The 254,063-nt window shown below is 40.2% G+C and overlaps 1 protein-coding gene and 1 long non-coding RNA gene across 4 annotated transcripts; both read left to right on the plus strand.

Annotated features, from left to right (window-relative positions):
- The first annotated feature begins 31,962 nt into the window (after positions 1 to 31,962).
- On the plus strand, positions 31,963 to 200,708 carry rb1cc1 (RB1-inducible coiled-coil 1). Of its 3 annotated transcripts, none has more exons than XM_069921504.1 (23): positions 31,963 to 32,130; positions 45,501 to 45,612; positions 52,037 to 52,163; positions 52,565 to 52,735; positions 58,061 to 58,263; positions 63,473 to 63,896; positions 64,546 to 64,716; positions 71,705 to 71,889; positions 78,260 to 78,446; positions 78,544 to 78,625; positions 85,495 to 85,559; positions 86,546 to 86,649; positions 93,703 to 93,829; positions 102,578 to 104,469; positions 111,561 to 111,723; positions 121,555 to 121,663; positions 134,144 to 134,402; positions 149,507 to 149,558; positions 171,812 to 171,859; positions 179,412 to 179,470; positions 181,547 to 181,674; positions 194,158 to 194,222; positions 199,753 to 200,708. In XM_069921504.1, exons 2-23 carry the CDS (start codon positions 45,542 to 45,544, stop codon positions 199,828 to 199,830), a joined length of 4,770 nt encoding a protein of 1,589 aa, XP_069777605.1. In that variant the 5' UTR covers positions 31,963 to 32,130; positions 45,501 to 45,541; the 3' UTR covers positions 199,831 to 200,708. The 3 variants fall into 3 exon arrangements, with proteins under 3 accessions (XP_069777605.1, XP_069777606.1, XP_069777604.1); XM_069921503.1 differs by having other exon boundaries at positions 31,964 to 32,130; positions 194,152 to 194,222; XM_069921505.1 differs by lacking the exons at positions 171,812 to 171,859; positions 179,412 to 179,470; positions 181,547 to 181,674; positions 194,158 to 194,222; positions 199,753 to 200,708 and adding an exon at positions 138,954 to 139,045.
- Positions 200,709 to 224,481: 23,773 nt separating this feature from the next.
- Positions 224,482 to 228,750, plus strand: LOC138752746 (uncharacterized). The gene is made up of 2 exons (XR_011350893.1): positions 224,482 to 224,570; positions 227,435 to 228,750. It is a non-coding gene; the product is annotated as an uncharacterized lncRNA (long non-coding RNA).
- Positions 228,751 to 254,063: the final 25,313 nt, after the last annotated feature.

The raw sequence follows: 254,063 nt of genomic DNA on the forward strand, positions 1-254,063 counted from the left end.
CCAGATTTGGAATACGCAGTAGCAGCATGGGATCCATACACAAACTAAAACACTATTACTATTGAACAAGTCCAGAGACAGGCAGCCTGATTTGTCATAAATATTCATGGACGAGAAGCAGGTGTTACAAACTCTTGGATTCATTGAGGAGAAGGCCAACTTGTTGCTATTCCTATATCTTGCATTCCTAGGTTAATTCTAATGTACTTACTGGAGACTTGTGTAAATCCCATTCTGAATAATTTTGATACAAATTGCTTCAATACAATAATGTGGAGTCATAAGAGACTCATTTTCATAATTGTTTCTCATTGTCCTTTGAACATTCATAATTTATGAGGAGAATTTATGGTTAATTATATTGTTACTTGTACTTTATATGATCAATTTACTTGAAAATTGTGAGTTCAGTTTGATTATGGTTTTACAGTGCCAGAGGTGAACAAAGAGAACCAAATGAAAGAGAGGTTTTGAAGCAAAATTTGCTTTTAAGTATGAACAGCTTCCTTTGAGTTCCAAAACTTAAAGTTTTGCATTCACTAAGATATCAGTTCAGTGCATTGAGAGTTTATAAAATTGGATTCTGGACTGAATTCTCAGAAGGACACAATATCAATTAAAAAAAAATTATATTGTTTTGCCCAAGGACTTGGTAGACTGCAACTTCTTTGATAGAAGAGGCTATAGGAAGAATGTTTTCACTTGTACGGAGAAAAGAATATCCAGAGGAAAGCAATGTAAATCACAAGAAAATTCAGATTAATGAGACTGTTGAAATTGCCACCACAAGGAGTAATTGAAACAAATATCGTAGAATCATTTAAGGAATGCTGGATAGAGAGGAGGCTCAAGTTGATGATGGATTGGTTAGACTGAAAAGTCTGTTTCAGTGCTGTTTTTCCAACGTTATTCTCGTTGATCATGAGAGGAAACAGAAATGAGAAAACGGAAGTGAATTCAGAATCCAGAATGCAAGTGATGAGGAAAATTGTCTTTGAAGTCGTATAGATTTGTTACATGTTACACAGATAGTATCATTCAAGCTTTTTTAAAAAAAATCTTAGGAGGGCTGAACAGGAGGTTTTAGAAAAGGCTTGTAGTCAAAGGCAGTGACAAGAAGAGGAGGACCTTCATGTGAGAATACAGGAAATGACAACCAGGACATGAAAACTCATAAAGATCACCATCGAGCTTGGAAGTAACTTTGTGATTCAAAAGAGGGCAACCGATTGGAAAGTAGAGCCAGGTGACTACTTCCATTCCTTTCATGGTTTTATAGTTTAAGCTAAGACAAAGACATGGTCCTAAGAAAGTGTTGAGAAGTGTAAAGTGTTAAAGAAGGCTCGTACCTGGGTAGGATGTGAACCAATGTCTTTGTTTGGGAGTGTGAGGGAAGGGGCAGTGGAATGGGAGGAGGGGGGAGGGTTGGCTATTGTTTGGGAGGGTTTAAAATGGAAGGATGGAGGATGGGAAAATTGAACCAGGAGACAGAGGATGGTGAAACAAGAGACATGATAAATAGTGAAGGAAGAATAAACATGAACAAGAGTACGACCAATATTTAGGAAGGACAAGGGAAAGGTGATATGATAGTGTTGTTAGTTGAGGAAATAAATTCAATAATGAAGGATATTGCTTCAGAGCAAAATTATGATGTGGTGTTGATACAGGTGGAGCTAAAAACACACTGGAGGCAGAAAATGTTGGTGCAGATTATCTATAACTGTTTTGTTTGTACATTGTTACTTATCTGCTGAGGTACCAATCAGAGAAGCTATCCTAGTCTAGATGTAATGCATTGAGAAATAAATAATTCAAGTCCTCTTGTATGTGATTTCTGAATAAAAAGCAACCATAACATGACAGAATTCTAATATTCCAATAGAATTCTAAGATGGAGGGCAAAGTAGTAGTATCTGAAAGTAGAGTCCTTGTTTGCAGACTTTTGTGTTTCACTCCTGAATTTGTGCCAAGGTAACTCAGAAGCTATGAATTATGAGGTGGCTACAATTGATTGAGGTGCTATACTAAATTGTGGCTAGGCCATGGATAATGTTAAATAATGTATACATGAATTATAATGTATATTTAATCCTGTCGAGCATAAATAATAGTTAAGAAAGATGGATCAACTGAGGATAAAGTAGGAAATAAAGGATGGTGTTGGTTTCAAAGATGAGGCATATAAAATTTGTTGAATAAACAGCATGCCTGATGATAAGTTTGAATTCAGTAAAGGAGGACAAAAAGATTGATTAATTGGAACAACATTGAGTTTGACTATAAACCATTAAAACTCTACAATCTGTTTTATATTTGTTCTTTATGACCATATGAATGTTAGTTAACCTATTGACTGCTTGTGATACAACCTTCATCATTGAATTATGTTTAATACACATGAACTTGAAATAAATATAAAACTTAACTGTAAAAACTTCTTTAATATAGGATAAGAGATACAGATCCATACAACAAATTGAAAAAAGATGGGAAATTATAATTGGGAACAAAGAAGCGATAGAAATAATTAAACACATAATTGGTACATAATTAACTACCCAGATATGTTAGAGAGCCAAAGGACAGAATTGATGAATCTGTAGAATTCACTATCCTAGAAGGCATGCAGGCAAAGTCATTAAATATATTCAGGAATGAGTAAGAAATATTTATTTTACTGAAGGGACAGGGACAAAGCAGAAAGAGAGAAATGGAGTGAATGTTTGGTCATCCATGATCATATTGAATAGTGGAACAAGTTGAACAGTCATATGGTTTAGTCCAGGTCCCATTCTATTTCTAGCATAAAATTGCAAACTAGTTGCAATGGGACTTGTATGTCAGGTGATCAAAATTATAAATGAGAGTATTCAGACCAAAACTGCCATCCATGGAAGCATTTTTACTCAAAAAGTGAATGTTGCCATGGGAAACGAAAAACAATTTAAGGAATGCTTGCTCCCTGATTAGGTCTGTCTTGGAAAATCAACACCCACATGCCTGTGTGTTATGATTATGTGTGCTCAGTAGGAGTGAGCTCTCACAAAATCAAACCTTAGAATTGTGCTTTAGAAGATAATTACATGCATTTTTGAAGAAAGATGAGATTGACAGTGAATAGCCAACTAGGTAAGATCAGTCTAAAGAAATAGCACCATTACTTTTTATTATTTATCCATCTTAATATTTGTTCCACATATTTTATTCTAAATATATATTTTTTCCCCACAAAGTATCTCTGTTATATTTGGCGAGATTGTTTTTAACCTCAAATTAAGTGCACAATATTAGTAATTCTCAGGGAATCAGTGAACACGTAACTCTCTGAAAATAAGCTGTGGTGCAATTAGGTGATTTGACAAACAGAATGTATATATTTTTTGGTTGTATATAGTGCATGAATAAAAACAGATTGTGCAATCACATCTTTCATTTTTATTTTTCACTTAACATTCATCGTGGTATTTTACGATACTTGAGATTTTGCAATTTAGAAATTAATTTGTACAAATGCCTTTAAAGCATCCCATACAATAAAATTACTCCTGACTGTATTCTTATTCAAATCTAAATAAATAGCAATGGGATCCTTAATAAATTTTACAAATTCCAATTTTATCAATAACATTATATTAAACCTCCAGCAAAAAATTGATTAACTTCCGGCTCCACACAAGAAATAAACAGCAAAAAATGGTCAGAAATGATCCCACTCTTCAGCTTGAGTGAAATGTGCTTCCAAATGTGCTGATGCTTAAAAAATTCAATCCTAGAAAATGAATCATGACATGAAGAATAAAATGAAAAATCTTTCTCAGTAGGATTTAATCTTCTCCAGACCTCTATCAAATTCAGATCTTTCATCAAGGAAACCAATTGAACTGCTGCTTTCATTTTTTTTTCACAACTTTCAGAAATTTATCCAATAATGGGTCTAACACACAATTGAAGTCTCCCCTAATCAAAATATTCTCCTTAGCTTGACCTAAAGTTAAGAAAGCTTCAGACACAAACTGTTCATCATCAACATTAGGTGCATACACATTCAATAAAGACCATGGCTCAGCAAACAATTTACAATTAATCATTAAAATACAACCAACTGATTCCGACAGAAAAAAACAAGTTCAAATGATATTTTCTTATGAATCAAAATTGCCACTCCTCTTGCTTTTGAATTAAAGGAAGGTGAAAATACAGGTCCAACCCAGTCACTCTTCAATTTCAAAAGTTCTTTTTTGGTTAAATGAGTCTCCTGCAAAAAAGCAATGTCAACTTTCATCTTTTTTTATATATAAGCTAAAACCTGTTTTCTCTTAATCGGATTATTTAAACCCTGAACATTAAATGTTGCAAAGTTTATATTAGACATTATTATCAAAGTAAAACTCAAACAACAAATTAAAAAACCCTTAACTTTTTATCCCTTCTACTAACTAAAGAAAAACCCTTAAAAATCTCCTTAAAAGACCCCCTTTCTATCTCTTCTAATAATTAAAAAAAATCTTAGCTTCCCTTGATAAATGATCACTAAACAAAACAGCACTACAAAGTTGTAACTCCCCACTTAGCTAGGTGTGGATAGAAATAAATCTTCCCCCCCCCCCCCCCCGCAACAGGTGGCAGATGACTTCGGAAAGCTTCAGCGACCTCTCTTCCCCCAATCGGACTCATAAATTGATAAATTTAAATCAGCTCACAGCCCCATTGATTTTAATCCCAAAACTTGCTCTGGATCATCAATATCAATCAAGCTCTTTGACAGATTCCCATTCCTGTTTCCATTCTTCTTCTCGTATATCCTCCTCTTAGGGCTGTTGAAAGGCACTCTTCACCTATCAGGTCAAATCATTAGTTATGCATCAAAGGAAAAGAAGAAATTTCTGGTAGAGTCTCAGTTATTGGAAAAACAAATAGCAGAGTTGGAAAAGGAATTTCAGAGGAATTCTACAGAAGATCATCAAGCTCTTTTGATAAAATTGAAGCTAAAATATAATGCAAACTGACCAATTTGAACGTTTGATTCAAAGATCTAAGCAACATTATTAAGAGTTAGGGGACAGAGCACATAAAGTCTTGGCATAGCAATTGTAAACTGAACAAGCTTCAAGGAATGTTGTGAGGAAGGACAATTCAGTTACTTTTAAGCCTCAGGAAATTAATGACCAATTTTTGTCATTTTATCAGAAATTATATGCTTCTGAGGGAGTGCGAGATGATGGTTCTATTGAAGTGTTTTTGTCAGAGTTAAACTTTCCAATATTGAAGGAGGAGGATGTGAGAAAGTTGGATTCTCCTTTTAATTATTTAGAAATAAAGGATGTTATTCAACACATGCCTAATGGGAAATCACCAGGAAATGTTGGGTTCACTGCTGAATTTTATAGTTTTTTATGATGATCTGTCCTCTGTATTCATGGATGTTCTTAATCAGGTAACTCAGGAACAAGCTTTACCAGACTCGTGTTTGAGTGCAATAATAAGTTATACCAAAAAAAGACAGACCCTTTGAAGGTTTCTTCTTATTGACCAATTTCTTTATTAAATGTGGATTATAAAATAATAGCAAAATTATTAGCAAATAGATTAGCAAAGTATTTCCCACAATTAGTACATTCTGACCAGGCTGGTTTTATTCAAGATAGGTATGCTTGGGGGGCGTGGCAAGATGGCGTAAGGATCAGACGTGCCTTACAGTCCTCTCCTGACTCTATCTTATTGTTTTGTCTAGAAATGCCCGTTAAAATTCTTTAAAAGTTTAGATAACTTCAGTGCTGTTAATTTAACTTACGATGGTACAATTGGTGGAAAAGAGCAAAAAAAAACAACAGATTATCAAAAAACTACATTTTCCAAAAGTTCAAGTTTTGGAGCCTACCTACAGGAAAGACATCGAGGCTCAGCCTGAAATGGATCCCAGGAGAAAGGTACAGCTTTCGGATGTAGAGTTCAATATTACATCAGTAGAGCCCTCTAAAGAGGGCGCCAAACAGCCTTTAGAACAAAGAGTTACTCAGGTTCGCACATGTGCAGTAGCATCTGACGGCAATGTTATGAATGAACCACTTGTAGTAACATCAGTTGAAGTACCGGCTGGGGAAAGGCATTTGTCAACTGTAGCGGTGGCACTGCAAACTGCACCTTTTGAGATAAAAGAACCTATACAACTTGATGTACTGGGAGAAATTAACACATTATGGACTGGGGAAAATCCCAGCCAGTGTCCTCCAGTCATTGCTGGAGAGGCTGTGGCTGGGGTTTCCACACGCAGCTATACTACAAGGAAGGCAACCAGAATGAAGGAAGCAACAGAAGACCCTTTGGTTATGCAGAAGAAGCAGGAATTTGTTGAGCCAGAATCTCTTCCAATTGAAAAGATTCTTGTGAATCTTGAATCTAAATTATCTTATACAATGCAGGGATTATCTAAGATTATGACTGAACTTGGTACTAGGTTCAATACTCTGATGGAAATAAATTCTCAACAGATGGCTGAGTTTGGAGCTTTTAAGCTTGAAGTGAGAGATAAATTTAATTCGTGTGAAGAAGATATAGACGAAATACGAGATCAAGTTTCAGATGTGACCAAAATGGTCGAAGACTTACAAACTCAAAAAAAAAATTTGGTGAAAAAGATTGATTATTTGGAAAACCAATCCAGACGGAACAATATAAAGATTATTGGTTTGCCGGAAGGAATGGAGGGACCAGACCCAAGAAAATTTTTTACTGAATGGATTCCGCAGGTGCTGGGTCAAGAACATTTCCCGGAAGGTATAATACTGGAACATGCTCACAGAGCCTTGCATAGAAGACCTATTTTAGGTCAAAGTCCAAGACCTGTTTTGGTTCGTTGCTTGAATTATTACGACAGATAAATAATTTTACGAGTGGCTATTAGAAATGCACAACAGAGAAAATCACCCTTGATGATTCAAAATAATTGAGTTTTCTTCTATGCGGATTTGAGTCAAAAAGTTATGTTCCAATGACGGGAATTCAACTCTGCTAAAGAGTTGTTGTGGTAGAAAGGTTATAAGGCAACCTTTAGATATCCAGCTGTTTTGAAGGTTTTTCAAGATGGTTACCAACCAAAGTTCTTTGATTCTCCAAAGGAAGCTATAGCATTTGCTCAAGAGCTGCCAATTACTCAGTAGTCCGCCGCGATCTCTAAGGAGACAAGAGATGGAAGAAAAAGAGCCATGCTCCAAGAAGGAATGGTTGTAATGGTGACTCGGCAGTTGGAGTTGATTAAAAGAAGAGTTGTTCTTTTTTTTCTAATGTTTTTTTTTAAAAAAAGGAATATTAAATAATGATGATGTTAGTTTAAGATGAAGTGAGAGTTGGGGGAGAGAACTGGATGGGCACTATTTCCTGAAAGTCATCTGCTACCTGTGAGTTATCTCACACCCATTTTTTTTGGGAGTTACCGCATTGTGCGGTTTAGACGGGAGGGGGTATTTTTAACCTCCTACCTGTTTTTTTTTTCCTTTTTTCGTATTATTAAAGAGTGAAGGGTTTTTTTTGTTTATATAAAAAAAACATAAGGAAGTATTTGATTGTTTAAAAAAACTAAAAATTGATGTGGTTTTTTTTTTGTAAAGTTTATTCAGTAGATAAGGAATATTTGAAATTTAAATGTGAATGGGATGGATAAGTTTTTTTTATATTTTTTCTTTAACTTTAAGGTGAAAGGAGTGGTAATTCTGGTGTATATTATTTTGCTATTTTAGTTATAGAACGAAGGGAATAATGGTGAAAGTTATAAATTGAATTGTACAATTCTTAATGAGGCTTGAATTTTGTTTGTGGTTTATGCTCCATTTGTTGAAGATATAGATTTTGTTGTAGATGTGTTTTTATTATTTGGATATCTGAATTTTAACGTAGTGATTGGGGATATTTAAATGTGGTATTGGAGCTTTTATTTGATAATTATTCAAGAGTAAAAGGGAAAAATGGTGGAAGAGTACTAAAATTGATTTGTACAATGTTTAATGAGGTTTGAATTTTGTTTTAAGATGGTGGTTTATGTGACTAATATGATGATAGATGTGAAGTTAGTTGATATTTGGTGAAGGTTTATCTCTATAGAGAGTTTTTTTTCACCTTTTTTTCTCATGCTACAATTTTTTTAAAGAATTGATTATTGTTTTAAGAATTTTTGATAGACAATGTTACTAACTTTACAAATTTTTTATATTAAGTTTGAGTTAAATATATGTTTCATCTTAACTCTGTTAAATATATGCATTCAAGTTAGATTTAAATGTTTTTTAAGTCTGATATCTTAGTATTAACTACATTTCTTTTTGTTAGTATTTTAATCGGTTATGTTTTTGTTTTTTTTGTAAGTGGTTTTTTTTCTCATATTATTAACTTTATTAATTCTTCACTCTTTATTTTGGGGGGAAAGGGGGGTTGGACTAATTTGAGTTGGGTTATTAATGTGTAATAATTATTGGGGAGGGTATAGTTTATTTAGATTATTGATACTGTATTGTAATTTTATTATTTTGTTCTTAATTTTTTTTAATGTAATTCTATGTTATTCATGTTATAAAATCTTAAAGAAAGTTTAAAAAAAAAAGATAGGCATGCTTCTGATAATCTTAGAGTGGTTTCATTGATCAATGCATCACGTCAGCAATCATTAGATGCTGAAAGCTTTTGATAGTGTCAGATGGAATTTTTTATTTAAAATTTTGGAGAAATATAAATGTGGACATTTTGTTGGTTGGGTGAAGGCATTATTTAATAATCCTGTACCAAGGGTGGTGACAAATGGTCAAACTTCTTCCTTTTTTAAATTAATGCCTTCAACTCGTCAAGGTTGTCCTTTGTCGCCAGGCTATCAGGCAGAATGAGAATATTACAGGTATAAGGATTGGACAGGATGAATATAAGATTAATTTATTTGCTGATGATGCTTTGATATATTTAACTAATCTGGATCAATCTTTAATTTATTTGCAAAATTGCTTAGAATTATATGGTAAATTATCTGGATATAAAGTGAATTGGGATAAAAGTGAAATACTACCAATTTCTGAAGGAAATTATGATCAATCGAGACAAATTAGTAAATTTCAATGGACTGATAAAATTAAATACTTGGGGATAATGATTGATGTAAATTTTCAATCATTGTATAATTTAAATTATGTACCATTAATGAGAAAGATTTTGATTAAATGGAAAGATTTACCTTTAATTTTAATAGGTCGAGAAAACTGTATCAAGATAAATATTTTTCCGTGAATTCAATATTTGTTTCAATCAATTCCTTGTTCTTTCCGAAATCCTTTTTTCAAGATTTAAATAAAGTAGTTCGAGAATTTTTATGGAAAGTAAAATTAGCAAGAATTGTGATGCATAAATTGACCTGGCAGTATACTTTGGGAGGTTTGCAATGAGCTAGTTTTAAAAATTATTATGAAGCAGCTCAATTAAGATTTATTAATCTTATGTTAGATATTTTGAACCCTCATAGTTGGGCTAGGGTGGAATTGGCTGCGATATTGGAACCTTGTCCCCATCATTTTGTATTTAAATGGAATACTGTCTTACTACAGAAATATAATGTACCAATTTTGAAACATTTATTACAAATTTGGACTAAAAGGAATTTATTAATAGGATCAAAAGGTTGTTTATCAGTTCAAAGCCCAATATATCAAAATAAATTGATTCCTTTTTCATTGAATAATAAGAGTTTTAGAAGATTGGTGGATGAAAGGAATAAAAAGATTGCAGGATTGTTTTGAAGAAGTTAAATTTTTATCATTTAATCAGCTTAAAGAGAAATTTGGGATTCTCAGTTTGTTTATTATCAAATTAGGGCATGAGTGAAAGATAATTTAGGAAGAGAAATGAAAATTTCTAAGTTAACTAAATTTGAATTTATGGTTTCATATTTTTCAGATAAAAGTTTTATATCAGAAATGTATGCATTATTATAAGATACAATGGTTAAAAAAATTAGATGCATCTAGGATTAAATGGGAGCATGATTTAAGGTGGATTGGGAAAATGTGTTATGATGGGTTGACTAAATTAATTAATGTAAGATATAGTATGGTTAATTATAATTTTTTGCATCAGTTATATTTAACCCCTGAAAAAAAATTGGAAAATTTTGGATTTATTAATTCAGATCTGTGTTTTAGGTGTGGATCATGTGTTGGAACATTTCTACGTTCTGTTTAGTTTTGTGATAAAGTTCATCCTTTCCGGTTTAAAATTAGGATTTTTCTTCAAAATTTGTTTAAAATTCAATTTCCTTTCGATCCAAATTTTTTTGGGTTAGATTATTTAACTCCATTAGTGGACTTGGAGTTGGACAAGTTTCAGACAACATTTATTCATCTAAACATTGACAGTTGCTCGTAAATGTATTTCCATGTCTTGGAAAGATCAAGTGGAGTTAAATTTAACTTGATGACATCATGAGTCGAAGTCGTGTATTTATATGGAGAAAATAACATAATTTACATAATAATTATGATTTTTTTAAAGATGTGAACATCTTGTATGAAGAATATGAATGTAGTAATATTATAAATTACTGAATGTTTTTTATTTTTAATGCTTCCCTTTAGGGTTCTGTTATGGGAGGGGGGAGAGTTTTATTATTTGACTACTTATTCTGTAAAAGTCTGTTTATTTTTATTGAAATAATATTAAATAAAGTTTTAAAAAAAAGAAATAAATTTGTACTTCAGTAGGAGCGCTGACAGGTTGGACATTTAACCATGCGTATTGAAGCTGTGTAATTGGTATGTGGCATTCATTTTCAATTGTGCCCTACGTGTTCAGGTTTTGGACAGTTATCAATATTTTCTTGAGGTTAATTGGGGTTAACGATGATTGGAACTGGAATGGACATAATAATTTGCTAATTGGCATCAAGATTCGAGAGACACATGGAAAACTGCTGATGCTGGAATCCGAGACCGGACACAATCTTCTGGAGAAATACAATGGGTCAAGCGACATCAGTGGGAGAAAAAGAAAGCTTGATATTTCAAGCCAAAACCCTCTCTCATGACTGGCTGTGTTAGGATTATATCCCAGTACCTAATAGCCTGAATATGCCTGGGATTGTCTGGTCTTGGAAGCTCGACAGGCATAGGACTGATCAGTACTTGGAGGGGAGACCAAGGAACACCAGATGCTGTAGGTTTCTGTGAGGGGCACTAAACAGAGGTGACTCTCTCTGTCGTGCATAAGACTATGCACTGTGCTCACCGACATTGCCCTCCTTGTGGTGTGGGTCGCTGCGATGCTACAACATTTACATGCAGGGCGCAGGCGACGGGTTTGGGTAGCTCTGGACACGTGAATTCAGATGACGTGGGCTCCTGGTGGGGCCCCCCAATTGGTCTGGTTCTTGGGTCATTAACACTAGTAGGTGTCCCTTGGGGGGAGCGTTCTGCACTTTTGTACCATCTCCCTCAAAAATTAAATGTAAATAGAAAAAAGTTAAAGAATTTCATGTATGTTATATTCTGAATGTAATATACATGACAATAATGGAATCTTTACTTTAAATGGTACTTATCATATAAGCCAAAACCTTGCTGTCAGTGGTACAATGCTTTGACAAGGAAGCCGAAGCAATATGTATATTAATTCACCTGCATACTAACAAAGATATTCTGACCATTTTTGATTAAATGGAAAGGAAAAAGGGATTTGCTTAGCTTAGCCATGCATAAAGGATGCTAATAACCTGATAGAAATGGAGATCAAGAAACAACCATAGTGAAACAACCATAAACGTCTGAATATCTTCATACCTGGAAGCAGAACGGGAAGAAATTCTAACAGCTAAAATACTTTAGGCAAGGACATGAAAAAGAGGTTGGGAAGAGTTAGATTTATGGTGGTGTAGGTTTTTATGTACATATATCAATCAGAACAACATCGTGGACAAAAGGGCCCATACACTCTTCTATTTAGAAACATAGAACATTACAGGACAGAAACAGGCCCCTTCAGCCATTGTAATTTGTGCCAAACCATTTTTTCCATCTATGTACCTATGCAAATTCTTCTTAAATGTTAAAATTGAACCTGCATTCACCACTTCAGCTGGCAACTCATTCCACATTCCCTCCACTCTGTGTGAAGAAGTTCCCCCTTACATTTCCTCTAAATGTTTTCCCTTTCACACTTAACCCATGACCTCAGGTTTGCATTGCACCTACCTTCAGTGTTAAAAGCCTATCTACATTTACTCTGTCAATCCTCTTCATATTTTTAAATAACTTTATAAAATCTCCCCTCATTCTTCTATGCTCCAAGGATAAAGTCCTAACCTGTTGACCTTTCTCTGTAACTCAGTTCCTGAAGTCCAGGCATCATCCTAGTAAATCTTCTCTGCCCTTTTTCTATCTTATTGATACCTTTCCAGTAGTTAGGTGATCGGAAATTGCACACCATATTCCGAATTTGGCCTCTCCAATGTCTTGTACAACTTTACTATTACATATCAACTCCTATAGTCAATATTTTGAATTATGGTCAATATGCCAAAAGTTTTCTTTACAACCCTATCCACCTGTGACACTACTTTCAGGGAACTATGTACCTGTATTCCCAGATTTCCAGATCCCTCTGTTCTGCCACACTCCTCAGTGCCTTACCATTTATGGTGTATGTCCTTTCTTGGTTTATCCTTCCAAAATACAATATCTCACACTTGTCTGCATTAAATTCAATCTGCCATTTTTCAGCAATTTTTTTCCAGCTGGAACCAGATCCCTCTGCAAGTTTTGAAAACCTTCTCTCTCCATAATGCCTCCAATCTTTGTGTCATTTGCAAACTTGCTGATCCAATTTACCACTTTGTCATCTATATCAATGATCTGGATGATAAACAACAATGATCCAAGTACTGATCCCTGAGGCACATCATGAGTCACAGGCCTCCAATCTGAGAAGCAATTATCCATCACTACTCTGGCTTCTCCCGTCTAGCCATTGTCAAATCCAATTCACTACTTCACCGTGAATACTAAGCATCTATACCTTCCTGACTAACCTCTCTTGCTGGACCTTGTCAAAGGCCTTACTAAAGTCCATGTAGACAACTTGTTCAATGTTGTATATTAAGATAAGAGCTCTGGAAAAATTTGGAAAAGCAGCTTTGAGACAGACACAAGCCAGAACAGCAACTTGTGCAAATCATAAAAATAATGTGTTCAGGTACACGTACATTCCTGTTAATGCTACAACATTAACCCTTGTTTTGACCTCACTTCCTTCTGCTGTTATGATTAACAGAAACCTGTGTTAGCTATTTGGCCTCATTAACCTTGCTCACGTCTTCTATTCCCCTTGTTGTTTGTTATCATAGCTTTGATTTCATATATTGCTCGTTAGCCTTCTTAACGGAACTGTAGTCGGCTTCTATGACCTGATCAACTGTCTCTGTTCCATTAGTAGTACTCATTTGTTTTCCCTTGCACTGGAATGAAAAAAAATCAAATGAAAAAAATGTTTTATCTTATCATATTTTTGACATTTTTTTTCCTGTGTGGTGGGCATTTAGCTCCTGGCGTAATAGCTCCATACTTTAATCTATTTAATCTGTTCCTTCCGTCTGTGCTTCTGGCTTGTTGCAAAATAGGTTTACATTGTATTCTGTCCAGCTCATCGATAGAGGATATAACACATTTTGTTTGCCAAGTTGATTCTGTTTCTCTGAACAGAAGTGCCTTAATCCTGCATCAATAATTTTTCTCAACATCCTGTAATTGATTAACATTTGCAACATGTATTCATCAACTTCAGTTTCATCATCTATGTTTCCATAACATAGTATTTGAAATACTTGATTCCATCCTCTGTAATAATGTGTGCAAGGACCAAATTACTTTGAGTACCTTCTCCAGCATCTCAAATGTAGGCCTACTTATTTGGAAGAGCATAATATGTCAGTGACCAACTGGATACAACAGTATCTTCACATTTCTTTTCTCCTCTTCATTACCCTTCATCAATTTGATCTCAAAGATCTGTGCCTTGGCAGCTTGATCTGTTCCATCCTCCAATATGCAATTCAATTATGTAATATTTAAAGAAAGAAAATCAAGTGTGATGTTTCCATTTACTTTCCTACAAGTCTATAACCTTCTCTCAACAATACTGTATCCACATAATATTATAATTTTTAAATTAAATGTTATTTACAACATGGTAAAAGCTGATTCTGGTCGTTTAAACCTGTGCTGCCCCAATTACTCCCAAATTAACCTACAATCCCATACGTTTTTGGAAGGTGGATGGAAGGCAGGGTATTTGGGGAAAACCCATGCAGAAATGGGGAGAACATACAAACTCCTTACAGCAACACTAGATTCAAACTTGGGTCATGCTATCTGCTACAATAACCATCAATAATCCCTTGGCATTCCATTGCAAAAGATGAATCCAAAATTAATCACTACCTAGCCTAGTTTCACAATGAATTACATAATTCTGAACATGTGCTGCACAATTCAAGTTGAACATGTATAGCACACAACAGTTGGTTTGAATTTTGCAGATCACATAGTATTCACACACCTGCAACTAACACTCAAGAACAATGCATTAGGATACTTCTAAAAAAAATTCAACAATTTTTGAATTATTTCTAGAGCCATTGTCTTACTTGTGATGTATAATATTGCCATCTTGTGGTGGTCATAGAATAAAAGTCAAAAATAAATCCAATAAATTTGTCATAAAAGCATGAATGAAATTAAATGCACTCATAGGATGCAACATCATTTAAGAAGAAACCTGCAAAAAAGGTAGAAAGTAGACATACATTGCCATCAAGAATTAGTTGTGTTTTGAAAGTAAAAGGTAATAAAAACAAACTCATCTATGTAAACTGAGAAATAAATGACCTTGAAAAATCCTGGAGATATTCATAACAATTGAGACACACGTTAGAAAAAAGTAACTCCTAGAGATCTTCCAGGAGATTTATAAATACCTAATGGAGAGTTGGCATGCCTCCTTCCCTGATACTAATGTATGACCTATCTGTAATTGCACATGTGCTGGCTATGCCATTTAATAGCATCATAGACTCAGCATTATCAAGCTCTTCGCTTATTTATTATAATTGCAGAATTTCAGTGAACACCATCTGCTCAGCAACTACATCCCTTCTTTTAATTCCTGGTTGGAGATCAGATGAGACAGTAGGAGATATAAAGCAGGAGCTGAAAAAAAAACTGACGTTGCAACTGACAGCACAAATCATCCACTCAGATATTGACATCACAAAGATTGAACAAGCTAGGAACATTTCACATGGACAAACAACTGAATTTAGCAGGATGGAATCTGGCTCAAAGGAAAGAGCGAGCGTGTTAATTTTGCAGAGGACCACGAACATCAGCTCTTCTCGGGGGATTGAGATGACAATTCTGATAACAGAACATTACAGCGCAGTTCAGGCCTTTCAGCCCAGAATGTTAGGCTGATGTATAAACCTAATGAACACAATCTAATTTTTCCCCACGTCACATCCATAGCCCTCTATCTTTCTTACTTCCACGTACTGAACTAAGAATCTTTTGAATATCCCTATGGTACCAGTCTCCACTAATATCCGCAACAATGCATTCCAGCCACCCACCACTCACTGAGTAAAAAAATATACCTCTGACATCTCTCCTAAGCTTTTCTTCACTAGCCTTAAGCAGGTGTCCTCTGGTATTTTCTATTGTTGCCATTAAGATACAAGAGCATACAAAAAAAAAGGCAGGGTGCATGTTAAAATGCTTTTTAAATTGTCTGGTCTATCTGGCAAAATGCAAAGGTTGCCCAGGATTAAGGGAGAGGCTTTTTGTAGATCATGTGAATCTAAGAGAAAATGATTTCCAAAAAAAATGAAATGTACATCAGTATCAATCCAGCACGGACCCTGCTTGAGCCTATTTTTCAAAAATATTATTCATATTTTTATTTTAAAATATACTTTTCATCATAATATACACAAAATATAATCAAAACACATCTTTCTCTACATTAATAGAACCATCAGATCACAAGATACAGGAGCAGAAATAGCCAATTTGCTAGCCATTCTATCATGAGCTGATCTATCCAGTCAGCTCTACGCTCATGCCTTTTCCCTGAAACCATTGATTCCCTGACACATCAAATACCTATCAATCTCTACCTTAAATACACTCAATGCCCTCACTTCCACACCCATCTGTGACAATAGGTTCCAAAGACTCAAACCTCTGGCTTAAGACATTTTTCCACATCTCTGCTTTAAATTGATGCCCTTTTATCCGAAAGTTGTCTTTTTGTCCTTGACTCCCCTTCCATGGGAATTAACCTTGCCATGTGTACTCTGTCCAGGCTTTTCAGCATTCAAAATGTTTCCATGTCATTTCCCCTCATCCTTTTGTACTCCAATGAGCTGACAATCATTCCTCATATGTTAACCCTTTCATTCCTAGTAAATCTTCTCTGAACACTTTCCAATGCCATCACATTCTTTCTCAAATAAGGTGCCAAAACTGTACACAGAACACCAAGTGAGGTCTCACCACCCTATAGAGTCTCAACATTACATTCCTGCTCTTGTATGCTATTCCTCTTGAAATGAATGCTATCATTGCGTTTGCCTTCTTCACCACTGATTTAACTCGGAGGTTAACCTTTAGCCCTTATGCACCTCTGAATTTTGAATTTTCTCTCCATCTAAATCATAGTCTACCCGTCTACTACTTCTATCAAAATGTATAACCATACACTTGCCAATATTGTATTTTACTGCCACCTCTTGGCCCAATCTCCTAATTTATCCAAGTCTCTGCAGCCTTTCTGTATCCTCAGTACCACCCAGCCTACCTCCTATCATCTGAAAATTTAGCTGCAAAGCCATCTACTCCATAATCCAAGTCAGTGTAAAAAGAAGTGGCCCAAATACCAACCCCGAGGAACATCACTCATAACCGGTAGCCAAACTTTATTCCCATTCTCTGTTTCCTGCCAATCAACCAACATCCTCGTAAATCTGCTCTGCATCCTCTCCAGCTTGATAACATCTTTCCTGCAGCACAATAACCAAAACTGAAACATAATACTTCAATTGTGGCCTCACCAACATCCTGTATAACTGCAATTAATTAAAATAAAATAGTTACCATCAAGAAGGAGGTACAGGAACATCAAAATCAGGACTGTCAGGCTGTGAGTTAATGAACATTGTTTCTTATGGTAGTATATGTACAGTCAGATGATAATAAACTTGAACTTGAATATGACATTCAAACGTCTATACTCTGACTGATAAAGGCAAGTGTGCCAAAAGCCTTTTTCACTATTTCTACCTGTGAATCCATTTTCAAAGTGTTATGTACCTGTACTCTGAGATTCCTCTGCTTGACAGTACCCCCACAGAACCCTACCATATCCATGTTAGACTTACAAAAATGCTCTCATATTTCTTTTTTATTAAACTCCAACATGTGAAAAGAATCATTCACATACTGGCAGATAAACAAGAAACACACAATTTATTCATGTCCATTCTCATTGGCTTTCCATGACACAACTGGCCACAGAAATTTCAACTGAACAGATAAAATAACAATTTCAAAGAGTGGATGTTATTTCCTGTCAAAGCAATTTTTCTGTGAATATAACAGTACAGCAAGGGAGGAAGTCATTTAGCCCACCTAGTGTATATCAAATACAATGCAAATCTAACAAATCCCATCTGCCTGCACATGGTCTAAATCCCTTTATTTCCTGCTTGTTCATGTGTCTGATTAAATGTGTCTATCATATCTGCTTCTACCTCCTCTCTTGGCAACATGCCCTACCTCGTACTCTCTGTGCACAAAACTTGTCTCATGATCTCTTTTAAACTTTCCCTTTTCATCTTAAACTTGTACCCTCTTGTATTTGCCATTTCCAATCCTGGAAAAAGCCTTTGACTATCTAGCATATCTATACTTCTCATAATTCTATATACTTCTGTCAAGTTGCCCCTAAGCCTCATGTTCTGGAGGAAGCAACCCACATTTGTCCATCTTATAGCTCATCCTCTGCAATTCAGAATAAACCCTAGTGAAACTCTTTTGCACCCTCTCCAAAGCTTCTGCATCCTTCATGTAGTGTGGCGACCAGGACTGTTTATTATACTTCAAATGTGTCCTCAACAAAGTTTTATACAGCTGCAATATGACTTCCTAACCTTTATACTCAATGCCTCAACTGACGAAGGCAAGCATGTTGTGGCCCTCTTTACTTTCCTATCCATTGTGTTGTCATTTTCAGAGACTTATGGACGCACACAAGAACAAGTTAAACTTAGAAATTCATGGACTCATTAGGAAGAAATTAAACAGATTTAATGAAAATTTGTTGTGGCAAATTTGGTATTTTTGTATTGTTAAAAAAAGGTTATTGGGAATAGGCCTTTTTCAATTAACAAGGGAATTGCAAACAGGGTGATTGTTTATGCAGATAAGCATGTTTCTTAGAGTGATTTGCATTCACGGTTTGTGAATTGATCTCAAGAGTTAAAAGTTAAAGTTGAGTAAGGTTGTCATACAATAATTATTTAAGTACATTGTATTTTGTGGTGTTTTATAAAGCCTAACAGCGCCCCCCCCCCCACATCTCCATCGGGCACACAGAACTCAAAACGGTCAACCAGTTTACCTACCTTGGCTGCACCATTTCATCTGATGCAAGGATCGACAACGAGATAGACAACAGACTCGCCAAGGCAAATAGCACCTTTGGAAGACTACACAAAAGAGTCTGGAAAAACAACCACCTGAAGAAACACACAAAGATCAGTGTGTACAGAGCCATTGTCATACCCACGCTCCTGTTCGGCTCCGAATCATGGGTCCTCTACCGGCATCCATTAGCGCTGTCTCCGCTCCATCCTCAACATTCATTGGAGTGACTTCATCACCAACATCAAAGTACTTGAGCTGGCAGAGTCTGCAAGCATCGAATCCACGCTGCTGAAGATCCAACTGCGCTGGGTGGGTCATGTCTCCAAAATGGAGGACCATCGCCTTCCCAAGATTGTGTTATATGGCAAGCTCTCCACTGGCCACCGAGACAGAGGTGCACCAAAGAAGAGGTACAAGGACTGCATAAAGAAATCTCTTGGTGCCTGCCACATTGACCACCGCCAGTGGGCTGATATCACCTCCAACCGTGCATCTTGGCGCCTCACAGTTCGGTGGGCAGCAATCTCCTTTGAAGAAGACTGCAGAGCCCACCTCACTGACAAACGACAAAGGAGGAAAAACCCAACACCCAACCCCAACCAACCAATTTTCCCTTGCAACCGCTGCAACCGTGCCTGCCTGTCCCGCATCGGACTTGTCAGTCACCAAGGAGCCTGCAGCAGACGTGGACATACCCCTCCGTAAATCTTCGTCCGCAAAGCCAACCAAAGAAAAAGAAGATAATATTTTTGAGTTTATTGTAGTATTTCATTTTATATTATTTGTATTGCATGTATCCAATATGGGTTATGAGTTATGGGTTGTGCAACCCTGAGACTCTTAGTAAAAACACAATGCTGGAGAAACTCAGCTGGCCAAACAGAGCACAGATAGAGAAACATAGCCATCGTTTTGAGCTTGAGCAAGGTAAAACCTTGGTGAAGGTGAAGAGCTCAAGCCTGAAACTTTGGTTATGTATTTTTTATCTTTGCTCTATAAAATACTCTGTTTGACCTACTGAGTTTCTCCAGCATTGTTTATCTACTTCAATCATGGTGTTTGCAGACTTTTTTTGTCTTACTTCTGTGACTCTTAGTCAAGCTTACAACTATCAAATGGATTCAGCCCAAACTCAGACTAGTTTTGAGAACCAGCAACTTTTGCCATCTCATTGGAGTTTTAGTATGTATGTCTCAATGAATTGTCATGGTGCTCCAACCAGAGATCTGCTTGTTGAAATCGAAGAGGAGAATCCAGATCTGCTCTACCAGAATTAGTAATCTGTGATGGGATGCTTTTGGAGTTTTAACATTTTTCAGTAATCAAACGCAAAGCAAACACACAACCTATTGTATGCCCTATCACAAGAGAATTTGATTGGCATTGTGAAATGTTAAAGTAATGTCCCTTCTTAATATTACAGAATCAATTATATTACCATTGTTTTCTAAATAAAGACCTCATCAACACCCCTCTGCCTGAGATATTGCAGTCACCAGCCACCTCTTCCAAGGTAAGAAGAGCCAATTGTTGTCATTCTTCATGAAAATCCAACCTACATCAAACAAGCATGTTTTCTTTACACAGCCACTTCATTCTGGTAATTTTTTTTTCCAGAAAAGCATGTAAAAAGCATGGAACCGGAATGGGGGTCGGTCCCATTTTAGTTCAGACTTTTTTTTTGTTGCCAAGACCTCTTGTCATTTTCCTGGAATGCCTGGAGTGTAATTTTCTCAGAATATTTGTAATTTTTTTTTAGTGCTGCTTGCTCTCTCCCGTGGCCTGCTGTCCTGCTCTCCCCCGGTGGTTTGCTGACCCACTCTGCCTGAATTTCCACTGCCTGCTTCCTGTTGCTGTGGGCCGCTAACCCTAATCCCACACCTAACCCTAACCAGAACCCCAACCATAGCCCTAACCCTATCCTAAATCCCACACCTAACCTGAAACCTAAGGTGTGAATATAAGGACACACACTATGCAGAAAATAAACTTACCCAAGGACATATCAAAATGCACAACTGATCCCATTAAGAGCTAGAAACAGCACAGGGTAATGAAAGCATGGGCCAACCGAAAGTGGCAGTTTATAGTGTTACGCCTCATCAGAAGCAATTGAAAGATGCATAAACAGATGGGTTAGACATCCTGGACAGCTGCAAAACACTGTTCCTGTAGAGAATTGGATTGGAGTTCAATCCACAGCACCATAAGAGCAGCAGAGACGATCAGTGAGGTGTCCCACCCCTCCATTGATGTGATCTACCAGGATCGTTGTTTGAAGAGGGCATGCAAAATTGTTGAGGACCCCTATCACCCTGCATACATCATCTTTCAGTTACTCCTGTTAGGAAAGAGATACGGGAATATCAGAGCCAGTAACACCAGGCTGAGAAACAGTTTATTTCCCACAGGCTGTGAGATTGCTGAATGACTAAATGAACTGCTCACCCTATCCCTTCAAAACTCTGCTAATTATTAAACAATGATTAATAATTACAAACTTCCGTTTTAGTAAAATGGGATTATCACTGTAAGAGATAGAACAGACAGGAAGGACGGAATGGTCACAGTTCACATTTTACACAAGCACCATCACAAGTCACAGCCCAGCGACAATTAATACATTGGAATAACTGAGAGAAGGTTTGTCACCGTCTGTTCCAGATTCGATACATTTGCAAAGACATTGTGATTTTGTAGGGGAGAACCATTCTGACTGGAGACAGCTTTTTGAAGCAGCTCTTGTGGCCAGCCATTTTGTGGAATTCAGAGCAAAGCCGGCTCTGAGAATGACTGGGCCTTTTTTGGTGGATTGACCTGTGCCAGGAGGGTCTTCTGGGAAGCAAAGTGCTTCATTTTGATTGTGACTAATTGTGAAGGTCACTTGGAGAGACTGGTACCAGGGTCTTGGAAGCTTCATGGAGGCTCCCCAGTTTGAGTCTTGCCTAAAAAAGGACCAAGGGTGTTATGACTCCAGCTCATGTGGATGGACATTTCTTCAAAGGCAACGCAAGGAGAATTTGCGAGTCTGTAGCAGCTACAACTTTAGTCTCCCCATCAGTTCAATATTAATTCTAGGCATTAAATTTCAAAGGCATTCGCTTCAACGCTGAATTTAAAAGAAGTAACTTTCTAGATTTTGGCTTGGACTGTAATGGTTTGGATATATCATACACACATCTGCGCATAGTTGGGAATAGATTTAGTGTTAAGGATAGTTTAAGAGTTAAGACTATAGTCTAAGAGTTAGAAATAAGATGATTGTTTTAAAATTAAACACTCTGTGATTCATTGTCTATTACTTCTTGTTACAGGTGGTTCATAACAATATATATGTTTCACTTGCCTGTAGATGTGTTATGTCTGGTTGTGTGCTTTCATTTTTATGCAGCAAGGACCAGAGAACACTGTTCTGCCAGATTGTACTTATGCAATTGGTTGATAAATAAAGGTGAACTTGATTTTTTTTGTCTAAATCATTCAGTATTTTAATAAATAGTACATTTGTCAAGTTTATTGCCATCTGATTGTACAAGTACAACCTACTGGAACAGTGTACTGCGATCCTTAGTGCAAAATATACAGACACACAATCAGACATAACACACATACAAAAACAACAGAGTCAGGACAAGTATTTCACTATATGAGAAATTAAAGTTTCGTGGATGGTTTTAGTGTGAGCAGTTCCTTTGGTCGTTCAGCATTCTCATTGCTCTTTGGAATTTGATATAGTTGGGCAGGCTGAGGTATATTGCCTGTTTAATGGTCTTTGTGTCATCACATTCATTCATTTAATTGTTGAATGAATGTGCTTGAAATCAGATGTATTGTGGACTAAACCTTTGTTTTAATGGATGCAAGTTCTGGTAGCAGCATGTTGTTCTCCTTCCAAAAGAAGAAACAGTTCTGGGGAAAAGTGAGTTAAGTAGCCCTGTGTACAATGTGATAAATACCTAGAAATTTTACCATTGCTAGTTCCTGAAACTTTGTGGTTTCCCAAATCACAGTGCATATCCTCTCAGATCACTTGGGGGCAATTAAATGTTTAAAAACATTAATTTTGGCATGACTTATGAATTAACTTGTTCTGAAAAATTCAATGCACAGAAATGAAGGTCAGGGCCTGTTAATCATGTAGTTGCTGTCAATATAACATGGTTTCCTCTAAATGTCTAACTATTTTGTCAAACCAAGAAAGTGTGACCAAGTTTTACTCAATACAGCTTCATATGAGTGCTGTATGAACTGCAATGTCACTCCATTCATGTCTTATGCTTCTAATGTTTGACATTTGTTGATATATATTAGTCCAGCTCAACATTCGTACGGAGATAAAAGCAGTCCTGGGATGTTTGTCAGCAGAAATGGTCTATGACGCTACTCTGAAGCTTCCTGGAGAATTTGTTGTACTGGCTACTATGGACACATCATGCCAATTACATTGACTGACTACAACAAACAATGCAGTTACAATGGTCTGTGCCAGCGGACTTGCATGCTGCACACCTCTTAGTGTGATGTGACGCTATTTGCTGACCTCTTCAGAAAGTATACATTTGTCAATGCCAAGTCATCCAACGCCAACCCCAGAGTTTCATAATCCATCAGAATGAAAAGACTGACAACGTATCCATTGGCTATTTTAAGCCAGCATATGTTGAGAACCAGCTGAATACACCAACAACTGAACTGAAGTCACAAGACCCCAGCCCTTCATGTCGATGACCACCCACATTTCAGTACCACAGGAGTGAAAGAAACAACACAGTATGCATAATGAGTAACAGTCGATAACAACAGAGAAAATATGGTGAGTTTAAACATTCCTGATGCTGTAAAATGGACTGGAAATGTTGACCTTAAGTGGAGACTGGTTAAATAAAGATTAATGCTGTACCTGCAAGCTATTGGAATCAATAGCTAACAGAAAATTGCAATGTTACTTATCATGGTAGGACCTAAAGCTCTGGAGGTTTTCAACACATTTACTTTTGCCAAGGCAGAAGACCAGAGCAAATTCAACAAGGTTATCAAGATGTTTGATGAATACTTTTCAACAAAGAAACATGAAACCTTTGCGATGTATGTGTTTTGCTCACACACACAGCTGCAGGAGGAGAGCTTTGATACTTTTTAATAGACTTAAAATTAAAAGCAAGAACATGCAATTTTGTATTGCTGCAAGATTCAACGATCCATGATCAAATTGTGTCTGGAATTAATGATAAGAAGGTGACAGAGAGGTTGCTGCAAGAAACAGAGTTTACCTTGGCGAAGATATGCCATGCCAATGAAGTAGCTCTGAAGCATATAGAAAAGTTCGGTGATAATGTAAAAGCCAGTGAATAGCCACAGTGTCTGGACACATACATAAACAAAAAATGAGATACAGGAAACAACAAAAAGATGGAAAGACATTCAATTGTAAATGATGTGGCACTAAACATGCACCCAAACAATACCCAACTTACTGGAAAGTTTGTAATAAGTGGAAAGGGCAGAATCACTATGCAGAACAATGTTTTACCAAAGGGAAACAAGAGAGAAGTAAAAGTTTACAAACTATAGAAGAAAATGCTCTAGTGATACACTTTTCATGGGCATGGTAGTGCAATAAGAGAACAGTGTTGAACAGGATTAGTGGACTGTGTTATTTGCATTCAAATGGAACAAATATTCCTTCCAAACTGGACACAGGCACAAAGGCCAATCTGATCTGTGAGCATGACATCAGGGCAATGCAGATAAAGCCATACATCCATTTAAAAAAAAACTGTACTGCTCAAAGCCTTCAATGGTCAAAGCATCGACACAGAAGGTACATGTAAACTCAAGTGCAAGTTAAAGATAAAGAGCATGAACACCAGTTCATTGTAGTCCCAGATGGACATTATTCACTGCTTGGTGACAAAGCATGTGAAAACCTATGCCTAGTCAAGAGTATGTACCACATTAACAGTGACAATGTGGATACTGGATCAATTTCCATACCTCCTCAAGGAGGGGATGCATATCTAGTGGTGGTTGCCCTGAGGCAGGTTCCAGTACTACTAAAAGAAAAGCTCAAGCAGGAACTTGACCAAATGATAGCACTAGGGGTCATAAAGAAAGTGGAGGAGCTCACAGAGTGGGTGAATTCAATAGTGTGTCAAAAAAAGGATGGTGACCTATGTGTGTGCATGGAATCAGAAGACCTGAAAGCCAATGTAAAGAGGGAATATTATCAGATTCAGGGATGAAATTACAAGTGGTGCAGTTTTTCACTAAATTGGATGCCTCCCAGGGCTTCTGGCAAATAAAACTGCATGATGATGGTACAAAATACATACATTTAATATACTGTTTGGCTGAGGATGCCTTCTGGAATTTCCTCAGCTTCGGAAGTGTTCCACAGGACAATGGAGCACATCATAGAAGGCATAAATGGGGTACATATGCTAATGGATGACATGATCCTTTGGGGATCCACACAAAAGCAACACAATGAGAGGTTCATCAAAGTGCTACAATGCATCCAGAAGAATGGATTAGAGCTAAATAGAGCAAAATGTCAGTTTGGTGTAAAGCAAATCACCTTTTTGGGAGACAAATTGTCAGAGGCAGGTGTGGAGCCAGTCAAAAGCAAGGTGAAAGCAATTCTAGGGACGCCCAGACCCACTGACAAAAAAGGCACATTGTGGATGCTGGGGATGATCAATTTCAATGGTAAATTCAACAAAACCTGTCTTCCAAAACAATATACCTGAGTAAGTTGTTACAGGACAAATGTGGATTCAAGTATACAGACAACCGCGAGGAAGAATGGGAACGACTGAAGACCATTCTAACTACAGAACCAGTGCTTTTGACATTCTTTGACACATCTAGTAGGACAAAAATATCTATGTATGCTTCAAAAGATGGAATAGGTGCTGTAGAACTTCAGGGTATAGGAGAAGATGGGAGGCCATTAATATGCGCATCAAGGACGATGACAACATCTGACTTTCGATATGCAAAGAGTGTCTAGGTCTGGTCTATTGGCTCGAGAAATTCCAGTTATGTGCATGGTTACCAACCTTCATGGAAGACACAGTCCATACGCTATTAATATCAATAATCAAGAAAAATCTCAAGTGAGATGTCACCATGGATACAAATACTGATGCTGAATCTACAATGTTATGACTTTGAATTGGTGTACACACCAGAGAAACTTATTGTGTTGGCCAATGTGTTGTCCAGGTCAATGACGCAGAGTGAAGCACACAATGAGAGTTCCACAGTCAGATGTGAATCGCCACCTGATCACTGGATATCTTCCTGTATTTGACATCAATCATTCCAGAGCTCAAGAAGAGTAGTGTGAGCTGACTCGATGACTATTGTCCAGTAGCACAAACATTTACTGTGATGAAATTCTTTGAGAGGCTGGTCATGGCCAGAATTAACATGTACTTAAGCAATGATCTGGCACCACTGCAATTTGCCTATCGTCATAATTGTTCCACAGTAGATACAAAATCGCTGGTCTCCACTCAGCTCTGGTACAGCTCATACATACAGCTCCTCTTCATCGAATATAGCTCAGCATTCAATACCATTATTCTCTCAGCGCTGGTCAAGAAGCTACAAACTCTGGGGTTCTGTACCCCCCTCTGCAACTGGATCCTTGACTTTCTCATCGGAAGACCACAGTCAGTATGAATTGGAAGCAACATTCCTCTCACTGATTTTCAACACATGGGCAGCTGAAGGATGCGTGCTTAGCCCACTGCTCTACTCATTATATACCCATGACTATATAGCCAGGCATAATCCCAAAGCTATCTACAAATTTGCCAATAACACCATAGTTGTTGGCAAAATCACAGATGGCAATGAGGAAGCGTACGGGAGAGAGATAGATCAGCTGTTTGAGTGGTGTCACATCAAAAACTCTGCGCTCAACATTAGCAAAACCAAGGAGATGACTAGACTTCAGGAGGGAGTCAGGGTAACATGATCAAGGGTTCATCAGGGCTCTGTGTGGAGAGGGTCAAGAATTTCAAATTCCTGGGTGTCAACATCTTCAAGGATCTGTCCTGGAGTCTCCATGTTGATGCAATCTTGAAGAAGGCCCGCCAGCGGCTATACTTTGTGAGGGGCTTCAGGTGTACCGTGGAGAGTATTCTGGCTTTTGCATTACTGGTATGGAGGCACTACCTCTCAGGACAAGAATAAACTCCAGAGGATTGTTAACTCGGCCTGCGACATCACAGTCACCATACTTCCACTTCATTGAGAACATCTACATGAGGTGGCGTCTTAAAAAAGCAGCCTCTACTCTCAGAAACCCCGACCACCCAGGATATGCCCTCTTCACTCTGCAACCATCGGGAAGGAGGCACAGGAGCCTAAATATGAGCTCTCGGCATCACAGGGACAGCTTCTTTTCCGCTGCCATCAGATTCCTGAATGATCAATGAACCAAACACTGCCTTACTTTTCATGCACTACTATTTTAATTTTTTAAATATTTTATTGTTGTAAGATGGTTCATAATATGAATGTTTGCACCATGATTCTGCTGCAAAACACAAAATTGTTCATGACAATTAGTTCTGATTCTGAAATCCAAGCAGATCGCAGCTGAAAGAGAAAAGGACACAGTTCTTCAGATGGCCATCAAGAATCTGAATGAACGATAGACTAGAGGTAAATGTCAGCTATACTACAACATCAGATTTAAGCAGAATGTTGTCAATAGGGTACTAATCAGACAGCGCAGAATTATCATTCCTCAATCACTGTGACAAGAGATACTGAAAAGGTTGCAAGAGGAGCATCTTGGAATTGATAAATGGAAAAGGAGGACCAGAACTGCTATTTATTGGCCAGGAATAAACACTGACATTGACAGGATAGTTTCCAGCTGTGAGACCTGTTTCAAACATCACTCAAAGCAGGCAAAGGAACCTATTGCAGTGGCCCGACACAGGAAATGGCCAACGAATGTGGCGACCGGCAAAACATTGTGCGGGCTGAAATGTCCGTTTCCATAGGCCACTAGCAAAGTGGTGAAACTGGCCAATCACTACCAGTGGATCGCAGGGGGCCCAGTCAGGGACCGGGCATCAGAGGTAACCAATCGGCAGCTGGCCCACTCAAGCCATGCCCTGGTGGTGACGCAGCCGAGCTGTCTATAAAAGGCAGAGCTACCACTAAATAAACTCAGTGTTGAATACACTTTACTGGTGTGTGCGTCTTTCTTCTCCTGTGGATTTGAACAACAGCCTTAAAGCTATAATCAAGAGCAATAACCTAGCTGTAGTCATAGGAGCCCCGCTATAGCAGTGACCCCGACTGGTCAAAATGGCACTTTGGACCCAAAGCTGCCTGGCGTCTAAACGTCATAACCACGGTTGCGATTTCAGAAAGCAGAGGTGCAGTTTGCCATTCGACGGATCTCCACCGACAACACGTGCTACTACCATGTGGCCAGCGCCCTCAATCAGGACACCACAGCCTGCATCATCGATATCCTCCGGTAGTCCCCAGAACAAGGAAGATATGTGGTCATTAAAGAGCTCATAAACCACACCTTCTGGCTTTCAAAGCATGACGCGATGCCCGACTGTTGCCTATTGACGGTTTAGGGGACAGGGTCCCTTCTGCCCTCATGAGTGACCTGCTTGCTCTCAACGATGGCCACACTTCCTGTCCACTGTTCCAGCAGATCTTCCTGGAGAGGCTGCCCGAGGACATCTGGCTGCTCACTGCGGAGGAAGACTAAGATGGATGCTATTCGCTCTTTTCCCATGCCGTCGATGGTGTACGGACTACAAGAGTTTGCAGATATGGTCAACTTTTATCGTTGCTTAATACCTGCAGCGGCCCGCATCATGAGCCCACTCCTTCCCCTCATGCCAGGACCCAGTAAAAACATACAATGTACCCAGGTGACCAAAGCCTTCCAGGCCACCAAACATGCCCTAGCCAACAATACCCTCCTCGTGCACCTGCGGCCAGTTGCCCTGATCGCCCTCACAACAGACACCTCCAGCACAGCAGTCGGGGGTAACTTGAGAAACTATGAATGAACAGTGGCAACCCCTGGTCTTTTTCAGTAAACACCTCAGGCCATTAGAGCTCAAGTATAATGTATTTGATAGAGAACTGTTGGCTTTAAGCCTGACAATTTGGCACTTTCGTTACTTCCTGGAGGGCAGGAAGACCACAAACCCCTTACTTTCACCTTCAGTAATGTGTCAGATCCGTCATCAGCTTAGCAACAGCAGCACCTGTCCTACATTTCTGAATTTACAAAGGACATTGAACACATAGTTAGCAAATCTAACATTGACATTGTGGGGCCCCTACCTGTATCCAGAGGCACACGTTACCTTCTTACAATGGTCAACCAGATGGCCAAAGGCGGTGCCATTATCAGAGACTTCAACAGAAGCATGCGCACAGGCCTTCATCAACACTTGGGTAGCACATTTTGGGGTCCCCAAACACCTTACATTGGACAGGGGGGCCCAATTCATTTTGTCTCTGGGCTGCCTTGGCCCACGTCCTTGGTACCCAACTCCACCACACCATGGTGCATCTCCCACAGTTTGGTGGAGAGGTTCCACAGACACCTTAAGACCGCCTTAATGGCACAGCTAACTGGGCCGATGAACTCCCTTGGTTTCTGTTAGGCATCCGCACTGCACCCAAGGAGGACCTCAAGGCATAATCTGCCGAGTTAGTCTATGATACCCCTAGTTATACTGGGCAAATTTGTGACTGTGACTGTCCCTGAGGCCCCTGGAGAACACATTGTCCTACCTATCTAAGTGAGTGCCTAGACACCCTTGCCCCCACTAACCTAGATCCCCACGGCCAACCCTGCACTTACATCCCATAGATCTTTACTGATTGTAAATATGTGTTTGTTCAGCACAGAGCTTACCGGCCACCTCTACAGAAGCTTTACAAGGGGCCATACTGTCTTAACACACAATGGCTCCACCTATGTTTTGGAGATTGGCGGCAGGAAAGAGACTTTCACACTCGACCAGTTGAGACTGGGCTTCTTGGACTTTGACCAGCCCATCACTCACCCGGCCCCACGGCATATGGGGCGGCCTCCTAAATACAGTGCCCTGATCGCCTGTTCTTGGTGGGGGAGGGGGGAGGTGAGGGGTGGTGTAGCGGCCCGCAGCCTGTACCTCAGGCTGACACAGGAAATGGCCATTGAACGCGGCAACCAGCAAAACATTGTGCGGGCTGAAATGCCCGTTTCCATAGGCTGCCGGCAGAGTGGTGAAACTGCCCAATCACTGCTGGTGGATTGCATGGTGCCCAATTGGGGCCCGGGCATCCGAGGTAACCAATCAACAGCCGGCCCGCTCACGTCACACCCCAGTGGTGATGTGGCTGAACTGACTATAAAAGGCAGAGCTGTCACTGAATAAACTCAGTGTCGAATACACTGTACTGGTGTGTTTCTTTCTTCTGCGGATCCAAGCTACAGCCTTAGGGCTATAATCGAGAGCTATAACCTAGCTGTAGTGACCTCACCATGCTATGATAATAACTGACATACCAGCCGAACCACGGCAGAAATTTTGGACTGATTTGTTCCAATTGAATGGAAAGAATTACCTGCTGGTTACTGATATCTATTAAACTATCTGGAGATTACACTGCTTCCTAGCATGTCTTTTGCTGGTGTGATTCCATATATGAAATTGATCTTTGCAAGACACAGAATTCCTCAAATTGTCTACAATGACAATAGACTATGCTGTAGTTGTAGAGAATTTCAGAACTTTGCAGAAGAGTATGATTTCTGACATGTGACTTCATGTCCTCTGCATCCACAATCAAATGGCAAAGTACAAAAAGGTGTTCACCGAGTTAAAAAGTTGCTCAAGTAAGCATTAGACTGGCTCAGACCTCTATCTAGCCCTACTGAGTTACAGAGCTTAGCCACTTGAACATTGCATGTCATCAGCTGGGCTTCTTATGGGATGTAGACTACACACCATACTTCTCTTCTCTACATATCCAAACTAGAACGAAGATGTCGAACAGATGAGAAAAGCACCTGCAAGAGAGAAAAAAAGGCAAACTATGAGAAGTCAGTGAGTTTAGGGGTACTGGCACAACATGATACAGTGAGACTCAGATTCCAACACTTGGGACAAAAAAGGCTATCGTTCTGGAGGAAGTAAATCCAAGAACCTAACTGTCAGAACAGAGGAGGGTCAAATACCGAAGTGGAATAGAAGGAACCTGTTGAAAACACCCGAGACACTACAGGAACAGACAGATGCAGAGGAGTCAGTCTGTACATCAATGGAGGAACCACAACCAGTGCTACACAGTAATGGACCAGCAGAGCCAACACAAGCACCCGTGTTAAGAAGATCCACGCAAGTTGTCAAAGAACCCGACAGACTGAATCTGTAAAAGAGAAATAAAAAAGTGACTGCACACTTAAAAGTTTGTGCTGCTGATGCTCGTGTGACGTTTGTGTTGAACTTTAAATTGAAAGAAAACTGTATTCATGTGTCATGTTAAACACCTCAAGGAAGGGGGATGCAGTACTCCAACCAGGAGGAGAATGTGACATCTGGGGAATGTTGCATCTTGGGTAGATTCAAGATGGATGCCTCCTGATGAGGTTTAGCCTGTGTGTGTTCTTAGTGCTCTTTGCTTGAATTAATAAATCTAGTTGTTTTAAAAAAAAACAAGTTTCTTTGTTGTAATGAAGGAAACATCACGATACTCAAGGACTGTCTCAAGAGCTCGTTAATCTCCAGAAAGTCACATTCTTTGAGCTGCAACCAGGGACTTGCTTCTCAAAACTTTTAATGAACAGCACTTCCCAGGCCGGTCAAGTGGATTGCTGGAACTGCCCAGAACCTTGCAATTCAATCACCTGCTGCAAATTACAGATTTATTTATTTTTTTTTCTGGAGATCCATCCAAGGGTTTCCTTGCGCTCATGTACTGTCGTGGAGCTACTACGACTGCCCTACGCCGTGCTCTCTGCCAACAATATTACCTGTAGACTGGAGCTGTTCCCAAACGGATTAGACTTCTGACGGTTCCGCCCTTGCCCTGAAAGTTGGGCAGCAGGTGTAGTTTTAAAGCACCTTTGCTGCCTTGGCCCTCCCATCCCTGGCAGGACCGACCTTCCCCTGCTCGCACACGCGAGGGCAGGACGGTGCGGTCCAATGACGGAGCGGGGCAACCGCGGCCGCGCGCACCAGGCTGCGTGCTGACGTCACAGGAGTCCGTCAGGGTGTTGACTCCGAAGCAAAAACAGAGAGAGAGAGGAGAAGAGGCCGAGCGCAGAAAAAAAACGCGGCCAGCTTGGTTGGTGGAGCTGTCCGGGTGTTTATGGCCAGCGACGTCAACTGCAGCCAGTGCTCGGCAATCTGAGGTGAGCGCCCGTTCCCTGGTCGGCGCCGGAGCCGAGAGCCATTCCGCGGTGTTGGCCATTGGGCCTGAGCTGTGGCAGCGCGGCTCAGGAATAGGCTCGACTCGGACCGCTCAGCCTTGGGCAGCGATCTCGTTGGGGGCTTGGAGGTGGCAGCCAGCGGAGTTCCGAAGGAATTGAGCCCTGAAATGTCCGGAATCTGTGTTTGGGATGGCAGGGGAGCCGCTTTGGGCGTGTTGTCTGTCCCAGGCAGGAATGACTCAGCCTCTGCCCACCCTTGAACAATGGTCAAAGTTTGTCAGCTTGGTTAGGGGAATGAATGTGGTTTAACTTTCGGTTGCAATATGTAGTGTTTAACCGAAATGAGCTTCTCGCAATTGATGGGTTATTTTGTTGCTTCTGTAAGTGTAGGTTTTGTCTAAGAATAAGCATTGACATTTTAATAATTATTTCTTTTTGTCTTGGTGTTTTAATGTAAAATCCCCTTAGTTACTTTTTGTCTTTTGCTGGTTTCTGTACAGAGTTCAGTTGGATTATTGAGCAGGATCAGATTGTTATATTATGTATAGATATGCTTTTGGAAGATAGATTGTGGGGCTTTAGTTAGGTCAGAGACAAATACAAACTTTCTGAAGACGTGACAGAGAAAAGGTGATCAACTGGGGCAAGTTTCTTTGGCAAGATACTAAAGTGGAAGGAATCAGTTTGTGTGTGTTCAGCAAGCAACAAATCTCTCTTGACGATCGACAAGAACCTTCCTGAGCAGTAATCATTTACCTTTCAAGCGCAAGAGCTTGGTGAAAATTCATAGATGTTAAATTCTGTGCGCAATATAAGAATTGCCTGACACTGGTGAACTTGGAGGAGTGAGATTGGACTGTGAATCAAAGAACTTTTCTGAACTTACACACTATATACATGTGCACTTAGAATTAGAAGGGAGGTTAAGTTAGCTTAAGTTAATAGTAATAAGTTAAAGTTTGATCCTGTTTAAGAAAATTAAAAGTAACTTTTGTTTAAGTAGCCATTTGTCTTGGTGAATTTCTATTGCTTCTGGGTTTTGGGGTCTTCTGGGCCTGACATACTTTAAACATGGAATACAAAAGCCAGGCAGAGGAAGAGATAGTGCACCACTTCACCTGCTACTGTGTATGTTTATGTTGTCTTTATTGTAACAATTATCTTTTTGTGTAGATGCATTTATTCTTCTAAATATTTAGATGCATTTAAAGATGTTAAAATATATTTGAATACATGTGCAAATGTGATCTTGCTAGTAAGATTGTTGATTTTTCTTTTGATTGTGTGTTTGAGCTCCAATTCTGTGTTCTGATGTCAGTATTTGCATGATACCGCAATTTTTTTTTCGAATGCATTGTAAAAACTTTATGAAAATGTGTATGAAATGGGCAGGAAAAGAGCATTTAGTTTATTGAAATTGTCCCCACTCTCTTCATTGTTGGTTCAAGCTACCTAAATATTTTCTACATTCTTTACAACCATGTGAAACATTGGTAAAACAAAGAAGAGAAGATCTGGGCAAATAGAAAGAAGATGGACAGGAACGTTTCTGTTTGATTCTTTAAAGCAGTTGGCACTATTCCCAGTGAAGATCAAATATAAGCAAATCCATTTTTGACCTTTGCCATTGCTTCTCTCAAAGAGCAGTCTAACTCTCCTTTGCAGTTAGGCGACTGACACACTTTCCAAAAACTTTCTACTTTCTGCCTTCAGAAAAATTGAGAACTGGCTAAGTGTTTAGTCTTTCAACGCTCCATAGTTTAGAATTGTTTCCTTGACACTGTCATATTTTTTAATTGGCTTTATGTTTAAGTATGCTGACCAGACTTTCATTTTTAATTATTTCTGCAAGTCACATTTGATTTTTATGGACTAGATTTTAATCTTTAATTTCGGTAGTGGTGCTTAAACATTGCAATTAATTTGATGTGCAAAAAATCTCTTTGTAGCATTTAAGATACAAATTGAAAATATCATACAGTTGATCCAGTGCATTGCAGCAGAAACTGAAGCAGTGCATTTATTATGTTTTATTGTTGCGAGCCCAGAGGACCCCAAAACCTAGCAGCAGTAGATATTCACCAAGTCAAAGAGTTACTTCAACAAAAGTTGGTTTTAATTATCTTTAAACATCAAAACAGAATCACACTTTAATTTAACTAACCTAACTTAATCCCCTTCTAATTCTAAGCACACGTGTGCACGTGTGTGCAATGTGTGTAAATTCAGAAAAGTTCTTTGGTTCGCAGTCCAATCTCACTTCTCCATTCCTCCAAGTTCACTGGTTGCAGGCAATTCTTATACTGTGCACAGAATTTAACATGTATGAAGTTCACCAGGCTTTGGTGCTCAAAAGGTAAATGGTTACCACTCAGGAAGGTTCTTGTCAGTTTTCAGAGAGAGATTTGTTGCTTGTTGGACGCCAATAATTAATTCCTTTACATCAGCCATTTCAGTGTCTTGCTGAAGAAACTTGCCCCTTCTGGGTTTTCTAGATGATAACCTCTTTCTTTCAGGTCACTGCAGAGTTCCTTTTCTGTTTCCCTTATTTCTAGTGAAATAATATACAGCTAGCCATCTCCTCTTGTATGGACCACAAGAGCTTTGACCAGGCTGAACTAAGAACTCACAACCTGTCTTCAAAATGGGGTTTTCCCACAAGCCTGCCAGTTTGTTCCAAACTCAGCTATTGCTTAGACTGTGGCACCGGACCCAGTCTTCTGAGTTTGTTCATCTCTTGCTTTCCAAAACAATAATCCATTACTCCATAGCATGTTCAATTAACACCAACTTGTGAAGTCCTTGTAGGCATTCTTCAAAGTTTTTGCAACGGCTCCCGGAGCCTGGACTGTCTTGCTTGAACAGAGCTCTGGCATTTTAAAAGAGAAACACTGTTTTGAAGTGTTTGTATCTGTGTGACCTAACTTAAAAAAAAATCTGCCGCAATTTATCTCTTTTAAAACGTAACATAATCTGTCGCAGTATAAACATGTAAATGGAATTTATTGTTACATGTACCAGTGCAGGGAAAAACATTGGTTTGCATGCTATCCAGGCAAGTCAACCTGTTATTGAGTACAGCAGTAAAAAATAAGACAAATGCTCAAGAGTACTACAGAGGAAAATGTTCTATTAACAGTGCAAGGGCAGTTCAGTGTTCAGCAGTCTAATAGTGGGGAAGAAACTGTCCTGTTTTGTGTAGCCTGTGCTGCACTCTCAACTTTCTGCAATTTCTTGCAGTATAAGGTCGAGCAGTTCCTGTAGCAAACTCAGTTTTCTGGACAAGGTAGTTTCTGTCATGTATCTATAAATTTTGGCTGGAGATGTTGGGAACATGCAAATTTCTTTAGGCTTCTGAGGAATTAGACATTGATACACCTTGACTGGGGCATCAACATTGATAATATTTGTTGATAATATTTACATTATAATCTTCACTCAAGCTTCTCTACTTCAGCACCATTGATACCGACTAGGGTGTATGCTCCACTCCTCTTTCTGAAATTGATGACCAGCTCCTTCCTTTTATTAACAGAAAGGCTGAAGTTATCATTGGGACACTGTAATTAGACTTTCTCCTTCCTTTAAAATTTCTTATCATTGTTTGAGCTCTGTCTGCAATACTGGTTACATTTGCAAATCTGTAGATGGAGTTAGAGCAGTAATTTGACACACCGTTTTATAAGTATGTATGGAATATAGTAAGGTGCTAAGAACATATCCTTCCAAGGCATCATGTTGAGGATTATCGTGGAGGAGATTTGATACTCATCCTTGCTGATCAGGAAGTAAAATATTCTGTTGGAGTAGAGAATCCTGAGACATGGTTTCTGTCATTTGGTGATGAGTTGATTTCAGACTATGGTGTTGGAGGTTGATCTGCAGTTGATGTATTGAAGTCTCTCATCGGGTTCTTCTTGTAATCCTGATAGTTTTCACGTATTATGATATTAATTATTCATTTAAGATATCAACAATCCTGGTTGGCTTGCAAATAATTTTGCTAAGCTGCTGCTTAACAGCTATTACATAAAATTGGAGCTTATAGACTTTAGCACCATTTTAGCATGGGTAGATGGTTTCTTGAAAGGAAAACAATAGTTTTGTTCGTTTTGTAGCCCAAGGAAGGTGCAGCAGGTATGATTACTCCGTCCTCCGCTATACTCTATTCTATGATAATTGGCAAGCATTTAAAAATAAAGTATTTCAGTCATGGTTCCAATTGTACAGCATAACTACTTCAGTTAAAAATGAAGAGCTGTTTTCTTCCCTTTGAGAGGTCTGTGCCTGGCTCATTCCACATATTGTTAGAAGGATGATAAAAAATGGATTGGCGATTCTCTTTATTATGCGCATGTATTTTATGAACACAGCAGCAGGTTTTATTTTTTCTCAAATTAGTAACTAATTTCTGCAGTAAATGGATACTAATGGTTGACTTTTCATTCTTTTGAAGATGAAACCGCTTTGAGGGAAAGTGAACTAGAATGAGAGCAAACCCAAAGTTGTAGATAGGTTAAGCAAATAGATGAGAGATTGCTAGTTAAAGAATGACAAGGGAAATTGTGAGCTTATTCAGTTTACTAGGAAGAATAGAAAAGTAACTTGACTGTTGATGAAAAGAGGGAAGTTTGTTGGTTCATAAAATGCATTGTGTCAACATGCAATACAGCAAACAATAAGGAAGGAAGATACAACTGCTCCCCAGGTCAGATTTACGAAATTTCAAAGTTTCGATGGTACAATGGCATGACTGTTACTTATTTTTATGTAATACACTAAAGTAAGGTAATCACAAGCATCACTGATTTTTTTTCCCCCCAGTAAACGTTATTTATTCCTCTAAGGGGAATTATTTGTAGCCTCCTTGTTCAATCACTTATTTTAATTGTCAGAAAGCTTGCAGGGACTGATGCAACACTGTCAGGAGAGAGCGGGGCAGTGGGATCAGAGTGGGGACTGGTATAGTGCTGTCGGGAGAAAACGGGGCAGTGGTATCAGTGCAGGGACTGATACAATGCTGTCAGGAGAGAGCGGGGCAGTGGGATCAGAGTGGAGACTGGTATAGCGCTGTCGGGAGAGAACGGGGCTGTGGTATCAGTGCAGGGACTGATACAATGCTATCATGAGAGGGGCAGTGGGATCAGAGTGGGGACTGGTATAGCACTGTCGGGAGAGAATGGGGCTGTGGTATCAATGCAGGGACTGATACAAAGCTGTCAGTAGAGAGCGGGGCAGTGGGTTCAGAGTGGGGACTGGTATAGCGCTGTCGGGAGAGAACGGGGCAGTGGTATCAGTGCGGGGACTGAAACAACGCTGTCGGGAGAGAACGGGGCAGTGGTATCAGTGCAGGGACTGATACAACGCTATCAGGAAAGAGTGGGGCAGTGGGATCAATGTATGACTGATAGTTCTGTCAGGGGAGAGTGGAGCAGTAGGATCATTGTGGGGGCTGATGCAGTGCTGTAGGGAGAACAGGGCAATAGGAACAGTGTTGGGAATGATAAAGGGGCTGTGGGGAGAGAGCGGGAACAGTGTTGGGAATGATGAAGGGCTGTGGGGAGAGAGTGGGGCAGTGGGAACAGTGTTGGGAATGATGCAGCATTCTTAGTGTTATTCCTGTTCTTTTGCCACATGATTTTTTTCGACTTGCTCTGGGTTTGTCGGAACGTAACCCCATCATCAGTTGAGGAGCACTTGTAGCATGTAGCATGGACAAATGAAGTGGGATCAGTGGAGGGGAGGAGACCATGAGGAAGGTGCAAGGTGTGTGGCTCTAGAAAAATGGAGATAGGAAAAGCACAAAAGGAAACAGTAGAATTGGATGGGGGAGGATGCTGACCTGAAATTAGAAAATGTCACGTTCATGCTGTTGGGTTTTTGGATACCTAGTAATTAAATTTAATGCAGAAATTGTGAGGTAATATAAGTTGGTAAGGAATCAAAAGGAAGACTGTTGCCTAAATGGAGAGAAGTGTCAAATAATTGAAGTGCAGAGAGATGTAGGTGCTTTTGTGGTGCATCGTGAAAAGTTAGCAGATCAAAGTAATTAAGGCCAATTGATATTTTTCCCCCTGTATTGCTAGAAGGTTAGAGGGTAAAAATATATCAAAAATGTTGTTGGTGAGATTGCACCTAGATTTATGTGCATAGTTTTGTCCCCTCATTTGAGAATGAGTATGCTGGGAATTTCAAAATAAATCCATTAGGATAATTCCTGGGATGAGATGGCTGTCCTATTATAAGTGGCTAAAGAAATTGGATATGTATTCTTTGAGACTTGTAAGAATGAGAATTATTCCTATTGAAGCATACATGTTGCTAAGGGGGCATATTGTAAAAGACATTGAAATGTTTGCACTAGTGGGAGATTCTCAAAAGAGGAAACACAATTAAAAATATGATAAAAGGAGACACACAGGAAAAAGGAAACGGACCCAGTGGAAAGAAGTGGGGAGGAGTTGACATGGCTGGTGGTAGGTTCAAGTTATAGCTAAGGTAAATGTTGAAGGATTAATGGACGATAGATGAGAATAAAGGGAGCTCCCATCCTTTTGTTTGGAGGAGGGAGGGAATGAGAAGAGAGAAATGGAACAAATATGGGAGATGGCTCTTTTTACCACAGTTTCCTGTGTTTCCTGAAAAAAAGACATTTCAGATGTCCTGGAATAGAGGCCTCATCTGGGGAGCAAATGAGGTGAATATGGAGGCTCTTGGGGTAATTTATAGTAACACATCTGGTTTTTCCAGATAGACATGCTGCTTTGTATTTTATAGGATTCATTACTGTGTAGTGAAATCCCAAAGGATTTCTTTTCCATTAATTTTAACACTTGGCCACAACTACCCTTCCTAAATAGCCCTTCTAGGCAAGGCAAGGATTCACATGCACCTTTTCCTCCAACCTCATCGTGTATTTGGGCATTTCTGTATATTGGCATCCTCTACATCAGTGAGAGCAAGTACAGACTTGGGTACTATTTTGCAGCGCATCTGTCATACTTCACCCTTTCTCTTAGTTTACCGATCCTCTCCTGGCCCATGTTGATCCCCTCCAACTTGTCCTCATTCTCCTATCACCTAATAGCCTGAATAAGCCTGAGATTGTTTGATCTTGGAAGCTAAGCAGGCTCAAGATTGCAAAGTACTTGGAGGCAAGGCTGTGACAGATTATAGATATGTTTTTGGGAGATAAATTGGGGCAGGTTTTTTAGTGTAGGTCACATACAAACACTTTAAAACAGATCTTATTTAAAATACTGGAGCTCTGCTCATGCTAGACAGGCTGGTGCCAAGGTTTAGAGAGTGTCCAAGAGATTTCACTAATGGATTGTTGTTTACAAAAAGGCAACAGATGAAGTAACTCATTGGAACTGCAGGCTATCTGGAGTGGAACTTGATGTTCTAAGAGGGTCATGTGGTTTTGCAAGCAGAGAGAGTCAAACAGCTTTTTCTCAGTGAGGATTCAGTTCTGCCATGCTACAGTCAGGAGCAGCAGCTGGGACTAAAACAGGACAAGCTGGAAAGCTTGTAGAAAAAAACCCATTTGGAAGACAGATTGTGAGTGCTTAGTTCAGCATGGTCAAAGCCCTTGTGATTCATACAAGAGGAAAGGACTGGCTGCCTAATGTTTCACTTGAAATAAGAGAAACAAAAAGGAACTCTGATGACCTGAAAGAAGGAGGTTATCATCTGGAAAACCTGATGCGCCAAGTTTCTTCGGCAAGGCACTGAATTGGCTGGTTCCAAGGAATCAGTTGTGGGTGTCCAGTGAACAACAAATCTCTCTCTGATAACCAGCAAGAACCTACCTTCCTGAGTGGGAACCATTTACCTTTCAAGCACCAAAGCCTGGTGAACTTTATACATGTTAAATTCAGTGCACAGTATAAGAATTGCCTGCAACCAGTGAACTTGGAGGAATGAGAAGTGAGATTGGACTGTGAATCAAAGAACTTTTCTAAACTTATACACACATCACATACATGTGCGCTTAGAATTAGAAAGGGGTTAAAAGTTAGGTTTGTTAAATTAATGGCAAAAAGTTAAAAGTTTGATCCTGTTTTCATATTTGAAGATAATTAAAAGCAGCATTTGTTTAAGTAGCCATTTGTCTTTGTGAATATCTTTTGCTGCTGCGTTTTGGGGTTCTCTGGGCTCATAACAAGACCGCCTAAGAACACCAGGTGTTGTAGGTTTCAGTGAGAGGCGCTGGACAAAGTGGCAAATCTCTGTCTGTATTAAAAAATGTCATGTATGTTATACTTTCTAAATGTAGTATTTTGTAATGATAATGGAACCTTTACCTTCTCTCTGCACTGCACTGCATGAAAGACCCCAACAATGAAGACGCTGTTTACATCCGGTAACGCACGGATGGCAGTCTCTTCAATCTGAGGCGCCTGCAAGCTCACACCAAGACACAAGAGAAACTTGTCCGTGAACTACTCTTTGCAGATGATGCCGCTTTAGTTGCCCATTCAGAGCCAGCTCTTCAGCGCTTGACGTCCTGCTTTGCGGAAACTGCCAAAATGTTTGGCCTGGAAGTCAGCCTGAAGAAAACTGAGGTCCTCCATCAGCCAGCTCCCCACCATGACTACCAGCCCCCCCACATCTCCATCGGGCACACAAAACTCAAAACGGTCAACCAGTTTACCTATCTCGGCTGCACCATTTCATCAGATGCAAGGATCGACAATGAGATAGACAACAGACTCGCCAAGGCAAATAGCGCCTTTGGAAGACTACACAAAAGAGTCTGGAAAAACAACCAACTGAAAAACCTCACAAAGATAAGCGTATACAGAGCCGTTGTCATACCCACACTCCTGTTCGGCTCCGAATCATGGGTCTTCTACCGGCACCACCTACGGCTCCTAGAACGCTTCCACCAGCGTTGTCTCCGCTCCATCCTCAACATCCATTGGAGCGCTCACACCCCTAACGTCGAGGTACTCGAGATGGCAGAGGTCGACAGCATCGAGTCCACGCTGCTGAAGATCCAGCTGCGCTGGATGGGTCACGTCTCCAGAATGGAGGACCATCGCCTTCCCAAGATCGTATTATATGGCGAGCTCTCCACTGGCCACCGTGACAGAGGTGCACCAAAGAAAAGGTACAAGGACTGCCTAAAGAAATCTCTTGGTGCCTGCCACATTGACCACCGCCAGTGGGCTGATAACGCCTCAAACCGTGCATCTTGGCGCCTCACAGTTTGGCGGGCAGCAGCCTCCTTTGAAGAAGACCGCAGAGCCCACCTCACTGACAAAAGGCAAAGGAGGAAAAACCCAACACCCAACCCCAACCAACCAATTTTCCCTTGCAACCGCTGCAATCGTGTCTGCCTGTCCCGCATCGGACTGGTCAGCCACAAACGAGCCTGCAGCTGACGTGGACTTTTTTACCCCCTCCATAAATCTTCGTCCGCGAAGCCAAGCCAAAGAAAAAAAGCACTGCTATTCTTTTTTTAAATTTTTAAAAAAATTTTCACACTATGAACCATACTAATCAAAATACACACAAACATTTCCCTCTTGAATATACACAGTGACATTTTCTCCCCTTTTTCCCCCCTCCCTTCCCTCCCTCCTTCCCCCCCCCCTACCCACTCAACGTTCAACCTATATGATACATTAAACCCATTAAACAGTGTCATCAGACAATGAAAATAAACAAAATTTGTGTCTTCTACTTTTACATAGTGGGTCAGTTCATTTCGTCTTCTCCTTCTGTCATTTTAGGCGGTGGAGGTCCGCAGTAGGACTTTTCTGTTGTGTTCCATGTACGGTTCCCAAATTTGTTTGAATACTGTGATGTTATTTCTTAAATTATATGTTATTTTTTCCAATGGAATACATTTATTCATTTCTATGTACCATATGCAGGATTCCAACCTTAAAGTTGATAATTCTCTTCCTTTCACTATGTTTGACCCATAGATTATTTATTGCTCCAGAATGCAGCATTTGAAGTCTCTTGAGCTTCACATGTCCATCAACTTGGAGTGTCTTTTAAATTAATTTGACAGGTCATTGTGTGGAGAGTTTAATAAGAATATAAGTAACATTGAAAGATTATACTGAAATTAAATGGCATATGATAGTTATTTTTGAATCCTCAATTTCTGACGCTTTTCTAATGGGGCTTGAGAAAAAGATTCAAGTATATCCCCAAATCTGCCTTGTTTGGAAAAAATGCAAGCTCTCACTTCTCCTGTCAAACTCTGGCCAAAGTTGCACATTCAAGTTGATAATGAGATCTTCAAGCTCAGGCTTCAAAGACAACAAAAATAGAAAAAAATAGAATATCACCTCACCAACATCTGCAAAATGTACTCAGTCTGCCTGATAATCTCGGAATTGAGCATCTGTTTCAGGAATCGGGTGGCAGGGACAAGAGGCAGACTTGGGGGTTAGAAGACTGGGATTTCTGTTACGTGATGGGCTGAGTTTTGTGCCTTGTTTGATTTTTCTTGATCTTGAAAATTGTTTCTTTTTTCATTTGACCAAAGGGTGTCCAGATCTCTTAATTCATGTGTAGTGTGCTCTCTTGAGATCGAAGTGGTCCCTATTTTACAAGATCTTATCCTGAATCTGAGAAAAATGGGTATTGTGCAACAGGTTTGTTGGGACCTTTTTCTTGCAGATACAGAATGCATGGTCCATTCTCTTATTAAATCATGGAATTCTGAAGCACAGAAACAAGCCCTTTGGACCATCAAGTCTGCACTGAACTACTGCCCTCTATCTCCCTCCCATCTATGTACCCAACCAAATTTTTCTTAGATGTTGAAATTGAAACCATAGGTTTTACTGCAAAGCCTGATGAAGTACCTGAATCATTTTTGATAGCATCAAACTAATTGATGCAAGTTTTAAAGTATTAACATAAATAGGAGTTTGAAATATCTTGAGCTGCGAGAACAGAAGTAAATGTTTGTAAATACAGTGTGGGGAAACTCAGATTAAAATTTCAAACTCATTTAATACAGTAGATGTAACTGAGACTAAAGAACAAATGTGGATCCATTAATATATTCCCATAGAACTTGTTGGATGTACATATATTACAACTCCCTTTTCATATTTTTATTTGCCACCACTTTATTGTGATGGTCTAGGTAATGTTTAGTCCCAAACTTCAAAAGAAGTGCTTCTCAGAACTGGGAAACTGATTTGATTCTATTTTTGGAAGGATAATGGAAAACATTGCTTTACTTAGTCAGCAAAGAATTTATCAGTGACGTCACAGCTCAAAAAGTTGTTACACTTTAAGAAATCACGAGTTTAAGTTTGGACATGTGAGTTCTGTGTACCACCTTAAATGGTAATAAGCTGTGTCTTGCACAAAATGAGGAATCGTTAATCAAGCTGAGAGTAGAGTAACAGTCTTCATCTAAAAATGTTACATTCAAACCTATTTCCTAATCACTGTTGATCGCACCCATGGGAACTGAATTTAAATCCAATAAATTATTATAAATACATGATGTTAATTCACCATGAAAATAAAATTGTAAATTAAAAAACGGATCAAAAATATTGGTTTTGGAAATTTGCGGAAATCCAAAATCTTAGAATGAACAAACTATCTAATTTGTAAATATTTAAAGTATCTATTGGAAAGATTAAATTATCTTGTTTTTTATGCAGATATTGATCAGCTTCTCTGATCCATGTTTTGGGTGTACCCAAATTTAGTGAGATTCTGGAAAGACATTTTGCAAACTTAATCAACTATTTTTAAGATTATTTTGGAACCTTACCTGTTAATTGCTTTGTTTGATTTTTCTTTTTTCTTGTGATTCAGATAAACTTGTATCAGGATCTCAGGAAAAAGTTTTAACTTTTACCACGTTGATAGCCAGACCAGTGATTTTTATTGAAATCGAAAGATGATTCATCCTTGACTTGTGGTTATATGACATAATTCTTATTTAAAATTAAAGAAAAATAGATATAATATTAAAGATAGAAAGTTCCAATTTATGAAATTGTGGGGCTTATTCTTAGAATTTTTTTAAATAATTGTAAGAATTAACAATTATTGTATGTTCTGGTGAGTTTTTTGAATATTTAGAATATTAAAACCATGATATACAGAATCAGAAAAACAAATAATACATATAATTAATAAAAAATACATGGTGTATATAACACATTAATCCCTCCCTCCTACCCACCTTCTCCGATTCCAACCCTCCCCCCGACACTATCCCCTCCATACCTCTTCCCTCAAACCTCTCCTAACCAACTAACCCAAACCCCAAAGAAGAAAAAGAAAGGAAGGATATAAACCACAATAATATAATTAATGACCATGGATTAGAGTAACACCACTACAGCGTGGCCAGAGAATTCAAAATTTAAAACCTATGTAATCCAAATAAGGGCTCCAAATTGTCTGTTTTTTAAAAAAAAAGTTATCACTTAAATTAAATGTTATTTTTTCCATTGGAATAAAAGATCTCAATTCCATATGTCATCTATGTAAACTCAAATCAGTCTAATTTTTCAAAGTAATCGCTAAATAATTTCTGGCTACAGCCAATGCTAGTCTCAAAAACACAATTTGAAACCTAGTTAATCTCAATTCCAAACTCAATTTTTTAATATTACCTAACAAAAATACTGATGGATCCAATAGAAATTTAACTTTAAAAAATACATTCTAAAAGTTCTTTAAGTTGCATCCAAAAAGATTTTACTGTATCACATAGCCAAGTAGAATCTAAAAAAGAGCCAACCTCCTTTCGACATCTAAAATATAAATCTGAAGAAATTATCTCTTTAATTTTTCTGAAGTTAAATATAATTGATGTATAAAATTGTAATGAACTAATCTCACATTAACAATTTAGTCATACTATCTTTACTTAAGTTCCGCCAATTTTCTTGATTAATTACTATCTCTAAATCTTTTTTCCCACTTTAATCTGTTGACTCATCCATTTAAGTATGTTTCTTGTGTTATTCGAAGGGAGATTTCATGGGTGAGATGAAATCAACAATACTACAATGTTAGGAAAGAACTAGGCTTTAAGTTTGAGCTGGTATAGAGGCCTGGTGGGCAGGCACTATATGGTATTAATGGTTATATCTGGGAAATAGTGCATGAAACAAATGCAAGATAAGTCAGAGATAATAGTGAATGACGTTGAGTGGACTGAAAGCTGCAGCAAAAGTATGCCAAGCAATGGAAGACTTCAAGGTGGCAGAACAACTTTGTGTGCAAATTGTATTTAAACTTTGAATTTGCAGTAGGTTGAATAATATGTTTACATCGAAGTTAGAGCTCATTGTGTTAAAGGTATTTATATAAATATATTTATAAATGTACTTTCTTGTTAATAGATAAATGAAGTGAAGAAGTTGATGAAAGTGGTGGTGGCAACATGAAGTTGTATGTATTTCTGGTAAATACTGGAACTACCCTTACATTTGATACAGAACTTGCTGTACAGACGTAAGTACATATGTTCAGAATTTTTGTTATTTGCATCTACATTGTCTGACTTGTTTTTATAACTCTGCATCACTTTATTTGGCAATATTGATATCACCATCTGCAGGCTGAAGTTCTCATATTTTGTAGAAGAATTTAGTTGGTAGTATGCATACTAGATGTAAAAAGGAATAATACCTTGGCTAAAGGAATAATACCTTGGCTAAAGAAATAAATCAACAGACATGTCCATGGGTTTTTACTCACTAGTGATTTGGAAATCGAGTGTGAACATTGAATTATTGTCAAAGCTTTCACTTAATGTTTATTGCTATCACTCTTTATGTATGTGAATAGAACATTACAGCACAGTACAGGCCCTTCAGCCCTCTATGTTGGGCCAATGTGCATATTCCCACCAAAAAATGCAAACCCTTTCTGTTTTGTAACTTTGTTTATCTTTCATCCATGTGCCTGTCAAAGAGTCTCTTTAATGCCCCTAATGTTTCAGCCTCTGACATTTCAGGTACCCACATCTGTTTTTTTTAATAAAAACTTCGATGACGTCCCTAAACTTTCCTCCCTTCACTTTGTACAGATGTCCTCTGGTGTTTGTGGGGGGGAGGCGCAAGCAATCCACTATGCCTCTCAAAATCTTGTAGACCTCTAAGTCACCTCTCATCTTTCATCGCTCCAAAGAGAAAAGTCTGAGCTCCACTAACCTTGCCTCATAAGACTTAATTCCTAATCGAGGCAACATCCTTTGGACCTTCTCCCATTGCTTCCACATCCTTCTGTAGCAGAATAATTTAATACAATTATGGGATAAAATATATCTTAAAAAGGTATAGATTGTGGGGGTTTAGTTTAGGTCACACTTCACAAACAGACATCTCAGTTACATTTCACAAACAAACATCTAATTTGGAATGCAAAAGCTTGTGCGGATGGAGCCTTCAAGTCTACAGTGACTTTACATGGAGAATGCCTATGAAGACTTCACAAGTAGGTTTTAACTAGACTGATGTTGTAGAATTGAAATGGACTATTGTCTTTAAAGGAATCACATGTTTGAACAGATGTCCAGGCTCAAAAACTGATTAACCTTTTATTGCTAAACTGGTGCCAGTGATCTAAATTTCTGGTTGAAATTTGATGTTCTAAAAGGGGTCACGTGGTTTTGCAAACAGAGAAAAATAACATCCCATTCTTTTTGGGGGGCGGAGGAGGAGAGGGAGAGAGGGGAGAGAGGGGAGAGAGGGGAGAGAGGGGAGAGAGGGGAGAGAGGGGAGAGAGGGGAGAGAGGGGAGAGAGGGGAGAGAGGGGAGAGAGGGGAGAGAGGGGAGAGAGGGGAGAGAGGGGAGAGAGGGGAGAGAGGGGAGAGAGGGGAGAGAGGGGAGAGAGGGGAGAGAGGGGAGAGAGGGGAGAGAGGGGAGAGAGGGGAGAGAGGGGAGAGAGGGGAGAGAGGGGAGAGAGGGGAGAGAGGGGAGAGAGGGGAGAGAGGGGAGAGAGGGGAGAGAGGGGAGAGAGGGGAGAGAGGGGAGAGAGGAAAGAGAGGAAGTTGAATAAAGCAGTTGGTGTTGAAGATCTGCTGCAAAACCTCATTTGAAGATGGGTTTTGAGTTCTAAGTTCAGCCGATTCTAAAGTCTTGTCGTCAATTACAAGAGGCTTTGGCTGGTTATTGTGTTTCTCCTGAAATAGGGGGAATAGAAGAACTCTTTGTGGTATCCTGGAAAAACCCATGAGGGTGCAAGTTTCTTTGGCAAGATACTAAAGTGGCTGATTGAAGGAGATCAGTTTGTGTGTCCAATGAACAACAACTATCTCTCTAAATGAACAAAGACCTTCTTCAGCAGTAACAATTTAAGTTAAAACACCAGAGCTTGGTGAAGATCATAAATGTTAAATTCTGTGCACAGTGTGGAAAATTGCCTGATACCAGTGAACTTGGAGAAGTGAAAAGTGAATGATAGGACAGTGAAACGAAGAACTTTCCTGAACACATACACGTGTGTTTAGAATTAGAAGGGAGTTAAGTTAAATATTGATATTATTATGTATGAAGAAAATTGAAAGCATTTTTAAGTAACCATTGTCTTAGTGAATTTCCATTGCTGCTGGTTTTCAGAGTTTTCTCAGTTCGTAATACTTCCTATAATGAGGTAACCTGAATTGAGGTCACCAGAGATTTATAGAGTTGCAAATGAATTCTGTTCCTTTAATAATGGAGACTAGCATCCTGTAGGCCGCCTTAACTATCCAATTGACCTGCATGATAACCCCAGGGTCCCTCTGTACCTCCCCACTGTTAAGTATCCAATCATTAACCCTGCACTCAGCCTTCCAAAAAATGTATCACTTCACACTTAACAGATTGAATTTCAACTGCATTCTACCACCCAACTTTGCATCCTCTCCTACGACAACCTTCAGCACAATCCACAATTCCTCAACCTTTGTATTATCTGCAAACTTACTTACTCATCATTCTGCTTTTTCCATTGATGTCAAATATTTTTTTAAAATTACAAGGGACGGGGGTTCCAGAACAGATCCCTGCAGAACTCCACTAGTCCCTGACCTCTAGGCAGAATACTTTCCATCTCTGCTTTTGTACACGCAAGCCAATTTTTAACCAACACAGTCAAGTCAGTGGACTCGTTGCATGTGCCTGTCATGAGGGACCTTGTCAAATGCCTTACTAAAATCCATACAGACCATATTTACTGTCCTACCTTCAACAATTTCTTTTGTTACCACCTCTAGGCATATGAGGCACAACCTTCCTCTCACAAAACCAGGCTTACTATCTCTGAGTAGACTGTACATCTCTAAATCCTATCCTAAAGAATCCTTTTACAAACCCACCAACTCCAACAACTACCTTGACAACACTTCCTCACACCAGGCTTCTGCAAGGATTCGATCCCATTCCAGCAATTTCTCCATCTCCGTCGCATGTTCCCACAATGAGGTCCTTCGATCCAGCTTATCTGAAATATCTGTCTTCCACAAAATTGGCTTCCCCTCCACCACCATCAACTTGTATCTCCTCCATTTCCTGCTCATCTGTCCCAGATGTAACCAGTACAGAATTGTACTTGCCCACCACCCCACCAACCTCTGGATCCAACACCTTATCCTTTGTAATTTCTGCCACCTATAACATAATCCCACTATTAGACATGTTGTCCCTTCCCCGCTGCCTTCCATAGGCACCGCTCCCTCGTCCACTCATCCCTCCCCACCAATCGCCCCCTCCACTTTGCCGCCTTCCCTGTGGCCGCAGTAAGTGCCACACTTGTGCCCATACCTCCTCCCTCACCACAATTTGGGGCCCCAAACAGTCCTTTCAAATTAAGCAACACTTGTGTATCTGTGAGAGTGATCTACTTTATCCAGTGCTCCCTTTATGACCTTCTCTATATTGTTTAAAAACTGGGTGCAGACTAAGAGATCGCTTCATTGAGCACCTTCACTCTGTCCACATTAGTGTCAGGGATCTCCCAGTGGCCAACCATTTCATTTCTGCTTCCCACTCCCATACTCATATTTGTCCATCACGACATGCACTATTGCACCAAGACCACCTATAATTTGGAGGAGCAACACTTGATTTTCTGTCTGTGCACTCTCCAGCCAGATGGCATTCACATCAACTACTCCAGTTTTTGCTAAACTACTCTCTATTTTCTTTCCCTTCCCTTTTACCTTTGTCTTCTTTCCCTTACCTCTCCACCCCCTTCCCTTTATTCACAGAGCCGTCCCTCTTCCCCTGCTTGCTGCTGTGCCCTCCCTCCCTTATCCACCTATTACTTCCTACCTTTAGGTACATGCTCCTCTGCTTACCACACCCCCCCCCCCCCCCGCCCCCCACCACACAATTTTGTTCTGGTGTCTGCTGATATTTTTAATATATTGATAAAGTGCTCAAGCCTGAAACATGGTTATGTACAGTATCTTTATCTTTGCCATATAAGGTATACTGCTTAACCTGCTGAGTTTTTCCAGCATGTTGTTTTTACTTCAATCACAGACTTCTGTGTTTTAATCCTTGTCAATAGTTTGCACACCACTGATGCAAGACTCACTGGTCTATAATTCCCTTTCTTAAAGAAGGGGTTATATTTGCCAAGAAGGATTCCACGATCATAGGCAATACCCCAGCTATATCTTCACTCCCTTTCCACAGAAATCTGGGATATATCGCGCCCATATGTTTTTAAGGAGATCCAACACTTCCTCTTCCCTAATCTCAACATCATGCAGCCTCACCCAGATCAATGTCCTTTTTTTCTGGTGAATACTGATGCAAAGCCTCATCTTCATTCTCATCCTTTTATTTTTGACGTACGCATAGACACTTTGGGGCTCTTCTTAATCCTACTTGCCAGGGACTTCTCATTCACCCTTCAAGCTTTCATCAGTCCTTTCTTAAGTTTCCTCCTGGTTACCGTATAATTCTCATGAGGCCTTCTGGTTTCCTGCATCATAAATCTAATGTATGCTTCCCTATTCTTAAATAGCTGCCTAACCTGTTTTTTTTTCAACCACAGTCCCCTTTTCCAACTAACTTTTCCCTGTCTCAGTGGGAAAAACTTTTCCTGAACCTGGCATGTGATCCCTAAATATCCTCCACATTATTTCTGTGCTTTCTACTATGGACATCTCTTCCCAATTTACTCTCCCTAGTACCTGCCTCATCCCATTACAATTACCCCTTCCCCAATTTAAAAACTTTTCCATTTTGTCTGCTTTCATCCTCGTCTTGTGCATCTGAGGGAGTGATCTACTTTATCCAGTGCTCCCTTTATGGCCTTCTCTACATTGTTAAAAACTGGGTGCAGACTAAGAGATCGCTAAAGCTCAGGGAGTTATGGTCACTAACACCAAAATCACAGAGTCTGCAGACTTTGGTGTTTTAATCTTCTCAAGTAGACGTAACAGGGGGATCATATTTGCCAAGAAGGACTCCAGGATCATAGGCAATGCCACCTGACCAGATTCATTAACCAGTACTAGATCCAGTATGGCCTCTCCTCTAGTCAGCTGGTCCACATACTGTGTCAAGAATCTTTCTTGGATACACCTAACAAATTCTGCCCCATATATCTTTCTTGCAATAAGGAGGGGCCAGTCAATATTGGAAAAGATGAGGACTCCCATAACATTAACCCTGTAATTTCTGCACCATTCCAAACTCTGTCTACTTCTCTGTTCCTTGGGCTATTTGGGGCCCTATAGACTACTCCCAGTACAGACATAACTCCCTTCCCATTTCTGACTTCCACCCACACCAACTCAGTAGATATTCCCTCTATAGCGTCCTCCCTTCCAACAGGTGTGATTCTAACCCTGAATAGTAATGTTACTCGCCTCCCCGTCATTCTCTTACCTCAGATCCTATTCCTTTGAAAACCCCTAAACCCTGGTGCTTGCATCAACCAATCCTGTCTTTCTGCCAGCCAAGCCTCTAATGGCCACAACATTGTAATTCCACATATTGATCCATGCTCTGAGTTCATCTTTATTCCTAATACACACATTTCAAACCTTCAAACTGACTACATTTATGCTTTCTTCACTGCCTGCCCTTTTTACAAGCTTACAACATATTGCATCATGCTTTTCACCTTCTTCCCTGTTCTCACATTCTCATTCCCATCCCTTTGCTAAATTAAACCCTCCTCAATAGCGCTAGCAAACCTGCCTGCCAGAATATTGATCCAACTCCAGTTCAGGTGCAGCCTGTCCTTTTTGTATAGGTCTGACCTTCGGCGGTAGAGATCTAAATGATCCACAAATTGATCTCCTGCACCAACACTTCAGCGACGCATTAATCTGGCACTCTCACTGGTGAGAGATTACGACCCTTGAGGTCCTGCTTTTCAGCTTCTTTGCTAACTCCATCATTTGCTAACTCTTGAGGACCTCATCCCTACTCCTATCTTTGTCATTGGTTGAAAAATATTGTGGACTCTTGTCTGAGTAATTTCCAGCAAGAAATCTTACTAATCTAGATGAAGTGCTTTGTTTTTGCCGACACTTCAGGCCAGCTTTTGGGCACACTGTCATGGTGCTTTTTCTTTAAAATTGGGAAGTTTTAGAATAATCTTTTGAGGACTCAGCTAGAGGAACAATTGTAATCAGTATCGTATGTATGTTGAGTTGCGAATGGAATTTGTCTTATTGGATGATCATTAGTAGTACTATTGTGACCAAAATCCTGAAAAACCTATTGGGTCTTAAGTTTGTATTTTGAATCTGGGCTTGGATTGAGTCGCTAGTACTATCCTCAGTCACCATTTTTTTTGGAACTGCACAATTGACTTGAGGCTTTTATGAGGATAGTTAAAATTAATATATTATGCAGATTGCATTTAATTTAGATAGTCCCATCTAAATGGAGATGTGTGGTTAAGTATCTTAATTATTTTATTTCAGTGTTGCAGACCTTAAACATGCCATCCAAGCTAAGTATAAGATTGCAACTCAGCATCAAGTATTGGTTGTCAATGGAGGAGAATGCATGGTGGCAGACAGGCGTGTTTGTAGCTACAGTGCTGGAACAGTAAGTGACCAATAAATCTTTACATATACATTCTTAGTTTTAAATATTGTTGACATTAATCTCATTAATATTTCAATGCTTTTAATTTTATTTTTCTAATGATTCTTCATGTATATTATACCATCTTTAATTGCTTATGCAGTCTGCTTGTTGACATCACACTACAAACTGCAGCTATATTTCTGTATCCAGAGCAGTAAATATTGGATTTGTGGATTATTGAAATGTATATTACAGATAAAACAAAATCCATATATTGTCCTTAAATGATATGCAATTATTGGTGAATTGAAGCCTATTTTGTTAAGATTTCAGACCTAATGTTGCCTTGTAAGGGAGGTGCTTTGAGCAAATTCAACTACTATTTAAACTTTTCTACTTTAAAATGTTTTAAATCACAGGAAACAAATCCCATATTTCTATACAATAAAGAGATGATTCTGTGTGACCGTGCACCAACTATTCCCAAGACAACATTCTCTGCCGAAAATGAGATGGGATTGAAGGTGGAAGAATCTCTTATGATGCCAGCTGTCTTTCACACAGTGGCCTCCAGAACTCAACTTGCAGTGGTAAAATTAACTTTCAGTCACACTTTCGATTGTTTACTATTGAACTGGTTTTCCGCATGATTAATATGTTTTGGGATGCTTCCTTGGATTGTAAATACTCGTAATCTAATTTTGAAGCACCCTTTCTCACTGACTTTGATTCTTCCATTGTCTCCATTATTGCCCAATTTACAATAATCTTTCCCAACAATGTATTATCTCCCTTTTATAGACCATAGTATAGTTCTTCTTTGGCTTGGCTTCGCGGACGAAGATTTATGGAGAGGGTAAAAAGTCCACGTCAGCTGCAGGCTCGTTTGTGGCTGACAAGTCCGATGCGGGACAGGCAGACACGATTGCAGCGGTTGCAGGGGAAAATTGGTTGGTTGGGGTTAGGTGTTGGGTTTTTCCTCCTTTGCCTTTTGTCAGTGAGGTGGGCTCTGCGGTCTTTTTCAAAGGAGGTTGCTGCCCGCCAAACTGTGAGGCGCCAAGATGCACGGTTTGAGGCGTTATCAGCCCACTGGCGGTGGTCAATGTGGCAGGCACCAAGAGATTTCTTTAGGCAGTCCTTGTACCTTTTCTTTGGTGCACCTCTGTCACGGTGGCCAGTGGAGAGCTCGCCATATAACACGATCTTGGGAAGGCGATGGTCCTCCATTCTGGAGACGTGACCCATCCAGCGCAGCTGGATCTTCAGCAGCGTGGACACGATGCTGTCGACCTCTGCCATCTCGAGTACTTCGACGTTAGGGATGTAAGCGCTCCAATGGATGTTGAGGATGGAGCGGAGACAACGCTGGTGGAAGCGTTCTAGGAGCCGTAGGTGGTGCCGGTAGAGGACCCATGATTCGGAGCCGAACAGGAGTGTGGGTATGACAACGGCTCTGTATACGCTTATCTTTGTGAGGTTTTTCAGTTGGTTGTTTTTCCAGACTCTTTTGTGTAGTCTTCCAAAGGCGCTATTTGCCTTGGCGAGTCTGTTGTCTATCTCATTGTCGATCCTTGCATCTGATGAAATGGTGCAGCCGAGATAGGTAAACTGGTTGACCGTTTTGAGTTTTGTGTGCCCGATGGAGATGTGGGGGGGCTGGTAATCATGGTGGGGAGCTGGCTGATGGAGGACCTCAGTTTTCTTCAGGCTGACTTCCAGGCCAAACATTTTGGCAGTTTCCGCAAAGCAGGACGTCAAGCGCTGAAGAGCTGGCTCTGAATGGGCAACTAAAGCGGCATCGTCTGCAAAGAGTAGTTCACGGACAAATAGTATAGTATAGTCTCATAGTATAGTACTGCACAGGAAAATACCCTATGCCCTTTGGCCCAAGCATCAATTTGCTGTTTGCTGTCTGTTCCCTCTATGTTCATGTGACTATCTAGAAGCCTTTAAAATGCTAGCATTGTATCTGCTTCTATCATTACTGATAGCCCGTTCTAGGAACTACCACTCTGTGCAAAATATTTGTCCCACATGTTACCTTTGGATATATGCACTCCAATGCACAAAGCTATTTCCCTGGGGTAAAGAATCTGACTGTCCACTCCTGATTCAGCTCCTGAGGTTTCCCCGTGCCTCCTACTTTGCAGAGAGAACAATCCATGTTTGTCTAAGCTCTCCTCATATCTCGTACCTTTTAAATTAAGCATCATGTGGTTAACTTATGTAGCCTCCACATCCATCCTGTAATGGGGAAATGATAATTGGATACAGTATTGCAAATGCACCCTTACCAAAGTTTTAAACAGCTGCAGCATGACCTTCTACTCTTTATGATCAGTGCCCCACCCACTAAAGCCAAATACACTGTACACCCACTTTACCACCCTAGCATGTGGATGTGGGGCCCCAGAACCCTTTGCATATCAGGGTTTTTATGAACCCTACCATTAACTGTATACTTACACTGGCCTCTGACCTCTTGCCCCTTCTCTCCCCCCCCCCCCCTTCAAAGTGCAACACCTCACATTTGTCAGGATTAAACTCCATCTGCTCTATCCTCTTGTATTTTTTGAGCCCTCTGCACTGTTACACAACTCTGCCAATCTTTGTTCTGTCTGCAAATTTACTAACCCACCTACCTTTTTTATCCAAGTCACATATGCTTGTTACACAGAAATCCCACAATATTGCCATAAAGAAGTCCCAGCATTTAGCTGGCTTTGGTTGTTTACACTGAACCAAATAAAGCTGGCATAATGCTGGGTCAGTGTGTCATTTTACACAGCAAGCCAGCATTCCTGGAGCAAAAGAGGTGGGACGTGTAATATAACAGTGTCAGTGTCTAGTGTCACATATAGCATATTATATTTGACAGCATGTTAGATCCACTTTTCTTTCTTTAAAAAAAAATGGCTAGTGGCTGGTTGTCGGTCCCCACACTGGTTGTTGTTGTGTTAAGAAAGTGTCAGCTTCAAGAGAGATGAGTCTGGACACAAGGATTTGTAATCAAACATTACTTTTATTAACATGCAACAATTAATAGAATTGGTAAAATTGTAGCAGGAATAAAATGCACTCAATTTATAAAAGTGTGGGAAAATATGTGCACACAATTTATAAAAGAGCGTGGGAAAATCTGCAAGTATAAACAGACTTTCTTTCCATTCACATACCACCTTAAGTAATCCCTTATTAATCACTGCTATTGTTGGAGGCCATTGATACAATGAAGATAACTTCAGATGGTTCAAACTGAGGACAAACTCAAAGACCAGCTTGCTCACAGCACAAGGTGACTAGAGACAGCTGAGAGTGCAGTGGTGGGATCAGTGTGGGGTCTGGTCTTTTATCACAATGCAACTCCCTAACACTAATCTCCTCTCCCTCATTATCGGAAGGTCTGTCGGTGACTGACTTGAATACATTCAGTAACTGAGCATTCACACTCTCCTGTCGAGTTCCAGATTCAGTACCCTTTGATACATACTTTTTACTTTATTCATGAATGATTAAGCCCTATTTTGAAAGACCAACAGCCACCCAACTTTTGTCCTGTCAAAATCATGTTTTATGAATTAAATCATCTCTCATTCTCCTCCCAGCAACACATCAGTGCTTCATCCACCTTCTGAAACGGTGAGCCTAGTAAAGGATGCATCACTATTTCACCACCAGCTCATTTAATCTCCAGCTCATTTCTGCATTTATGGGAGCATGCATAGACATCCAAGATGGGCTAAACCCCAAGTGCCTGCCAAGTGACCTACTCGCTGTCAGCCACATTGACTCTTTTACCTTTGCTATATTTTTGCAGCTCCATTTGGCAGATCTCGTGTCAAATCAGTGATGTATTCTGAATGATACCTTGCCGGATTGGTGCTTGACCTTGCCATACTTTATGATTGGCCTCACCCCTCTCCATGAGGGGCCCATAGCAACAGAGAGCAGGCAACCTTGAAGGAGATTATGCCTTACAAAAGTCCAAGTGGACAACATCCACAACCCTACCCTCATGAACTATTTTTGTCACATCTTAAAAAAAACAGTCAAAATGGTAAGGTATGGCATATCCCTCAAATCCCATGTTGACTGTCCTCAATCTGACCATGACTTTTAAAATATGCATTAATCCTATCCCTAACAATCCTTTCCAGATATAATTTCCTGGATTATAATTTTTTTCTCCTTTTTAAACAAAAGTTCATTAGCTACTCTCCAGTCCTCTGGGATTTCTCTTGTTGTTAGTGGTGATATATTTATAACCCAACTCTGCTGCTTTCCTGATCACAATATTCATATGCATTCTCCACATTATGTTCACTCTCATTCATTTAGTACTTGCTTACTTCCTCGATCGGTCCTATCCTCTCTGGTCATTCTCTTGTTTATAATGGAAGCCTCAAAAGCCTTGGAATTTTCTTTAATCCTGATCACCAAGGAGATCTTGTGTCTCCTTTTGGCCTTCCTAATGCCCTACAATCCTTCTGTTCCTATAGGGCCTTGTCTGATCATAGCTTTCCAAATTTTGCCAATGGCTCCTTTGCTTTCTTGAACAAATTCAAGACATCGCTCTCATCATCCAGTTTTCTAATTTTGCCATCCTATTTTTCCTTTGCACTGGAATAATCTGCTCCTGGACACTAATTAATTGGTCATTAAACAACTATCATGTATAAATTGTGAGTTTGTCTGATTAGTTGCACCCATTTAACTATCCTTAACTCCAGTTTAATCTTATCATAATTTGCAATTAAGTACTCAAGTTCATCCTTGTATATCTTGAAGGTGAAAGAGTGATTGCTATTTCTAAAATGTTTTCCCACTGAAATTCTGATCACCTGGCTGGGCTCCAGTATGCTTCCCTTCCTGGTTGGATCATCTCCAAGAAATTCCTGGATGCACTGAATGAATTCTGCTGCATCTAATAAGCCTCTGGCACTAAGGATGTCTCAGCCAGTACTGGGGGTATTAATCCAGTTACTTTTGCAGCTTTGTATAATCTATCAATAATCTATTTGTCTTCGGCTTTGTGGATCTTTCCCGGCTAGCTTCTATCCATCACACTGTTCAACTACAGGTTATGATTGTAGTCTTGTATACTTTATTATTGAAATACTATTTTATAAAAGGTCTTGTCGCCACAATTTCTTGTGATCCACCTCTACACAGGTTGATTGTTTGTTTCACGAGGCAATTTCTATTTGAGCATTTTGCATGTGTGAGCTGTCAAACTCTAATCCAGATGAGTTGCAAATGGGTGGGGCAAATTTAAATTGAATTGCCAGAGTGTGGAAGCTAATTTGCAACAATTGAGAAGGGCAGTTGTGTTTTTAAAAGATTGTGTGAAACCACCACTTTACATGATATAAATGTGCAAACTGTAGAGGGCATGGTTGATGAGCTGATGGCACAGAGAGTCATAAGGGACTGTGCATTGGATAAGGTCCTTGTGTTTGGGTGGATATCAATGATTTGGGAAATCATAACATACGTCACTTATCCTTGACAAAATAGATGAATTGTTTAATTTGTGTTATTGCCTGCAAAATGGTCTTTCTATTTTGATATTTATTGGATGTGAAGCATTTTAAAATTGTATTCATAAACTCAAATATCATTATTAAAATATAAGGTTGAATTCAACAACTTACAGCTTTTACAAAACAAATTTCCGAACAATTCTAATGGGATTTCAAGTTAGATTAATTTTAGTTACATTATTAATTTGTTTTGAGATCCAAATTTGAAATTTTTTGTTCAATGTTTGCTGCCATCAATATGTGCTAATAACACCGGCAGTGTACTAGTATAATTATTTGGGGAATATACAATTTCAAACCCGGTTTGATTGTTTTGCTGTTGTCATAAGTTTACTTCTGCTAATTTCGCATTTTATTTATTTTCTTGGTTAGGAGATGTATGAAGTTGCAAAAAAGCTCTGCTCATTCTGTGAAAGATTGGTTCATGACGAACACCTTCAACATCAAGGCTGGGCTGCCATTATGGCCAATTTGGAGGACTGTACCCATTCTTTTCAAAGGCTGCTAACAAAGTTTGAAAATGCATACAGCAATTATGAACATTCGGTGGAAGATATTAAGCAGAAACTCACCAAGTATGTTGGCTGAATCTTTATCTTCATTAGTTAATACTTTTGAAACTTAGATTTGTTTAGAAGGAAGCACTAAATTCATTACATGCAAAATTCTTTCATCTTGTATATATTTGTGCATGTATGTCGTTGTTTGTCTGTTCTCCATGCAAATCAATATGCAGCCCTCGAGAAATGTCCAAGGAGGTTCAATAGGGGTAACACTTGATGCTGACCACATTGAATTTAACCCTTAAGGTCATATGAAGATCGAAAGTGTTTTTGACCAGCTGTTGTGAGTGAGGAAACTGGTCTGGTAGGTCTCAAAGGCTAGGACTCTGAACAATTTTGATGGGCAAGTATTTTATATACAGAAGGTAACTGATGCAACACACTCACACTTTACAGCAACTGTGGGAAAGAAATAGCGGATAATTAATAATGAACGTGGGGAAAATAAAGTGAGGACAAAATACACACACATGCAATGAACTTGTATATACAATGAACAAGGAAAAATCACTATGATGCCCCACCACCCCTTGACTCAGTGCAGGCATGGCTCTATGTTACAAGGGACACTAATTAAACAATTCCAATCCTTTTAACAGTGCACATCTTGCCAACAGTTTCTCCAGCACCCTTCCACATTTCTAGCCCTGGAGTGAAGCAGGGTGGTCCAAAGCTGGAAAAAAGAGAGAGAACAAAGAGCACATGGCACCTCTATAGTGCTGGAGGGTCTGGCCCAGGTCATTAGCAGGTGTAAATGTCTCAGTGCCTGGAGGGTTAATCCAATTACAACAGCCAATGTCCCAAGGCCAAGTACAGGCAGGCTGGACAGTGCAGTCCAGGTAGTTTACATGGGTCCAACAGCAAAGTGACCACTAATGAGTGGGACGGAACCAAACCTTGTTTGGCAGCTGGTGTGTCCTCCGACTAGGTAGGGGGCAGTGCTGTCACATTACACCAGCTTGCACTGACTTGCATTACTGTTTACTATAATTGTGGTAACATTTGTGCTGAAAGTCATGACCACATTGAAGTTTAAAAAAAAATGAACTTGCTCCATGGACACTGCTGTTCATCATATACTTCTAGCCATGCAAGGAGCAGGAAATAGAAAAGCAGTGATAACACCCATCTCAAAGCTCAGGCCTCCAGGCAGGCAAGGGGCAGGCACCAGGAAACAGAACAGAAACACCAGGCATGCCTCAGAGCTCAGGCCTCTAGACAAACAAGGAGCAAGAAACAGAACAGCAGTGATACACCCATCTGGTAGAGCCATGCATTTCACTTGTTAGATGTTCACATGTTGAAATCCCGAACAGTCTTTATGTAAATGCTCTAGGTGGAAAAAAAACTAAGAACATTGTTTATTATGAAGTCCTTAGCTGAGAATTGTTTGTCTGTGTTTACCAGAAGTCAACTTTGTTTGAACTGTCTGTCTCTGTTACAAAGAATATAAATGTTGTGTTTGGAGGAAAAAAATATATTTATGCAGAATTATCATGAAGTTTTTGGGGTATTTTGTTTCAACTATGTAGTCAACAACTGAGTGTTTTATTTCCCGGGTGATGCCGGTATCCTGCTAGTGTTTGATATTTACTCTAGTGTATGGAGTGCACTGTTGTCTTGTTTCTGTGAGTTGTGGATCCTGTTTGACAATCAGTCATGCTGGGAAAATATACAATTGCTATTTCTTTCCTGAAGTTACTGTAACATGATCATTTGGACAATAAGTATTAGATAAGCCAAGCAATATGGCATACCACACTCCATATTTTGTATGTATCTTTCAGTCTATCCATCACAAACTGCACTTCTCTTCACCAGTGGCTGCTTGTTACCACCTGGCCACTAATTAGTGTCTAGAATGAAACTTTTACAAATAGACCTGAGATTTAAAACATTTATTTTGTGATTGATTATACATCCAATTAGATTCTGAATAAGTCTTGGTTGTGTGGGGAGGGAGCTTACAGAGACCAGAAAAGTCAATGTTAATGCCATCTCGTTGGAGGGTACCTAGATGGAATATGAGATGTTATTCCTCTAATTTACAGGTGGTCCCAGTTTGGCAATGCATGTGATCTTGCATAGCATGATGGTATGGGTCATGGAGCTGAAATGGGTTGCCACTGGGAAATCCTCACTAGAACAGAAGATAGAGTGAAGGTATTCAACAAAGCAAATTTTTTTGAGTCCAGTCTCTCTGATGTCAAGGAGACAACAACTGGAGCACTGGATTCACAAGAAGGATTATTGGGGAGACTGAATGCCCCCTCCCCCCCCCCCCACCCCGGCTCTGCATTCAGAGAGCTGACCTTGCCTCCTCTTCCCTCATTCCCCACACATTTTTGTTCAATGCCTGGCTGCTCTTTGCCCATATATTGACGAAGGCCCTTTATCTTGACCCCAGGATGCTGTCGGACCTGCTGAGATCCTCCAGCACTTTTGTGAGTTAACGTTAGCAATGAATTTAAAATTAAAATTTCAATGCTTTCTATAGCTGCCATTTAAAAAAAAAAATTGTCTGATGAAGAAACTTAAAATAGCGAATGGATTCTTGCTCAGTGGTATCCTTCCCCTTCTACAATGATCTTAATTGAGTAGACCAGGTTACCATGCAGACATCATGGTTAAGGAAATTGTGTACCAATCTGGAGATGTGTTTGGATATTTGTGTTGATGTAAAATATTAAACAAATGTTTGAGATTTATTTGGATTGGCTTGTTGGATTCTAATAGTCAAAGAAATGGATACTTTCTGGCCGACTGCTACAAAGAAATACACACACTCGCAGTGTGAGAGGTTAAGCTCTGAGATTTATTGAGGCGGGAAAAGCTCCTACAATTGGACTTCCCGCTGTTTGTTTGATTGGCTGACAATAGTGGTCAGGAACATTCTTGCATGTGAATACCCTCCTTACGCAGCCTGTTATTGATCTGTTATCTGGGCAGCTTGGCCAGTGCCATTTTAGGGCTGCTGGTCTTGTTCTGCTCCAGCTTTCAACTGTGCCAGTTCGCTGTGTTAATGGACGTGTTACAGTGTGTTATGCTGCTGTTCACCAATCATACAATTTATTTGCTAAATATCTTCCTGTACGTAGCAATAAAAAAATGCTGAGTATATGTGTTTCTTGATTATTTTACCAACTTATGGTTTAACCAATCATAAGGGGTGGCATAATGAGTTTATAGGTAATGCTGTGACGACAATGAATGCATGAACTACAGCTGGGTCCAACCACCCTGTCGACTGCCATTGAGGGAGCCAACGGTAGTTTTATTTGAAATCCAGTGACTGCGGGTCTGCGCCCTATATGGCAGTGCCTATTAATTGGCAGCAGTCTCGTGGCTGCAGACGCTGGGGAAGTGGAACACTTGAGCAGGGCACCAGAGGACAAGAAGATCAGCTCCCGTTTGTGGAGGAGATGACCCCCAGGGATGGTGGGCCAGTGAGGAGGCTCTGCAGCTGAGGGACCAATGCAGGCGGACTTCTGGCGACTCAAGGCGAGGAAGCTGTGGGCTATTGGAGACTGCTGTCAGGAGACTCACTCCGGGCTGTGGACTGCTGGAGACTGACTGGAAGGATACCAGGTATCGGAACCGGGATGCGAGGAGTTGCCGAGGGCACTGAAGGGTTCCTGACCGTGTCAGAGGTTTGGATCTGGAGCTCAGGTTGCCAAAGGTTTTGACTGGACTCTGTGTGACTTCAGGGTTTGCAGAAGCACTGGACGTGAATCTATGGACACTTGGTGACTGGGGGGGCGGGGGGGGCGGGGGATGGGGTGGTTCTCTCTTAATTTTTTCTCTCTGACTGTAGGATGCGCTTCGACAATTCCTGGCGGTGGCGAATCTGTCTACCTTGCACCAGGCAAAAAGAAATTTAATGTAATTGACAATTTTATGATTATGATAATAAATTTTGATTAGAATTGCATCGAGACTTGGTATAGGTTCAATGGGTTGAATGCCCTTCTATGTCATGAGGAAATTAAATAATTTCGAATGCTTTATAAACACAACAGCTGAATTAAAAAAAAATGTATCAGCATATACTTGAGTATTTATAATCATAATGTGTACATGAGAAACTTCGAAACTGAAATTAAATTTTTATATTCTGAGTGTTTGTTCTCTGACTATTCCCACCTGCAGACCACTCTTATTTTTTTTGCATTATTGCAGGGGATTGGCTGGTAATTACTAATTTATCGGTTATCTCTCAATTTTTCTGCATCTCACTCAAGAGATTGCAATGGTTGCTCGTATCCAGAAGGGCAATGCCTTGTTATGAGCAATAATAATTTGGATTTAAATAGTATTCGGTTTTACACTAGGTAGCACTGGTATCAGTCCATTCATTTTTTGAATGCTCAGCATAGAATAGATTCATAAAATCATCCTCTGACCCCCTAGTCTGATGTTTGCTCCTTTAAATTCCTTTTTATTGTGTTTTGTGGCCCTGTATATGATACTTTATCCTTCTGCCATTCTCGTTATTTGTTTTAAATGGGGCTTATCTGTATTACTTGCATTTATTTAAAATGTCTTGCATCTAGCATTGTTGAAATAATGTATTAAATTTATATTGCTCGCTGGTCACCCTTTTATTGTTAACGAAGCAGAGGTTTTTGCTTTTTTTGGGTATTATGTTTAAAGGTTGCCTACAATATTAGTGAACAATTTTAAGGAAACCACATAAAATAAGTGCCTATCTATATATGCAACAGTATTCATTTTGGTGTATAAGTTGACACCCTTTTTAAAGCCTAACTTCAAGGATTTTATGGTATATCTGGCGTACAAGTCGACCCCGCCCCCCGAAATTTTTTTGGGGTTTCACAACTCAACTTGTATGCCAAAATATACAGTTGATCTTAATTTAAATATATGAGCTGATGGCTAAAATATATATGTTCAATGGTACTGGTATTTTTATTTTAAAGAAAAAGGATAGAAACACATGATATTTGTGCAAGTAGACAATCATGGTTGCTTGCCCTAATCTCATGTGCTCCTTGCAATGCAGGGTTCTCTCTCACTAAGTTGCACTGCACACTATTGCAGAAACTTTCCTGCCATCTCTTGAATGTATCCCTAAAATGCCAATTCTTCAAAACCTATTTAATGTTGTTGATTTAAAGCTGAATCTTTTCCCCCCAAAAATGTTGTTTAATGATTGCTCAAATACTTCATATTGTACTAATGCATTATCTTGTGAATTAAGCCTAGGCACAGCTGTCTCAGTTATGGCTAAAATGCCACTGTTGGAGTGTCTGACCAGACATAGTTATCGAGAATGTCAGGAGAGGCTCAAGTTCCCTGCACAAAAAGAAAGTTTAGAAGAGGAGACTGATGATGAGAAGTCCAACAATTCAGTACTTTTTTCAGTTAAACCTGCAGTTTGCAGTAAATCGCCCTCCGGTTCTGCATCATTTGGACATTCTGGACAGACTAGTGTTCTTAAGGAAGAAAAATATACCGATAACAACATGGGGAGCACTCAGAGGACCCTAGCAGAAAGTGAATTAAATGAAGAAATGAATGATCAAGCTTTCTTTAATGTGTCCCTATTAGACTGGATTAATGTACAAGACAGACCAAATGATGTGGAATCACTGGTCAGAAAATGCTTTGATTCAATGAACCGCGTAAGTGTTTTTCAGATTTCAGATCAAAAAGAATGTTGTGCTTGGGAATTATAACACTGGTGATAACAAATGGCCAAATGATTAAGTGATGATTTTGAGCTCTGAAGTGAAATACAGCCTCTTCAACTCACTTGACCCATTTGATGTTTTGAAAATATATTGAAATGGCTCATCAAAAACTTGAGCAGTATTCATCTATTTGGAAATGGTTTGCTTTTCTTTAGAAATTCAGCATTCTTTTGTCCTTCAGACTTTTTTTTTTCTTGGTTTTAAGCGAGGAATCAAACTCTATTTTATGTTGTATCTGATTTATTGAACAAGAATTATGGATGCCAATTATATGGGGACATCTCTGCGAGGCTCAATAACATATTTGGTAACTTTTCTTGAGGAATAGAAATATTCAGCTTTCAACCACAAATTTCAAATTTCTGAAACTAATTTTAAATAAGCCCAAAATCGTAAAATGAGCATGGATGTTGAAACGTTTTTTTTTCTTTTTTCCCCTACAGCTGGCTGTTTCTCACCTCATGGCATATTTATATAGCAGTAAAATTTTGGCATAATTGTCCAAATTATTGCCGACAAATATTTGTGCAAGAAGTTGATGTTGGAAGGGAAAATATCAAAAAAATGTACTTTCTTTCAGCTTGATCCAGAGATTCTACAGCCTTTTCTTACAGAGTGTCGTGAAACCATTGCGAAACTTGATAATCAGAACATGAAGGCCATTAAAGGACTTGAGGATCGATTATATGCCCTAGATCAAATGATAGCCAGTTGTAATAGACTGGTGAATGAACAAAAAGAATTAGCCCAGGTAAATCGTCATCACAGAGGTTAATACAGGATAACTCATCGTGTGGCGTATTTAAGAGGATTGAGGTGTTGTTAAGTTTGAGCTATTTATTGATGTCATTTTAATAGATATTCCTGCTAGTCTATGTTGTATCAAGATCTACTAATCTTCTTTGTAAGCAATATCAAGTCCAGTTACCTTTATTTATCGTTCATACCATGCTTGCACAGTAAAGACGAGATGGTGTTTCTCCAGGACCATGAGCATATTTACCTAAATATAAGTTAGAATAGTTAAACACCTTGAAATATTAAAATAATATTGATTGGTTCATGAGTTATAAAATCATGTGTAAGGATTTGGGAATCTCTGAGCATGATTTTTTTTTGCCATCAGTTACTAGGAACTTTAGAAGTTCTAAGTATTAATAAATAACCATTCACTTTGAGTACTTGATTGCTAACCAAGAAGTAAAAAGCAAACATTGACTTCTCTTGGTTTCTGCTAGCCTATTCCCCATCTCCCTCTCTTCCCTTTTCCTCTGTCTTCTTTCCTCCAGCTCTCTATCCTCTTCCTTTTCCATTCACAGAGCCATTCCCCTAACCCTGTTCCCAAATGTTGACTGGGAATCCCCTACTGTAAAAAGATGACTTGGAATTTGTGAGATGGGTTCAAGAAAGTTTACTAATTCAATACATAGAGGTACCATTGAAAAACAATGCAGTGCTGGATCTCCTATAAGGGAACAAGGCAAGTCAGGTGACAGAGGTACGTGTAGGTGAACATTTTGGGACCAGTGGTCAGAAAGTCATTAACTTCAAGTCTGGTCCTCATGTTGAGATTTTAAATTGAAGAAAGGCAAATTTTGTGGAAATGAGAAGTCGATTGGGATATCTTGTTTTATGGCAAGGGTGTGTTAGGAAATTGGATGGGTTTCAAGGGCAAAATTGAGTGCAGAGTTTATTTGTTCCTGTTAGGATTGAAGGCAAAGTTACTAGGCATTGGAACCATGGTTTTCAAGGGATATTGGTGATCTGGTTAAGAAAAAAGAGATGTATAGGCAACAAGGAGTTTATAAGGTTCTTGAGTACAAAAGTAGCAAGAAATACTCAAGAAAGAAATCAGGAAGGCAAAAAGAAGACCTGAGGTTGCTATTGCAGATAATAGGAAGGTAAACCTGAAGGTGTTCTGTAAGTATAATAAGAGTAAAAGGATAGTTAGTGACAAAATTGTGTATGGACCCTCAAGAAATGGGGGAGATCTTGAATAGTTTTTTTTAAATCAGTATTTACTCGGGAAACTGGCAGAGTGCATAAGGAAGGAAGAGAAGCAAGCAAGTGTCATGGAACAGATGGAGATTAAGGAGAAAAGGGTGCTTGCTGCCTCACAGGGAATAAAGGTAGATAAATAACCTGGACCAGATATGATATTCCCTTGGATCTTGACTATCGCAGAAATTTCAGGATCCCTGGCTGATGTATTCAAAAAGTCCTTGGCCATGAATGAGGTTCCAGAGGATTGGAGGGTAGCTCATGTTTTCCTGATTTAAAAAAAAAAAAAGGCACCAAAAGTAGGCCAGTGTGCCCAATATCAGTAGTAGGTAAAATATTGAAAGGTGTTCTGAGAGATGGGACGTATAGGTATTTGGGCATTCATGGGCTGATTAAGGATAGTCGGCTTGGCTTTGTGTATGATGGGTTGTGTTTAACAAATCTTGTGGAGTTTTTGAGGAGGTTACCAGGAAGGTGGATGAATGAAAGGCTGTGGATGTTGTCTATGTGGACTTCAGTAAAGCCTTTGACAAGGTCCCACATAAGAGATTAGTTCAGAAGGGCATGGGCTCGAAATGTTGGTTATATATCTTTACCTCTTATCGACACCACACGATATGCTGAGTTCCTACAGCATTTTTGTGTTTTATAACAATTCCAGCAACTGCAGTCGGTTGTGTTTCTATAGATACTATCTTTGAATCATATAGACCGACACTTCAATGGGCACAATGTAGACAAATAGGATGTGTTGATAGTCAAAAGGTTAACGTAGATATGGAGGGCCAGTTTTTGAGCTTTGCAATTCTATGATCGACATTTCAAATATTTTAAAATGTGGAATAAAGATTGATATGAGATTAATATAAAGGTCAAAATATCAATAAATTTTTTAAAAAATAAATAGAATTATCATTTAGTTCTCAACCTACAGTGACTGTGTGGTACATCACTTACAAATTTGCTTGCTCCTTGTGTAAGAAAGCATAACATTTTCAAGATTTTTGTATTGAGAATAGTTGAAAGTTCTCATTTCTCTGATTTAGTTGATTTGAGAATGTTGAAAAATATTATTCAGAAGGGTCAGGAAATTGCAGTCAGTTTATTCTGAAATAGCACTTTGAGTTGCGTATGTATTTTCATATTTAATTTCCTGGGTGTACACAAAAATTGCTGCCAGTTCCTTGCTATAATAATGACATGGGTTGATAATTTTTGTTATCATTGCTTGTTTGTGTGACTAATGTCAACAGAGATATGTTTTGAAACTGAAAAAAAGTTGTGTTAATTGATGCAATTTTATTATCTGACAGAAAGAAAGCATTTTTGTTAATTTATAATTAATACATTCTTTCAAGTTTTTCAACCTTTTCTAAACTGTTCAAAGTCTGCAGAATTCTGGTTCTTGCCAGAACTATGGGTCTGGAGCATGGTGATATTTTGCAAGCTTCTAGCACAATGTCTTGATTACAATCATTCTACCCTTTTGTATCTCTGCTCTAAATACCCAGCACTTTTATTATTGTAGCATTATGTACTGTAGATCACCTTGACAACAGCAACATGTACGTGAGGCTACTCTTCATCGACTACAGCTCAGCTTTCAACACCATTATGCCCTCAGTACTTACTGGTCAACAAGCTCCTATGACAGTATATAGATATATTTTTGTGAGATAAGTTGGGGAAGCGTTTGTTAGTGTAGATCACATACAAACACTTTAAAACAGATCTTATCTAAAATACTGGAGCTCTGCTAATGCTAGACATGTCAGGGCCTCAGACCCTTTGCAAAAGCATTAGAGAATGCCCAAGTGACTTCACTAATGGATTATTTACAAAAAGGTAACAGATGAAAAAACTTGTCGGAACCGCAGATTGTCTGCAGTGGAATTTGCTGTTCCAAGAGGGTCATGTGGTTTTGCAAGCAGAGAGAATAAAACAGGTTTTCTGTGTGTTTGTGTGTGTGTGTGAGACTCATCAGTTCTACAGTGAGTAGCAGCAACTGGGACTGGAACAGGACAAGCTTGCAAGCTTGTGGAAAACCCCATTTGGAAGATGGGTTGTGAATGTTTAGTTCAGCCTAGTCAACGCCCTTGTGGTTCATGCAAGAAGAGAGGACTGGCTGTCTAATGTTTCACTTGGAATAAGAAACAAAAAGGCACAGTGTGGTAACCTGAAAGAAAGAGATTATCATCTGGAGAGTCCTGAGGGGGCAAGTTTTCTTCGGTAAGACACTGAAGTGGCTGATGGAAGTAAATCAGTTGTGGGTGTCAGTGTACGACGAATCTCTGAAAACCGACAAGAACCTTTCTGAACGTTGACCATTTACTTTTCAAGCACCAAAGCTTGGTGAACTTTATGCATGTTAAATTCTGTGCACAGTATAAGAATTGCCTGCAACCAGTGAAAGTGGAGGAGTGAGAAGTGAGATTGGACTGTGAATCAAAGAATTTTTCTGAACTTACACACACATTACATACATGTGCACTTAGAAATAGAAGGGGGTTAAGTCAATAGTGATAAGTTAAAGTGTAATTCTGTTTTCATGTTTAAAGATAATTAAAAGAAACTTTTGTTTAAGTAACCATTTGTCTTGGTGAATATCTTTGCTGCTGGGTTTTGGGGTCCTCTGGGCTCGTAACACTGTATCTTGGTAAATGTGACAAGCAAATCAATTCTTACACTGTGATTGTTTCGAGTCTTGGCATACATCATAATCTTCTTCCTTTTTCTTTTCCCTTCCCCCTCCCAGAAAAAAAAATTGATTAAATTTTCATATTTCCATCTGATCGGATTGAATTTGAGATCTGTTTACACACTCGCCATTTCATTCCTAGTCATGAAGTAACTCACCGGCCATAAATTTATATTTGTTTATCCTGTTACAGCTAATGAACACAATATTAAGATTGGCTGACTACAAGTCCTTGGTTAACTTTGTTCTTATAATGATGTAGGGCACAGTGTGCAAAACACTTTAAACCTGTTTACTTGCTCTGCTTTACCTGTATTTGTTAGCAATGACAACTCTATTCTGTTAGCTCTTACAATTTTGTGGAATACCCTTAGATTCAACAGTAAGAGCAAAAGGAGATTAATTGGTCAGTTATGCCCACATTTATCTTTTAGCACATTTTTTAATGTTCATACTGCAGTATGCATGTGTGTGACCTGGAACTAGTTGTTTGCCTACAGCTACCTCATGTTTCTTGCCTGACAAGCAGTCATCTAACAAGACCTGGTTAACAAGACTAAATGCTAGAATCTTGAGCTTCAACCTGATGCTCCTCTTCAAACTGCAAACTGAAATCTAGTAATTGACTGTAGTTAAGATGTCTGTTGAATTTAATTTGGCTTTCGATTAATACAGACAGTCCTTGGAACATGTGGGTTTTGGGCTCCTTATTTAAGAAAGAATGTTGCTGGCATTGGAGAGGGTTCAGAGAAGATTCACAAGAATGAATCCTGGAATAAAGGGATTAACACGAGGAACATTTGACAGCTCTTGGACTGTACTTTTTTTTTTAAAGATGCAGCACGGTGACAGGCCCTTACAGCCCACAATCCTGTGCCGCCCAATTACACACAATTGACCTAGAATCGCTGGTACTTTTTTTTTTGAACGATGGGGAAAGAAATTGGACCCCTAGGGAAAGCCCACACAGACAGGGAGAATGTACAAACTCCTGATAAACAATGCAAAATTTGAATCCCAGACCGAATTGCTGGCACTGTAGCAGCTTGCGCTAACTTGTTGCTCAGAAAAATGAGAGGGGACCACATAGAAGTATTTTGAATGTTGAAAGGCCTGGACAGAGTAGATGTGGCAAGGTTGTTTCACATGGTAGGGGAGTCTGGGACAAGGGGGCACAACTTCAGGATTGCAGTGTGCCCATTTATAGTACAGGTACTCCCCAAGTTGCAAACTATGCGACTTTCAACATAATTTCAACTTAATTTTTTTTTTAATGAAGAAAAAATGTAAAATTTACATGGATTATGTTGTATTTGACAGGGATACAGGGCTTGTAAGAGCCAAAATGTGCATTCTTGTTAGTCGGAGTATCGAAGTCCGTAGGCTGGGCGCGGTCATCTTGATTTCTGTGCACGTGTGTGATCAAGGTAGCTGTGCCAAGCCTACAAACCCCAGGATGCTGACTAACAAGGTAAGCATGGACCAGAATATGGAAAATTTACCAAAGTTGATTGACAAATTCAGGAAGCTTTAAGTTGCTATTGTCAAATCTATAATTGGAAAAAATTTGAAAAATTTTCGTTACTCCATGTGCGCAGGCAAAATTCCAACGTGCATCAATTTCGAGATGCATCCTGAGGCAGCCACACATGCCCAGGCCATAACACACCCACTACTATGTTTCACAGATGAGGGGGTATGCTTTGGATCTGGCAGTTCATTTGTCTCCACCCTATGCTCTTACTGTCACTCTGATGCAGGTTAATCTTGGTCTTGTATCCATAAGACCTTTTTCCAGAATTGTCCAGGCTCTTTTAAATACTTCTTGGCAAACTGTAATCTAGCCATTCTGTTTTTGTGGCTAACTAATGGTTTGCATCTTCTGCATTTTGTAGTCATTGACACATTCACGCCTGCCTCCTGAAGAATGTTTTTGATATGTCTGACAGATGTTTGGGGATTTTTCTTCATTATGATGTCATCAGTAGCAGAGGTCTTCCTTGGCCTACTAGTCCCTTTGCGATTACTGAGCTCACCAGTATGCTCTTTCTTAATCCAAAAGTTTGGGCAATGTTTCTTGCTGTTCCTGTTTTTCGGCCTCATAATGGCTGTTTTAACTTTCGTTGGTTCATCTCGTCCTTGTGTTGAAAAAATGGCAACTACGTACTCCAAAGGTGATCAAAAGCTTCAAAGCAAGCTTATATCTCTTATACCTGCACCAATGAAGCAAATAAATATACATAATTGGTGCTGCACAGTTTTTCATCAAAAGGAGGTGTAAGGGGCTCCTTCCATCTGACAACCAACAGATCACTCTTGGGCAAGTTGTAGTACCTGTTTAGCCTCCCATTCAGGGTCGCATGAAGCCATAGATTGCATATGGTGGATGATTTCTACAAGTAGATTCTACAAATTGGAATATATGGTTGTAAATCTAAAAATGCTGGGCAGATGAATCTGCTGATCAATGGCCAGGGTTACCTATCTAGTATGGACACTGCAACTGAAGAAGGCAACAGAAAGTCACTTCATTATTTTTTCCCTTATACAATCATGAACTCAACATCGACTATAGTCTCAGTTTAAAGATGGAGCCTTCACCGAAGAAGAACGGTGGGGGGGGGCAACAACTACAATTCGGAGGGTCAGAGATCATGACAGATGGAGAGACATGATCGCCCACACCAAATGGCAAGGCACCTGAATGAATCACAAACACCTGTGAAGCCAAATGTCCCAAACATTACTGTGTCCTGAAATAAGGAGATGATGTGGAAAAAGTGCTGTAATTTTGATGTAATCAAACCAAAATGTATACAAATAACCTTGAATAAAATCTAGAATGTGCACTTTAATCACATGTGAATTGTTTGATTACAAGTTTAAAACTGTGGAGCACAGAGGCAAATATATGAAGAAAAAAAGTGTCTTTGCCCCAAATATTATGTATGTACTCCCAAACTGAACCGAAAGCAAACCAACATATTGAAAATCAAGGTGGTAGTCTTTCCATAATTAATCTGTTATTTTATGCCAACAGGGATTTTTGGCTAATCAGAAGAGAGCTGAAAACTTGAAAGACCCATCCGTTCTTCCCGATTTATGTCTGAGTCATGCAAATCAGTTAATGATCATGTTAACAAACCACAAGAAGCTGCTGGATATTAAACAGAAATGTACCACTGCTAAGCAGGAACTTGCAAATAACTTGCAAGTCCGGTTAAAGTAAGTTGTACTATACTGAAGTGCGTTGAACATTCTGTGGGTACTTAGTAAGTGCATTAACACAAAAATTGAATTATTTTGAAAAGTTAGAAGGATATGACTTTTCAGGTGGAGTTATAGTGATAAGGCTTTAATTTCTTAGAATCTAAAGAGAGCAGAAGAATTCAACTTGAAGGTGTAAAATAACCTATGCTCACTGCTGTAACATCTGAATTTGATTAAAAATATAGAAGCAAAATGCAGTAATTGTGAAGTATTCATACCATCCTTGGAGAAAGAAGCTGCTGACACTTTAGGTTGATGACTTTGGAACAGATAGGAAATAATTGCATTTTATTCTGGACCTTTTATAGATTTGCTCACAGAGGGATAAAACAGGAGTTGGGCAGGTCCATGATAAGAATTGAAACTAGTGACCAACAAATGTGTTTGTTCCTCAAACCGAACCGAATCCTTTTAACCTAATTAGGTGAATATATTCTTTGCTTATCCATTCCATTTCTTTGTTGTTTCAAAATAACTTGTCTTTTAAAAATTAACATAGAATTCTTAATCCAAGGGATTCAAGGTGATCAGTACACTTAGACATTTTTTATTTCTCTGGGGGGTCGTGTCTTTCAAACTTCATTGTTTTGAAGTGATGAAGATGATTGAATAAGTTCTGGCTGTGACTGTTATATATATATGAACTTTAAAATCCTTCATAGTGGGCTGGTCAGGAAGATTATATGGGGTCCATAGAGATTTGGTACTATATAAAATCTTGGTTCAGCCACTTTTGGAGAATTGTATGCAGTTATATAACAGGACTGATGGAAGGCTTTACATGCTGTGCAGAAGAGGTTCACCTGGATATTTCCAGGATTTGAGTACATATTAGCTATAAGGAGAAGGTGGATAAACTTGGATAATTTCTTTAGTGCATCAAAGGCTGAGGAATAACTTGATTGAAGTACATAAAATTATGAGAAATGCATGTGGTCCCCTACTTACGACCTATGCGACTTATAATCATCCATGCATACAACCAAAATAAAATGCTGTATTAATTTTAAAAGTAAATTAAAAATATCTGTAAATATAAAAATTATGCGTCAGGTCCTGGATATCCCGGAGCTGTATATTTTGACAGACCAACATGGCGGCCATGGGCTGGGAGGATGCCGAGACACCACTGCTGCTGAATGTGTTCTGTTTTTGGGACACTAAGGCGGTGACAGACCAGGTGTTTGAGGTGGGGGAAGTGAGCACAGGCCCAGACTAACATGCATCTGATGTGTCCATTTCAAGATCCGACTGATCAGTCAGAAAGGAACTCTGATATATGTCGGGGATCACCTGTATAGCAAGGGAAGATGGTGTTTTCCCACTCTGGAAGTCTGAAGGTCATATGTTTCAGGTGCAAAAGAGGAGAGTTTAAATGAGATGAGTTAGGCAAGTTTTATTTTAATATAGTGTGGTAGGAGCTTGGAATGCATTGCCAAGGGAAGATGTGGCAGCAAATACAACATCACTGTTCAAGACGCATTTAGATTGCACATGAACAGATAGGGAATGGAGGGAAGCCAACCATGTACATGCAGATGTACAGCTAAAAGGCCTGTTCTTGTGCTGCACTGTTCCATATAATACTGTTCATGTACACAAAATGTAAAGCTGCACTTGACACTGTGAAAACTGTTCTGGTTAGTATGTGCTTTATGCCTTGTATTTGATTCATACTGTAATTACTGTTAGCTGCCTTTTGACCTTGACAAATCACTTGTAATAGTGTTTTAGCACCAACAAACAACAAGGGAAGGCTTTTTAAAGTATGAAATAAAATTCTCACCAAAAAACAACCTGAACAAAATAAATAATTCGGCTTTGAAAATTTTCGGATAAATGAGAATTTATGATTTTTTTTTTCCCAGTGCCAAATAGGTATCACTTCTGGGTCCAAAAAAAATTAGGATAAATGAGGAATTAAGATAAATTGACTCTGGATAATTGGAGTTGTACTGTATCTTCGATATATCTCTGATCTTCAATGGAGTGGGTTCCTGACCTTTATCACTTTCTGGGTGAAAAGCTTTATTCTCCATTTTTCATAATAATTGCTTGTAAATTTAACCTTCATTTTTGTACACCTGTTAAGGAATGTGAGAGAAAATAAATCTCAGTGAAAGGAGAGAATAGGACAATTGGGATTGTGTATGTGGACTTGATGTGAAGAATGCTATCTGCCTGTGTTGTGACTTTAAAATAAAAGCAAGTGTTGCACAAAAAGAAATATTACAAAAGTGCTACACATGCTGACAAACTGGAATAGCACAGAAAATGATGGAAATATTTAATAGGCAGTACCTGTTAGTGTTTCATTTGCTGACTTTTCATTTGAACTGAAACAAAGGTAAAAATAGGGATATGTCATTTAATTTGTCACAGTCCCTGCCACAGACTTTTCCTCATTAACCTTTTAAAATTGTGCTCACAAACTTCTTTTATGATAAAACGTCAGTGACCTCGAGCATTACCTGCATCTATTTGACCTGCTGTGCATAACTCAGCTATGTCGCATGGAAACAGACCGTTCAGCAGAATTCAATCATGCTGGAACAAATTGCCTGTCTGAGCTAGTCTCACTTGCGTGTGCTTTGCCCACAGCCCTTTAAACCTTTCCTGTTTATGTCACTGTCCAAATTAAATGTTGTAATGCACACACCTCTACTCTTTCCTCTAGCACTTTATTCCATATATGTGCCTTCTGTGTGAAAAACATTGCTCTCTGGTCTCTTAAATTTTTATAACTCTCCTCTAAAACTTGTTTCAACTCTTCTACCCTGGGCAAAAGACTATGACCATTCACTTTATATATGGCTCCTGTAATTTTTTGTATACCTATATAAGATCACCCCTTCAAGAGGAAATGTTCTTGCCTACCCAACCTCTCCTTATAAGCCCTCCAGTCTTAGTTACATCCTCATGAATTTTTTTTGTGCTCTTTGATGATAATGACATTATTTCTATAGCAAGACAATCAAAGCTGCAAAACAATATTCCATATGTGGGCTTGATAACATCTTGTACAGCCATAACATGATATCACATTTCCTGTACAATCCTTTATCCGGACACCTAAAATCTGGAAAGCTCCAAAATCCCTGAATTATAGGGAGGGAGACTGGCAGCGGGAGTCGGGCGGGCGAGGGGGAAGACCGGCAGCACGAGTCGGGTGGGCGATGTTGGGGCGGGGGGGGGGGGGGTGGTGGGTAGACGGCAGCACAATTCGGGTGGGTTTAAATCTGACTTTCTGAAATTTGAAACACACTGTCCCCCAAGGGTTCCAGATAAAGGATTGTGTACCTGTACTAAATTCCCTGACTGAAAGTAAATGCGCTAAACTCTGTCTTCACCATGCAGTCTTCCTCTGTTGTCACTTTTAAGCAACTTGCTCCTTTACCCAATTACACTCCACAGGGCCCTTGCAATCATTTTTCAAATCTTGTCCTGGTTTGACTTGCCAAAACCAAAAATCAATACCAAAAAGGTTTTGACTGACCAAAATCAACATGGGCACCTCGAGGCTGCGTGCTGAGTTCCCTGCCCTTATTTCCTCTACATTACGATTGCGTAGCCACATTTGGTGCTGAACACTGATGATACCACAGTTATTGGCTGAATAACAGATTATGTCAGAAAGTAGGATGGAGACTGAGAATCTGGTTGTGTAGTGCTAGAACAATAATCCTGCTTTCAACCTCAGCAAGACCAAGGAGCTTATAGTGGACTTGAGGAAGGGGAGATGGGGGTGTGGGGAGAAATCGCACACCTGTCTTCATGGTTGGGATAGTGGAATAGAGAGAAAGAGGCTTTAAGATGCAGGGGATCTGCATATTGGAACACCTTTGCTAGATCCAGCACATCAAGGCAACCAGGAAAAAGATACACTCATTTGAAACATGAGGAAATTTGGGATGTTATCAAATTTCTATAATGTGGTTTGGAGATTTGAGAGAGACCAGTGTTGAAATTTCAGGGGCTCTGACAGATACATTCAAAATGTCCTGGGCCATGGGAGAGGTGCTGGAGAACTGGAGAGTGGCACATGTTATCCCACTGCTTAAGAAAGGCTCAAAAAGTAAACCAGATAACTATAGACCAGTGAGCCTGATGTCAGTAGTAGTAGATAAATTATTGGAAGGAATTCTGAGAGATAGCATATATAGATATTTGGATCACCATAGCCTGATTAAGGGTAGTCAGCATGGTTTTGTGCATGGTAAGTCACACTTAACAAATTTTGTACAGTTTTTTGAGAAAGTTATCAACAAGATAGATGAAGGAAACACTGTGGACTTTAGTAAGGCCTTTCATCAGGTCCCACATGGGAGGTTAATTCAGAAGGTTAATACATAGTGGGTTGTAAACTGGATTTGAAATTGGCTGCGCGGGAGAAAACAGAGGGTGGTAATGGATTGCTTCTCAGACTGGAGGCCTGTGATGAGTGGTGTTCTTCAGGGATATGTGTTAGGACCATTGTTGTTTGTGGCCTATATCAGTGATCTAGATGATAACGTGGTAAATTTGATCAGCAAGTTTGCAGATGACACAAAGATAGGCATAGTGGACAGTGAGGAAATTTTTCAAAGCTTGTAGAGGGATCTGGACCAATTGGGAGAATGGAGCAGTAAATGGATGATGGAGTTTAATGCAGACAAGTGTGAAGTATTGAATTTTGGAACAACAAATCAAGGAAGGACATACAATGAAAATGGTAGGGCACTGAGAGTGTGGAGGAGCAAAGAGACCTGGTGATACAGGTACATTTTTCCCTGAAGGTGTCGTGGCAGATGGCTAGGGTTGTAAAGAACACTTTTGGCATTTTAGTCTTTATAAATCAAAGTATTGAGTATCAGAGTTGGGATGTTATCCTGAAGTTATACAAGACATTGGTAAGGCCAAAATTGGAATATTGTGTGCAGTTCTGGTCACCAAGCTACAGGAAGGATATCAATAAGATTGAAAGAGTGCAGAGAAGATTTATTTAGTTGTTGCTGGGTCTTCACCAGTTGAATTACAAGGAAAGATTAAATAGGTTAGGACTTTATTCCTTGGAATGAATAAGGGGAGAATTGATAGAGGTTTATAAAATTATGAGGGGTATAGACAGAGTAACTGCGAGTAGGCTCTTTCCATTAAGATTAGGAGAGATAAATGCGAGAAGACATGGCTTTAGGGTGAAAGGGGAAAGATTTAAGGGGAACATTATGGAGAACTTCATTCAGAGAGTGGTGGGAGTATGGAATGAGTTGCCATCTGATGTGGGTGTGGACTTGATCTTGAGTTTTAAGAATAAATTGGATAAATGGGAGAGGTCTGGTGGGTTATGGAATGGGAGCAGGTTATTTGGACTAGTTGATCAATGGTCGGCACAGACTAGAAATTCATCCAAGTTCAAGAACAGTATTTTTGCAATAGCTATCAGGCTCTTGAACTCCCCACATTACCCTAACCATACACTACTGAGACCACCAAAAAGATATGTCTACATTATTGAATGTCACTTTTTTTGTAGCACTAACTGAAACTGAAAAGTTATCTATCTTTTTGTAAGCTAATATTACTTTATCTCTCTTGGCATATTGTGGTAATTTAATTTACATTGCTGTCGATGGTATATCTTCCATATATGTGTAGCTGAAGCAAGTAAGAATTCCAGTGCATCTGTACATTATACTTGTGCACATGACAATGAAATTTTATTTTGTACTTCTTACTTATCCAAACTAAACTCGATTTACAGTTTCTCAGCCCACTAACACAATTGATCAAGTTCCTGGTGTACATTGTATCCTTTTCATTTGGAATTCTTGTATTTGTGTGGTAATTATAAAACCAACTTGAGACAAGAAGGTGTATTTGATTGAACTAGTCAAGTCTTTTATCAACACTTCCCTTTCTGTTGCTTGAAACTTGACCATTACAGTTGTGTAGAATCTGTTTGCAATTTTAATTTTTAAACACAATTTCTCCTTACCTATTGTTTTATTTCTTGTTTGAGATAATTTTTGTTGATTTTTCACATTTTCAAAATGATGATTAAAGAGATGTTTGTTCTGTCACGGAACTTTCAGTTGTCTGCTTTTGTTTGCTGTGATGCTAGTAGTTTGCAATTGTTAGCCTGTTTAACCTTAAAAAAACCAAAGGAAAATGCAATAATGGAAATAATCTTTGCCGCCAATTATGGTTTGAGTGAAAGTGAACCAGATTTGTCAGAATTCCATTCTGGATGGTTTTATTTTTGGTAATTCCATTCTTGTTGTGAACTTTACAGTTCTTTTGATTAAATTTTGATTTTTTTTTTCTCTAATTCTGTTAATGTTGTCAGGTGGTGCTGTTATGTGATGCTACATGCTGATCAGAATGGTGAAAAGCTCCAAGCTTTACTACGGCTTCTGACAGAACTGCAAGAGCGAGTACGGATTGTTGAGGCACTTAGCACTGTTCCTCAAATGTATTGCCTAGCTGTTGTAGAAGTAGTAAGACGGAAAATGTTCGCTAAACATTACAGGGAGGTAGGTTGACCATTTCTAGATTTTAATCTCCAAGTAAGATTGCCAAGCATATCCAGAATTTAGAAATCAATTTTTTGATTTTGTGTTTGTCCTTAAGTGGGCTGGTGCTCTTGTGAAAGAAGGAAAACAACTTTATGAAGCAGAGAAAACAAAGAGGGAATCATTTGGAAAACTATTTAGTAAGTTTTTTATAATTGCCCAGATTAATTGTGGAAAAAATTTGCACAAGATAATTATTTATAATGGTTTCTTATTTATGTGATCCCAATTTTTTAATTACAAATTTGAATGGATTTTTGCTGAATATTTATTTCATGCAACTTTGTTATAGAGTGATATATGCAACTCAATACTTCAGAATATTTTTTTAAAAATAGAAAAAATTATTTGCTTGTATTTGAAACTGCAAATTTGCCATGCAATGTTAGCCCTTTCAAGAAACTAATTTATCTCCTGTGTTGGCTTCCATGCTGTCAATAGCCCCTTTTCCACTGGAACCTTGTCCCCGGAATTGATGGCCAATTTACCGGTTAAAGATCCAGTGGAAAAAGGGAACAATCAGCACTTCAGCGTAAAATCACCCCAGGGATTGATGGCCTCTGGCCCCTATTCACGTATCTGCGTCAGTTGATGCCGGCATGCCAATTAAACCAGTGGAAAAGGACAAATGGCATCCCTGGACTATTGTTGAAGGTAGACTCTCCTCTCCCTGGGGATGACATATGGTCAGTGGGAAACCAGTTTGTGTCCCAGTTAAAAGTGGCCACTGCATGGCCAATTAACTGGGATGCCAGTGGAAAAAGGACTAATGTGTTGATTCTAAGATGTCTTTTTAAAGTCTCAATGAGTTATCTTTTCCTATTTCGAATCTGTTTTAGCTGTAGTCATTCAAAAGCTGCAGGATGTTTCAATTCTGACCTTGAGCATCCCTAATTTTTGTTGCATTTTTGTACAAAGGTTGTAACCTTCAAAATTTCTATACATTTCTTCAATTAAATCTTTAAAAGAATATATTTACTTGAGCTTTGGTCACAATACCTAGCAACTGGCTTAATATGATAGCAACTTTTGTTTGATAATAGTTTTGGCAAATGCTCCTTGGAGTAGTATTTTACAACAGTAGTGTATGAAAAGAAATTGTTATTGTTGGATGTCTGTAGTGTAGAGAGAATAGTGGGGGGGGTGGTTGAAATTGCAGATGAAGCATTGCATAGACTTTTGAAGATGGAGATCTATTAAGTGGTTTTAGGAAGAGAATTTTGGTTGGACAAGTGAACGACAGGGCATTCTATAATGTTCATGCTGAGACTTGTAGTGGAGTTGAGGAATTTGAAATTAACAATTATTCAAAATGCTGGTGAGCAGAATGATGACCAGCCAAGACATTATAGCAAAGAATGGGATTTGTTCCTGTCTGTATTGATTTCTTTATTCCGGAATGCACAGTGAGGAATGGAGCACAAGGGTTAGTTAGCCAAAACAAATCAGTGGATGATCAAATTGAGGAAGATGTCCAAATGAGTATTTCGTCCAATTTTGAAGTTCATTTTTGTGCACAGCACCACAGTGGTATTTTTGCACTGAGCTTTACTGTCATTGGAACATTAGATTTGTAATGGAGATTTTTCATTAAAAGCTTAGTTTATAGTTTTTGTCCCTGTTTGCCCAGAGAATATTCAATCCATGAATGTAATTTTTCCCCTCTCTTGTGGACAATGAGCTGTCATTTCCTGCTAGTAGGTGAGACTATTAAGCTCACTGTTGCAAATCTCTTATTGCAGCTTCCTTACTGAAGCAAACTCCAACCAATTTGGGGTGGCACAGTTGGCGTAGCAGTTAGTAGTGCCAGTGATTGGGACTGGGGTTTGAATCCCATGCCACCTGTTTGTATATTCTCCCCGTGTCTGCATGGGTTTTCCCCGAGGGCTCCGGTTTTATCCCACCTTTTAAAAACGTAGCAATGGTGTAGGTTAATTGTATGCAGACTCATGGGCCAAAATGGCCTATTACCATGCTGTATGTCTAAATTTTTCACAATAGCAAGTCTTCCACGTGTTAGATTGATCATATAGATGCTGGAAAATAAAATGCTAGTTGACCAAGTCATCTGATTATCAATGTTCTTTTAAAGATGAATTGTCACGCGAAAATATTCACTGCTACCTTTTTACTTCAGAATCAGCATAAAACATGGATTCAGAAGGATGAGGCTCTACTATTACCTACTTCAGAAATACACATCAATATCTTTGGCTTGGCTTCGTGGACGAAGATTTATGGAGGGGGTAAAAGTCCACGTCAGCTGCAGGCTCGTTTGTGGCTGACAAGTCCGATGCGGGACAGGCAGACACGGTTGCAGTGGTTGCAGGGGAAAATTGGTTGGTTGGGGTTGGGTGTTGGGTTTTTCCTCCTTTGCCTTTTGTCAGTGAGGTGGGCTCTGCGGTCTTCTTCAAAGGAGGTTGCTGCCTGCCAAACTGTGAGGCGCCAAGATGCACGGTTTGAGGCGTTATCAGCCCACTGGCGGTGGTCAATGTGGCAGGCACCAAGAGATTTCTTTAGGCAGTCCTTGTACCTTTTCTTTGGTGCACCTCTGTCACGGTGGCCAGTGGAGAGCTCGCCATATAACATGATCTTGGGAAGGCGATGGTCCTCCATTCTGGAGACGTGACCCATCCAGCGCAGCTGGATCTTCAGCAGCGTGGACTCGATGCTGTCGACCTCTGCCATCTCGAGTACTTCGACGTTAGGGATGAAAGCGCTCCAATGGATGTTGAGGATGGAGCGGAGACAACGCTGGTGGAAGCGTTCTAGGAGCCGTAGGTGGTGCCGGTAGAGGACCCATGATTCGGAGCCGAACAGGAGTGTGGGTATGACAACGGCTCTGTATACGCTTATCTTTGTGAGGTTTTTCAGTTGGTTGTTTTTCCAGACTCTTTTGTGTAGTCTTCCAAAGGCACTATTTGCCTTGGCTAGTCTGTTGTCTATCTCATTGTCGATCCTTGCATCTGATGAAATGGTGCAGCCAAGATAGGTAAACTGGTTGACCGTTTTGAGTTTTGTGTGCCCGATGGAGATGTGGGGGGGCTGGTAGTCATGGTGGGGAGCTGGCTGATGGAGGACCTCAGTTTTCTTCAGGCTGACTTCCAGGCCCCTCACCCCAAGTCCAAAGACCGCTGCGCAGCTCAGACGGCAAAGTCCTCCTCAGCGACAAGATCTCCATCCTCAACCGATGGTCAGAACACTTCCAATCTCTTTTCAGTGCCAACCGCTCAGTCCAAGATTCCGCTCTGCTCCAGCTCCCTCAACAGCCCCTAAGGCTAGAGCTGGATGAGGTTCTCACCCTGGATGAGACATATAAGGCAATCGAACAACTGAAAAGTGGCAAAGCAGCAGGTATGGATGGAATCCCCCCAGAGGTCTGGAAGGCTGGCGGCAAAACTCTGCATGCCAAACTGCATGAGTTTTTCTAGCTTTGTTGGGACCAAGGAAAACTGCCTCAGGATCTTTGTGATGCCACCATCATCACCCTGTACAAAAACAAAGGCGAGAAATCAGACTGCTCAAACTACAGGGGAATCACGTTGCTCTCCATTGCAGGCAAAATCTTCGCTAGGATTCTACTAAATAGAATAATACCTAGTGTCGCCGAGAATATTCTCCCAGAATCACAGTGCGGCTTTCGCGCAAACAGAGGAACTACTGACATGGTCTTTGCCCTCAGACAGCTCCAAGAAAAGTGCAGAGAACAAAACAAAGGACTCTACATCACCTTTGTTGACCTCACCAAAGCCTTCGACACCGTGAGCAGGAAAGGGCTTTGGCAAATACTAGACATCAATATCAATACTGGGGGAACTCCACAATCTAACAATTGTGTACTTTCTTCTGGTTTCTTATTGTTGGCATAAGGTTGTGACACAATCCGAAGTGAAGTTCCAAGGTCTGATGATTTCCAGCACTCTCCCTTCTGATTGCTCATTCTCCGTATGTTACTTGTTCTCTAATTACAGTTGTGCTGTTTGTATTCAGCACCTGGTGTCCAGTGTCACCAAGTTTTCTTAAACTGCAACTTTTATATTTTCATCATGTATTGTTCACATATACACAAGACAGTTCCAGTCACAAGATATTAAGACAAATCAAGTTTATTGTCAACTGATTTCACACTTACAACCTGACGAAACGGCGTTCTCCGCTCCTCTGTTCAAAAAGTGCACACACAACCAGACATAACACACATACAGACAATACATATGCAGGACAAGTATTCATATATATATATATATATATATATATATAAATATTGCTTCGTAAATAGAGTCAGATGGTTAGGGTGAGCAGTTCCTTTGGTCATTCAGCATACTCATTGCCTGTGGGAAGAAGCTGTTCCTCAGCCTGGTGGTGCTGGCTCTGACCCTCCTGTGTCTCTCTCCCGATGGGAGCAGTTGAAAGATGCTGTGTGCAGGATGGAAGAGATCCTCGGTGTCTTCCCTTGCACATTGCATTCATTATTTTAATGGACAATGAATGGTTAACTAAACCATTACTGGAGGAAAATTCTGATGATCTATTTCACAGTCCCAGGCAATCACACTACTTTGAAATTGATGGAATTGCTGATTTTGCACGTCCAATTTGGCATGACTTCTGTGTCCCCTAGTTAAAGTGCTGCAGGATTTCAGGAACTTTGTACTCTATTGCTGGATTCCAGGGATGAAACCTATTTGGCATGATAGCTGAGACAGTTATCAAAATGTTTGTTTTGTTTTGGTCTTGAGTGCGCATGGATGAAAATTATAAACTTACTGATATCCAAAGTGGTCCATGTGCCAAAACCATTTTTTTTTTAAGCATTATGTTGGAGATGGTGATGTGAGCAACTCTGAAGGCTGCCGACAAGACGTGAGGAAGGTGAGGTAAATAGTATATTTAAATAACAAACAAGCAGCAGTTACCCATTGTTACTATGACAACTCATTGCAGGCACACAATCCTTCATCCAGACATCGAAAATCCGGAAACCAAAAACTGGCATTTTTTTCCTGGTGCTGGTACAGCGGAGAGAGTCGGCAGAGCCACTCGGGCGGGCAAGGGGGAAGAGGGACGGCAGTGCGAATCGGGTGGGAGAGGGGGAAGAGAGGCGGCAGCGCGAATCGGGCGGGCGAGGGGGAAGAGAGGCGGCAGCGTGAATCGGGCGGGCGAGGGGGAAGAGAGGCGGCAGCGCGAATCGGGCGGGCGAGGGGGAAGAGAGGCGGCAGCGCGAATCGGGCAGGCAAGGGGGGGGTGAGAGAGATGCCAGCGCGACTAGAAGGGGGTTGATATGGCAGTTGATCCATCAGCCAGCTCCCCACCATGACTACCAGCCCCCCCACATCTCCATCGGGCACACAAAACTCAAAACGGTCAACCAGTTTACCTATCTCGGCTGCACCATTTCATCAGATGCAAGGATCGACAATGAGATAGACAACAGACTGGCCAAGGCAAATAGTGCCTTTGGAAGACTACACAAAAGAGTCTGGAAAAACAACCAACTGAAAAACCTCACAAAGATAAGCGTATACAGAGCCGTTGTCATACCCACACTCCTGTTCGGCTCCGAATCATGGGTCCTCTACCGGCACCACCTACGGCTCCTAGAACGCTTCCACCAGCGTTGTCTCCGCTCCATCCTCAACATCCATTGGAGCGCTTACACCCCAAGCGTCGAAGTACTCGAGATGGCAGAGGTCGACAGCATCGAGTCCACGCTGCTGAAGATCCAGCTGCGCTGGATGGGTCACGTCTCCAGAATGGAGGACCATCGCCTTCCCAAGATCGTGTTATATGGCGAGCTCTCCACTGGCCACCGTGACAGAGGTGCACCAAAGAAAAGGTACAAGGACTGCCTAAAGAAATCTCTTGGTGCCTGCCACATTGACCACCGCCAGTGGGCTGATAACGCCTCAAACTGTGCATCTTGGCGCCTCACAGTTTGGCGGGCAGCAACCTCCTTTGAAGAAGACCGCAGAGCCCACCTCACTGACAAAAGGCAAAGGAGGAAAAACCCAACACCCAACCCCAACCAACCAATTTTCCCTTGCAACCGCTGCAATCGTGTCTGCCTGTCCCGCATCGGACTTGTCAGCCACAAACGAGCCTGCAGCTGACGTGGACTTTTTACCCCCTCCATAAATCTTCGTCCGCGAAGCCAAGCCAAAGAAAAAAAAAGAAAATATGGCAGCACCATTTGGGTGGGCTTAAATCTGGGCGAGCTGACTTTTGTTCTGAAATCTGGAAAAATCTGAAATTCGGAATACAGTTTTCTGGATAAAGGATTGTGTATCTGAATTTGGAGAAAGTTTTTATGGTCCACATTCCAGCAAGTGTTGCTGAATAATAAAACAATATAGCATTGATTGTTTCACTCTTTCTCACTATTATCCTGTACAATCTTTCCACCACTGCCCTTCCACTCCCAATCTTCCCAGCCTACTTCTATATTCAGTTGGATGATACATTTCTTTGACTGCTTCCACTTCTGTCCATTAACACCATGGAAACTGCAATTGATTTTATTAACATACACTGACACCCAAATCTATTTTTCCATCACTCATTTGATTTCTGCTCTGCCCAGCCCCCTTCATGATTTCTAACTTGTCAAACTGCTTAGTTAACGTTCAGTTTTGGATGACAAAAAATTTTCTTCATCTCAAGCTTGGAAAGATTGAATTCATTCTTGACCCTTTTGAGAAACCTTGTTCTCTAGCCACTGGTTTTCTTGTGTTTTTTTTTCTCCCTACGTCCTTCAAAAGTTTCACTTGCTCACAGCGCCATTACTTTAAGATATTGATACATCTCTTCTGGCTTCACAAACATCCTTTTTTTTTTGTTGCTTAATCTTAATAGAATAATCAGCTACCAAGGCATTGATCTCCGATGTTTCCTTCTTGAACCACTATGGGTTGTTTCACTGCAGAGGGCAACTTGGCCTAAAATGTCATGTGCTGTTTTGTTGAGGTATTGCATATAAACTGTATGTTTATATTGAGGCTTCTCTCCACAGGAAGATCATTTCTTAGAAATCGTTTGTTTAAGGGACTTGACTCATGGCCACCATCATCCTTTTGTGTATGTATACTTTTTTTGTTTAAATAGTTAAAGCATTACATTTACAGAATTTAAATGAGTTTATTATTTTTATTCCAGTTAAATATAGAATTTAAAGGAAAAAATTGGGTCTCATGTGAAGAAAAACTTACATAAATGTTTTTTTGGTTATATACACTGAAATGAATAACCATTGAGTTACAGTATCTAGGTTCTGAATGAGCATTTGAGCTCATCTGTAATTTGGTCGAGAATTGAGAGGTATTTACTTCATTCAGCATGGAGCTTATGGACATTATTATCTGTTTTTCTTCATTTAAATTAGATGTTCTGAATTTTCAGCATTGGTATACTCTACTAGAGGTATTTATACCTAAATGGGCCCTCTGTAGGCAATATTTTCTTTAAAAAGCTGCTGTTACTAAAATATAATTATGTGCAGTGTAAATTGGCTGTGGATTTGAAAATTTATAATGCTGCTAAATAACAGTTCATTATTGCAACTATTGGTACTGGTCTTAATTCCAGAATCATCCTTGTTGGTTGTTGTGAACAAATGATGCTTTATTCACCATGACCATTGTGCCCTTTCCCTGACAAAGGAAGAAATGCTCTCTGCATAGGCTTGAAGACTAGCTTTTGATTATCAGTGTTAATGCAGGATCGTCAGATCTTCATTTGTAGTGAGTCTACCAATTATTTAAGAAGCCAAAATATCAGATTATCTATCTTTTTATAAACTTACATACTTTTTAACTGTCACTATTTGGACTGCAGCTGTACCCCCTTTCGTATTTGCTGCATACTAGAAATTGTAGGTTATTTTATTTGAAATCAATATAAAGTTAAGAAAAATGTAATTTAAAAAAAAAGGCAATTATAGGACCATTGAGTTTTTTTTTCACTTAAATAACTACATATGTGAGAAACTATCAGATTAGCCCATGATTTATTAATTACAACAGCTTTAAATTGTTAATATAAATTATTAACTTTAATTGTTGCAGACACACAAGCCTCGGAAGTTTGACTTTGAACTTCCTGATGTATCCTTAGCTGATTTGCAGTTTCTGCAGTCCTGTTGTCCAACAGAAGTTCAGCCATATCTCAGGTAATTTGCACAGTTGAGTGCTGCATGAACTTTTTGCAAACCAATCCCAATATGAAGACCTGGAAAACTGAAACAAATGCATTATTTACATATGAATTCTCTTGATTGGATGCACCAGTTTTGAACTTTTAAGGTGTTAATTAGTTGAAATAGCCTTTATAGTTTTTCAAGCATGAAAATTATTTTTTTAAAATTGGTTAGTTTTGTCATTTAACATTGAAGTACATGATGCATTTTGGTTCAATTGAAATTTGATTTTTAGTCTGGCAAAAAAAAATCAAATCAAACCTGCTGAATCTGTTAAGTATCCTGAGCCTCAATTTTTTTTCAAATTATGAATGTGTTCTCAAGGCTGAACTTATTTTGTGTGAACATATTTTAAATGCCAATTTTTAAAGGAAAATTTTTTTTTTACTGTGACAAACACTTTTTGTATTTGAACATTACACCAATATCTGAGCTCAAAATTCAAACTCTCTTCAGTCCAATAGTAAAAAGAATATCCTGTTTTTAAACCTATAACTCATCCCCAACCCAAAGAGGAGTGAAGAATGTTTTTTTTGTCTGCATTGGAATTTATTGGATGCAAACAATTTGTAAATTGATTATATTTTGGCCATTTTGAAGTACTTTAACTTGGGGGTAAGAACAATGCCACGACTTCAATAGTGATATTTATTCTTAAGCATTAATTTCCAAATATTACTTTTTGCATAATGCTCAAGTTAAAAATAGTTTGGCAAATAAGTTTTAGGAAAAAAAAACACTACTTTTTTCTTTCTCTTGCCAAACTAAAACTATTAAGAATGTTAAGATTATGAACATTTCCTTCCTTTTTCTGGGTAAGCCTTTTGACTTTAATTGCTGCAAGCTTTTCATGATCTTCCAACTAATAGAAATGGTAAAATATTTACATTTATAGTCCAATGCAAATTTGATTACATTTTTGTAATTTAAGATTGCTGCAGCGTGAACAAATCATGAAGTTTTCATGGAAAGGTTTACTAGAATTTGATACATTTTGCTACAAGAAGTATTTAAGATAAATAAATTACAATTCCTGTGGCAAGATGAATACAGGTAGTCCTCAACTTATGACTGTAATTGGGATAGAAGGATCGGTTGTTAAGTCGGATTTGCACGTCTTAACGAGGTATTAAAGCAATTTTTTTTAAAAATTCAATTCATGAACCTTTAATGAAGAATCTCAGTATGTACAATATTTTTTAAAATTCGGTTGTATGTACACGTAGTTCATAAGTTGACAACCTGTATAACAAATGAAAGGGAAAAAAACAAAAATTGAATGATTTTATCAAATGTGAAAGTAACATAAATTTAACAGGCTACATTTTTGGGCAATTCTGCTTCAAACAGCTCTCTGTACACAAATGTTGTTTCTATTGGAATATAAATTGCAGTGCTTACTAGAATAGATTAATTGATGTTTTGTTTATTAAACTTAACATTTCATTTACTACCAGAATATTTAATGGCCGGGGGGCGGGGTGGAGTGGGGAGGAGGAGAGAAGAGGAGAGAGAACTGTAAATTGAAGAAAGTAATCACTTTGCTTTCACATGATTGCTTTTTATACATTGGTATTAGTAAAATGTATCTCCATTTGTACTTTATCCAGGTGTATTGGAAGCATCATTATAGAGTTTAAACATTTGTGTTTCTGTTTTTATGGTTCATACTTATTTTTTTTAAATCTAATCAAATTGATATGTTCTATTTTCTTTCCTGATTGGCAAGTGAAAGTTAACAAGAGAATGCTAGATAACTACAGTCTTACTGTCTGAATGAATAATTGCACATGAAATATTGTTCCCTTAAATTTAACACCGTCTTAACTTCTGAGCAAGCATTGAAACTCGTTTGATCGATAATTCGTGATATTATTAGATTTGCTTATAATGGACATTTTCTTCGCTGAATCTCACACCCCTCGACCCCTCTCACTCTACCAGCCAACCCCCAAATTTGATTACTCACTCAGATATTTTCTCACAAGTCATCACAAACAAGAATTCCAGCAAAACCCTTCTGGAACACAACTGGTCATGGACCTCCAACCAGAACAGCACCCACCTCTGTGTTTGGATGAGCTAGTTCTGAATCCAAGCTAATAATTTACTGCGGATATTTGTACATAGGGTGAAAAATTGAAAGGTTCAGGGGGAACATTAGGGGGGACCTCTTCACTCAGAGAGTGGTGGGAGTTTGGAATGAACTGCCATCTGATGAGGTGAATAAGAGCTCACTCTTAAGTTTTAAGAATAAATTGGATAGGTACATGGATGGGAGTGGTCTAGAGGTTTCTGGAATAGATGCAGGTGAGTGCGGCTGGAGCAGCAGTGAGCAGCTTTTTTTTTGAAGTCACATTCCACCTTGAGTGTTCCCTGTGCTGTGGATTCTCTGTGGTTGGTGGCGGATTGGTTGGGATGGTATGTGAATAGAAATAAATAATTTGAGAACCACTGTTTTAATTGTAAGGAAATAGACCAATTACTTTTTTTTCAAGTAAAATATTTCAGTTAAAATTGGGTCTAGAGCAGTAGTCCTCAACCTTCCCTTTCTGCTCATCTGCCACCTTGGGCAGTCCCTTGCTGGTGTGGATTGCTTGTGGCATGGGGATTGCTTGTGGCATGGGGATTGCTTGTGGCATGGGGATTGCTTGTGGCATGGGGATTGCTTGTGGCATGGGGATTGCTTGTGGCATGGGGATTGCTTGTGGCATGGGGATTGCTTGTGGCATGGGGATTGCTTGTGGCATGGGGATTGCTTGTGGCATGGGGATTGCTTGTGGCATGGGGATTGCTTGTGGCATGGGGATTGCTTGTGGCATGGGGATTGCTTGTGGCATGGGGATTGCTTGTGGCATGGGGATTGCTTGTGGCATGGGGATTGCTTGTGGCATGGGGATTGCTTGTGGCATGGGGATTGCTTGTGGCATGGGGATTGCTTGTGGCATGGGGATTGCTTGTGGCATGGGGATTGCTTGTGGCATGGGGATTGCTTGTGGCATGGGGATTGCTTGTGGCATGGGGATTGCTTGTGGCATGGGGATTGCTTGTGGCATGGGGATTGCTTGTGGCATGGGGATTGCTTGTGGCATGGGGATTGCTTGTGGCATGGGGATTGCTTGTGGCATGGGGATTGCTTGTGGCATGGGGATTGCTTGTGGCATGGGGATTGCTTGTGGCATGGGGATTGCTTGTGGCATGGGGATTGCTTGTGGCATGGGGATTGCTTGTGGCATGGGGATTGCTTGTGGCATGGGGATTGCTTGTGGCATGGGGATTGCTTGTGGCATGGGGATTGCTTGTGGCATGGGGATTGCTTGTGGCATGGGGATTGCTTGTGGCATGGGGATTGCTTGTGGCATGGGGATTGCTTGTGGCATGGGGATTGCTTGTGGCATGGGGATTGCTTGTGGCATGGGGATTGCTTGTGGCATGGGGATTGCTTGTGGCATGGGGATTGCGTTTTGGAGGGAAGGTTGCCCACCCCTGGACTAGAGGAATGATGTTTTGCCACAGACTAGAATGGCCTGTTTTCTGCACTATAGTTTTCTATGGTTCTTTCTATCTTCTGGATCTGCATACCATGAGGCACCTTGTCAAATGCCTTGCTGAAGTCAGTGTAGACAACACTCTCTCCCCTCCCCTCATTCTTCATCTTTGTCATTTCTTAAAAAAACTCAGTTCGCACAAGTGTTCCACACACAGCCACGCTGACTGTTCCTAAACTGGCCTTGTCTTTCCCTATCCTTTAGTATTCTCTCCACAAGCTTCCCTGATGTGAAACTCAACACAGGATGGACCATGTTAATATTGTTCTAGTTATTACAGACAGGCACTACTGTTGGGGAAAGCTTCAAAGCCATCCTGCTCCTTGCTGATGTGCTAGGAGCCAGCTTCCCAATGGTATACTGTGTACTGGGAGCTGCTGTCAGAAAGTGCATATCCTGAGCATGGCCTTAGGCTAATGGAGGATCAACTTATAAATATGGGAATTATATATGACAAGAAGCCACAAAAGGCAGAGGAATAGTACCAGTTTTGGGCATTCATTGAGGGAAAGGTTAAGGTTTATCCATTATAGTACCTGAATTTCAAGATCTTTGAAAATGTAGCCCCTCTCAGTGCTAGACTTTTTTTCCTGTTCGATTATTTGATGAAGTCTTTTGGTCTGAACAAGCAATTTTCTTCTATTGTCAACATCAGGTCTTGAAGTGCTCTCAGTTTTTTTTGCCCTGAATGTATTTTTGGAAGCTGTAGATTTGTGCAAGCTATCACATTGTCTTTAATTGTTTTTTTTTTAATTGCTTTCTCTGCAGTGGTTTATCAAAGGATCTGCTTGCTCCTGGTTGACTTGAAATTTGGTTAAAAAATTATATTAATAGTTAGAGCCGATGCAATGTAAAAATAAATAAATAGATAAATAAAATGTCTGAAGATTGATGCGAGTAGTTGATACCAAATTATAGAATTTACTCACAAGTTCTCCAGACATTAAGGAACCACTTATTTATAACTTCAGGTTATATGCCCTGAGATGTAGTTTCCTTAAAGTCTGAAAGTGTCAGTCTAACTTGACTTGCAAAACTTGTAAAACTGATGTTTTTATGGGAAGTTTACAATTAATTTATTTGGACCATGAGAATAAAACAGGAACTTTGACGTATTTCAGAAAGGTGTTCCCTGCAAGTAGATAGGCCCGTGGTGGAAAAATCAGGAATGTGGTTCTAAATTATGTATTTCATACTAGTGGAATGATTTACAACTTTGTTTAATTATGGGTATGTAAGTCATCTATATCCAGTGAGCCTTCCATCTACAAATTCCTTACTAAAATTAGTTGAGTGTCTGTGCAAATAATTTCAATGACAGCAATAATTGCCTTGTTTTTACTGGTTTTGTTCATGAGGCTGCAATCTGCAATTTTTGTCTAATAATATTTAAGATATTCATACACAGTCTTTGCCAAACCTTCAAAACATGATGGAGATCAATAGAAAGCTATATTAGTTTTATTAGATAACTGTACTTGAAAAATATTTGCCATTGGAAACAAATTCAAAATAGATTTCATAATTCTTGTACCAGATGAACTGTGTATGAATTTTTTTCATCCTTAATATCTGATTGTTTGCAATAGAATTATTGATACTAACATGTTTTGTATAGATTTTGCTCAGTGTATGCCCAGCTTCATTCAAAATAATAGTGGTTATCTTGATTTCTAACTTATCTGAATGTTTGTTGGGGCTAAAAGCTGTCAGGGCCAGTTAAAATTGGAATAACGAGTGGCCCAAGTTATCTCCCTATGTTAGATGGATTATTATTTCACTGAACAAGACAATAATCAGAGATCTATGACTTGTAATAGGATATATTTAATCTGGAGAAAAAGATAGTTAATATCAACTGTTCCATGCAACAACAACAAAAAAGTGCTTAACACTTAAAAATATTAATTTGAATGGCACATAAATGTACTTCATATTTAAATTAATAAACAATCTTTCCTTTCATTATCCTCCACATACCAAAGGTAAAATCAGCATAATGATGACTAATGTTCTTTTAAAGACTTTTTTCAGCCAGAACCAACCAACTTTCCCTTCATATTGAACAAATATTTTACAATATAATCTGTTAACTGAATTTATATTGCATTTTATGAGAAACATGACTTGTGTTTTTTTTAGGATGAGGCTTGTATCTTGAGTGCTTTACTGTTGAATATTTGAGTCTGAATCAAGTGGATTAAAAATTGGACCCATACTAGAAATGCACATCAGTTATATTTGACTACAGGGAATTTTTTGTAATTGACTTCAATTTGTTTGGTCAGAAATAGTTTCTGAAATGTATCTTTTTACTAAGTTTGTTGAGGCAAGAACTTACAAAAAAAAGGACATTCCAATGAGATGAAACATTTTAACAATTGCAGGCAATAGCCATGATAGTGGATTCCTATGTTCAGGAGAAATTGTATTGGATGAATTTCACTGACTGCTGATCAGTAAGATTTTCTTTCCACCAAAAGTATTTTGCAAGGTTCTTTGTGGTATGTGGAGGATAACAAATGAAGAAAGGTAGATTTACTCGCCTTGAGGTGCCGTAATTCTCATTCTTCAGATGAAGTTAACCACATACCAAATTTTCCACCTTTTTACTGTTTTATACTTTAGAGTTTATATTTTGTGCCTTCAAGTCCATACACTTAAAAACTATGACTTTGCAATTGCATTGCAAAATGTAATTAGATTAAAATTTCAAATAATAATTCAGGACAATTACATTTAATTATTTTGACATTTTCCAGTCCATTGGGGAATGAGATTTTTGTTACATTGCCACCTCTGGCTGAGAATACCAAGATGACCACAAAAGGACATATTTTGCATCTCTAGAATTGTTGTGCAGTTCTGGCTGAAGGTCTTAGAGCTATGTTTTTATTTTCCATTGCCATTATGCTGACCTTAACCATGGTATGTTGAGGATATCTTGGTCCCTGGAGTGACGACTGCTGACAAAGGTGAGTAACTTTTTTGGAAAAAAAAGCTTTCATCCTTTAATTCTTGTTGCTTTTACCTTGTCTACCATTTCTCGGATGAAAGGTAAGTTGGTTAACAACTTTTTTTGCTTCACTCCCTTTGTCATCAGTTACTTGGTAGGTTTTTGTTAAATACAAGATAATTTGTTGAATTCTCTTCTTTGGGAAAGAAGGGTCTTTTTTCTCCTTGTTCGATATTTGACTTTGATTTTGGAGAACCACCATATGGTAATTACAGGTATCATGCAAGTTCTTAACATATCAATGGGTCAGGCAAGCTTTTTTCTGATATTAGTTTTGTGTTACTGATAACAATGTTCACTCTTTCACAGAAATGCCCTCTTCCCTTTTGGCTGTTTTGCAAATGAGTCAATATTAAATAAAATACAAAAATCTGTTCTGTTCAGAGTGTGATGACTTTTTAATTTGATTCAAATATGAGAAAAATTAGTTTGGTAAAGATTTTTTTGTCTTTTTCTTGAAAGGGTTCCTACACTTTGTGACTTTGAGCCATTGCATCAGCATATTCAAATTCTTCGCAATTTGGTCAAAACAGCTCAGAGTTTGGATGAAATGTCCCAAACAATCACAGACTTGCTTACTGAGCAGAAGGTAAATATTTCATTTGAATTTGTAGGGTTTATTGGAGTTAAACAATAATACTGCATTGAAACAAGCCATTGGCCCATCCCGTCCAAACTAATGATCAAGCACGCTTTACATTATTCCATTAATCTATTTTTGTATTTGGTGCATTCCCATCAACAACTCCCTCTGAATTTTACCATTTAATAATACATAAAGAGAAACTTGCCATGGTCAATTAACCTACCAACATGTTCAAGGCTATCAGAGGATACTGGAGCACATGGAGGAAACTCGCATGGTCACAGAACTTAAAGTTAGGAATAACCTCAGTTGCTGGTTTCTTTTCCATTTTTCACCCTTAAGGTTATGAACTAAAAACTTAACGAGGTTAAAAGATGTCTTCTTGAATCCTGATGAAAAGGTGTTTGGATTTTTCAACAATTAAAGCCAGTTCATCTAGTCTCCCAATTTGTCTAGTGCCTATCAATATACTGGAAGAGAAGTGTTGATGCATTGAATCTTATGAGTCACTTTGATGCAGTGCAAAATAATTTCTTTGCTCTCCTATTGAAATGTGCTTTGGTAGCCACAATTAATTTCAGTGGAAATGTTCGGTCATTTCTAAAAATGATCTTGAATTTTTTGGAAGTGACTGCAAAGCAAGCTTTGTAGTTGATCACATCAGAATAATTGTACTGAAAATTGAGCAGAGATTAGACTGATGGTCTATTTGGGTACAAAATTTAAAAACCAACCCAAGTCTGAATTATTGTATTTGGTTCCATATCCAACAATCACACGCAATTAAAATGTAGCAAATCACCCTGGATGAAGTTCTGAACCAGATCGGCAACCAGGTGTTATGTGTTTTGTCTGAAAATTCTCCCAAACTTACACACTTAGCCTAACATATCTGTGTTTGGATTAAAGGCAAAATATCAATCTAACTCCTGTTGCCAAACTTTCAATGCACTTGGACTGTTTATGACAACCTCTCCTTGTGATAACAAGTTATAGATCTTAAGCATTGGATGATTAAAGTTGTTCTTGAATATTTTTGGTTTCTCTATTTTAGGGAAAGAAATATCCAAGCCTGTCTGTCCTTTTCTGATTTTATATTACTTGGTACAATGATAAAATGTTTGATAGTTTAACTGCAGCCCAAAAACTGTTAAATTATTATCATTAGTGAGGTGAATGTATCCAAAATTCACCCTGCTGCTCTTTATCTTCTATTCCTAACCAACACAACTGGACACATCTGGAAAATCTGAGGCAAATACATGTTATTATTTTTCCACTCTGCAATTATTTATTTTCGCCTCCTTCGGATGCCACCTTTGATTTTGAGATGTCACACTTTTGACATTTAATGAATGTATTTGTCTCTGACACTACAAAGTGCTCCTTAACTATTTGATATTGTATCAAAGATGGACCTTTTTACTTTTCACTCTATTAGTTTTTAAATTTTATTGTCAAGGGATGTAATTACAGGAGCTTTAATCCAAACACTTCAGAAATCAGTAGTAGGATCGGTAACCTGAAACCTGGATAATACTACTTTGACAATCATGTACTTGAGCACTTCTAGAATAATACACATTGATTTCTCATATTTTAACATCTATAAATTATTTGCAAAAGTGAAATTATAGAATACAGGTGATTGAGCAACAAAAGAATGCATTGAGGATGTGTCTCTGAGATCAAATGCTACACAACTAGGCCTAACCAGAAACCATGGTTGGGTGCAGAGGTCCGGGCCCTTCTCAGAGCTCGTGATACTGCCTTCAACAGGAGAAGATGACACTAAGATTAACCAGGGCTGAACTCTGCAATCCGGAAGGCAAAGTGAGGATATGCACATAAGATCCACAGACAGTTGTGCGGAACTGGTGACATGTGGCTAGGGCTCAAGACTATTGTGGATCACAAGTCAACCTTGCGAATTAAGGTCAATGATGCCTCCCTCCAGGTCAGACTGAACACTTCTGCACGGTTTGATGAGAAGAACAGGATCTTTTAAACTAGAATGGTTGAGGGGAGGGAACAAAATAGTACAGAGCAGTAAGGAGAAGGTTAGAATGCAAACAAAGAAAGTTTGTAGTAAGTATTTGAATATGGATGGGCAGGTGATAGAGAAGGGAAATGCTTTGGAAGAAGATGAAGGGCAATTGGCAGGAAAAGTAAATAATGTTGTTCTTAAAGATGAGGGAAAACAGGGATTAAAAATTGGGAAATCCCTGAAATTCATATATTTTAATGCCAGGGGTATTGTAAAAAAGGTGGATGAGCTGAAGGTGTGGATTGATACTTGGAAGTATGATGTGGTAGTGATTAGTGAGACATGGTTGCAGGAGGGATGTGATTGGCAACTGAATATCCCTGGGTTTCGTTGTTTTAGGTGTGATAGAGTCGGAGGGGCAAGAGGAGGTGGGGTTGCATTGCTTGTCAGGGAAAATATTACAGCGGTGCCTAGGAAGGATAGAGTAGAGGGCACATCCACGGAGGCTATTTGGGTGGAACTGAGGAGTAGGAAATGAGAGGTTACACTTGTAGGGGTGTATTATAGACCACCCGGAGGGGACCGAGACCTAGAGGAGCAAATCTGTAGGGAGATAGTAGATATTTGTGATAAGCACAGGGTTGTAATTATGGGAGATTTTAATTTTCCACATGTCGATTGGGAAACACATTCTGTGAAAGGACTGGATGGGTTAGAGATTGTGAAATGTGTGCAAGATAGTTTTTTACAACAATATGTAGAGGTGCCGACCAGAGAAGGAGCAGTGTTAGATCTACTGTTGGCAAATGGGATGGGTCAAGTGACGGAGGTTAGTGTTGGCGAGCACTTCGGGTCCAGTGATCATAATGCCATCAGCTTCAATGTCATTATGGAAAGAGAGAAATCAGGGCCAAGGATTGAGGTTTTTGATTGGGGAAAAGCTAGATTTGAGGAGATGCGAAAGGATTTGCAGGGTGTGCATTGGGACAATTTGTTTTATGGGCAGGATGTAGTAGAGAGATGGAAGTCTTTTAAAGATCAGATTTTGAGAGTGCAAAAGCTTTATGTTCCTGTTAGGTTAAAAGGAGGGGCAAAAGGTTTGAGAGAGCCGTGGTTTTCAAGGAATATTGGAAACTTGGTTCGAAGAAAAAGGGAGGCGTACATTAGATATAAGAAGCATGGAGTTAAGGAGATGTTTGAAAGCTACATTGAATGTAAGAGGAATCTTAAGAGAGGAATTAGGAAAGCTAAAAGAAGGTACGAGAAAACTATGGCAAGCAGGGTGAAAACTAATCCAAAAGAGTTCTACAAATATGTTAATGGTAAGAGGAAAGCTAGAGACAAAATTGGTCCCTTAGAAAATCAGAGCGGAAAACTGTGTGTGGAGCCTAGAGAAATGGGGGAGATATTGAACAGTTTCTTTTCTTCGGTATTCACTAAAGAGAAGGATATTGGGAGATGTGAGATAAAAAAAGCAAATTGGGTAAATATGGGGAATATAGAGATTACAAAAGGTGTAGTTTTAAGACTTTTGAAGAATATAAAGGTGGATAAGTCTCCGGGACCAGACGGGATCTTCCCCAGGACATTGAGAGAAGTGAAGGAGGAAATAGCAGAGGCTCTGGTGGTAATTTTCCAAATGTCATTAGATATGGGGATAGTGCCGGAGGATTGGCGCATTGCGCATGTGGTTCCGTTATTTAAAGCGGGTTCAAGGAGGAAGCCTGGCAACTATCGGCCTGTAAGTTTGACGTCTGTGGTAGGTAAATTAATGGAGAAAATTCTTAGAGATAGTACTTATAAACATCTGGATAGACAGGGTCTGATCAGGAGTACTCAACATGGATTTGTGGGAGGAAGGTCATGTTTGACCAATCTGATTGAATTTTTTGAAGAGGTGACTAGGAATGTGGATGCGGGTAGCGCAGTGGATGTTGTCTATATGGACTTCAGTAAGGCCTTCGATAAGGTACCACATGGAAGGTTAGTTAGGAAGGTGCAGTCTTTAGGTATAAATTTTAAGATAGTCAAATGGATTGAACATTGGCTGAAAGGGAGAGGCCAGAGAGTGGTAGTGGATAATTGTCGGTCAGGTTGGAGGCCGGTGACCAGTGGTGTGCCTCAAGGATCTGTATTGGGCCCATTGTTGTTCGTTATATACATTAATGATTTAGATGATGGGGTGGTGAATTGGATTAGTAAATATGCAGACGATACTAAGATAGGTGGAATAGTGGATAATGAAGAAGGTTTTCAAGGATTGCAGAGGGATTTGGGCTGCTTAGAAAAGTGGGCTGAAAAATGGCAGATGGAATTTAATGCTGATAAGTGTGAGGTGCTTCATTTTGGTAAGAAGAATCAGAATAGGACATACGTGGTAAATGGGAGAGCATTGAGGAATACAGAAGAGCAGAAAGATTTAGGAGTGACGGTACATCGTTCCCTGAAGGTAGAAACTCACGTGAATAGGGTGGTGAAGAAGGCTTTTAGTATGCTGGCCTTTATCAATCATTGCATGGAATATAGGAGTTGGGAGGTGATGTTGAGATTGTATAAGACGTTGGTGCGGCCTAATTTGGAGTTCTGTGTGCAGTTCTGGTCGCCTAATTATAGGAAGGATATAAACAGAGTGGAGAGAGTGCAGAGAAGGTTTACCAGAATGTTACCTGGGTTTAAGCATCTAGAGTATAGGGAGAGATTGGACAGATTAGGTCTTTATTCTTTGGAGCGTAGAAGGTTGAGAGGGGATTTGATAGAAGTATTTAAGATTATGAAAGGGATAGACAGAGTGGATGTGGATAGACTATTTCTGTTAAGAGGAGGAAAGATTAAAACAAGAGGACATGAGTTAAGAATTAAGGGGCAGAGGTTTAGAGGTAACATGAGGGGGAACTTCTTTACTCAGAGAGTGGTAGCCGTGTGGAATGATCTTCCGGGAGAAATAGTGGCGGCGGAGTCAATTGTATTATTTAAGAAAAGGTTGGACAGGTATATGGATGAGAAGAAGATGGAGGGTTATGGGCATTGTGCGGGGAGGTGGGACTAGAAAGGGGTGTTTGGTTCGGTGCGGACTAGAAGGGCCTAATGGCCTGTTTCCGTGCTGTAATTGTTATGTTATGACACCAAAGAAAGCTCTGTGTCCCCCTGATAAACAGGCCCCCCTGCATAGCCGCAGCTGAGGTGAAGAGTGCTCAATCCAAGGTGAACCCACACAAGGTGGCGGGACCAGACAACATACCTGCAGTAGTCCATGGTTCCCACAGGGTGCAAGACAGCCACCATCAGGCAGTACCCAAGAAGGCAACAATAACAGGCCTCAATGACTACCACCTCGTGGCACTGCCCATTATGAAATTCTTCAAGCATCTGGTGATGGAAGGCATCAAAGCACACTTCCCAGAGATGCTGGATCCATTTCAATTTGCCTTTAGAAGAAACTGTTCCACAGCTGATGCTAGAGCCTTATCGCTTCACTCCGTCCTGGCGCACCTAGAGAATGACACCTCCTACTCCAAGCTGCTGTTCGTTGACTTCAGCTTGCGTTTAATACCATAATTCCCCAGAGGCTGGTGGAGAAGCTGTCCTCGCTGCGACTTAATTCCCTTCTTTGTAACTGGATCCTGGACTTCCTAATGGGAAGATTGCGGTCTGTCCAGGTCAGAAGCAATATAGAAAGCACAATCATGCTGACCACTGACACACCTCAGGGCTGTGTCCCACTCCTTCTCACGCTACTGACCCACAACTGCATCACCAGATCCAGCTCCAATGTCATCAAGTTTTCAGATGACACAATCGATGGTCTCGTCAGCAACCACAATGCATTGCACTGTAGAGAAGAGGTGAGAAACCTCGTGAAATGGTACGAGAGTAACAGCTTGAGTCTCAATGTGGACAAGATGAAGGAGATGATCATGGACCTCAGGGAAGACTAGGAATAACTACAGAGAGTGGAGAGCACCAAGTTCCTTGGAGTTCACTTACCTATCATGGACACTCAGCAATCTCTCACTTGTTGGGAAGGTGCAACAGTGACTGAATTTCCTGAGAAGACTGAAGCAGGCAAGGCTATCGGCCACTATTATGTCAACCTTTTATAGGATCTCTATCAAGAGCGTCCTGGCCGGCTGTTTGGTAAAGTTGCTGCAGAAAAATGGATCAGAGGTCAATGCACAGGATCATGAGTGGCAGAGAGGATCACTGGAGTCTTCCTCACCCCCCCCCCCCCCCCCATTGACATGATCTATTGGGATCCGAAGAGGGCAGACAAAATAATTTGAGGACCCCTTCCAACCTGCATGCAGCATCTTTCAATTGCTCCCATTGGGGAAGAGATACAGGAGTATTGGAGCCAACACCACCAGGCTGAGGAATAGCTTCTTCCCACAGACAGTGAGAATACTTAACGACCAAAGGAACTGCTTACACTAAACAGCCGAGGTTCTCATTTGTACAAACCAATATTTATTTATTTGTATAGATGAAATACTTGTCCTGCATATGATTGTTTGTCTGATTGTGTGTTATCTCTGCATGTTTTGGAGGATCAGAGAACACTGTTTCGTTGGGTTGTATTTGTACAATCAAATGTCAATAAACTTGAAAAGTTGATTTATATAATTTTATCAGAGTTGGTCGTACTCATTAGAGGTTTATGAAAGAGGGAAGATGAAGGGAAATCAGCAAGTGAAATGTATTTGGATTTCCACAAGTCATTCAAGATTCCACAGAAGGTTACTGTACAGATTAGAGTTTATGGAATTAGGGGTAAAATTAGCATGGATAGGGAATAAACAAACAATTTCAGGAAGCTAAAATATATGCTCCCACAGGGTTCTGTGCTATGGCCTCAACTATTTGCAGTCTATTATAATAAGTTGGATGTCGGGGCAACTGGATTTGAAAGTAAGTTGTGAGGATCAGTTTAGAGGTAAATTGAGTAATCCATACATTTTAAAAACTATGGATTAATATTTAAAAAAAAAGATTATTTAAATATGAGGGATCTCAATGATGTCATAAATACAAATTTAGTATGCAAGCACAAGAAGCCATTGAGAAAGCAAATTGAATGTGGTCTTTTATTGCAGAGGAGATGAGGTGTCTAATCAGATTATTTATTATCATTATAATAAATCATCCATGTAATATTACACAAAGTTGCCATTAGTCTGTCATTAACATTGTCTGGCACCCATTACAATCAGAGTAAGAGAAGCAAATGTGAGTCTGTCCAGAGTAACTGAGTGGCCGTGGATTTTCCTCCACCACTCATGTAGCCTCCGCAGCAGCACCGGACTCCAGTTCAGTTCAAACCATTGGTGAACCAAACCCACGTCCAAACCCCCAAAAGAAAGAAGAATCCTTCAGCACCCAGGGTCCTTTGGGATTGCTTCTTGCACGAGGCACCCTCTCAAATCCCGGTTCCAGTACCTGGTCCTCATGAGCCAGTCTCCAGCAACCCGGTGTGAGTCCCTTGACCTCCAGTCGCCTGCAGCCTGCGTGGGGTCCTTGCCAGCCAGTCATCCACAGCTCGCCGCCTGTTTGTGACGTTAGCAGCAGAGCCCCTTGCTGCTCTGTCACTGTCCTTGGGGTTTTCTCCTCTGGGGGAAATGGGGGTGGCAGGGTGTTCTCCCTGTTATTTGTGTCCTGCTCCAGTCTGCTGCTTCCACAGAGCCTGCAACCCCTCAAGGCCACTGCCAAAAACATGTGCCGCCATCTTGGGCACAGACCCTACAGTCACAGGATTTTAAATAAAACATTGTGTTTTAAGGAACAAAAAGTTCTTGCTATAGCTGTTACCACCCTTGGAATTTGGGCACCTGATTAAAAGAGATTCTATATGAGACATTGTTCAGAGACTGCTCACTCACGGGTTGAAGGAGTTTTCATGAAAAGTTGGATCTTTTCCTAATTGGAATTAGACGAATGAGAGGTGAATACAAGATTTGAAGAGAGTCAACAAGGCAAAGTTTAGAGAATGCTCTCACGTGTAGGAGATGGCCCGAATGTTTGCACTGCGATTTTGCCACAAAAACACGGAATTTTCTGACTCGTTCATGACAATAAATTCTGATTTGGAGATCAGGGAAATGTTCTTCATTCTTGAAATTGTTGGTTCTGGAGAGATGTGGAAGCCAAATCACTAAATTTATTCAAGACTAGCAGAGGTTTTGTTGGTCTACTGGAAGTCCAAAAAATAGGGACAGTGGGACTCCACAAGCCAGTTTCAGATCATCCTGGATCTTGTTTTATGGCAGAGCAGCTTTGCTACAATGTTACAATTTCTTATATCATTGCAATGAAAAATAAATTTGTTCAAAATTTTTTGCAAGATTACTGTAAGTTAACACTCGTGGCAGGATTAGTTTGTTTGGGAGTTTAATCTCTGTATGGTTTGTATCTTCAAAAATAGTGGTTATCTGAAATTGCTACCTTTGAATTAAAAAGAATGTTAATATACCTCAACTGGACTCAAATATAGGAAACTTTGATTTGTTATTTTCATCAACGAATTGAATGGAACTAAAATACTAAAGTTTTAAGATCAATAATTTTTGAACATCCTTGCAGTTGGTGCGGGACGGGGGTGGGGGGAGAGATGAAAAGGCTTTACGAATTGAGCAACTTGTTATAAAGTACACAACTAAATGTTCACACTCCCAGTCATTTTACATAATGTCTGTCATTTAGTACTAAGTTCCTCTATTTGCTTCTTTTTAGATTTTTTTTTAAAACAAACTCATAACTGTTTACTTTTACAGGCATCGCTTGATCAACCTGCCTTAACACCAGCAGCATCCAGGCTTGAAATTACAGCAGAAACTAAAACTACCTCTTCTCGAACCAGACCTGCTCTTAGCCTTCAAGAACCAATTTGTCCATCTGCTAATGTTCCTGCCTCACTAGAAGAGTTATCCCCTGATAGTATTGATGCCCATACATTTGATTTTGAAACTATTCCTCATCCCAATTTGGAACAAGTTCTCAAACAAGGATCTGTGGATCTGGATTCATTGGCAGAAAGTCCAGAGTCTGATTTTATGTCAGCTGTAAATGAGTTTGTGATTGAGGAGAATTTAGCATCACCAAATTTAAACAGTGATCCACAAAGTCCTGAAATGATGCTTGAATCTCTCTATTCTTCTGTTATTAATGCTATTGATAATAGACGTATGCAGGATACAACTTTTTGTGAAAAGGAAGACTCTAATGAAGTTGCAAGTTTAAAAGTACATATAGAAAGATATAGATTTATCACTGAAATGTCTCAGTCACATTTTATAAGTATTAGAAAAGATCTTAATCATTTCAGAGCACTTATTCAGAAAGAGCAGGGTGATTTTAATAATTCCATGAAAAGTGTAAAGGAAGAATTAAGAAACATAATAGAAACTGTAAAATGCAGAGTTGAAGCAGAAGCCAAGGAAATGTATCAGCAAAAATTAGAGGTGTTAAATAAGGATTATGAAGACAGAATGAACAAATGGAATGTTGAGGCTGAGACCACTCAGCAAATTATAGAAAAGTTGAGAAAGGAATTGTTCGAGCTTGAAGATAGAATAAAGCAGAAGGACTATGAGATTGCTGTGACAAAGTCGAAAAATGAAACTTTCACATCTTTACAAATTAGCAAAGAAAAAGAAATTGAGGATCTAATGGGAGAGAGAAATATCCTGGAGCTGCAAATCCAAGAACTCAGTCATTCAAAAGAGAGTTTACTAGAAGAATTAAACAGGCTTAAAATACAGACTGATCAAAAGATGGCATGCTTGAATGAAGAGCTTCAAAATCTTGAACAATGTCATTTGAAAGATCTGAAAGATTGCCAAGCGAGGCATCAGCAAGAAATGGAAAGGCTGATGACTGATCACAGTAATCAGCAAAAGCAAATCCAGAATGAAAATAAAGCAAGGTTAGAAGATGTACAGCTGTGCCTCACCCAAAAGCTCCAGATACAAGAGCAAGAACTAAATGAATTGAGACTGATCGTGTCTGAGCTTTCTGATTTGAGGTGTAAGCAAGAAGTTGAATTAGCCTTGAAGGAAACTGAAACTGAGGAATTAAAGCAGTTTTTAAAAGAGAACCAAGTTCAACAAGAAGAGATTGTAAAATGTCAGGTAATAAAGGAAGCCGAGAAGTACAGCAAAGAGATAGCAGACTTGAAGCACCAAATGCAGCTGAAAATTGAAAACTTTGATGTTGAACTTGCAGAACAAACAGCGTTGATGGCCATAGAGAAAAAACAATGCATTTCTCAATTGGTGGATAGGCATGAAGAGGAAATCGCCATCCTTAAAGCAGAGCTAAGCAGACTGGATGCAATGAGGCAACAAGCACTTGATTCTGAAGTGATATTAAAAGAACAGATTGAAGACCTGAGTACGAAGTTGAAACAATGTTTGAAAACCATAGATAAGCAAAAGGAGGAAATGGTGACTGAAAATGAGAGGCTTGTATTTGAAATTGAAACTAAATATGAAGCTACTATTCATGGTCTTCAGGAAGAGAAGGAGCAACTGCTCAACATGCTCAACAAGGAGGGAAATGAAGTTTCAGATAAAATACATGAGGATTGTGAGCGAAAAATACAAGCACTTGAGAAAGAAAACCAAGTAATTGAAAGTCAATTGAAAGAACAATGTAGAGCTGAGAGGTATGAAAATGTTGTTTAAATTCTTTACTTTTATCTAAGTATTAGATGGCTGCAAATTTGTCCTTGTTTTTCTTTTTTTTAAATAACAGATTTGAATTTTAAAAATAAATGCCAATTCATTTCTTGTTTTGGCCAGTGTTTATTGCTACCTTCAATGTTTTCATTTTGTGTGAGAAATAGATTTGCTCTTGATATAACAATCTACATAACCTCTACCTCACTAAAATACAATCCTTGTGTCCTGTTGGGAAGAGTATCAGATTGTGTGGGTTTACAGAGACATGTCTAGACAAATCACATGTAACTTTAACACATGGGAGACAAACTGGAGAATGTTAAAAACGGTGCTCGATTACTATTTTCACTTCAACAATATAGCTGTTCTCCTTGGACCTAGGTTGAACTCCCAATAATAGTGAACCTATACTCAACACGCTCACACACTTGAGAATGCACACTTTAAACGAACTCTTACACCCAGTTCCCTGTACCAGTGAGGGTATGGCTCTCTGTAAGTATTGATCTATCGCAATACTACAGCTCAGCTTCAGTGTAATGCACACCTTACCTGTGACACTTCTTGCGATGTCCATAGTAGCGTACTGGCATAGAGCGATGTCCGGTGCTTGGACCATGAGGCAGGGAGAAAGAATGTGCTGTGCGTTGTTATATACAGTGCTAATCTGTGCTTCTAGCCAGTAATGACCATCATTGACCCATTCCGACAGCAACACAAGGTGTTGCCACTCATCTGTTGATCAGACAGACTGCCTAGGGTGCACGCTTCCTGATATGTGTGAGATAGAGAAAGAGAAGGAAATTGGGGGCCCCGCCCCCAGCTGTTGCCTCTGGTGATATCGGCCCCCTCACCTAGTTAGCTCCTTGGAGGAGTAGTCCGGGGACTTCATAATTTCATACGTAGCCCATTTTTGGCTACTTCCCCGTTTTGAGGGGTCGGTAAAGTGCCCTCGTGGCAGACCAGAGTCTGCATGGTCACTAGTACGGCTTGCAAAGGTTCAAGCACACAGTGGAGGATAGTGTCTTAGGACTCAGTTTCCTCATGATCTTCAACATCCATCCACACATATCCATCCCCCGACCACATGTTCCCCCCATCCCAGCCTTTTGCTGGACAATAACTCAGAATTTTTCCTGGGTCAATCTGCAAGCCAGACCAGTGAACTGCTTGCAGCTGCTGTGTTTCAATCAGCTTGGAAGCTGCCTCTCTGACTTTAATTTCTAGTTTGGTCACTCACACTTGGGCAGTCTGCACTGCCTCCTGTAGTGCACAACAATGATGGTGCAGGGATTCTATCTCCCTAGCTTTCTAGCCATCCAGATTACTTAACTTGGATGTGATACCCCACTGATGCCAAGTAGGGATGTCAGTAATTATAAGGTTTCCACACAACTCTCCACACCCTCTGGAAATCCCAGTAACTCCAGGTGGAGACAAAGTGATGCCCTAGATTCTCTCCATGGGGGTCCAACCTGTCAACTCAATTGACTTGCCAGCCATGATGCCAAATGGTAATAGTCTGCTTACATGTAAAATTTTTTTCTTTAAAAAAACTACAAATTTTTCATAAATATGTTTTTTAATATAACAAATGCTATTTAAATATATTAACTTAACCAGACAAGTCAAATTAAACAAAATTTTCAAACACTTCACACAAAAAATAGACAAATTTGTGTCTTTCTGTCCATCGTCGGAGCTTACAATCTACATTCTATTAAAAATATATAAAGTCGAGGGATGACCAGGAATTTACAGCACCAACATAATTCAAGTACGGTTGCCAGATCTTGAAGAATGTATCTTGTTTGTTTCTTGTATGTGATCTTTTCCATAGGTATACACACTTTTTCAAGCAGAAATTGTTGACATTTTGTGCTGAAACCTATCATCAGGAATTGCAAGAAATGGGCATGTGATGTGCGGGTTGTTGGGTTAATTAGCTATGGTAAATTGCCTATTGCAGGGGTAGCCAACCTTTTAATTTTTAATCTTTAATTTAGACATCTAGCATGGTAACAGGCCATTTCGGCCTATGTGTCTGTGGCACCCAATTAACCTACACTCCAAGTACGTACACGTGGCCTGAAATGGCCTGTACCGTGCTGTATGTCTAAATTAAAGATTAAAAATTAAAAGGTTGGCTACCCCTGGCTTACAGTGTGTAGGCAATACCAGAGGATATTTATGTTAAGATGAGTGGGGGAAAGTTTAGGGGAGACGGTTTTTTTAGGCAGAGTGGTGACTGCCTTGAATGCCTCGCAGGGTTTGTTGTTGGAGGCTGGTACAATATGAACATTTAAAAGATTCAGGGACATGAATCTTAAAAAAAAAAAATGGAGGGCTATGAGGTTGGAAATGGTTAGATTGATGGTGGCGTAGATTTATATAGGTCAGTACAACATGGCAGGCTGAAGGACCTGTTTTGTGCTTAACTGATCTATGATACCCATGATTTAATGGGTATCTTTAATCTTGATTAATAGGCATCATAATCAGGCACTATTTACAGGCTTTTAAGTTTGAATGGAGTGTGTAGTCTACCATTATCTGTATTCAATAAAGTTTTCACATGCAATGAATGGACACGGTGTTGAGAAATTACCAGGTAATTATATACCAAATACAAAATACATGGATTCATTTAAACCCCCAGTAACCAGCACTTATGGGGATTGGTGGATGCTGGATAAGTGAATTTTCTGGTTGTTTGAGATTGCCTATTGCATGATTGGCGAACTAACCACTAGAGTGCTAATTTGAAACGTCCATATTTATTTTCCACTATTTTTTTGCCAGTTACTTGAGGCTGATGGTTGCGTGAATTCCACATAATGGGGATTTTATTCTGTTACTAATATTACTGTTATTCTTTACACAGATGATTAGATATTCTTAACTTCTGAGTGGTATGAATAGCTGGTGTGTGTCGTCAAGGCTAAGATTGGTAGAAGTTTGGATGCCATTAATAATGAGTTTGTCATCTACATTATATGAATATACATGCACACCAAAATTCTTGCTGCTGCTGAACCAATTCTTTGATTTTTTAAAAAATATTTCAAAGTCTATCACCATATCTTTTATTAAATTAATAAGAGACAATAAATGCAATTAAAAGATAATAGACATTTATTCCAGTGCAAAAATTGTGACTTAACAACAGTGCGGACAGTACATTTGTGTTAGAGCAGTCCCTGATTAGTGTAACAAAGGAAGGTTCAAGAGCCTGATAGCTGTGGAAAGAAACTGTTCTTGAACTTGGAAGTTTTGATTGTCAAGCTTCTGTACCTTCTGGCCAAAGGTAGCAGTGAGAAGAGGTTGTAACCAGGGTGATGATGGCCTTTTATGATGTTGGCTGTCTTAAGGCTCTGCATCATAGATGTAATTGATGTAATTGATGTAAATGAGAATCAAGTGGGAAGTAGAAACCTTGCACAAAACAAATAAGATATTTATTGGTTAAGGCTGATAAGTTAAATTGTATGTCAAACTTGGGTGTTGTCTTACGCTCATGGGATCTTTCCATGCTAACTGCTACCTTGAAGAAAATAGTAAATTTCTCTGTTAACCATATAACCATTTACGGAGCGGAAACAGGCCATGTTGGCCTTTCGAGTCCGCACCGGTTCACTGATTTTGTGCGCCTCTTCAGGCATTGGTCCCGGTAGATCTTCATTCATTAACGATGGGCGAATTCAATGCAGGTGGAATCAGATAATAGCAAAACTATGAGCAAACAGATTGGCTGTCTGGGTACCAAAAATAGTAAAATTTGACGAAACTGGATTTATTAAGAAAAGACAAACAATGGACAATATCTCGAAGTTCATTAACTTAATCCATGCAGTACAAGGATATCATCTATTACACGTCTCTTCTTAGTGTGATTAATTATTTTATTCAAGACAAATGTTGTAATGGATCTTTTAATATTAATCCTTGGTTTAATATTATCACTATATTTTGTCTAGATGTGGTTTAATAAGTTAGTTTTGGGTGGTCAGGTAAACAAAGACAATATATTAGCATGTCATCAGACACATGCAGTTCTTTGCAGCTGGTAGTTGGGTTCAGCATCATCAAATGCATTTGCATTTTAAACACCATTGACCACAGAAGCCAGTTTGAAAGACAGAATGACTGTGATTGCAGTTGAAGCCAAGAGATGAAAAGATTTATGATGGTTCTTGTGATACTGAAAACAATAGGTGTTATTTGAGGAGTACCTGGATAAACTCACTGCCATTTTGTTCTTGTGAGCAGACATCACAGAGGCATAAGTGGACTTGGATGCGTTTAGCACATCAATGTGAAAAGACATTATCAATTTTAAAGAAAGCAATGATGTCACATACCATGTGACATGAGAGATTTGCCAGAAATGTATTATTGAAATCAGTTGAAGAAAACCTGTTGTTCTGTTAAGATGCAGAACTGGCCAGCAGCAATATTTCCTGTAGAGGGGAAAAAAGCTGGCTATGTTACTCCCAGAAAAGGAGAACCGAATAAGTGGCTTTGAAATCAGTAAGTCCATTTCTGACTGTCGCTTTAAGACAAAGAGAGCAGTTTCAACTTTTGGAACCCAGATTCAAAAGAAGAAAACATTTGTGCCAATAAAATCTGTCTGAATTGTGAATTAAAGAGGCCTGAAGATACGATGTTTAAAAGTGCCGCGTAGTTTAACTCACTCACTCACTCACATGTGCATATTGGGGTTTTAGGGTAGAGTTTAAGTTAGAGATAAGTAAGAACTGTCATGTTATAGTTTAATAAAAAGTTTTATTTTGAATCCACCATTGTCTGGTGAATTTTTGCTATCTCTGTTAGTGCTAACAGAGTGTCTTTCGTCCCTAACAAAGTTGAGAGGATTGTTCGTTTCTAGCACTGTCTTCAACTCCTTGACCTCTGTGTGATGAGGCCAATTTGCAATTGTCATACAAACAGTAACTAAGCGGACACTAAGAAAGCAGGTCACTGAGATTTGCTTTGGAAACTGACATATAATCCCTTTTACTGGCATTGTCTCAAACAATGTAGCACCCATTCATACTTTAAGGTGATTAAAACTAGTCATTTCATCTGGGGCATTCTGATTCTATATCATTGTAACTGCTCAGGGGAAATCAATGTTATGTCAATTGAAGTCATGTCAACTGATCCTCATTGAAATTGTTCATTTCTGACTTGAACATAGGGACTGTTCTTAGGAATGGAACCCTTTCATAGCCCAGAGACTGCCTGCACTGGTAGTGCTAAGGTTTTGCCAGTTAGAAGTAGTCTTGACTGAGAACCTCCAAAGACTATTATAATACTTCTGAACTTTACTCCTAGTGGATCTCCGTCCCTTCATTGGCTTGCATTTACTGGAACGGCACAGTCCCTCCAGTGAAAGTACTCTCACAATGATGTTGCATAGATTCATTGATGAATGAACTACAATATTTTGACATGTCCACACGGTGTGTATTTGCAGATGTTGGGTTCTCCAATCTTCCTTATGAGAAGTGATGTCTGAGTAGTCAAGGCAAATAACTGCAGCATATCTTGTAGATTGTGCATAGAGCAGTCATGGTGCAATGGTGATGGAGGAAATTATTGTTTAAAGTTATGGATAGAGGATCATTCAAATACATTGGTTTGTTCTGGATGGGATCCAGCTTTTTGTAACCTCAGAGTATTGGGTTTGTCTAATTGACCTTCTGGTCACTAGTGACACCCTCTAAAATGTTTACAGTAATGCTGTAAACATTTTAAGATCAGGAGTTAGAATGTCTCTATGGTGTTTGCACAGGTTATGAAAGTTACTTTGCACAATTGAGCCCATGCTGGAATAAGTTGTGAACATCTTGCTGGATGCATCTACTGAGAAGTGGCAAATGGCTGTGAGCATTGTGTAACCATCGGCAAAGTTCCTAGATCCTGAAACAAGGAAAGATCATTGTCCCAATAATGCATCTTTGGGCCTTGGGTACAAAACTCAGGAACCCCTTCATTAATGTCCTGGGGCTGTGACGACAAGTGAACCAGAATAATGACTCTCTGTGTCACTCAAAGAATGCAGCAACTAAGAATTTTGGTGCATGTGTACACCGTGCAGTGTATATGACAATAAACTCATTGTTATTATTCCTGATGGCATTATTTAATTTTATCAGTGTTCTTTGATGCCATTCCTGGTTAACTAGTGTTTAGATGACCAGGCTATCGCATTTCACCTCTGAAATGTATCTCTACAGACCACTTTAGGGTCAAGGCTATGATTACGTTCTAGAGCTGAGTCTTTTTTGAGACACAAGCAAGGCACTGGTGGGTTGTTTATTGAAGAGTAAGTGGTGCATGATTGCACCAGTGACGGTGATACTTTCCATTACTTTGGTGATTGAGGGTGGGACAGGAAATAATTAGATAGATTGGATTTGTCCTGCTTTTTATGAATATGATGTGCCTTAACAAGTTTCCACATGGTCAGGCAATTTGGTAGTATCAGAATTATGCAGTTCACCTAGTGTAACCATTTCTTGACTGCATCCTAAGATGTTGTCCAGTCTCACAGGTTTCCTATATCCATGCTCTCAGTGGTCTCTTAAAAATGTAAAGAGAATTGAATTGCCTGCAGAATGGGATCTCTGATACCAGAAATCTAGGAAGGATGCCAAGAAAGTAAATGATTTGGCACATCTGCCTGAATCTGCCTGTATATTGTGCCCTCCCATTATTGAGGATAAGATTGGTCTTCTAACTGTTTTTCTACAAGATGTAGCAAAACTGCACTTTGATCCCACAATCTTCACTCAACAGACAAGTATAGTGCTTTCTTCAGAGCACTTGGTGTGTATATGATGCACATGCCTTAAACGAATCCATCTAAAAGAATGAACTATATTGAATGAGGACTGTGATCACCAAGTGAGTCTATTTAAAGAAATTGAAACTGAGAGTACAATAGCTTGTCAATTACACATGATTTGAACAGCAAGTAAACTACAATGTCACTCTGCTGGTCGGAAATAAAAATTAATTTTCTTTTTCTGTCTTCACATCTTGCATATTTTTTTTTCTTCAAATCCAGGGCAGTTCCACTTTCAGCTACACAAGAGACTTCCAGCCTTTCAAGTGATCTTGATGACATTAGAGGAAAGTTTCAAGAAGAAAAGGCAAATTTGTTGGATCAACTAGAAAAAAGGAATGAAGAATTTAAAAGCCTTAAAACCTCACTGATAGCTGAACAGCAGGTAAATATCTTTATTTTACCTATGCTGTAACTCTGGATTTCCACCCATTCACTTTTAAATATTCCTAATAGTTTGATTTAATTATTGAATAATCATCAAATACTTGAATACTCAAATATTAGATCTCAGCGTTTAAGCTGATCATTTAATGCAGTTCTTGAGTGCTGCAGTGTCATTTGGGACACATGTGCCTTTGCATGTGTTGATTTTAGGTGGATGCGAAAGATCACATGGCTCTACTTTGAAAAGGAGACTATTCTGTCATTGCAAATGCTTATCATTCAGCAATAATTTAGAACTGGTTAATCAGACACATCCCTGTTTGTGAAAAATTAATGAGCAATAATTTAAACTATTTTAAATTATCTAGAGTAATGGGCTTTACTCTAGGACATCCCATGGTAACACAAAATGAAGTGGCTTCTGTGAGCCTATGTGCAACTAATAGGTCTTCAATCCCCATGGATGTTTGCAGCAATTGTAACCTTTGGGGAATTTTCTGTGAAGCTGTTTTGTTTGATTATCTGCAAACACACATCGATTTTCCTCTGTGTGCCAGTAATAAGTTGATGCAGAAGAGTAAAACTAAGGAAATGTGTGTGGGTATTGTACAGAAGGTTTGTGCTTTGGTAGTATTCAGTGAATCATAAGAAAGTTAAAGACTCATATAAACAAGCATAGTGCTATAGTTTCATTTTGGACTGTTTAAATTTGTTTTGAAGAATCCGCTAGAAAACATTTGGAAGATGCAGGTTCTGTTAGCTGGGCAGCTTGGCCAGCACCATTTTAGGGCTGCTGCTCTTGTACAACTCCAGCTTTTACCCCTGCCGGTTAGTTGTCTTGGGAGTTGCTTTAGCGATCTCTGTCCGTGTCTGCTGCCATGCGATGTGCTGGCCCGATCTCCGCAATTGTGGGCCACCACAATACAAACTTCTCGAAAACTCAAAACTTAAAAAATTTTGTGGGCTTTTGTATGCATAAGTGCACACGTCAACACCACAGATACACAGCGGTAACAAACAACCACACTTTTTTTACATCTACTTGTTTTGATAAATGAAGCATACTGTATTTGCCAATAAACTATCAAAATTTATCTGTTCATCTCTTCTTTATTCCTCCTTAAATTTGAATTTTAAAAGAACTGCTGAAAAATCCAGACTAACCTAGTCCCTGAGCAATCTGGATTTTTGGACTTCTACTGTGGCTGGTGTAGTAGGATACTGTCTTATTGCAGGTAAATGGGATTAGTGTGGATTAATAGTCAGCATGGATGTGGTGGACCAAAGAACTCCTTTCTGTGCTGTAGACTCTATAATGCGGAGTTAATCTAGCACTGTGGGTTAGGGTATCCACTTTCTGTAAGCTTAATGGTTGTTTAGTTGAAATTTAAAATTCTTTCTCACTGTTATGATACATCCATTGCAATGGATGCCCAATTATTAGAAATGCTCTGTTTAGCATTCACCTGCTCAGCTACATCTTTGCAGTTAAAAGAAATGTGACAGATGTTGTAATAGGATTGCTTCCTTATTTCATATGTTTTAGTCCTGTTCAGCATTATATCACTATTGGATGGAAATTTTCCTGTACTTTCCCAGTTACTATTCAACCTCATCCCATTACAGCTTTATTTGGTGTGGTGATAGAGAACTGTCAGATATCGGTGTTGGATTGCCATGTGATAGCTTTTGCTACATTAATGGCTAAATTTATTTTGCTAAGATGGAAGGACTCCATCACTCCCAGTTATGCACAATGGATGATCCAAACCTTGTCATGCTTGAACCTTGAAGATTTGATGTAATGTTTTGAAACTGAAGTTAAGTTTGATAAAATGCGGCACAATTTTATGGAATATTTCAATGTTTAATGAATAATGCAGTGGTTTACTATTTTATATATAACATACGAAACATTTGTAATCTCTTCCCGAATTAAATTATTTACAGACAAGGCAATATACCAATGTACCGTTACTGTTACCCCTTTGGTCGTTTAAGGTGTCCCAGCAGTTTTTTCTTTTTGTTTAAGGGTTATAGATTTAGGATAAATTAGTCTTTTTATGTGAAACAAGATTGTAATACAGGTACACTATCCTTTATCCGGACGTCTAAAATTCAGTAAGCTCCAAAATCTGGCAAGTGGGAAAATACGGCAGCGCAAGTCGGGCAGGCGAGGGGGGTGGGGGGAGACGGCAGTGCGACTGGAAGGGGGTGGGGGGAGACGGCAGCTCAATTCGGGTGGGTTTAAAATCTGGCTTTCCAAAATCCGGAAAAATCCAAAATTCGGGATACACTGTCCCCCAAGAGTTCCAGATAAAGGATTGTGTACCTGTATTGAATTCTGACTGTTTATCATTAGTTGTGATGTTCATTTTTATTCTAGGATACATTGTAATTACTTTGCATCTGTACAGTATGTTTTCTTGTTCTTACACTTTGTGTGTTTGTGGGTGTAATTAAAAAAAAATAAAATTCAACTTGCTTTTACTGTATTTAGCCATGGAAACATATTTACTTTTCGTGAGTATGATGGCTTTGAAGGAAAGACAAAGGACATTTTTATTTATGGCAGGCATTTTGACAGAAAATTTTAGTTTTGATTTTTTAAAAACTTTGTTAGGTAATCATCCCCATTAAATAGTATATATACTCTTAATGTTTCTGGAAAAAAATATTGAAAAATGAGTTAGTGGTTTGATAAAAAGATTTTGTTTCATCAAAGCTTCATTGCAGATTATCTTGAGTCAAAAAGGTACTTTGTCCTGTGGAATGCTTGGTGTATAGATGACACTTTCCAAGTTCTAGTATTTCCCAATTTCAAAACTTGTCATCTTCAAAGAAACATGAGCGACTATATTCCGAATTACTATCTTATTCATTCAATAAACCAAACTTTGTAGATGCAGTTTGTTGTTTCTAAAATGGATAAACATTTTGCATAACTTCACATTGAGATTTTCATAACTATGAATAATTGAAGCATACTATATAATGATATAACGATATTCAACTTTAAACAGGTATAAGAAGAAATAGACTAAATTAAGACAAATTAAGATGAATTCAAAGAAAAGTATCTCGAGCTTGCATCCCCTTCATAATTCTCTGAAGAATGAGTTGCAAGCTCTTGGTTCGATCAGATATTATGACATATGATGTCATGGTCACTATGGTAACACTACAAACACTTTTTTCTTAAAGGGATAGGCACAAAATTAACTATGAATCAGAAACACAAGGTTTTAACCTTCACATGGTGGTCCTTTATTGAATTCAGTTATTTTAAACTACAACAGTTCACAGACATCACTTTTTCAGTTAATCATTAACTTTTTAATCTTAAAAAAAAATTGCATCCTTCTGGGCAAGTTTTGAATTCTAAATTATTAATGCATTTTGTATGTTGGTTCCTAATCATATATAGAGAGTTTGCTGGCACCCTCTTGGTAACAACTAATACAAAGCATTCATTTTGTATTCCAGCTCTATTCTGTCTGTATTCATCGTTTGTATTCATAATTGGTTTCATTTTTACTTTCTATCCCTATTTTTTGCATACAAGTGAAGCGATTAGTTTATTTTTTTTTTGTTGTGGCAATGCACGTGCTTGTAGCAGTGATCCGGCCCTGCTTGTCACCCACGGTCGAAGGGGAAGCCGAGACAAGGATGGAATTGCGGGACCATCTCTTCCGGTCCAGACCGTAAGGTCGCATAGGCGCTTGTGTCACTGGGATGCAAGCGCGGGAACGTTGATAGGGCAGGAACTAGATTGGGCTTAAAGGCTGCAGCGCGGAATTCAAAATAAAGCAGTTGTGATACCAGAGCTCCCAACCTATTGTCTCCGTCTCTTTGCTGCGCTTGCTCAAAACACGCTACATTATGTTAATTGTCCCTCTTCCATAATCTCTTTGCATCCACATTCCTATAGATTTCTCCTCAATTTGCTTCATTTAGTCTTGCTTGTGGTGGTTTTATTTACGTAAATTGCACAGTCCTTTTTAATTCAATTGTATCCTCATTTCAGTGAATTATTTTCCATTGATAACATTTCCAGTCTAACTTTTTTTAAATTATTTACCTCATTTCCATTTTTCACCTTGCACTGATTCCTCATTTAATTGCATGTTGTTGTAAACTCTGCTCCAGCAATCTGAGTTCAATTTATCTGGCACTTGTATGTCCTCCTGTGAACACATGGATTTTTGCTGAATACAGTTTCTTCCAACATCACAAAGGTGATTGGGTTGATGTTAATTGGCCAAATGTATGTTACCCATAATGTATAGGTGAGTTTGGGGGAAATTGGAACATGATAGTCAAATGACTCATGACTATGAGTCATGACTTATTGTGTCCAATAAAATACTATCACTTTCTATCCTAATCAAATATATCCTTACACCTTGTGGGAAGTTAGGGAAAAAATTGCAGAAACCCTTGTTGAGATATTTGCATTATCTTTAGCCTTGGTTGGAGAAGATTAGAGGAAGGATAATGTTGGACCTTTATTGTAAAAAGACAGCAAGGATAATTGCAGGCCAGTGAGCTTGACCTCAGTGGTTGAAAATTCTTGGTGGGAATATTGAGGAATGGGATCTACTAGCATTTCAGGACTGATTGGGGTCAGCTAGCAAAGATTTGTGAATGGCAGATTAGGTCTCACAAATCTGAGGTTTTTTTTGAAGAAGTGACCAAAGCGTTTAAGGACATTGTCCATGTGGAATTTAGTAAGGCCTTTGTAAAGGTAAGTTTAATTTCAACGGTTAAATCATATTGGATCCAACGTGAGCTGGCATATTGGATTCAAAACTGGCTATGTGAAAGGAGGCAGAGGATAGTAGAAGAAGGATTTTTTTCTAATTGAAAGCCTGTGATCAGTGATGTGTCAGAGGGTTGGTTCTGGGTCTACTGTTATTTGCCATCCAAATCGTTTCTATATATGGTCACCGTCAACTTGATCAGTAAACTTGTGAGTTACATTAAAATTGGTGTAATGGACAAAGAGAAAGGATATAGAAGCTTATAACTTGGTCCAGATCATTTGGGAAGGTGACCAAGGGGGAAATGGCAAATTGAATTTAATTCTGTCACGTATAAGGTGTTGCGCTTTGATAATTTACATCAGGGCTGGACTCGTACAGTGAAGAGTAGGGCCTTGGAGATTTTTAAATTTTTTTTTATTTTTCACACTGAACCATACTGACCAAAATACACACAGACATTTCCCTCTTGAATATACACAGTGTCATTTTCTCCCCTTTTTCCTCCCTCCCTCCCTCACCCCCCACCCTCCCCACTCACTCAACGTTCAACCTATATAATACATTAAACCCATTAAACAATGTCGTCACACAATGAAAATAAACAAGATTTGTGTCTTCTACTTTTACATACTGGGTCAGTTCATTTCGTCGTCTTCTCCTGTCATTTTAGGCCGTGGAGGTTCGCGGTAGGACTTCTCTATTGTGTTCCATATACGGTTCCCAAATTTGTTCGAATACTGTGATATTATTTCTTAAAGTATATGTTATTTTTTCCAATGGAATACATTTATTCATTTCTATGTACCATTGCTGTAATCTCAGGCTATCTTCTAATTTCCAGGTTGACATAATACACTTTTTTGTGCTCCATCCAGCTCGAGTCCAAGTTCTTGTATTACTTAGAAGAAAGATCTCTGGATTTTTTGGAAAGTGGAAAAGTTTTGGGAAGATCTAAACCTGGTATTAAAAAAAATCACAAAAGGAATAGGGCCTTGGAGATTATTGGAGAGCAGAGAGACTGAGAGCTACAGATGCATAATTCCAGAGGTGTGGTGGATAAGGTGGTGAAGGAAGGAATTTGGCAAGCTTCCCTTTAGGTGGAATATGAAGTAAGAGTACAAAAGTTGGTACCTCATTTTTCGGCTGTACAAGGCATTGGTGGGACCACAGTTGACCAGCTTATGGGGAGGACATTCAATAAATTTGAAGGAGTGCAAAGGAGGTTCATCAATATTTTGCTGAGACTGGAGGGATAGATTTGTAAGGAAGAGGATAGGGTAGGTCTTTATTCCCTGGAGCAAAGGAGGCTGAAGAATGATCTTTGTATAATCAGGAGGGTTATGGCTAAAAGGAATGCTCAGTCTTTTTCTCAGGGTAGAGGATTCTAGAACTAGGTGGCATTGGTTTAAGGTGAGAGGAGAAAGTGTCAAGAGGGACTTGAGATGAAACCTTTTCCTCTCTGAGGGTGGTCTGTATCTGGAATGAATGACCAGATGAAACTGTAAAAGCAAGTACAATAACAAGGTTCAAAAAACATGGAAAGATTTATGGGTACAAGAGGGTTTAGATTCCTGTTAAGTCTTGTATAACGATCTTGTTGATGTTGACTTCCTTGGAAAGTTGAATAATGACCTCTTTTGATATATGCAGTTAGATTTGTAGGAGACAGACTATTTGAAAAAAAAGTGCATCCCAACAAATGGCACACATTAGTTAAACAAAATAGCACCCATTCATTCCTTTTAGAACTTGACGTCTTGTGGAACATGAGTTGAACTGGATAATGTTTTTTTTAATCACTCTGGGATTTAAGTTTAAAATTCTCACAATACTTGATAATGCAGGGGTTCTGCTTTATTAAATTGAGCACCTTCAGAAGTTAGAGTTTTAGAACTTGTTTGAATACTTAGCCAATTCCTTACGACAACTTAGCTACATCAATGTTGTTCTCCTCACAGTCATACGGCACAAAACAAGCCACTTGTCCCAACTATTCCAAACTGACTAAGTTGGCATACTGGACTGGTCACATTTGCCAGTGTTTGTCTCATATCCTTTAAAAGCCATCTTGTCTGTACACATCTATCCAAATGTTTTTCAAACATTGAAATTGTACCACCTTCTATGGCTTCCTCTGACAGCTCATTCCAGATATGAACTATGCTATACATTTAGCGAGTTGCCCCTCAGTTCTGCCTTAGATGTCTCTGTGATAGATTATGTTATACTTTATATTGTATATAAATATATTGTAAAAGATCAATTGTGGCAGGTTTTTTTTTAGTGTAGATCACTAAAAACATTTCAAAACAGATCTCATTTAAAATGCTGGAGCTCTGCTCAAGCCAGACAGTCCAAAAACTTAGAAGAATGCCAATAAGGACTTTGCAAGTTGATGTTAATTGGACATGCTGTGGAGTATGGCTTGCTGTTCTAAGAGGGCCATGTGGTTTTCTCAGAGAGAGAGAGAGAGAGAGAGAGAGAGAGAGAGAGAGAAAGAGAGAATTCAGTTCTACAATTCAGGAGCAGCAGCTGGGACTGGAGCGTGACAAGCTGGAAAGCTTGTGGAAAAAAACCATTTTGAAGATGGGCTGTGAGTTCTTAGTTCTTAGTCAAAGCCCTTATGGTCCATTCAAGAGGCTGGCTGTATAATGTTTCCCTTGAAATAAGGGAAACAAAAAAAAAACACTCTGATGACATGAAAGAGGCTATCATCTGGAAAACCTTGATGGGGCAAGTTTCTTCGGCAAGGCACTGAAGTGGCTGATCAGAAGGAATCAGTTGTGGGTGTCCAACAAGCAACAAATCTCTCTGAAAACTGACAAGAATCTTCGGAGCTGTAACCATTTACCCTTCAAGCACCAAAGCCTGGTGAAATTCACAAATGTTAAATTCTGTGCACAGTATAAGAATTGCCTGATACCAGTGAACTTGGAGGAGAGAGAAGTGAAATTGAATTGTGAATCAAAGAACTTTTCTGAACTTGCACACACATTACATACATGTGCACTTAGAATTAGAAAGTGGTTAAGTAGGTTAATAGTAAAAAGTTAAAGTTTTATCCTGTTTTCATGTTAAAGGTAATTAAAAGCAACTTTTGTTTAGGTGACCATTTGTCTTGGTGAATTTTTATTGCTGCTGGGTTTTGGGATCCTCTGCTGATTATATTATATTAATATCTCACTAGATCATGCCCTTTTGTACTAGAATCATCTTCTCTTGGGCAAAACCCTTGTTGATTTTGTATACGACTAAGGTTACCCTTATGCTCTAGGAAATAAAGATCTCTATCACTCCAGCATTCAAGTTTAAGTAACATACTATTAAATCTCTCCTCACCCTTTTCAACTCAGTGACATCTTTTCTACAGTTGAGCAACCAGAACTACACATTGGTGTAGTTGCACAATTGTATTATGATGACACAACTTTTGTACTTCATACCTTGTCGAAGGAAGGCAAACATGCCAAATGCTGTGCTTACTGAGGTGCCAACCTGATTCGCCACTTTCAGAGAAATATGTACTTGTACCCCTCTTCTACAACATTCTGCAGAGTGCTACTATTTACTATCCAAGTTCAACCTGGGTATGACTTTCCAACACCTCGCACTTGTCCGAATTAAATTCCATTTGCCTTCTCTTGGCCCACTTGCCATCAATATTGATGAAATGTGCAAACTTACTTACCATGTTAACTTGATTTCAATATAGATCATTAATAAAAATAATAGTAGATCCAGGACCAACCACTGATGCACATCACCCTTCACAGGCCTTCAATCACAAAAGCACCCCTCGACAACTATCTCCTGATTCATTTCTCCAAGTCAGTTGTGAATCCAATTGGCCAGCTTGCCTTGGATCCTGTGTGATCTATTCTTCCTCTAGCCTATGTTAGTCTGTATTTTAATAGCTATTAACAATGATTACAAAGGGCTGTTGGACTGAAATGTGGCAGACCAATTTATAAATCAAAAGCCTGCTAAGGAATCATCTTACCTTTTTTAAATACTTGGTGAATATCTACCCAAGTAGTGAGTAGAGTTTAGTAATTGCAAGCATTTTAAATGATTGGGGGAAAAAAAAGCTGGAATTTATATAGTTCAACATCTATTTGAGTACATCAGAAATGATCATTACATCTTGCACACCTTTCATAGCACCCAAGGTGAATGCAACCATTTTGTCCCTTTGAAGATGCTCAAAATTGGGGACAGCAGCTATTAGCAAAGATGCAATTTATAAAATAAACAACAAATAAATACTGTGAAATGCACCAAATTGCTTGTCTAGCAGCTCCTGGATTAAAGGTTGGTAGATGTGCATCAGATGAGCAAAACTGCATTTTCACATTTTTAAGTGCTTAAAGAAATTGATAACTAGTTGTAAACTTATTAAACTTGTGAACAAGATCCTTAGAAAGCCATTTTGAAGAATGACTTGAAAGTAACAGGGATTAGTTTTCTCTGCTCCTCTCTCCAATCCAAAATGAAATTAGACACCTAGCCAAACACTGCACGATTCCAGCCAGCATTTCTGTGTGTATCTATACATCAGTATTTGGCTTGTGAAAATGGACACGAGGTTTATATCAGAAACGAAATTGTGTGGGATTTGTTCCTTGCTGAAGAATGCATATGCAAAATTATATTTCACAGTTAGAGTTGAAACCATGTTCAATTGAATCAGAAATATTTTTCCCTGTTAATTGTAAAATGCTGTGAGATTATACTATCTGTTACTAAAATTTTAGCATATCCTATATAATTTAATTAATTAGATAAGCTAATGTCATGCCTGTATTTTGAATGAATAACATGTATTTTTGAGGTTATTTCTTTCTCTTTCATGGTGATGTGTGAAGAAGTATGCTTTAAATGCTCACCTGTTTCATAGATACTTTTATTTATGTTCCAGTAATCCAACTTTTAATTTTATTTTGAAACCAAATATTGTGTTGCCTAAAGAAACTCCATACTGTTTCTGTACATGTCCTTTAAGAGTTTCCAATATGATAATTTTGTTGATCTTGGTTAACCTACTCCAATTACTTCTTCTGCAGACCAACTTTAACACTGTTTTAACGAGGGAAAAAATGAAGAAGGAACAAATCATAAATGAGCTGACTGACAAAATGAATAAACTAACTGAACAGCAGGAAAAAGATAGAGGTAAGCTGGATCACATCAGACAACTAAATAACAGGAAATTGTCACTGCACCTCAGCGTTAGAAATCTGGATCAGTAAAGCTCCTTTCACACTTGCACTAAATTGGCCATTCAGTTTCCTGGGATAAGAATGGGGGTTTGACTTTTCACACTTGACCACTCCTAACTGGGACACTGAACACTTTCACACTTGCAAAGAGCCATCCCCAGGGTTAGGACTGTTCCACCTACCGGTAACTCCATGATGCATCGAGCGATGGTGTACCTGCCCTAAATCCTGTATATGACTCTCATTATTGTCCTCTTGCCCTTGCAATTCCTCAACTGTATCCAAACAGATTGTACTCCACCTGCTTTTATGATTTTGATTTCAATGATTTTGTATTTGAACAAAATTAATCATGCCTAATTATAACATAAATCTTTATATGCATCCCTTCACCCTCTATTGTTGTGCCGACCTTTATAAGGGATCGTGGGAAAGTGCTAGTGATAAATAGAAATAGTGGACAATTTTTAAACAGGGTGGGGAGTTGACAGCGCTATCATTTATAATTTATAAATACCGAGAGAAAATTCGATGGCAGACCTGCCCTCCCAGAATGTTGTGCGGCACAGAAAGGGCTGTCTGCACAGCTGCATGTACAGAGCATTCATGGAGGGGTTTTTTTTTGTTACACGGCATTCTGAGAAGTCCACCATTGCTTTTTCCCATGGTCTTTGTCCTTTATTGCTATTTCCCCCACTGTGACTTTCTACCTTCATTTTAATCTTTTCTTTCTTCACATTTCTGCACTCACGCAAAAACTTGGGTCATTTCAATTCCACAATGCAATTGCTCATTTCACACTTGCATGATTGCAACACCGGTGTCTGCATTCGCTGGGGATTGTACTACGGGTCGAGGTCTTCAATCTCTTGGCGTGAGATGGCATCATTTAACACTGGCGTTGAGCTGATTTTGCTTTCACACTAGACATTTTAAAGGCGGTTTGGATGTTAATTCCTGGGATCACTTGCGAGTGTGAAAGGGGCTTAAGATTTTGGGTGAGTAACTTTTGTAATTGACATGAGAATGTTGCAGTTTAAAGGAGCAAGGAGAAGGAAAACAGCGCATTCCATTTATCAGTGAACCTGGATTGCACATAACAATCAATATTGGATTTTGGGTACTTTTTGGTGAGGGAAAATTAAATATGCAAAATAAATTAGCACATTTAAATGAACTTTCCACTTCAGTTACTAATCAGCATTCAGCTGAATGCATTGTACTACGTCAATGTGTAAGATCAGTAATATAAAACTAATTTGGCAGGGGGATGGGAACTTGAGTGATAGGGCAATGGATAGGAAAGAAAAAATAGGAAAAGAGTGGATAGGCAGTGAAATTAAAAGGGCAAAAGGAGCAGAAAGGGATTGGAGAGTATGGCCAAGTGCGTCAGGTAACAAGGTGAAGGGTATGGGGAGTAACAGATTAAAGGTGTTATACATGAATGCACGAAGTATAAGAAATAAAATGGATGAGCTTGAGGGTCATCTGCATACTGGAGGGTATGATGTTATAGAAATAACGGAGACATGGCTGCAGGAGCGCCAGGATTGGGAAATTAATATTCCAGGGTGTACGTGCTATCGAAAGAACAGACGGATGGGTAGAGGGGGTGGGGTGGCTCTGTTGGTGAGGAATGATTTTCAGTCCCTTGAAGGAGTGACATAAAAGCAGGTGGAGTACAGTCTGTTTGGATACAGTTGAGGAATTGCAAGGGCAAGAGGACCATAATGAGAGTCATATACAGGCCTCCAAACAGTAGCTCGGATATAGGAGGCAGAATAAATCAGGAGTTAAGATTGGCATGTCAGAATGGTAATGATACAGTTGTTGAGGGGATTTCAACATGCAGGTAGATTGGGAAAATCTAGCTGATGCGGGACTGCAGGAAAGCGAGTTTGTAGAATGTCTCCGGGATACATTCTTAGAGTAGCTCGTGATGCACCCCACCAGGGGGAAGACAATTCTGGATTTTGTGTTGTGTAATGATGCAGATTTGATAAGGGACCTTGAAGTAGGGGAGCCATTAGGTAATAGTGACCAAAATATGTTAAGTTTTAATTATGCAGCCATGAGAGAGGAGTTCACCAAAATACAATGGAAGGATACCCTGGCTGGGAAAACAATGGAACAAAAATGGCAGGTAATTCTGGACATTTTTCAGAAGTTATAGGACTAGTTCATTCAAAAGAGGAAGAAAGGTTCTAAGGTGAGCAAAGGGCAACTGGGGCTGACAAAGGTCAATGGAAGATAACTAAGAAAGCTAAACAGGAGGAGAAAATGAGGTACATGGGCAAACTATCCAATAATATAAAAGGAGATAATAAAAGCTTCTTTAGGTATGTAAAGAGGAGAAAATTAGTTATGACCAAAATTTGGCCCTTAAAAAGAGAAACAGGTGAAATTATTATGGGAAGCAAAGAAATGGCTGACGAGTTTAACAGATTCATTTGATCTGTCTTTACCTTCGAAGATGCAGGTAAAGGTCAGATACAGGTAAAGGTCCTGTGGTTTCAAAGGAATTGCTAGAAATTCCAACGGTAATAGAGGAATTGATGGAAATCCAGATTCGGAAGCATGTGGTCTTGAGTAAATTGAAAGGTCTGAAGGCTGATAAGTCCCCAGGGTCTGATGGATCCCAGGGTACTTGCTTTTGAAATTGTAGATCCATTGGTTAACACTTTCTAATGTTCTATAGATTCAGAAGAGGTGCCTGTGGATTGGAGGGTGGCTAATGTTGTGATGCTTCTTTTTAAAGAAGGGAAGGAGAGAGAAAACGAGCAATTACAGACCAGTTAGTCTGACATCAGTAGAATGGAAGATATTAGAATCTATTATAAAATAAGAAAAATATGGAACAACTTGGACAGAAATAATGGTATCATTACAAGTTAGCATGGATTTCTGAAGGGAAAATCATGCTTCACTAATCTGAAATTTTTTGAGGATGTGACGAGGAGGGTGGACATAGGTGAGCCAGTGGATGTGGTGTACTTGGGACTTTCAGAAGGCTTTTGATGAGGACTCCCGCATAGGAGATTAGTAAGCAAAATCGGAGAGCATGGTACTGGGGGTAGGGTGCTGACATGGATAGAAAATTGGTTGACAGACAGGAAACAGAGTAGGGATTAGCAGGTCACTTTCGGGATGACAGGATGTGACAGTTGAGGTCTCGCAGGGCTTGGTGCTGGGCCTTCAGTTGTTTATCGTGTATATTATTGATTTAGTTAAGGGGATATAAATAACATGAGCAAATTTGCAGATGACACGAAACTGGCTGGCAGTGTGAAGTGTGCGGAGTAAATTAGGAAAACGCAGGGGACTTGGGCAGGTTAGGTGACTGGGCGGATGCATGGAAGATGCAGTTTAATGTGGATAAATTTGAGGTTATCCACTTCGGTGGCAGAAACAGGAAGGCAGATTGTTATTAAATGGAGTCAAATTAGGGAGTGGGGAAGTGCAACATGATCTAGGTGTACAGTCGCTAAAAGCTGGCATGCAGATTCAACAAACTGAAAAAGGCAGATGGCATGTTGGCCTTCATAAAGCTGTTGTACAGGGCCCTGGTGAGACCATGCCTGGAGTATTGTATCCAGTTTTGGTCTCCTAATTTGAGGAAGGACATTCTCGCTATTGAGGTTGGTTCCCGAGATGGCAGGATTGATGTACCAAAAAGTTGGATAAACTGGGGTTGTACACATTGAAATTTAGAAGGATGAGTGGAGATATGATTGAGGTATACAAGATTATTAAGGGATTGGACACGATAGAAACTGATTACATGTTCCTGATGTTGGAGGAGACTAGGACGAGAGGCCATAGTTTATTTGAATGGCAATAGATTGGGAGATGGGGAAGTGCAGAGAGACCTAGGGTTCTTGTGCACCAGTCACTGAAGCGAGCATGCAGGTACAGCAGGCGGTTAAAAAGACAAATGGTATGTTGGCCTTCATATCAAGAGGGTTTGAGTATAAGAATAAGGATACCTTACTGCAGCTGTACAGAGGCTTGGTGAGACCACACCTGGAGTATTGTGTGCAGTTTTGGTCGCCTTATCTGAGGAAGGATGTTCTTGCAATGGAGGGAGTGCAAAGGCGATTCACCAGGCTGATACCTGGAATGGCAGGAATAACTTATGAGGAAAGATTGCTCAATTTGGGATTGTACTCACTGGAGTTTAGAAGATTGAGAGGGGATCTCATAGAGACATATAAAATTCTGGGAGAACTGGACAGAATGGATGCGGAAGGGATGTTTCCAATGGTGGGGGAGTCCAGAACCCAGGGCCATGGTTCGAGGATAATAGGCAAACCATTTCGAACCGAGATGAGGAGGAATTTCTTTTCCCAGAGGGTGGTGAATCTGTGGAATTCATTGCCACAGAGAGCAGTAGAGGCAGGTTCATTGAATATATTTAAGAGGGAATTAGATATATTTCTTCAGTATAAGGGAATTAGGGGTTACGGAGAGAAGGCGGGGACGGGGTACTGAACTTTAAGATCAGCCATGATCTCATTGAATGGTGGAGCAGGTTCGAAGGGCCGAATGACCTACTCCTGCTCCTATCTTGTATGTTTCTATGTTATAATACTTTGAGGGTCCTTTAGATCAGAGATGAGAATTTTTTTTTAACCCAGAGAGTTGTTGGTCTGTGGAATGCTTTGTCGCAGAGGGTGGTAGAGACGGGTTCTCTAAATAAGTTCAGGAGGGAGCTAGATAAGGTTCTTGTGGACAGGGGAATTAAGGGTTATGGGGAGAAGGCAGTGACAGGGTACTGATAGTGAAAGATCAGCCATGATCTAAAGGAATGGCAGAGATGGCTCAATTGCCCGAATGGCCTACTCCAGCATCTATTGGCTATAAGGAAGAATTAACCTGTTCTGCATCTATTGCTTGTGCAAATTTATTGTCACATCTAGTGCCCTCCATAATGTTTGGGACAAAGACTTTGACATTTATTTTCCCCTGTGCTCCAGATTTTTCAATTTTTAAACAATTCATGTGCGATCAAAGTGCACATTACAGATTTTATTAAAATGCATTTCTATACACTTTGGTTTGACCATGAAGAAATTACAGCACTTTTAAATAAATAAATTACCAAATACCAAAACTAATATTGACGCAAAATAAGCTACTCCCTTTTACAATAGACAACCTTGCCTTTAGAAAATGGGAAAAAAAAGGGATTAAAAGAATAGAAAATTGTTTTTCAGGAAGTAGATTCTTATCCTTTGAACAAATGAGAGATAAGTACAATATAACGGGAGATACAGCGCTGGCATATTACCAACTGAGATCCTACTTGAAAGATAAATTAGGAAGCAACTTGAGTTTACCAGAGGGAAGTAACCTTGAATATGTGATTACAGATACAATGTTAATCAAAAGATTTATAAAAAATATGTATATTAAACTGCAAGAAAAGGAAAATGAGGAAACAAATGGTAAAACTAAACAAAAATGGGAACAAGATTTAAATATAAAGATAAAAAAGGAAACATGGGAGAAGTTATGCTCTGGAACGATGAGAAATACAATAAATACGAGGCTGCGTATGATACAATATAATTGGTTACACAGACTATACATTACACCGCAAAAGTTAAATAAATGGGACCCAACAGTATCTGATAGATGTTTTCGATGTAAAAAAGAAAGGGGAACAACAATTCATGCAATCTGGACATGTGAGAGAGTAGAAAAATTTTGGGATGATCTCAATCAGATATTAAATAAAATAACAGAAAACAATATACCAAAGAATCCAGAGATCTTTCTCCTAAGTAACATAAAAAATAAAGAATTTGGAATTGACTTGGAGGATGCACAAAAAAGATTTGTTAAGATAGCCCTAGCTGTAGCAAAAAAATGTATTATGTCAACCTGGAAATTGGAAGATAATTTGAAAATACAACAATGGTATATAGAAATGAATAAATGTATTCCATTAGAAAAAATAACATATAGTTTAAGAAATAATATTGAAATATTCGAACAAGTATGGGAGCCTTACATTAAATACAATAGCGAAAACCTACCGGGAACAAACATTACCTAAGTTGATGGAAGGAGAAGAGAAGAAAAAAATGGACTCAGTAGAATTTCTGGTGTATTTTTGTTGAATGACAACATTGTCTAACTGAATTAATGCAACCTAGATTGTATAACTAAAATGGATGAGAGGGGGGAGGGATGGGGGGGTGGCTTGGGAGGAGGGAGGGGGGAGGGAGAAAAAGTCACTGTAAATGTGTGGAAAAGAAAAAGTGTATATCATGGCTATTGTGATTTATGGTGTGAAAAATAAAAAATTTAAAAAAAAAAAAAAAAAAGAAATTACAGCACTTTTTATACATAGTCCCTTCATTTCATTGGCACCATAATATTTGGGGCAGAGCTATGGTGTATATATTATTAAAGTCGTCACGTTTAGTACTTTGCATTTCCCTTGCAAGCAATGACTGCTTGAAGCCTGTGATTCATTGACATAACCAGGTGCTGAGTATCTTCTCTTGTGATGCTCTGCCAGGCCTCTACTATAGCCATCTTCAGTTCACGCTTGTTTCGGGGGCTTGTCCCCTTAAAGTAGCTATGCAACAGGTGAAGTATCAAAGCATACTTCTTCACACCTTGTGGTATGATCAATGACCACCTGCAGACACGAAGCAAAAAGTCAAAGGCATTATTAACCTGAAAACCTTGGCATGTGCTACATGCTGCTGGCTCATGTCCAGGGCAGATATGGAGGGAGGAGACTAGGGCTGTCTGCCTTTATTAGGGATCTTACGAAGAGAAGCTACAGATACGGAACGCTGGCCAGCCTACCCAGTCCAATGAGGTCATACCTGCTGTATCTTGTTCCACCACACACCTCAGTGCTGACAGCATGTTTTACTCATACAAAATACATCAAGGCCATGCTCAATTGGATTTAGATCGGGTGACTGACGACGATTCAGGAATTTTCCAGTTTTTAACTTTGTAAAACTCCTTTGTTGCTTTAGCAGTAAGTTTGGGGTAATTGTCTTGCTGTAGGGGGGGGAAAGCCATCCAATGAGTTGGGTGTTGACTCGAGCTTTTGCAGATAAGATGTTTTTGTACATCTCAGAATTCATTTTGCTACTGCCTTCAGCAACTACATCATCAATGAAGATGAGTGCATCAGTACCTGTAGCAGCCATGGATGCCCAGGCAAAACACCACCACCATGTTTTACAGATGAGGTATCTTGAGCAGCTTCTTTACACCTCCACACTTTGCTCATCATCACTGATACAGGTTAATCTTGGCCTCATCGTTCCACAAGATCTTTTACCAGAATTTTGTAGGCTCTTTTAAATACTTCTTGGCAAACTGTAATCTGGCCATCCTGTTTCCATGGCTAACGAGTGGTCTGCCTCTTGCAACATAGCCTCTGCGTTTCTGTTCACGAAGTCTTCTGCAGACAATAGTCATTAGCCCCCTTTTCACTGGAACCTTGTCCCAGGAATTGACGGCCAATTTACTGGTTAAGGGTCCAGTTGAAAAGTGAATCAATTGGCATGCCGGCGTCAAATCACAAAATCATGCCGGGGATTGGCAGCCTTGACTCCTACTCACATCCTGGGTGTGCCGATTAACCCAGTGGAAAAGAGGACAAGTTGCATCCTGTAGCATCCCGGTTGAAAGGTAGACTCTCCTATTCCTTGTGGTCAATGTGAAAGCAGGTACAGGTGCCTAACCTTTTATCCTGGATTCTGAACACCAGCAACCTCCAAAAAGCAGAACTTTTTTTTGGAAATAAACTCCTGTCTGCCTCGCTCCTAGCCCCCGGATGCCTATCAGTCGCACCTGGTCAGCTGTGGACGACACCCCCCCTCCATCTAACTCTCAACATGGCAGCCAGGGTGCTGTGCGGCAGCAGCTAGTGACAGCTCATTGAGGGAGAAATGGCTGTATTCATTACCCAGCACCAGAGCAGTTCCAGCTGCATGGGGAATTATGGGTAAGGAAGACAGCCATCGCTCCTGCATTGAGCCAGCTGCCACTGCGAGTGAATCCGGGCTCAGGGCCAAGAGTCACCTTTCCACCAAAGGTAAGTGGGGATGGGGGTCTGAGCCAGTTTTATTTTGAAGTTTACTTTAAAATACAAAAACATTCTAGTGATATTATGTTCTTTTATAGTCTTTACCTGAAGTCATTTAACACCCCTGTTTTTTGAAGCATCACATTTGCTGAAAGGACCACCATTTTAAAATGATTCCGAAATCCAGAAGATACCAAACAATGGCAGGTGTCCATTCCTGATGATCCCAGATGAAAGGTTAGGCACCTGTAGTATCTTGGTTAAAAGTGCTCAGTGGGAACAGCAAAAACATCATCTTTAACTGGGACACTGAACGGCCAATGGGTTGCCAACTGGGATGCCAATGAGAAAAGGGCTATTGACAGATCCACACCTGCCTCCTGGAGAGTGTTTCTGGTCTGTTAGACAGGTGTTTGGGGAATTTTCTTCATTTTGATGAGAATTCTGTCATCAACAGTAGAGGTGTTCCTTGGCCTGCCAGTCCCTTTGTGATTACTGAAATCACCAGTACACTCTTTCTTCTCAATGATGTTCCAAACTTGATTTTGCTAATCCTATGGTTTGGGCAGTGGCTCTTCCTGTTTTATTTGTTTTCATCCTCTTAATAAATTCTTTGACTTTCATTGACACATCTCTGGTTCTCATGTTGAAAATGGCAACTACAGACTCCAAAAGTGATCAAAGGCTCAGAAGAAAGCCTAGTCCTCTTATACTTGCACCAGTGAACTAATTAAACATACCTGAGTAATCACAAACCCCTGTAAAGCCAATGTCCCAAACATTATGGTGCCCTGAAATGTATAAAAGGTGTTTTAATTTCTATATAGTTAAACCAAAACATATAAAAGCAACCTTGAATAAAATTTGGAATGTGCACTTTAATTACATGTAAATTGATTACAAATTTAAAACTGTGGAGCACAGGGACAAATAATGGGGGAAAAAAGTATCTTTGTCCCAAACATCATGGAGGGCACTGAACATTGTACAATATACATATGCACCAAAATTCTTAACTGCTCCAGTCAAACAGGTTATTTGTAAAAAATAAAGCTACATTGGTAAACTTAAGAAGTAAGTAAAGACAATAAATACATAAAATACATAGAAAATTAATATATACTGTAATTTTCATACAAAAAATGGTGCACACCAATCTTTTGCGCTTTTGAAGCAGTCCATGATTAGTGTAAGAAGGGAAGGTTCAAAAGTCTGGTAGCTGTTGAAAAGAAAAAAAATACTTGAACCTAGAAATGTTGGTTTTCAGGTTTCTATACCTTCTGTGGGAAGGTAGCAGTGAGAATAGGTTACAACCAATGTGCTGAAGGTCCTTTATGATGTTGGCTACCTTCTTGAGGCAAAGAATGAGAGGTCAGAGCCTATGATGGATCTGGCTATGTTTTGGAGCCTTGTTGAATTTCCAAACCAGACTGTAGCCCCTTTCACACTGCCAATTACATCTGAGCTAACCTGCCAAAGTTGCGGGTCAAATCACGTGGTGTGAAATGACATAACTGGGCAGGGTGAGTCAATTTCAAGCGGGCTCTGATGCATGGTGGGGATATGTATCGGAGCCCAGCCAAGTTAATTCTCCAATTGCCTTCTGGCAGTGTGAATGGTTTACTTGACTTACCAAGTACCATTAATGATGTGCTTGCATCAGTCAAGCAGTTGTATTTCACAGCCCCAGCAGCCGCACTCTGACTGCCCCGGTGACCGTGCTTTGACAGCTGTGAAATGTAACTGTGCAGTAAGCTGGACTGAGAGAGTTTTGTATGTAATATGTCACTTGTGACATCGTGGCTAGAGATGGGACCCCCCACCCCTTAAAATCCCGATTTGCAGAATTACCTGCAAATAATTGTGCAGTGATAAAGGCACCCAGGTTCAGCTTACTCTGCAATTCCCATTTTCAAGGAGGGTTGGCAGTGTGAAAGGGACCTGTGATGCAACCAGCCAGTGCACCTTTCATCGTAAAGCTGTAGAACTTTATGATAGAGTATCCAACAACATGTTAAACTCCTAGGTGTTATGAGCCCAGAGGACTCCAAAAATCAGTAGCATCAGAAATTCACCAAGACGATGGTTACTCAAACAAAACTGTCTTTCATTTTCTTCAAACACAACAATATCAATATTTAATTTATTACTATTAACTTAACCTAACTTAACCCTCTTCTCATTCGAAGCGCACATGTTTGTAATGTGTATGTATACAGGAAAGTTCTTTGTTTCACTGTCCAATCATTCACTTTTCACCTCCAAGTTCACTGGTATCAGGCAATTGTCCACACTCTGCACAGAATTTAACATCTATGATCTTCACCAGGCTTTGGTGCTTGAACTTAAATTGTTACTGCAAAGGAAAGTCTTTGTTGGTTTCAGAGAGAAAATATCCATTTTTCATTGAGCATACAAACAGATCCTCAATCAGCCACTTCAGTGTCTTGCCAAAGAAACTTGCCACCTCATGGCTTTTCCACAAGATAACCTCTTCTTCCAGGTTACCTCAGAGAGTTCTTTTTCCCCTTTTTCAGGAGAAACATATTAACCATCCACATCCTCTTGTAATTGACTACAAGGGTTTGGAATAGGCTTAACTCAGAACTCAAAACTAGTCTTCCAATGGGGTCTCGCTGCAACTGCTGCAGTAAACTCTCTCTCATTCCAAAGAATTACGTTTTTTTTCCTCTCTGTTTGCAAAACCACATGACCCCTCTTAGAATAGTAACCTTCAACCAGCAAATTAAACTTCCGGCACCAGTCTTAATAACACACGATTTTCAATTCTGAGCCGACTTGTAAAACTGTCACAAGTACTCTTCTGTTGTCTCAGCAAAGACAATTGGGAACATGAAGTCTCCACTAGGCATAAGTCTTGCATTTTAAATAAGATGTCTTTTGTGCAATGTTAATTGTCTGTTTGTGAAGTGTACCTAAACTAAACCCCACAATCTATACCTTAAGATGCTGTATATTTTATCAACCCATTCCATTGCATAAGAAAAGTAGAAATATTGGTATAACTTCTTTATGGTTGCCTCCATGCACTGCCTCCAGGAAAGGCCTTCTGAAATATGGACTCACAGAAACTTGAAGGTTCTGACCTTATCCACCTCTGTCTTGTCAATGCAGACAGGTGCAGTGTCCCTCGGCCTCTCCTTCATAAAATCAGTAATAACCTCCTTGCTATTGGTGACAATAGGCCTTTTCATGCAGAGAAAAGGCTAGAGTGTAAAGGCAGAGATTCTCTGCCCTTATGTCAGGAGACTTACCTCTATGAATGTGCCATGGCCGGCTCCAAGGCACTGACTGCAATCGCTCTTGGGGAAGGATCATTGGCTGAGCTCTGCACCTCGCATGAACATACTGCCGCTGCAAGTTGCTGGTTAAGCAATGGCTGATGACATTGCGGTGACGCTGTCAGCCCACGACCCATCTTTTCTCTCTCTCCCACCCACTAGCCCCTCTCCCTCCATGACCCCCTCAGGGCAGCGGGCGGGAGCCCTCGGGGCAGCGGGCGGGGGCCCTCGGGGCGGGGGCCCTCGGGGCAAGGAAGGGGGCCCTCGGGGCAAGGAAGGGGGCCCTCGGGGCAAGGAAGGGAGGTGACTGGCAGGCCAGTCAGGACGGAGTGGGGGGTCAGCAATGGGAGCAATCAGGGCAGGGGGTGGTCGTCTGCTCCAGGCTGCGACGGTCCCGTTGGATACTCCGGCACCAAACCGGGCCGCTTCGGCCTTCGGGGCCACTCATTAGCGGCTCATAATGCGTCAGATCACTGGCCTGTGTTTTTGGGAAACACAGAGCTGTTCCAGCTGCATGGAGGATTATGCGGAGGGAAGACGGCCATTGCTCTTCTACATATTTATGGTGGGTGGCACCACGACACCGGTTGTCCCGCTGCCATCGGCTCCAGAGGCTGCTATGAGGCACGTGCTCAACATGAATGTGACGCAAGAACAGCCTTTTAAGGCTGCTCCATGAAAGTAATGTTTAAATTTTTCCATCTGCGCTTATAGCCATCCTCCAGGCGGAGGCTTGGCATGAAAGGGCCTAATGACAGCAAGTGTTCTTGCACCACACAACCAGAGCTCCAATATCATGTTACATCAAACCTTCTAGCTTTGAGACTGCTATGGAGACATCTGTAAATTATGTATTAAGTGGAATAATTATGTTTATTTATTTGATTTTATATTCATTTACTGTGGCAATGCTGTTATCTGCACACTTTTCATTGAATGATGTAAATAACATACTAAAATGTTAATAGATTACAAATACAATGACTAATGTCACAATAATGTAGCAATTTCAATGTGTTTGTTATTCAGAAAATTCTATCTCCATTATCGTTTATCTTCTGTTCAGTTTTGATAGAAACCCTGTCTGCAGACAGAGCCATTCTGTTACAAGAAAAGAAAAAACTTGATGAAGAATTCAACCGATTGCGGAGTACTGTACTTGTTTGCTCTGGCTTTTCATCTCCTGGACCTTCTGGAGCTGAGGCTTCTACTGTCTCTGGGCCTGATGTGCCGCCATTTGATTCAGAAAGATTAGCATCTGTTACTGCCATTGGAGATGATGGAAGAATTGACTCTGCCATGGAGGCAAGCACCATGACTGTACAGTAAGTAGACAATTGGCAAACTTTTTTCTTTTAATTTATCTGTATAATAAGCAGTTGATTTCATTTATTTTGATTTGAATAAAAGCCTGCTTTCATGACATGAAATCATTAATTAGATATTTTCACCAGTGCAAATTCCTCTTCATTTATGTTTGGGTTGTATACTTGAATTAAGTTTTATGGGAAGTTATTAACTTCTATGTACCATAGAACATTATAGTTCAGAAACAGGCCTCTTCGGCCCTTCTAGTCTGTGCTGAACCATTATTTTTTTTTGCCTAGTCCCACTGACCTGCATCCAATCCATATCCTTACATTCCTCTCTCATCCATGTACCTGTCCAAATTCCTCTTAAATGTTAAAATTGAGCCCGCATTCACCAGTTCAGTTGGAAGCTTGTACCACACCCCACCACTCTTTGTGTGAAGTTCACCCTCATGCTCCTCCTAGATTTTTTCCCTTTTCAATCTGAACCCATGACCGCTGGTTTGTATCTCACCTACACTCAGTGGAAAAAGCCTATCTACATTTACTGTCTATCCCCCTAATAATTTTAAATACCTCTATCAAATGTCCCCTCATTCTTCTTTGCTCCAGGGAATAAAGTCCTAACCTCTTTAACCTTTCCCTGTAACTCAGTTTCTGATGTTCGGGCAACATCCTAGTAAATATTCTCTACACTCTTTCAACCTTATTGATATCTTTCCTGTAGTTAGGTGACCAAAACTACACACAATATAGTACTCCAAATTTGGCCTCATCAATGTCTTGTACAAATTCAACAAAACATCCCAACTGCTGTACTTAGTATTTTGATTTATGAAGGCTAATATGCCAAAAGCTTTCTTAACAACCCTATTCACCTGTGATGTCACTTTCAGGGATTATGTATCTGTATTCCCAGATCCCTCTGTTCTACTGTACTCCTTGATGCCAGACCATTTACTGTGTACGTCCTTTCTTAGTTTGTCCTTCCAAATTGCAATACCTCACACTTGTCTGCATTAAATTCCATCTGCCATTTTTCTAGTTGGTCCAAATCTCTCTGCAAGCTTTGAAAACCTTCTTCGCTGTCCACAACACTTCTGATCTTATTGTCATCTGCAAACTTGCTGATCCAATTTTTCACATTATCATCCAGATTATTGCTATAGATGACAAACAACAGTGGTCTTAGTACCAATTCCTGAGGCATACCGCTAGTCAAGCCTCCAGTCTGAGAACCAATCATTCAATACTACTCTCTGGCTTCTCCCATCTAGCCATTGTCGAATCTATTTCACTACTTAACCATGAACACCTAGCGTCTGAACCTTCCCGACTAATGTCCCATGTGGGACCTTGTCAAAGGCCTTCCGAAAGTCCATATAGACAATAATGACAGCCTTTCCTTCATCCACTTTCCTGGTAACCTCCTAGAAAAACTCTATAAGATTGGTTAAACATGACCTACCACCCACAAAACCATACTGACTATCCCTAATCAGTCCATGGTTATCCAAATACAGTAAAACCTCATTATTACGCGGTAGTTTGGGTCCAAGATTTCATACTGCGTTATAGCTGAGTCGCGGGACGTCGGAGCAGGGGATGGGGGTTGTCAGGCGCGGGGAGTTTGGTTGCCGGCTGACTGTCATCAGCCCGCCCCTTAGCAGTTTGGGGTCAACAGACACCCGCACTATAAGCGATTCTGCGGATTAATGAATTGCGTTCTAATGAGGTTTCACTGAAATTGTATATCTGATCTCAGAACACCTTTCAATAATTTATCTACTACTGATGACAGGCTCACTGGCCTATAATTTCCAGGGTTACTTTTGGTATCTTCAATGGAAAAGCATGAGCTACCCTCCAATCCTCTGGCACCACAACTGTGGTTAAGGACATTTTAAATATTTCTGCCAGAACCCTTACAATTTCTACACTAGCCTCCCTCAAGGTGTGAGGGAATATCTTGTCAAGCCTTGGGGATTTATTCATCCTTATTTGTTTTAAGACAGCTCCTTCTCTTTAATCTGTATAGGTTCCATGACTTCACTGCTTGTTTTCCTTACTTCCCACAACTCTCCCTTTTTCTGAGTGAATGCTGGTGTGGAAAAGAGAACATGTCTTTTGGTTTCATACAAAGCCAACAACTCTGATCTTCAAGTGGACCAATTTTGTCCCTTATTATCCTTTTGCTCTTAATATACCTGTAGAAATCCTTTGGGTTTCTCTTCATATTGTCTGCCAAAGCAACCTCTTTTTTTTGCCCTCCTTATTTCTTTCTTGAGGTTTTCCTTGCATTTTTTATACACCTCAAGTACCTCATTTGCTTCATGTTGCCCATACCTGTTTTCAGAGATATCTCTCTCTCTCTCTCTTCTGAACCAGATCTACAATATCCCTCGAAAACCAATGTTCCCTGTGCCTTCTAACCTTGCCTTTGATACTGACAGAACATACAAACTCTGTACTCTCAAAATTTCCATTTTGAAGGTCCTCCACTTACCTCACATATCCTTGCCAAAGAACAATTTATCCTAATCCACTCATTCTAGGTCCTTTCACATTTCCTCAAAAATGGCCTTTCTCCAATTTAGAATCTCAACCTGAGGCCTGATGTATCCTTCTTCATAATTAACTTTAAACTAAAGGCATTATGAACACTGGATCCCAAAATGTTCCTTTGTCACATGTCTTGTCTCATTTCCAAATAGGAGATCCAGTATTGCACTCTCTCTAGTTGTTACTGAAAATATTGACTTAGAAAATTTACCTGAACACATTTGACAAACTCCAAGCCATCCAGCTCTTTTACAGTTTGGGAGTCCCAGTCAATATGTGGAAAGTTTAAAAATCTCCTACTATCACAAGCTTATGCTTCCTGCAGCTGTCTGCTATCTCACTACAGATTTGCTTCTCCAATTCTCGTTGACCATTGGGTGGTCTTTAAATACAACTCAATGAGTGTGGTCATACCTTTCCCATTCCTTAGCTCCACCCATAAAGCCTCAGTAGATGAATCCTCTGGTCTGTCCTGCCTGGGCACAGCTGTGATATTTTCCCTGATGAGCAATGCCACTCCTCCCCCCTTCATCCCCTCCCGTTCTATCATGTCTAAAGCAACGAAAGCCCACATCATTGAGCTGTCAGTCCTGCCCCTCCTGCAACCAAGTTTCACTAATGGCCACAATGTCATAATTTCACATGCCAATGCACAGTCTAAACTTGTCTGTCTTTCAACTTGGCGCCTAATTCCCTGAATTCTCCTTATAGGATCTCCCTTCCTACCCACGTCATTGATCCCTACATGGATTATGACATCTGGCTGCTCACCCTCCCTCCTGAGAATATCGTGAACTTGATCTGAGATATCTCGGAACCTAGCACCTGGGAGGCAACATACCATCCAGGATACTCAATCTCTTCCACAGAATTTATTATCTGTCCCCCTAACTATGGAATCCCATATCACTACAGCTTGCTGCTTCTCCTCCACTCCCTTCTTGGCCTCAGGACCAGACTCCGTGCCAGAGACCTGATCTCCGTGGCTTGTCCCTGGTAGGTTCCATTCCCCCCCCCCCACCCCAAAAAAGTATACTTGTTATTGAGGGAGATGGTCACAGGGGTGCTCTGCACTGCCTGCCTGTTGCATTTCTCTCCTGACTGTCACCTATCTACCCTCCTCCTGCCTCCGAGGTGTGATAGTGTCCCTGTAACACCAGTCTATCACCAGGAACATATTTTTTCACTAACTTGCCCAAGAGTAAATTCATTAGGCAACAGTCTGGAAACAAGTAATTACTTGTTCCCAGGCATTTTAAGACTTGATGTGTCTTGTTAATTTTTAATTTGTTGAAAATTGCCTGAGAAAATAAGACTTTTGGAAAAAGTCTTGATAGCCATTTTTTTATTCAATAATTTCTAAACAAATAAAGGGCTTCCTTTTCTCAGCCTGCCATTCTTAAATAGTTACAACCATGAGTATTGATTGGTGAATTCCATCATTCAAAAGATGGGCGGAATCTTCTCTTCTAAATTAAAATGTCATTCTGCTCTTCTATTTAACAAACATTTTCTGTTCATCAAATGTATTGACTGCCAATAATATATTTTTCAGAACACTGGCAGTACATTTCATTTTGAAATGAGGCAAAGCAGTTGGGCCAACAAATCTGCAGTCTGCTTTATTTCCCCCCTTTCCTAAATGACTGTTACATTTGGTATTCTCTGACCTGTTCCAGAAGTGCATTCATTCGAAAATCACCACAAATGCATCCGTAATCCCTGAAACCAGATCTTTTTAAATTCTGCCATCAAGGTTATCAGGTCCAAAGAACTTGAGCAGTCTTGATTTTCTTATATTCTCCAGTTCATTCCAATGATTGATAGTAATGAATTTGTTCTTCATTTCGGCTATATTTATTGTGACTTCAGCAGTTAAGATCATTTTAAAGTTTTTAAAATTTAAATCAGCCATACAGCACTGTTACAGGCCAATTCGGCCCTATGAGTCCTTGCTGCCATTTTACACCCCATTAACGTACACTCTGGTACATTTTTTTGAAGGGTGGGAGGAAACCAGAGCCCCCAGAGAAAACCCACACAGACACAGGGGGAATGTACCAACTCCTTACAGACAGCACAGGATTAGAACCCAGGTCAGATCCCATTCATTGGCACTGTAAATGCATTGCACTAATCACTATGCAAACTGTGCCACCCATTTAATGCTTAGGCCTCTTTATTCCCAACTATAATATCTGTGTCAATGAAGCCCACATTTGTTCTTGTAGCTCTTTAAAGCTTTAGAATCTTCAAATATTTCCTTCTAATGTCTTCTCTCAAACTACTGTTGATCATTTGATTCTGCTTCTTAAACATTTCTAAATCCATAAATTGTGATGGTTTCAAGAATAGCAAGTATTTTCATCTGATAATATCTTACAACCTTTTAAAAAAGAAATGGTGGATCACATCGAAATTTTGAACATCAGGAGCGTGCATTTAAGAAATTGAATAATTATTTTAAAACATTTGGTTTTGGAACTTAACAGAGCATGAGCTGAATATACTTGATAAATTCTTCTGCAAAGTACTTTTGTCAATTTGATTGTCCATTCTACAAGCCGGTCATTTCTCAATTTTAAGTTTTTTTGTATTTGTGATGTTACTGTGAGGGGAATCCTTCAGTCAGTGCTTTGGGTATATTGTTTCCCATTAGAGACCATGTGATATAGGAGCAGAAGTAGGCTGTTTGGCCAGCCAATCCATCAGAAGCTGATCCATTCTCCCATTCAGCCCCATTCTCTAGCCTCTTCACCTGACTTTTAATACCATGACTCTTGAGATACATGTCAATCTCTGCCTTAAATATACACAACTACCTGGCCTCCACAGCTCCCCATGGCAGCAAATTCCAGAGGTTCACCACTCCCTGTTTTAAATGGGAACCCTTCAATCCTGAAATTGTGCCATCATGTCCTTGATTTTCCCCTACTATGGGAAACAACATTGCCACATCTACTCTGTCCAGGTTTTTAAACATTCAAAATGCTTCTATAAATTCCCCACTCATTCTTTTGAACTCCAAAGTGTTCAGTCCAAGAGCTAACAAATGTTTCTTCTTCACCATCGACTCAACATGGAGGCTAAACTTTAGGGTATCCTGCGCAAGGACTCCTAATTAAAAGCACAATGCTGGAGAAACTCACCAGGTCAAACTGTGTCCTTTATAAAGCAAAGGTAAAAATATATAACCAATGTTTTGGGCTTGAGCCCTTTATCATGGTAAGGAAAAATGTTGGCAGGTGTCCTAAGAGTAGGGAGAAGCATGGTTGGAAAGGCAGGAGGCAATAATTGGAGAAGGAAGGGAGGGAATGCAGAAGCAAGTGGGAGTGTGGGAGGAGAGTTGGAAGGGAGAAAGGTGGGAGTGGAAGGAGAACTGGAAGGGAAGAGGTTGGGAGAAAGTAGATTAACAGAATTTGGAGAAATTGAGATTAATGCCATCTGACTAGAAAGTGCCGAAATGGAAAATCAGATGTTGTTCCTCCAATTTAAGGGCAGCCTTGGTGGGATAGTACATGGGTCTCTCTGCAGCTCTCTTTTTCCACCTCCTACCTGCTTCTCCACCTATCTTTGTACCATCTGCAAACCTAGGCACAAAGCCATTTATTTTCACAATCCAAATCATTAACATACAACATTTTTTTCAAAAGTGGCCCCAATCCTGACCGCTGCGGTTCACCACTAGTAACCAACCAGAATAGGATTCTTTTATTCCTACTGTTTCCTGCCGATCAGCCAATGCTCTACCCATTGTGCTCTCTTTCTTGCAATTCCATGGTCTTTCATTTTGTGAAGCAGTCCGATGTGTGGAACCTTGTCAAAGGCCTTTTGAATGCACAAAAATACATCATCTGCATGTCCTTTGCCTGCCTGCTTATGGTTTCATCAAAAAAAATGCAATGGTTTTGTCATGTAAGATTTTACCCTAAAGAATCTATGCTGCCTCTGGCTTATCTTGTCATGTATCTCCAAGTACTCTGTAACCTCATCCTTGATTATTGACTCTAACAGCTTCCCAGCCATCGACGTTAGGCTAACAAGTCTATAATTTCCTTCCTGCTGCCTCCCTCCTTTTTTAAATAGCAGAGTGACCTTTACAACTTTCCACTCCTCTGGAACCATGCCAGGATCTATTGAGTCTTTGAAGATTGATACTGGTGCCTCCATAATCTTTAAAGCTACTTCTTTCAGAACCCAAGGGTGCATTCCATCTGGTCTGGGAGACTTATCTACCCTTAGCCCTTTCAGCTTTCCAAGCATATTCTCTCTGGTGATCGTGACTCCACTCCCCTCTCTTTCCTGGCAACCTTGACAGTCCAGTTAACTGTTAATGTCTTCCATAGTAAAAACTAATGCAAAATACTCATTCAGTTTCTCTGCCATCTCCATGTCTCCCATTATAATTCTTCCAGTGTCATTTTCTATCACTTTTCTCTTTTCTTGCCTCTATTTAATCTAAACATACATTTTAAAAAAATTTAGTATACATTTCTCATCCTCTTTTCAAAGTTCATCTTTTCCTTCCCAGTGACCTTCTTAGATGCTTTCTTCCCACTGAATTTTGCTTGTATGCTCTTTCTGTTGTCTTTACTTTGTCCTTTACTTCTCTTATCAGCCATAGTTGTCATTTTTCATTCAATTTTTTTTTAATATATCTGTCCTGCGCTTCGCTTATTTCTTGTAGAAACGCCAATCGTTGCTGCTCCACCATCCTCCCTGCTAGTGTGCCTTACCTATTAACTTTTTCCAGTTCCTCTCTCATGCCTCCATCGTCTCCTTTATTCCACTGGCATAATAACATCTCTGATTTTAGTTTCTCCCTCTCAAACTTTAGGGTAATTTCTGTTATGATCACTGCCTCCTAAGGATTCCCTTCCCTTCACCTTCCTTATCAACTCTGGTTCATAACACAATACCCAATCCAGATTGCCATTTTTCTGGTCAGTTCAGCCTTGAGTTGTTCTAAGAAGCCATCTTGTAAGCATTCTATAAATTCTCTCTTGAGATCAAGCCCCATCCTAGTTTTCCCGGTCTATTTGCTTGTGAAATTCTCCATGACTCCCATAACATTGCCCTTCTGACGCACTTTTTCTATTTGCTGTTGCAATTTGTTGTCCACATCCTAGTTATGGAGGTCTGTATATAATGGCTAACTGGTTTTTTTTATCCCCATCATTTCTTAACTCACAATGATATATATAATAAATATATATATATATAATATATATAATATATATATATATATATATACCGCACGGATGGCAGTCTCTTCAATCTGAGGCGCCTGCAAGCTCACACCAAGACACAAGAGAAACTTGTCCGTGAACTACTCTTTGCAGATGATGCCGCTTTAGTTGCCCATTCAGAGCCAGCTCTTCAGCGCTTGACGTCCTGCTTTGCGGAAACTGCCAAAATGTTTGGCCTGGAAGTCAGCCTGAAGAAAACTGAGGTCCTCCATCAGCCAGCTCCCCACCATGACTACCAGCCCCCCCACATCTCCATCGGGCACACAAAACTCAAAACGGTCAACCAGTTTACCTATCTCGGCTGCACCATTTCATCAGATGCAAGGATCGACAATGAGATAGACAACAGACTCGCCAAGGCAAATAGCGCCTTTGGAAGACTACACAAAAGAGTCTGGAAAAACAACCAACTGAAAAACCTCACAAAGATAAGCGTATACAGAGCCGTTGTCATACCCACACTCCTGTTCGGCTCCGAATCATGGGTCCTCTACCGGCACCACCTACGGCTCCTAGAACGCTTCCACCAGCGTTGTCTCCGCTCCATCCTCAACATCCATTGGAGCGCTCACACCCCTAACGTCGAGGTACTCAAGATGGCAGAGGTCGACAGCATCGAGTCCACGCTGCTGAAGATCCAGCTGCGCTGGATGGGTCACGTCTCCAGAATGGAGGACCATCGCCTTCCCAAGATCGTATTATATGGCGAGCTCTCCACTGGCCACCGTGACAGAGGTGCACCAAAGAAAAGGTACAAGGACTGCCTAAAGAAATCTCTTGGTGCCTGCCACATTGACCACCGCCAGTGGGCTGATAACGCCTCAAACCGTGCATCTTGGCGCCTCACAGTTTGGCGGGCAGCAGCCTCCTTTGAAGAAGACCGCAGAGCCCACCTCACTGACAAAAGGCAAAGGAGGAAAAACCCAACACCCAACCCCAACCAACCAATTTTCCCTTGCAACCGCTGCAATCGTGTCTGCCTGTCCCGCATCGGACTGGTCAGCCACAAACGAGCCTGCAGCTGACGTGGACTTTTTTACCCCCTCCATAAATCTTCGTCCGCGAAGCCAAGCCAAAGATAATATATAATATTTATATATATTATTTTTAAACATATATATATATATATATATATTAAACATATATATTTGATCCTATATGTTGTGTTGGGAAGAGTATCAGGTTTGGTGCGTTCACAGAGACGAGTCCGGATACAATGTAACTTTTATTAACGCACAGGAAACAAATGGGAGAATGTTACAAAGTCATTCTTAACTTTTCTAAATTCTAACTGGAATTCTAACTAACTATACAATTAAGTTGAGTAAAGCTTGGAAAGCAGCCACCAAGTTTTTTTCATTCTCACAACAATTTACTCAATTGTCAAGCATGGAGATGGTCCAAGTACTTAGACATCAACCCCAGCTCACTGAGAGCTGCCAAGGAGCGATGAGATTAAGAACTTTCAGGTGGCCAATTGACCCACTTGTAAAGCCGCATGTTTTGGTAAAATGCGACTTTGGGAAGGCCATGTGAATGTACAGGAGGCGCCTGCAAGGCGAGTTTGGTAACCTCCGAGAGGGATAATCCCCGCAGCACAGTGTCCTTCCCAGTCAGCTGGCCAGTGACTGATTTCGGGAGTGGGGTGAAGGGAGCTGGAGCGGCCGGCGAGGGAGAATGGGGCTGGCCGAAACAATGCCGGTACCCGACTCGGGCACCTCCTTCTCCCCCACTTGCCACTCCAGTCTCCTTCTCCCCCACTGGTGCTCCAGCCTCCATCCCCCCCCCCCCAGACCACTTCAGCCCCCCATACTCCCCCGCCGGCCGCTCCAGCCCCCGTACTCCCCCACCGGCCGCTCCAGCCCCCCATACTCCCCCGCCGGCCGCTCCAGCCCCCGTACTCCCCCACCGGCCGCTCCAACCCCGTACTCCCCCGCCAGCCGCTCCAGCCCCCGTACTCCCCCTCCAGCCGCTCCAGCCCCCGTACTCCCCCACCGGCCGCTCCAGCCCCCGTACTCCCCCGCCGGCCGCTCCAGCCCCATGAGTGGGGACAGAGCGGGGCAGCGGGATCAGTGTGGGGACGTCCCGCGCCAGCCTCCCCACAGTCTGGAGACTGAATTCGTGAGTGGGGAGGAAGTGGGGCAGCGGGATCAGTGTGGGGACGTTCCGCGCACAATCCTTTATCCGGAGATCTAAAATCCGGAAAGCTCCGAAAACCGGCATTTTTTTTTTCCTGGTGCTTGTACAGCAGCACGCACACACACACACACACACACACACACACACACACACACACACACACACACGACTAAGTTGGGCGGAGGTGAGGGGAGAGAGACTGGAGCGCAACTTGGGCGGGCGAGGAGGGAGACAGATGGCAGCACGTCTCAGGCAGGCGAGGAGGGAGACAGATGGCAGCATTACTCGGGCAGCCGAGGGGGGAAGACGGCATCACGACTCAGGTGGGTGAAGGGGAGAGACAGCAGCGCGACTCGGGCGGGCGGGGTGGAGAGAGACAACAGCATGACTGGAAGGGGGTGGATGTGGCAGCACAATTTGGTGGGCTTAAATCTGGGGCAGCTGGCTTTTGTTCTGAAATCCAGAATAATCCAAAATTCGGAACACACTGTGCCCCAAGGATTCCAGATAAAGGATTGTGTACCTGTATTTCAAATATGTAGAAGGATGTGAAAAGTTTGACTCAGCTATCTCAAAGCTGGACAGTTTGTATGTGAAGACTCCTATTGATGTTTTTGCCTGATATTTACTGGTTACCAGGAGGCAGAACCCATGAGATTCATTAAATAATTTCTTCAGGTAATTGGAAATATTAAAGAGAAACTGTAATTTTTTGAGATCACAGTGCAGAGCAATGAGGAAACAGGCAATGCATGACACATTCATCGCTGGCATTAACTCGCCATTAATGCACCAGGATCTCTTAGAAAACAAAACACTGGACTTACAGACTGCTTATAACCAAGCTTCTGCGTATTACGTTACCCTGGTGGCCCATACAGCTGCAGTAGTGAACCCTGAACCATCACAGGTACGTGAGAAGGATTCTTCAGTAGGACTGCCTGTTAACCTTCCGGTTTCTCTTGAGAAGCCAACTGTGGCTGCCACTTGCAATACAAAACAAACATGTTTCTTCTGTGATTTCTCTTAACATTCATGGATAACTGTCCAGCCCATGAGGCTATTTTTAATAACAAGAAGGGACATTATCCCTGGGTGCGCAAATCCAAGGCCTCACCAAGCTCGGTGGCAACAGTGGTCAGTTCTCAGGTACTGGCTACACTTAGTAACGTGCCACAAGGACTTGCTCAAACCACAACCTTTGTGATTAATAAAAGGCTAAGTATTGGATTCATGCAACACTGAAAGTTACATTAGCAAGAAAATCACATGGGAACTAAAGATTCGTCCATCCAATAAAGACATCACTATGGCTCAGAAAACTTTAAATACTAGTTCCCAAGGATATGTTGTTGTTGACCTAACTCTTGGTCTTATTAGCCAATCATGTGCTGCCACACGACTTGGTGTATCGAAGGACCTGTGTTCTGACTTAACACTTGAGCAGGAATTCCAGCGTCATTATCTGAATGTGAACTTTGAATACAGAGGACCCTTGTCTGAGCTAACGGTGAATGGTGCTGATCATTACTGTACACTGACAGCAGCAAAAATAGAAGAGCCATCTCTTTTTCCAAACTTATCACCAAGCTGTAAACCAATTGCTGCCAAATCCAGATGCTTTAGCAAAGATGATCAGGACTTCATTGCAGAGGAAATTCACCATTTACTTTCAGAAGGCATAATTGAGATGCACGTATCACCATGGCAACCCCAAGTCGTAGTGGTAAAGGATCCTACCCACTGACACAAGGAAGAAATTGTGTGTGGATTATTCACAGACAATCAATCAATCAATACATGGAATTGGATGCTTACTCCTTGCCAAAAATTGATGAGGTAGTGTGTTCTCTAACTTTGCCCTGAAAAGTACCTACCACTAAGTCACTGAAGGAGTCAGAAAAGAAGTATATGGGTTTTGAAGCCAATGGACATTTATACCAATTTTGTAGGATCCCATTTGGAGTCACAAATGGGGTAGCCACCTTCCTGCAAGCTATGGATAAGTTAGTTTGAGAAGAAAAACTGCAAGGTGCCTTCCCTTACCTTGATAATATCACTGTTGCTGGACATACTCAAGATGGACATGATCAAAATGAAAAATAATTTCTAATGACCATCAGTCAGGGGCACCAAACACTTGATGATTCAAAGACTGTGGAGTCTGTGAATTCCATTAATGTCTTTCGATTCTGTGTGGAGATTGGTATCATCAAGCCAGATCCTGAGAGACTGCCCACTACAAGAGCTTCCTCTGCCATAACATATGCGATCCTTAAAAAGGGTACTCAGGATGTTTGCTTATTATGCCAAATGGATTCATGGGTTTTCTAACAAGATTCAACTGATGGTAAATGCAGAGAAGTTTCCAATGGAGGAAAAGACCATGAATGTCTGAAAGCCACTCTGCACTCAGTTCATGAAAACTTGCCCTTTGAGGTAAAGTGTGACACATCTGATGTGACTATTTCTTCTGTCCTTAAGCAAAGAGGACGGCCTGTCGTATTCATGCCAAAGACGCTACAAGGAAGTGATTTGCATAACCACATTGTAGAGAAAGAACTGCCATCATTAAGGCAATGCACAAATGGAGCGACTGCCTGGTACAGCGCCACTTTAGCTTGGTTACTGATCAGAGGTCAGCGGCCTTTAAGTTTGACAGTAAAGAGCGTACAAAGATAAAGAATGCAAAGTTTCAAGAATGGTGGCTGGATGTTGCAGCATTTAGTTACACAATAAAGTACCATTCTGCGAAAGAGAATGTATTCCCTGATGCATTTAGTCATGTGTACACTTGTTCAGCCTTTACTAATTTCACACTTGATGACATTCACAGTGGACATCCAGGAATAACTTGGCTGCTGCATTTTGTTAGAGCAAAGAATCTCCCCTTTTCTACAGAAGATGTCAAGAAGACTTGTGCTTCATGCACAAGTGCTGAACTAAAGCCTCAGATCTACCACCCACCAAGAGAGACTCTTGTCAAAGCAACAAAATCTATGGCTTAGTATTGATTTCAAGAGACCCTTGCCTACAGCTTCACATAACCCATATCTACTTAGTAGTTGATGAATACTTGCGTATCCCCTTTGCCTTTCCATATCCCATTATGCATGCTACAACAGTGATCAGATGCCTGGATCTGCTATTTAGCCTTTGCGGAATGCCAAATTAAATACACTCTGATTGAGGCACCTCCTTCATGTCTAAAGATCTGAAGGATTATCTCTCCCAGAAGAAGGTTGCCACAAGTCATGCTACCCCATACCACCCAATCGGAAATGGCCAGGTAAAGAGGTTCAATGGCATCATATGGAAGGCAGTCCATTTGGCCCTTAGATCACATAACCTGCCCGAGAAACATTGGGAACTGGTGCTTCCTAAGGTACAACACTCCTAAAGATGGCTGTCATGTACATCAATAAATAAAACACCCCAATGAATGTTCTTTTGCATTCCAATGCCGTTCATCCCATGGAAATTTGCTGCCCTCTTGGCTAATGACCCCTTTACCCATACTACTAAGAAGGTTTGTGAGGAGTAACAAAAACGAACCACTAGAGATCAAGTTGAACTCCTTGACAGTAATCTAACATATGCAAACTTAGGTACCCAGATGGATGGGAGTCAACTTGTCTGTTTGTGATTTGGGACCTTGTCCAGAAGCCCTGGCAATCCCCACATCTCCTATTATGGAACAAGATGAAAGAAATCTGGTGGTACCAATACTGGAGGAGGAGGAATAAATGACATGGGATGGTGTGAATAATGATGAAACCATAGCTCCACAAGAACGAAGGAGATCTGATCATGTGTCTAGATCCTTCCAATCAATATGGAGGGGACTAGTCCTGTAAAGTGTTGCTTGGTGCTGCGAGTGTATTTTTTTAGGAGGGAAGAATGTAATATTACAGTTATTCTTAATTGTTCTAAATAATTCTAAATTCTAACTAATTCTTAAGTCTAAATAACTAAACAATTAAGTTGAATAAAGCTCGGAAAGCAGCCACCAATTTTTTTCATTCTCACAACAGGGTGCTCGATTACTAATTCACTTAAGCAATGATACAGACATTCACCTCACTTCAGTAAGATTCAGACAATGGTAAACCTATATTTGAATCCACTCATACACTATAAACAGGGACTCTTACACACGCTCCCAGTTTCCTATCAACAGGGGTGCGACTCTACTGCAAGTACTGATCTATCACATTACTATGGCTCAGCTTCAACGTAGTACACACCTTACCCAGAACCCTGTGATGTCCACAGTAGTGACCTGGCATGGAGCAGTGTCTGCCCTGGACCAAGAGGCAGAGAGAGAGATTGTGCTGTGCGTTGGTGTCCTAGACAGTGCTAATCTGTGCTCCTAACTAATAATGGCCTTAGGTGATTTTAAAGTAGCCAACGACAAGGTGTGCACTAATGGGTGGCCTGATATCAACCTAGATTGACAGGTGATGTGACTTCTGAATAAGTTCCAGACAGGGAGGACATGTGACCACCCGTAATACACACATTCTGGACAGGTAGGGAAGACACGTTTCCTACATACCAACAGCGCCACTTGTTCCTTACCAACACAACTGTCACACTCCCTCTGCTTACTTGCCTATCCTTTCAATACATTGTGTATCAGCAGACTAAGTCACTAGTTTTGTTTAGCCTTTCTAAATTTTAAGGTGTATGATACACTAAATTTAATCTATAATCACAATAGTTTCATCTCTGTTTGGACCATTCACCATTTTTTAAAACTTGGTACATTCAGCTATATCATCTTTGGCTATGCCTTCTATTTTGTTTTCCTCAAATTAGCTTTGTTCATTGCATTAATATTTCAGATTATATAATTTACCTTTATCTTCCATGGATCAAGTAGCTAATTGAGTTTTTTTTTGCTTTAAATCGCTAAACTTATCTAAATTTTGTTTCACTTTTTTCTACTTCCCTCCCTCCTAGATCTTTTCATCTTTCCCCTGCCATCCCCAAACTTGTCATGAATTTATGATTCTTGTTGACAATGGTAAATTTGTTTTCAATTGAACAATATATTTTTTGGGGATTAGAGTTTGTGTGGAATTCTAAAATGTTTTGGATGGTGATAACATTGAAATATTTGTACTTTTCAATGCCCTAATTAAGTATCTATTTACTTTATTCTAGTGAAGCAATTCACATGACAGAGGAAAAACATAGGATAATGATATTGGAAAGAGTAAGTACACGTTTGTCTTGAATACAATAATTGATCACACTAAGAAGAGACGTGTAATAGATGATATCCTTGTACTGCATGGATTAAGTTAATGAACTTCGAGATATTGTCCATTGTTTGTCTTTTCTTAATAAATCCAGTTTCGTCAAGTTTTACTATTTTTGGTACACAGACGGCCAATCTGTTTGCTCATAGTTTTGCTATTATCTGATTCCACCTGCATTGAATTCGCCCATCGTTATTGAATGAAGATCTACTGGGACCAATGCCTGAAGAGGGCGCACAAAATCAGTGAACCGGTGCGGACTTGAAAGGCCAACATGGCCTGTTTCCGCTCCGTAAATGGTTATATGGTAGTCAAGGCACTGAACAAAGTCCAATTTGGCAATGTTGGTTTTTTTTTGGTGTTCTGTTGATTAGTTTGTTAACTTAGCATTAGTGCCTCAGACAGATGCCAACTCCACTTCAACATGTTATCTTTGACAATCTTGCAGTGCAATACTGAGAGTATGCTGGAAAATGCCACCTTTTAAATGAGAAATGGAATCTATAGCAATTCGGTTGTACATACTCAATTTTTTCATTATTTGAAAAAATGGTTCAATGTCCAGATTAATCATTCAATGCCAATCTGAATATGCTGAATTACTGAATATTTCATATGCTGTCTGTATGCTAACTGATTTGCCTGCAGTTGGTGGCTCCAAAATCATATTCCTGTAAACTGCAAAAGTTGGAAGTCACAAAAAATTTGAAATCTACATTCGTGTTAATTCACTGAGCACTCAAATAGTTATTTCTAATGCTAGGTGATTGTCATTCAAAAATGAGACATTAATGTTAAAATCAGCATTTCCCAGACTTGATGATACAGGTACTAAATATTGGTCAGAATAACAAATATAGAAAGCATGCAATTCATTCATGACTGTATTTCCTAGTTTTGAAGAGCTTGATTGCCATGTGCATTGCAATTCTTAGACCTGTGTGTTCATTGATAAGAATTTGAGTGTCCGAAGACTGTAAAATGCTTTGCAAACTGTCTCTCTAAATTAAAAAAAAAATTAAATGAAATATCAATTCTTTCAATGATCTCACTGATGTTGGAGTAGTGTACAATAATGTAACATTTTGTTGTAGGTCCATTCTATTATATTTCTAACATAAAACATCAGTATACTGCAAAGGAAAGGTTATTCAGTTAACCATGTTCATTTGCTTTTAAAGACAGTATTGGAACTAGATGAAAAAAAATGACTAGAAATCTTTTGAAAAATGACAGGATGAAATGTATGCAAGGTTCTTAAAAGAAAGAAGGGACTAAATAGCACAGTCTCTGTTTATTTCCTGTTCATTTTAATTGCTTTGAGATCTCTGAATTGTACATTACGTGTATGTTTTTGCATTTCGCTTTTACATGAGATTTATTAGAATGCATTCGTGGCATTTTAACAGCATGTTTTGTGTTTGTTATTACTTAAGTACACTTCTGTATGTTTATAGAATAAACCTAAGAAATACTAGCAAATATCAGTGAATTATTCCACCATTGATCATAAACTATTGTTTGGAAGTACAGTGCTTAAAGGAAACTGTATAATATACCTGTGTGTCATCTTGTAAGATAATGTTGCCTTCATTGTTAATCTGTTTATATGGCACCACTCATAATTGAATAGACGTAAGGAGGAATTTAAAATAATTATGAAGAAAATTTTGATATTTTTCATCGTCCAATTTTGCCAGTTAGAGATTACACTTTAAAAAAAATTTTGTTTGTATATTTTGGTCTTTTATCTCTTGGATTTTTTTTTCATTCATTCAATTGACATGTGATTACTGCAAGGCTAGAATTTGTTTATTTTTAATTTCATGGAAATGGAGCTCTTGTGAGGATGACTTTTTCCTCTTCAGTAATAAGCACAAGATTTTGATCTGGAAAATAAGGAAGGATGGTTGTGAGAAAACCTAGATAAATTCCAGCACTGATGTTGAAAGCCATGAAGGCATGGATGGTTAGGAGAGGGTGATGGTAGCTGATTAAACAAACTTTTTCATTTTTCATTGCTCAATTTTCACAATGTGACAGGGAGAATATATATTGTCCATCCATAATTCTGTGGACAATTTGGTGCTGAGTTGTTGCCTGTACTGCTGCAGGCTTTCAGTTGAAGATTGGGGAAAGGATTGCATTTATTCGAACCAGTGAAAATGAAATTATTCCCAAAGACTTGGTGTGCAACTTTAAGGGAGAGCATCGAGCAAATTGTTTTTCTCGTTGCTGTTGAGTACCATTAATGCTTTTGAAGCTTGATATATCCAGGCAATTGGAAATATTTCTATCATCGTGAAGTGGCCAATTTACCTCCTTGAGCAATATCATCATTCAATAAAGACAAGAAGTATGACTCAAATCCATACTTCTGCCTTTGCACTGTTTCTTATAAAACACTGTTCTTATAAATTGTCAGTCTCAGTATTAAAATTAATCATTTTAGGTTTGTGCCATTTGTGTAAATTTATCCAGATAGGCAAAGGGTCTTGGTCCTGAATTCTGTCTCTTTTTCCAGGTGCTGTTGCATCAACTGGGTTTTTGAGTATTTTCTGATTTTTGTTTCAGATTTCCATTTTGGGCAGTGTGAATGTTGTCAAATTGTAGTACTGAAGGGCCGTTTTGTTCTTTGTACAAAACACTCTTGTCTTAAAGTTGCCAGCCATTGGAAACCATCTCTCAATTTAACATTTTTATTAAAATTTAGACATATAGCATTGTAACAGGCCATTTCAGCCCACAAGTCTGCACCCCCTGGTATGTTTCTAACAGTGGGAGGAAACCGAAGCCCCTGGGGAAAACCCACGCCGACACGAAGACCATACAAACTCTTAAACTCTTCCGCTTAAACTCCAAAAAACTTGGATCCAATTTCCACTAACTTTAGTCATTTTTATGGAATATAGACAGCATTTCCCAAAATGGGAAATGAGAGGGTGTTGATAGCCTGGACTGCAGTGGGGAACAAGAGGTGCTGGGGGAAGCCTGGGCCCATGGCAGGGCAAGGTTGGGGGGGCCTTACTAAAGATCAGCCTAGGCCCCGAATGGTAGTTAATTTGCTACTGGGAGTTTATTTACTTCCTTACTATGCTTGTGTATATACCAGGACTTTTAAACTGTAATTGATGATTGGGGTTCTGCGATTTCCAAGTGCTTCCCAAAAGGGTTCCATAAGCTAAAAAAATTGTATAACCCTGGTCTGACTGAAGCTTTTAAAACCAGCCTAATTTCTCCTTTATATTCAGGTCCTCTGCAAAAAAAAAGACCTCTGTTCCTTTACCCACTATCAATAGTTGTTGTTGCCTGCAATATGTAAGTGGATCCTTGTCCCCTTTTGGAGCTTTGCTGCTTCTAGTCATTCAGAATTTAGCAGGTCGTTTGTTTTCCTTCTTTGGCAAGGTCGTATTATTGTGCCATTAATCGGGAAAAGCTTTCGTGGCAAGGGGTTGAAGTTCAAAATTAAGAAAATGTTGCTGACATTGAACAGAACCTTGGTAGAATCATACCTGCATATTAAATGTAACTTTGAACTTGTTACCTGCACAGTCCATGTGTGCCCTGAAAGTGGATGAGCATGAAGCTGTTCAATTCCAATATTGAAGAAGTTTCCTTGAGAAATGATTGAGAAACCCTATCCTTGAAAAAACAATCAAAGACAATTTAAACAGATGGAAAACTGCACCAAAATGAAGGTGTTGCCAAGATTACAATATTTATTTCAATCCATTCCTATTTATCACTATGAACAATTTTTAAATATTAAATGGCAGCATAAGAACTTTCCTGTGAAATGGCAAAGTCTCCAGGATCTCCATGGAAAAGTTGATGTGGGATTTATAAACTGGGGGGCTCCCATTACCTGATTTTAGGATATATATTACTTAGCAGCTCTTGTCGAGGTTCCTCACATCTTTATTTGAAGAAGGTGAACCACCAAAATGAGTTAACATAGGATTACATAGTATGAGGAAGAGGTGATGAAAGACTTCATTTACAAAACAAATCCCAAATTAATAAATAAAAGAATAGTTAACCCCTAAAATATCTGGTAAAAATCTGGAAGGAAATTAATGATTTATATTGGTAAAGAGATTGCAATATTACTAAAAGCACCCTTAATCAAACTGATGTCTATGAATTTAGCTAACAAAATTCTGGATATTTGGCACTAAAAGGGGTCCAAACTATTTTGGACTGCTATGAGAATAGTCAGCTCAAGTCCTTCAAACAACTGAACGATAAATATGCTTTCCTTAATGGAACCTTCATTTCTTTCTACAGTTAAGATCCTTCCTGAGGGAAAAATGGGGCCCTATCTTGACCCAACCTGAAGAGAACAAGGTGAAAGGGTTACTTCAATTGGGAGGTTCTCCCAAATTTATATCCAGAATGTGCTTTGTACTTCCAAACCAGGCCTGCAAAGACCGAGGGAGAGTTGGGAGTTGGATGAAAAGTGTTGGTCAGATTTATGTTGTTAGAATGTAGCATCAGTGATCAATGCCAGACTAAGATTGGTACAATATAATTTCTTACACCAATTGTATCTCTCACCACAAAAATTACATAAAAGAAAATCAGAAATATGCTTCAGGTGTGGGTTAGAAATTGGTACCTTTATACACTCCATGTGGACTTGTGTGAAGGCGAGACCCTTTTGGTTGGAATGATCTAATATATCAACTAAGATTAAGGAAACAGACTTCCCGCTGAATATGGAGCTGTATTTATTGGGAAACCTAGAGGATGTGGGTAGAATATTAACTAAGTTCCAAATCAAATTTTAGATATTGCTGGTATCTCAGTGTTTCAGCTATCTGTTCACCAAGGTCAACCGCTTCACTAGGATTTGAATTTTTAGCTTATGGAACCCTTTTGGGAAGCACTTGGAAATCGCAGAACCCCAATCATCAATTACAGTTTAAAAGTCCTGGTATATACACAAGCATAGTAAGGAAGTAAATAAACTCCCAGTAGCAGATTAACTATCATCTCGGCTGATCTTTAGTAAGGTCCCCCGACCTTGCCCTGCCATAGGCCGAGGCTTCCCCCAGCACCCCTTATTTCCCACTGCAGTCCAAGCTATCCCATTTTGGGAAATGCTGTCTATATTCCATAAAAATGACTAAAGTTAGTGGAAATTGGATCCAAGTTTTTTGGAGTTTAAGAGGAAGGGTTTAAATGCATTGCAATGACCTAGAAGTCCAACTCCCCCCGATCACCACTCTATGAACCATAGAGATGCACAGCTGCGTTCCCTTGGAGAAAATAACATATAATTTAAGAAATAAGTACCATACTTTTTGCCAAAATTTGGCAATCTTATCTAGAGCACTTTGGTGCACAGCAATAGCAACAGCCCAGAGTTCTAAAAAGCTAACAAAATACTTAGACAACAGCAATGAAGCACCTCAAAGAGTGGAAGAAGATTAGAAAGACTGGTGTAATGCTGAATTTTTCTTTTTACCAATTTTATGTTTGTCACTTTTTTTTTTAGTTGTGTAGCTGCGCGCTACTCGAAAAAAGTTTTTAAACAAACAAACCATAATATAGTCAGATTAAGTTCTGAGTTTTATTAGGGCTCAGGCCAGACTTTTATACTTGCACTATTCCTGCCATGGCCCGCCTTGGGTGACGTCATAACATGCATAACAAAAGTGGGTTTCCCGCGTTCAGGTGCTTTCCTGCATAACAATGGCCTTCTTCCCCACGTGCTCTCCCTGTCTGTTGGCTGTGCAGCAAGGCCAGTGCCATTTTGGGGTCGCTGGCCTTTAAGCTGCCCTTGCCGTTCACCCGTCGGTTCACTTGTTGGAGCCAGTGCCACTGTGCAGACTGCTGGCGTTAGGTTGCACTCACCGACGCGCCCCCCCACCCGAGAACCGGTGGTATTGTCCTTGGCGCCCGGAGGCAAAGCCTTCAGTGGCCTGCCTCTTCAATGTGGTGCTGATATCTCGACCAGCCGCCCAGGGTCCAGGTCTGCCGGCTTCAGCCTGTCTGTGGCGAAGACCTCCGTCTTTCCTCCGACCTCAAGCTCGAACGTGGCCCTGTTGTTGCGGATAACCCAGAATGGATCATTGTATGGCCTCTGAAGCAGTGGACGATGTGGACCTCTATGAATAAAAACATACTCACAGTCCTACGGGTCTTTTGGTATGTTGGTCCTTGTGCATCCGTGCCTGGTAGATGAAGTAGGAGTCAGGTTGCCAACTCTTTCCCTTAGCCTGCTGAGGAACACTACAGAGTCGTCGTGGTTTCTGCCTGGGGATAGCATGAATTCTCCCTGGACTACCAGTGGAGTTTTATAGACGAGTTTGGCCGAAGATGTGTTGAGGTCCTCCTTGGGTGCTGTGCCCAACAGTGCCCATTGTATCTAGCTCGTTTACCCAGTTGAGTCCTTGGAGCCTGGTCATGAGCGGAGTTTTGAGGTGCCTGTGGAAGTGCTCCACCGTCCCATGGACTGTGATGCAGCTGAGCACCCCACAAGCTGGTGAGGTTGGACCACAGACTGGAGGTGAACTGGACCCCTCTACTGGATGTGATGTGAGATGGTAACCCAAACTGTGCAACCCAGGATGAGATGAGGGTGCTGGCGCACAAGGATATGGACGTGTCTGCCAGCAGAACAGCTTCTGGCCACCTAGTAAAGTGGTCGACCTTGATGAACAGATAGCTGAAACACTGAGATACCAGCAAAAGTCGTATTATGCCCACAAGGATGAAGTCGAACCTCTGTTCTGTGGGGTCAAAGTGCTGATGTGGTGTCTTGGTGTGCTGCTGTACCTTGGTTGTTTGGCACTGTGTGCACACCGTTACCCACCCGCTGTTTGCATGATCCATGCCAAACGTATTTTCTGGCCACCAGTCAGACCATGGTCCTGATGGATGGGTGAGCCAGTCTGTGAATGGAATCTCAAACCTGTCATTTCCAAGTCACCAGGATGATGGGTCTGATCTGACTGGTGGCCACATCGCACAGGAGGGTGGTGTTACCTGCAGCCCCGATTATGGCAGTCCTGTATTGGGGCATCTCCTCATCTTTCTGCTGCGCCTCCACCAGTTTTCATGAAGTCCAATCCCCTCATGTATGTGGATACTTTGCATGGACAGTGCATCAGCCACCACGTTGTCCAAGACGAGCCTTACCTCTGTGGTGTACTCCGAGGTGTAACACAGGTGTCATTGCTGGTGGGCTGATCAGGGGTCTTGAGATTTTAGCCAAGGCGAAAGTCACGGGCTTGTGGTCTGTGAAAACTGTGATGGACCTGACCTCTAGGAAGTACCTGAAGTGGTGGATGGCTAAGTATGGCGCCAGTAGCTCTCTGTCGAAAACCCTGTACCTCAGTTCTGGGAACGCAGGTGTTTGCTGAAGAAAGCCAGTGGCTGCCAACTTATTCCAATCTGCTGCTCCAGATCTTCATCGGTCGCTGTTCCTGAGGCATCCACCATCAGGGCCTTTGGAGCATCTGACCTGGGATGTGCCAGGAGAGCAGTCTCCGCCAAGGCTTCCTTGGCCTTCACAAAGGCTTCCGCCGACTCCTCATCCCAGGTGATGTCCTTCATCTTGCCTGCCATCTCGGCAAACAAGGGCCGCATGATCCGGACAGCTGAGGGCATGAACCTGTGATGGAAATTGATTATCCCCACGAACTCCTGTAGTCCCTTGGTCGTTTTGGGTCTGGGGAACTTCCAAATGGCCTCCACTTCTGGGCAGCGGTGTGGTTCCTTTCCTGATTATCCTGTTGCCCAGGAAGTCGATAGCCTCCAATCTGAACTGTCATTTGGCTGGGTTGACTTTCAGGCCAAACTTGCTCAGTCAGGTGTAGAGGTTGCGGAGGTGCGCCATATGTTCCTGTTCATTCCTGCTCGCCGTCAGGATGTCGTCCAGGTACATGAAGGTGCCACCTAGGTCTTGGCCCACTGCATCTATGAGTCGCTGGTAGGGCTGTGCAGCGTTCTTTAGCCCAAACGGCATTCTGAGAAATTCAAAGAGGCCGAACGGGGTGATGATGGCAGTCTTGGGGATATCATCTGAGTGTACTGGGATCTGATGATATCCCAGCATGAGGAGAAGATCCTTGAGGTCCTGGATGTGCGACTTGGGGTACCAATTCAGTGTTGTGACCTCGTTGAACCAGAGGTAGTCGCTGCATGGTCTCCAGCCCCCAGTTTTGAGTATCACGTGCAGGGGAGAAGCCTTTGGGCTGTCCAACCACTGTATGATGCCAAGCTCCTCAATTCCTCCTTCACCAGCTGGAGCTTCTCTAGAGGAAGGCGTCTTGCCCTTGTGTGAAACAGCAGGCCCTGTGTCAGGATGTGCTGTACTCCATGTTGGGGAATCCCCATGGTGAACTGAGGGGGTGAGCACTGCAGGAACTCAGCCAGGACCCTAGCATATTTGTTGTCCGATCTCTGTACAGAGTCCAGGTAGAGTGTTGGGAGCCTGGTGTTTTTGAGGGGGAAGATTTGAAGTCTTGTCATGGACCAATCTTCTTCCCTTGAGGTCCACTAGCAGGCTGTGGGTGTGCAGGAAGTCTGCTGTTCCACTGCGGCCAGCGTGACACCCACGAGAAGAGGCTGCCTCCCAACTGCAGTTGGGCCTTGTGGGTACCGTAGGTCCGAATCGTGCTGTTGTTGGCAGCGCGGGGCCCGACTGTCTATTCCTGGTGTCCTCTCCTGTTGGGGGATGGACGCTGTCCTCTGCTCCTGTGCCCATGAGGAAGCGTCCGGACTGTCAGTCCAAAACATAAAGTCTTAGTTGCCAGCTGTTAGGTCATTAGCGACGGCTGGCCCTGGCGTTTCCCTGAAATGTGCATGGCAGCCTGCACCAGCGGGCTCTGGGCCCCATCTCTGATGTTAGAAACACCTCTGGTCATCTGGATCACCTCCTCTGGGCGCTGCAGTTCTCTCGGTGGCTCTGCTTGCAGGGTTTAGTGACGAGCCCCATGGACACCCTCTCTTTTCTGTTTCCATAGAACATCCGCTCATGCCTCGACTTTCCAGGTGTCGCTGAAATCCGCAACAGCCAGGAGCAGTTGGATGTCCTTGGACAGTTGCTCCAGGAATGCCTGCTCAAACATGATGCAGGGCTTGTGTTTACCCAGGAGAGCCAGCATCTCATTAATTTTTCTTTTAAACTTTATTTATTCGTTCAAAATACAGATAATAAGTAACATATATAACAATAAACTAAACATGAATGATATCTTTATATAAATATATATATATATATATAGAAAAAAAAAAGAAAGGAAAAAAAAGAAAGAGAAAAAAAGAGAACCCCCCCCCCTTTCAGCCAACTCTCCTAAGGAGAGCCATAAAGAGAAAAACAAATAAAGAAAAATTAAGCATGCATATCAAGATCTAATCAATGTAAATCAAAATGTAAATATTCTGATTATAACAACCACTCATTAATAAAAAAACTATAGTTATCACGCAAAACATGTGATTTTTTTTCCATTATTAAACAATATTTCATCTCATTATGCCATCTATTAATATCAATCATATTCTTATCTTTGCACTTACTAGCAATACATTTTTTCACTACAGATAATGATAAATATACAAAAGCAAGTTGAAATTTATCTAATCCCAGACCTTTCAGAGGTTGCAAACTACCCAATAAAAATACTGTCGGATCTAAAGGTATTTTAATCTTATACAGGTATTCCAGAAACAATTGTACTTTCTTCCTAAAATATATATATATACATGACCAAACCGTAAGGAAAAAAAAGTTCCAACAGCATTACCACATCTAAAACACAAATCTGATTCATGAAAATCATTTTTTTTAGCTTTTCAGGTGTTAAGTATAATTGATGTAAAAAATTATAATTAATCATTGCATAACTTGCATTTATCAGTCTAGTTACACTATCATAACAAATATCTGACCAATCATCCTCGGGAAAAATAAAACCAATTTCCGCTTCCCATTTACCTTTAGATTTATCCCAACCCTTTTTATCCATACCATCCTGTAATATTTATTACAGCAACATAATGTGCCTATATTAAAACATTTAATGAAGTTAAGGACAAAGAAAAAGAAAATGATAGGTTCTAGTGGTGAATTGTCGGCCTTGACTCCATTGTATAATAATCAACTTATTTCTTTCTCAATACATAATCGAAGTTTATTACATTGGAGATTTAAAAGTGTGGAAAATTTGCGAGATTGTTTTAAAGAAGGTAAATTTTTATCTTTTGATCAGATGAGGGACAGTTATGGTATTGATAAGAATTCTTTGTTTCTTTATTATCAAATTCGATCTTTGGTAAAGCATGTGTTTGGTAGAGATATGATTTTACCTGAAATGACTAAATTTAAGACTTTTCTTATGAAGGTACCAGAGAAGGGTTATATTTCAGTTATGTAGCATCTCATTCATGAGGGCTGATGAGGACCTGTCCCCTACCCCATCCAGGTGGAGCAGAAGTGCCCCTCTCTCACACCATGAGATCTCGAAGGTTTCCATCAGTAAGTCCTTGAAGAGAATGTACGCTCCTCTGATGAAGGCTCCTGGATGAAGTTGGCCACCCAGCCTGTTGTGTCCTGGTCCAGGGGGTTCACCACGTGGTTATACCAGGTGGATTCTGCTGAATCTGGAACTGTGCCTCAGCCTGGTCAAACCAAACATGTGGTCGATTCGTCCAAAGGATTGGCAGCTTGCAAGCAACTACATTGACTGCTGCCTGTTCGCTCATCGCTGGGCTTAAATGCTGTCTAAACCGTCAGGGTCACCAATTGTTGCAGCACGCTTTTTAAAAAAAGAAACACATGTAGCATAGTCAGGATAAGCTCTGAGTTTTAGGGCCTAACCCCGACTTTTATACTTGCACTGTTTCCACTGTGGCCCCCTTGGCTGACGTCACAACATGCATAACAAAAGCAGGTTTCCCTTGCGTGGGTACTTTACTGCATAACAAAGCCCTTCTTCCCCATGTGCTATCCCTGTCTATTGGCTGTGCAACAAAGCCAGTGCCATTTTGGGGTCACTGGCCTTTAAGCTGCCTTTGCTGTTCACCTGCCAGTTTGTTTGTTGGGGCCAATAAGTTTTGTATCTGAGAAGTAAATTACACTAAAAGAAAGTGTAAATATGTTTAAAAAATTGTTTTTTTCAGATGTAATACTATGTTTTGGAAAAATTGAAAAATAAAATTTTCAAAAAAAATTATTGAGAAAGATTGGATGAGTTTAATGGAATTTAGAAGAATAAAAGGCAATCTCAATGAGGACTCTGAGAAGACAAAGTAGATGATTGAAAGTTGTTTCTTTTTGCCAAAGGATGTAAAACGTTGGAGCAAAATCTCAAGGTAAAGTATTCAAGACAAACGAGAAGCAATTTAGAGACGGTGGCAAATCTTTGGAATTTTCTAGCTCAGTCTGTGGATGCTTAGTTGTTGAGTATTCTCACAGCCAAGAATAAAAGATTTTTGGATAATCTGAGAATCATTTTGTGCCATATGTTGTGTGTTTTTGTGTATGCATCATGGTCTTCAGAGATGCTGTTTCATCAGATTGTATATGTACAATCAGATGATGAACTTGAATTAGATGGCTTGGGTCTGAAAGGAAGTGAAACACTGGTTCGATCATAATCTTGTTAAAGGATAGAACAATCACGACCTAGCTACTTTTTTTGTTTTTGATCTAACATGGGTTTACATTTGCTGACACTGTTCAGTGGGAATTTTCATTTACATTTGAAGAATTGTTTTTTTTCCATTCGCATACTGCACAGTTTATTCTTGACAGTTACTGTTGCAGCTCTTGTCAAAACTTGCATAGTAGCTGTAGATTTTTTTCTAATTTCTGTGATTCTTTAAATCACTACATCAAACAATAAATCTACAAATCTTCCTTTTACTTCATGGTGCCTCAGGCACCTCCCTTCCTTTAATTTTCAAATATGTTTCTTTTTTTTTCCCCACAAGTGACTTTTCACTACACAAGTTAAAAATCCTGCTGAATCCATTTTTTTTAATCCTTTCCACTGGTATTCTTATGTCAAATTTGGTTTTATTGGGCACTGTCTGAAAAGTTCCTGTTATGCCACTGTCATGAAATGGAACAACTTTTCCCATCTCTTTATCCTTTAGTAATATGTTTACTTATTCTGTTTTTATGAACATTATTCTGTTATGTTCTTTGGCTTGGCTTCGCGGACGAAGATTTATGGAGGGGGTAAAAAGTCCACGTCAGCTGCAGGCTCGTTTGTGGCTGACAAGTCCGATGCGGGACAGGCAGACACGATTGCAGCGGTTGCAAGGGAAAATTGGTTGGTTGGGGTTGGGTGTTGGGTTTTTCCTCCTTTGCCTTTTGTCAGTGAGGTGGGCTCTGCGGTCTTCTTCAAAGGAGGTTGCTGCCCGCCAAACTGTGAGGCGCCAAGATGCACGGTTTGAGGCGTTATCAGCCCACTGGCGGTGGTCAATGTGGCAGGCACCAAGAGATTTCTTTAGGCAGTCCTTGTACCTTTTCTTTGGTGCACCTCTGTCACGGTGGCCAGTGGAGAGCTCGCCATATAATACGATCTTGGGAAGGCGATGGTCCTCCATTCTGGAGACGTGACCCATCCAGCGCAGCTGGATCTTCAGCAGTGTGGACTCGATGCTGTCGACCTCTGCCATCTCGAGTACTTCGACGTTAGGGGTGTAAGCGCTCCAATGGATGTTGAGGATGGAGCGGAGACAACGCTGGTGGAAGCGTTCTAGGAGCCGTAGGTGGTGCCGGTAGAGGACCCATGATTCGGAGCCGAACAGGAGTGTGGGTATGACAACGGCTCTGTATACGCTTATCTTTGTGAGGTTTTTCAGTTGGTTGTTTTTCCAGACTCTTTTGTGTAGTCTTCCAAAGGCGCTATTTGCCTTGGCGAGTCTGTTGTCTATCTCATTGTCGATCCTTGCATCTGATGAAATGGTGCAGCCGAGATAGGTAAACTGGTTGACCGTTTTGAGTTTTGTGTGCCCGATGGAGATGTGGGGGGGCTGGTAGTCATGGTGGGGAGCTGGCTGATGGAGGACCTCAGTTTTCTTCAGGCTGACTTCCAGGCCAAACATTTTGGCAGTTTCCGCAAAGCAGGACGTCAAGCGCTGAAGAGCTGGCTCTGAATGGGCAACTAAAGCGGCATCATCTGCAAAGAGTAGTTCACGGACAAGTTTCTCTTGTGTCTTGGTGTGAGCTTGCAGGCGCCTCAGGTTGAAGAGACTGCCATCCGTGCGGTACCGGATGTAAACAGCGTCTTCATTGTTGGGGTCTTTCATGGCTTGGTTCAGCATCATGCTGAAGAAGATTGAAAAGAGGGTTGGTGCGAGAACACAGCCTTGCTTCACGCCATTGTTAATGGAGAAGGGTTCAGAGAGCTCATTGCTGTATCTGACCCGACCTTGTTGGTTTTCGTGCAGTTGGATAATCATGTTGAGGAACTTTGAGATTATGTGTATCATTTTGGCTCCTAACTTGTACTCCTTATTTTGCCTCTGTATATTTTGTATCCCGCAAAACCATAGTATCCAGATCATTTCAATGGCTCTCCAATATTTTTATGAGACTATACAATATACAACTTCTATTATCTGAAATTCTCAGTTATTCAAAATGTTTTGGACCTGGAAGTGACATCTCTTTAGCTCCGAAAAATTTCAAGGCCTAAATGATGTCATTTCGCCAACAAAAATTTTTGGATAAATGAGGATATCTGAAGCAATCATAAATTCTCAATTATCCAAATTTTTTCAGAGCCGAACTGATGTTACAGGTTGAAAAACTTTTGGAAAAATCTCTGAGTACAATTTTGAGTCTTTGGTGTTTTTCAAGTTTTATCTTATTTTGCTCAGGCAGTTTTTTGGTGAGAATTAAACATCATTTCATGCTTAAAAAACCTTCCCTTGTGGTTTCTCATTGTTTAAGTACTACTGGCCTGTTTTTAAAAATTGACCAGTTATCCAAGAATATTGTTTATCTAAAATAGACCCGGTCCTGACCATTTTGAATAATCGGAGTTGTACTGTACTACTTTGAAATGTTTCTTACAGTAGGATAAAATGGGGAGCAAAGTACTGTGTTGGGAACAAAGACATTTTTCTCCTATATTTGCCACTCTGCTCCTCAGTTTTAAATTTGTAATCAAACAATTTGCATATAATTAAAGTACACATTCCAGATTTTATGCAAGGTTATTTGTATAAATTTTAGTTTAACCATGTAGAAATTACAGTACTTTTTGTACATCATCACCTCATTTCAGGGCTTCATAAATGTTTGGGACATTTGGCCTCACAGGGGGTTGTGATGGCTCATGAATGTTTGTTTCATTGGTGCATTTAGAGAGCTGGGCTTGTTTCTAAGCTTTTGATCACCCTTGGAATCTAGTTGCCATTTTTCAACACGAGGACCAGAGTTTAGTTAAAGAATCCATTGAGGCTGTAAAACGAGAATTTAAAAAAAAAACAGTAAGAGACATCGCCCAAACATTAGGATTACCAAAATGAACTGTTTGGAACATCATTAAGAAGAAAGTGTGTACTGGTGAGCTCAATAATTCCAAAAAAGACCTCCAGTGCTGATGCAGAATTTTCATCATAATCCCCAAACGTATGTCCGACAGATCAGAAACACTCTTCAGGAGGCAGGTGCGGATATGTCAATGACTGCTATCCACGGAAGACTTCACAAACAGAAATACAGAGACTACATTGCATGATACAAATCATGGCAAAGATGGTATGCTTTGGATCTTAGGCAGTTCCTTTACGCTTCCACACTTTGCTCTTGTCATCACTCTGATACAGGTTAATCTTGGTCTCATCTTTCCACAAGACCTTTTTCCAGAATTCTTCAGGCTCTTTTAAATACTTTTTAGCAAACTGTAATTTGGCCATCCAGTTTCTGTGGCTAACTAGTAGTTTGCATCTCGCAGCGTCGCCTCTGTATTTCTGTTCAGAAGTCTTCTGTAGATAGTAGTTATTGACGCATGACACCTGCCTCCAGAAGAGTTTTTCTGACCTGTCAAACATACTTTTGGGGATTTTTTATCATTATGATGAGAATTCTTCTTTCATCAGTAGAGGTCTCCCTTGGAATACCAGTCCCTTTGCGATAACTGAGCTCACTGGTACATTTTTTCTTCTTAATGATGTCCGAAACTGTTGATTTTTGGTAATCCTAAGGTTTGTGTGATGTCTCTTACTGTTTTAATCTTGTTTTCCAGCCTCAGGATGGCTTCTTTGACTTTCATTGCATAACTCTGGTCATAGGTGCTCTGTGAGGGATTACTTAAAGTGGTATGTGAGTGGGGGGGGGGGGAGTAAAAGATTGAGAATCACTGATCTAGATCAATTGTCACTGAAATATTTTGCTTGAAAATATTGCCATTGTCACATTTCCTTTGGAGTTATGAAACCGTATGCATAACAAGTCAATTAGATACGATTAAAACAGTGATTTTCAAACTTTTTCTTTCCACCCACATACCACCTTAAGTAATCCCTTGTCGCCGATTTCTTCGGGACTCTATAATTATTTAAATAGAAAACACAGCCCGGGAGATCGTTTCAGAAGAGTTTATTGACAAGGTTAACCTTGGAGAGTCCACAACAGAGACTCTGCCTGTATCAGGCAGAGAACAAGCTTTTATAACCCAAAACAAATAAGTCTTCAATCAATTGCTACAGGATATGTATTCCCTCTCACACAGTATGGTTACAAGACAGATTGAAAAGCAGGAAACAGATAAGGATGCATTCTTATCACATTCCAACAACTTCATGTGAGTTACTCTCTCACCCTCTTCTGTCTTGGCGTCTACTTGATTAAAGTCATGTTTCCTTCTACATCCCTTACTAATCACAGAGCACCTATGGCATAGGAATTACTAAAAGTGGTATGTGAGTGGAAAGAAATAGTTTGAAAACCCCTGCTATAGACTATTTATGCTACAGTCAGTCCATTTTTTTTTAAACTAAGGTGCTGGATAAACTCATCAGATCACGAGGCATCCATGGGAAGTTGAAGTCGATCAATGTTTTGGGCCTGAGCCCTTCATCTGGAATGGGGCATAGATGAGCCTGATGTTTATGATCAGGCCCGAAATGTTGATTAACTTTAACTTCCTATGGATGCTTATGGCATGCTGAGTTTCTCCAGCACTTTTGTTTATTGTTCTGGGGGGAAAATACAGAATACATTCTGATTACTTGAATTTCAAAAACTCTGCTTCTCACCAGATGCCTTTTGAGCAGCATTTTACTATCTCTGATTACACCTACCATACTCAAGCTGTATAAGTCGCTGTTTTCTTTGTCAATTAACTGTCTATTATTGGCAAACCAAATTCATTGGTTATGAGCAGTTTTGGAAATTACTGATGAGATAAAAGATATCAAAATGTTCAGATTATTTATTCTGAAGAGTAACCAAATTTTTCACTAGTTGAATATGTGATGGAGGAAGTTGGCTAAACCATAGGTAGAGCGAGGGGCTAGTATAGTGTCGTCGGGTTTTGCAACATGATGGGAAAAAAGCAGGAGGAATAAATTTGCAAAAAGCTGACACACAAAATATGTCTGAAAGCAATGAAGGTTGTAACAGCATCTGAAAGAACAATAGAGCATTCGTTGATATGCACCTGAGACTTTGCTGATTAGTACCCTTAGACCAGGGGTGTCAAACTCAAATTCACGGAGGGCCAAAATTTAAAAACTTGGATTAAGTCGAGGGCCGAACTAAATATTTATTGAAAATTTTCAACAACATCTGCATGTTTTCTCTTCTTTCAACATATGTAATGTTAAACTTTAGGATATAACTTTAGGAGGATAATGTTACAGGTCAGGAGTAGGTAGCTCAAGTTCACCCTTTGCTTGACCTGAGGGAAACATATTTGGTCCCTGTGGAGATGTAGTCAGCATTCACAGGCTGTGTCCATTTTGGCCTGCATCAGGACTCAGCATTTCCTGCTCACTCCTCAGGCTCTAGGCCTCTATTCACCCTCGACCCACCATCCCTCTACCTGACCAGTCCTTTACCCAACCTCTACTCACCCCTCACTCCACTCGCTCTGCCTCTACCCACCCCATCCTATACACGCCCCTCTACTGCCTCTCCCCTCAACCTGTTCCTCCCTCTACCCGTCTCTCACCCTCTAATCACCCCTCCCCTACTCGCCCTGCCCCTCCCCTTTTACCTCTTCCCTATCCACCCTCCTTCTACTCATCCCTCCCTCTAACTGCCCCTCGCACCACCATAACTTCCCCTGCCCATTACTCCTCACCTACACCCTCTGCCCACCCCTGCTTGCCCACCCCTGCTTACCCACCCACTCAGGCCCAGCGCACTGCCGATCAGCCTTTGCGGACAGCCACCATCTCTCTCTTCACATGCAGGGCCGAACCAGCTGTCCCTGGGGTCGGTGCGGGTGCAAGCGCTGAAGGCGGTGGCGACCGGGAGAAGTGCGCTCGCGCTGTGGAAGGGCCGTCCGGTGCCAGTCGTGCGGGGCTTGCGCTGCCCGGGGGCCGTGCGCAGCCTGCCATGCCCGTCACGCCGACAGGCAATCACAGGCGCTCGCCCATCCGCCGCACTGCTCGACAGGTGGGAGAAGTGACTGGTTGTGCGGGGAGCCTTCCAACTGGCTTGCCGGCTGATGACATCAACAGACTTCTCGTGTTACAATTTCTCGTGTTACAATGGGGAAGGATGTGGAATGAAGGGGGAGGATGGTGGGAGTGACATTACCAAAAAACAGCATCGGCTCTCGCTGCAGGGCGGGCCACCTCTAATACATTTTTGAAATGATCTTGCGGGCCAAATTTGGCCCGAGGGCCAGAGTTTGACATGTGTGCCTTAGACTTTGCATATGTGAGAAACTACCTACTAGATGCGGTTTTATGATTGGTAAAATATTATACAGCAAGCGTACTAACTTAGAGATACTTTGTATATGTGAGGAACTAACTACTGGATATTAAAAGATGAGGTCTTTTATGATTGGTGTAACATTATGCAGTATGCTATGGATCAGGATAAAAGAGAATGTATTGTAGCTATTCGGGAGAGCCTTTATCACTGACTCCTGAATAGCATTTCAGTAATAGCAGTGAGTAAAAGTGACCCAATCTGAAGAATAAGTAATGATCCAACCATGTCTGTAGCTGAAATATGTCATTTCGTGCAAGCACCCTCCAGACCCGGAATCCACATGATCAGTCTCACCTCTATGAACAACATTACTTCTGATATTTGTTTCTTTCCCATCTACTTCAGGGTGCAGCTGATGTGAGTTAAATACATGGTTTATCTGTGCATTTGAAACTAGAAATCAATATACATGATGAGCACTGGGGAAAAACTGTGAGCTTGTCTTTAGAATTGTATGGGATCTCTCATTTGGAAGGTAGCTTGTGGATGAGTCTGCAAATGTTTTCTTAAAACAGTTTAAAACAGAAAATTTTGTGTTCCATCAAATGTGGATTATTTAGAATGTATACTTGGTGTTATGAGTATATTATATATAAAATATGTCTTTAAAAGAGAGATTGTTGGGGGTTTAGTGCATAGGTAACTTCATAAAGGGAGTAACACTTCACAAAAGACATCTCATTTAAAATGAGACATTGAGGCACCAGTGCCTCTGCAAAGACAATGAAACTACTTTGGAAAGAACTTCAGAAGCAGGTGCAAATGGATCGATGGCCAGGCTCAGGAAACTGATTCCAGTGCCAGCAATCTGTCTGGGGTCATGTGGTTTTGCAAACAGGAAAAATGTGATTCTTTGGGGGGAGAGAGAGAAAAACCTGAATACTACAGTTCTGTAAGTACCTTTTGGGAGGCAGCAAGCTGGCAGGCTTGTTGAAAATCCCATTTTGAAGATGGGTTGCGAGTTCTGAGTTCAGCCTGTTGAAAACCATTGTTGTCCTTACAAAAGGAAATGGCTGGCTAGAGTGTTTCTCCTGAAATAAGGGAAACAAGAGGAACTCTCTGGTGACCTGGAAGAAGAGGTTATCATTTGGAAAACCCATGATGTGGCAAGTTTCTTTGGCAAGACACTGAAGTAGCTGAAAGGAGGAAATCAAATTGTGTCTCTGTCCAACGAGCAACAAATCTCTCTGAAACCAACTAGAACCTTCCTGAGAGGTAACCATTTAAGTTTAAGCACCAGAGCCTGGTGAAAATTCATAAATGTTAAATTCTGTGCACAGTATAGGAATTGCCTGATACTGGTGAACTTGGAGGAATGGGAAGTGAGATTCGTCTGTGAATCAAAGGACTTTCTTGAACATATAGACATTACATGCACATTCACTTAGAATTAGAAGGAAGTTAGGTTAAGTTAATAATAATAAGTTAAAGTTTGATCCTGTTTTTTTAAATGTTTAAAGAAAATTAAAAGCAACTTTTGTTTAAGTAACCATTTGTCAGTGAATTTCAATTGCTGCTGGGTTTTGGAGTCCTCTGGACTTGCAACACTTGGAAAGACTTGAGTTGTTGCTGGTAAACTAAAAGGTATCCCCAATTCAGAAATGTGATCACTAGCAATACTCACATCAGTGAAGAAATCTGCTAGAATAATGTATTGAAATTCAATCTGATGTGTTTTTAATGAAATACTTAAATTTTGCAACCGTTTTATTGTAGCAAGCATTAATATATTTCAAATTAAGATAGTAACAACTGAGTTGTGACAATAACCTTCTACACTAGCTTTTTTTTTAGAATGAACAATTATGATTTATCCACCATAAGCCAAATTTGTTGTTTAGCTTAAAGTCCACGGTGGAGCATGATCTTTTCTTTCAGTTTGAGTATCATTGATACAAGGTCTTGACCCAAATAGTTGACCATCTGTTTGCCTTTACAGATATTGCTTGAACCACTGTTCCTCTGGATGCAGCAGTTGATTTTTTTTTACCACCAGATTTGATCATTTGCCATCTATTGTGTCCCTGAAAAGTAATGCTTATCCTACATTACTTCATAATTAAGTTTTAATATCCATGTACTTAAAGCACAGCAGTTGCACTCAGTGAAGTGCCTTGCCTCCAGCAATCCCAGTTTCAATTTTCCCCTCTGCTTGTGTGCAGTTTGCAAGTTATCCCAGTAATCTCTTGGCTTTCCCCTTTGTGTTTTGATTTCCTCCCACATGCCAATTATGCTCATGTTACGGAATATGGATATTTAAAAAGCAACTCTTGTCCTCTTACTATTATTTCCAATCCATCATTACTTATTGCCATAACCTAATGTGCAGAATGTTTTGTAGCTGCTCGTTTCAGTAGTAAGTCCCAGTATTGGGGTAGATCATTTGGCTGCTCTGTCAGCTGCAAGCAAACCTGCAAGTCAAACTTCTGGGTATTGTATAATGCAACTGCTTGAATATCTTATTAATGCTTTTATTTTAATTCCTCCAATATTTCCACAGCGAAGGCTTTCTTATCAGATTTCTTCTCTGTGGTTTACCTGAATGAGTATTGATTTATTCAGTTATTGGAATGTGATTTCTCTTTCCCCCCCCCCATAGTTAATTTTGTGAAGCAGTTAGTACCTCCCAGCTTTGCTGTACTTGATAGATTAAATAAAAATAAATTTACATCATTTGGTGATGTAATGGTTTTGAAGTTAATTTTGCAAGTGTTTTTTTGTTAATGGAGGCATTTAGCATGATAACAGGCCCTTCTGGCCCACCAGCCCGTGCCCCCCAAATACCCCAATTAACAGACAACACCCAGACATTTTTGAAAGGTGGGAGGAAACCCACACAGACACAGAAGAATGTGCAAACTCCTTACAGTTCGCACTGAATTTGAACCTGGGTCGCAGGCGTTGTAATAGCTTTGCGCTAACCACTATGTTAACCATTGCCTCCCAAAAACTGCCGTGTTCTCGAAGCTACTGCTCATGTTGAAAATTAAAGTTCTTCTTTACTAATCAAGTTGGTGAATGTGATTTGCTGGGTTTTTTTTGTGGTTAAAGAGCTGTCCATTCAAACTGACACAAAGAACTAATCTGAGATTCATTGTCTTTATGAAGGCACCTGGCCTTGATCTGTTTTCACTTAAAATAGGTCATTTGAAATAATTGTCGCAAGTCTTTTCGTGTTATGCCAAATGTCCAACATCAACCTTCTCATTTTGTCCCATTCATTATATTATTGTTTTTAACTAAACTTCTATTTTTCTCCTCTCTTTGATCTGAGAAATATTTTGATTTTCGTTTTATAGTGTTCTTTGCTCCTGTATGAAGGAAGTCCTTGCCTGTTCGAGGAGAATGTGCCGCATGTTGCACTGAGCATATAATCAGATTTATTTGAAGAATGCGGGGGAAAATGTGATAGTTCTATTTTTAAAAAACAGATGATTCAATTTACTTTACTATGCTTGGATTACAAAAAAGAAACCAAATTGTTGTTCAAAAGGTCAGAAGAACCCACCTTGTATATTTGGAAGATTCCTATGGCTAACATTCATCCCTAAATCAATGTGAATGTTATAGTCATCTGTTCTGATTAATACCTTTGGTCTTGTATTAATTATACTCTAGTTTTGTTAGCTGTAATGTGTAGGAATACATATGAAAGACATGCTTGGTATCATTTGTTTTACTTAAATTTATTTGTTACTGTCTAAAATCAGTAAATATTCGCAATTTTAAGTGTTACTGCAATTTATTTGTGAAATGTTATTGCCATCTCTCAATTTAGATAAACTACTATCAGCAAGATTCATATTTTATTATTTATGACTTTCTTGACTGTTTTGTCATGTCATGTTTTGTGATTTTTTTTCAATTTTTCCACTTTCATTTTTGTTGTCACAATTATAAATCCATCAATTTTAAAGCATATATTACTTCCTGTTTCCCAAAATATTTTCTTTCTCAACAATCTGGGTCTGCATTACATTTTTTTGAGGGTCCTGTTGAGTATGATTTGATTAAATCTTTTCAATTAAATAAGTTTTCACTGTATGAAATGTAAAAGATTATTAATTTTGATCTCTGATTTTGGAATATCATAGCATGAATGAGTTTAAATATCATTGTTGATAATGATAATTAATGTATTTATCTTGATCTAAATATTCGCCTTCTACTTAATGAAATTTTAACTTGAGTACTTTTTTATTGGCATCCAGTTGAATAGCCATTCGTTTTGCTTTTTAAAAGTGCTATCAATTTAAAAATTAAATTTATTTTGCTTGCTTGTAGACATTACAAATGAAGGAAGAGGAGAATAAACGATTAAATCAAAGATTGGTATGTATTCTGTTTGGGCCACAAAGCAAAGAAACTTTTACTTGGTACTTTTCTTACTGTCCAAATAATTCTAAACTAATTCGTATAGTAAACGTTTTTTAATTCTCATTTTCTTAAAGGATAGAGGAAGAAATAATTGCTGCAAAATGCGATGGCAATATCAAGTTGTAAACAGTTTATCTAACATTTAAAAAGTGCTGAGTTCTACTAAAGATTCATCTTGTTGCAACTCTGAAATAATAAAATTATTTTTATTGTCTTAGGTGATGGGTCTAAGTGTGTGGAGCATTTTGCAAAGAATTTTAATCTTGATTAACTTAAAACCACGTTTCCTATTTTGAGGGAGAATGGGCAGCTTGCAATTATTAAATGTTTTATTTTTATTGGTTTTGTGTCTCATCCTCTTCAGAGTCATTTGGTTCCAAACTACCTTGATATATTCAGACAAAATTGTAATGTTTTAAAAGCAATAAATACAAGTTGGCAAATTGTGGAGAAAGTTTCATTTTGGATGGAATGCTCTTTGGCTTGGCTTCGCGGACGAAGATTTATGGACGGGGTAAAAAGTCCACGTCAGCTGCAGGCTCGTTTGTGGCTGACAAGTCCGATGCGGGACAGGCAGACACGGTTGCAGCGGTTGCAGGGGAAAATTGGTTGGTTGGGGTTGGGTGTTGGGTTTTTCCTCCTTTGCCTTTTGTCAGTGAGGTGGGCTCTGCGGTCTTCTTCAAAGGAGGTTGCTGCCCGCCAAACTGTGAGGCGCCAAGATGCACGGTTTGAGGCGTTATCAGCCCACTGGCGGTGGTCAATGTGGCAAGCACCAAGAGATTTCTTTAGGCAGTCCTTGTACCTTTTCTTTGGTGCACCTCTATCACGGTGGCCAGTGGAGAGCTCGCCATATAACACGATCTTGGGAAGGCGATGGTCCTCCATTCTGGAGACGTGACCCATCCAGCGCAGCTGGATCTTCAGCAGCGTGGACTCGATGCTGTCGACCTCTGCCATCTCGAGTACTTCGACGTTAGGGATGAAAGCGCTCCAATGGATGTTGAGGATGGAGCGGAGACAACGCTGGTGGAAGCGTTCTAGGAGCCATAGGTGGTGCCGGTAGAGGACCCATGATTCGGAGCTGAACAGGAGTGTGGGTATGACAACGGCTCTTTATACGCTTATCTTTGTGAGGTTTTTCAGTTGGTTGTTTTTCCAGACTCTTTTGTGTAGGCTTCCAAAGGCGCTATTTGCCTTGGCGAGTCTGTTGTCTATCTCATTGTCGATCCTTGCATCTGATGAAATGGTGCAGCCGAGATAGGTAAACTGGTTGACCGTTTTGAGTTTTGTGCCCGATGGAGATGTGGGGGGGCTGGTAGTCATGGTGGGGAGCTGGCTGATGGAGGACCTCAGTTTTCTTCAGGCTGACTTCCAGGCCAAACATTTTGGCAGTTTCCGCAAAGCAGGACGTCAAGCGCTGAAGAGCTGGCTCTGAATGGGCAACTAAAGCGGCATCGTCTGCAAAGAGTAGTTCACGGACAAGTTTCTCTTGTGTCTTGGTGTGAGCTTGCAGGCGCCTCAGATTGAAGAGACTGCCATCCGTGCGGTACCGGATGTAAACAGCGTCTTCATTGTTGGGGTCTTTCATGGCTTGGTTCAGCATCATGCTGAAGAAGATTGAAAAGAGGGTTGGTGCGAGAACACAGCATTGCTTCACGCCATTGTTAATGGAGAAGGGTTCAGAGAGCTCATTGCTGTATCTGACCCGACCTTGTTGGTTTTCGTGCAGTTGGATAATCATGTTGAGGAACTTTGGGGGACATCCAATGCGCTCTAGTATTTGCCAAAGCCCTTTCCTGCTCACGGTGTCGAAGGCTTTGGTGAGGTCAACAAAGGTGATGTAGAGTCCTTTGTTTTGTTCTCTGCACTTTTCTTGGAGCTGTCTGAGGGCAAAGACCATGTCAGTAGTTCCTCTGTTTGCGCGAAAGCCGCACTGTGATTCTGGGAGAATATTCTCGGCGACACTAGGTATTATTCTATTTAGTAGAATCCTAGCGAAGATTTTGCCTGCAATGGAGAGCAACGTGATTCCCCTGTAGTTTGAGCAGTCTGATTTCTCGCCTTTGTTTTTGTACAGGGTGATGATGGTGGCATCACGAAGATCCTGAGGCAGTTTTCCTTGGTCCCAACAAAGCTTGAAAAACTCATGCAGTTTGGCATGCAGAGTTTTGCCGCCAGCCTTCCAGACCTCTGGGGGGGATTCCATCCATACCTGCTGCTTTGCCACTTTTCAGTTGTTCGATTGCCTTATATGTCTCATCCAGGGTGAGAACCTCATCCAGCTCTAGCCTTAGGGGCTGTTGAGGGAGCTGGAGCAGGGCGGAATCTTGGACTGAGTGGTTGGCACTGAAAAGAGATTGGAAGTGTTCTGACCATCGGTTGAGGATGGAGTTCTTGTCGCTGAGGAGGACTTTGCCGTCTGAGCTGCGCAGCGGGCTTTGGACTTGGGGTGAGGGGCCGTACACAGCCTTTAGAGCCTCGTAGAAACCCCTGAAGTCGCCAATGTCCGCGCTGAGCTGGGTTCGTTTGGCGAGGCTAGTCCACCACTCATTTTGGATCTCCCGGAGTTTGCGCTGAAGATGGCTGCATGCGCGACAGAAGGCTTGTTTCTTCTCTGGACAGGACGGCTTTGTAAGGTGAGCCTGGTGGGCAGCTCGCTTCTTTGCCAGCAGCTCCTGGATTTCCTGGCTGTTTTCGTCAAACCAGTCCTTGATTTTCCTGGAGGAGAAGCCCAGTACCTCTTCAGTGGATTGCAGTATGGTAGTCTTCAACTGATCCCAGAGGGTTTCAGGGGACGGGTCCGTGAGGCGGGTTGCATCGTCGAGCTTTGCTTTGAGGTTTGCCTGGAAGTTTCCTCTCGCTTCGTCTGACTGCAGGTTTCCAACATTGAACCTCTTTCTGGGGGCTTTATTGTTCCTGGGCTTTGGCTTGAAGTGAAGGTTGAGCTTGCAGCGAACCAGCCGGTGGTCAGTGTGGCATTCCGCGCTAGGCATGACCCTGGTGTGGAGCACATCTCGTTTGTCACTTTCTCGCACCAGGATGTAGTCCAGGAGGTGCCAGTGTTTGGAATGCACTATTAAATAAAATACCTTGATGTTCTATCGAATCTTCTGAATGCTATGTTCCAATCCAATATCAAACATTTAACAAGGTGCAATAATTTATATATCACGCACAGTAATTTTGATTACTTGAAAAGTTATCAGAGTAAAGAAACAAATAAGGTAAGCAATTTTTTCTACTGTGTAATTGTTATAAATTTATAGCTTCTATGGACTTTAGGAACCAAAAGGGATAACATTTTCCAGCAATTGGTAGACCAAGGTTAACTTTATTTTAATAGCCATTTTTTTGCTTTTAGTCTGAGCAAGAAGTAATTACATTTTTACCAGATAACTAATAATTCTTGACTCAAGAAAAGTAATTCTTTCTATTTTAAGTGCTTTTGAAGAATATTACTTTGGAAATTAATAAATGTATAATTTTGTTTAAAAAAAAAAATCCCTTTTTAAAAAGTGCTGTTTTCAAAATGCAAGTATGGAATACATGCAATCTTCAGGAAATATTTTGTTTATACTGACATTTATATTCTTTGTTCATTCTATTTTTCCAAAATATTAGCTGAGTGAAAATATTTAAATGAAAAATATGGTTGATGTTGTGATTGGTTCATTTTGGAAGTATTATGTGTGGTTGTGTTTTTCTGCAATACGTTTACATTTCCAAACTCCAATTTTCTTTGTGGAATTTTTTCACTTAAATGTGTGAATATTTCCTTATAAAATTGGCTTGTTACTTTATTGTTGAGCTTTTAACTTTATTAAATTTCATTGTTTCTGTGAGTTGGTCCAACCGATCATAATGCTTGTTGCAACTCTAGTAGATATTGTATAAATAATAGAAGTTGTTAAGTAGTTATTGCTTAAATTTATCAGACTGAACTGAAAGTTTTGTGAAGGAGCATGTAATGTTACTTGGAAAGATTCTTGTCTGCGATTAGACAACTCAGATTTTGATTTAAACTCGGTGAAGATTCCAAATTTTGTTGCGATAATAAAGCCTTGCATAGAACTCTTAGGAAATGGTGACAAGGATTCGTCATGAATCACAATCTTGAATTTGCCTCTGCAAAATACCTGTCCAAAGCATTGGTGGCCCTTTACTTTTCTGTGAATGCTGTGGGAAATGGTGACAAGGATTCGTCATGAATCACAATCTTGAATTTGCCTCTATTTATGACCATTTAATTACAATGTTTATATATCAGATTTGAAATTTGTTTATGGACAATATTCCTCTGCAAAATACCTGTCCAAAGCATTGGTGGCCCTTTACTTTTCTGTGAATGCTGTGGGAAATGGTGACAAGGATTCGTCATGAATCACAATCTTGAATTTGCCTCTATTTATGACCATTTAATTACAATGTTTATATATCAGATTTGAAATTTGTTTATGGACAATATTCCTCTGCAAAATACCTGTCCAAAGCATTGGTGGCCCTTTACTTTTCTGTGAATGCTGTGTGATCTGTGGAGTTTCTCCAGCATATTTGCATATTGCACTCAGCAGCTGCAGACATTCTTGTTCAATTCCTCTGTCATTTTTGATCTTTTTGTTCACTAGCCTTGGTCATCCAGAAATTGATTAGTGGAGTAATTGAAGTAAAAACAAAATGCTGGAGAAATTCAGTAGGTCAAATGGCATTCTTTAAAAAGCAAAAATAAAGATGCATAACCAATGTTTTGAGCTTGAGCCTTTCACCAAGGTATGAGCAAAATGTAGGCAGGTGCCTTAATAAAATGGTGGGGAGGGGTAGGGGGAGGAGTGCAAGTCCACAAGAAAGAGATAATAGGTGGATAAAGGAGGCAGGGGTGCAAAGTAAAATAGGAATTGGGGATAGCTCTGAATGGAGAGGTGGAGAGCTGGACACAGCAGGATGGGGAAGAGCGTGAGAACCAGAAGAGATCGAGCAGAAAGCAGAGGTCAATATTATGGTTGGAGAGCCACCAGATGGAATATTAGGTGTTATTCCTCCAATTTATGGGTGGCTTTGGTTTGGCAGTACATGAGATGATGGAAAGACATGGTGCAAGAGTGAGGTGCAGAATTGAAATGGTTGGCCACTGGGAGATGAGAAGGTGCTCAGTGAACCAATCTCCCAGTCTGTGACCAATCTCTCCAGTGTAGTGAAGGTTACAACGGGAGCACAGGATGTACTAGATTACTCCTGCAGATTCACAAGTTTAGGGCCCCAAATGGTGGTGAGGTTGGAGGTGTGGGTACTAGTATGGCACTTCAGTCACAAGGAAGGTGCCAAGGAGATGATCAGTGGGAGGGGATGAGTGGACAAGGGAGTCACGGAGGAAACAGTCCCTATGGAATGTGGAGAGGGGAAGATGTGTATAGTGGTGGGATCATCTTGTTGCTGATGGAAATTGAGGAGGATGTAACATGTTGGATGCAGATGCTGGTGGGGTGATACGTGAGGACAAAAAAAACCCTGTTTTGTTGGGATTTGGGGCAGAGAGGTCCAGGGCAGATGTGCAAAAAATGGAGTAGATGTGGACACGAGGAGGGTGGTAGAGGGAAAGCCAAATCACAGATGATTTGGAATGGAAGACCTCATTTTGGGTGCAAATCTGATAGAGACAGAGGAATTGAGAGAAAGGAATGGAATCCTTACAGGGGACTGGATTTGAAGAAGTTTAATTGAGGTAGTTGTGAAGAGTTGGTAGGTTTGTAGGAAATGTCTGTAGAAAGTTTTCTGCCTGAGATGGAGGTAGAGAGATGAAGAATGTGGAGAGTGTCACCAGAGATGTACCACATGAATTTGAGGTCGGGATGAAAGTTAGCACAAAGTGAATAAAATTCTAGTGGACTCTTTCTTTTATTTTATAATTTTGGATAAACATTGAACCTTTCCTGGTATCCATTGTTGTTTTCTTTATGCTATTCAAATGGGAGTTGCTTCTAATCTGTTAATAGGATACTCAAATATATGGCTCCTGGTGTAATGTATGCACTGTACCTCCAAATTTCAAATCACTCTGAAGATGCAAAATTATACCCACACAATAGCTTAGATGTTGATGCCTCACATTCTTTGAAATAATTAATTCTAAAAAGCACCTTGAGGTGTGACTGATGATGAATGCTGTGAAATGCTGATGTCCTATCCTTCAGCAGTAAACTCTGGGCACTTTGATTTCTTCCCCTCTTCACTACCATTTTCATTGTTGTTTGGCAATTATTTTGCTGATATGCGAGTAAGTCCAAACATAAATAGAGAGAAAGAGAAAAGCACGCAATCAGGTGCCTTGCTGTTTGGCATGGGCAATCATGTCTCTCCATCTGTCACGATCTCTGATCCTCTGAATTGTAGTTGTTGACTTCCCTGTTCTCCTTCAGTGAAGGCTCCATCTTTGAGCTGAGCCCATAGTCAATGTTGAGTTCATGATTATATGTGGGGAAAAATACTAAAGTGGTTTCCTGTTGCCTTCTTTAGTTGCAGTGCCCACTGTTTTTAGTTTTACAACCATAAATTCCAATTTGTAGAATCTGCTTGTAATTAAAAAAAAATCCACCATCTTCAATCCATGGCTTCACATAACCCTGATTGGGTACTACACTTTGCACAAGGGTGACCTGTAGGCTATCAGACGGAAGATGCGCCTTACACCTTTTTTTGCTGAGCAATTGCGCAACACCGATGAAAAGCACACAGACAAAAAAAATCACTGTAATACAATTAAATATGTTAAAAATTCAGTCTTATTGTTAGAGTACATACATAACATCACATACAACCCTGAGATTCTTTTAACCTGCAAGCGAGGCAGAATTTCTCCATGGTAGTGCAAAAAACTTTACTCAAGGAAAGGTGCGTATACAAAAGAAAAATGTAAACAAGGAAAAAAGTGCAAACAAATTGACTGCAATACAGAAAAATAAATATTCAATAATAAATAATGTGCAATGTAAGAGACCTTAAATGAATCTGAGTTTGTTGTTCAAGAGTCTGATGGTGGAGGGGAAGCATGGTGGCACCTAGATATATTACCTGGAATTTTAATCTGTTCAACTCTTACTTTGGTAGTGATGGGGTGAGTTTTATTAACGTTAATACGAATGAAGTAATCAGTGGCCTCTCTGCATCAAGATTTAATTGAGTATTTGCATTTGGGCACAGCAACTACCTTGATCTATCTATGAATATTCCAGTGTCTCTATGAAGTTCAGAACCTCAAAGGCCTTCAAGTTTTCTACAAACTACTTTCAAAATATTGTTGTGGGTTATTCTTTCTACATGATTTATTTTCCTACTCTGACATCAGCTATCAATAAAAATCTGCTAATCCAATGACGTTAATTTTAAATTGTGGAAAGCCATATATTTATGCTTTGTTTATATAGTTTGTGCTATATAACCTTTATAGTTTACGTTATTAAATTTTGTGAAGATTTTTTTGAATTATTGTTTAATTCTTTGATTATTTTTTTTTCAGATGTCACAGAGCATGTCCTCGGTTTCTTCCAGACATTCTGACAAAATAGCTATTCGAGAGTAAGTATTTTCTGGTTAAAGCGAAAAGGCATTTGGTTATTGATTAGAGCTTTTGATTTGTCAGGGAAAGTGTTTTGTTGGGGCCAGAGAGGTTGGCAATAATTAGGCATGATTTCAGATTTAATCATTCCTAACATATATTTAATGACAGTAAATTGTTTTAGTACCCCAACTTCACAGCATTCCATGTTTTCTGGCTGAAACACTAGGTATAAGGTACCTTCTGAAAATGTGGGGACCTTAAAGAGCAGTTTATCAATTTTTTTTTTTGATGTGTGTGTGAGAGAGACAAAGTGAGAAAACTGTAGTTATCTTAACTTTTTAAAGAAAAGACTGAAAATTTAAATGTTCATTTCCACCACATATTTTAGGATTTGCATATAGTAGCAACATTAAATAGTTTTATTTTCTTCCTTTCCTAATTTAGAATTTGATTATTGAACCTGATCAGCAACTTTGATCTCTTACACCCAATCCTATTTTAAAAATGCTAATTTTCCCACTAAAAGCATTTATGATTATGTTAAGTGCAAATACAGATACACGCTCCTTTATCTGGAACCCTTGGGGGACAGTGTTTTCCAAATTTTGGATTTTTCCAGATTTTGGAAAACCCACCCAAATTGTGCTGCCGTATCCAGCCCCACCCCCTTCCAGTCGCCCAGCCGCCTCCCCAACCATGGTCCCTCGGCCGCCTCCCCCAATCGCCAGTCCCTCGGCCACCCAGGCGTCTCCCCCAACCGCCAGTTCCCCAGCTGCCGCTCCCTCAGCCACCTGGCTGTCTCCCCCAACCGCGGTCCCTCAGCCGCCTCCCCCGACCGCCGGTCCCTCGGCTGCCCGGCAGTCTCACCCGGCCATCTCCCATGACCGCCCAGCAGTCTCCCCCAACCACCCGTCCCCACTTGCTGGATTTTGGAGCTTTCCAGATTTTAGATGTCCGGATAAAGGATCGTGTACCTGTATCTATAGTGTACCTGTGTAATTAATTTTGAAGTTATGATACATTTCTATTTTTCTGAAAACCATAAATGCGCTCAACAAGACCCTAGTTTTTAGAGAAATAGAAATGTATCATGACTTCAAATAAATTACACAGTAACAACAATAAAATAATTAAATGTAAATTTCAGTTAGGGGTGGCTGCAACAATTTCTTGGTAAATCTAATCAAAACCTTTGTCACATTATTGTCACATTATTGTCACATTATTACATGCAGAATGCTCTGCTGGTGAGCTGGATCAAGACAAAGCTGGAAATATAAACTGTAGATGTTTGCACTGTACCTTAACATAACCATAAACCAGATGGTAGAAGAATTTAAATTTTAGTACCATCTGCCATTTGAATGTTCATGTGCTTTAGTTTATTAGTTATTTTTTTAGCCACCAGATGGGGTGTTATACTTTAGCATGGCATGGAGGTAAATTTCAAGCACATCTATTGCTGTTCAAGTTGAGTGAGTCGCAGAAATCTAGAGAAAAAAATGAACAAGTTCTTCACAAAAATACCTCATTCAAACAAAATTTTATTCAGGAGCCTGCTTACATTTTGTTCATGCCTTAATGAAGGGCTCAAGCCAAAAATATTAGTTATGTATCTTTGCCCTATAAAGTACTTGATTTGACCTGCTGAGTTTCTTCAGCATTGTGTTTTAACTTTCTCTCAGTTCTGTTCAATTGTAGCTTGCCTTTGCACTACATTGGGAGAAATCCTCTCCTTTTCCTTCCTTTGTTCTTAATATTGTGTTATCAACTATTGTCATATTTTGTCTAAATACAGCTCCTTTCCTTTTATATTCCAATCTCTTTTATATTGCATTGCGTGGTCAAGTAAATTATTATCCATTAAGTTTTGCTGAACATTTTTTTTCTTGTGTCTTCCATTCTTCTCGCTGCTGTGGGGCACTCGAATTTCATGTCTACAGTGGCAAGAGGTTTTATCCAAATAGGAAAATGGACGTGTGTTCTGAACTGTTTTAATACTTTCTTGGGATTTTTTTTTAAACCCATCAGTGTAGTCTTTTTACTAAAACAAGTAATAATCAATGATGAAATTATGTTACTTTCTGTTTCAGTTTCCAAGTTGGAGATTTGGTGCTTATTATCTTGGATGAACGTCATGATAATTATGTCCTATTTACTGTTGGCCCAACCCTTTACTTCTTGCATTCAGAATCTTTGGGGTCATTGGATCTTAAATCTGGTGAGTGAACTTCTATTTTAAATAAATTTTCATTAAAATGTGGCGTAATAGTTGAAAGATCCTTCTTTTGTAAAACAATGATCTCAATGCAAATTACACACATGAGAATGTCATTTCCTACTTTCATTTTCCTGTTTGGACTCTTGCAAGTTGCCAAGTTTTTAAAAGAAAATTTGGGTGAATCATCAAGATTAGGCCATTTCTTAAAAAGAAAAAATCCCTGGCTTGAGTGAATTTTGTGAAATTTAGATTTTATAGGTGAACATGCATTTAATACACAGTTATCATTTTACACAATTTTGTGTAGGAACTCAATATAAAGGTTATGTAGTTTTATGCTGTGTACCTATGCATTTGGGACTTGTACTTGCACTTAGATATTTTGCATCTCATCAACAACAGTTACCATTTGTTATATAATTGCATTTTATCTGTTTTCAATATCCACAAAAAAAGTTTTGATGTTGCAGCGTGGACAAGAACACTCTCCAGCAGAATTTGAATGCATTTTGCAAGTTATTAGGAGAATGGTGAACAGAGCAAAATTAATAAAGCTTTTGAAGATGGTACTTGAAAATAGTAAGGGAAAAAAAATTGAGATGGAGATGAAACAACTATTTTAGTCTTGAAAAAATATAGTCAAGAAAATGATCAATGGGAAGTTGAAACAATAACTAAGTACACAAACCATTCAAAACACCACTCTAATGTTACATTATATCAGTATTTTAAGATGGATAAACCTGAGCATTTTCTACCTTTTTAGAATAAAGAGAATAACTTGGTAATCAAGACAGAATAGTTTGTAAAAGTTTTATCTAATTTCTCTATGTAAGGATATTCAAGCATTTGCCTTGGAAACAATACTTAAATGGATAAACTGGAGAATACTGAATCCTTTGTGGATTATAAATTAGTGGGATCTGAAGACTGCTGAAATTGATATTTAAAAATAAAAAGATTATATTGAGTAATTTAAACTCTGGAAAAAAAAGTTGCATGTAGATGATAAAGTTTTAGAAAGGTAGTAAGATCCTTAAGCCACTTGCATTTACATTAACAAGAAACCTTCTTTGATTTAGATTCTTCTTTCTTGGCTTCACGGATAAAGATTTATGGAGGGGGTAACTGTCCACATCAGCTGCAGGCTCGTTTGTGGCTGACAAGTCCGATGCGGGACAGGCAGACACGGTTGCAGGGGAAAATTGGTTGGTTGGGGTTGGGTGTTGGGTTTTTCCTCCTTTGCCTTTTGTCAGTGAGGTGGGCTCTGCGGTCTTCTTCAAAGGAGGTTGCTGCCCGCCAAACTGTGAGGCGCCAAGATGCACGGTTGGAGGCGAGATCAGCTCACTGGCGGTGGTCAATGTGGCAGGCACCAAGAGATTTCTTTAGGCAGTCCTTGTACCTTTTCTTTGGTGCACCTCTGTCACGGTGGCCAGTGGAGAGCTCGCCATATAACACGATCTTGGGAAGGCGATGGTCCTCCATTCTGGAGACGTGACCCACCCAGCGCAGCTGGATCTTCAGCAGCGTGGACTCGATTAAATGTGAGACAAAATACTAATTTTACACCATGACTGCATGGCTTGGTACAACAACAACACCATTTACAAATTAACTAATAATACCACAGTAGTTGGGTTTATAAAAGGGGGTGAGGAGTCAGCATACAGGAGGGAGATTGAAAATGTCTGAATGAGTGAGAGGTTGTTGTTAGTATATCAAAACCAAGGAGATTATTGTAGACATTGAGAAGGGAAAATCAGAGGTGTATGATCCAGCGATCAGAAGTGGAGAGGGTGAGCAAATTAAATTCCTCTAAGTTACTACCTCAGAGGACCTTTCCAGGTCCCAACACACTAATGTCATTATGAAGAAAGCATGTCATTGCCTCTACTTCCTCAAGAGCTAGTGGAGTTTGTTATGATATTGGAAATCTTAGCGGACTTCCACAGATATGTAGTGGAAAGTGTGCTGATCAGTTGCTTCTTGGCCTGGTCTGAGCAGAAAAGTAATGGACACAGGTCAGTACATCATGGGGAAAAACTCTCCCCACCATCGAGAAAATCAAAATGGAACACTGCTGTCTAAGAGCAGCAGCAACCATAAAAGGATCCACACCACCAAGGACATGCACTGTTCGCACCGTTGCCATTAGGAACTTGCCACTAGAACACTGACTTGTATCACCAGGTTTAAGAACAGTTGCTACCCCTCCACCGTCAAGCTCCTAAACAACAGAATCGTTCAAGCTTATTTAAGGAGTCCTATTTTGCACATTATCATTGAATATTTATTTTCTCTGTATTTGCAGTCAGTTTGTTTACATTTTACATTTCCCTCTTTTGTGCACATATCTTTTCTTGGGTACAGATTTTTTTTGCACTACAAATAAGTAGAAATACTACCTGGCACGTAAGGAAAAAGAATCACAGGGTTGTATGTGATGTCAGGTATGTACTCTGACAATAAATTTGTTCTTGAAGTTGAAATGGCAAACAGCATAGTTGTGCCCATTGTAACACCATTACTGTTTGAAGTGATGGGCAAGGTCAACAATTCAGATTCTAATTACCCTTCAGAGCTTGATCATGTGTTACCATGACCAGCTATCTTCCTTCTGGTGAAGAGTCGGCCTCAGCATTACTGGCAAGAAATTCAGATTCAAATCGCTGACAATAAAGAAGTAGCAATATATTAGTAGAGCATTTGACTTGAAGAGAAACATAAAACTGGTAGTTTTCTTGAACACTACTGTCTTTAGCTGTAGAGATCACAGGTCTGGAAGCTGTGGTCAATAGAATAAGTTATCAGTAGGTGGCTCGGCGAAGAGGTGACCTGTACAAAAAAGACAGGCGGGAGATTAGTATTCCTGCAGGAAGTTGGTGCTCCTTGGAAGGTTTAAACGAGATTAATGGGTAGATCTAAGTGCAGAGATAAGGCAGAGGAGAAGTTGGGGCCTAATTCTCCACTTAGAGCAAATGTAGTGGACAGGGTTGGCAAGAGTACAGCAAAGTGAGAGAAAAGACCCATGGTTTAAATTGCATTTGCTTAAATACAAGACGCATGACAAGTAAGGCAGACAAATTTAGTGTGTGATTTGGGTTGGGACAATGGAATTCCATAGCCATAACAGAAACATGGCTGAGAGAAGGGCAAGACTGGCATCTTGTTTTTCCACATTACAGATGCCACAAGTATGACGACAGAGTGGCAGTAAGAGAGGAGGGGGTGATTGCATTATTGATGAGGGAAGACAAATCAGCAGTGCTTAAAGGGAAGATCGTCTGGTAAGGTGATATGGGGAGAACTTGGAAATAAGGGAATGAACACTTTGGAGCTGTATTATTGACCCTCAAATATTGGGAATTTTAAGAGCAAATCTGTAGGGAAATTGCAGATAGCTGTAAGATTAATAGTGTCGTATTACTGGGAAGATGTAAACTTCCTGAATATTGACGTGAGCATCCATAATACAAAGGCTTGGATAGGATAAAATTTGTTGAGTACATCCAAGAGAGCTTCATCAAACAATATATCGAGGGCCCAATTAGAGAGTGTGCAACACTAGACCTCCTCTTACGGAACGAGATGTGACAGTGAGGAAGCACTTTGGGACCAGGGCAACGTACCTCACTTAATTTCAAAATAATTATGGCAGATGATGGGACTGGTCTTCAAGTTACAGTCTTTAATTGTGAAAATGCTGATTTTGGAACACTTAGGCAGGTACTTGTGGTAATTGATTGTGTTCAAAGTTCTGATTTATGTCAGAGTACATACATGACATCATGTACAGTCCTGAGGTTCTTTTTCCTGCGGGCCAGGTAGAATTTCTGTTTATCGGTAGTATGAAAAAAAAACTCTACTCAAGAAAAGATATAATAGAGAGAAATGTGAACAAGAAATCAGTGCAAAGTAAAAGTCCTTAAATGGAGTCTCTGAGTTTATTGTTTAGGAGCCTAGTGAAGGAGGGTCGCAACTGTTCCTGAACGTGATAGAACAAGTCTATACCAATTTCCTGATGGCAGCAGCGAAAGCAGAGCATATCCTGGGTGATGTGGATCTTTGATGATTGCTGGGGCTCTCTGGTGACTGCATTCCATGTAGATCAGGGGTGGGCAGCCTCTTTTTTCAAAAAATCTCACATTTTACCTTAAGTATTCCCTATGCCATTAGTGTTCTGTGATTAGTAAGGGATTGCCTAAGGTGGTATGTGAGTGGAAAGAAAAGGTTTGAAAACCACTGTTTTAATCATACTTCGTTATGTGCATGGTTTCATAACTCCAAAAGAAATGGGATAATGACAATTTTTCTCAAGCAAAATATTTCAGTAACAATTGGGTCTACAGCAGTGGTTCTCGGCCTTCCCTTCTCACTCACTTACCATGTTAAGCAATCCTTTACCAATCACAGAGCACTTATGGCATAGAGAATACTTAAGATGAAATGTGAGTTTTAAAAGGTTGCCCACCCCTGATGTAGATATTCTCACTGATGGGGAGAGTTTTGCCTGTAATGTAGTAGGCTGTCTCCACTACCTTTTGCAGGACTTTCCTCTTGTTCCCCTCATAGCAGGCCAGTCAGCACACTTTCCACTTGAAATCTGTAAAAGTTTGCCAAGGTTTTCAATGTCGTACCAAAACTCTGCACACTCTTGAGAAAGCAGAGGTGCTGACATGCTTTTTTCATGATGTCATTGGTGTGTTTGGTCCAGGAAAGGAATGGTGCAAATGTTTGCAAGAGATGAGAAAGGTATAAAATGGGATTTTTTTTTAAAGGTGAAAGTTAGCAAAAGTTTAGGCACTGCATATTGTTTTGAGGGTGAAGGGCAAGAAACCCAGGTTGATTGATTCCTTAAGCCTATCAGACTCTGGTCATGAAAGAGGAGGTTTGCATCAGATTTAAGTCATCTGGATCAAGTTAATTTCTTGAGCATGAGTAGGTATATGCTTCAGAGGTAAAAAGAGTGAAACACAAAAGTCTGCAGATGCTGTGATTGTAGTAAAGACACAGAAATGCAGGAGGAACTCAGTAGGTCTTGCAGTGTCCATTTCAATTTACTGCCTCATTCCCTTGCTGACGTGTCTGTCCTTTGTCTCATGCACTGCTGGTGTGGGGCTACACGCAGATTGGATGAGCCACACCTCTTAATCCATCCGGGCACCCTCCAACCACATGGCATTAACATTGGCTTCTTAGGTTTCTTTTAGCCACCCCCTCCCCACCCATCTTTCCCTATGTCTTCTTTCCTATAGCTCAGTGGTTCCCAACCTTTTACTTTCCACTCACATATAACTTTAAGTATTTCCTATGCCATAAATGTTCTGTGATTAGTAAGTGATTGCTTAAGGTGGTATGAGTAGGAAGGGAAGGTTGAGAATCACTGCTCTAGACCCAATTGTTACTGAAATATTTTGCTTGAGAAAAATTGTCATTGGCCCATTTCCTTTGGAGTTATGAAACTGTGCACATAATGAATCAATTTGAAATGATTAAAACAGTGGTTTTCAAACTTTTTATTTCCACCCACATACCACCTTAGGCAATCCCTTATTAATCACAGAACACTTATGGCATAGGGAATACTTAAAGTGGTATGTGAGTGGAAAGTAAAAGGTTGGGAACCACTGCTATAGCTCTTTCTTTCTTCCCTCTCCTGTACCCTCACTCTTTATTCAATTCTTTCCTTTCTCCTGGCCTCTTCTCAGTTTCTACCATCCTACAAATTTTTTAAGAAATAACCAAGAGGATTGATGATGGCAGAGTAGTGCACATTCTCCACCTGGACTTTAGCATGGTCTTGGACAAGGTTTTGCATGGCAGGTGAGAGTGGAAGTTTAAATTGCATGGGATCCAAGCTGAGATGACCTTTTGGATTCAAAGCTGGCTTGGTGTAAGGAAACATAATGTAGAATGGGTAGACTATTTTATTGTAGGTTTTCATTACCTGCCATTTTTGTTTCACAGATTGATCTAATCTCTTGTGCTAATTGGTATTTGGGTCTTGTTGCATGCAGGCATAGGGTGCATTTTCTGGAGAGTTGTAAATGGAATGAAAGATTATGCCTTTGTGACAGACATCCCCTTTGTAATCCTTGGGGTAGAGGAAGGTCATTTATTTAGCAGGTTGGCTAAAACTAGTACACTCTCCTCAGGAAATCCAGTAGCAAAGTTGTAGTACTGGAATGATTTGCATCCCGTAATCACAAGTATCTAACTTGGTGCAAGATGTGATTTTAAACAAGTGGTGTTTGTTTTTTTTTTATTTTAAAGTCTTTTTGCTGCTGCAGAGCTTGTTGTCATGTTTGGACAAGAACCCCCTTGATGTTGTTCTGTGTCCTTCATCTTGTATCAGGAATTCAGTTTTTTGTTTGGACCATGGTCTAGAATCAAATTGTCATTAAACCTACAATGAATGAGCAGCGTCAAATTGGAATGATCAGATTGTTAGTTGTGCTCAGGATTACTTTAAGTGAGTGTCTGAATAATGTGGGCTGGGAGTTCTACTTTGTAAATGAGCAAAATTATATTGCATGTTCATTTTCATCTGTTCTAAGTCCTAATAAAGCATTGATCAAATAGGAAAAGAGAGAGCAAAAGAATAATTAATAAGTTAAAGAAAAATGATTGGATAATAATTTAATATAGATTAAAACAAGGCAAAATACTTAGACCTGTTTAAAAAGAAATAGAACCAAAATATACATTTGCCATAATGTTTGGAAATGTTTGAATAGAGAATCATCCTTCTTTGAAAAAGGATGATGATGGATTTATGTTATGACTGTAAAGCCTTAAAGATCACAGAATATTTTCACTGGATGTTACCATGTCAGATTTCTTGCCCCAAGCCATATTTTTCATTCTATTCCCAATTTTAAAATAGTGATACAGTTTTAATCTACTTTATGAATTGAGTAGAATGAATATTTTGCTTCAAAGAGGATTGATGGTTTCTTGATTGGGTAGGTTTTTTTTATTAACTTTTGACCACTGCTACCACATAAATTACAAAATGAAACATTTTCATGAATTTCTGTGTTTTCTCTGGGATTTTTGAGATTGTCTGTTTCCTTTGAGCATTTACTGTGGTCCAAATCAAAATCTTTGGCTTGGCTTCGCGGACGAAGATTTATGGAGGGGGTAAAAAGTCCACGTCAGCTGCAGGCTTGTTTGTGGCTGACAAGTCCGATGCGGGACAGGCAGACACGGTTGCAGGGGAAAATTGGTTGGTTGGGGTTGGGTGTTGGGTTTTTCCTCCTTTGCCTTTTGTCAGTGAGGTGGGCTCTGCGGTCTTCTTCAAAGGAGGTTGCTGCCCGCCAAACTGTGAGGCGCCAAGATGCACGGTTTGAGGCGTTATCAGCCCACTGGCGGTGGTCAATGTGGCAGGCACCAAGAGATTTCTTTAGGCAGTCCTTGTACCTTTTCTTTGGTGCACCTCTGTCACGGTGGCCAGTGGAGAGCTCGCCATATAACACGATCTTGGGAAGGCGATGGTCCTCCATTCTGGAGACGTGACCCATCCAGCGCAGCTGGATCTTCAGCAGCGTGGACTCGATGCTGTCGACCTCTGCCATCTCGAGTACTTCGACGTTAGGGATGAAAGCGCTCCAATGGATGTTGAGGATGGAGTGGAGACAACGCTGGTGGAAGCGTTCTAGGAGCCGTAGGTGGTGCCGGTAGAGGACCCATGATTCGGAGCCGAACAGGAGTGTGGGTATGACAACGGCTCTGTATACGCTTATCTTTGTGAGGTTTTTCAGTTGGTTGTTTTTCCAGACTCTTTTGTGTAGTCTTCCAAAGGCGCTATTTGCCTTGGCGAGTCTGTTGTCTATCTCATTGTCGATCCTTGCATCTGATGAAATGGTGCAGCCGAGATAGGTAAACTGGTTGACCGTTTTGAGTTTTGTGTGCCCGATGGAGATGTGGGGGGGCTGGTAGTCATGGTGGGGAGCTGGCTGATGGAGGACCTCAGTTTTCTTCAGGCTGACTTCCAGGCCAAACATTTTGGCAGTTTCCGCAAAACAGGACGTCAAGCGCTGAAGAGCTGGCTCTGAATGGGCAACTAAAGCGGCATCGTCTGCAAAGAGTAATTCACGGACAAGTTTCTCTTGTGTCTTGGTGTGAGCTTGCAGGCGCCTCAGATTGAAGAGACTGCCATCCGTGCGGTACCGGATGTAAACAGCGTCTTCGTTGTTGGGGTCTTTCATGGCTTGGTTCAGCATCATGCTGAAGAAGATTGAAAAGAGGGTTGGTGCGAGAACACAGCCTTGCTTCACGCCATTGTTAATGGAGAAGGGTTCAGAGAGCTCATTGCTGTATCTGACCCGACCTTGTTGGTTTTCGTGCAGTTGGATAATCATGTTGAGGAACTTTGGGGGACATCCGATGCGCTCTAGTATTTGCCAAAGCCCTTTCCTGCTCACGGTGTCAAAGGCTTTGGTGAGGTCAACAAAGGTGATGTAGAGTCCTTTGTTTTGTTCTCTGCACTTTTCTTGGAGCTGTCTGAGGGCAAAGACCATATCAGTAGTTCCTCTGTTTGCGCGAAAGCCGCACTGTGATTCTGGGAGAATATTCTCGGCGACACTAGGTATTATTCTATTTAGTAGAATCCTAGCGAAGATTTTGCCTGCAATGGAGAGCAACGTGATTCCCCTGTAGTTTGAGCAGTCTGATTTCTCGCCTTTGTTTTTGTACAGGGTGATGATGGTGGCATCACGAAGATCCTGAGGCAGTTTTCCTTGGTCCCAACAAAGCTAGAAAAACTCATGCAGTTTGGCATGCAGAGTTTTGCCGCCAGCCTTCCAGACCTCTGGGGGGATTCCATCCATACCTGCTGCTTTGCCACTTTTCAGTTGTTCGATTGCCTTATATGTCTCATCCAGGGTGAGAACCTCATCCAGCTCTAGCCTTAGGGCAAATCAAAATAACTATGCACTAAAAGCAACTCATCCCTTCTGTTCTTGATGTTGTAAATAACTTCTGATATTCTGTGGAGCAGTCACTGGGAAGAAATAATTTAATGACAAATTGCATCTGTCCAACATGCATATTTGTTGACCTATCATTTATTGGCTGTGCACCAAAAAGAAATATTGAAGACCAGTTTTGAAATTATTGATTCTATTTCAAAGTATAATACCTCGAGCAATGATTGTGATTATGCTTTCTGATTTCAGATTTGATTAATTGTCAGAGCATATGCATGACATCACATACAACCCTGAGATTATTTTTTTCCTGCGGGCGAGGCTGTATTACCACTTATTAGTAGTCCAAAAAAAACAACTATGCAATGTACACATTTAAACAAATAAAAAAATGTAAATACAGAGAGGAAAAACAACAAAATACTAAAGTTAGAGTCCTTAAATGAGTCCCTGATTGAGTTTATGGTTGAGAAGTCTGATGGTGGAGGGGTAACAGCTGTTCCTGAACCTGGTGGTGTGAGTCATGTGGCACCTCTACCTCTTTCCTGATGGTAGCAGTGAGAATAAAGGTGTGCTGGGTGGTGTGGATCCTTGATGATTGCTGCTGCTTTCTGATGGTATCATTCCCTGTAGGTGTACTCGATGGTTGGGAAGGGTTTTGCCTGTCATGTCCCAGACTGTGTCCACAAAGTAAATTCCAGTTCAATAACTTTAAATCTCATGTATTTGTGACTATTGATTAACTCCCTCAGTAAAATTCAATCACTTAGAAAATTTGAATAACACATCAAAACTAACAGCTCCATTAGACACGAACCATCTTTAATTGTTGAGTGATTTAGTGTCTAGTGTCCTTTAGTAGCCATGTACACTATAAATTAAATGTGGTAGGCTAAAAAATTAAATAAAATAACTTTGTCTAACCCATGCACAAGCTGGCTTTCCTCTGCAAGCTCTTATACTGCAGCTCTTGAATCAGATTGGGGTGAGGGGGGCTGGAGGGAGGGTCATGTCTTCTTTCAGCTGAAGATTGGTTAGGGATGTTGGGTGAGTCATGGGAGGTAATTGAGATTCAGACTAATGGCGGAGAGGAGGTCCATTGAATGGTGATCAAATGGCCAAAAAGACTGACTCTTAAAATAACACTGATAACTTATTAAGGTTTTGGTCAAATTGTTCTGCTTCTTGCATTTCTTGAAAAAGCAAATACTATGTCTGCCTTTTTAACACCCTTCTCAACTTCCCTCCAATCTTGAAGGATTTGTGTACATAGCTGCCAGGCTTTTGATATGTAATTCCTTTAAAATTGTACTTTTTTTTTGCTTGTCTCTTGATCTTAACAAGATTTATCATTACACACTATTGATTTAAACGATGTGCCTTGTTGATGCCCATGCTACCAATGTATGTTCTCCATGGTCTTCACTACACTATTGAGTTGAGTTGAATCTGTAATCTTCGAAATTAAATATTTTTTTACCACATTTTGGCCTTTATCAATAAAGGGTCTTATTCCAATGTTAATCCTTGGGCAACAGAATTGACTCTCTCCAATCTCTTATGCATCCATGTTTTTACTAATCCTGTAATTCAATGGACTAACAAATCTTATTTATCTTAAGTGAAAATCCTAGTACATATCATTTGCACTTCCAGTCTTGATCATCTACACTACTTCATCATTGAACTTGATTTGGTTAAATGCTTCCATTAACTCAAATTTCCATCGACTTTCATAATGTTTGGAAATAAAAATAGCCTAATTATTTTATTGATTATTGTCTCTAAAACTTTTCATTATTAGTTCTGTGCTTTGCAAGAACAGTGTATGGTCACGTGAATGGATTTTGGCTTCATGGCTCATGGGCCTGTTACTGTGCTATATCCGAAATTTAAAAATTGGGTAAACTCCCAAAAATATTCATGCACTTTAACATTATCCAGGTTGAAGTGTGTTTGTTGGTGGACTGGGAACCACAAACTTGACTCTTCATCACATGTAGTAGTATATACTGCCTGCAAAATGCTCTGCAGCAACTTGCTTATACTTCTCAACAGATGGTAAGCAAACCTGAATTCCATTTTCCATTCCAGTTCACCAAGTTTTACGCCAACTTCATTTTTAACTTCTGATTCTTCATCATGGGTTCAAATCCCTCACTCTATGCCTAACATCACTTTGGGAAGTACTTTAACTAGAAAGGCTTCAGTAGTTCCTGAAGCCAACCTCTAGATTTGGACATGATATTACATGTTAATATTTCCATGTCATCCATTTTCCTGAAAAAAATACTTTCTTTACTGTATATGCTTCCTTAGCCCCTGAAAGAATGTCTTCATACCCTAAACTTGTCCTTTTCAAAGGCTTTCTGTGGTACATGTACACTTGCTATTTGTTTTTATGCTTGATTGTTCCTTGCTTTTTCACCTATCCTATGGTAATTCAATTAATGATCCCAAAATGAGCAAGTTAATGTGCAGCGCCATTCATTCTCTAAAGCTAAATTGGAGACCTCTTTGCCTTTTTGATCAAGTTATCAAAATACCTCAGCAATTCTTCATATGACAATGTTAGAATATTTGAAGTACTCCACAATTACACCTATAATTTTTGAATCTTCCTGTAAATTATTTTGTAAAAAATTGCATTAATTCCTATTATTTGGCCTATTAGTATTTTTTTTTTAAATCCTCTGTGGCACCTTAATTCAAGCCAAATAAGATCTGACTTTAATCCTTAAATTAACAAATTACTGTAAAATCCCTAGTATCCGGCATCTACGGGGATTGTTCATGCTGAACATGCAAATTTTCCAGTTGCCTGAGAAACTAATTCAATGCTTAACTAATATCCCTGCATTAAGAATTAACAGTTTAAAAGACAGAAGGCAGTGCAAAATATAAAGTAATTTGGAAAATAAAATCAGTATTGTCGTCCTTAATTATGCAAAGTTCACTTTAATCAGGTAATTCCCATAATTTGCAAAATTTAAATTGGAACCATTGGTGCATGGTTCTGTAACAACATGGTGCTAACCCTGCCTCCATCATGATTATTCCTCCTTTCCCAAATTTACAGATAAATCTATAATAATATACTTAATACTCAACAAGATAAATGCTGTTGCTAGGCAGGGATAGGGAGACACTTTGGGAGTCGCTTCAGTGGCGAGTCGGCCAGCTCTTCATCCTGAGCACCACCATTTTATTCAAAATCAATTTTATTCAAATTTATTCAAACAGCTGCTGCAGGCAAGGGCATAACCAGGGCACTCCGCTGGCTGAATGTTTGCTCCCACCTTCAGCAAGGGGTTGTGTGATGCTTCGGAGAACATTCACTTTTACAATTTTAAGCTTTATATAATTTTTTAATATATTATTTATTTTAATTGTGTTTATTAATTTATTTTGCTGGTTGGGATCTGGGAAACTTGGAAGTTACTTTTCATTCTCCAATCATACTTTTTGCTATAATACATGTTTTTAAATCTTCTGTAACTGCCTTCCATGTTACTGATTTTGTTGGTGAAGAAAATTTCTCTGTTAGTTCCAGGTTCTTCTAGGAGACCATGGGTACTTGGAAAAGTAATGGAAAAAGAATATTGTCAGGCTAAGAAGGTAAGAATTTTCAATTATTAAATCTGTGAAGATCTGACCTATCATAAGAAATGAACAGCATAATAAGTGCAGCTCAAAAGCTTCCAGTTTTCCATTACTGTTAAGCAGGTGTTCATAGCCTAGTGAAACTCAAAGTCCACTGATTTAGAGTGCCTGTTATCTGTTGTGTAGGTTTAGCAAGACGATAACAATTTAAAAATAATTTTGCTGAAATTATGTAAATCTGAATGTCGTGCCGATGTTATTCCACTTTATAGAAGAATATTTTGACAAGAATCTTCTCTTTGGCTTGGCTTCGCGGACGAAGATTTATGGAGGGGGTAAATGTCCACGTCAGCTGCAGGCTCGTTTGTGGCTGACAAGTCCGATGCGAGACAGGCAGACACGGTTGCAGCAGTTGCAGGGGAAAATTGGTTGTTTGGGGTTCGATGTTGGGTTTTTCCTCCTTTATCTTTTGTCAGTGAGGTGGGTTCTCCGGTCTTCTTCAAAGGAGGTTGCTGCCCGCCGAACTGTGAGGCGCCAAGATGCACGGTTTGAGGCGATATCAACCCATTGGCGGTGGTCAATGTGGCAGGCACCAAGAGATTTCTTTAGGCAGTCCTTGTATCTCTTCTTTGGTGCACCTCTGTCACGGTGGCCAGTGGAGAACTCGCTATATAACACGATCTTGGGGAGGCGATGGTCCTCCATTCTGGAGACGTGACCTACCCAGCGCAGTTGGATCTTCAGCAGCGTGGATTCGATGCTGTCGGCCTCTGCCATCTCGAGTACTTCGATGTTAGGGATGAAGTCGCTCCAATGAATGTTGAGGATGGAGCGGAGACAACGCTGGTGGAAGCGTTCTAGGAGCCTTAGGTGATGCCGGTAGAGGACCCATGATTCGAAGCCGAACAGGAGTGTGGGTATGACAACGGCTCTGTAAACGCTTAACTTTGTGAGGTTTTTCAGTTGGTTGTTTTTTCCAGACTCTTTTGTGTAGTGTTCCAAAGGCGCTATTTGCCTTGGCGAGTCTGTTGTCTATCTCGTTGTCGATCCTTGCATCCGATGAAATGGTGCAGCCGAGATAGGTAAACTGGTTGACCGTTTTGAGTTTTGGGTGCCCGATGGAGATGTGGGGGGGCTGGTAGTCATGGTGGGGAGCTGGCTGATGGAGGACCTCAGTTTTCTTCAGGCTGACTTCCAGGCCAAACATTTTGGCAGTTTCCGCAAAACAGGACGTCAAGCGCTGAAGAGCTGGCTCTGAATGGGCAACTAAAGCGGCATCGTCTGCAAAGAGTAGTTCATAGACAAGTTGCTGTTGTGTCTTGGTGTGAGCTTGCAGGCGCCTCAGATTGAAGAGACTGCCATCCGTGCGGTACCGTATGTAAACAGCGTCTTCATTGTTGAGGTCTTTCATGGCTTGTTTCAGATCATGCTGAAGAAGATTGAAAAGAGGGTTGGTGTAAGAACGCAGGCTTGCTTCACGCCATTATTAATGGAGAAGGGTTCAGAGAGCTCATTGCTGCATCTGACCCGACCTTGTTGGTTTTCGTGCAGTTGGATAACCATGTTGAGGAACTTTGGGGGGCATCCGATGCGCTCTAGTATTTGCCAAAGCTGTTTCCTGCTCACGGTGTCAAAGGCTTTGGTGAGGTCAACAAAGGTGATGTAGAGTCCTTTGTTTTGTTCTCTGCACTTTTCTTGGAGCTGTCTGAGGGCAAAGACCATGTCAGTAGTTCCTCTGTTTGCGCGAAAGCCGCACTGTGATTCTGGGAGAACATTCTCGGCGACACTAGGTATTATTCTATTTAGGAGAATCCTAGCGAAGATTATGCCTGCAATGGAGAGCAGCGTGATTCCCCTGTAGTTTGAGCAGTCTGATTTCTCGCCTTTGTTTTTGTACAGGGTGATGATGATGGCATCACGAAGGTCCTGAGGCAGTTTTCCTTGGTCCCAACAAAGCTTGAAAAACTCATGCAGTTTGACATGCAGAGTTTTGCCGCCAGCCTTCCAGGCCTCTGGGGGGGATTCCATCCATACCTGCTGCTTTGCCACTTTTCAGTTGTTCAATTGCCTTGTATGTCTCTTCCCGGGTGAGGACCTCATCCAGCTCTAGCCTTGGGGGCTGTTGAGGGAGCTGGAGCAGGGCGGAATCTTGGACTGAGTGGTTGGCACTGAAAAGAGATTGGAAGTGTTCTGACCATCGGTTGAGGATAGAGATCTTGTCGCTGAGGAGGACTTTTCCATCTGAGCTGCGCAGCGGGCTTTGTACTTGGGGTGAGGGGCCGTACACAGCCTTTAGAACCTCGTAAAAACCCCTGAAGTTGCCAATGTCTGCGCTGAGCTGGGTTCGTTTGGCGAGGCTAGTCCACCACTCATTTTGGATCTCCCGGAGTTTGCGCTGAAGATGGCTGCATGCGCGACGGAAGGCTTGTTTTTCTCTCTGGCCAGGACGGCTTTGTAAGGTGAGCCTGGTGGGCAGCTCGCTTCTTTGCCAGCAGCTCCTGGATTTCCTGGCTGTTTTCGTCGAACCAGTCCTTGTTTTTCCTGGAGGAGAAGCCCAGTACCTCTTCAGTGGATTGCAGTATGGTAGTCTTCAGCTGATCCCAGAGGGTTTCAGGGGACGAGTCCGTGAGGCGGATTGCATCCTCTAGCTTTTCTTTGAGGTTTGCCTGGAAGTTTCCTCTCACTTCGTCTGACTGCAGGTTTATGGGAATATTGGTTAACCTAATTGCCACCAAGAATCATATTAGGTCAGATGACTAAAATCCTGAGTACCTCTCCTCTCTTTGACCAAGATAGAAATTGTGAAGGGAATATAGAACTTTGGAAATTTGATTTGGGGAAAAAAAACAGCAAGGCTTTCAGTAATGTAGGTGAGGTCTGCACCATATTCTAGACTCCGGTTTGACAATTTAAAGCAATATAAATTGTTAACTTGGTATTAAAGTCTGAGTTTGCTTGGCTTGAGTTGCAGCAGAGGTTTTAAAAATACTAATAGGCCAAATAGGAATTAATGTAATTTTTTTTACAAAATAATTCAAACAGAGCCTACTGAAAGTGATTAGATTTGAGAGGTACAAGGGCATAGAGCCATTTGGAAGATTCAGAATTTGAAAATCAAGCATCTGCTTAACCAGTATTCTTTATTGAGACAAAGGGGTAAAACTTAATTGTGAGAAATGGTTTGGCCATAATGAAATTTGGAATTGCTTCAGATTTACTAAGGGTGCAACAAAGGAGATTGACCAGGTGGATCAAAATGTTTCCCTACTTTATGGCCTGGATTCCATACTCCAAGCCTTATATCAGATCCCTATATGTCATTCACCACTGTTACGAGCCCAAAGGACCCCAAAACCCAGCAGCAATAGACAATCACCATGATAAATGGGTACTTAAACTAAAATTGCTTTTAATTATTTTTAAACATGAAAAACAAATCAAACTTTAACTTAACTCTTTTTATGAACTTACTTAACCTAATTTAACCCTCTTCTAATTCTAAGCGCACATGTGTATAATGTGTGTTAAGTTTAGAAAAGTCCTTTGGTTCACAGTCCAATCTCACTTCTCGTTCTTCCAAGTTCACTGGTTTCAGGCCGGGCTTTGGTGCTCGAAAGGTAAATGGTTACTGCTCAGGAAGGTTCTTGTAGGTTTTGTAGAGAGAGATCTGTGGTTCCAGGATTTCCACAACTGAGGTACCACCATTAATCACCTCAATGTATTGCTTATGAAACTTGTCCCATCAGGGTTCTCCAGGTAATAATCCTTTTCTTTCAGGTTACCACAAAGTTCCTTTCTGTTCTACTTATTCCAAGAGAAACATTTGATAGCCAGTACTTCCAGCCATCCGCCACTCTGGAGCTTCTGTTTCAGTTCCAACAGGCTTCTCCTGGCTGACACTGTTCAGTCTCCTCCTCTGTCTGGGACACTCAGACTCTCAAACTGCCAGAAAGCTCATGTGACTCTCTCTTCCAAAAAAAAACACCTGACCTTCTCCAGCAAACAACAGAAGTCAGTCATCTGTTGTTTTTAGGTCAACAAGAATCCATTAGTGACCTTTCTGTGATCACTCCAAAACTCTGCAAAGAGCTATCAATAGACATCATGTCTCCTGCTTGTTGCTTTAAAGACGATAGTTCATTCATTCTACAAGTCAATTCAATTAACACCTATTTGTGAAATCTTCATAGGCATTCTTCATAATTTCTGCAAAGTCACTGTAGATATGAATTCTTAATTATTTCAAAATAAGATGTTTTAAAGAGTGTATATGTATGTAACCTACTCTACTTTTCCCAATTTATCTCCCAAAAATATTTCTATATATTCTGTCACACCACAAAATTCTATTCATGTCTGTTCTTATTCACCTTCAGTAATGTATATCCAACACCTAGGCCTGATGCAGAAGGTACACTAGCTTTGCAATATTTCTGCTCCAATTATATTTTTAGATGTTGTTTTCATCCACTCTCCCTGCCATGGACAGATCAAGTCATTCTGACCACCATGAATTATCACTTCTATTTGGTATTACAGGTTATTCAGAATATATAGTTTATTACTGTTTTAATATTGTAGAGTATAATCTCGTTGATCTTTACAAATCTATAGAAAGGATGTAAAAAAAAGTTTTGTTGCAGACAATGAGTTGCATGTGTTTAAAGACAAATAATTCTGCATTCAAATTAGAAAAAATATATAGACACCTCTATTCTTGAAAGCATATGTTAATTATTTTGATTAAATAACTAGATTCTGATTTTATTAAGTGATTTTTCTCATTTATTAGCAGAATAAATGTATTTTATTCATGATGATTGAATCGAAATAGATCATGTATTATTTTAGAATACAATACATGTCCGTGTTTAAGACAACCCTAGAATTTCCACTTAAATGTAGGTTTTGAGCTATACTCATTGTAGAAGACTTTCCCAAGTTTTGCACTTAGCGCTGAAACTTTACTGTCTATATCTGCTACATGCTTCTCTAGAATCAGGCAGTTGCACTGCCTCCTCTCATTGCACACTTATTCCTGGGTACAAGGGATATATTGTGATTGGCCTGAGAGGCGATGTAAACAAAACACACCCCGAGACCCTGGTTGATTGTTTACTGTTTGCAAATGATGACTATTAGCTTTGTTTGCTGTGCTGTAATTTTAAGGTATGCTGGACAGATTTGTAATACATTTTCATTGTTTTAATATAACATTACTATTAATCCAGCTTGCCAAATGCAAATTTCAGTAGAAAAATATTTAGTGGTAGGACCGCAGACATTGTGCCAGTGTTGTATGCTGTTCTCCTTCACCATGGGGACCACTCCAAACCACAGAATTTTGTTTGGATTTTATACTTGGTGTGTAAGATAACCCCTGGTTTTGGGGTGACATTTTTAGATTCAATTACCGTCTTATATGCTGACATTTTTAGTCATTTATTTTGCATTCGTATCCCTGTATGTGAGAGAGATCAAATTAAAAAAGTGTTAATGTGTGCATTTATAACATTGCATTGTTTCTATTTTAATTGTATTTCAGGCTCAGAACCGATTTAAGGTCCCATTGGGAACAAAATTCTACAGAGTGAAAGCAGTGCCCTGGAACAAGAAAGTATAACAGTTATAAAATAAATTGTTGATAGCTCATCCTTTCTGATGTGATTCCTTTTTGTGATGTTATGCACTCTTGATTAACTTGTATTTGGAAAATTCATACAACTGGAAACTTGCTACTCCCCATTTAGTGTGTACTGAATTCACTTCTGTCTAAATCATAAAATATATCTATTCTCATTCAATTAACTGCTTTTAATCTTGCACAGAAGACTTGGTAATGTAGATCCAATACTTTCTTTCCATTGAGCATGACTTGTACATGGTGACAAAACAACCCTCTTAAATGGTTGTTCATTTAAAAGAAACACCTGAATATTCAGATGTTTAAATATTTGTCGATATTATGAGCATATGTGACAACTTATTGCTATGAAACTAATTTATGAGGAAAACAACTTTACCATATGTATTTCATCATTTAAATATTTGTGTTCCTGGCATGCAATAGTCCCATGTAAAGTTTGGATCTTAATTTTACTTCCACTAATTTTCACTCTTGCTGTTAATCTGCCTTATGTGCTGAAGTTACTTAGAAATGTAGAGATCTAGCCCTATATAGTAATGAATTGTGCAATGGATGAATAAGACTGAAATTTACACCAGTTGCTCGAATTGCATTTGTGCAAAAGTGCACCATCAATTGTTAATTGTGTATACATTAGAAGGGAGGATCTGTTAGCAAATAACATGATATTAAAGCTTCCCAGTGACTTAAAGCTGGAATAAATTTAATATATTGTTTCATCTTGGTGACAATTGTTCCATTCAGTTTTAAGGTTTATTTCTCTTGTACATTAACCATTGTAAAACCTTTGAGTATAAACATTACTGTATTGTAAAAGAAATTCAGAATTTTCAAATAAACATTTAAACCTGTAGTATGCATCTTACAATATTGAAAATTCCAGGCTACAGTAACAGAATAGTATTACTAATTTTTAGTGTACAAATACATGAGGATAAACATTGATTTTTGCAAAATACAGTAGTTTCAAAATTATTCATTAGTTAAAAATGCTGTGGAATATTAAGGTTGTGAGGTAACTATTAGAATTTGGACTTCATTGTTAAAATATTTTAAATGCTAAGGTAAAATGTGTCAAAAACAGTTTGTCATTTTATGTTGACATTACATGGTTGAGGAATGCAATGCACCCTGACTATAGATGTTTCAACAATGAATTGTTTAAATGTTCTTTTGACTGGTAAGTAAGCAGTTGGGTTAAAGCTTGGTACTAATTGAACAGCAGAACAGAGAAGAAAATGTTTTAATCTTTAAAACAGTTTAATCCTATTGTGAAGCACTGGTTCTAAGGGAACTAATAATTAGCAAAAAATTTTTTTAATAAAGGACCAGAATTGTGAGAATTGTTCTTCAAATCGTCTTTAATAGGAATTGACTATAATCCCTAATCTTTAGCTCGGACTATGAATTTTTCATTCAGTTCTTTGGAAAATGTTTCAGCAGTTGTCTAATGCTTTATTCAGACTGACTATTGAAAGTGATTTTTGGCATCTGCCAAAACACTCTGGGTCAAATTACAGTACCATTATTTATTTTTGGTAGATAATTCAGATAGCAATAATTGATTGGATGTTCATTTTCTAACATCAATTCTTGTATTCAAATTTGCATAACTCCATTTGTTGTTAATCTATGTTTGCTGCTTCTGCTGGGTGACTTTCTAGGTATTCCTGTGAGCTGCATGAATTGTTCTTGTGAGTCCAGAACTGCAGACACATTAGAAACGTTTGAGCTCACTCTCATTCAATAAGCTCATGGTTTGTTCTATCTATCAAATCCTCTTTTCTGCTCATTCCCGATACCTTTGGTTCAAAACTATATCATTGTCATCGTTAATTGTATATAAAGCAGTAACAGACATGGGAGATTCCAAAGGTTTGCAGTTTGTCACTTGAAAAAATTACTGATGTTCCCCCCCCTTACACCCCCGCCCTTACACCCGGTCCACATATGTGCAAACTCTTTGATTAATTACTACCTGAATCTTGTTTCAATGGTGTCACCTCTTATTTTTAAAGTTTTTGAGTTTTGTTCATTTTTATTGAATCACTAACCTTGAAGCAAAGATTCTTTAGAATCAGACCAAACAGGTAAGATCTTTACATAGTAATAAATAGTAGGTAGTGGAGATGGCAGCTAGGTCAGCGGAATGCTCCGATTGCAGGATGTGGGAAATCTGGGAGAGTGCAATTGTCCCTGATGACTTCACCTGCATACGGTGTATCCAACTGCAGCTCCTTACAGACAGTGTTAGGGAGCTGGAGCTGGATGAATTCTGGATCATTTGGGAGAACAGAGGTTGTCAGGAAACAGTCACGCCCAAAACCAAGAGGTGGGAAACTGGGTGAGGGAAGGGAAATAGGCAGTCAGTGCAAAGCCCTGCTGAGGCAGTTCCCTTCAACAATAAGAAAAATATTTTGGTTATTTTTGGACGGTGTGGGGAGGGGGTGGTGGGAAGATCTACCAGGCAAAAGTTGTAGTGATATGGTCTCTGGCACAGTCTAGTTAGGAAGAAAAGAGAGCTACAGTGATTGGGAATTCAATAGGTGAATAGGAGATTCTGTGAACAAGATCCTGACTATCAGATGATATGGTGCCTCAATTAGAGATTTCTCAGATCAAATCCACAGCAAACTGTTTAGATGTTTTAAATGGGATATGATAGGAGGTCAAGGGTTGGGGGGGTGGTGTGAGTAGTATTACTGGTCAGAGATAGCACAGCTGCAGAAAGGGAGGAGTGTCTACTGAGCCGGTGGAGATGAAAGTTAGAAATAGGGAGCAATCATGGTACTGGGAATAGTCTATAGGCCCCCCAAATAGCCCCCAGGATACTGAGGAACAGATAAGTAGGCAGATTTTGGAACAGTGCAGAAGTTACAGGGTTGCTGTTATGAGAGACTTCAACTTCCCAAATATTGACTGGTACCTCCTTACTGCAAGGAGAATAGATGGGGCATAAATTTTCAGGTGTGTCCAAGACATGGTATGTGCCCCAACCAATTAGTGGAGAGGCCATTCTGGTTCTAGTACTGGGCATTGAACTTGGTCAGGTAACAGACCTCTCAGTGGGGGAGCATTTTGGAAATGGTGATCACAACTCGCTGAGTTTTAACATAATTATAGACAAGGATAGAAACAGACAAAATGGTAGTGTAATTGTAGAAGAACTAATTATGGTAGGATGAGGCAGGAACTAGGGAGAGTAAATTGAGCACATGTTCTTGGGATTATTCACAGAAGTAATGTGGCGGATGTTTAGGGAGCACTTACACTGGATTCTAGATAGATTTGTCCCACTGTGATAAAATTAATGAGGCAGCATGTTAAAAAGGAAGTATACATTAGATTTAGTAAGCAAAAAAAAAAGGAAGGGCACATGAGAATTATACAGTCGCCAGGGAGGAACAAGATTGAAGGGGCATGAGAAGGCCATGGCAAGTAGGATCAAGGAGAACCCCAAGGCATTTCATGCATATGTAAAGAACAGAAGGATGTCAAGAGTGAAGGTGGGGCTGCTTAAGGATAAAGATGGCAACACGTACCTGGAGCTTGGGGAGATTCTAAACCAGTGGTTCCCAACCTTTTACTTTCCACTCACGTATCACTTTAAGTAATCCCTATGCCATTGGTGCTCTGTGATTAGTAAGGGATTGCTTATGGTGGAATGTGAATGGGAAGATAAGGTTGAGAATCACTGTCCTCGGCCCTTGACCCAATCATTACTGAAATATTTTGCTTTGCTTGAGAAAAATTGTCATTGCTGCATTTCCTTTGGAGTTATGAAACCGTGCACATAACGAGTCAATTAGGTACGATTAAAACAGTGGTTTTCAAACTTTTTCTTTCCACCCACATACCACCTTAAGCAATCCCTTACTAAACACAGAGCACCTTTGGCATAGGGATTACTTAACGTGGTATGTGAGTGGAAAGAAAAAGGTTGAGAATCATTGCTCCAAGTGAATACTTTTCTTCAGTATTCACCAGAGAAAAGAACCTTGGTCAATGTGAGATCAGAATAGAACAAGGTTATGTGCTGGACTATGTTGAGTTTGAGAAGAACTGCTGGATCTTAAAGCATTATGATTGATAATTATTGAGGCCGGATGAGGTGTATCCCAGGTTGCTGTGGGAAGGGAGAAAAGAGATAGCTGGGGTGTTGGTGATTATCTTTGCATCCTTGGCCATAGGGGAAGTGGCGAAGGATAGTAGAATGACAAGTGTAGCCTCCTTATTTAGAACAAGATAATAGGAAGAACCCTGGGGATTATAGACCAGTGTTTCTTGAGTCAGTGGTATGCAAACTATTGGAGAAGATTCTTAAGGACAGGATTTTGAGCATTTGCAAAAGTACAGTTTTCTCAGGGATAGCATGATTTTGTGAGGGGAAGGTCATGCCTCACGGGCCTAATTGAGTTTTTTTGAAGTAACGAAAGCAATTAATGAAGGGGGGAGGGTTGGTAGATGTGTATATGGATTTTAGAAATGTGTTTGCCAGAGTCCTCCATGAGAGGCTCATTCAGAAAGTCATAAGGCATTGTCCACAGGGATCTGTCTGGGACTTCAGCTCTGTGATTTTTATAATTGACCTATATGAAGACGTGGAAGAATGGGTCAGTAAGTTTTCGGATGATACGGAGAGTGGAGGAGTTTTGGGTAGTTTTGAAGGTTGTCGTAGATTACAAAAGGGTACCAACAGGATGCAGAGTTGAGTGGAAAAGTGGCAGATGGCGTTTAATCTGGCTAAGTGTGAGGTGATGTATTTTGGAAGTTCAAACCTAAAGTCTGAGTATAGCCTTAATGGACTCTTTACAGTGTGGAAGAACAGAAGGCCCTTGGGGTCCAAATCCATAGATCTCAAGATTTTCATGCAATGGGGGACGTTGTCTGTGCACCCAAGCGATTTCTAGATTTTGTCTTGATTGACACAAAGGCACTAAATCCAGACTCGCATAAGTATGTCGTCGCAAATTGGATGAGCACAGTTAGTGCATTTTCACAGTCTTGGAAACATGTCCATTGCCGAACACCAATATTGTTCCAAAGTTTTGCTTTCAAACTGCATTTCAAGAACACGATTTGTGTGCAGTTCATTAAGATCTTCCTTCAGCTCTTCATCATCCAACATATTATCCAAATTGAAGGAGTATGGATTTATTTTAAAAAAAAACTGAAATGTTATCTCGCACCCCCTGGAATGCTATCTCACATCCCTGGTTGGGAAACCCTGCTCAAGACCCATACCATCTGATTGATTTTAATTGCCTTCACAAATTACTATTCCATTTGGCTGCATTTTTTTCCCCACTTGTTGATTGCCTGCATCCTCAGTTCACTTTCTAATAGTTTTATTAACAAGCTTGGATATTTTTTTCTGAAAACCCAAGTGGTATACATAAGAAACAACCTTTAACAAATCCTCTAATCACCTATCATTGTTAACATATATCTATGTGTAAGAGGATGGTTTTGCTCTCCATGGTAACTTGTATTTTTCAAAATTATATTACTTGATCAAGTACTTTGAGTACAATCTGAAAAATTATCACTTTATAAATCTAATTAAATATTTACATGCTTTTAAAAGGCATATGTCACTCCACATTCGTTCTTTTCATATTTCTCCATCTATAATTGTTTTGGGACAAGATTATTCATCCTTATTTTCCGAGCTTTCTGACCCATCTCTCATCTTTCCGCATTGCCTGTCCTTTTGAAAGATAATGCAAAATGGAATACAAACAGACTGCAAGTGGTCAGCGACTTGCTGTCAAGGGACCCACAGAACTGGGATTCATGAGTTGCTGAAGGCAAGAAGGGCTCCCGAAGGGCATCTGGTGCTGAAGTCTTCTTGTTCATATCCGAGGGTTAGAACTTGAACTCGGGTTGCTGATGGATCAAACAGGAGTCTCTGTGGTTGCAGAGGCTGTGGGCGTGCTGGAGGTGAATCCATGGACACTAAGCATCTGAACGAACTAACTTTTGCTACTCTTATTTTCAGAGGTGCTGGGCAATACTAATTGTGACCCTTTGCCTAATAGCAAGAAGGAAATTTTGTGTATTGTTCTTAACAATAATGGTATCTTGAATGTTGAATTTAATTCTCAGCCTTTGCAACCATTTATCAAATGTAGTGGTGAGTGTAAAGATATAGATGGACACATCCCTTAGCTGATATTAACAAGTATTTCTTTTTTTTTAAACTTGTTCTAATCTGTATGCAGTTAAAATGTTACTTGATTTTGTAATTGATATTTATAAAAATTGCATCCTTAATATATTTGGACTTTTTGTGCGACACAATCCCAACTCATTACTTCAATGCTAAACTTAATGAATGCTCCTCCCCCAATTGTATCAACAACATCCATCAGGTCGTCTTTTGACAAACCTACCAAATTTTCACCTAAGCTCTGGGCATTGGCGCCTCCAACATTACATCAATCTCTTTTATTCTTAAGCCAGCAGATGACCAAAGAGCAGGTTATAAACTTGTGGAGAAGAGGTGAAGTTCACTCCCTAGTCCATGAGCTGAGGTGGAGACAGCGTTAAGTTCCTCAGGGTCAACCTCTCCAGTGGTCTGTCTTGGTCTGCCCACATTGATGTAATTGATTCAGTGCCACTATTTCCTCAGAATCCTGAGGAGATTTGGCAGGTTTCCAGTATTCCTTCCAACTTCCGCAACTGCTCAATTGAATAGTATGGGAGCTGCTCCAGGCCCTTAAGAAACTGCAGAGGATTGTAAACATCTCAATGCATCATCCACACCCCTCCCTCCTGTTCTTTTAGACTGCAGTAGGCAGTTTATTTTAAAAAAAAAACACCAGTTTGCTGATGCATAAGGAAAAAAGTTGAAAAACTGACACACACTTATCGACCTTGAACATTTCTACCTCTACCTTAAATATGCCCAATGACTTCAACAACATAGCCATCTGCAGCAATGAATGCCATGTGTTTATCCCATAGAACATAAATTTTTGATGCTGAAATGTCATTATTATTGTTGGACAAACATTTAAAGTCCAGTATCCTGAGATTTTTTTTTTGTAACATAAGTAATAGAAACGGAAGTAAATCATACAGTTGATATTCTGTATTGTGATTATGAGCCTTATCCATTTTCTTTCCAAAAATTCATTCAACCTCTGATTCTTCAGTAGTCAAGCATCGTAACAACAAATGTTTCAAATGAATGAAAAGAAATAAACTTGCCTACTGTAAATGGAATCAAAAAGGGGGTGGATAGGACAGCGAGGAAAGGATTAAGTGGCAAGGATACAAGATATAATGAGAGGTGAGTGGGACCAGTGCCACAGCTGCCTGGTATTGGCCTGAAGCCAAAGGACTTCCATGTGGTTATGAAAACCTCACTGTCGAAGTTTGGTGGGATGAGACTTGGAATAATTGAACTTGAAGAAAGCCACAAATCAGTGTATAGCAGCAAATGCATTAAGGTAAGCTCATTTGCTACTTGTCATTGGTAAATCCATGCACAATTCTGTTGGGAACACACGCTGGACAATATATTTTTCAACATTATGTGTGCAGAATAGATTTGGAAGGCCCAAGTCACAAGACATCAATCACAAAATTACAATAAACATTGTGTTATGTTAGCACATAAGATGATCATATCAATTACCTAGAAAAAATGCGCAATTGTTTACAATTTTTTTTATATAAATGCAGCAAAAAATATTAAATTTGTGGTTTCCCAACATGGAGAATGATGTGGTTATTTGAAATTGTAGAAAAAAAATGCTGCAAGGGGAAGTATCCACGTTTTTCTCATTAGATTATGGAATTCAAGAGCATTAATCCTGATTTCAAGTGACTTCAAAGAAAATTAAAAGTAGGAACCATGTATAATGAAAACTGCCTTTAAACTGACAGTTTATTGAATAGAAAATATTCAACCAGATAGTTAAATACTTTGAGGACAACTTCATCTGTTTGGTAGATACTGGCAGAGTAGTCGCAATAAGTAACTGCAGACGATTATGTGATGGTATTTGATATTATGTAATAATCTAGAAGCATCATTTCTGACCCTATGATGGAAGGAAGATTGTTGGAAGAAGCAACTGAAGATGGTTGGTCTAATAAGATACTGACCTAAGAAATTCCTTAAGTAATGTCATGGAACTAGATACAAACATCCCCTTGTCAGGAAGAGTTGAGGTGGGTAAGGCTACCAGCCTCAACATTCTACAGGAGCTCTATCGAGATCATCCTGGCCAGCTGCATCACAAATGTGGTGGGGTTACTGCAGAGCAATAAATCAGAGGTCAATCCACAGGACCAGAAGAGTGGCAGACAGGATCAATGCAGTCTCCCAACCTATCCCCCACCCCCTCCCCTCCGCCATCGACTTGATCGACCTGAATCATTGTCCGAAATGAGTGCACAAAATCATTGAGGACCTCTTTAACCCTGCATACAGATCTTTCAGCTGCTCCCTTCGGGGAAGAGATGCAAGAGTATCAGAGCAGCACCACCAGGTTGAGGAACAGCTTCTTCCCACGGGCAGTGAGAATGATGAACTCCTCACACTAACTCTAATTCTCGTTTTTACAATACCTGGTTGTGTGTGTGCTGTTTTGCACTGAGGACTGGAGAACACTTTTTTTTGGTCAGGTTATACTTGTGCAATCAGAGGACAACAGACTTGGTACAATTGACCTCTGACAGGCAGATCAATCTTGCTCTTTTACCCCACTTCCATCAGGCAGAAGATGGAACCTCCAGATTCAAAGATTATTTCTTCTATTAGAATTATCATGAACAGAATTTCAGATGCTACACTGCAAGATGCAAACCACTAGTTACCCATAGAAAGGATACCCAGATTACAGTTTGCCAAGAAGTATTTAAAAGAGCCTGCAGAATTCTGGAAAAAGGGCTTGTGGACAGATGAGACCAAGATTAACCTGTATCAGAGTGATGGCAAGAGTAAAGTGCGGAGATGTAAAAAGTGCCCAAGATCCAAAGCACACCACCTTTGTCATGGTTTGCATCTTGCAGTACTGCCACTGTATTTCTGTTCGTGAAGTCTTCAGTGAACAGTAGTCACTGACATATCAACACACGCATCCTGAAGTGTGTTTCTAATCGTCGGATGTACATTTGGGGATTTTTATTCATTATGATAAGAATTCTTCTATCATCAGTAATGGAGGGTCTTCCTTGAAATACTAGTCCCTCTGCAACTACTGAGCTCACCGGCATGTTCTTAATAATCCAAACAGTTGACCTTGATAAATCTAGTATTTGGGCAATGACTGTTACTTTTCAATGGCTTCTTTGCCATTCATTGGCACAACTCTGGTCCTCTTGTGGAAAAATGGCAACGGTAGACTCCAAGGGTGATCAAAAGCTGAGAAGTAAGCCTAGTTCTCTTATACCTACATGAATTAAGCAATTAAACATACCCGATTACTCAAAAACACCTGTAAGCATTATGGTGCCCTGACTGCATAAAAAGTGCTGTAATGTCTCAAACCAAAAGTATACAGATAACTTTGAATAAAATCTGGAATGTGTATTTTAATTACACGTAAATTGTTTGATTACAGATTTAAACCTGGAGCATAGGGAAAAATAAAGGAAAAAGGGGTTTTTGTCCCAAGCATTATGGAGAGCACTGTTTATATAAAACCATATAATAGCTATGAATGATTACAAAGCAGAGTCTAGTCATGGTAGAGTGTTTTAAGTTTTACTTGAATTAGGCTTGAATCCAGGTAAAATTCCTGAGTATGTTCAATGTACCTTTCTATAAATGAATGATATCGCGGAATCAACAAGAGGGATTATATTATTCCTTATTAACACTTGAGTCAAGATTAGCAATTCTAATCATTTATCCATGAAGGATTGTAATATTTCCTATGTTCAATAAAATATTGAAAAACAAGAACAGGAACGGGTTCTTAACTTTGCAGCAGATGAAACGTTAAAACTTCAAAAAATATTGGCAGGTTGGAAACAGCCCAATCCTGGCAACTCCTTTGGGTTTATCAAATCAAGCAGATTTTTTAAAAAATGGCAATTAAGGTATTGTAATCACTATTGTAAACAAGTTGAACACCAGTTGTTGAAGCAGTTTTATATTTAAAAAAAATGTGTATACATAAAAACATACACAGGTTCTCTGGCTCTATGAAATTTGCCTGTGAAGCGATGGCAGAACCATCCTGGCAGTGGACAAGAACTAAAGATTTAATAATTTAATTTGTCATTAAGTACCAGAGCTTTCCAGCTGCTCTTTTGAATGATTCATTGAAAGGATTTTCTACATTGTTGCTCCTAAGTTTCTTTCCTTTGTTAATCCTGGAGAAAAGTTTGAAAGCACTGTTATTTTCATCTATGTTATTTGTAAGCCTACCTGCATCTTTCAGAAGTTAGGCTTTCGTTGAATGTTTTGCAATTGATGGAATAATATGATAGAAATGGAAGAGGAAATAAGTAGAAAACCACAGAAAGTTTGGCAAACACTTGGCCGTTCCTGACCCACTTGCAATTGGAGAGGAAATCATGACACAGACAAAGCTTGTGAGTGATCGCGCAGCCTGCACAAGATCAGAGTATCCAAGGGTATGGTGGCCAGTAGATTTCTCAATTGCTCCATGAAATGCAAAGAACAACAATAGATGACAAATGAATAGCTGGAGCAGCATGAAATAAGTTCACTAGAGCTAGCAATATCAAACTTGTATTGGAAAAGAGAAATAGTGGATGAGTGTAATAAAGAACCCTAAAACTAGAAATATGAATTTAACCCTTTGGACTTTAGCCACCTTTACCTTTTCATAATATATACTGTGGACTGAGTCCATGGGTAAACTACAGACCAAACACCAGTATGAGCCAGCTAGTGGTTGGGTATAAAAACCAATCCCTAAAAATGAGGAAAGGAGATATGCCCTTGTTGGTAATCTCTGAAATCCAGGACATGAAGTCCAAAGGGTTAAAGACATGGTAGATGTGATGAAGTGACAACAGTGTTATGGGAGAAATGTGAGGAGAGCTTTTTTATTCTATAGCTAGTAAGCCCATTCGTGTCACAAAAAATTACCTTAATTGCATTTACAAATCCCCACTTGAAAATCTGAAATATAGATTAAAATTTATGCATGAAATTTATGTGAGAAAATAAAATTAAGTAACCCAATTTGTATATGGGTAAAAGGCCAGAAATTGGAACTACTGTAGAGTAGCTTATGTAGATTTACAGAGGAGACTTGATGGGCCTAGTGGTCTGCTTCTGTTCCTTTGTCTTGTGATCTTGTGATATCAGAAGCTCATCTCCCTGGAGACTGGCACCTCTGTGACCTTCTTTGCGGGTCTCCACCCTGGTGCTGGCCGCCTACAGGACCGAGCCTCCATAGTGACCTCTCACCAGCATGGAGAGGTAGAAAGTTTGCTTCCCATGGTTGGAGAGTCTAGGCCAAGAGGGCACAACTTCAGGATTGAAGGGCGCTGCTTATAGCAAAAATGCATAGGAATTTCTTCAGCCAGAGAGTGGTAAATCTCAGGTTATTGATCAGTTCTTGATTAGCCAGGGAATCAAAGATTATGAGGAGAAGGCTGAGCAGTGGGGTTGAATGGTAAAATGGATCAGCTTGTGATTAAATGGCAGGGCAGCTCATTAGGCTGAAGAGCCTATTTTTGACCTATATCTTGTGGTCTTATCACACTAGCCATAGCTACCTACAGGACCAAGCCTCCAATAGAAAAGTTACCTTAAAAATGGGCTCAGACCTGAAACATTGGTTATAAATCTTTGCCTCTTATGGACACTGCAAGGCCTGCTGAGTTCCTCCAGGATTTGTGTTTTTGCCGATAACTTCTTCCGAGCCTCCAAAATTGTAAAGGGTCTGAAGTTAATGGATGTATGGTGGCAGCACAGTGCCTGTTACCATGCATTATATCTAAACTTAAAGTAAGAGAAGTATAATTTCTTGAAAGTTAGTATGACATTTTGTTTCAAAGTGTGACCACATCTTGGCAATTTGATGCATGCTGTGTTTTTTTCCTCCCCTTTCCTTCCTTTATTCTTGCAATTGTAATATTTACCCTATATCACTGTCAGATTTATCAGCAGTAAATGAGTTCTTGCTGCATGACAAAAAGTTATCTTGGGAAAATTATCTATTTGGCTTATTAGTCATCAAATTGCTTTTACGTTCTGAATTCAAAAATTTCAAACTTTGTAGAAAATGTTTCATGCATATTTGTAAAGGATATGTTTAGAATAAGTTGACTCATAAATTCAGAGACAATTCCGATGATGTACAAAAACACATATTTACCATATCTTCTTGGAAAGGCTCTGTCGCCTGCTCTTCATCTAAACAACATTAACATCCAGTATCAGTATTCTCAAGAATGGTTGAATGTCCTTTTAACCCTACCTTGGTTATGGCATCTGTTTAGGTAGTAAAGGAGGGTTCATCTGGTTGTTTACTACAAAATTGATTGGGTGCTTCCAATTGCAATTTTTTATCTACCTGTATTTTCCTGAGAAAGTAACAAAAGCATTATCCAGAAATTGATACCTTTTTGTTTGCATTAAGGAATTTTTTAAAACAGGAATAAAATGTTCACTAATTGATACCTCAATTCCATTTGCCTACTCTTGTTCCATATTCCTTGGTTACTTTATTCAATAGAGATCAATCAACTTCAATATTGAAAGCAATTTGGGATCTTTGCTTCTGCTTTGGATAGTTCCAGATTTCCACCGCGTTGTCTGCGAACAATTCTTTATTTAACTCCTAGAAGATTTGATTCTAATAGTTAAATTATTTTCCTGTTTTATGGGCTCTCTCAACAGAGAGCTTCATCAAATCCATCCCATTGTATCTTGTATCTAGATGGGAAGCAACATTAACTCATTTACTGCTTCCAAAGCATCTTAGTCTAATGCAATGTAAGGTTTCAAGACATAACTAAAACATGACACAGATGTTAGTTCCCCTGAAAATATGGAAGTCTGAAAGCAACTGACAAATGCTTGGCATGTGTTCATTCTGATGTTGGAGTCTCTGTGGAGACTAATCCACAGGCAAACCCAATACAATGGGAAATCGGCTCGGCTGGCTAAATTCCACTCAACAATAGGATGTTGCTTGAATGGAGAAGAAAAATCATGAAGAATAGAAGGGTTGACTTTTTTTTTATAAAATAATTTGAGTTTATTTTGTTTTCATTAATTTCTTCCCCAGGGAATTTCTATAGTCTGATCCTTCACCATTAGACAATGCAAGAACAGAAGAAATAGGAGCAGATGTAGGTCATCAGGCCCAACAAGCCTGCTCTACTATTCAGTAAGACCATGGCAGATCTAGCCGTGGACTTGGCTCCACTCACACTCCTGGACCCTGTCACACCTCTACTCTCCTATCTTCATATTTTTTCAATGTAGCTTAAATACATATTGAGACTGCCTCTACCACATCCTTAGGCAGAGAATTTCGCAGATTCACTGCACTCTGGGAGAAGCAATTCCTCCTTATCTCCAAAATTTTAATTTTTTTTAATTTTAAATTTAACATTTTAAATTTAGGCATTCAGCACAGTAATAGTCCCTTTCGACCCAAGAGCATGTGCCGCCAAATTATACCCAATTGATCTACATTTTGAAGGGTGGGGGGAAACCAGAGCACCTGGAGAAAATCCACACAGACATAGGGAAAACATACAAACTCCTTATAGGCAACGCCAGATTTAAACTCCAGTTCCAAATGCTGGCGCTGTAATGGCGCTGTAACGGCACGGCAACGGCACTGTGCTGCCACTTCACAATTCCTCGCTGCTCTTAAATTCAATCCCTTGAGCAATAGAGGTTTCATTTATTCCTTAATTACCAGCCGTACATACAAATACTTTTCTTTTTACAATTCATGCACATGCCCTTCCAGATCTCTCTGCACAACAACATGCCTGCTATCTTTTACCATTTAAATAATAGTCTCATCTACTATTTGGCCTTCTAAAGTGGATGGCCGCACATTACCAACTTTGCACTCCATCTGCTGGATCTTTGCCCATTCTCTTAACCTGTTAAGATTAATTCAAAAGTATGGAAATTGTAACCCTTTCCTAATGCTTTTAGTGCGAAAGGTTTAATTTAAAATTTTTGCACATTGAATCACCTTTTTTTCCCGTTATGAGATTCTCCCTACAGAGCTGCCATGCGTAAACCTGTTAAAGCACTTCTCTTGCAATTAGTTTCGTGTTCACACTTCTCTCTGCATTGGCTTTGCAAAGTGTTGTGCCACATTTCCATCCATCAAATGACAAGTCCTTCCTGTACAATTCACCAGGCTTGGTGAATATGTAGTTACCCGAGTGCAAGAAAAAAGCATGGTGTTACAATAGTGCAGTCATTTTGTGGTGTCCAAGTAATTCACATAACAATGGGGAGATTCAGAAGACTGCTGGCAGTTGGAAAGAATGGATGCTTTGTTCCTCCAGTTTCCAACATCCACTGACTTCTGAGTTTCCAGGATTTTTAAAAAATATATTACTTCAATAGCTGTTAGATGTGGCTGAATGTCAAACACATTCAAAAACTGTTAAAAATAACTAGAGTAATAGCTTCTATGATGAATGAAGCAGTGGTGGGCCTTTGTCCATAGTCATGAGTTATCAGACATATTTTGAGGTCAAGCTCTCTTCATTGAATTAATGGAGACCAGCAAATCTCTCCGATCTTTTACCCTTCTTTTCAGCAGTATATTATTGTGACAATCATCTAAGGAAAATTCAGTACTTTATTTGTGGACTATTCTCGAGCTCCTGAAGCCAGCAGAACAATTATTGACTCTTCTCTCCATTCATGTGTGAAGAGAGAGTCTTTGAATTGATTTGATTAGCACTGCTAAGACTGTAGTTGCATTCTGTAACTGCTGAGTAACACATCATGTGGCACATACTATTTTTATTGAGAATACCACTTGGATGCCTCAATGAACTGTATATATTTTATGTAGCAATTGCAAACATTTGTGAACTTTAAGCTTAGAAAAAACAAACTAAAATCATGCTTATTCTACCAGCATCACCTACCAGCATCACCTACGGCTCCTAGAATGCTTCCATCCTCAACATTCATTGGAGTGACTTCATCACCAACATCGAAGTACTCGAGCTGGCAGAGTCCGCAAGCATCGAATCCACGCTGCTGAAGACCCAACTGCGCTGGGTGGGTCATGTCTCCAGAATGGAGGACCATCGCTTTCCCAAGATCATGTTATATGGCGAGCTCTCCACTGGCCACCGAGACAGAGGTGCACCAAAGAAGAGGTACAAGGACTGTTTCAAGAAATCTCTTGGTGCCTGCCACATTGACCACCGCCAGTGGGCTGATATCGCCTCCAACCATGCATCTTGGCGCCTCACAGTTCGGCAGGCAGCAACCTCCTTTGAAGAAGACCGCAGAGCCCACCTCACTGACAAAAGACAAAGGAGGAAAAACCCAACACCCAACCCCAACCAACCAATTTTCCCTTGCAACCGCTGCAACCGTGCCTGCCTGTCCCGCATCGGACTTGTCAGTCACCAACGAGCCTGCAGCAGACGTGAACATACCCCTCCATAAATCTTCGACCGCGAAGCCAAGCCAAAGAAAGAAAGAAGAAAACGACGGAAAGTGGCTTCACATGTAAAACAATTTAAAGCTGCTATTATATTTTTACAGGAGACACATATACAAGGCAGTAGAAATGGCAGCAATATCATTCTTCCTTTCAAGCTAAATCTAGAAAGGTATCAATCCTTATCAATTAGAATATTCTTTTTAGTATATGTAATGTTTTGGATCCTAATGGTCATTTTGTTTCATGGAAATTATGCATTGATATGGTGGTTTGTGCAAATGTTTAAGCTCCCAATATTGATGATCTTGGTTTTTTTGAATTTTGTTTTCACTTCTTTGCCCGATTTATGTTAGTTTATTTTAGGGGGGATTTCAACTGCTGGTTGGACCCTATTCTAGATCGTTCATCTTCTAACACAGCTACATTAAATACCTCTGCCTCATTAATACATTCTTTTTTATTGGATTATGGCATTTCAGATGTCTGGTGCTTTTTTAAAATCCTACTAACAGAAATTTTTTTTTCTTTTCCCAAGTTCATCACATTTACTCACTTATTGATTACATTTCTATTAATAGTCATTTAATTCCATTAGCTCATTCTTACCTTATCAGATGAGGACATTAAATTTATGGAAAAACAACATTTTCCTTTTTGATAATAATCTTTCCTCTGAGACTTCTACATTAGTTATAAGGGATTCTTTGAAGGCTTTTTGTAGGGGGAAAATAATTTTGTATAGTGTTAATAAAAAAAAGACTAATAAAGATCTCAGTTAATTAATCAAATTAAACTGTTAGATCAACAATTCGCTCAAACTAAAAACTCAGATGTTTACAAAAAATGGATTGAACTCAAAACTAAATTTAATCTCTCAACATATACAGTCAAATGCCAACTTGTGAAATCTAAAAAAACTATTTTACATTCATGGCGATAAATCCGGTAAGTTTTTGGCTAATCAACTAAGAGGATTTAGTGCTAAGAGGCATATTACAATGATTAATTCAGATTATTCTAAGATAAATTATATATATATATTTTTATATATATATATATATTTTTTTTTTATATATATATATTTTTTTTTATATATATATATATATTTTTTTTAATATATATATATATATGAAAGATTTTAATCTAAATTAAACTCTCCTAAATGTAAAAATGACAGTAATTTGATGACAATTTTTTTTTGATAGATTGAACATCCCCAAGATTTCTTCAAATAGCCAAATTAGGTTCTAGATTCATTTAATGAGGCTGCATATCTTGCATAATGAGACAGACTCCAGCTGGTGGCCGATGGAGTAACACATTTTTGGTGTTTCTCCTGAACAATTAATTTGTTTTTCAGGTCATTCGTCTAAGTGTTACTGATACCATGTAACCCTAAACTACTTGTCAGGTAGTCAGTGATAGGCTTGCCTAGTGTGGAGGATGGCTAGACACCCTGCAGGATGAAAACCAAGACCTGTCAAAGGGTGGACAAACCCTCTTGGAGGGTCAATGGCTATCTAGTAAACATGTGCCATGAAGTGTGGAAAGGGCATCCCTTGTGTTGAAGCTTGGTATGGCCATTCACTACAACAGAACATTCCCAGCTATCCTAGACTGCACCATGCCATTAGATCTGGGAGGGGATATTGAGAGGGTGGGTCTGGACCTATGCAAACTCACCTAAATCCATTCATGCACACACTGTTCCTTTCTGAGGAGTGGGGTATCCTCATATCAAACCCCACAAACAGAATGAAAGGAACCATTGTCATCCTATGGAATGGATGGCCAGAAAAGAAAGAAATCTTTCTCCCACTGCCTAACAGCTATTTTAATCTGTAAAACCATTATTTCTGGGAATCTTTTTTTTTTTTTAATTTTCCTCTATCTGGCAGCCTTGCAAAGTGGATTGATGGAAAGGTGAAATGGAAGAAAAGGTTTCAAATCAGGAGCTTCAAAATTGGCTGAAGAAATTATCATAAAATTGGAAGGTAAGATTCATAATTTGAATTTGCGTTACACGGAAATGGAACAGAAAATTACAAAGTTTTAAGGGTGTTGTTTTAAGATTTATAAAACCAATAGAGCAAGCTTTTGATGGAATATCAAGATCAGTTGGATGAATTTATATTTTGGAAAAAAATGTTGACGCCTTGACAGAACAGCTTCAAGACACTGCAGCGGACTTGCAAAAATATAAGCATAAAGCTATCAACCTAGATAGCAGAAGCTGCAGAAAGAATTTACATATTTCTGGACTTCCTGAAGGCATTGAAGCCTCTGACTCGATTAAATTATTTACAGAAATGCTGCTTGAGTTGTTTAAAGGAGTGTAGAGTAAACCTCTAATTTTGGATCAGGCACATCATGCTCTGAGGTCAAAACCTCAACCTGTTATTCTCTGCCTCCAGGTATGCTGAAATTTTGTAATATTTCTTCATATTGTTGAAGATTACACCCCCAAAATCTTGGGAGAAAGAATGAAATTTAAATGTCATGTCTAAACTCTATCAAAAACAACTACCCCCTTCTTTTCATTTCCTTGCGCGGCTGAAGGTTACCCCTAAGAATGGTCCCCTTAAATGGTTTACTACTCAGGATCAAGCTTGGAAAGATGTGGAAGAAGGTGCATCAACTTCGCAGCAACCTATATGAACTATTTCCTAGTTATGAGATGTCGTGGCTGAAGATATTTTTTGGATTTACTCTTTTCTTCCTTTTATTCTTTCTCTTTTGTTTAAATAAAATGTAATAGGAGATTTCTCCATTTTTATATACATGTATAGTTTGGTTATTTTTCTTATTAATGAATAGTTGATGTTGTGCTGTGTTTGTAAGATGGTGCTCATTTCTTCTTCAGCCTTATAATTTCCAGACAGCTAATCTTGATTCTGCCTCAACAGCAAGATTTTGGCATTGTTGTTAGAGATTGGGAGACACAGTGGATATTTAGTAAATTATGGGATAGTAGCTAATTAGTAGTCCACAAAAAAAACTTTTCACAGAGTAACATCCATTGTTTTTTTAATGGCATTGAAGCTCGTCATTGGATATGGGACATTTTAATATTACCAGAATGTCATTGTTAATACATTTGAGAAGAGAATATATAAATGGTCATGTAAATTGCCTCTATTCAAATCCCCTTGTTGAGATCAGAGAAAGAATTAAGTGGCCAGCTCCCAATTTAACATATCCCTATCACAATACGCAGTTCTGGTCATGCCTGCTTTACCAATTAATATTCTGGCTGTTTGTAGAGACAGGGAGCCATTCCTGAACATTATAATTAAGTAACTATATTTTAAGTGTCTAGTGTTTTGTGCTTAGAACTGGTATTTGAATATTCAAAGGGGTTCTGTTAGTTGAGATGTTGTACCCATTGTAAATATATAATTCTCCAAAGTTAGCTATCTACACCCAACGTTGAAATTAAGCAAGTAATTATAACAATTAAAACTACATATAATGGTTCATGGTTATATTTGTGCAAAAGGATTTTTAAAAAATCACTGTAATGCTGATTTTATTTAGAGGCCCTTTCATGCATCGATAAAGCCCAACTGTAAAGGCAGAGATTCTCCGCCCTTATGTCAGGGGACTTATCTTCTTGAATGCGCCGTGGCCAGCACTGAGACACCGACTGTAATCCCTCTCAGGGAAAGATAATCGGCGAAGCGCAGCGCTCTGCTGCCTGGCTTAAATGTACAACCACTGTTGCCACTGGTTAGGAGCGGGCTGATGACTGCTCCAGAGGGCTGCTCCGTTATAGGTAAGTTTTATCTTTTCCCTCCGCGCATATAAATGGCATGAACAGGCATTATAAAACCACAACCAAGATGATCCCTGCTTTGTTGTGTTGATTGATCCACATGTCCAATCTCTGTGTGGCCCATTCACTTTTACCATAATCATTAATGTCTCAGCACAGCATCACTGAATGCAGTTTTGTGAGTGCCCATGTTGACATAAGTGAACACTGTCATAATGCTTTATTGCAGGAAACTTGCTGTAAACTCTACAACATTTGTGGGTTCAACTCCCATTCTTGAAAATTTGAACACATATCTGAGCTTGAGAATGTGGTGCTGTGAGAGATTCTATTTTTTTATCTGAGATTTTGTTTATCTAATTAGACAAAAACTTCCTTTGAATCTTTTTGAATATTCAAGCATTCATCCCCAGTGTACAAACCAAAGAGCAGCAGTTAAACAATATATTGATTTTTTTTTTCCCCACACTGTATTTGCAGCAAGCTTGATCTGCACAAATTAACTGCTGCATTCCCCACATTGTATCACTGACTACACTTCATTCCACTTCACTGAATGCAAAGAACTCTGGCCATCTTGAAATATGATTAAGAATGCAAATCCCTGCTATTTTGCTAGCTGAAGTGGTCAAATTTATTGTCACCTGATTGCATAAGTACAATCTGATGAAAGGGTGTTCTCTGGTCCTCAGTGTAAAACATGCGGACATATAACCAGACATAACTCACATACAGACAAAGAATACATATGCAGGACAAGTATTCGTATACACAAATAAATAAATATTTATTTTGTATCTGTGGGAGACTCAGATGGTTAATGAGAGCAGTTCCTTTGGTCTTTCAGCATTCTCACTGCCTGTAAGAAGAAGTTGTTCCTCAGCCTGGTGGTGCTGGCTCTGATACTCCGGTATCTCTTTCCCAGTATGACCACTGGAAAGATGGTGGAAGGGGTCCTCAATCATTTTGCGCACCCTCTTCAGACAATAATCCCGGTAGATCATATTGGTTGGTGGTAGGGGGAGGGAGACTCCAGTGATCCTTTCTGCCATTCTTATGGTCCTGTGGATTAACATCTGGTCCAATTCTTTGCAACAACTGTACCACACTATGATGCAGCCAGCCAGGACACTCTTGATAGAGCTCTCGTAGAAGTTTGATATAATGGTGGCTGGTAGCCTTGTCCACTTCATTCTTCTCAGGAAGTCACTGTTGTGCCTTCCTAACAAGTAAGGAAATGTGTGCATCCACAAAAAGAACTCTAAGGAACTTGGAGCCTAAGATGCCCAACAAGTCAATAATAATGAAAAGTCATATTCAAGATTAATATCAACCCTCTAAACATAAGTACTTGGAGCCAGTACTTCAAAATATTTATTAACTTCACATGCAGACTAAAGTTCAATGAAGTAATCATCAAATTGGGTCAGACTCAGGATCAGTAAGCAGATCTAACTGTTATGCTATGGAAAAAAAAATGGTGCTTTTAAGCGGTGACACTTTGCATGCAGCTCTGACAGTAATCATCAGATATTGCCATTCAGACCGTTACAACTTAACCCACAGTCACAGAAACCAACTTGCCAGTAAGTAAAGATGTATTAAGATATTGGTAGATGTAGCGATTGTCAGGAATGGCAAACTTTGGCGGACTGCAAACAATTCAACCACTGGTGCATGGGCCCTTTAAGGAAGACCCGACCGCATGGATGCAGAAGGTGGCTACAGGTCAAACTGAGACTTTAGGACCTGAGGCCTACACCCCCTACCATCCTCATGGCCAACATACAATCTTTAGAAAATAAATGGATCAATGGAGCCAAATTACAGCAATAGAGTGACATTAGGAATTGCTTCACTGAGACATGGTTGAATAAGGGCATTCAGGACACAGCACTGCAGCCCGATGGCTTCACCCTCCATCATGCAGACAGAAAATTGGCATCAGCTAAAAGTAGAGGTGACGACATTTGGTTCACCATCAGTTCATCATGGTGCACAAATCTGATGTTCATGTCCCATTCCTGAAACCCTGACCTGCAATCAAGTGTCACTAACTCTACCATTCTATCTAACATCATTCTGGTCGCTGTGTATAGTCCTCCCCAGACTAACATCAGACTTGCACTGGAGGGGTTGAGCACTGTGATCAGACACCATCAGACAGCACATCCTGATGCCTTCCCAATAGGGGACTTCAATCAGGCCAACCTGAAGATCTCTGACAAACTATCACCAACACATTACCTGGGCAACCAGGAGAGTCAACATACTTGACCACTGTTATGCCACCATCATGAATGCCTACTGAGCCATTCCATGACTGCACTTCACAAAGTCTGATTACCTGGCTGTACTTCTACTCTTGGGATACAAGCAGAGACTGAAGTCTACAGCACCAGTGGTGAAAATGACGGAAGTATGTTCAAGAGAGGAAGAGGAGCACCTGCTGACCTGCTTTGAACCAGTGGATTAACCATATTCAAGGAATCATCTTCAAACTTGAATGAATATGCCACAGTTATCACTGACTTCATAAGGTCTGTGTGGATGAGTGTGTGCCCATACCATGAAAATCCCAACCAGAAACCGTGGATGAATCAAAAGATTTGCAAGCTGCCGAGGGTGAGGCCAATGGCATTTAAAACCGTTTGATCCAGATCTCTACAGGAAGTCCAGTTATGACTTACAGAAAGCTATCTCAGCAGCAGAGGGAATTCTGAAGGAAGTTGGAAACAAAATCAGATGCTCACCAGCTATATTAGGGATTGTAGGCCATTGTCTCCAACAAGGCGAAGCTGAACATCATAAATAGCTGTGATGTTTTGCTACCCAATGAGCTGAACACATTTAATGCTCTCTTTGCAAAGGAAAATTCAATGGTACCATTGAGAATCCCTGCAGAAGCCGATGACTCTAATATCTGTCTCTGAGGTGGGCGTCAGAACCCTTGCAAGGCATCAGGCCCTGATGATGTACCTGGCAGGGCACTGAAAATCTCTGCCAACCAACTAGCTGGAGTTTTCAGTCATTTTCATTCTCTCATTGCTGCATTTGAAGGTTCCCACCCTGTTTCAAATGCACATGAATCATTCCAGTGCCCAAGAAGAGCAGAGTGAGCTGCCTCAACAACTATCACCCAGTAGCACTTGCCTCTACTGTGATGAAATGCTTTGGAAGGTTGGTCATGACAAGAATCAACTCATGCCTAAATAAAGATATGGACCCAATTCACCTACCACCATAATCGCTCCTCAGCAGATGCAATCTCAACCAGCCCTGAATCACCTAGACAACAGCCACACATTCAACAGGATACTTTTCATCATTACACCTCAGTTTTCAACACCATCATACACTCAGTACTGATTCAAAACTTGGGCCTCTATACACCCCCCCCCTCCACCCCTCCCCAGCAACTGGATCCTTGTCTTCCTCATCAAAGTCCAGTCAGTACAAATTGGAAACAACATCCTCCTCACTGGCGATCAACACGGGTGCACCTCAAAGATGCTCTACTTACTCTACACCCATCATCTGTGCAGCGGAGACCAACCAGGAGTAGGCAGAATTCAAATGCCATTGACAAATTTGCCGATGATCCCGCGGTCATCGGCAAAATCACAGACGACAATAAGGACAAGTACAAAAGCAACCTTGCACTCATTGTTGGCAAAATTAAAGAAGTGATTGTGACTTCAAGAGGGACAAATCAAAACACAAATAAGGGGTCAACAGTTGAAAGGATTTCAAATTCCTATTTCGGTGAGATGGAAAGTTGGTGTCACTCCTACTCGTATTCAATGACTATTTGATGTGATGGCATGCCTGACTTTGGAAAAAATGTTCTACAACGGAAATTAATTTTAATTTTGTAAGTTTATGCAGTCCTTTTAACTATTTTCATAATTTATAAGATTACTTAGATCCCATTTTGTGGTTTGGTTGTTTCCTTTCTACAATAGTGGAACACCTATGTTCAACCAATAACTTCACAAGGGAGGTGTTAGATTATTAGCATAATTTTTACATTTTTTTGACTTTCTCAATGCATCATAGGTTAATTGTAGCCATATGTAATATATATAGTCATTATTATTACCTATTTTTTTTTTTTTCCAAAATGTTTGGCCTGGAAGTCAGCCTGAAGAAAACTGAGGTCCTCCATCAGCCAGCTCCCCACCATGATTACCAGCCCCCCCACATCTCCATCGGGCACACAAAACTCAAAACGGTCAACCAGTTTACCTATCTCGGCTGCACCATTTCATCAGATGCAAGGATCGACAATGAGATAGACAACAGACTCGCCAAGGCAAATAGCGCCTTTGGAAGACTACACAAAAGAGTCTGGAAAAACAACCAACTGAAAAACCTCAAAGATAAGCGTATACAGAGCCGTTGTCATACCCACACTCCTGTTCGGCTCCGAATCATGGGTCCTCTACCGGCACCACCTACGGCTCCTAGAACGCTTCCACCAGCGTTGTCTCCGCTCCATCCTCAACATCCATTGGAGCGCTTACATCCCTAACGTCGAAGTACTCGAGATGGCAGAGGTCGACAGCATCGAGTCCACGCTGCTGAAGATCCAGCTGCGCTGGATGGGTCACGTCTCCAGAATGGAGGTCCATCGCCTTCCCAAGATCGTGTTATATGGCGAGCTCTCCACTGGCCACCGTGACAGAGGTGCACCAAAGAAAAGGTACAAGGACTGCCTAAAGAAATCTCTTGGTGCCTGCCACATTGACCACCGCCAGTGGGCTGATATCGCCTCAAACCGTGCATCTTGACGCCTCACAGTTTGGCGGGCAGCAACCTCCTTTGAAGAAGACCGCAGAGCCTACCTCACTGACAAAAGGCAAAGGAGGAAAAACCCAACACCCAACCCCAACCCACCAATTTTCCCCTGCAACCGCTGCAATCGTGTCTGCCTGTCCCGCATCGGACTTGTCAGCCACAAACGAGCCTGCAGCTGACGTGGACTTTTTACCCCCTCCATAAATCTTCGTCCGCGAAGCCAAGCCAAAGAAGATTATTACCTATGTATGATTTACTTATAAAATTAAATAAAAGTATTGAAAAAGAATAACTTCAAATTCCTGGGTGTCAATATCTCTTGTTATAGACCATGGACTGACTTTTTGGACTGTGTACTGCCATCATAAAGGATGGAATTCTGCCAGGAACTCTGTATGATTTGTGATGCAGCTGAGTCGAGATGTGCAGACAGAGAATGGAATGTTCAAAATGGAACATCCAGAACAGCAGCTGGAGCAGCAGAACTGCCGTAGTTGGAGCAGCGGAGACTAACCAGGAGATCTATGTAAAAGGTACATGCCTCATAAGACAATGAAGGGTTCAAAACCACAATTTGAGAACCGAGGAAAGCCATCAAAGGAGGCCTTGAAAAAAGGATATGGAAGCCTACGGCAACTCAACATCAGTCCTTTCTCTCTCCAATGTTCAATATAATGTCCTTTTTATTATTCAGTTGGGGGAATTGAATTTGGACATTGAGCCTTGGGATTGAATTGTGTAGATGGTGTTTTTGGATTGACTTACTTGACTGACTGACTGGGGTTTTTTTGGAGGGAATTTTTCTCTTTTTGAATATCTGGCACACACTGTAATGGTCTGTTTTTTTTTTACACACACACTGTATTATGTCTTCTGTTGATGCTGTTTGAGGCTTAACTCTGAATATCTGTGCAATTACAAAGAAGGCTTGTCAGTATCTATACTTCATGAAGAGATTTGGTATGTCACCAAAGACTCTTGCAAATTTCTATAGGTACACTATGGTGAGCATTCTGACTGGTTGCATGATTGTATAGAAGGACAAGAAAAGGTGACAGAGAGTTGTGAACTTAGCCAGAGCCATCATGGGCATTAGTCTTCACTCTATTAAAGACATCTACAAGAGGTGGTTGTGATAGTACAGATTCTATCATCAATGTGTATATGTACAGATTGTAGTGTAGGATGACTGTGATTGGCTGAGTGTGTAACCACACCTACTGGCAGGTCTTAAAGGATTGCTTCTAGCCAGACCAGGTCATTCTGGACTGGTCGACCTACTTGTGATATGCTCCAGATTTTTTAGTTAATAAAAGCCTTGGTTTGGATCAACAAGTCTTTGGTTCTTTCGACGCGCACTACAGTGGTGTCTCAGGAAAGCAGCCTCTATCCTCATGGACCCTCACCACCCAGTGCATTCCCTCTTCACTCTGCTACCATCAGGAAGGAGGTACAGGAGCCTGAAGACAAACAACTAACAGTAAAAAAAAATCTTCCCCTCTGCCATCAGATTTCTGAATGGACAATGAGCCATAGACACTACCTCATTTTCATGATAATAAATTTTAAATCTGATTCTGAATATACCATGTATATTGTATTATCTATAAAGATTTTCTGAACTTGCAAATGACTTGAAACTTGGAAATGAAATTTCTTATGGTTCTGGGAGTACTTAGCATTCTGCTTGAAAACTCATCATGTGATCTGGGCAGATCAATTAGGCTGCGCCCCATCAGCAAGTACACAATGATTGCAACTCCCTGCACATGCTGCTCTTTATTGAAGAAGAAGGAGAAGTAATTCATGTGCCCTTGAGAATAGAATCTCTATTAATTCTCAGGTAATCTCTGGGCATGATAAAAAGGGAAATATTCCTAATGTCTATCGTCAACCTGGATTGACACTGAGATGAAACAATTTTAGGCCATGGTCATTTTTCATTCCTTGGAAATCAGTTGAGATAATTTTCTGCCTTTATACATTTGCCTGTATCATCTTGTTTTCCACAACACAAATGATAATTTGATGATAAATTACTAAACTTTGGAAAATCCCATTTTTTCAGATCAGCAAAGGCTTTAAAATGAAGTCTTTGGTGTTAGAAGTTAGGGCTTTATGAGTGATTTTAATCTATTCTAAAGGACATTTTAACTGAGTTAAATTCCAATGAGAAAAATCTACAGTGCCCTTCTTGCTTTCCAACAATTAATATTATTATTATATAAACCCCTATTAATGCCAGTGTTTAATTCTTTTGACATAAAGCCTCAGCTTTAGCTACACAGTGACCCATAAATTCCATTAAAACAGTCCATATGCCTATATTTTTGAATACACATGGCAGATTCTGGAATTTGAAGCCAAAAACAATTTATCAGAAGAATTCAACATCAGTGGAGAAAAAGAATGATCAATAAATGTTTCTGGCCTGAAACATTGACCTTTTGTTCTCCTTCTAATGCTGCCTGATCCACTGAGCTCCTCTGGCAGATTGAGTTTAGCACATACATTTTTTTTGTTATTCACATGCAAATAATTGTGGTTAGGCATAAAATTATCATGCTTAAATGCAATTAAGTTATTGATTTTAATGTTAACTCTTTAAGTAAATGGGAAAATGAGTCATTCATTCAATATCCATTGATGGGAAAAGGATTAGTCATAAAGATCTAGGTTAACTTTTATGTAACGTAAAGTTTACCATACGATTTATAATCTAAAACATTGTTTTCTTCTACATCCAAGTTCAATTTCAAGTATGTTGCATGTCAAGGATGTAGTGATAGAGATTTGTAAGTAGACCAGTCGACATCTCATACATTGTACATAGTGCAAAAGTGCAGAGTTTCAGAGAGATTGATTTGTATAGAGCAAGGGATTTTTTTATGATTTAGGGGTCCATTCAGGGATCTGATGATGACAGTAAAGAGACTGTCTTTGAATCTGGCAGTGTGTAATCTCACACTTGTGAAACTTCCTGACTGGAAGACAGTCAGGAGATCATGGCTGGAGTGCAATGTCTTTTAATATGTTGACTGCTTTTCCAAGGCAGAAGGCAGTGGGAGTTGTAGTTAGAGACACTCAGAATTTTTTCTTATTATTTCAGAATTAAGAAGTTTGTAATTTATCTGAAATTCTGGTGGTGACTCTGTCAGATGTGTAAAGAGTTTTTGACAAGTGTGTACAATCTGCAAAAAAAAAAAACAGACTTAATTTAACTTCAGGATGGCCAGTATGTTGGTCCCATTATTTTCAAAGAGCTAGGATGGTATGGGAAAGCATAACAGTAAAAATCCAGAGATCTTGGGAACATAGATGCACTGATGAATTTTGTCAGCTCCAGTTCATCATGTTTTAACTCTGTTTCTTGCCTGACAACTATGCATTTTAACAGGTTGTCAAGCTGAAATGTGGCCAATGAGTGAACAGGAGCAGTGAGATAATGGGAGCATCAACAAAAAAACACAGACTGAAGAATGTTCCAATGGCAGTTATTATTAAAGTGCTTTATTAAAATGTATTCACCTATTTCAGGGCATCAAAGGCATTCATTTCCCATCTCTAAATTTGATGGTGAACCATTCATAACTGAGTGATTTGCTAGTTTATTTCACAGGGCATGGTATGAACAATTACATAGTGGTTCTGGAGTCAAGCATAGACCAGAGATGGGTGGTATTCTACCCTGAAGGGTTTACACAACGAAATGTTCTAACAATCCAGTTAATTTGTGAGATTAACATTACCAAAATAGTTGTTTTAAATTCCAGTTTATTAGCTAACTGTGAGTCCAGCAAATGGTATTGTTTGTGATCAGATTTTAATGATTTTTCAGGGTAATGGGCTATAATAAAGATCTCTTAAAACAAAAGGTGTCCCAATTTTACAATTTTCTATTTTATTTCTGATTTGAATTGACTATTGTACAGAACAGCTACATAATGCGCCAGACATGTCAAGATTCCAATTTTTAATCAAATAATTTGCAGAATTTTGAGACCTTGTCTTTTTTTTTGTCCAGCCATCATGACGTAATATTATTAGTAGTAGTGCGCCACACAAACAATAAACCATGTGTTTCTTGACAATTACACTCCAGCTCTTTTGTGTAAAAGAGATACTTCTGCACTGCTAAATTTCAACTTAAATAAGAGATCTGCACAAATTTAAAATCTAACTGCATAATTGGTCATCAATCAGTTGGGCTATTGTTTTATTCAACTTAGATTAAGTTCTTTGTGCCTATCTGTCCTGTAATTTCAATATTGTTTAAACCAATTCCAATTTGAAAGAAAGTTATTCATGAGATGAGGAAATGTTAGTCCCTAAGCAGTTAATTTTCTTTCGTGTAAACAGTTCCCATGATGTAATGGTGAATGACGATTGAAGTTTAGAATTTTAACCTTGAGCATTTACAGCATGTTGGAACTATGAATGTCGTCTCCAGCCAGAGAAGAGTGTGTAAAATTCCAACATGCATACTTCAAAAGATAAACAGCTTTGGAATTATTTGTCTTTTTCCTTTCCGATGGTTTTGCTGTCGAGAAGATTTACATCTGTGAATTATGGCATGGATTTCCTACTGTTATGTATATTTAATTAACATGAAAAAAAGTGTTCACCTTGTATCAAATCCATAAATGACAAACCTTTCTGTCATACAGCAGCTCTTGAAATCACCAATAAAATGTCTGCTTTTTTTCAACCTAATTCACATTAGAAATGCAATCTTTAAATAAGAAGCTTAGTCAAGATTTATTAAATTCTGAGGAATTGTCCGTAGATTTAATCTATGGTTTATCCTGTTTTGTCCTGTGTAAGTACTTAGTGAGAAATCTAATGGCTGCTTACATCCATATCTTCACTCAACTAACAGAAACTAGTTTTAATTGTAGTTTAAGCTTTTACAGGATAGTCAGAAGAGTCTTACAAATTATATTATCTTGTTTCCCAATATCTGGATCAACTTCTTTTGGAAAAATAATTAATCCCTCTGAAATAAATGGGTGGAAGATAATCTGTGATATTTTCCTGCAAGCAGAAGGCCAGAACATGCTAAATGTTTGGAATCATTTGATGATCATTTCCTAATTTTTCTTAATTTTTATTTCTTATTAGTTTCGGAAGTAAAAGAACTAAATCATATGCTAAGTTTAAGATGATATTTGGGATTCTGATTGAAGTATAAATTTCTGAGTTTTTAATAATTCAGCTTTCTACATTTGGCAAAGTTAATATTCATATTTCATAGTGTATCAAGTAAGTTCTAACAATTAAATAACCAAATACAAACATAAGGCAGGGAAAAGTTGTAAAGAACCACCAATTGTTAGTAATTAATGTGCAAAATCCAATCACATTGTCATTGGACATAAATGTATTTAATGTTTGTCCACCCCACTAACACCCTCCCTCAAAAAAAAATGTATTTAATGTCTTAACTGAAACTAGTGGGTTGTGAAGGTAACCATTGAAATTTAGCTCCCTCCTCAGTACCAAACCTGTGACCACAAGAAGTACTCTACATGCATTTGTACCTCCTCCCTCACCACTATTTGGGGCACCAAGCAATCCTTTCAAGTGAAGCAACACTTCATCTGTGAATCAGTCAGGCCTTCTATTCCTGATGCAGCTTCTTCTACATCGGCTTCCTGCAGATTGGGGTAATCGTTAGGTTGAGCACCATTTCCCTGTCCACTGCAACATCATAGACCTCCCATCAATTCCACATCCCAGTGCCACAACAAAGTGTCTATCCAAGTTAAGGCCATCTGCAAATTGGGACAACAACACCTTATATTCTGTCTCAGTAGTCTCCAGCCAGAAGGCATCAAAATTGACTTTTCCAATTTCCAATAATCAATTTCCTGGTCTTCCTCTTTCCCTCAACCCTCTGTCTCCTTTCCTCTAGTTCTGTATCCACTTTCTTTCCTTCTCAGAGAGCTATCTTTTTTAACCTTCTGCCCTCTCCCCCGTCACATCTCAGCTTCTTACTCCTCTATCCTCCCACCTATATCACCTGTTCCCTCTTGTCTATGTTTGTTGATGCAGACAACACAAAGCTACAATCTCTAATGAATGCCTTACTGTTAAATTCAACATTACAATATATTACAGGAGCCCCTAGAAATAGCATCCACCACCACCCAAGCTCCATCTCCTTCTTTTAACTAGCTCACTTTGTGGGGACTCACGCATGTGTAGTAGAATCGTAGTGAGTACAATAGCTGCAGCGGGTGCACACAGCCAATAGAAGTGCCTGTCAACATCCACTGTCTTGGGCAACCCCCTTCACATACCACAATCCATGTAGGAGGTGTACATTACAATAGTTACAGTTCAGCAGTGAACAGCCAGCCCAGTTTAATCCTGATATTTTGCGTTTGGCTTACAAGTGCACCTGAAGCGTGTTATGTAGTAGCCATTGGAGGAAGTGGATGCTTCAGCCTGAAAGGATGTGCCATCTGTGGTCTCGGGGTTGTGACCATTTGTTTCATGGGTTGTTACTGAGGGAGCTCCGCCTACCCCGAGTTCATGTTCCAGATCCTGGTATATAGTCTCATCAGGAATGGTTTGGGATGGGGGTGGCTCCCTTACGGGTAAAATGTGTCAACGGTTTCTCCAATACACCCTTCTGATTTTACCAGGTATAACCTGGGCTCTTGATACCTCCTTTTGACTATGCCCATACAGTCGTAGCCCTGTGGATTCTGTATCCTTATAACTTTTCCTTCTGCTGATGGCATGAGTGACTGGCTGTTTCTATCATAGCACCTTTTCTGTTTTAGCCTCCTGTTCAGCAGTTTGGATTTAATTTTTTGCGGGTTCTTTAGCTGAGGCTCCAAGAGCCTCCTTGCCACAGGCAGAGTCGTCCTTGTCTGCCTGGACATGAGTCGTTGTGCTGGAGAACTCAATATGGTGTTGCCGGATTTGTTCCTTAGGTTCAGTAGGTTTAGGAACACATCCTTATTTTCCCAACAGGACTTCTCCATGAGTTGCTTTGCGCTCCTCATGGCTCTTTCAGCCAACCTGTTTGACTGTGGGTACTCTGGGTTCCTAGTGATATGGTTGAAATCCCACGTTGCTGCAAAATGTCTGAATTTCTCACTCATGAGTCCCATTGTCCGATAGCAGAATGTGAGGGAGCCCCATGAACTGAAAAGTGTCTTTTTAACTTGATAATGACTGCCATTGAGGTGATATTTGGTAAAAGGTCTATCTCAAACCAGCTAGAGTATGAATCGACAAGAACCAAATATTGTTGATCGTGCCATTCAAAGATGTCTGTGGCACGATTGACCAGAGGAAGACTGCCACTGCATGAAGCTGCAGCGGCACTTACTGTTGGTGCAGTTTGTGCTATTGCACACTGACCAAGCTTGTACCTCCTGGTCTATGTCCTCGGTCATCCCTGTCCAAAAAAACTATGTCTCTTGCCCTTCGTTTGGTTGCTTCTGCCCTGGGTGCCCTCTGTTCAGGATGTTGACATAAATGTTTTGCAGTGAACTCAGAACCACTGCTCTCAGGCCTATCATTGTGATTCCTTCATCGATGAGTAATTCATCCTGGAATGGGAAGTAGGGTTGCATTTTCAGATAGAAGCCTGAACTGCTTGTCAGGCCAGCTGCCCTTGATAAAAGTGCTCAGGGTCCTCAAAGTTGTATCTTTAGCCGTGTGCTGTCTCAGTTCATCCAACCGGGAGGAGGAGATATGCATTACTGTCATTATATTAAATGTGTCCTCTTCCTCAGCTTGTTGGATCGTGTATTTTCTGGGAGCACGAGATAGCGCGTCGGCTAAGTGCATTTCTTTTACGCACTTGTAAACTAAAGTCACGTTGTATTTCTGAAGCCTGAGCATCATTCTCTGTAATCATGCAGGGGCTGCATGGATTGGCTTTTTCAGAATTGTGACCAGAGGTAAGTGGTCTGTCTCTATGGTCACTGGTCTACCATAAATGTAGTCGTTAAATTTTGAGCAGGCGAAAACTACTGCCAACAACTCCTTCTCTATTTGGTTGTGTGTGGTCTTCGTGGTGGTGAGTGACCTGGATGTGTCGGCCACTGGTTTCCTATCCTGCAGGCATGCTACACCCAGACCGTACTGTGATGCATCACAGGTTAGCATGACTGGTCTTTATACGTTATAGTACGATAGAAAAGGTAGGCAGTAAGATCGCTGGTGTTCGGAATGAACTTGCTCAGGTAGTTAACCATGCCCAGGAAACCTTGTAGCGCTGTCACGTCAGTTGGTACTGGCATTTCACTGATGGATTGAGTCTTTGAAGGGTGTGACTTCAGGTCTTCACTTGAGAAAACATGGCCTACATAACTGACCTAGTTCAGCCGAAACCTGCACTTAGAGGTTGAGTTTTAGATAAAACTTCCAGGCTCTGTCGAGTACCTTTTCTAAATTTGCGTCATGCTCTTTCAAGTTTTTGCCACCTGCAAGTATGTCATCAACTTGCTCCATTCATCTTTGAAATACTTAGCAGGCTGAATTGATTCTAAATGGCATTTGCAGGAATCTGTATCAGCCGAAACTTGTGCTGAATGTGGTCAGCAGTAATTACTTGTAATAGAGTTTGATTTGCCAGAAGAACGGTTGCATTAGCCATCTATGTGACAACTTCCTCCACGGTACGCATTGGATGGTGTGGTCATTTTAAATCTGGATTGAGGTCTCTCTGGTTGATGCAGATCCAAATCTCTTGCCTGTCTTTTTTCTGAGCAGCCACCATGGAGGACACCCACACAGTCGGCTCCAAGACTAGGGGAATCACGCCCTGTCCAGTTCGGCCTTAACCCTGTCCTTCATTGTGTCAGACGAACCATGGGCTTCATTTCTGGGTCGAGCCACAAGGAGTATGTCACTGGCAGTTTTCCCCAGTTCTTCCATGAAAAGGTCACTGTGCTCAGAAAGGATTCCGTGCGTCAGATCATCTTTGGCCGGATTTATCTGGTGTACCTCTCTGTTGAACAAAACAAGACCTATGTCCATGCTTGCACTCAGGCCCAGCAGAGGCAGGACGTTTTCTTGGACTATGAAAAATGTTAGTATGTGCAGCTGTCCTTGAACGTAGCATCGCAGTCGCACTGTTCTGTCGGTTCTAATTTTGCTGCCCCCGTATGCCACTAGACTTGTGGACTTGGAGAATGGTATGACCTGTTCTGACTTCCTCCGTAGGTTGAATGTTTTTAGTGACATGATGTTACACTTGGCTCCAATGTCAAATTTCATGTCCATTGCTTTACCATTGATCTTCATTGTTACAAATGCTTCGTTATTCCTTTTGATTCTTATTGGGTCTCCTGCCATCTGCAGAGTCAATCCATCAACATAACACTCGTCATCCTAGTTGGTTTGTCCTTGTCCAACTGGTTAATCATCCTATATCTGGGTCTCAGGGTGAGTTGTTGCCTGGCTCTGCAGCATCTGCTAAAATGATTCCATTCTGGCATGCTCTGCACTGCTGGCCAAATGCCGGACACATCTCTCATCTTGCTACATGGTCGCCGCCGCAGTTGCTGCACTCTGTCCTGGGTGAGAGTGTAGCAGGGTTTGGTTGGCTTCGTCTTCTTCTGGCTTCCGGCCACTGCCTATTCACAGGTCCCGCCTGGACTGTGTCTATGCTCATCCCTTGCTGCTGTGGAGGGGCTAGCTTTCTGCTGTTCTCTTCTGTGGTTTCGTAAGCCAGACATATGGAGATGGCCTTTGCAAGTTCATTATCACGCAGCAGTGCATTTCTTATGCCTTCATCGCAGATGCCACAGACCATCCTGTCTTTAATCAACTCCTCACAGAGTGCTCCGAAGTCATAGGTCCTTGCCCTGATTTTTAGGTAACTGACATGTGATTGAATCAACTCGGTATGCCTCTGGTTTCTGATATTAATTCTGTGCCTTTCCATTGTTAATTTCTTTTGTGGATTGCACATTTCTTGAAATTTTCTTTTTAAATACTTGGGGTCCTCTCTTGACTCAACAGGGCTGATAATGATACCCCCTTCATAGACCTTGTTTGCATATATGAATGACCTTTCCCTTTCAATGGCCCCAGAGCCCACTAAATTTAATAAAATGTACACGTTGATTTGGGCAGACATCACTATGCACTGCCACATTGTAAATGTTGTATTCTTGTTCGAATACGCACCAATTCTTGACCACATTGCCTTCAAACATGAGCGGGTCAGGCCTTCTGAATCCATCTGTCATTATGGTGCAGTCATAAATGTGTTGCAAATGTGGCATTGGTTATTCACTTTTGATGCATCGAATAACCAGACAAGACAAAACAGCAACCTCTTACAAATGCTTTTCTGTTAAATTCAACAATACAATGTATAACAGGAGACCCTGGAAATGGCATCCACCACCAGCCAAGCTCCGTCTCCTTCTTTTAACTATCTTGCATGTGCAATAGCTTCGTAGTGAGTACAGTGGCTGTAGCGGGTACACACAGCCAATAGAAGTGGCTGTCTACACTCTGCTTCTCCTCCCCTTTCCCTTCCAGCCCCATTGTTTTATTCAGACATCTGCCTCATAATTGCTATTCCTGAAGAAGGACTCAGGCCAGAAATGTTTTCCTTTTATTATGGGTTTTGTGTGGCCTGCTGAGTATCTCCAGCACTTTTGTGGACTGCACCGGTATTTAGTTGTTTGTAGGGAAATCTATCCTAGTCTTTTGTGGTCCTGCTGTAAGTTCTTGCCTGTAGTTTTGGTGTTTTTATATTGCTGTTTGCATTGACAAATCACAGAAGTAGACTATCACTCTGGATATAGGTAGTTAAAGACATTCAGGATTGATCTTATCATCCAGGCATCTGTATTTTCTAAACAAATGCAAAGTTTAAATCCTGCCGGAGCTGCTGAACAATTTAAGTTCACCAACCTCCTGATCCTGTTTATCTCTGGTCCGTTATTGTGGTAGCATTTCAAGTGCTCTCTAAAAAGTCTATCAAGAACAATTATTATTTTCTTTTGGTTATTCCGCTCATCAAGTCTTGATCAACATCCAGAGCAATCCCTCCTTTTCTATTCTCCTATTTTGTTGTAATCTATTTCATCTTCAATGCCTTAAACAACCCCATTCCAATTCTTCCACCAGCACCAGGCTGGCTTACGGTAGTAACTTCACCTAATAACCAACTTGTTTATGGAAACAAGAATGTCCAAAGGAAGCCCAGATTCACAGAGGTCATGTGAGCTCCTGCTTGACAGCACTAGAGATTGGAATCATACCTGCATCTCTGGAGCTGTGTGCTAGCTATTCTATCTGCACAATATCTGGGCTGGATACAGCACCACTGTTACCCAATGGTTGTCCAATAGGACAATAAATACTGTTATTCTCATTGACATCCAGGTCATAAAAAACGAATACATTTAAAAAAGCATACTTATGGCGATGCACATGCTTGTAGAGGCAAACCAGCCCTGCTTGCCAAGCGTGGTCGGTGGGGCAGCCACGGCAAGGATGGCATCATGGGACCATCTCTTCCGGTCCAGACCAGAAGGCCGCATACGCGCTTGCATCATTAGGACGCAAGTGCCAGGACACTTGGCGCAGGACCGAGATCAGACTTAAAGGCTGCAGTGCAAGATTCAAATTAAAGCAAGTTGTGATACCAGAGCTCATAGCCTGTTGTCTCGGTCTCTTTGCTGCGCTCGCTCACAACACACTACATACTTTACTGAAGGCAGCAAATGATGCCCAACTATTAATGTAGTGAAAAACAAAAGTCTGCAAATGCTGTGATTGTAGTAAAAACACGAGAATGCTACTGGAACCCAGTAGGCCATGCAGTGTCCATAGGAAGTAACCAATGTTTCAGACCTGAGTTAAAAGCAGGCAGGTGCCTGATTAAAAGGGCTGGGGAAGGAGGGAAGAAAGGGCAGGGGGAGCAGCATGTCCACAGGCAAAAGGTCATGGATAGGGCAGGGGAGGAAAGGTGAGAATTGATTGTGGGTGGGGGGGGGGGGGGGGTTGGTGCTGTGAATGCAGATTTTGCCCAAATATTATTGCCTGGCACAGCAACCTATCAAAACTATACCCTGAGGAACATTCACATCTGAAAAGTAATTTAAAAATTTAAACCCATGCTGCCCAATTACACCCAAATTAACCTGCAACCCCATACGTTTTGGAGGTGGGAGGTATCTGGAGCCCCCAGGGAAAACCCACGCAGACACAGGGAGAATGTACAAACTCCTTACAGACAGCACGGGATTCAAACCCACTGTAATAGCATCACATTAACCACCACACTAATCATGCTGTGTATGTATATACATGTATCCACTGTACTACTCTCTCTTTAAAAAGGAGGAAATAAACTTGTATATTTCCTCACATGTTAACTATTTGTATAAATGAAATTATAGAATAGATCAACTATTTGCATCAATATAGATTTTATTCAGCCCATTTGCTTGTTCTCTTTGTTCACTGAACTTTTCACTGCAAGTTTCAATGGATGGCTTCCCCAGTCAGCTTCATACTCGTGTTATCCAACTTCCTTCAGAGTAGGTGTTGCTTCAAAGTAAATTTTGACCACCACCTGTGCACTTCAAACCGTTCACATCAAACAGCACAGAGGCAATTGACACTTGTCGATTGCAGTAGTTGGGAGAGATTGCATTGTCAATGTATTTTGTACATTAGTGGATACCATGAATTAATTTGCAACAATCTCTTGTTTTTTTCAAGACTATATTTGTGCTGCCTCTTTCATATTCTTTCTCCTTTACTTTTCCTCTTTGTTCATTCACCTTCCTCCACAAAGATCACCTTTCTCTCTTATATTGCAAAAAAAAACCTTGGCCTCCACCTTATCACAGACATCACCTCGATGTCTTTATTCCTCCCCATCTCTACCACCTCATCTCTGCTCATCTTCACACTTCTCCAGTTCTGATGAAGGGTCATTTAACTTTGATTCTCTGTCTATTCTTGCTGTATATTTCATTACATTTCTCCACAATCTTTAGGTTTTATTTTCTCTGTTTGTGTGAACAGCAGGGCCTTTCTCTGTCACCTTTGAGGTAAAAACAAAGTAAATGGGTTTCCTCCAGGTGCTCTGGATTCCTCCCATCATTCAAATGTAGGTCAAGTAGGTGTAATTAGGTAACATGGGCTCTGTTACCATACTGTATGTCTAAATTTAAAAATAAATTAATTTTCTCTCACCTGGATTGACGTAATGTTCAAGGAGCCCAATAATGTCCATGCCAGCTCCATAAGGAACAATCTCATTAGTCCCATTTCCCCCTCCTTACTTCCCTATACCTCATCTACTTATTCTCACTCATGCTTTGGCCAAACTGCTGCCTTAATTCCTCCCAGGAAGGTCTCTCCTTTCTGGCTGCATCAGACTAGAAGAGAAAGCAGAGGATCACTAGGGTCTTCCTTTTCTCTATTACTGGGAGTGATGTCCAAATAGGGCTCAAGGTTTTGTAGAAGACCCTTCTCATTCAGCACACAGCATCTTTAACCCACTGCCGTCAAGAAGGAGATGCAGAAGCATCAAAATTAAGGCTGCGCGACTGGGGAATAGCTCCTTCCCGTACATAAGCTGTGAGACTAATAGCATGCAGTGAATTGGGATTCACTGGTAGGGTGTGGTGCTGGTGGCTGGCCCTGCCTCCCAGCTCTGCTCCCCCATCAGCCCACATATAACCCTTCTGAAGACAACTGTTGAACCCTACCCTTGGTTAATAAAAGTGTTTGTTCTTCCTCCAGTCATGAAAATTTATATTCATGCTGCAATTTTATTAGCTCATTCCCTAATGATGGAAATGCTACTCAAGCCAGATATGCTATTGATAAACCCTCCATCCCCTAAAGTGTCTGAGAAGTTCACATACTAGCTAGACTGCTTCCAGGCCTACTTGAATGTGACCACTCTGATGACTCAGGAAGTTTCAGGGTAGGATTGAAAGGGTATGCAGTCATCAGGGACTGCCTGACACTGCTATTGAGGCTAGGTATCTGAAGTCACAGAACAAGGTCCCAGTGAGGCACCGACTCGCTCTACATCACCAACAGCCAGAAGAGACCATTGATGACTACCTGCGGGATCTGTGAACGCTTGCTAAGAAGTGCAGGTATGAAATGATTATGGGCTGCGTTCATGAGGATGAACAGATCGCAGGGGTCCGCTCGAGGTACATGAGGCAGCGCTACTCGAGTCGGGTAAGAAGGACCCTGCAAGTCACTTTAAGCTGGCCAAGTTGCTGGAACGGGCCAAGCTCGAGAATAATGACCTTGAAGTCAGAGAGCTTGTCCACCCAAGTGAGCCCTTCCAAGGACCTTCTGCTTCTGCTACCTCTGCCCTAACGGCTGTCGCTTCCCATGCAAAGGAATGCTTTTGTTGTGGCAGGAGCGAGCACCCCCGATCTCATTGCCCAGCAAAAGACTCAGTGTGTTCCAGCTGTGGCAAGAAAGGTCATTGGGCGAGGGTTTTCTGTGCAAGGAGAAGCCTGGGGAAGTCCACGGCCTGCACCACTCGCGGATCTGATTCCCGCCCCAAGCAGACTGCCCCAATTTCACCTGAACCCGCTTCCGGCGCAACACACCACCCTCAGAAATGGTGTGAAATGGCTCAGTGGCCATATTGCCATGTCACGAATTCAAATTCAGTGCCGTGGTTGTCGGAAAAGAAGGAGGGTAGCCATCCTGCCACACCACGAGGTTGATGCCATCTTGCCCATCCAGGGCAACGCAGGATGGTGGGGGGCCACTCGAATGAAGAGCATGGAGACTCTGGGGAGCTAGAATCGATGGTCCAAGATCAGGACAGACCTCACCAGCTCAACAACTCCATAGTGACTGTAAAGGTAAGTGGACATTCCACTAGCTGCCTAATTGACACGGGCTCTACTGAAAGTTTTATAGACTCACAGACTGTGCAAAAACACAAACTGAAGATGTATCCTTCTAATTACCACATATTTATCACATCTTGATCACATTCTGAAGCTGTACTAAAGCATTGTATTGTGCATCTATTGTTCGATGGGGGGGAGATTCTGTAAATTTCACTTATGTATTCTGGATAAACTGTGTGCTCTGGTGTTGTTGGGTCTGAACTTTCTGTGTCACCTTAAAAGCGTGACCTTGGAGTATTCTGGTCCCCTCCCCCCGTAACAGTTCAGAACGGAGAGCCCTTAAAATCAGAACCCACATGCAGCCACTGTAGAGCTCGTCGAAAGAATCAAAGACTTGTTGATCCAAACCAAGGCTTTTATTAGCAAAAGACAGGAGCTCTTCACAGGTGGCCGACCAGTCCGGAATGATCCGACCTGGCTAGGGATACAACCCTTTAAGGCCCAAACAGTAGGCGTGGCTTAGCTCTCAGCCAATCGCTGTAAGCACAGTCTAGATACCGTAACGATATACACTATATAGTAACTATATAACTATATTCCAGCTATATGCATAGTGATCGGGGCTCATCATTCATAAGTGATGAGCTGTGTCAGTTCCTGCTGGTGAGGGGCATCGCATCCAGCAGGACAACCAGCTACAACTTCTGGGGGAACAGGCAGGTTGAAAAGGAAAATGCCACGGTCTGGAAGACTGTCAAACCGGCCTTGAAATCAAAAGGCCTTCCAGACTCACGCTAGCAGGATGTCCTCCCCATTGTGCTCCATTCCATCTGGTCACTACCATGTACCATGACCAACGCTACTCCTCATGAACTTTTATCCACCTTTGAAAGAATGTTGGTATGGGAAACTACACTCCCAGTCTGGCTCACTACTCCTGGTCCAGTCCTTCTTAAGAAGCATGTGAGGAGAAGCAAGACTGAGTCCCTGGTGGAAAGGGTGAAACTCTTCCATGCCAAACCAACGTATGCCTATGTAGAGTACCCGGATGGCAGGGAGGACACCATCAGGGACCTGGCACCTGCTGGAACAGAAGCTCCATTGCCTCAAGTGCCCTGCAAGCCACAGAGCTAATTCTCATCATCCCCAGTCAGAGCATCGGGGAATATGGTTCAGGAGGAAAGTTCACCCCCCCCCCATCATCGAGTTGGAAACCCAGCCTACCTCTTCTCCATCATAAGGGGACCAGGAGACCCAAGGAGCCCAAGGCCCCCCAGTGCTAAGGCGCTTCTCTAGTATCGCCAGACACCCGGGCCACTTAAATTTGTAGATTTGTATATAGCAGTATTTTTTTTTATTTTCTCCGCTTGTTCTGAAACCATATTCTCTGTCTTCATTCACAGTCCCTAAATTCTACAGAAAGGGTGAATGCAGTGAACTGGGGTTCACTAGTAGGGTGTTGTGCTGATGGCTGGCCCTGCCTCCCAGCTCCACCCCCATTATCCGACATATTACCCTGGTTTCCTGCCAAAACCCAGAACCCTTCTGAAGACTACTGTTGAACCCTACCCTTAGTTATAAGCTAATAAAAGCACTTGTTCTCCCTCTAGTCATGAGAGCTTTTATTGATGCTACATGGAGCCATGCAAGTTATCTCAAATATTTAAATATATATATTTAGTTTGATTATTTCTGTGATCATTATGTATTGTGTGGTTTTTTTGTGTGTCTGCACCATAGTGAGAGAGATCCTATTTTGTCAGGTTACCTATCTACAATCAGATGATAATGAATGAACTTGAACTGCTTAACTCTCCTTTTAGAACACATCACAAGAAAATAGGAGGAGTACTTTCAGGCCTACCCCACCATTCAATATGATCATGTCTGATCTATGTGTCATCAACTCCTCTGCCAGGGCATCATAATCCACAATTCCTTGATCTTTCAAAAAATTAAATTTTGTTTATTTGTCATAAAATGCCTTATACAGTGGAAAGGTTCTTCTGTGAGCAATTGAAACAGTTATCTCTAACATACAGGTGTGTAAAAAAACACAATTTACAAAGTAAAATATTCCAATGCAAGGGGAGCAAGAAAGTTTTGTCATGGGGTTAATTCAGAAGTCTGACGGCAGTAGAAAATAAACTGTCTTAAAGCCTATGGGTGCTATTTTCATCTTCTTGCCCCTTTTCTGCAATGAGAGGAGGCAGGTGTCCAGGATGTACATTAGCGGCCTTTCCTGGGCAGCAAAGAGATGTAGATGGAGTCCATCGATGGAAGGGAAATTTATTTTCTGAGCTGCATTCACTACCACCAGTAGTTTCTTCTGATCTTGAGTAGAGAATCTCATCTACTACACTATGGTGCATCCTGTAGTATGATTTCAATAATGCATGGGGCTGGGTGGGTGGGGTGGAGTGCTTCCAAACTTCCTTAGTCTTCTAAGAAAGTAGAGGTGTTGTTGCACTTTCTTGATCATTATGTCAATGTACTTTTCCTAGGTCAGATCTTTGAAGATATTTATTCAAAAGAACTTGAAATTAATTCTTCTACTTTGGGGCCATTAATGTGGATAGAGGTGTGGACTCTGCCCTGACTCCTGAATTAATGATCATTTCCTCCTCCTTGTTGATGTTGAGACAGACAGGTTGTTACCTGGGCATCATGCCATTAGACTTCCAATATTTCCTACATTCCGACTATCCCTTACTTGATACCTACTCTACTACTGTGGTGTTCTCAGCAAATTTGTGGATGAAATCAAAACAGTATTTCGCTGCGCAGTCATGTGTGTAGAGGAAACATAGTAGGTGACTGCATACACATCCATGAGGAGTGTCAGAGTTGAGTATGACCGTGGAGGGAATGTTGTTAACCATCTTCACTGTCTGCAGACTTTAGTACGAACAAGGAAACAGCAATGGAAAACTCACCAGTGTTAAATTCAAAATAACTTTTTTATTAAACTATTAATAACGTAACTTGACTTACTTATCTCTAAACTTAACTATACCTTAAATCCCCACAATATGCAAATGTGTGTGTGTGTATATATGTATATATTTGTGTTTATATGTATATATGTGTGTGTATGTTAATATATGCACATATATATGTGTGTGTGTGTGTGTGTGTGTGTGTGCATGTATGATTAAATTCAAACATCTTGTTGAACTTGAGGATCTTTTTTAAATCACAGTCCAAAAGTATTTATGAAGCACTTTTAAGCATTAATATCTTCAGATCTCTTTAAACTCACAAGTCTCTTGATGTTGTCTTCAGAGAGATATGCTTCGAGTGTTTTCACAAGATTTTCCCTATCTTGTTAGCATTGCAGAACTGTGATCTTTACAATGAATTATTTCTTAAACAGGATTGACCATCTTCTGGGCACAAATGAGGCTGCCTCTCTTAAAAGAGCAGTCAGAAGTGGTCTTAATTAAAATGCACTTATGTTGTCTATCCCCCTATGATAAGGATAATACAACAGCATCTCCCTCAATTTCTAGAGATTACTGGCCAAATCCTGTCTTTCCAGGATGTCGTTTCCTCAGTCTTCTGAGTCAAAATGTTTCTCTGCCTTCAATGTATAGTACTTTGACATCATGTGTCATGACACCATCAGAGTTTTAGTTTCATTTCTGCAAAGCCCCCTGCTTTCTTCAAAACCACTCCATATCCATGACAGCCTCTGAGCTCATGTCAGTTCAGGTGCCTTAAGTAGCTTACGATTCCAAGAAGTCTGGCACATGTCATCAAAATGTTGCATATATTAAAAAAAATGTTTTTAAGAAACTACACATAGTCCTTGAGTTTCAATTAAGAACACTTCAGATCCATTATGGCTCCGTTTTTCAGACGCATTGACTCTGAAAATAAACATTCTCTCTGAGTACAATGGTTCTTTGTAAATGTGCTGTGACCTGTGTGTGACACTGTATCCAGCCCACAAACTAACTTACTAAGAAATATATTTAACCCTATAACTTAATTTTCTAAAAAATAAATATTTTATAACTAAAGATTTTAACTTTAATTATTAACACAAATGCATTACATGGCTAATGAAATCTCTTCTATTAATGTTGCAGGAGATGGTCCTCCATCGGAGAGGCAGGTGAATAGTTTGTGAGATGTACTTTCACTTGCCTGATCATTTTAATGCAGAGTTAGTACATATTTTCTTTAACAATCTTTGCACTGTTGCATTATTGAAATGCTATTCAGATAGGGATCATAGTGTGAAAAATCTTAATTGGTTAGGTCAATGAGAGATCAAGAAAGAGGTTGTGCTGGGCTTTTTGAAAAGCATTAAGATGGATAAATCCCCAGAGCCTGAGAGAACATATCTGAACTTACTAAAAGAGGCAAGTGAAGAGATATCTGGGGCCTTGGTGAAGATCTTTCTCTTTACTAACAATAGGAGAGATCTTGGAGGGCTGGAGAGTAGCCAAGAAGGGAAATAATGATAATCATAGAACACTACAGCACAGAAAAATGGTCTATTCAGCCCTTCTAGTCTGTGCCAACCATTATTCCACTTGTTCCAATGACCTGCTCCCATTCCATTACTCTCTAGACTTCTCCCATCCATGTCTCTACCCAATTTATTCTTAAAACTCAAGATCGAGCCCACATTCACCACGTCAGATGGAAGCTCGATCCACACTCCCTCCACTCATATTTCCCCTGAACCTTCCCCCTTTCACCCTAAAGCCATATCCTCTCATACCTATCTCCCCCAATCTAAGTGAAAAAAGCCTATTCACATCAATTCTGTCTATACCTCTTGTAAACATCTATCAAATCTCCCCTCATTCTTCTTTGTTACAAGGAATAAAGTCCCAATCTATTTAATCTTTCCCTGTAACTCAACCCCTGAAGACATGGCAATATCTTAATAAAGATTCTCTACAGTCTTTCAATCTTATTGGTATCCTTCCTATAGTTAGGTGGCCAGAACTGCACACAATATTCCAAATTTGGCCTCACCAATGTCTTAAATAACTTGAACATAACATCCCATCTCCTATACTTGATTTATAAAGGCTAAGATGCCAAAAAAAAACTTTCTTTACAATCCTGTCCACCTATGACACCACCACGAGGGAACAATTTATCTGTATTCCCAGATCTCTTTGCTCCTTCACACTCCTCAGTGCCCTACATTTACTGTATATCTCCTACCTTGGTTTGCTCTTCCAAAATGTAACACCTCACACTGTCTGCATTAAATTCCATCTGCTATTTACTGGCCCTTCTCCCAGTTGGTCCAGATCCCTCTGCAAGTTTTGAAAATCTTCCTCACTGTCCACTACACCTTCTATCTTTGTGTCATCAGCAAATTTGCTGATCCAATTTACCACATTTTCATCCATATCATTGATATAAACAACAATGATCCCAACACAGATCCCTGAGGCATACCACTAGCAACAGGCCTCCTGTCTGAGAACCAACCATCTACTACCACTCTCTGTCACCTCCCCCACAGCTAATTTTGAATCCAGTTTATAACTTCTCCATGGATACCCAGTGTCTTAACCTTCTGAACTAACCTCCCACGTGGGACCTTGTCAAAGGCCTTTGTAGACCTTGTCAAAGGCCATGTTGTCTTTGTAGACAACATCCACAGCCGTTCCTTCATCTGCATTCTTGGGAACTTCTTTGAAAAACTCTAAAAGATTTGTTAGACATGACCTACCACACACAAAGCCATGCTGACTGTTCCTCATCAGCCGATGACAATCCAAATACCTATATATCCTATCTCTCAGAACTCCTTCCAATAATTTACCTACTACTAATGTCAGGCTTATAATTTCGTGGTTGGTCTTGGAGTCTTTTTAAATAACGGGACAACATGAGCTACCCTCCAATCCTCTGACACCTCACCCGTGGCTCGGGACATTTTGAATATATCTGCCAGAGCACCTGCAATTTCTACGCTAATCTCCTTCAAGGTCCAAGTGAATATGATATCCAGATTTGTCTACCTTTATTCGCTGTAAAGCAGCAAGCACCTCCTCTTCCTTAATCTCCGTATGTTCCATGACACTTCTGTTTGTTTTCTTTCCTTCATAATACACGAAGCCAGTTTCCTGAGTAAATACAGATTTTAAAAAAACTGTTTACGATCTCCCCATTTCATGAGACTCCACATGTAGTTGACCACTCTAATCCTCTAGGGAACCAATTTTGTCCTTTACTATTCTTTTAATATCTTGTAGAAACCTTTTGTGTTTACCTTCACATTAACTGCCAAAGCAACCTCATGTTTCCCTTTTTGCCTTCCTAATTTCCTTCTTTAGTATTTTTTTACAGTTTATATAACATTCATTGGAGCAACTTCATCTCCAACATCGAAGTACTCAAGATGGCAGAGGTTGACAGCATCGAATCCACGCTGCTGAAGATCAAACTGCGCTGGGTAGGTCACGTCTCCAGAATGGAGGACCATCGCCTTCCCAAGATCGTGTTATATGGCGAGCTCTCCACTGGCCACCGAGACAGAGGTGCACCAAAGAAGAGGTACAAGGACTGCCTAAAGAAATCTCTTGGTGCCTGCTACATTGACCACCGCCAGTGGGCTGATATCGCCTCCAACCGTGCATCTTGGCGCCTTACAGTTCGGCAGGCAGCAAGACCGCAGAGCCCACCTCACTGACAAAAGACAAAGGAGGAAAAACCCAACACCCAACCCCAACCCACCAATTTTCCCTTGCAACCGCTGCAACCATGTCTGCCTGTCCCGCATTGGACTTGCCAGCCACAAACGAGCCTGCAGCTGACGAGGACATTACCCCTCCATAAATCTTCGTCCGCGAAGCCAAGCCAAAGATATATATATAGTTAGAGATAGATAGGTAGATATATGTATGTGTGTGTAAATGTGTATATATTATACTCTGTGTGTATATATGTGTACATATTGAACTATGTTTATATTTCCCTCTCTCTCTGTAATGGAGGATTAAAACCATGTACTCAGATGCTTTTTGCTTATGTGGAACTGACTACACTGGGTCCACACGCAGGTCACCTTACTTTCAGAACTAGCAGATGTAATTAAACTCAGCCATGGGGACTTATCTGAAGATACACTTTGAAATGGAATTCCACCGTGAGGCCCAGGGAAAGCAGTTGTCAAATACGACACTCTGAAATTGACGTATTGGTCACAACCTGTCTTGCTCAAGAAGTTTTAATGAGTCCTTGTATCTACGAGATAAACCAGGATATCATAGCATCCTGCTCCATAATAATTAATCTTCTAAATTGTAGAATAGTATGCTCAGCTTTGATTTTGACTGACAAATGTTAGAGGGAGTGGGTGCATGATTAATTGTTTTTGGGGTATAAAAGTCTGTGGTCCTGCTGCTGAAGTTTAGACTCTCCGAGGGGTGGGAACACCCCTTGTCAAGAAGGAAGAACAGCCAGAGTCCGAGCAACGTCCCGGTCGGGGGAGGTGGAGAAGCTGCTACCAGCGCCCTGACAACCTACTACAAGTGTGCAGTCGTTGCCTCGCTTCGGCAGTTGGGACCAGTCCAAGCGTTGATAAGTATAGTTGGGAAGGGCTTGCATATTGTAGTGTGAAATCAGCTTTTGAATTAGTAATAAACATTTGTATAAACTGAACTGCTCTCGGTGTGTGTGTCTATTTTCTTTCGGTAGCTCAAACACTGTGACCAATCTAAATGAACAAAATGAGAGGTATAAGTTTACCCAAGACAATTGGCGCAGCGAGCAGGGTTGGTCTCAAGATGTTTCGCCGAAAGAAAGAGGTGAGCCCTGAGCAGTTCTTGATTCCTGGATGGACTTCCAAAGACGATGGGTTTGGCATGTTGGCCAATACCCTGTCTTTGTTGGGACCACCCATTAGTTGGGATGAGAAGTTAGACTCATCAAGTGCACCTCTGGGAGAGCGGGTTGCCACTCTCCTTCGAGAAAGTAAATTTCCTGATAAAAAGGGAATGCTGACGAATGGTTTTTGGTTGCTGGCCATAGCATTACGCCACTCCGTTCAGCGTGAAGCAGAATTAATTCAAAGAGAAGTAGAATCTCAGTGCAAAAGAAAGCAATTAGAGGAGGAGCTAGAAGTCCTGCGACAATGCTGTTCCATGATGAGCGAGATTGTTCGTACCAGTCATGACAGAGCCAAAGAATGGGAAGATAAGCATGTCCAAATGATTTGCCGTAATATTAAACTCCGGCAGCAGCTCTGTGCAGATAAGGAAAGGCATGGAGTAGAACCCGATCCATATCGTATTCATGCCATGATAAGGAATGGTGACGATCCTAATGTAATTGAGGATTGGGATGGGAATATCTGGAATGACAATGGTAATAATGCAGATACTCCTCAGCATGTGTCTAACATACTACCCTCTCCATCTGCTGTTCATGCCCGCCCTATAAGGCAGCAGATTTCCCAAACAGACAGAAGGGGGGATGATGTAAGGGTAGAGATGGAAGGGATAGATACCCCGGTTTCCCATGTGGACCCAGGGGAAAATACCCAAACCCCTGCTTATGCTCTATGGCCTACTCCCTCTGTTGGATGGCCTCCACCTCCTCCCCTAGACTGGGTGGAGGACCCTGTGAGCCAAAGTGGGAACAGGGGTCGGAAGGAGTCAATGATCCGTGATTTCTCTGTAAAAGAGCTGGCTGCCATTGGAGATCGATTTAGGCAAAAAGCAGGGGAACATCATCCCCAGCTGCTGAGTCCTCCTGGCCCAGCTGTGCTTTCTGCTCCCACTGCTGCTTCTATCGAGCTGGCTTCTCCTGCTCCAGTTACTCATGATGAGGTAAAACAATGGGTTAAACAGGCTCTTAAAGATAACAATAGCATGTGGTCCTGGAAGCCCCCGAACCCTTCTGAAGCCTGAAGGTGTGGGCAGGATTCCCGTGTCTACTCCATCGAGACACGGCGCACACACGGGGATCCGCGGCCCTACATACCGTTAACAATCCACTGGGGTGGGGGTAATGATCGCCAATACTTGGCTTTGGTCGACACCGGTGCAGAGCACTCGGTGATTCCTGGTAATCCAGACCTCTGGACTGGACCGGCCTTTCGAATAGAGGGGTTGGGAGGAGCGGTCACCCTGGCAAAGGAAATAAAAGTCTGTGCCATGGTGGGTGATAGCCCTTCCCCTGTCTGGTTACATGCCCTGGTGGCTGCTACTGACGAGTGTATCCTGGGTATTAATATGTTGGCCGGTATGGCCCTTAATACTAGCCAAGGGGGATTTGAATTTGGAATTCGAACTATTACAAAAAAACTAGTAGTGGGTCAGGCTAAGTGGGATCCTGTGATGGTGCCAGCCCCCATGAAACCAGTGTGCATTCCACAATATCATCTCCCTGGGGGGCAGGAAGAGATTACTGCCACCATCGATGCTCTGCAAGAAGAAGGGGTAGTGAGGCCCGCAACGTCGCCCTTTAATAGCCCTGTTTGGCCGGTCCAGAAGCCGGACGGCTCCTGGAGAATGACAGTTGATTATCGTTTTTTGAACAAACATGCCCCACCACTTGCTTCAGCAGTTCCGGACATTGTCACTCTTATTGAAAACATTGCTACTGGGAACTCAGGAACATGGTATGCTGTCATTGATCTCACTAAGGCCTTCTTCAGTATTCTTATAGCTGAGGACTCACAGGATCAGTTCGCCTTTAACTGGAAGGGGCGCCAGTATACCTTCACCCACCTTCCAGTATCGCCTTCCCTCTCAATTCACCATTATATTGATGATGTGGCCTCCTGGAGCCTCTGGCAGAAACAAGAGGGTCGCCGAGTCCCACTAGGATTCTGGTCACGTACCATGCCTGAGGCTGCCACTCGTTATTCTGTTTTTGAACAACAGTTACTAGCCTGTTACTGGGTCCTGCTAGAGACTGAAAGAATGACAGGTGATGCAGATGTTCAATTGCGACCTGCACTTCCTATAATGAATTGGGTCCTGGCTAATGATGCTAATCTAAAGATCCGGCGGGCTCAGCAGTCTTCTATTGTTAAATGGAAGTGGTATATTCAGAGTCGTGCGACCAGAGGGCCTGAAGGGGTGGGCCGCATACACGAACAGGTGGCTTACCATCCTAGGTCAGGAACTCAGTTATCGGAGGAGGGGGATGGTGGCTCCAGTCAGTATGCTGAGTTGAAGGCAGTCACTTTACCACTAGATCCCCATGATCACCCTCTTCGCCTGTTTACTGATTCCTGGGCTTTGGCTAATGGACTTGTGGTATGGATGCCTGATTTGCAAAAGAACAACTGGATGATACATGACCGCCCAGTATGGGGCAAAGAGTTGTGGCAGCTGTTGTGGGATGCTTCCCACCATCGTGAGATAACCGTTTATCACGTTGATGCCCATACCAATATGGCGACTAACATGGCTCAACATAATGCAGTAGCAGATCAGCTTGCCACTATCAGCTGTGCTGATACCGTCCCCCTGGCTCGATGGGCACATGAACAGAGTGGTCATTTGGGGGAGAAGGGATCAGCTATGTGGTCCCGTACACATGCTTTATCCATCCATAAGGATGATGTCCGCATGGTCATATGTACATGCCCAGAATGTCAGCTTGTGAAGTTCCATACCGTTCCACCTGGTCCGCATGGCCGAATAAAACGGGGTGCTCACTCAGCTGCGGTCTGGCAAATTGATTACATAGGCCCCATGCTAGACTGCATGGGTAAATATTACGTCCTAGTAATGGTTGACACCTTTTCGGGCCTGGTTTTTACTTTTCCCACCAAGACGGCTGACCAAGCTAGCACTATCCAAGGACAAAACCATTTGATTTATCGTTATGATGTTCCAGAGGAGATTCACTCTGATAATGGCTCGCACTTCTCCGGGAAAGCAATCTGTGATTGGGCAAATGACAACGGTATTTTATGGGTCCACCATATTCCTTATTACCCGCAGGCTGCCGGGTTAGTTGAACAAATGAACGGCTTACTGAAGGAACAAATTCATTTGTTAACATCACTGGGGACCCAGAAGGGATGGTGCCATGTGCTGCAGCAGGCAGTCGACAATTTGAATCATCGCCCTTTAAAAGGAGGTACACCTTTCCACCGACTTCTTCACGCTCCTGAATTACAGCCTATTCCAGAGGAAAAACAGTCATTGCCCCCCATCCCCGAACTAGAGAATGTTGGACAAAAGGTATGGGTGGCACCACCAGGTAGTGGCCCTCCTGTAAAAGGGGAAATAGTGACACCTGCCCAGGGTAACACTCGGTGGGTAGCTATTGAGGGACAGGATGATTTAGTCTGTTTAAACACTGAACGCTTATGGTATCGTGAGTGACATGTGTCAGGCTTCTTTGTTCCAGGTTCTCCATTTTACACTCCTGGTGATCTGGCTTAACAGCTGCTTTGATGCCAGCAATTGGATTTGTAATGTCGAGGACGTTCCAAGGGAGTTCCCAGTGGGAAACACGGTCCGATGCATTACACCAAGGAAGTCCTCGGTCACCAGCCTCAAGTGCAGCTTATATAAATATGTTATTGTTCAGCATGTTTCAAAATCTGTTCGTGAGCTCCAGTATCTGGGTATTGTGGCCAACAAGGATAATTTGAGCCTTGGTTGGAATCCTTTCTCATGGCTAACTGCTACATTTGGGGGAGTGGGCCACACTATCCTCCGTTGGTTGCTCGCGTCATTGCTTATCTTTGTAATTGTTGTTTTGATTTCTCTTTTTTCGCTCCCTCTGTACTCAAATACTGGTTAGGCCTCGCAAATGACAGATTGTGACCAAGGGGTGGAATGTAATGGAGGATTAAAACCATGTACTCAGATGCTTTTTGCTTATGTGGAACTGACGACACTGGGTCCACACGCAGGTCACCTTACTTTCAGAACTAGCAGATGTAATTAAACTCAGCCATGGGGACTTACCTGAAGATACACTTTGAAATGGAATTCCACCGTGAGGCCCAGGGAAAGCAGTTGTCAAATACGACACTCTGAAATTGACGTATTGGTCACAACCTGTCTTGCTCAAGAAGTTTTAATGAGTCCTTGTATCTACGAGATAAACCAGGATATCATAGCATCCTGCTCCATAATAATTAATCTTCTAAATTGTAGAATAGTATGCTCAGCTTTGATTTTGACTGACAAATGTTAGAGGGAGTGGGTGCATGATTAATTGTTTTTGGGGTATAAAAGTCTGTGGTCCTGCTGCTGAAGTTTAGACTCTCCGAGGGGTGGGAACACCCCTTGTCAAGAAGGAAGAACAGCCAGAGTCCGAGCAACGTCCCGGTCGGGGGAGGTGGAGAAGCTGCTACCAGCGCCCTGACAACCTACTACAAGTGTGCAGTCGTTGCCTCGCTTCGGCAGTTGGGACCAGTCCAAGCGTTGATAAGTATAGTTGGGAAGGGCTTGCATATTGTAGTGTGAAATCAGCTTTTGAATTAGTAATAAACATTTGTATAAACTGAACTGCTCTCGGTGTGTGTGTCTATTTTCTTTCGGTAGCTCAAACACTGTGACCAATCTAAATGAACAAAATGAGAGGTATAAGTTTACCCAAGACACTCTCTCTCTCTAAATTGTGAGTGTATATAAATAATAAACTTGGATGGAAATGTCGGTGAGTGGGTGAGTACGTTTGCTGATGATGCAAAGTTTGGTGGAGCTGTGGACAGTGAGGAAGACTATCGAAGAATATGGCAAGAAATGATAGATCATTTACAAGACAAGCAGATGGCTTTTGATCAAGACTAAAGTGAGGTGTTGCATCATGGTGGCCAAATATATAAGGCAATTACAGTTAATCACAACATTTTTTAAAAAAGTGCACAGGGGGCTATCTTGGAGGAACTCAGTTAGCCAAGCATCATCAGACGGTGAAAAAGAATTGTTAATGTTTCAGGTTGGACTCTTTCTATAAGACTTACCCATTGAATCCTTCCAGCACATTGTGTTTTGCTCCAGATTCCAGAGTCTCCCATGTATCCCCAAGGAGCACAGGCCCACAGATGCTTCAAAGTGGCCACGCAAGTAAGGAAAGCATGTGGTATGCTTGCCTTGATAGGGCAGGCATTGCATATAAAGGAAGAAAGTAAGGATGTAAAATTACAGCTATCTAAAACTTTGTTCAGGTTGCCCTTGGAGTATTCTGGTCACCTCATTTCAGGAAGGATGTGAAGGCTTTGACATGGTGCAGAAGAGATATACTAGGAGGTTGATGGGATTAGACGGTATGCACTATAAAGGGAGACTGGACAAACTTGGGCTGAAGCATCAGAGGCTGATAGAAGACCTGATAGAAGTTTATGAAATGGATAAGGCATGAATAAGGTAGATTGCCAGAATGTTTTTGCCAAGGAAAAATGTCACGTACTAGATGACATGCATTTAAGTTGGGATGGGTTGGTGGGAAGTGAGTTTAAAGAAGATGTGGGGATTTATTTTACACAGAATGGTAGATGCTTTGAGTGGGCCATCAGAAATGATAGGTGCAGATATAACAGCATTTCAGAGGCTTCTAGATAGACACATGAATGTGCAGGGAATAGAGGGATATGGATCATGTACAAATAGCAACTTAAGTTAAATTTGGGCATCATGTCTAGTGCAGTCACATGGACAAAAGAACCTATTCCTGTGCTATATTGTTTTATGTGGTATTCTATGTTATTTAAGACTAAAGCGGGAAGAGGAAATCTTAGGCATAAAATTGGAGGGGGGGGATGTGGTGGCGCTGGGGTTGAGGCAGGGCCTAGAGTAATTGGAATCTGAACAGAAGGGTAAGATGGAGTGGAGAGATAAGTAGAAGAAACTGGGGTGATAGTTGAGTGCAAAATGAGTACTGTCCTAGTTAGGAAATGGGAAGAGAGAAAGGAATCTGCAGAACTGGGTCCTGAATCAAAATTAATTTTACCCCCTGGGATTATTGGCTATGCAGGTAAAATATGGCATGCTGTTCTTCAGGCTTGCATTTGACCTCATTCTGGAGTGGATGAGGCTGAGGACAGGCATGTCTGTATGGGAATGAGAAGAAGAATGAAAATGGCTACCAACCGGTAGTCCCTGCTGGCACAGGAGGATGGAGTGCGGGTGCACATCAAAGCCATAGCTTAATCTGAATTTTTTTCACAAGGGAGGGGAGGCTTCATCAAGAGCATCAAATTAAGTAGATGCATTTGCAAAGTTAATTCCTTCCACCATTCCCTCAGAGATTCCTGTTTTCTGCATTTTCCATGCAAGGCTGAAGCCCTAATGCAAATTTGCAGACCAGCAATATCTTCAATAGGTGGATATCGTACAACCCCAATGTATGATCATGGGATGTTCCAAATTTTGGTAACATCAACCCTGAATCCCATTCCATTATTTCCATCTATTTATCAGTTCCTATTTTCCGCCCCTTCCCAGGACTCGCTTTTCACCCAACTCTACTCTCCACCACTCCACCTTTCCCATCTGGATAGGATCCTATTATCCACTGGTTGCTCCTCGGCCCCGTCCCCTTTCCTTTTTCGGTTGGCTGTCCCTCTTTCCCACCTTGGTCTCATTCTCTCCATCGAGGCTGCTCTTTCACTCAAGATTTCTTCCTAAAATTACTCAACAGCAGGCGCGTTAGTTTTTCCGCCAGTTGAATCCAGCCGCGATATTAAATAGGTGCTGTGATTTAACCAAGTCTTCGAGATCGTTTCACATCAAGAGTTCGAGGTTGGTGTCGCTGGAGGAAGGTTTCGTTTTCCAGCTTCTCTTGTGCTTTCTTTAATTGCAAGTTACTACAGAAACTCTGCAGGCAGCGGCTTTGAGGGAATCCCAGATTCGTGAACTGAATCCGAGTACAGCATGCCAATTAAATCGCTGACCGGATTTACACAGGCATGTCTCGCTAATATTGGGAGTTGCGAGAAGTATTGATGGACTTGAGTAGAGTCCATCGGGAGGAAGATCTGAGCTGGAGGGAACTTCTGAGGAGAGATCACGAGATTTTTCCATTGCTTGCCACCCACCCAAAGTCAATAGTGTCACGCTTCCTCCATGTATATAAGCCTGGGGTATGAATGGCTAGATTCAGAGCATTGCGCTTGTTACTTAGAACAAGTAAATGCACATCAGGAAAGAAAAATATTGAAGACCTTACTAACTGAATTTGTTCATCACTGGAACATTTTAAGGTAGCCTGGCGGTCATTCAGGTGAGTCTCAGC

The sequence above is a fragment of the Narcine bancroftii genome, chromosome 2, assembly GCF_036971445.1.
Source record: "Narcine bancroftii isolate sNarBan1 chromosome 2, sNarBan1.hap1, whole genome shotgun sequence".
In the NCBI taxonomy this organism is placed as follows: Eukaryota; Metazoa; Chordata; class Chondrichthyes; order Torpediniformes; family Narcinidae; genus Narcine; species Narcine bancroftii.

Excerpts from the sequence above, each read along its gene's own strand:
- rb1cc1 (XM_069921503.1), top strand. The coding sequence starts at position 45,542 with ATGAAGTTGTATGTATTTCTGGTAAATACTGGAACTACCCTTACATTT. Across the intron at positions 63,897-64,545 it reads GCTTTGATTCAATGAACCGC|CTTGATCCAGAGATTCTACA; the intron begins GTAAGTGTTTTT and ends ACTTTCTTTCAG. Across the intron at positions 179,471-181,546 it reads GACAAAATAGCTATTCGAGA|TTTCCAAGTTGGAGATTTGG; the intron begins GTAAGTATTTTC and ends TTTCTGTTTCAG.